General features: G+C 44.6%; 1 protein-coding gene across 3 annotated transcripts; it reads left to right on the forward strand.

The window, feature by feature from the left end:
- The first annotated feature begins 3,077 nt into the window (after positions 1–3,077).
- FGF12 (fibroblast growth factor 12) lies at positions 3,078–225,804 on the forward strand. 3 transcript variants are annotated; one of them, XM_058843906.1, is made up of 6 exons: positions 3,078–3,169; positions 3,269–3,409; positions 144,085–144,195; positions 150,979–151,082; positions 216,382–216,580; positions 225,283–225,804. In XM_058843906.1, exons 2-6 carry the CDS (start codon positions 3,397–3,399, stop codon positions 225,399–225,401), a joined length of 546 nt encoding a protein of 181 aa, XP_058699889.1. In that variant the 5' UTR covers positions 3,078–3,169; positions 3,269–3,396; the 3' UTR covers positions 225,402–225,804. The 3 variants fall into 3 exon arrangements, with proteins under 3 accessions (XP_058699889.1, XP_058699886.1, XP_058699888.1); XM_058843903.1 differs by lacking the exons at positions 3,078–3,169; positions 3,269–3,409 and adding an exon at positions 122,313–123,252; XM_058843905.1 differs by lacking the exons at positions 3,078–3,169; positions 3,269–3,409 and adding an exon at positions 122,314–123,236.
- Positions 225,805–288,358: the final 62,554 nt, after the last annotated feature.

Genomic DNA, 288,358 nt, shown 5'->3' on the forward strand with positions numbered 1-288,358 from the left:
GCAGCACAGGCTGAGCAAAAGCCCTGCTGATCAAACAACAGTGCAGGTGGCCATGAAGAAGCCCTGTGTTTGCAGCTCTGTAAAAAAACACTCGGGACTAACATCAAGAGGGAATAACTCTGTCTTTCCCAAATAGCCATCTCCTTGCCACGACAGGGGCCAAGGATATGCTGAGGGATTTCGGGAGAGCACGGTCTGTGCAGGGCGGTTTGTGCTTGGATTGAGACACTTTCTTAACTGTATTGTGATTCCAGCTTACTCCCAAAGCTTGGAGGAGCAAAACATGGAGGAAGCAACCTTGGCAACCCTGTGGACTTCAATACAGCAGAAAGGTGCTTCAAAGGCTCTTCTTTCATCTTGGCTAAAGGGTGTGAGTCAAAGGATTCCAGGCTCAGCACATCTGCACCTCCTGAGTGCTGTAATGCTTCCTCTTGCTGTGCTTTGGGAAGAACCTGATGCACTACTGAGATGCCATTAGTGTGTGTGGTGTTATTTGATGCTGGATATTTGCAAATCCAGAGTAGGCTCAGACTTTCCTGAGGGACTAAAGGCGAAACAGTGGTCTAGCTTGAGCTGGTCCAGCTTGCGTGGTACTTTAATGCAGAATGTACTTTAATGTAAAACAGAGCGCAGGCAATATTATATTTCTTTCTACTGATAAGTAATTTGAAAGATGACCTGTAAATGGCAAGGGAGGGGAAATATTCACTGGATTTATTCCCTTCTATTTGCTTCTTTGCATTGAGGAGAGAAGCCTTGAAGGAGCAAAGGGAGGGACTTCTCTCCTCAAGCTGGCTTTTTAAGAACATGAATCTTAAGGCCTTGTGATGGTTTTGCGATTTTGAAGAGAAATTGTGATGCTCCAGTTGTGACCCAGAAAGCTCTGATAAACTGTGATTGAAAACTGAATGTGTGCATTAGTGGGTTTGGGTGTTTGATCTATATATCTACCCTCTGTTACCTCAAAGAAAGAAATGCTTCGCATCTCTAAAGCAAAACAACAAAAAGTTAATTTTGCCTTGCTTTCCAAGAGTGAGACCTTTGAACTTTGACTCCCCCTTCCTTTGGACCTCCATAAAAACCTCAAACTTCAACCTACCTTTGCCAGTGGAGAGCATATTATGGCTGATTCTATCATGACACTGGAAAAATACATTTCCTATATTTGGAAAAATACATTTCCTATATTTGCTCTTCATGAAGTCTCAAGGCTATGGGGCTCAGCTTGATGCCTTCAGCTAGGAACCGTTTCCCAGCTTTTTCTGTGAAGCTGAGTTATTGATGGCTGTTAGCTTTCCAGGGAGTGCACAGCTTTGAAATGAGGCTCTTAGTTCATTGGTCCAGTGCCTGCTATTACAAATGATGCCTCAGATTGTGTTCCTGGTAAACAGCCTGGCTGTAAAAAGTTTGGGTGTTTCTTTGCCTTCTTTCTGTTAAAAGCTGTTCTTGAACTTGGATGCCAGGAACTTTAATGTCCTTTGAGATTTTGCCTGATTTTAATCTGTGGGAGTTCATAACTTGAGTCCAAGAGTTATAAAAAACTGGCTGAGGAGTTGTGGAGCACTCTTGTGTATAATGTGATTGTGTTTTGTAACGTTAGTGAGGACTAATAGACCTTGAATGAGTCATTGTTTCATTGCTTTTCAGAAAAAGCACACAGATTGACCCTGGAAGTGTAGTCGAGTCAGTTTGGCACTGATGGTGGGCAAAGATATAGCAACAGGGAAATAGGATGCTGCATCAGTCAAAGAAAGAATTGATGATTTGACTAGAAGGTCAAAGTAAATGTCTGTTGCTTCTTCAGTTTCAAAGTCTGCTTCATCAGTTCTCTATAGCACAGTTTGACTCACAGCTTGCCTATGGTACCTGACTATTCAGTTCTGAAATTAAAAAAAATCCTAATGTCATTCTTCACAATAGTGTGGGACCTAATAAATGGATAGGAGCCAGCTAAAATGTGGATTTCATGTGCTGGGTCTTCATCCTGAGCTGTTTCCAGTTGATTTTTTTGTACTAATAGACCATCTGTAACTTAAGTTCCCTGGCACCTTGTGGGGTGGCAGCAGGTGTTGTTCTGAGCTGCCTGGACCATGTGCTAAGGTGGAATGATGTGTGCAGTGTTCACCTCCATAACCAAATGCAGGGTTTGGCTTTGGGATGTGAATGCCTATAGGTGGTGTTTGCAGGATGGTTTGCAGTAGCTTAGAATGAAAAGATTGAGAGATCATGTAATTACTGAATGTTTTGCCAGTCCTAGGTAAGAAGGGAAGATATGAACACACCAGGATGTATAAAGCAACAGTAAAAGAGAGGAGTTACTGTTTCTGTATTTAGAAACTTATATCGTTCTGGAGCCATCTATCCTCTATTTGTGCAGCTCCCAGCACACTGGATGCCGTGAGCTGCTTTTTCAGTAGCACAAATCGTAAAAATAAACTCAGAACTGGGTTTTACCATCCCCACTGCACCAAAATTAAAAATATGAAAAAAGCTCAAGAGGTAATTCCAGTGTGGAGAAACTTTCTAACAGGGATGAAGTCTTTGTTCTCCAAAAAAAGTGACTTGATCCTGGTATGAATGTTTTATCAACTTCTTATTAGTAGGAGACTGCTTATTTTATTAACGAGTTAGAGGATGAGTGAAATCCAGGAGTGAAATCTAGTGGCTGGATGCAAAGGTGGAAAAGCATAAACTAGCCATGAGGTGGATGTTTTATGAATCAGCATAATTAATCTTGAAACAACATTTCCAGGGAAGGCCTGAACCTGAGACTGGGCATCTCCTGAGAGCTCCTCTCCGAGTCTGCAGGTGCGCGGGCTCAGCCTGGCGCGCAGGATCCGGGGAGGCTGGGGGCGAGCGGAGCGATCTCCCCGACCCGCCCGGCGTGGGAACTGTGCTCGGGGGCTCTGCGGGGCACCTGCGGGACCGGCCGTGCGGCGCACGGCTGCGGAGTCCCGGCCCGGCTCGGGGGGCTCCCGCCGGCGCCGTCCGTGCCCGCGGTCCGTGCGCGGCGCTCGCTGCGCGGATCCCGCAGCCGGGCCCGGCGCTGCCGCGGTGCGGGGGCGGGGCGCGGGCGGGGCGCGCATGCGGGCGGTGCCGGAGCGCGGGGCCGCGGAGCCACTCGCCCCCGCAGCACCGCTCGGCCAGGGACAGCTCCCGCCGGCGCCAGGTAACGCGCTCCCCCCGCCCCGCTCCGCGCCCCGCGCCGCGGGGGCTGCGGGGGGCCCGGCCGCTCACGCCGTCCCCCCCGCCGCTTGCTTGCTTGCAGCTCCGGGGCTGTGACAGCGCCGTCCCCACCGCGGAGCGAGGCAGCGGCGGCCGGCTCTGCCCGCCGGGCTCTCGGCTGAGGAGGGTGCGCGTCTTCCCGCAACTTGCCGGCGCTCGCAAGGCTCCGCGATGGAAGGGAAAGGTGGGTCGGGCGCGGGGGGGCGGCGGCGAAAGGACCGCAGTGGCCGGGCTGGTGCGGGGCCGGGCGGCCGAGGCTGCCGCTGTGCTGGGGACATTGCAGCACCGGCGGGGAGCGGGCGGGAGGCGCGTCCCTGCCGATCCCGCGGGGTGCTCGGCCCGCTGCGCAGGGAGCGAGGGGAAGGGTGGCTGGTTTTTTTAATTTATTTTCCTTTAGGGCGAGACAGATGTTAGTTGGTGATTTGTTTTCTTAATGCTAAGGATTTGCATAATAAATACGAGGTCTGTCCCGTGTTTTTTTAGCCGGTCAGCAACGGGGAGTTTTTTAACAGATGTAAAGCATTTTATGATTAGAATGGGTTTTAAAAAAAATAAATCTAATTTTTCTTTTTTTCTGTAACGAAATCAGGGCTATAGAGCTCTGCCCTCGTTACATCGCATATTTAATACATCAGAACATCCCGATAGATTGGAAGAAATGCAATGAGTATTGTGCTATTGAACTGTCCACCCTAGAAAGAGGAGATAATTAAATCTTGCCTGGATAGCTTGTGTGTTTGCATACAGACATATCTCATCCACGTATATCCCTTCAGGTTAAGCGTATGCATCTTGTTTCCATACATAGCTGTGTGATCCTGCACGCTTATTTACCTATGCACCTCTACAATTGCATTGGAAATCACACATTCAACTGGTACGTGAACTCAAAACCCGTACGCGTTAATTGCCAATGAAATACTGATGGTGAGTCCATGCAGAGGGAAGGCGAGTTGCCATTCCCACCCAACGTAGCTGCCAGCTCTCCTGTACAGCACAAATCTGTGAGCAGTTTAATTGATAGCGACCAAGGCAGTGGGGCAATATGGATTATATTAATTCAAGGAAAATTATGGTAGACTTGTATAACACAATACTACATACCTTCCAGGGAGACGAGCAAGCTATATTTAAACCCCAGGTTTATTTTTGTAACTATCTTGTCAATCAGGGCTATAGTTCTCCTGTGTGGGAATACCTGATTATATGCTGATTAAGGAAGGAAGCTATTTCAATCATAAGGAGGCAGTATGTCCTATAAAGTGCAGTTTCTTGTGGGCAGTGATCAATAGATATACCAGGTCTTGGGGACAGGTAAGTACCTCTTAGGAAAGCGTATCTGCGAAGACTCGATTTAAATTAAAAAGCTCACAGCAGTCATGTTAGCCTTAAAGATAATTTTTTACTATCCATGCTGTTTTCACAGTTAAGCTGAGATGGGCCACCTTTGCCTTTTGAATGTCCTGCTGGTACTTGTCTTGATGCAAAACAAATGGACTGTGACTTTAGTATAACACACTGCGTGCCTTGTGCACTACACGGGCAGGCAAAAGGTCTCTCCATGGAACTTCAGATGGAGCTCGTGTAGCTGGAGGAGTTTTGCAGGGAGCAGGAAGGGAACATCTGCAATAAAACAAGGGTCCAGGTAGCTGGTGGTAAAAGCACCTCCAGAAGGCGGGTTGCCCAGCTCATATCCTTTGCAAACAGTGACTGTTAAGCTGTAGCTGCTGCCTGAATTGGCAGTGAGTGTCTGATGAGGCAGATTTTGGGGCTGCTGCTACTTGTGTTTATTAGTTGCAAGATGGGCTCCACAGCAGTCCATGTTTCCAGGTGCTTGACTTTGGTGGAAGGGATGGTAGGAATGAGGCAAGCCCAAGAGTTGCTACTTGTTTTTATACAAGAAAATTCTGAGCAGTTTGCTGTTACTAGAGATTTTCCTTCATGGGGTAGAGGAAGGGGACAAATACTCTCTGTGTTTCCTCTATCTATGTAAAAAAAAAGGGCTGTGGAGAGCAAACCCAGCAAAAATCAAGGTACCAAAATGGGACAGGTCCAAAGCAGGGATGACCTTAAAGGAAATACACAAGGAACTTTGGCATCTCAATGAAGAAATGAGAAGGCAAAGGAAGTCTTCTCACAGCAGAGATCCAGTTTTGTCGGCACTGAAGTAATTTTTGTAACTTGGATAGTGTTGGAGTGGCGTGAGAAGGCCTGTGGTGCACGGGTCTCATGGAGCAGTTTCGTGTGGGTGTACGGTCAGGCACAATGCAGGACATCTCCCCAGAGGAAAGCTGTGAGCCAGACTAAACTCTTCACATCTTCAGCTTTTGAGACTAATCCTGGATGGATTTGCAACTGCATTTCCAGACTAGGCACTGGTTTATATTTTGTTTTCATTACTAACCAGGCCTCTGCTTTGGGAGTCCTCTGTTAGGAGATTGTTGCTTGCAGATGATGTTTCTCCAAAGTCATCTCTTGCTTTTTAAATGCTTCCTCCTGCAGCCTTTCTCCCACCCCTTAGTCTTCCTCAGTGCAAATCTCAGAACATCTCCAACTCAGTGTTGTGCAGATACTGGGGAAGAGTGTGTGCTATATTAAGCAACATGAAGTCTGTTTAAGAAAACCTGCCGTCTGGTCCCTGAATTCAGCTATCCCTGATGAATGCTGTGGACATTTCTGCATAAGATTTGCCATCAGTAGAACTTGGTTGTCTGAATATGGCTGGAGCTGGTGCTTTGCAAAGCCTGCAGTCTGCTGTAAAAAATGAGCTAAAGAACCATCTCTGGCACTGCTCAGAGCAGCCATAACTGATTTCACCGGTTGGACTTATTCATGAGAATGAGGGGAGAAAGACATATCCTAGTTTTTGTGCAGTGGGATGTGGGACTAAGGACTTTACTGTTAGGGCTGTAGCTGTAGCCAAGATGGTTCTGTTGAGGGTTGAGGAGGTGGTGCAGCCTGTGCCATCTTCCAGCAGACAAAGCTGGCTCGAGCCAAACATCTCTATCTCCTCAGCATGCCTAAAAGATAAATAACACACTGTGGAGCTGCAATGTTACCAACCCATCTTGGTGATCTAAAAGTAGCATTTGGCCTCATCTAACTTACAGCTTCTCTGACTTAACTCTGTTCTGCACATTCACTGTCTCCAAACCTTTTGCAGAAGTAAGGAGCTTAAAAGTTGTAGCTGTTCCCAAAGCTCATTAGGCAGTGAGGGGATGGAGGGCACTGTGGGTGAGAGCTCTGTTTTGCATATGCTACCTGATCCCTGTTCTCTGAATCTCACCACTACAGCAGTTCCTGTAGGCTGCAGCAGTAAGCGATACCACACCAGGCATCCCGGGAGCTGGGCTTTGCCAAAGCTAACAATAGTTAATGTGGAGGTTAAAGAATACTTGGTCATTTGCCAGATTCTTCAGTCACAGTTAGAAAGATGCTTAGCAGAGGAAGGAACATCATGCAGTGATGTTCAGACTCAGAGGCTGGAAAAGAAATCAGCTGAACAAGAGTTAAGCTGCACAGTGTGGAATGGATCCCCGGGCTTCTGGATGGAGTAGAGAGGGACTGCAGGCTAGCCCTGCTGCAGGGAGAACTCCCTTCCTCTGAAGGTGTGATATCCTTTTCTGTACTCCTGAAAACCACGGAAATCACTTTCTCCCTCATTGCTAGAAAAGACAGATTACTACTTTTATCTTGCTGGAGGTGGGGACTGGGGTCTTGGTGTGTCAATGTTGTATGGGGGCAGGCTGCCTGACTGAACCTTCCTCAGGGCCCAGCCAGTTTTTGGTGCTCTCCGCTATCCCTGGAGGTCAGTGCTGGGTGCTGGTAGCTCTGGGGTGGTGTCACTGCCTGGGTGTAGGACAGGCTGCTTTCAGCAGAGGATGCATGCTGTTAGCTGGGAAATACAGCAGGACTTTTCTTGTCAGCTGGTCTGTGGGGACGGCAAAGCTAAGGCATGTTAGCTGAGATATGGAGATGCTCTTGGCAGTCCCCTGAGCCATGGTCTGCCCTGTTGAAGAGACAGTCTCCATGCAGTAGGTCTTCCTGCAGGATCCTCATGCTCAGAAGGCTGTGTAGGAGAAACCAGGCAACCTGGCCTTACAGCTCTCTTCTGCTCAGGGTCCCAAAGCAGCAGGGCTCTGAGGAGGTGTCTGCAGAGGATATCTCTGCAGTGTGACTGTCCTAGGCAGATGCTGCCACAGTAGTGCTACCTGAGTCATGTTCTCTTCCCAGTCACAAAGCTGGGAGCAGGATTTTTACTTTGTAGAAAAGCCACAGTGCTGCTGTTCATAGACATGGGATGTTCAAGCCCTTAAGTGGAAAGCCTTAATCAGTAAGATCCCTTTTACTCAGGGCACGGAGTTCCACTTCCTGGGACTGGCAAACAGGAATGGGCAGAGTGTCTTGTCCCACCAGAGGTGCTCCAAAGCCTCCTTGGCCAGCCCCAGCATTGTGGACCTGCTTCCTTTGTGCAGCTGCCTGCATGCTATGCTTGTAAAGGACAGAATCTTCACCTTGAAGAACTTGTGATCATAACCCAACAAGAGCCGGTGAATGTTAGGATTGAAGACAGACTTTGTGGACAAGGTGAGAGGGTGGCAAGTGAGAACATGCAGTTCTCGAGGTTACTGTGCACTGTTCCCACCTCTTTGGCTTCTTCAACAATCAAAGGAAAGATCTTAAAGATCCAAGAAGTAGTTCATGTCCTGAAGCTGTCTGAGATGCTCACGTCAAACTGTACACCATAATACACCTTCCTGACACGTCCTGTGTTTGTTAGAGTGAGTCTGCAGCACGTACTGTCACACGTGTGTTGGAGTAGTGCAGATTGCTTTGGGAAAGTTTGGGTCACACAAGCCATCTTAGGTGCTTGTTTGTACTGAAAACAAAACAGTGGCATGGTTACTTTTGTTCCAAAATGGTTTTCTTCATCGGGGAATACTCAAAGGCTTCTTTGAGCAGTGCATTTTCACAGAGGAGGCAGCTCCATGTTCTCAGCCTTTCACAGAGATGTGCTGTGTGAGATCCAAGGCATGTTACTGAGGCCAGCAGTTCTCAAACTGGCTGCTTGAAGTTTGCAGGGGAGAAGCATGTTTGGGGAGGTAAATAAATGGTCTGATGTGTTTATTTTGTTGTGGGTTTTTTTTTTGCTATCTTTCCCATACAGTTGTGCATTTCAATGTAGTTACCAGCTTTCTGTATAGCAGGGGAACACTTTGACTGCCTGACCTTAGCACCTTATCCCTGAGGCTGGAGTGGGGTGCTGTGAAAGATTACTTTGGTGCTGTGCTTCAGACTCAGTCTCCACTAAAAGAGGAGGGGAATGTCAGGCACTGAGCTAGCTCTGCAGTCTTGCTTTTCTTTAATGCATTTCAGAAAGGGAGAGAAATGTCTGTTCCTGTTGCTTTAGAAATCACATTAAACTCAACGCAAATATGACTGTTCTGGGATGGCTCAAAGGTAAGAGCTTGGGTTGCTGTGTGGTTCTTGCCAAATGAGCCAACCTTGGCTATTTGCTGCCACCTAGAAGAGCAGGTAGCAGTCCAGTACCTTTATTAACCATCATTTGGTAGCTGCTGAGATAGTGTGGGTGGGCATCTGCAACTTCTGAATGAGAAGGGTATCTGATGCTGAGGGAAGTAGATATGGTCCCCCAGAAAGTACCTGTGCTCTAATAGGCTTCTAACGTGCTCAAACCGGTAATTAAGGGGGAAAAGTAAGTGGCTGTGCTCACAGTCCTCCATACCAACAAACCAACTGTGTTACTAAACAAAGGTGGGAAGAGGACCCCAGTAATGGTCTTAAATCTTATAAAAATTGATGCAGGACTTGGTCATCAGGCTCTTATGAAAATTCCCAAATCCTTTGACCCTATTCCAAAAGTTGCCATGGATGTTGCATTTAGACTGAATGAAATGTGAGAGTAATTGAAAGTGGTTTTTTTAATGCATTCAGTTGTTCTGATGTACCACTTATACACAGAGTGGCTGGAGGCATAATCTGTGGATACTTTGAGTAATCACCTGCATATAGCTGTTTCATCCCTAGGTCACACATGGTCCAGAAATTTTTAGAAGTAATTTTTTTGGTAAGCTTTTTTTTTTTTAAGGCTCAGCTTTACCACAAGATTTTTCTTATTTGCTCTTATCTTTCCCTCTCTATCTTCTCAGCTATTCAAATCTTGTCTGAATTGCACTCATTTCTAATGTGCCATAAAACTTGATGTGCAAGAGCTAGTTATTTAGGGAGAATTGCAGAAACTATTTTAGTCTCTGTGTTTTGACCTATAAATGAGGTAACATTATTAATTTTTACATGCAGATCATGGTGTTTATTAGCATGGTAAAAGGCAATTTGACAATGAAAAATATTCCTGATGGGTATAGTAATTAATGCTTTCACTCAAAGTATAAAGACTTTAGTAATGCTGTTATGCTTAAAATGATTGAAGAAAAAGTTGACTGTTTTCCTGTCAGCGATACAAGGATGTTTCCTTTTAATATAACTCCTCTATCCCTGCTTTTTCAAGGTGTTCTTTATAGTCAATAAGACTACATATTATCAGGCTAATTCATTGAGTTTCTTCTCCCAGGTCTCGGGTTTGGATGAACCTTATGACTTGATACTTACGTGGGGATGCACATTGAAAGCTACGGCTTTTTTCTTCAGATTGAATTAAACCATTTATGGTGTCGTCATGTTTCAGTAGAGATCTTGTGGCTGGAGATGATGGCTGCTCCGTCGAGCGCCGGAGCAATCCTGCGGCGTGCCGCGTGGCCGAGGGAGGCTGTGTGTGCATCAGGATGTGCACTTGGAGAAGTAAGGCGTTTCTGCTTGCTATTTTTAATAGCATGTGCAAAGCAAGAAATCAGGGAAGCATGGAACAGCATTTCTAATTTGGAAAACTGTCTTTTTTTTTTCCCTTGAGCTGTGCTTCTTCCTTCTGTGTTTCATCCCCCCCCACTGGAGGCTGGCTTAAGGCTGGCTTTATCTGCCATCAGCCTTCAGTAGGTAAGGTTAATTTGCTGAATTGAGCTACTTGGATTTTCTTCATAAATCCTCCAGAAGTGCTGAATGTCTTATTGGTATAATGAGGGAAAGTTTTCTTCCTCCTCAGTCACTGAGCATGTGTTATTAATGCAAAAACTTTCCTAGCATTTAATGCTATTTCCTAAAGAGGCCAACAAGCAAGAAGGCCTCTTGAGGAAGACTGAGGCCCATCTGGTCACTGGGAGTTGTATGCAGTGCTTACTCCAATACAAAGCGCTATCATTGTTTATTTTTCTCTCCAGGTCCAGGCAGACAAGTTTATTGGTAGGATGGGTGTGCTTAAGTGTTGTGATAGTCACTACGCAAGCAAATGTGGAACTAGAGACCCTGAGGGATCCTCCAGTTGATGTTGGTCTCTGACATGAGCCTACTGAGGAGCTTGAACTCTCTGGTTCCAGATTCTGGACTTTGCCTCTTCCTCCTCTCATTGGCACACAGGTTTCTGCTTCCTTCTCATTTCTAACAGTTTATCATTACTTGGGGCATTGAAGAGCAGGATCCAGAGATGATTGTGGTGGTTTGGCTGTGATTTGTTTGGGGTGGAGTGGAATTACAGGTGTCTGTGCAGTTTGAAAGATCAAACCTGTATGAAATTGAGCAGGATGGAATAAAGTTCTTCTTTGAAGGACAGTCCTCAGAGCTTCATCCTTTATTGATGCGTAGCCCTGAATATATATTTTGGGGGGCATTTTGGTGAGTATGAAAATTTTAAGAATATTTTGCAGCAGTGGCTTTATTTAGATAAGAAACAAACACCAAAATATTACATGCATCCAGAATTATTGTTCCACCATAGATATTATTTTGAGATTCAGTTTAGTTTTCTGAATTTTTTCAAGGAGAAGACATACAGTATGAATTCATTCTCTGCTTGAGAATCTTTGCACACACTATGCTTGCTGTGATGGAGAAATGTCCATTTCCCTGCCTCTTTAGAATAGCCCTCAGTTCAGTCTTACACATGCTAGTGGCTCTACCATACTGTAACTGACAGGGGAGCAGCAGTAATGCCAACAAAATGAGGAAAAATGTAGAATCCAGCACCTTCTAGTAAATGGAGGGGAAAAAAGTTAATTATACATGAAGGGAGACTTGGATTTCCTAATTTGATACTAACAAGCCATTGCAGCATAACTGGGTTGACAGTAGAATAAGCTTCTTCAGCAAGACCTGCTTTTTATAATATTTCCAGTTTATTTGATCTCTTTGAAGGCTGAATCTGAGCTTTTGAGATATTTTCTGGCCTTGAATTCATATTGTCTTTTAGTATTGACCAGTGCTCCTGGTATTCTGAGACTGCCCTTTAACCGGTGCCATAATTATCAAATAATTGCATTGACAAAGTCATCTGTTAATTTTTAAACTTTTTATTCCTATCAGTGTGCCCCAGTGGAGAAATATCATACTGCAAATTATAACCATTTTGTTGCAATATGAGAAGTGCTGGGGGAATCGGCAGAGAAGTTTAAAAATTACTGTCTTGAGTCTCCTCTTCCAGTCAAGATTTTAAATGAAGTACGTGGAGCTGTTCTTGATTTGCACTGGTGTAGGTAAATGCCTCATTTGGTCAGTAGGCAAAGGCCAGGTCTTGAATGCCTTACTGAACTGAAAACAAAGGAAATAATACTGATTATATGGTGTAAGACCTATTTAACTGCCTTTAGACCTTGAATATTAACTATTGAAGAAGTAGTAAAGGTTTAAAGAAGTAATTTGGTATTGGTTCAAGGGGATGCTAAAATAACAAACATTTATGGCTTATTTACCTTTTACTTTCTTCCTGCCACTTAGAAGGCAATTTACTTTATTGGTACAAATTCTATAGCCTTGAGGCACTTGTGTTAGTAGCTGCTATTAAAATTGCTATATTGTATCTTCAAAAGTCAGATTATTCACCCCATCTTAAAAGTGACTATGAGTTATACTTAAAACAAGTGGCTCTGTGCTGAGACATGTCTCTTCCATTGCTACTAAACATAGTGCCAGATACCTAGATTTACCTGTCAGTTTTATTTGTGTGATTCATCTCTCAGTAACATGCTTTCCAAGCTCTCAGACCTAAATGGTGCTTTTAGTGCATTCCCCTCTCAAAAAATATCAACATCCAGGAACAGCAAGACTTCGTGGGGTTTTTTGTTTATTTAAAAAAGGGAAAATAAAGGCACTTGGGATGAATTTCCCACCTCCTTTGATTAGAAGGTTCCCAGAAATAGTGAGGACAAGCCTGACATACTAAAGCATACAGCCATGGGCAGTATACAGAGACAAAGAACAGAGTGTGTTTAAAATCTTAATTATTTATAGTAAGAAAATACTGGTTTTGGTTAAATTGTCCCTTCTGTGGCTCCACCCTAAGGTTGATGACAGCAGATTTGAGTGCAGAATTTAGCCTCGTGCTCTGCTGTCTGTGAAACTGAGACCAGGGCATTGAGGCTGATGCTGAGCTTTGCATTCAAGGGGATCTTCTAGTGCAAGCAGTGCTCTGCGCTGTGCGAGTCAGCCAAAGAGTGGGAATTTTTGGATGGATGGCCTGTTACAGACATACTGCTGTATATATGAAAACACAGGCAGGTTCTTTTTTATTTAAAGGTTTTCAGGAGCAGTGAATCCAGAAGAGTCTTGCTGAATCTCAGCGCTGTTAAAGCTGGCATCACCACCACTGAAATGCATTTATGCTCATGTCAAGCATGAATATATGCTCAGTAATCTCAAAGGTAGGGCTGGTGTGCAGCTGCCTTGCTGCTCTTGTATTCCTGAAGTCAGCTTTATTACCCAGAAGCTGCATGGTGATTTGGTAATCCAAACCAAACAGAGCATGTCCTGGCTGCGGCCCCAGCTGATCTTGGAAGCAGCTGTGGTGGGGAATTGGCTTAGAGAGAATTAGGACCATGTATGTGGATATCTCCCACTTCAGTCCCTCCCTGGTACCTTCACATCAGTTCTGTAAGTTGGGCTTTGGCTTGGAGCCTGCCCATGGCACTCAGCAGATGTGCTTGTTCTTTGGGTCTCCATCCTGTCTCCTCACATGTGTGAGGACTTTATCTTCTGAGACTTCCCTGCCTATATGGACAGTCCCTCTCCTTAGTGTCTGGGATGTCAGCCTTAGGGGGAGTCAGTGTTCTAGCAAAGCTTAAGGCTGGGCATTTTGGGCTGCTGTCTGTCAGTCAGGAACATTGAAGGTGAGCATCCACCTCTTCTCCCTTCTGTTTGCAATGGAGATGCCTAAAAATCAGATCTATTTTGCAGAAAATCCAATTTTCTGAACTTGCTGTGCTGAACTGGATTGGACCAAATATTTCCCTTACCATCCAGGCATGTCGAGGGCTTCCTGGACTCTGCACTTCCTGATGGATCTTGCCGTAGAGTCAGAGGAGTTTGTCAATACCTGTGGCAGAATAAACAGCAGAACTGACAGTAAACTCATGTTTGTAAGCTAAACAATTTTGTGTGCTGTTTTTGGAAGGAGGTATCACAACAGCCAACTCTTAGAGATTTCTGAAGGATTAGGGATTTCATGGGATGCTTTTAAGGCCTTTCCAGGTGGAGGTACATATGGACCATAAAGCTTTATCATTGTTTTTAGTTTTTGTACTATTTCCCTAATCAGTTTTACATATCTTCTATCTGTTGAAGTATAGAGCTTAAGTTGTTGGGAAAAATGGTTGCTTCCAGGTTTCCATTTCAAATTCCTTTGTAAAAGAGACACAGAAAGGAGAGATACAGCATCAGAAAAACCTGTCTATTCTCTTAAAAAATACCGAATTTCAGTTCTAAATAACATCTTAGTTTGAAGTTGTTTTGAAATTATTTCCTTCAGGAGAAAATATTAATTACTGTTATGTCATTGCTATTAATAATATTAACAAACAGTAATGAATTATTGAAAGCTTTAAAACTTTTTCCCTAGGATTTCCCAGGACAATTCAAAAGAACTGATCACTAAACTGAAAGTGTTAAAATTGACTATATCACATATTTCTGTGCAGAAGATAGCAGCTGCAGTTGTTCTGCCCATTCTTTGCCATTGGTTATTGGCTCAAATGTCATGCAAGGCCATGTGAAACTGTTTAATTCCATGAAGATGTGACCTCAGCTGGATATATTATCTTGCAGCTTTACCAAAAAAGCACCATTGAAACCACACTGTGCTCTCTTGGTTTATGAACTCCGTGGCTTTCACCCCATGTCCCGGAATAGCCCCAGTGGCTCTTATGGCTATGAACTCCATATAATTATAGTGGTGCTTCTTGGTCCCAGAAATAGTGACCAAGGTGGCTATCAGCCAGTGGCTGCTGAATGCCCTGAGTATAATGAATTGAAAAGCTCATGTACCTCCTTGGGGTGAAAATACAATCAGCTTGTCTCTAATTATGACCCCAGAGCAATCCAGAAATATCACAGCATGGACAGTGAACTTTCTTGATATAAGACAAACCTGGATGGGTCTGATATTGGATCCTTTTTTGCTGAAAGACATATTGGGCTGTCAGTTCTGTTCCTGGAGGGGCTAATTACAGCTACATGAGGCAATAAATCAGCTCCTGCTCCTCTGGAAGAGAGGAGCCCTTGGCTCTCAGCTCAACCCATGCTGGCAAAAAAGTGTGGGGATGGAGAGCCAGAGTTTTACACAGCTGTGCCAAGTTCAAGACACCAGTTTCTTAATCTCCTGGGTTTAGCCCCTTATGTCTGTACTCCTTACAGAAAGAATGGCTACAGAATTCTCAGGTTAATGGAATTACTGTGCATGGGGACTCTGACTTTGGCTCTGGACTTCAGTGTGAGGCTGTCTGGACAGTACATGTTGATGTGTGCTCTGGGGCTGAAGTTCTCATTACCTTAGGTAGGAGTAGTGTTAGGAATCCAGTGTGGCTTTAGTGTCAGATCAGTGCTCATCTGAGACCTTGCCTGGGTAGAATTTTCAATTTGGAAGTGGTTGGATCCAGCTCTTGATGTTATGTTGTTGGCCAGAGAGCTCAGGGAGCTTTGGCAGAATCACCTTGGTGATAAGGAAGATGACAGTACAGAGCAGCAGGAGTCCTGGGTTAAATCCTACCTCTGAATTTCAAGTGTTGAAATTGCTTTTACATCTTCTGTACTGCTCAGTGGAACGAAGATTGGTAGGTAATGCAGCCCTGAAACCAGGGCACTGATGTTTTGTTTTCTCCTGTTCATCCAAAAGGTGTTGAGCCCTTATACTACCAAAGTACATGTTCACCCCCAGCCTAGTGGGGTGATGTTAGCTTCCCTCTGTAACTTTTTCTGAAGTTCATAGCTCACAACTGTCCTCTGAACATCTAAACTCATCTCAGATGAGTTTAAACTGGAGAGATGCATCCCATGCATCTGCCAGCACGACTAGCAAAGTTGAAGTTTACTAGCTATTTTTTGGATGAATCCCAATAGATTTTCACCACTTCAGCAACAAACAGAGCAGCTGTGTCTAGTAACAGTGGGTAAGATCATAGTGCTGGGCCCGGAGGCATTGCCTTAGTGCTGCAGCCACCTAAATCACGGTTGAAGATTGTGGAAGGATCAGAGTGCATCTGATGTGTTTGGCAGGATAGACAAGGACACAAGGAAACCTCTGTTCTGTTTTTTTCCCTTCCAGGTGATCACTATTGTGACATCTTGTATTCTGTGGGGTTTTTTTCTTAGCTGTTGTCAGGCCTGTATGTTTAGGCAGTTGTTTGATGTGGGTCTCATAAGGGTGGTAATGTCCCTGCTGTGCCTCTCGTCCCTAGTAATGATGCAGAGGCACTAGGCAAATATGGGGTTAAGAAGTGTTCCTGTAAGTTTGCTGTGTTCTCTAAGCTGATCTGGGCTCTCACAGAAGGACACCCTTACAGAAACCCAGATGGAGGGACAGAAGTAGCAGTCTACATAGTTGTCCCATTTCTGTTACAATTGCTAATCACCTGGCATTTCATAACATCTTTTTCTCCTCCTGTGCTGTCGGCTCCAATACCTCCTGTACACTCTTGCAATCATTGGGATGGCAGAAGATTGCAATCCCATAATTGCTTTATGGCTGGTTTGCTGCGAGCCCGGCGACGACAATTCCCTGGAATGGTAAATGAAGTTATGAGTGCATGTGACCAAACGCCTGTGTGCGTCACTGCCCTCTTCACGTTTTGTCCTGCACGTGTAATGTTTCCATTAAGCAGGACTGAAGGACTTGTTCATTTGCTTGCACCACTTTGCAGGGTACTCTAGACCTCTGTGTAAAAGATATTGCTAATATTTTTCTTATGGGAAAGAGCCAATTGATAGGCCCTTCCTGGTGGGACTGAAATCCTTCAGTCAGGATAAAAGAGTTTTCTCACAGAGTTTTTTAATACTTTTAAACATCAGAGAGTTTTTATAGAGCTATGAAAATGTTATGGATGTGTATATAATCACTCTTAATTTTAAAGTCTACACATGTTTTATGAAGTTATTATAGTGACCATATTTTAAGTTTAAAATGGTGTAGTCCATTAGGCTTAATAATCTGTAAAGGTTCCATTCACAGTAAATCTAATTTTTCATGCAGAAAAAGACCTTCAAAGACAAATATTTGCAGTAATAGAAAAGGTAACATAGAAAAATGATCTAGAAGAACATTATTATTTGAGTAATTGTTTCCTTTTTCTTATGGCTCTTTGCTGGAGGTAAATACTTGGGGCTCTGTGTGGATGGGTGTGCTTCTAGCAGATGGCTATTTTTAATCACTTTCCTATGAAAGAAAGGGAAGGAGAGTTGTGCTGCTTTACTTTTGAGGTGTCTCAGGTACTAGTTGGCTGTTTCTGTGGGTGGTGGGTGTATTTGGAACTGTTCAGAGAGGTCAGTGAGTCCATCTCACCGAACCCTGACAGGGGCACACCACTAATAGTTGCACAGGAGTGTCCATTTGCCATTGAGAGGCCCAAATCAATAAACACCTGTATCAGTGGGTGCTTTTCCTGTATTTGTCTTGTCATGTTCCCTTTGACTTTTGCAGTCACACCTGTCCTGGCCCTCCTGCCTGTGCCAGCAATAGAACTGGCACATCACAAATCAACATCTCAGGCTCTTACGCATCTTATGCTGCTGGTGCTTAATCAAAGGTACTGTAATGCCCCCTACCTGATACTGTCTGTTTGAATAATGTTACTATTTCACCAGTACAGGGTAGAACCCAAAGAACCCAAAATATTTTTCTGAAAATGGTCCATTTTGTTACAAAGATGGGTCAGGAAGAAGCAGTGACAGCTCCTCATGATGGTAGTGCAGCTCCCCTTGTATACCTACCAACTGTCCTGGGAGTTAAGTAGAAATATTGGCAAAGGCAAAGCCTTTCAGCTCTGGTATAGACTTGATTAACTTTTGAAATACCTATTTCCTAAAAAGTTAAAATGTTACAATGCAACTGGAGTTGTTCAGACTAAGAAAAGATGGAATGGGGAATTTGTGGGACTTGAAGTAATTTCATCAGCGTTGAATTGCTTTGTTTTGATTCTTGTATTTAAACCTAGATCAGCATCTCAAGGATGTTCAGGTGACGTGTTCATGGGATGTTTCATATTTTGTCAAATGAACCCAAAAGCTTCATTCTCATCAGTTTCAATATTTTTCCTAATGCCACATGGCTTCTGGAGCTGAGTCTGGCAGCTGGGCTCCATTCTTTCCTCCCCTCAAATCAGTCTGCTTGGTGAAATGCCAGCCTTTGTGACATACAACATAAATTGTTGCATAGCTCTTTGCATTTGTATTAGTGCTACAAGAAGGAAGCCAAGAGCTTTATCAGTATTACAAAGGAAAATGAGGCACAGAGTAGAGCCACTTACTCAAGGTCACCCTTGAAAGTGCTAGGAAAACTCTCATTCTAGCACAGTTAGGAGTAAAACACCTTCTCCATGATACTCTGAGCTAGAGCATCAGAAAATTCTGATCTCTAATGAACGACAGGGAGGCTTCTTATTGCAATGTGAAAGATGTAGTTCTCCAGGGACTTTCCCTTAATAAGAGAATGGGGATGTGAACCAAAGTTTGAAGCAGTGTGTTAGTAGGGAAAGGCTGCTGAACTTATTAAAAATATTCTTCAACTATTTTTGGGTTAGTTGAACGTGGCAGAACATTTTTATTTGGCCCTGTATGATGCTTCACTGCAGTCACCCTGATGAGAATGTCTCATTGTTGGAAAATGCAGAGTTGCATAATTGAAGGGGTGAGGTGGGAGTAGAAATCCAAAAGATGACTCTCAATGGTGGTAATAAAGAAAGTTAGAGGGGCTTGTTGAGGAAGCATCTGTGGCCCTGGTTGATATGCAGATGACCTGTCTGAGTGAGGAGGATATTATTGTCCTCCTTTGGCATAAAGAAATGGAGCAGCAGTAAGTCAGCACAGTAACTGCGCTTGCTTTTAGCACGTGTGATTCCTGGGTTTAGGGGTTTTAAGGAAATATGACGTTTTCTGCTATTGACCCATATGTAAATATCTCAGTGGACATATAGAGATTAAAGGATGAAGTTTTTAGGCTTAAAAGAAGGTATTTGTGGAGTTCAGAGAAAGCTCGATCTCTAAGGTGTTCACTTTCTTCCTCCACCTGCCAGCATTCCCACAGGAGTACTGTGGTCCTTATAAACTGGAGTTCAGTACCTGCAAAGGTTTGACAGCCTCCAAGCATCAGGCTCCCTGAAGGAGTGACAGCAGCTCAGAACAGGCTGCTGTGAGGACAGAGCAATGCCTTTGCTCAGGGTGGCAAGCAGGGAGGTTGTGCTTTTGAAGGCCTAGTCCATCCTTCAGATACCCTTTGAATTACAACTTCAAAAACAAGTTACCTGCTGGAAAATCAGGGAGTACAGGGAAATGGTTACATAATGCAGATTTAAAGGTGTGTTTTTACCAGAGATGGGTGTGAACAGAGATTGAGAAGTGAATACATATTCATCAAGATGTGCCTTTCAGTAAGTAGGACCTTGGATGCTAAGAAATTAGTAGAAATTGATGTATGCAGAAGTATCTGTGTAGGTGATACTCCTGCCTGTTATGGAAGAAGAGATATCAAATCATAGTATTTATTTCTGTAGCCTACACATAAGGATACTTTGTGAAGAGATAATACAGCTTTGCTGGTCCCCCAGCTTTTATGAAGTGTAATTTATTAGAAAGCCTACACTTAATTTAGAAAATAACAGATACATCTGGGCAGATTTAGATTTTGCTTTTACTCTAAATTGAAACTGTTCACTCTCAGTGGTTCAGTGTCTCATGGTTGATTGCTCTGTATGGAAGATGGATTTCTCAAAGATCTATGCACAGTGTTCACAACATCAGCTGCTGTCTAATCTCTGCTCAGATAGTATTGTAAAGCAGCAAACAAATACCAAGACACTTCTGAAAACTTGAAAAGGCTCAAGATAAGAACTGTTTTATAGTATGTGCTTTCTTCAAAAAGCAGTGTATGCCTTAAGAAATGATTTCTTAGATTTGTGTAGATCTGTGCTGCTGTCTTCAGGGGTTTTACCTGGGTGACAGGTTGCTTCTTGTATAAGCCAAAAAAACCCTGGTTTTGTTAAATTCCACCTAGAAACCAATCAGAAGCTCAGGGTAGACATGAGAATGTTACTGTAGTACATTTCTGCATCGACTGCATGAGGTTGCCAGAACCATGGAGTATTAATTTAAACTCTAGAAGTTTTCTTCATGATAGTGCCTTAAAGGCAAAGGGTTGTGCTCCAGTCTGAGTGTGGGTAGTGGTCCTTGCTCTGTGGGGACAGCTGAAAGGCAAGTTTATTCTGGGCTACAAACTGAACTACCAGAGCTCCTGGCAGCTCCTGCTGCTGCAAAACCAAACTGTCTGCTGGTGCAATCTCACTTTTTTTCTGGGCCTTTCCTAGCCTCATGGAGCAGTGGTGTGTACTGAGCTGTCCCGGAGGTGTATTGCTCTGTGGCAGCTCCCATTGCTTGTGGGAGTACCTGGTCCAGAGCCCCTGCAGCAGAGATTGGGGTGTGCAGGTGGGGATGGGATGCTGGCCTGGCTCTGGAGCTGTTCTCCCTTTTGGCTGTGTGAGAGCTGCATGTAGGGCCACAAAGGGAGACTTTGTCTCCTCCCAGATCTGCAGTCCTGGTGGGACAAACCCTGGCTGCTGCACGGAGCTGTGAGAGAAAAGCTGTCACAAGTGTCAGCTCTGTGATATGTGCAGTGGGACAGCAGAGTCCTGCTTCCACTGCTGCCTTGCCCCGTGCCAGCACTACCTCTGGAAAGCTGTTTAACCATGTAGACACTGACTTAATATCTGGCCCTGTGTGAATGACAGAAAAGTGTGCCAGCACTCCAAGTCACTGGGCACCAGCTTTACAGATTAGTTTGCCTTTGCACTTTGTTCTTGTTTCTGGATAGGAAACACCATGTGTAGCTGCTTATAGATTTGCCAAGCCTTTTCTGAAACTCAACCAAAGGGCCATTAATGGATGTTTTTGTCATCAAGAAATTCCTTTCTCTGTCAGTTACCTAGGTTTGATTTATTTTGAGTGATACTTACTAGCATATTACACAGAAGGATTATATTGGAAAGTATCTGATCTAGAGTTTCTTTCCTTTCAGTCTCTGCATAGTTATTTGAGAAAACAGGTGTGACATCCCAAACCTTCACTCATTTGTAGGCCATCCTGCTTGCCAGACAGTAACAGGGATGCCCACTGGGATATGGACACAGACATTTGGTATCCTTATCTGTCCAGTGCAGGACGTTTCCTTCCCAGTCCTATCTTTATCAAAGTATGGGGACAGCCAGAGTCTTTGGGATGGATGTTTGACTTTGCAAGTCACAGACCAAAGGCAAGCTGAGTTGAAGGCTATAAGGAGTAGGAGAAGGCACATTTCCCTTTGCTGAGACTCTGCAGCAGTCTCAGAGCAGCAGTGCTTTTGTGTGGGGCTTTTCCTATCTCTGCCTAAGAGAGGAGAAGGAACCACAGCAGATGCACCCATGTGTCCCAAGGCATTCTCAGCGAGCTGCTGTTAAAATGCACTTGGTTTGAATGCAGAGAAGAGGGGTCAAGTATGTTTGCAAGGTGCACAAATTGCTGCAATTTTATTGCAGGGATTTAGGGTGAGAAGGTCAAGCAGATGAGACTGAATGGCATACAAGTCATTGCAGCTAATGGCAGACTGGACAAATTAAAAACCTCCATGCATTTGATGCTGTGAAGCTTGAGCCGCTCAAGAGCCAGTCTCAGGTGCCTTTGGCCAGCAGAGTTTTATTGGAGAGCAAACAGCATCAGATCCCTGCCTGAGTTTGAATTGCCCATAAGATTTGTACATCTTGGATCTTCCTTGGGTGCCTCAGAGGAGCTAAATGAGTAATGTACAGCCTTGAGGAGAGTGGCACTAATTGTTCAGGAATAACCCTTGCTAAGGCAAATATATTTTAAGTGGAGTCTCAAATGTCTGCCTCAGCAAGCAATTTGCCAAAGACACCCTGATGGGCAGGTGCTGAGCTCCAGCAATTCTTTTGTGTGGTTATGATGAGACTGCTTAGGTCTGCTACAATATGCAGTATGATGTGGTCAAAGAAATCACAAAATCATTGTTTGTCCTACAGAATATGGATCTGTGAAAGCCTATTTTCCAGCTAGGCACTTTGGAGAAGTTTTAATGGGGATCTAAACATTGCCTTGGCATTGTATGTGTGTTTGTGTTTTTGCACCCCACAGAGTCTCATTTGTTGAACAAATTAGTGTCCCACAGGTGACTCTTTAGAAGGTGAAGTCACACTTGAGTGGTCAATACCAGCCAAATCTGCCCAGAAATAGGAAAAAAATGCCCTCATTCTTGGATGCTTCTGAGTTTCTTCTCCCCAAGCCTTTTGTGCTCTTCCAGAAAGTCTTAGAGACTAGGATACAGCATTATTGATGGTGACAGCTTGTTTCTTGTCAGAAGAAGGGAAAATAATTTTTTAATTGATTTGTTAATTGCAGATCAAGGTCAAAAACAGTGGAAAAAATAACTGGCTTATGTTAATCTGATTCCATACTGGATAAGTGTCTCTGTTCTAGCATTCATTAGCTCTGGTACCCCTGTGCTATGCAATGGAGCAGTGGGCTGGGGGAATGGAACAAGCTGGGAGTGTGTGGGCAGTGCCCATTGCTGGTGGAGCACATGGTTCCTGCACTGGCAGAAGGTCATGAGCTTCAGTCTTGGGTGGCTGCTGCTCAGACAGGCTTTGGCAGCTCAGGGTTCACAGGTTTCCAAGGTGTTGGTGGAGTTTGATTATCAGGTATAGGTGTTGCTAAGCCTGGGCTGCTCTGATGTCAGGACAGGCAGTAGCTGTAGAGAGAAATATCAGGGGGATGGGGAAAGGTGATCAACTGATTCCCTGGTCTGAACTCCCAAAATAACCCTGAAATCTATTTTATTCCGCTCTGAAAGAATAATTTCCTTGCCTGGGAATTAACATAGCTGTGATGCTATTCTAGCACCATAAATGGGATTGAGAATGTGATGTTCCCTGCCCTGGAGAGTCACTGCCTCAGAAATTTGCTGTGGCTCTGCAGTTGTCACTTCCACATTGTATCAGCATCCTCAGTCTCATCAGCGTTTCAGTTTGAAGCAGCATGGGCTTTTGATCGTAAACCATTTTACTTTTGGGACAGCATGAAGGAAAGTGTGTTATGCTTTGCTCAGAGAAGGGGAGGGAGAGGTCTGCGGCTTTCTGTGTGTATTTTTGCAGCACACTGAGCCAAAACCTTCTAATTTAATGGGACAGATTTGCAAATTCACACCTGCAGAGTTTGCCTTCACAGGGTTTTTGTGCGCAAGCTTTTTATTCGTGCCCCGGAGAGCAGCCTGCACCTGCTTCATCTCGCCTGCGAGACCAGCAGCTCAGATCTATTGACAGTTTACTCTCTCTGGTAATAAATAAATGCCTCATCCTGCAGCATGGATCCCCTTTAGGGGGTAGTAAGGCTCTCTCAGGTGAGCAAGGGCCAGAAACAGCCCTGCCCATCTGTACTGCAGATACTGTGACAGCACAAGTGCAGTGGAACACGTATGACACTGTTGCTGTCTGAGCCTGCAGATCTCCGGGCTGTCAAGAAAGTTGTTTGGTTGGCTTTTTGTGCTAGTGCCTGCATGTAAAACATCAAGGAGCTGTTCTACACAGCTGCCCAGAAGTCTGGCCTTGTTTCTGCTGCTTCCTAACAGTGGTTCGTGCATTGCATTTTTGCCTGAGATGAGTAGCTCAGGCTCCCATAACCATGGAAACCTGGTTTGTCTTCCCTAATAGCTTCAGCTGAACTCAACATCTGTCTGCCTGGGAGAAGGAAGGCTGCAAGCTACAGGTTAGTTGTGCACACCTCCAGGGATGCTAAAACTCTTGAGCATCTCCAGCAGCATCCTGGTGCACCAGGATGAAGCAACAATGCTGAGATAATGCTTGAGGGGCTTATAACAGATATGCCAGGCAGGAGAGGAAAGCAGGGAGTGAAAGAAGGCTCTTCTGAGGCAGGAAGGTGTTATGAAGCTGCCTAAGAAGATACTGCATTATGGTTGTCTTGCTCTGTGTGTGTCTGCTTGACGTGCTGGGCATGTGGAGCATTCTGTTGTGACTTTTAAGCTTTAAAAAAGCCATTTTCCATTTTAAGTTAGAAACCCTTTAAACAGCTTGCTTGTAGCAGAGAAGAAAATCTGGGTATAAGCTCATGAGCATAAAATGAGCTTTGAGATGGGGTAAGTGCCTCTCTGTGTTAACAGCAGGGTTCCATACAGATTTTCACTTAGTTATTGGAAGAATGGTTGCTGATAAATGTCTAACAGCTCTAACTTGGTGCTGGCAGTGTTTCTGGGCTAGTTAACATGGGGAAAAGTGGGGAGGAGTGTTTTAAGAAAAGATTAAAAACTAATTCAAGAGAGTTCATTCTGCTGCATTTCTATATAGATACCTATGCATTTCCTACAGGCTGCAATTTAAACTTTCCTCTTTAAAGAGTTGCAGCCCTGAACTTCAGGCTTCCAGGAGAAACCCTGAAGGTTGCCAGCCTCTCAGAAAAGTCATTGTGGGAACTGCCAAAGCTGTGCTCCTTTCCCAGTGTGCCGATCCTGTGTCTTTGTTAAATTAGGAACAGGCCTGGTGCAAGCTTTTGGAAGCGTGTGGAGAAGTTTTGCCCACACCAGGGAGGTGCTTGGTGCAGGGACCTGGGCCAGGATGCTCTGTAAGCTGGAGCCAGAAGCAGAAATAGAAATAACATTGTCTACTGGCAAGTTGCAACCTCAGTGTGTCCATCTGTGAAAGGGAGGTCACAATATCTCACTGTGGATGCCTTAAGGCTTAGTTAGTGCTTATGAAATGTTCTGAACTTTGGGATGGGGCTTGCTGTAGAGGGTGCTTATAATGGTCCCCAGATGTCTTTGTTGACACAGCAGGCACATAAAAACACTGGCATCGTCCTAGTGCATAGAACAAAGAAGTGCTGGAATTACTCTCAAGTAAAAATCAGACACTTCTAAAGCAAACATTTAATATTAAGCTGACAGTTATCGCCTGCAGTTGTGAGAATGAAAAAGAAAATAGCAGGTAATACCTGCTATAAAATTCTGGGTTGAGATTAGTGCCTGAACAATAAAAGCTGTTTGGGAAATTCTTCATAATTCTTAAAATAGCTTAATATATATTATTGATATTAATATTCTTGATATTCTACATCTAAGCACAGAGCCATCACACTTTCTTTGTGGACATGACAAGCATAAATCTGTTTTCTCCATAGCAGCCTGGGAGGAGGGTTTTCATGCCAGTTGCTGCAGTGTTGGAAGACTGGGCCAGATCAGGGAGCCAGTTCTCCAAAGTCGCCCTCTCGGTGGGGACTCTGGCCAGCACAGCCATGCAAGATGCAGCCTCACAGTGACAATATGCTTCACAGAAACAGCTCTCAGTTTGCTGGCTTCTTGAGTGTTTGGTGAGCAGGGAATCAAATGCTGGTCTCTTGTCTGCTAAATCCAAGTTAAGATCTTGGGAATTATCTTGCCTTTGTGCAACCACATATACAGCAACTGCTGCAGGTTATGTTACTGGCAGTGTAAATTGAGTGGGTTTTTTTCCCTGCTGCTTTTTCTTGATAGTAGATGCTTTCCCACTCCTTATTTACATAGAGTGAAATGGTCTGGATACCTGGATAGCCCATCTATTCAGAGTACTATTCTTTATTTCTAACCTGGGCCTGACAAACCTTTTCCTCAAGTAAACTCAATCAAGATTGCTTCTTTTAATTAAGCTTCGATTAAAATGCATTTATGACCAAAAAACTTGTTTAAGAGCCAGCTGGGAGCACTTTTTTGCCCTAGGAGCTCCTGGGAGGCAGCAGTTCCAGATGTTGTCTGTGTCAAATATCTGAAGTGCTCAAGAAGTACACTGAGCTGCTTCAGTACTATTGGATGGTACCCTGAATTAGTCCAGGTCTGCAGTTTTGTCCTCTTGTATTAGGGTTTTCTGTCATAGTACCAGACAGCAACTCTGTTTGACCAGTGTCTATGGGCTAGAACATACACACTCTGCATTTTTGTTTGTGTCTACACACAAGTACAAAAAATACCCGTGCTTATTAACTACAACAGCAGCTGTTTATCACACTGTCTATGCCACTGATAGGAAGTAGTGATGGCAAATGTTACCTGAACTCTGATAGCAAATTAGCTTATTTAGAGCAATGTTGCAAAAATAGGCTTTTGGCTTTTTTTCCAAGTCACCTCTAGCATTTAAAGTTACCTAAGTAAATTCAAAGTTAATCTATCAGCACTTGAGAACTGAGAAGCTCTGAAGCTCCAATAGCATTCAGTTAATTTAGCATAGACAGTGTGGGGGTGTGAGAAATAAGCTGACCTGGAAGCAGAAACAAAGTTGGACCTTCTGAGTAGTTCCAGAAAATGCCTGTTCCATCTGTACTTGAGATCTGGACAATGACTTTGAGTTGGGTCTCACCAGTGGAGATGGGAAAATGAATGGGAGTGTATTCAAGATGAACAAGTTGGCATTGGGAACTGGGCTGGTTATTCTTGTGCAGTCATTGATTTGAAGTTGCCAGGGGTGACTTTGGTTTGCTGGGGGTAGTGATAGCCGCTGATTCTGTCTGCTGAATTCCATTTTCATGGTGACCTGTTTCTTGCCAACCCAAGTCTATTTTTGGATCAAATGGTGAATGAATGACTACTGTTTGGACTGTTTGTGGAGCTAAGCACCCAAAATGAATGTTGATGCAGAAGTGACAAATCATCCCGTGGCCGCTGAGAAGAATATCTGATGATGACTGCAGCTGTGGTGCAGCTCTACTTACTGTTAACATTTCTGCATCAATAAGATAGATTTACAAAGCAGTTACAGCCATGGGTCAAGTTCAGCAGGTTGGCAGCTGGGCAGGGAAGGAGAAAAAGCTGCTGGAAGGGTTTCAGGACATGCTGGTAATAGTCTTTGCCGGTCCAGTTATTTGCTCTGACACCTTGATTGAATTTTGTCTCTTTACCATGCTTTTGATATGCAGTCAGGTTTTTTTTATTTACCCATTAAACTGCAAATGCTTGGCCTGTCTATTTTGTGTGTCTGTGTCTGATACCTGGTGCTTTCAGTCCAGGTTCCAGTCATTCCTGCTGAAAAGGATCGAGTAGCAGTTATAGTCCATAAAGGAGCTGAATGTGACCATTTTGGGAAATTTTCCCCCTTCAGGGAATGTCTTTAGAGAGTTCAAAAATGGTTTATATGTTTCTGCAATGTATAATAACAAGCTATCTAAAGCTGAGGGAAATCTGGAGGTGGTGGTTTGATCTTATTAATGCATGAAATAGGGGAGCATGGAAAACAATGGGAAAAATGTTGACACCTTTAACTTCCTGAACTGCTGCAAGCTCAGGCCTCTTCATCTCTGCAGCCTGAGGCCAGGTAGAGGTAGCTGTGGCTCATTCAAGGCATCTCGAAGCAGAAGTGGTTTGTAAAGCTCTGTAGGTGGCTCAGCAACTCCTTGCAGATGTGCTGCCTCCCTTCAGTGTCCTTAGAGCTGCAGCACACGAATCCACTGTGGCAGCCTCACAGCCTGGACTCACTGGTCAAGTGTTTCTGGCTGTCTGGAATTACTGCCCCTGTCATCTCCCTGAGAACTTACGGTGTAGTTACAAGTGCTAAAGCAGATGTGTCACATCTGAGCCACGTGTAGAGGGAGGTAAACTTGGTGCTGTCCACATTAGAGGGGGAGGACTGCAGAGAGCTAAGCAAGCATTAACTTTGCTTGGGGAGAAGGTAGTGCTGATCTCAGGCTAATGAGATCAAAACACAGCTTTGCTTCAGTATGTCCAACCCAGACATGCAGTGCTATGCTTTATAGTGCAGGTAAAACCAAATTACTGCAGCAGCTTCTCCTGTGCTCTCAGGCTAAGAAGGCACTATGGCTTGGCTTCCAGTGTGTCACAGTATGCCCTGTTAAAGCAGCATGTGTGCAGGAACTTACTGTGTCAGCATGCTGTGTCAAAGGAGCATCTTTGGTTTACCAGGAGAGCTTCAGCTGGATTCAGGATCTAGGTTTTCATATGATGATGTAGTCTAGATTCCAAAAGATCCAGGGACAGACAGCTTAGCTGGTACACACGGAGAGAAGGCAAGGAGACTCTCTATTCTTGCTGCTGGCTGTCTGTTCCCCCATGGTTTGGAGCTCAGCTGGGCCTGAAGCTGTGCCTTTCCCAGGAGTGAGATGGCACTGATGGGCTGCTTGCCATGGGCAGGGGCGTGTGGCTCCTGGCCCTGGCAGCATGGCGAGGCTGCATGTGCTGAGCAGATGCAAAAAACTGCTTTTCTGAGCAGAGGGAGTCAGGGAGGGAACCAAATGGATCTGAGCTGTAATGCCAAACTTTTGGCTGTTCTCAGGTTTGCATTTTGCATAGGTTCCAAATGTAGAGAGCCTTTTTTTTGAGGAGCAAGTCTGATGTGCCCTGTTTTAAAAAGTATTAAGGATGTCCCCATGGGGTTACTTTTGGGTATTGCTGCCCTGTGTGTGAAAATGTACATTGAAAAGGTGGCAAGCTATGGGCACAGAATTTTTGGTGGTTGGGAGCTGTAGTGCTTCTTTGAAGAATGAAAGTTGATGATGCTTTGAAAAGTAACAAATTTGATAAATGATTGCACATTCTTTTAAATGCAATTAAAAGTCATATGAAGAGTCTCAAAATCTCAATTTAAGGAATTCTCAATCGCCAATCATTTCTGGAAAGTAAGTAATGTTTAATTTCTTTAGAAGTGCATACAGACATAGAGCTGTGTAACTGAATCTGGAAAAGAGTCTGATAAAAATCTCTATCACTCCCTCCCCAAATTAAAAAATGACAGATAAACATTTCTAATTAAAAAAAATTAAAAGGGTCCTTGGATGGCTGGCTGCTTGTGTTTTCTTTAAAATAATACATTATTTCCATCTTCTTTCCTGACAGATGTCTCACTACATGCTCTGAGTACCTCCCTTGCTTTACTCTCCAAGATTCTTAATGTAGGAGAACCAAACCCTCATTTTCTTGTTTGAGAAGGCTTCTATAGCAGCTGAAGTTAATATAAGTGAAGATGATGTAAACCTAAGCCCATAGAGCTTCCACAGCTGGATATAAAGCTTTGAGTCTGTGAATTTTGAAGTCTGCTTTGACCATGTGTTTTCAGCTTCTAGCAGTTAGAGTGCACAAGGCAAAACAGCTGCTGCAAGCCCTTGGTGTCCATGGTTAGTGTGGAGGGTTCTGCTCAGAGCAGCACCCACAGGTGCCAAGCATCCCTTGCAGGAGGGAGATCCCTTTCACGTTCTCTCCAGCTCTGTGGGATGAGATGAGGTGTTGCTGACCTGCATGGAGGTCAGTACCAGGTGGGGTGGGCTCCACACTACAGCTCTGCTCATCAGAAACTCATTTAATTGGAGTAATTTCTTCAGGTCAGGCTGGGACTAGAAGTTGGTTTTTACTCCAATGTAGATGTGGGAAAGAATTGACTCCAGCTGATCCAGCACAGCTTTCCTTGTCCATGAAGAGCTGAGGGTTGTGCTGTTTCAGATGACTAAAGGCTCACATGGACTGACTGCAGAAGCCAGGGCTCATGTGAGCATCCAGTGATGATGCTCCAGTTTTGTTTCTAGTTATTTATGTCTGCTTGTGCTTCGGAAACTTCTTTGTGGGTCTCAGCTACTATGGAGCCTTATCAAGGAGACAGATTTAAGTCTAAAAATTCAAGGGCTCTAGAGACTGAAGTCAACCTCTAAGGGGAAATGCAGTTTTCCTCAGCTTAAAATAACTTTATAATGTCCTTTACTCTCCAAGGTCTCTTTCAAGGCTCTGCCTGGGTTTGGTTTTGACTTGTGCGGAGTCAGGCTTCTGTGAGAAAGGAGGGCCAGGAAATTCAGAAAAGGCAGTTGGGGAGGAGAAGGGAAGGGGGAAATGCTGATAAGGGTGACGAACAGTTTCACCTTCAGGAGTGATGAACTGTGGGAGAGTTGGCTGCATTGAGGGTCTGGCACAGCTTCAGCACACGCACGTGGGGAGGGATCAGCTGAGAGAAATGACTGCATTTATTCAATGAATTTACATGAGGTGCCTGCGTTGCCAGAAAGGGATGGGCTCCCGCCCCCTCCAAAACATCAGTGGCTGCATGCAGGAGCGAGGAGTGGAGCAGCAGGCTCAGCAGAGGGACAGGGCTGAGAATTTTTCAGCAGAGCCTTTGCTGTGAAGGCTGCTGTGTGGTGCATCTATGTGTAGACAGGAGTTCAGCTCGGCCCTAGGCTGTGGCTCTTTTAATCTGAATTAATAAGTGGTTACAACCAGCCTGCTGCTGGTTGTTCTATAGGTTGCTTTTGCCTCTCACAAAACTCTCTCCCCTCCTCCCCCAGGCCCTCATTCCTAGAAATCCACCAGCAGCTTTTTGTGCTTCTGATTTGAGGTATTAGGTTCTGTTCTGCAGTCGTTTCCCTTAAAAACAGTGCCTGAATGCTACGTGTAGGGCAGGAAACATTGATTTGTACTTTAATATAATGGACACAAGAGGAGGAATAGGTTTGTACCAAAAGGTTGGAGCTGCAAATACTTTCATAGCATGTGGTGAGAGAGCTGAGGCTTGAGGTGGGGAGTCCAAAGCACCTCATGCATCCTTAGGGCTCCCTCAGAGTGTACAACACTGCAGCGCAAGCCCTGAGGAAACACACCTCTGGCACCCAGGAGTCAAACAGCTTGTTAAGAAAACGTGCTGAAGAGCTTCAATTACCAGAGAAGTGGTGGACTGCCCACCCATGGATGTGTTCAAGATCAGGCTCCGTAGGGTTCTGAGTAACCTGGCCTAGAAGAAGGCCGCTTGGAACATGAACTAGATGATCTTTAAGGTTCCTTACAACCCAAGCCATTCTGTAATTCTACTTATTCCTTAGCCCTGATGGGTTATTAACAAGGTGACTGTTAAACAGGCTGCCCAGGCCTGTGGCGTTTTTATACTCAAGGCTCTTCTCAGTAAAACCTCTTGAAGCAGCAGCAGCTGGGGTCCTGCAGCTGATGCTCTGCTCCCTCAGCTTCCAGAGCCAAAGAACATATGAAAGAACAGCACATCCCCCAATCCTTCTAAAAACAACCCACAGTAAGCAATGAATATTTAATTTTAAAATGGGATTAAATAAGGATTGGATTCTTCACTTTATGCCTGTTATAGCTGTTGCCTTTCTGCATGGCTCAGGGTGCTGCAGGATATGACCTGAGCTGAAGGTCCATGGAGTTCAGGCTCCCTCTGAATTTGCATGTTCTATCCCAAACAGTCACATTTTGTAGGAGATGCTGAGGGATTACCGTGATAAATACCAGCTTGGCACGAGGATGTTGGCCAGCTTATGGTATAGCAGAGAAGCTTCAGTCTTAAAACTTGAATCCTTGCTAGATGACAGAATGACAGAGCCTGTCCCTGGTGCCCATCACAGTCCCTATTTTGGAGTGATGCTTCTGCTCTAGGGTCTCATGGGACACACAGGGCTGCTTGTGTAAAGTCTGTGCTGTAAAATTCCATGGCTGCTCTGAATTCATTCTTTTTTAGCAAGAAAGTTGCCTCTGAGTAGGGGGGGAAAAAAAAATCATGTGCCATCATGTTTTTAATGTGTGACTGAAAATCCATGTCAGCTTTTACTGTCCTGCATTCAGCCTTACTGACAGGTATCCATGCTGGTAATGCTGTTAAACCAGCTTTAACTGGTTAACCATCATAAACATATCTTTGTTTGGGCCTGAGTTTGTCTGAATTTTGTGTTACGTCTTGTTAGACCAGATTTGCTACAGGACAGAGCTCTTTGATCGAATTTCTATTTCTTACGTAGGTACTTGCAAACTGTGATCAGATTGTCCTATTAACCTTCTCCCTTCATTAAGGAGAACAGATGGTGCTTCTGGAGCCTTTCTCTAAGCTGAGATCTTGGTCCTTTAATCATCCTCTTGGAGGTTCTTTGCACTGGATTCAGCTTTTCAATATTCTTCTTGAATTGCAAGCATTAAAACTTATTATAATTTTGACAGTGCTAATCCCACATGCCTATTTATTTTTTATTTTGAGCATCCCACATCCAAAGTTGTCTGAGCTTCCCTTAAGCACAGGACCATTCCAGCACAGTGTGCTCAGCTTCTCTAATTGAATGTTGACCATGAAGTTCCTGCCAAAATCGATGGCTTCATGGGATGCTGCCCTGTTGTTTGTGTTGCTCTGTGTGTGTGGCAGTACTGAAGTTCATGCTGTGTTCTTTGGTGGAGGTTATTTAGCCATGTGGAGCTGTTGTTCCCTTCTCAGTTATTTAGCAGTCCTACAATGTTTGCCATCCTCAGGCTTGATAAGTAATGATTTTAGATTCACTCATTTACACCACAGAGCCAAGGAACAGACTCTGCCAAGTCCTCAATAGGAACATACATGTATACACGTGACTGTTCAGTCACCACTGCATGAAATGATTTTCATCCATTAATACATGTCATATTATTTCCTTGTCTCAATCAAATCATTGTGTAGCATGAAGCTAAATTCTGTACGGGAAGTCTACAGTGTCATTTAATTGACTAAAAACATGTTAAAGTGTATTATTTTATACTTTAAAAAAATCTATAATGCTAGGTACTGTGCATTCTGGAGAATTGCCAATTTATACAGATTAATTTTATCACACTCATTTATTGGAAATCATTCTTAGGATTTTCTATTTAATTCTTAAAATACTTGGCACATCAGCAGGTTTTTTTCCAGCTACTGTGACTTCAATGTACCCAACATATTTAAAATTGATATCAATAATAGAGTGTTTCAGGATGTTCTTTTAAAACTGTGGTGCAAGTCATTCAAACCTGCTGAATTTAGGTTCTGTTTAATTAGCTGCACTTTCAGATTCTGCTTAGTTGGTAGTAGAATAAGGAGTATGAAACTGATGATGTAACACATGCAGACACCACTTAACTGCTGCCACTCTGCAATGAAAAGTGTTAAAATATCTTACCATTTTTTTGACCCCTACTATGTAAAACTGATAGAAACAGCAGTGGAATAATCTTCAATTGCCTTGAACCCCACCCATATGGTTCTTAATTTTACTAGCTAAATTTGTCTCTGAGCCTTCCTTTATTAAACTTACATCTGCTAGTTTTTGGTCCCTTGTCATCACCTTTCCCTTTCTCCAGGGTGATGTGTGTTTAATCCTGTGCTTCCCAGTGGCTGATTGTTGGGCACAGCATTTTTGAATTAGTGCCTTGTCATCTGGGTGGTGGTGATAATGTTTGGAGGGCATTTCGGTGACAGCCACGTGGGACCTCCAGTTTTTCTGTGCTGAAATCCCCTGCAGTATCTTGGGTTTTACTCTCTACCCTTTCTTGATGATTGTTAAAGAACAAGAGTAAAATCTCAGCTTTATCTTTTATCTAAGCTATCACTGACTCAAGGAAATACTGAGAGTTGTTCCATTTCTTCTCGATTTGCCATTCACAAATACACGAAAACCAATTATTTCTCCATGTTCCGTGTTTGCCAGCATGCAGTACCTTTGAGGAGTGGAGTTTCAGAAATGAGCAATTCTGGCTTCTCTGATGTGTTGTAGTCATCTTCTGCCTAGACCAATAAAACAAATTAACCATATGAGAGACAGGAAACAAATCTGGGGTTTATTGGTTTAAAGTTTTTTCCTTGGGTATCCATGCTTTGCTGTTGGTTTCCAGTGAAAACCCTGAAGAAAACCTTCCATGTTCTGAAGGGTACATCTGGCTCTAACAGTTGGTGGAGCATCATTGCACAAAGTGGATGCTCTTTGTGCCCCAGAGGGTTCCCTGGTTGAGCACTTGTTAGCTGGGAAAGATTGATATGTTTGAAGAGAGCTGTTGCCTTCCAGTCAATTGCTCAGGTGTGGCTGTATGCAGTGAAGCACTATTAGGCCCTTGGGATATTTTCTAGCAAGCTTCAGAAGCTCTGAAATTTTCCTCTTGTCCTGGATCTGGTAGGACAGCAGGATGTTCTGTTGCTGTCTTGCCACCCTGAAGAACACTCCATGCAAGGTTTGAAAGCTGTTGGTGCAGAGGGCTTGTGGGGATGAAAATTCCTCCCAAGTACATGCATTATGAAAGCACCATGCATAGTTAATAGTGAAGACAGATTTCACAAGGACAGAATAGTGCATTATTCCCAGAATATGTAGCTTGAGCTCACCTGTATGCACAAGTCAGTGCAGTGTGTAGTGAGGAAATTAGCTAATCCAGAGCATCTACTGGGTGCAGAACCTTGGGGCAGAGGAGCAATTGCAAAACATCTCAGACATGCTCAGCTTGCTTCCACTGAAAGCTGAAACTATTCAAGTTGTTTGGCATTGGGCTTGAGCTTAGGGTTTCCTCAGCTTGGTGTAAAGAATGTTCCTTATTTGTCTTGTGCCTCATTTGTCTTATTCTTTGAACAGTGAGGAAATTCTTTGATGATTTGTGTGGCACTCAATTAATGGGATTTTTATAACTAGAATCAGCTGATTTGTAGAAACAAATAAAGAAAATATTTTTAAAAGGCTTCCTTTGTGAAAACCATGTCTAAGCATTATTAATGACCTTCATATCGAAACAACAGACACATCACACAGCTTCTAAGTTAGCCTTTCTGAAATCTCATCCATATAGTACCTTTGAAGCAGTTCTTATAGGGATTATCTCCTCTACCCTCAGCCTCTATCCTCCATAATTGAAAGTTTATACAGCAGCCATGTGATTTCAATATGGGCTGCTGGAAAATGTGACTTCTTTAATTCTCTCCCTGTGCCACGTTGTGATGGGAATGATGATGGGAGTTGTTACACTTGATAACTGCAAATACTGTTAATGTTGTTGCCAGACAAAACAAGTGTTCAGAATTGCATGAATTTTTTTCCCCCCTTTAATTTTGACCCTCCCATCTCAATTGGGCAGAATTGAGATGTGATGAACTCAGACCTACCTGCTTGATGCTGCAGGAGATTCTTTGTAAGTCAGAATGTCCCACAATGGGCAGGTATGTTAGTTCTATATTATTGTTATATTCTGTATTATTGGATATTCTGTATTATAAGTATGTATGCTGTCTGCACTCTGCTGTAATGTAGCTTTTAATCAGTAAAAACACACAGAATGAAATATGGCCCTTGTCAATGCTACTACTGAGGTGCACTTGCAAGTCAGAGCCCTTGAGAGTAACTGCAGGTGTTGCCAAGCACACACTGTACCTGCAAAAGGGAAGATGTCTTTTGGGAAACAGACTCGGGTTGTGGGTGGTTAGGAACTGATGCTTTAAATTGTAGTTTTGTGGAGATGGCAATCACAAACAGCATTTTTTTACCCTTTTGCTTTATAGTGTTCTTTTTCTGTGCTGTAAGCCTGCTTTGCCTGAATGTGCCTTAAACTACCAAAGCAGTAGCTGGAGAGGGCAGCCTCAATTGTCCAGTTGGCCATGGGCTGGAGATACTGAGTCACTATTAATTAGAGCAGCGTGGCAGGATCTCTTCATTCCCTGAATAGTGGCATGCACAGTAGTATGCTGCTGGAAATTTTTCTTCTGCCAAAGACACATTTACATGCTTTAAACTGAATGCAGCGAACCCAAGACTTTAAAGATGCCTCAGAGGTCTCATTTGATATTGCAGATGGTGCCTCTGGTGTATGATGATTTATGAGAGATGGCTCCTGTCTGCTTTGGAGAAAGTATTCTGTGCCCATAAGCAAGTCTCTCTGACACCCTGTTGGCAGTGGGGTGTGAATTCATTGCAGGAGAGATGTTATTTGAGTCACCTCAGAGTGACTTACAGTAAATAATCCAGGTTGCCTTCAAGAGCTGTATTTTTGCTATGCTTAATGTTCAAGGCTTGAGATCAGATTTTTGGGATGTTTCCTGCTGGAGCAGGATGGAGGCTGAGTGTTGTGTGCAAGACACACTCGGGGGCTGGTCAGACCCAGCTGACACTGGGATTCTGCCTGTCTCCAGCAGGAAGCCGGGGCGTTTGTTCCTGTGGTTTGGTCTCAAAGCTACTGTGTGTTTGATGTCACAAAGCCACCCAGCACTGAGGTTCAAGGAACTCTTGTTGCTGGAGCTGCTCTTGGCTCCAAGGATGTGTGTCCTGCCAGCAGAGCAGGTGGCTTGGGGTGCTGCAGGTTTGTAGTCCCCCAGTCAGAGTGGGTCTCTGAGCATCACCAGGCTCTCGTTGCAGACCTGTGCTGGCTGTGGCCAGAACCTTCACTCCTGTATCCCACATCTCTGCTGTGCTTCTAAATTCTTGAGACTACAAGTGATTTTGGAGATGAGATCCTGGCCTGAGATTGTTCTGGGAAATGGCTCAGGAAGGAAATTCCCTTGAGCTACCCTGCAAAGGGGTGTGGGCTCCCCTGTGGGAGGTTGATATGGTGGTGGCTGCATCCATCCCAGGGCAGCTGCACTCGTCAAAGGAGGGGTGAATGGGATTAGTGAACACTGAGTTCTCTGAGTGTTAACAAATCACGGAATCATTGGTTCAGGAAACTCTAAAACGTGTAAAATCATCAGTGAATATAAGAATATGGGGCAGTAGCTAATACATGGTGTGTACCTACATACCTCTCCCTCTCTCTGCTAATACCCTGTAGAAACAGGATACTGATCTATACAGCCCATCTTTATGCTGAGAATGGAGAAATCTAAACAAAGTGGAGTTGTGACAGTTCACATTTCATGTTAAACTTCATGTTCCTGATATGCTAAACATTAAATCAAATACTATGATGCCAACTATGTATTTTTCTTTTAAGCATATTAATATCTCAGCTGTTTCTTCACCCTTCTCTCTTGTTTGAAAAGACAGTTCTTGGTGTAGGAGATAAAATGTATTTGTTTTCACCATTAATAAACATTAATAAACATCCAATTGCATTCATTGACAGGACAATGAATCAGTGCAGCAATATACCAAGTCTGCTGAGGCCACTTCAGGAATGTGGTGCTGCAGTTCCCTGCAGACCAAGCACGAGGTTCTCGTGGGTCTGTTGTTTTCTGCTGTCCACCTCAGAGAAAATTAATTGCAGAACATGGGAACTTTTTTCACATGCTGCATATACTGTAAGCAGATATGAATGGAAAAGGATTTTGAAAATACCCAAGTCCTTGGTTTGGAAAAGGTGGAAAAATGATCTATTTTAATTCATTCCTGGTGGGATTCTGCCAGTGTGGAGTAAATCAGAAGACAGATTTGTTATGTCCTTATGGTGTTATCTTTCTGTAACAGCACAAACTTGCTTATTTGGTGGCTAGAAAAAGTTTTACAGCTTAGTTATTAAAGAAGTGAGAACCAATCTGGCTGCACTATGAAAGAGATGTGCTAATGTGATTTCAGTGCAAAATGGTCCCAGACACCATCCTCCTTGAAAAGCTTTTAATGTCTGGAAATAGTTTCTAGTTTTAGGATTTGGGAGGAAAAGGTAATTTGATTTTTTTTTTTTACTCTTCCTTTTTTTTTTTTCACTTTACATTTGAACTAGAATATAGGAGAAATTAAACAGTTTTGCTTTAGTTGACAAAGACACAGAATTTCCTTCCATTTTGTAATAGATTTTTTGTTGTTGTGTGGAGTAATTATATTAATTTATTTTTTTTTTTCTCTGGGCTAAGGATATTTTCCTGTCCTCATGATAGTAGTTGAACATAGGTCTTGAAGTCTGTCTCTTGTGTTTTTCAGCTTTTTCCCTGTGGGCAGCCATTAGCATCAATAGGGCTTTTTTCTGCCAAGGTACTTTGATCTACAACACAGGTAATGATAACCAGGGCTCATCTCCCTTCTGAACTGGAGCATCTCTCTTCACAGGAAAGAATCTAAAGAATTACTTGTTGCAAGGAAATAAATTCAGCAGGGAGTTTCATATCTGATTTCAGCTATGCAAACTGTTATCCTGGCTAAAGGGAATATACTTTGTCCTTAAAAACAATTACTTCAATTATTTTTTGCTACGCTGCTCTCTGCTGATAGCATGTGTGGCCAGTGGGATTTAGTTTAAGTATGTATGTTCTTAATATCAGCTCAGAAAGAAAGCCATCTCAGCTGGAAAAAAAAAATAATGTAATGTAAAAATTAGATTATTTTTTCCATCTGACCTTGCCTCTATTTAGTTATCTCAGCTTTTGATGTTGAATTTACAGATTAATAATTGTAGCTGCTTGAGCAAAGTAAGGGCAGAGAACAATTACAGCTGTAAACGAATCCCTCTTCAACTCTGCCTTTCCCTCATTCGGAGCACAGTGTCTACAGCAGGGCTGTAACTGTGCATACAATTACTCACTTTCCTAACAACTCTGGGAAAACTAATTACTTTTTCAGAGCCATTTGTAGCCAAAGGAGGGAGGGTTTGCTGCTGCTGCTGAAGCTGAGGGTCTGGGTTTACCTTGCATAATCGTGATGCCGCAGCTGAGTTTATTCCATCACAGCTTGTGGCCACAGCAGCCCAGCAGCAGAGGCCTGGTTAGGGCCACAAAGGATTTTTCAGGCTGATTTTGTTAAGTCTGTGCCGAGTTTTACTCAGTCCTTGCTTAACCCACTGCGTGTCCCTAGTTCAGTGCTTTGAGGCTCGCTTGCCTGGCTCTGATCCATCCCCAGGCAGGCTTTGGGTGCTGTGTGAGGGCACGTCCTGCTGTGGCTGGGATGGTCTGGCTGTGTGAGTCAGTCACTGTTGCAGGTGCTGAGCTTTGCTTTGGCTACTTCACAGGTAATGTTTAGAGGTTGGAGCCAGAGCTGCTGCAGTGGCAGTGTGAGAGCTGTAAAGGTCAGGTCCCTCAGCCCCACAGCAGCTGATGGCATGTGACTGCAGGTGTGGCTTCCTCAAGGTGCTGTGGCAGGCACACCTGCAGCGTGGCTTCAGAGAACACGCTGTTCTTGGAAGCTAGACCTGAAACTAGCTTTGCCTTCAGGGGTTTGTAGTGGAACAGCCTGTTATAGCCTAACTACCTGAATTTTGGACTTGGAAAGCCTCTTAATCATCTCATAAATCTAATCAGTGCTGTAATTTTTGGAAAACTCGGGATTCAGCTTGGAGCTGAAGCCAAGTGTTCTTGGAGAAGATCTAAATCTGTTGGAGAAGGTGGATTTTTGAGCTAGGAGCGTGATATAGAACAGACACCTGTCCTCACTGTTGCTGACAGAATTGATGAGCTGGTGTCTATCCTAAGCAAGTTTTATTTTGCATCTCTAGGTTTGAGGGTGCTTTTAATGCAGAGCACTGCTCACCAGATCAGAAACACGATTAGGAAATTAGATGTTTAATTATAAGAACCTGCAGAGCTTCCCTGTCCTGCCTCCAAAGTTGTTTCTGAAGCTTAAACCTTTACATATAGGGGTTTTCTGTCCACTCTAAGGCATTTTTTAGAATTAAAGACCAACTGATTTGCCTGCAATTTGTAGGCCATCTCTCTGTTTGATGGTAATGGATTTGAGAGCTGAATTAGTGCTCTGTCCAAGCAGGAATGAACCCCTCTCTGGGAAAGGGGAGCTCTCCTGAGGATTTCATGCCTGCCTTACTTCATCTCTGCCTGGATTTCCATGACTGTGAAATGACTGATAAATTGTGGAGCTGTGGAGGTGCAAATAACTGCAGTGCTCTGGGAACCTTTCCTGTGAAGTGGTAGTGAAAAGCAGTTTTATGGCTACTGCTCCTTTTGTGCTTTGTGCACACCAGCCACAATTACCACGACACCACAGGTAGCTGCAGTGCTTCTATATTTAGCTGATGACATGGGGAGCACTGGTGAAGTAAACTTTCCTTGGGAATACACCAGCTACTTACCCAATCAAATATTGGAAGGGGCCTTTTGAGTCACAACCAGCACAATTTCACATGTTCTGTATGTGAAAGGAATTAAGTTTTCTAATCTAGTGCTATAGCCAACTAACTGCCTCACTAGGAGAGCAGAAGGGCATTAAAGTGCTAAATTTAAAGCAACCTTTAAAACTATTTTTGTCTAATAAATTATTCCAGGAGCTGGATTTTGCCATATGCTCATGTTCCTGTTCCCACTAGCAGCCTGTTTGATCTCACATGTGGTTTTGCACCATGTCACATCCTGTCACAAAGTTCCCCCTTCTCCCTAACCAGTCCTATCACTGACTTCCATTTTGCTTCATTTAAGTGTGAATGACTCAATGTGGAGGAAGTCTTGGAGGTGGGGACAAAGCCTGAGCAGAAGGATCCTCTCTTCTCCCTACTGCCAGCCAAGCCATTAGAGGAGATAAATCCATTTTTCTTTCTCTCTGTTTGCTCTGAGTTTGCCTGCAGTGTTTCATATGCTGAGCAATGCCTGTATCTCACCGTGTGCTGTTGGCTGTGTAGGGTTTTGGGGCAGGAGAAATAGCCAGGCTTGGAGGCTGGGGGGAGGCTGGTGGTTCAGGAGGCTACAAAGCTAATGTCAGCCCTGAGCATCCCAACACTGTGCTCCTTGAGGCCTGGGATGTTTCCCCACAGCCCTGCCCTGTTGGCCAAAATGGGCTCTAGGCAGGGCAGCAGGAGCTGTGCCAGCCCCTTGACGGGGTCTGAGGGCAGAAGTTAAGTGTGAGATTTTGGTGGGAAATCCCAGAAGTGCTCACAGGGCAGTTAGTGTGACAACTTGCACCCCAAAAAAACCTTAATGTTTGTTTTGGTCTGCTTCAAAAGCTGTATCAGGATATCTTCTGACATGAAATGTGGGGATTGAGTTCCATCTCTGTCAGGAGCTGCTCACTTTTGAGGTACCTGTTCCTGTAGCTTCCACAAGGCCCAGCAAAGGCAGGAGTGTGGGATGTAGGACAGGTCATTGTGTTGACAAGCTGGTGAAACACTTGAGTAAACACTTGTTCCTTTGTATGGTCCAGGGGAATCTCTAATTTAAATGCTGGTGGCTGCAGAAAAGATGCTAATGAACCAAACCTAGCAGCCCCATTTACCCACATGAAATCACTCTGTGGATAACTCATTCTCCTGGAAAACACAATAATAGTAATGTAGTATACAGAACACAATGCTGCCCTCTAATAAGTCTGACAGACAGATTGCAGTGTATATTTAGACTGTATTAGCCAGCCAGAGATTTCAAATGCTTTTATGTGCAGACCCTTGTTGCTCAACTCCTGCTCTTTTGCTGGTTGAGCTAAACTAATTAAAGAAAAATATACTATAGCTGAGAAGTCTGGAAAGATAAAAGCAGGCTTTCTAAACAAAATAGGCTTCCTAAATGAACAGCTTTCAGTACTTTTTGCAGAAATGAAAGTCTTGGTTTTTCTTTGGGAATGGACATGGCTATTATGCTATGTTTTGTTCAGTATCTTGGGTTCATCAATATGGACCTTTATTGCAGACTATAAGCACTCAAAAAGACCTGCATTACCTGGCTCCTTTGCTCTTACAACATGCAGGAACAGTTCTGTTGAGACAAAAAGGCAACTAAGTCATTTAGTGTGTGATATACGGCCTGCAGCCTCCGAGCAGCAGCACTTCTGGTGTGTGTTTAAGGGTTTAAAGCTCATTGTGGCTGAAGTGTGCTGTGCCTGAGGGCTGCCTGCATAGACTTCTTAGAGCTTGTAACCTGTGGAGGACTCTCCTGCTTCTCCTTCGGTGTGCCTGCAGAACGCTGCCCCTCTGCTTCAGCTGCTGCAGGCTGCCAGGCACAGGACATCTGTGTCCTTGATGGCTGCAGTGGGAATATCTCCTGGCTCAGGTGCTGGAGTGCTGCTGGGGATCTGCTTTGCTCCAGGCCAGTAAATGTGTCAGGGCTTTTGGGAGGAGGGTGTTACCAGTAAAACAGTTGCCAGGTGTTGCAGAGCTGTTATTTGAGGGGTGCAGGTCGGTTTGAAGGCCTTACAGCTGTGGGAGATGTTCCATGGGACATCCTCTCCTCACTTGCACAGCGCCATAGGGACCAGATATGGGTGGGTTTGGGGTCTGTGCATTGAATTGCTCAGCAAAAGCACCATCTGGATCAGTCTATTGGTGAAAGATGATCACGGCCTCACTGGTGTTCCCACATACCTGGAGGAGTCCTTTCCATGTCCTGTGCTATCCCATGGGTTGGAACAGGATCCAAAAACACCAATTTAATCTATTTTTATGAAGAGTGCTTGTTTCTTTTTGGGATTTTTTTTTTTTTTTTTTTCTGAAGAGCAGATTGGCTTTCTGAAGCAGTTAGCTTGTGCTTTTGTCTCTCCAGACTGCAAACACTGCATGTAGCTGGGGCTGGCCTGATGTGTGTTCATCTGGCTTAAACCATCACAGAGAGACTTGGGCAGGCTCAGGCTCCCTCTTGGTCTGTCTGAATTTGACTTGAGTAGCCTGTTCTTATCTTCTTGATGGTGAAAATTGGCCCAGAGTAGGAAAACTTTATCTGTACATGTAATGTAGAGGCAATATCTGCCTTGAAGTTGAAATGCAGAAGCTGTGGTGTTCAGCCTGTTCCCTCTGCAGCCGGAGTTTGGAGGATGGATTTGGCGTTCGAAGAAATACTGGCACGCTGTGCTGTTGAACGCTGGCCCACTTCAGCTGCTGATGGAAAGATAAAATACATTTTGCTCTTGGCTGGCTTCCTTGCTTGCTGATGCTAATAACATCACGAGCTAAGCATTTCAGGGGTCATCTTGAGAGAAGCAGAGACCTGAATCCCCCTGATCGCACCTTCCTGATGGCGTTGCCATTTCGGGGAAACATTGTCGGGTCAGAGATCAGTGTCTGCACGTCAGCAGAGTGGGTGCCAGGTGACTCCAAGGGCTGCTGTGCAATGGGAGTCATGAGCCAAAGCAGGATGGTGGTGGTTCTCCTGACTGGCAGGTTTCTCCATGCCCATCTCTTAATTTTTGTGCTTGTACAAAGGTCAGACTGAAAACCTGCAGGACTGCAGCTTTCACAACCACCTTTATAGCATACAAGGCTAAGAAATACCTGATCATGTATGTACATATTTATTGTCCTCTAGGAAGTTTTGTAGTCTCTTCATCATTTTGTAGCACCCCAGGGAGCTTTTCTGTCTCTGCCAATTAATTTGCTGTGGTTATTTCAATTTTATTCACAACCTGCTCGACAAAAACTCCTTAAAGCTAGACTCTTCACATCGAGAGAGGAAAAACACGAAGCTGGTCTGGATCACAAGTAACACTAGGAGACATAATGCTTAGCCATAAAAATTGCATACATGCTTATAAGCTGATGCATTGAAAACACAAGTGCTTCCTCAGCTGCCTGCCACTATGAATGTTAAAGATGATAGAAATAAACTTTAATTTGTTCATTAGTGTGAAAATCAAACAACTGAAAAGCCAGCTTTTATTATACCTCTCTCTGAGGGGTTTTGTGACAACTACTTAAAGCCAGTTATTTCTTGATCTGTCATTGTCCCACATAGCCATCACTTTTCTTTCTTCTAGACCCATAGTGGGAATTTATGCTTTTAGCACCTGATTGTGGAGACTTTGGTTTTGCCTGGACATCCAAGAAAGATGGAAGAGGAGGGGGAACACATGGTGTCACTAGTTCTAAAACCATTTAATTATGAAACGAACGCGCAAGGTACTGTTTAAATGTTCCACTAGATATGTGCGCTCTTTCCCTTTTCTCCACAAAAGGAGAAAAGGGTTTCTGGGATTTTCCAGGATTGCTTAGGATTTCCATGTGTATGCTGCTTCAGTGCAGGACTTGGCAGGTAGTGGAGGGCTGCTGTGAAGTGCTCTGGCTTAACTCGGGAGGCTGGGCCATCTCCCCTGCTCATGCTGTCAGGCAAGCTTTGACTCATGGATGTTAATTAACCCCAAATCGTTTTCCAGCCTCTACAGTGGAATTTTTCTTTCTCAGCACTTAGGCTTCTGCATGAAATTGGCTTATTTATCCCATATTCCCCCAGAGTGGAGAATATTAATTCTGTAAGCACTAAATGTCTCTTTTTCTTCCTTTACACAAGGCTTTTTATTGGCCTGCTGCTGTAGATCAGTAATTAGCTACAGAAGGGATGTTTGCAATTGTATTTTGTACCTGGGGAGGTTGCAGGAGGTGCAGGGTGGCAGCAGCTTAGCCAGTCCATGTGCAGACACCCTATTGCCAGCTCTCCTTCTGCTTGTGCTCGGTCTCCTGGCAGCTTTATCTAAGGGTGCTGCATAATTGCTCTGCTGGAGGTATTTTCATTAATAATGGAATTTAACTTTTTAATGTGCTATTAACTAGATTTCCTTCCCTTAGGCTGATATTAGCTGTGGTGGTTTATGGGGCTTTTCATGTGCACACAAATGGAATTGTGTGCACAATTTGGACCTGCCACTCAGGGTGATGAGTCCCAGGGCTGTCAGTGAAATTTGCCAACTGACCTGAGGTGAGGCACTTGGATCCTGTGAATGTGAGTTTTTCAGGAACACTTCATGTTACTGAACTTAAAAGTGCTGAAGGCTGCTCTGGGAAAGGGAGGATGTCCTGTGCCTCAGTTTTCTCTCATGATTTTAACTTAGCTGATAAGATAACTTTGATTGCCTGGAGCTTTGACGCTTCAAGCAATTTAAAATGGTATTCCCTTTCTCTTGAGGATTTACTGCCATACAAACATCAGCAAGCTCATCTGCCCTCAAGAAAAGATGGCTTGATAAAGCTTCCCCCTGCAAACATGAGGAATGGTGAGGATGCCCAGAGAATCCAGGGGGACTTCATGTCCCTTCCTGGGGGAGTGGCAGTAGGGGCTGTCCATGTCCCATCTCAGCTGCTTGGCACAGTCCCGTGAGGGACTTGGTGTTTTCTTGCAGAGCTAAAAGCCAAGTCAGATCTGCTTATCAGGAAAGGAATTTTGACTGGTTTCAGGTTCCTTACATTTATTAGAATCTGTTTTTCTTCTCGTGGTTATAAATTAAGGCAGTGCTTTCAAAACTCTTTAATTTGGGCTGTAACAAGGCTCATCATATCTGGCAAAGATGAATAAAGGGTTTGACTGGAGCATATGTTAATGCACAGAGAACAATGACACTTAAAATAAATGTCCCCAAAGTGCCATATTTGGCAGTGGCTGCAGGAAATCTGTAGTAAACGATGCAGTGCTGCTGTTGTGCTTCTGAGGGACAACAGCCGTTTCTGGCTGGTTGAAGGATTTCATTCTGCTGAGCTCTTGTGTGGGCAGCAGCCTGCATTGAGTGTCTTGCAAGGTTTTCAAAAGTAGCCACTGGTCTGAGCAGTGTAAGAGGTTTGCTGTCATTCCCTCTGCAAAAGGCTGTGAGAATGCAAGGCAACTCCAGCACCAGACTGCAGGGTGTTCTGCATCACTTGGGGATTTAGGGGCTCAGTGGGTTTGAAATATGGGTTGGAATTTGATTATTTACTTAAGGTTTCCAGGCTGCATGTGATCAAGTTGCTGAGTCTATTTCTGGAATACAGATCTCTCTGCCTCTGTTACAGGATGCCATCTACCAAAAGGTGGCCCTGCATGTTTATCTGCATTTGTGCTGTGTAGCCTAAATTGCCTGGATGTAAGAGCAAATTTGCACTAAGATGCAGCTTTTGCACTGGCCTGGTGTTTGTGTCACAAGCAGAGCTATTCAAGCATAATATAAGCCACTTTCTTTTGCAAAATTGATCTTTTAACTCTTTTGCTGCTAAGATTACTGCCTTAGCATGTAACTGAAACAAAAAAAAAGCCTCTTATTTATCACTCGCAAGGGTTTTAGTGGTGGCAGTATGATGGCCCTGGAAAAGCATGTATTAAAAAGCTTGAGGGGGTTGTAAGCTTTTTGATTAGTAAGAGATTTATTTCTCATCTGTGGGCACAAAATTTCTGTTACACATCAATTCATTAAGCAGATTAAATGAAGCCAACCAAGTTGGATGTGAGCTGTGAGCATCGTGGTTTTTCCACATGAAGCAAGAGGGGGATGCACAGACAATTCATTTATCATACATTAGGCAGTAAAGTTCAACTCAAGGCTTATGCCTCCCAGTGCTGCTTTCAGGGGACAAAAAGCCAAATCTGAAAGCACAGGTAAAGTCTGTAACCCTGTGTTTCCAGACAGGGGGTTAATGCAGGGGACAGGGCAGCACAAGGCAGAGAATGGGGCTGACTGAAGAGGCTGCAGCCACCTTGCAGGTTTGCCAGTAATGCATTGGAAGCTGAGCAGGGGGAGCCCATGGGTGGGGTCCGTGTTTAGGGTCAGGTTTGCTCTGGTGCGCAGTGGTGGGTTTGCAGTGTCTCTGGTGGGTTTGCAGTGTCTCTGGTGGGTTTGCAGTGTCTCTGGTGGGTTTGCAGTGTCTCTGGTGGGTTTGCAGTGTCTCTGGTGGGTTTGTGTTTGCAGTGTCTCTGGTGGGTTTGCAGCGTGTCACTGGGCGTTCCCATTCAGAGCTGTGGCTGGGCTGGGGTCCCATCCTCCCAGGGAAAGAAACATTGCAAACTACCTGCCATGGCTTAAACCGAGCCTGCCCAGAGCCTGGGATTATAGGCAGGCTTTTAACCAGACCCTGCAGGGCCAGCCCTGTTTTTCAAGCAAGCATGTCCAAGCCCTGTGGCAGGAGCAAAAAGCGTGGCAATGTTTTTTTTTCTCTGACAAAGTAGAGCTGCTGCAAGATGCCAGAGAGAAATTCAGTGTTAGCTTGTAGGAACACCCTTGCCACAGCTTGAAGTGGACTAGGGAAAGCTGGGTGGGAAAATTACCTGACTTCCTGTCCCTGTGAAGATTTTTTGCTTAAAGGAGTTGGGAGAATTTTTACCTGGAATGGCTACAGACATAAACTTGGAGAGTTATGGAAACAATTTGTATAATTGCCCTAAAGAGCTGTGGTTGAGAGTAATGGGAATATAGCATACTGTGAATGATAGAAAAGAAAACCCATTAAATAAAATAACCCAAAAATCCACCAGATCCCCTCTCCAAGCAAAAGACAAGATCCTTGGTGCTAGAGGGCTTCCAAACTTCAGCTGGTTGTCTTTGCACTGTATTTCTTCTTGTTCCATGTTCTGTGCGGGTTTATTAAATCAGCACAGTGCCCTAGAAGGTTTGGCCAACAGGTCAGATTTTCCTGGACCTGCTAAGTCAGGCCAAAAGTCATGACACTTGTGACAAACCCTGCCAGATGTGAACTAGCCTCCCAAAAGGAGTTGGGGGTTTTGGTGCCACTGATGTGCACCTGGGGAGCCTGCCCAGGGTAGAGTTGGGGTTTCTCTGGCAGAGCTGTCTGAACTCCAAGGAGACGAAGGTGTTCTTACTGAAGATGATCTAGAAAAAGAGAATTGTTTTCCTCTTTTCTGAAAATAGATCTTGCCTAAATAAACTCCTAGTTCTTTAAAGAACACCTGACAGCCAGCCTGGCATTTACAGCACATTGGGACGCAATGCTGAGTGAAGGCTTGGTTCACTTTCAGTGGTTGCTTTCTCATTAGAATTGTGCTAGGGAAATGCACTGTCAGTGCACCAGGGAGGGAAATTAGACTAATCCTTTGGGGATTTTCTTGTTCTTACTCCAAGATATTGCTTCATTAATGAAACAGGAAGATAGGGGATTTCAGACTTCTTTTCTTTACCAAGAAAAGAGAGAAAATGAGCTTGTAACAACTTTTAACTTTGAATGAACAACTGATATGAATTAACCAAAATATTTGTTAAATGTCTTGATTTTTGATTACTGTGGGAAACATAACAAGCATGGATCTACATCAAGACCAGAAACCTGAGCTGGAAAATCACCTTATGACAAACCCAATTTGCTCCCCAAGTTACAGCTTCCAACCCACCATGGCTATTTACACAGCAGAAACATGAATTTGTGTTTGTCCTCACCCACCCAATAGCCACTCATCTGTAGGTATGACATCTGCTCCCAGTCACTGGAAGCCAAAATCTCCACTTTTCCTCATGCTGTTTCTGTCACGTAGCTCTAAGCAGGCTTCACTGGAGATTAACATGTTTAAAAGCTTTTCCTGTAAATTATCTTCAGCTGTATTAATTGACAAGTTCTTTAGTTCTTGCTAGTGTTTCACTGAGCCTGAGCTGCCTAAGAGGGAAATAAATGTCACTGCCTTCTCTAGGACAGCGAGACTTTGTGAGCTTGCAGTTGAACTGAGACATCCCTTGGGATTGCCTTACAGGCAGAAAAAGTCCTGCAGACTGCATATTAAACTTCCTATTTTTAACTTTATGTCAGGTTTAGAGTGCATAGCAAGACAACCCGATTTTCCCCTGAGGATTCAAGCAGAAATATCACTGTCATTTCAGTTCACTACTTGTGGATAATTAATTACCGCTGAGGACAACTAATCATTGTAAGGAATCTTTTTTTTTTTTTTTTTCATGAGAAGGGCAGGAACAAACATAGGGTAAAAGTCTCTGGCTGACCCCATATGAGGCCAAGGCAAATATAATTATTTGCAACCGTGAGCCTTGGTGATTCAGAGTGGGTTTGGTGTGGTGTTAGGGTTCCTTGGTCCTGTCCTTGATGGGTGAAACCATAACTCAGTTGGCATGAACAGTTTGTTCAGTAGTGGTTCCTGATTTCAGGTTACTGTGGAGAAGGCTCTGCCTATGGCAAGGGCCAAAAGGACTCAAAACTATGTAAATGAGCTTTTCATTCCATGATGCTTGGGCAGTTGAGGCTGAAAGGGCCTTGAGCTTCCCATCTTTCTTCTTCATCAGGGCTGCACCACAAACCCACCCAGGAGGAGGTGTGACAGCAGCTGAAAATCCTTTGCTGTGGGTGTGATTGCTCAGGACTGAAAGATCTGAGTGCTTGAACCTCTCTGAGACCAGCTGCTGCTCTCCTACCTATCGTCCCATCTCATACTGATTGCTGGATGCTCTCTGCGTTGCAGAGCCAGCCTCCTAATGACATGGTAAAAAAGGAGCTTGATAGGAGCTGCCTTTTGCCAAGTTCAGCTGTGTTCCCTCTGTGGTCTTGGCAGGCCTCATTGCTGTGGTAAACATATCCACAACTATAGGAAAAAACAAGGGTGATTTTTCTTCCAGGACTCTGAGGCTTGTCACAGGTTTACTGGATGAAGACACCAGTGTTCAGAGACCCTGTCCCCTTCCCCACACCATCCCTAAATGTATCTTGAAAAAGCATCTTTCTGCTGGTGCTATTGGTACAAGTTTGCAGGTTTGTGGTGGCCCACTCATCATAATCTGATGGTAGTTTCAAGCCCTGAGAGTCCTCCTAAATGTCGCATTTCTAGATCATGTTGCCAGAGCAGGGGCACACTGAACCAGAGGGCACACATGTTCTTAGCTTCAGGGTTTTCCCTGCGAGCTCAGGACCACCTGTTCAGATCCTGATGCTGTTGGGCATCTGCAAAGTTTTCCCCCTGTTGTTCTTTTGAATACCTAGCAGGGATTTTGAATATATTTGTCCTTGCTTCTGACTGCTAGGGAAATTTGGAGAAATTGTCTGGAGGGGGAGAGGCAAAAGTCCATTAGTAATGCAGCTAAAGAGACTTTGGTGTTGGAAGAGGGTAAAAGGAGAAACAGATGGAAAACTTTCCTGAAACTCTGATAACTCTAGCTCTCCAGGCGGATGTTGGAAGGCATCTGTTCTCATGTTTAATTGTTGCATTTTATGAGCCCAAGAAAACCACAGAAGTATTTAGGGTTTCTCAAGCTCTGTTTTGCAAGATGCTGTAACCACCAGAGGTTGTGCAGTCACAGATGTTGTGGGGCTGTTCATGAGACAATCCTTTCCTGCCAGTGCAGGCAGCCAGTGCCAGCATTGCTGGTGAGGATGAGGAAGGGGGGGACGAGAGACGGGCATGTTTAGTGTGCCCAAAGATGCCTGTCAGGGTCAGGTACTGCCCTTGAGTCATCATGGTGCATGTCCTAGGCAATCTCACTGGTTTAATGGAGGGTTTGCTCATGGGTGATGCCTTTTTCCTCATTGCATATCCTTCTCTGACCTTGTTCTTACAGCATCAAGAGCTACAGTGTGTACACAGGACAAGGGGAAAAACAAAGGGTCAGTGAAGCCAATTGTATAAAGACTTGTTTTGTAAAGTAGTACTATAATTATGTAATGTTTAGATAACTGGCCCAGTTGAGAATGGGTCTGATCCAGCACTGCATGTGCAGCCTTTCAGTTCATGGCTGAACCATACATACTGTGAACTCATCCCAGGGCTCCTACTGAGGAAAAACATCATTTCCCTCAGGTGGGAGAAACCAGGTACTGCTGGTATTTACCCAACAGCCTTGTCATGCCCATGGTTGCTTCTCTTTTTCTCCTTAGGCCATGGTGCAGGTATTAATGTAAAGCCACAAATTTCCCAATGGGTGTGATGTTGTGACATCCATAGATATGTACAGGGCAATTATATGGATTGATTTCCAATAAATAGACACTTCAGAGCTAAGTTGAACATATTCTGGTAATGTGTCAGATCAAGAATGCATTATAAATAAATCATAGCTGTGACACGTGGTGTGAGAGTATCTTATGAAAAAGTTAGTCTGCCTAGGGTCAAACATGCTCTCTTTAGGTCACTGTAAATGTGACAGAAAACTTGGTTTTCTGCCTATGTTGTAACAGACTGGGTGGTGGGAAGGAACACAGGCTAGTGGCAGAAAAACCAAATAATGCTTGGACACTTTTCCAGAGAAATCCCTTTCTAGACTGAAGAGGTGATAGTTCAGTTTCTCAGCACAAATCCCAAATACACTTCTTTCTTGGTTTACACTGTCCCCAGTTAACCTGGTTTTGTCCCAGTCTGGCTTCTCTGAAGGAGAGTAACGATGGAGTACCCAGTGGTTTAAAACATTCTCTGCAAGTCCAGCAAGCTCATCTGCAACGGATGTTTGGGATTTTGAGATCCAGGTGTTTGGAATTGTTTCCTGAGGAAGTGAAGAGAACAATCCTAGCATGCAAGTGTGTCCCCAAGTGGAAGATCCCTTATTTTGCAGGCACTTAAGTAGAAAATGTGACCGCCTGTGTGCCCAGACATCTGTCATGTATCCAGCTGGTGTCCTGTCCTGCCTGGGGAGTTCTTGCTAGACTGAAGCGGTGCTTTAGCATTTGACCTGAGTTAGAGGTGAAGTGCTCCATGGGCAGGGACAGAGTCATGGCTGGGTCTTTGCTTCATTCATGCAGCAAAAGGCTGTTGCAGGTGCTTTTGCTGCAGATGACTTCAGCCGTGGCTGCTTTGCTGCTGGCTGCCTGAATTTGTGTCCAGACTCTGCAAATACTGCCAAGAGATGCAGCAGCTATTTTTTTTATTTTTTTTTTTTTTTTACTGCACAGGACTGAAGGCAGCAGAGCTTTTACAAAAGTAAAGCTTATTCCTATATGTATGCAAGTCTCCAGTGCTGTACTTGTAGCTGGTTCTAGTCCTCTGTTAAACAAATTCTTGAGTTCGTAGATTGTTCTTTTTCCTGTCAAACCTGTGCAGAGCTGACTGAGCATTTAGCAAGTGTAAATCTGTAAGAAACACTAATAGAGAGCAGCTGTTACTGTCTTGAGAGAAACGTGAATCTTCCCTCAAGGTATTTGTATTTCAAAAGCAAGAGAAAATGTTTAGACAGTGGCTGGGCCATAGGGGGGAAAATGAAGCATATTTATAAAGAGGGGTCTGATTAAAATCCCCCTCCCTCTTCACAACCTGTAATTATGCCTGCCAAGGAGGGGCAAAGAACTCCCTTGCCAGCTGCCATGTCTTCCTCCCCTTGCTGAAAACCTCATTGTACACCATGTTCATGAACTTCAAGTGCCCTCTTAAAATCCATATTCCTGCTGGAAACCTGCTTTGAAGCCATCTTGTGCCGATCAAACCTTGCTCATTTCTAGGTTATGTGTATTCTTGGCCGTATGTATCTGCACTGGGCTCCAATGCTGTCCTATAAATACCTTGGGGAGCATCATATTCCCTCTTGCATTCTTCTTTGCTGGGTTTAAGTGGGCCAAGCTGCTTTAGTCTCTGTTGTGCAGAGCTCTGCTTGCAGCTGACCCTGCTCTGCTCCAGATGGGCTCCACCTCACCCGAACGCTACAACGCAAGAAAGCCGCTTCTTTAAATATAAAAGTCTTTCAGGCTGATAGGCTTAAAGATCAACATCTTGTCTGGCATAAGGCTGGAGTCTGCAAGTTCAGCATTTGGACTTAAATAGTTTTTCATTTTTCACACATTTTAAAATATTGCAGTATACACAGTAAACAGATGATGCTCAGCAGGGCACTGCATAAGCGGCTTTCTGTTGTGTATTGCTCTCAGTGATGGATGAAATTAGGCTTCAAGAGTTACTGGCAACCCTTTCCCAGATCTGTGGCAGGGGATGTTTTTCGGTGATTTCATTTTCAACTCTTGCGCCATCACTTCTTAAAGTGCTTGTTTAGCTCTGCCAACCTTCACAGAGGCTGAGGAATGTAGAAACACTTGGATCCAAATACCTTACAGGGTTTATGAAGTTCAGATCCAGCTATGAGTCTGGCAAATGCCAGCTAATGGAAACTGTCACAGTAGGTGAGATTTATGGTTGGTTTTGCCCATTATCTCTCTGACCGTGTCCAAGGGCCAACGCCTCACCAGCCCTCTCACAAAGCAGCCACAGATCAATGCTTCTGTAAGAAAAGTGTCTTCCCAACCTCCAATATTTGGCTTATTCCCTAAAGTAGGAGTGTTATTCTTCATAAAATGTGTCAGCCAGTACCTTTGGATGTTTTTTCTTATAAATAGATGATCCTTTGTGGATTTGTGCCAGTCTCTTCCAATATAAGGCACTATTTCATTGAGTTTCAAAGGTCGTTATAGCTGAATTGTGCAAGGCAAAAATAGGGTGAGTTTTGGAAATGCTGTGATCCAGTTATAAGTCAGACTTCTTTAAATTTATGAATTTTTATTGAAAAAACATAGTTGCATGTAGTATTGTGCAACACATTCAATGAAGGCTGAGATTTCCGTAATACAAGTTTTTCTTTGGTCATTTAATAGACAACCATAAGTCCATGAATTTATTAAGGCTTATGTTAATATCCTTAGTTCCACTTTGTTACTGAACCTTAAATTAAACTTAAATAATTTGTAGAATAAAAGATTACCAGGAACATGTTAGTTAAATGATTTCTGATACTTCTGTAGAATGAGTGAATGTGATTGAAACAGCAGAGCAGCAGTGTTGAGGTTCCCAAGCTGGTGTAAGCATGCTGTTAATTAACATTTTTGCAGTGCTTTGAAAATGTAAATTGCTTCAGGAATGTTAAGTATCATTATTATGGCAGTCTTGAAAAGTAATAGCTTAATCTATGAAATTGAGTCCATTCTTTAGAATTACAAGTGGGACCATGATGTGGTTGCTGGAGTAGCAAACTCCAATTCCGGACATTTGGTTCAGCTCTTAGAGCTTTTTAGTGGGGTCTGTCTGAGGTCAGCTCGTGGCTGTTTACTGCTCAGAATGAGTGACCTGAAGGGAGGGTAAGGAAGATGAGGACAAGTCTGTCATGGAGAGCCATCGAGTTGCTCAGTGAATTAGCACAAGGAGGGGTATGCAGAATGTTACTTGCAAAAGCAGGCGTTTGGACACAGAGGACGGAGAGGGTGGCCTATTTATGGGAAGCACAAAGTGTGCAAAGGCACAGGGCCACTCACTCACTAGGCAGGTGAAGCAGAGCTCTCAGGACTTGACCTGAGGACTGTGTTCCCATCCCTTGTGCCTGTGGAGCGGGAGTCATGGGGCAACTGCTGCCGCAGCAGCCGAGTCCAGCCCAGGAGCTCTGTGCTTGGAACTGAGCACAGCAAATGCTGTCTGTGGGAGGGCAGGCACAGAAATCTGGAGAAGTAGGAAGGTGAATATGTTTTCTCCAAAATTAGCGCTGGTGAGGTCTCTTGTAATATACCTGAGGCAGTTTCTGATACCAGTAATTAGAAAAGAGATATTGGGGGGAAAACATATCAGAGGTAAGTCAGAGAATAGCATGTGAATGATTATAAGGCGTGACTTATAATGAGAAGCTGCAGGAATTTGATTAATTGAAGACTGATTTGATCTGTCTGGTATCTAGACGGAGAACAATTTTTAACATACTGCAAGATCCAGTGGTTGAAATGAAAGGTGGGCACATTCTGATCAGAAATAAAATGAGGTTTAACTGTGAAGCTAATTAGCTATGGGAACAGTATCTGATGCTGAGGATTATGGTGACCTCTTCATCTCTAGAAATATTAAAATGAAGAATGAATGGTTTTCTACTTCAGCTTTCATTGAAATAGACTCAGGACTATGTTTGGGTCTGTGCAAGGTACAAGACCCAAACAGATAAGAACAGTGGCCTTATTCACTCACTGTGCTGCTTTGGGCAGGTTTAATGGCGGGGTGTTGTAATTTTAAGTACTATCAATGAAGTCGAAGTTCCAAGGGTTGTTCAAAGGCAAAATTATGACTGAAATTGCCAGGGTCAAAGTTTCTCCGATGCTGACTTCTAAGAGTGTAGAATCCTCCAAAGTCTCTTCATTTCAACTGGAGTTTTCTCAGCAGCTGTGAAAATACAGCAGTAAGCTGGAAAAATGAGTGTCTCCAGAACTGGAGGTCAGGAAGAACTGTGTCTTCAAACCTACATCTACAAATTTTGCCTTATCCTTGCTGTGAGGACAAGTTTAGGTTCCTGTGAAACAAAAGTTCATGTTGACCATTGTCTCCCAAGGACACCCATGTGCTTTGGGAACAGGTCTCTCAGAAGGGTGGCTGCACTTGCGCCCGTCCCCCCGGCGCTGCCGGTGTCTGACGCGCGTGGTGCTGCGTGACTCAGAGCTGCTGAGCTGACCTGCTGTCTGCCCGGGAAACACAAGGGCTCTCTTGCAAAAAAAAAACCCAAAATAAACAGGATTTGGGGCGTGTTGTCTGTAAACTCTTCTGTGTAAAAACCTGAGGAGAGGATGTGTGAGTGTCGCATCTGAGCCCTGCTCCAAGCTGGGCAGAGCAGGACTCTGAACGTGCAGTGCTGCAGGAGGGGACTCAAGCATCACTTCTTCCTATTTTCTTGGAATTTTTTTGTTTGATTTGGTTTTGTTTTTTTTTTTCTTGGCCTGTTGTGGCTTTTTGTTTTTGTGCTCATGGTTTTGTTGTTCTGTGGTGTTTTGTTTAAACTGTAAGCTCTGTTTTTAACAGCAATTCAACCAGAACAGTTTAGTCTGAAGGAGCTGGTGTTTTGCAACAGTGACATTTTTGCCTAAATGAGTTTTGGTAACACCAGAATGGGCCCTGGTCATGGGGGCACCCTTTGAAGTCTGTAGCCTCTCACAGGGAGGAGGGAGGTGGCTTGAAGCAGGTCGGCTGTGTAGGGATGGGAGGTGTTCCTTTCATTAGTGTGCACATTCCCCAGTGCACAGTGAGAGGATAAAGGAGATTTGTGCTCTTGAGGTTTCCCTGGCTTGCCTGAACTCACCTCTGTCATCAGGGTATCTGCCAAGTGAGGGACAGGGCTGTTAGTGCTCTCTGCTGTGGTGCAGCAGACAAAGAACTAGTTGTCACCAGAAGGTGACAGCCTCAAAATGAGACCCCGCGTGCATAAAGTGCTTTTATTTGCATATGAACTGCCTAACCCAGTATTAATGGATACATCTTGCATATATGGGAACCTAAGCATGACCAGTCACTCCGAAAGCACAGGCATCAAAATTTGACCTATTCAAAGTCACACGTTGAAGACGGAAGCAAAAGCCAAGAATAGATTCCAGGTCCTGAACTTCCCCAACCTCTAGAATGGGAGCCAGATTTCATCTCTCACTTGTAATTATGGTCAGAGCCTAGGCTGGAAATGAGAAGCACCAATTTCTGTTTCTGCTCTGCAGTAGATTTACTGTATGACCTTGGAGAAAAATGTGTCCTTCTGTGTCTCAGTTTACCTCCCACTAATGGCAACAATTGTACACAGTAAGCTTTAATGGACTCTGTTGCTGCACCGACTGAACTTAATGGCTCTCCTTGCAGTGGGAGGAGGACCGGATACACAGTTTGAAGTGTCTGGATGAAAGGACATTGCAGAAGGGAGACAGATATTATTTAAGACATGGGCCCAGTACAAGCCACATGCGCTCGATGGCTCACATGTACAGTAAGGGATCACAATTCAGCTGGAGAACAGCAGCTTCCTGACGCTCCTTGAGCTGCTGCTGTGTGTGTAGTCTCACCTGGTCCAGATGCTGCTGGAGCACCTGGGGGTAAGGGAGTGGAATTTGTAAGAAATCCAAGACCCAAATTTGTCAAAAATTCACTGAGACAGGTGAGTGCTACACCTTGATGCTATACAGTATGTGGAGAGTTCCTGCCTGAGCAGGGTTCTGTCCTGTACCTTAATTTTCCTCATGCATTCCTCCAAGCTAGTTGTCTTTTAAGTATGCAGAAACTACTTGCAAAGATAAAGCTGAGCACTGACTCACCACAGCTCATAATGCTGAGCTAGAGGAGTTATCAGTCCCAGCACCATGGAAATGAGTGCAGCACCTCTGGCTGCTCTGCGCTGCCTCCTGTGCATTGCAGTGGTCTGGCTGACTCTTCTGAAAAGGTAAGCTGATGTTGCAAAGTTTATCTGATGTGTTTTGTGGTAACTGGTGTCACCAAGTGGAATATTTCTGGCAAATGGAATAATGTTTCTCTGTTCTGATAGCAGATTAGGTCTAACCACTACTATCAGTTTACACCTTTTGTGCTGATTCTTTGTTTCATGGGCCGAGGGGTAATAAATCACCATCTGATCTGCTGACCAACTAAAAGTCTGTTCAAGTAAATTATCCCACAAGGACTGTTGCTGTGCATTTTACTTTTCAGTTTTTCTAAACCTGATTAAGAAGTCACGATTTTGGAGTATCGAGGTTAGTCGGGTCTCAGTGCATCAATACCTCCTCACTTCTAGCATCGGGGTCTCTGGAGTCTTCACTTACTGATGAGTTGTTGGTTTCCATGCTCAGCAGGTGACTGTGGTGCCTGACAGAGACATGCAGCTAAATCCAAACCTATGTTACTGCTCTGGTTTGTCAGAGACTGAAGTAGATTCCTTTGATTTTACCAACTGCATAATTGTATGCCAAAGACATCCTCCATCCCAAAAATTACTTGGAGAGGGCAAAGGGAGGTTTAAGCCTCCAAAGTTCCTGTGTCAGGTAGCAGTTAATGTGTTCTGTTCCTCTTATCCAGGAGGAAGGATGGGATTGTTCCTTTGCCATTAGGAGTCTTTACACATTCATGTACACCCTCACCACTTTTTTTTTTATTCTAAAATGATTTTCTCATAAAATTGCCCTTGATCTCCAGCCTTGAGACACTGATGCATATTTATAACCCTTCCTCTGTACTTTCTTCTCCCTTGACTTAACCAAATCCCAGTCCTTGTCTGAGTTGGGGATACAAAGCACAAGCTGCAGCTGGAGTGGAGAAGAGGATTGGAAGGACTCTCTTGCTCTGCTTTTGCTCTGTTCTGCTTTGAGCTTCAGATGTATAAAGGGGCAGAGTTTTGCTGCCTGCTAATGAAGACATTCAGTGGGATGTAACCTGTTCTTATTCAAATCCCTCCAACTCCAGGACACCTGGCTGACTGTCGCTGCACAGTTATCTGAGGTCCTCTGTGGGCAAGCAATAAATGGCAAAGTCCCCCAACAGAGGTGGGCTGCTTCCACATTCTTTCCAGAGGTATTCTCCTAAAGATTGCAGAGCAGAGACCATCTCTTAGGCAGTGTTGACTGTCACAGCTCCATCACCTGATTCAGTTTGCCCTCACAAAGGACTTGTGCTCATGGTTTGGTGATGAACGAGAAGCTGGGGTTTGTCAGACAGCTCCCAGGCTCTGGATCACACTGGGGAAATTGGGATCATGCACCCCTGAGCAGTGAGCGAAGCCTGCACAGTGTCTGAGGCTCAGGCTGTGGCAGTGAGGGTGCTGACAGCCTCACAGCTTCTTCTGAAAGGGTCCCTCTTCTCCCTGAGAAGCAGAGCACAAAGCAGGACAGCATCCCAAGGCCAAGCCCTGGGGTTATCATTCAGCAGTTCCTGCACTGTAATCCCTACTGTGAGACTACTGTGCATTGGGTTGGTGGGAGGCTATCAGGAAGAGCTGTAAAAGCATGTTTTACACTCTGTCCTTGGGTGCAAAACCCATATTCTGAGGATAGTGAGGATTTGTATTCAGATGATTTCTCAAGCTCTGGTGTTGAATGCTGTGGAAGAAAGTGGTTGCTGTTGTTTTTTCAGGCAGAGACAAAGTGGATGGTGGTCTAGGGAGCTGCTTTCTGAAAGCTGCTCTTAGAGATATGCTTATTGGGTTCTTTTGCTTGTCCTCTGCTTGCACAGAGACAGAGCATTCTGCTTTCTTTCACATGCTGTTGGTGCAAGACAAAACCCAATTCTCTGCACAAGTCTCAGCAAAAGTCCTGGTTGTGGTGTGGCAGGTGGATTTCTACCTGCTGGTCTTTATAAGTTAAATTCTTCTGGTGTCTGCTAGATAGGAAGCATATTCACACAGAGAAACACTGCCTGCCTGCAAGAGTGTCTGGGATTTGGGTTTTTTTTGGTGGTGTTTTTTGCTGCTGTTCATTTTGGCTTTTTTAACTTCAAACAGGGGTTTGCTGGGACTTGGATGAGGCATACCTTTTCCTTTTCTATCTGAATTGTCCGTGTCAGGGCCTTGGCTTCCTGTCTTGTGGGGATGAAAGAAAAATGTCCCTCATGAGCTGTGCTGCAGAGCTGTCAGCCAGGAGTTGCTGCATGGGTATGCTCTCCTCTCATCTTTGCATTGCACTGTGATGGTGCTCCAGTGGTGCTTCTCTTCTGGGCAAGGCTTCTCAGGAGATGCTGAAAGGGCAGGGCGGCCTCTCAAGGCATCAAGGGCTTTGCATCGTGGGCTTCATCCATTGACACAACACATCTTTTGATGGTGCAGTGATGATTCAGGTCTGGTGCTGAATGGGACACTCCAGCTGGTGCCACGGATCAGCTGTTGATTGCTGGCTGAGCACACTTAGGGCCATCCCACTGAGTTCACCAGCTGTGCCAGTTAAATGATGGCTGCATGCTTCGTCAGGAGCCACTGCCTTCTGGAAGCCATAGAAGTGATCATCTCCACTGGGAAGACAATTTCTGAGCTTTTCCTGTGGAGCAGGTGTGAATTGTGTAGAAGTGGGGTCATCTTTAGTTAAGTGCCCTCAGCATCAATCAGTTACCAATATTTCATCTCCCTCCCCTGGTGCCTTTGGAGGCATCCGACATCCATCAAATAAAGCGGTCTCCAGATGGCCCCAACATATGGTCCCTGTCTCGGAATAGCTGAAATCTAAATGCTTGCCTCCTTGGGAAGCTGCAGCCCCTTGCTGAGTCTCAGCATCCAAGGGAGATGCCTGCTGCTTTAATCAATGTGTGTTCCATTTTTTTTCTGCTTTGTCATAGTCATAATAATAAGCAAGTCTCGCTTCAGCATCCCTGGCTGCAAGAACCTTTCTGTGCTTGAAATACTAAATGCATGTCAGTCCCTTTCTTTCCTCTTGTCTTTTACCTCATCACTAGGACCCTACTGATCTTCTGAATCCCCACAGCACTAATTATCCTCCTCTTCCCTCCTGCCTACTGCTGCTCTCCCTGCCTTCCTTCTTCTAATCTCTTATTTGTATAAATCACCAAGGGTGAAGGCAGAGTAAATATCAATAAAGCAATTCAAGCCACTCATGATGTTTCTAAGGGCTGCCCAAGGGGAATGGCAATTAGTGACAGCTGTTACTGGTCTGTCCCAGTTCACACCAAAGTTTGTTTCAGTCTGTCATCTCTTCATTCCTTTGTCCTCACTCTGTTTAGCATTGTGAAATGGCAAACCAATTCCTGAGCCTCCTGGGATAGGCCTCCAAATTTGTACTCCTTTGTATATTCTATCTGATTTGATGCTGTAGTCCTACTGTGTCTAGGAGTACTACCAGCATAAGTACTGGGAGTTGAGCAGCACCCAAGGAAAAGTAGTCTTGAGCCTATAATGACCATTTTCCTTGTCCCTGTTGAAATATGTTTGGAGGAAGAGTCTCCAGAGGAAGACACACTACTGTAACTCCTGCTCCCTATCAAAGCAACAGGTCTTTTAAGAATAATTCTAAAAAATAAGCTAAATTATTGGAGTTGGATGGAAAAAAGTCCCTGCACAAGAACTTCAGATGGAAATCTTCCACTAATTCAAAGGAAGGAATAGGGTGTTCCTTTAAAAGTGGCACATGTGACTAAATATGTAATGATATTGCTGCATTTTGGGTAGTAAGTAGTTGTGATTTGTATGTATTTGCTTTGTGTGCAGAAGTATTTGGTTAAGAGTTACCTAAATCAAAACTGCAGTTAAAATTCCCATTGAAAAGGGGTCCATCTCTGCCAATACAAGCGCTGAAGAGTTGTTCGTGCTGTAGTAGATCTCTGTCATCCTGCAAGGTTCATAAACTTTATGGAGTTTACCTTGTGAGTGATGTAACTCTGTGTTGCAGATGTCAGAGGTTAAACAACTTGCCTGGGACTCATGCCCTGGTCCCGAATGGCCTCGACCTGCTGAGCTCTGCACAGGATTGTTATTGCAGAGCTGAATTAATTCACACACCCTCCAGAGGCTGATATTGCCACTCTATGGTGCAACTACTGATATGAAATCTGGCCTTGTGTACTCATCTGTGTAATCTGTGGCTCAATTAATTTAGCCTGTGGCATCCATTCAGAAGCCCATTGCTTTTTATCTGGCTTGGTGGTAGTTCTCTGCCCTGTGTTTGAAGCCAAGGCAGATGCTTCCTAGACTGTACCTGAGATTTTTAAGGTTTTGAAAGTGTAGAGTAGAATGAGATTGTGCAATGTGGGAAGGAGTTACTGATACCTTAGTTTCTCTTTAATTTTCCATGAAACTTCATGCTTTTTGGAGCCCCAAAGTCAAGGAAAACCATCTCGCTTATTCCAGTCTGGGCTAGTCATGGCTGCACAGAGACATGTGTTGAAAGTCCTGAGGCTTCATGTCCCACCACGGTGACACCAGACTGTCAGAGGTGATGTGCAGCCTTTGTCTGGGCTACCTTTTGGGGTGAGACCTTGCTTTGTTATACCTGTTTACTGATGCTTGTCCTCTCTGCTGCACCTGTCAGCAGGGACTCCTGTTAGCACACAGTGCTTTGGTTGATTAAATTGGATATATCCAGTTTATGTTACCTCAGTCCCCAAAGAGCCACCACGTAGCAGCAGATTCCCAGCATGACCCTGCAGCTGTCCCCATCTCACCTTCTCCCTTCCCCAGAGGTACCAACACATGCACAAGTGCTGTAGGGTGAGCAGTTCCTTTGTGTGCAGACGGCAGCGTATTCACGTCTCTTGTAAATTATTTACAAGTCTCAATGGTTATGTGCAGGAGGTACTGTGTCAGTGTCAGGATTGCATTAATTAATTTAGTCTTGAAGTTAGAAAAGGGTTCATGATGAGAAAAAGGGCAGGGCAGCCTCTTCCTTGGCTGTGTGGAACAAACAGAATGGGTGGGGCAGCAGCTGAAACAGGCCAGGAAAGTGTCTGGGGTGTCTCTGCATCCCCAATCCTGGTTTTCCTCTGCCTAAATCCCTGCTCACTTCCCTCTGCTGCTCCCAAAAACCCCATCCCTTCCATTTCCCCCCCTTCCTTTGAAGCTCAGTCACCTGTCTCCACCCCACATCTCACTGCCTGCAGCAGGTGCTTAAATAGATCCTTTGCCATGTGCTGGTGTCCTCAGTGAGAGATGGGACTTGCAGGAAGCACTGTCAGCCTGGAGCCTTCCCTGCACCTCCTCACAGCAATTCCAGCTCTTTGTCACCAAAGGCAGATGCCTTTTATAATTGCTGCTGATAATGGTTGTAAGACACGTCCTCTACAAGATGTGAGGGGGAACTTTAGCAGAAGGAGAGAGAACTCTTTCAAACCATATGGTTGTATCAGCACTTGTTTGATGCCAAGGTTGGCTCTTGGTTAAATTGGGATCCCACTTTGCATGCCTACGTCTGCTGAAGGAAAAAAAGTTTGAGTTGGGGCCATGAAATGATTAACTTTTTTCATGTTTATTTCCGTGCTCTCTTTCTACATGTAAAGCATACAGCTTAAAAAACAACTACAGGTGTAATATTTTGGACTGTGGTACTGTACTAAAATGAGTCAATTCTGTCTCTACTGAGAAGCAGGAAGAAAATCTCTGTGGCTGTCATGCTCTATCACCTTTCCTAATTGTTTTGAACATACATTTCTGAAGATGCTCTCCCATTGTCTCACACACAAAATGATTTATACTGTGCTTTGAAGACCACCAGTGGTGTAAGGGAGTACACCATATCTCTGGGAGGCACTCACAAAGGTTTAGAAGGTGGCAAGTTCCTTATTTCTGTGGTTATTCTCTGTGCATTTATTGGTATGTTGATTGGTATGAATAAAGCTTGTGGTTTTTCACTGAGACCTTGTTTAGTCTGTTCAAGAAGATGATGCATTATGAAAGGCAATCTTTGTTCTTATAAGTTCATCCTTAAATAAGAAAACACAAGAAAATTATTGCTTGTACCAACAGATACTGGAAAAAAAAAAAAACAACAAAAAAAACCTCCGACCATTCTGGAAAACCTCCTAAAGTAAAACTGGGACCTAAGGAAAAGGAGTGGTGGGAGGTGTGAAGGGAATTTTGACACAGTTTATTCATGTAGATGTGGGGTCTGGGACTGTGAATACAGGAGGTGTTTTCCATGGGCGCTCTGGGTCAATTTTATGCCTACTGTATGGTGGGCCAGACTGGCTTAGTGGCTTGGGTGGTCAGAGGTTTAACTCACATTTCAAGTGATGCAGAGCCTTGTGCCTGTGTTTGAGACTGTGTTAAACTGCATGGATGTAGCCAGTGTATTTTGTCCCCAAATTTTTGTTTTAAGTCTTTTTCTATCCCACTTTCTCTTTAAAATGCTCATTTACAAAGCTTCACATCACAGTTTTTACCAGTTCAAAAGTTATAATTAAATCAGCCAGAAAAAGAACAGACTCAACACTCAGCATATCTGAGATGGGATCAATTTAAGACAAAAAGGTTTTAATGCATTAGAAGAGCTTTGGGTGTCATCTGTCTCAGCCTGTGCCTTCCCCACTGTCTGATGTGAATGCACTGGGGGCTGCTGTTGAAAGCACACTCAGAGTGTGATGTTATTGTGGAGCTTGGAGTCAGTGCACACTAAACTTGACAGATAGAATTGTGAATTGGATTTATTTTTTCCCTTCTGATGTTTTATATCTTCATTAAAAAATAGAATCATACCTAATATCCCCAAATGGCAAATGTGTGAATCAGAAGCTTATAGATACGACATTTTGAGGATACTGCATTTCTTATGCAGCATTTAATCTTAAATACCGTAAGAAAATCCTGTATTATCTCCTTTCAGAATTTGCAAGCAGGGCTTTGAACAGAAATAGAGTTTTAGTAGAGGCAAGTATCAGTTCTCCAGGTAATCTGATCAATCCTTTCCTGTTACACCGCATGCTCTGCAAATGCTTTTTTTCTCACACAGTTTTTCTTAGTGGGAAATGTCAACATTTTTCCCCAGTGAGCCAAGCTACTCTAGTTCTTCCAGGCTGTTGGGGGGGAAACCCAGGCCCAAGGGCATATTTTTGTAGAGAATGTCATAATGGAATGGGGATTATGAGGTCCTTAGCAGTTCACTGTTCAGCCTGACACAAGGGTTTTGGCAGGAGCACAGGCGTTTGCTGGCAATGCTGGCAAAACGGCTTCAGTTGCATATTGACTGACTGAAGGCAAAAACAGGCTGTCCAGAAAGACTTCATGGTGAAGTTCAGTTGCCAAGCACTGATTTTTAGTGCCGTTTCAGTCTCCCCAAGAAACATAGAATGTTAGTGTGGGTGGATGGAGCACCAGTGCAAGCAGGACTACGACAGCCTGCAGACCAACATGAAGGAAAATGGAGTCTAGGACTGAATATCAAACTGGTGGTAAGAGTTTTACTTGGAGAATCTTTATTAGTACAGTGATGCAAATGTGCAAGGACTTAAATAGCTGTAAAGGCTCTCTTCTTGCTGTGTGTTTTGGGGCTTTTCTTGCATTGTAACTTCCATTATGATGAGATCTTAGAAATTCTACAGGAGATGACTCCCAAAGAGCTCCCAGTGCCAGTCTCTGGCCCTCATGACTTGTCCACGTGGGCAGAGTTGTGCTCCATTACAGGCCTGAGCTGCAGGTGCCACTGCAGGACAAGACAAGGGGTGAATGGGACAGGTACAATGTTGTACAAGAGTGCTGTGTGTTATATTGCTGCCAGTTTTTGTCTTTACTAAGGCTTGTTTTAAACCTTCTTTGCCTAAAATCTTGCTGTCTGAGTCACCCAGACAGGCTCCATGAGAACACATACAATCTAACCACTGTTAGCAGACTTTTGCTTTTATTATCCTTTGGTCCAGATTTCATAGAGTTCTCAGTGATTCAGGTCTGAATATGAATGCCTTTGTCTTCCCACAGCACTTCTGTGCAACTTCTGTCATGCGAACTTGAGATTAACTCTTTCCTTTCTGTTGATTTGAGCATCTTTCCCTGCTTACTATTGATTATCCATTTTGGCCCTGCAAGAACTAAGAAGACTTTAGGAAAAACCAGGCTTCTAAGGGTGGATGTTTCTTGAGTGAGAAACCACAGATAGTTGTTTTTTTTTTCTTTATAATTATTTTGTTTGTTTATTAGGATGTTGTCAATATCTCTCTTGTCTCATGTCTCTGTGGTCCCAGAAAACCAGTCCAAGCTTGTTCTGTAAAATTGCCAGTCAGTTGCACAACAACACGTGCTCGATCTTCTATAGAAAGAGAGTGTTTTGCCAAGAAAGGTTATCTGCTGGCCAAGGAGCACTTACTAATGTAAGCACCTTCTGGCCTCTGTCCCTGCCTTCAGGGCTTGACACAATGTCCTAAAGAAATCAGGAGCAGCAAGGCTGGAAAAGGGCTCAGGACCTCCTAGCTGGATTTCTTGTTCCCTGAACAAAATGTTTGTCAGGCCCTGTTCCATCTCTTTGGTATGTTTGTGCAGACATGTCCGTATGGGGAAGGTTGTTACCTTAATTGCATTCAGTCATTACATAAGAGTGTCAATGAGGAGCTGTAACTACTCAGGAGTTTAAATTATGCCCTGACGTGACGTTATTGTCCTGGCCTTGCACACTTCTGTGGGTGTATTTCTGAAGGAGGTGGCTTTTGTTGCTCCAAGCTGATGACTCCTCTCAAGAAGTTGTTCTCTCCATCAAGGTGACATTCTGGAATGACAGTGTGACACGTCACTGAGGAGGAGGAGAAGTGCTTAACAAGGAACTGCGACTTCAGTGTGATGTTTCCATACTGCCAGTCTTTTGCAAAGGAGAATGTTTGTGATTCTCCAGGGTTTCCTGTGGCATCACTCCTAATAACCATCCTTTTAATCATAAAGAGAAGTTGTATCCTCTTAACAGCTGTACCTTCAAACAGACTGAGAAAGGGCCTGTTTTAGCTCCCTGTCTTGTCCCAGGATGTCTCAGACTGAAGGTCAAGGAGAACTTGGTTGAATGATTTGTAATAACAGATTAATTTATATTAAATATGCAGACATACTGGACAGACGGTGAATCTCAAACTGAGATACCAGTGCTCTGATTGCCTTATCAAAAATGCTCAATGCTTCCAAAATGTGTTGTCCCTTTGAGGTCTCCTGACCAGTATTGGGTGCTTTCTTTAAAAAGGTCTGTAAACAGGTCTTGCCCAGAGTGTGCTCTGACTCTCGTTGAGTGTCTGCTGCTTCACATTTGTAATTCATGCAGAGGCTGTAATGGAGGAGTGAGCTGCTGGGCTGGATTTAAATGATGCACAGATTTTTCACAGCACTACAAGAGGGTGATGCTTCTGGCATGCTTAGCTTTTGTGTCTGTTTTGGGGAGCCTGTGAGAAAAGGTGTCTGCTGTTGGTGAGGCAGGACTGATAATCAAGTTCTCTACAGAGGCAGAAGCTTTTCCCCAGAACTGGAAGTCTGCAAGAACCTTTCCTCTACCTCCCATTGCTTCCTGACAATGTGGTAAAGGGCTGATCCTCAGGTCTGGAGCAGCACCTGGATAGATCAAGTGGGATAGTCCAATTAGGACTACAATTTGTGGAAAATGTGTTCAGTGACTTTCACCTATAAGTTATAGGGACTGAAAGCAGCTGCACTGAATAGATACAACTTAATCAGTGCTAGATGTTCAGCTGCACTACAGTGTTAACCTACTGGTAAGACACACCTGTAATAAATAAATAGGATACATCAGGGAAGGTTAGTTTGTTGTATTTTTTAGCAAGAAGCAGATTTGAAAGAGTTTCGTTTAGGGGCTGTAGGATTTCTTTGCACTTAGGTCTAAGTGAACGGAAATTTTCAACTCTGCAAGTGCAGCTGGATGAATAATTTGTAGTGAATAATATATCTCAAGGCTTTCACTGCATTTGGGATTGACAGAAAACACATCACAATTTTAATTATTGGGAATGATTTGCTGAAATATTCAGGAGCTATTTTTGATTCCTGCAGACTGTGCATGAAAAAGTTAGCTATTTAAAAGCCAGACTCTTGTCCCCACCACCCCCTCCTCTGTGCCTTTCTCCATATAAGCTTCCCAGAGCAGGGCAACAGGACTCCCTGCATCCTGGCTTGAGACCTAGCACACAGGAACCTCAGAATACAATAATAATAGTAATAATAATAATAACTTATTGGAAGTCTTCCTACTCTTACACTCAGCAGAGGGCATGAGGGGGATCAGGAGGTTGGTTAATGGGCCTCTTGAGGTGCATGTAGAGCTGAGGGCTTTCCATATGACTGGGGTGGGAATCTGCAGTGTGGAGAACGGAGACTTTTGAAGAGGCAAGGAAGTATTACAAAAATATTATGTTTCTTCCTCTCCCGTACTTTTAACAGCTTTGAAACAAGCAAAAGCTCAGCACTGGCCATTAACAATTCAGGGTGTTATCTGAACATTCTACTACAAGGATGTTGGGGTAATCCAGACTCCTAATGTGGGGAGCTACTGGTGTAACCAGTTTCCTGAAACTGCTGGAAACAGCTATTTTCCCTCCTGACCCTCTTCCCCTCCTCTTAGCTCCCCACAGGGAGGCACCCCACTGCTGCACCATAGCCCATCCCCATGGGACACGGCTTGCTGCCCACTGCTGCAGGGGAGAGTTGGCTGGGGAGGGATGCAGACACTATGAAGAAAATAAGGGAGAAACAAGCTTCTTTCAGGAAGAAGGATAGGAATAATTGAAATATAAATTTTACTTCGCATCTACAAAGAAAGCAAGGCATGGATAGGGATGAATAAAAATGTAATTTTCCAGAATAGCTGAAATAACCAGAAAGTGAGGAAGGAGATGCAGGTACAGATCACGAAGCTTTGCCTGGGCTTCCGTCAGCTGCTCTCTAAAATGCTTTGCTACCCTCTGGTGGCTTTCTGAGGATCTGTGCAGTCTGGTTTCCATCCCTTGTACAGTCCCCTGCCAACTTTCTGAGCTGCACTGAGGAACCCGCATCTGCTGATGGAGGTTTATGTTTTCTCTGATTCCAAAGCAGCTGTACGATAATAATGAAACTGCAGCTTTGTGGTTTTATTTTTTTATATTGGATTTCTGGGTTAGATTTTTTTTTTCCTGTTGTTTGTATGCACTCTCTTTTGGTCTACAGTTATAATCACAAAGGTAGCTTGATTGGGATGTTCAAATGAAGGAATAATAGCTTTATATGTCGGTTGTCTGCGTAGTGGGGCTGTTTTTATTTTGCAGAATGCAAACCCTTGTCCTCTACTTACCTGCAGAGGACACGAGTACCAGTGAAATCAGTAACAGCCAACCTCCCATGATCTCCAGGAGTTCAGAACAGGTCCTGCTCAGCCTGCTGCAGGGGCGATGTTCAAACCTCCATCATCCTTCTTCAGTCAGTAGCTTCTTGTTTTTTCCTTTTTCCATCTTCTGTGTTCTTTAATTGATTTTTCCATTGTGACTTCATAGCAGAGAAGCTGTAGGAAGGGATTTAAAGGGCAGATTTTGACAGATTTTACAGGAAACTCCTCCCAGGTATTAATTCCTGGGTTATGGGGTCAGAGAGGCTCTTGTGATCTTTCAGTCTGATGTCCTGTGGAGTGCAAGTCACAGGACTGCCCTCAATTGACTCCTGCTTGAAGTGCAGCACTGAATAAGGAAAACATCCCCTCTTGCTTTAAAACTTTCCAGTGATGGAAGATTCAGCTTGTTAAATTCTTCCAATGCTTTATCACCTTCAACAATAAATACTTCAGAACTTTGTTTTCTTTCAGCTTCCAGCTTTGGGTTTTTTTGTTGCTTTGTGCATTTGGGAAGCCATGTGTTGCCAGAACTCTGTCCTGTGTAGGACTCATAGTCTTCACAGAGCTGCCTCTCAGAGCTCTGAGAGGTACCTTGGTTTTAAGAAGTGAAAAGTTGTTAATGTTATTGACTGAGTAGGTGGGGGGTGGTATGTGAAATCACAAACTCATCACCTAGAAGGCACATGAAAAAAGCAAAACCAAAGCCAAAAATGGGCGTGATGGGGAGTGTGTGCGCTCACCCCCAGTGTTTGTCTGCACTGGATATTTCTAGTGTTTACATACTTAAACACTTAGGGACTACTTATGCAGGTTTTCAAATGAGATCTTATTGCAAAAGTTTTGCAGAGGTTAAGTTTTATGAGCAATTTCTTGAATTACAGAAACATTTTTTGTTTTGAGTGCATTGTTTTTGTAAATCAGCTGTGCTGAGGTCCTTTGGGACATAGGCTGCTACATTCAGCAGAATTGCTGTTAGCTTCTTACGCTGTTCCAATTTATGATACATTTTATAAGCAGCTCCATCTATCTCACAGCTTGGCACAGGTTTGGAGTGGAGAGCAGCCAGTGCCTTTTGTGCTGGATTAGTCTATAAAAGCCCTGAGAGAGAGTATGACCACAAGCCTGACGGGCAGTAAGCCCAGCTATAAGGCCATCTTAAAGGAAAACAGCTTTTTGTGGTTCAGGCAGAGGAAAGGGATGCAGTAGATTTGGGTTACTTCAACCACAGGATATGCTGTGACAGCAGATGACCAAACTTCTTCTGTGGCTTGACCTCCATCAAGTAAAACTTGCTGTTTTTAAAGCAACTTGAAGCCCCACAGGAGATGGTGGGAAGTCAGTCAGTGTGGAGGTGTGGGACAGGCTTTTAGGTTTCGGAGTCTTGCCTCTGCTTGGCAGGGCACTGAGCCCAGCACACAGCACCAGCAGTCCTCAGTGCAGAGCCACTTGTAATGCAGCTCCTTCCATGGCCTTGGGCTGCTCGTGTGAGGCTCTGGGAGCTGCTTATCCCAGTCCTGCTGCAGTATCCCTGCCTGTGAAGTGGGGACAGAAATGCCAACCTCAGCGTCTCTGCCAAGGCGGACTGGAAGGATTTGTGAACGTACACAGCTGTTGTGGGAACTGCTCTGCTGTTGATGTTCAGCACACCCAATCTATCTTCTGGCATTGATGCTTTCTAAACCAAAGAAGTGTTTTGAGCTGATGCCAGTAGTCATGGGTATGTCTTACAAGATCTTTTGCAGACAGACAGATTGAAACTTGTTTGGGCTGTGTTTTGGGCTGGCTGGACTCCATCTGCTTCAAGACTGCAGGCTGTGTAATTACACAGCCGGGGTGTCTGAGCTGATAAATCCAGTCTCCCAGCAGACATTAATAGCCAAATGTGGTGCTTTGCTGACACCGTCACAAGGCTTTGGGACTGGAGACAGTTTACACCCCTCCTTCTTAAGGAAACTTCTCACTTGACAATAAAAAGAGTGTGGACACTTCTCAGAAGAAAGCATGTGCCCCAGCCTTTGAAAGCCCTGTACTCTCTTCCCAGGAAAACTAAGGGGTTGGTATAGACTATCAAACTGAGAAGGCTTCAACTAAAGTGTTTTACACTTTAAAATCATTTTTACTTTCAATGTCCATCATTGAAACAGCCACAAGCTAGTTCTGGAGGAAGACAAGATGCAGACTGAGAGTCTCAGAGTCAGGCGGTAAGGGAGGTGACAAGGTTTGTATGTGAGCACCTCTGCAGAGGGGACCCTGCACTGCTGCATTCCTCCCTATACAGCCTGTCTGTGTAGTGACAGGAGATGATTTGCCTGCAGGAAATCATGAGTGTTTCAGGAAATCAGTATTTCTGGCAGCAAGGAAGCGCTTGGCAAGCTGAGGATGAGGGCATATCGGTGATCACTGGGAGTTCCTGAAAGCTGTTTCTTCCCCAGCTGCCTGTATAAGAGGGCATCAATAATGGAGGTGTGAAAAGGTAGAGAAAGAAGCAATGAATCGCCTACCACTCCAAAAGGATAGGGAAAAGACAAAGGGAGAAGAGTCCTCCAAGTCCTTAGAAATAGTCTTTCTCATCAGTTTTAGAAACAAAACTGGCAATGTTCTTTCTTAGGAAAGAACAATCCCATCTACAAAATTCACCAGTGTGGTTTGGCTTCTTAGTACTGAGGGGAAAATGCACTTTGGAAGCTATATTCCTCCCTGTTTTCCAGGGCACTGAACCCTCTGGCTGCAAGTGCATCAGAAAACTTTCCCAAAAGGGCACTTTGGGGATGTAGCCTACATCTCTGGAAGGAATTGAATGGGGAGTATGTCTCTGCTAATGAAAGCTGCAGCCAGAAATAAGAGTTCTGAGTTGGAAACTAGGTTAAAAGCAGCCAGCAACGGAAAGCAGCTAAAGATGGAGTGGGTTAAAGAGCTCTTCAGCGTTAGACGGTGGATGGTTTAGCTTCACTCCCAGCTCCTGGGTAATGCAGTCCTGGCAGATTGACAGGGCTTCTGGGGTGAGTTGTCACAAGATGCTTCAGCTTGTTGGGTTTTTTCCCCTTAGATTTTTATTTTTAGTTGAATTCTCTTAGCACACACTACAGTGACCCCTACCGCTGCCAGCAGTCAAGAACCCATCTTAGTACAACCATTAAACTATGGGAAGGCATTGCCTGTAGTCTTAAAAACAGATAGTATCATTTATAACCCTGAAGTATGCAGAAGGTCTGCTGCTAAACTCTATACCACAAAAGCAGAAAGCATCTGTAAACCCTTGTGATGCTTAGACTGTAGATACAGTATTTGTGTAAAGAATAAGAATCAGCCAAAGCCTTAAGAATAAACCTATTCTCCCTTTTGCAAGACTGGGGAGGCACGCTGACCAGTTGGACCTCCCACATGGAAAAACTGCTGTACTGCACCACATGCAGAAACAGCATCCTTGTGCTCCTGCTTGGTCCAAGCCACCAGGACTCCTATTTTTCAAGAGCAGTTGTGGGGTAGGAAAATCCTGACAGCAATAAGAATATGAAAGGGTGTTCAAGGCTACTGCCTGTAGGAAAGTGGATGGCAGCTGCTCTGTCTTCTGTAACGCCTTATGATGTGTTAAGAGAAAAGCCTCACACAGCGTTTTGTGTCTGTGTTAACTACCCTGACCCTGGGCTGAACCATCACCTGCCTATTTGAGCTCCCTTTTCAGCAGGATTTTTCTGATGTACAAAATCTTAACAGGGACATTAGGATCTTAACAGGACTTAAAAAGGAATAGTGAGGAAATATGAAATGTGTAACATGGTATAAAAGGAAGTTTGAAAAGTTGGAATATTAGATGTAAATAGCAGGGTCTCAGTGGAGTGCAGTGCAAACACAGCTGCTGTGTAGCAGGATGGCCAAGTGTCCATTTCCATCAATCCTAGCTGGTGTAAGCACCCCCAAGAAAAATGATAAGATGCTCAGTAGGCATCTTCCGTGAAACCTTCCTTGGTGAGAGTGGCACTTTGGAAAAAATATTATGGGGTACCAGAGACCTGGCCCAACAGTTTCTACAGGGTGAGTACCTAACTGGTGAAGCAAGTTGTGGAAGAGCAGAAAAATACTTTAAAATGAGATTATCCAAGCACTGCTGCCTGTATCCCTGACAGACCAGTGCAGGCTTTCTCCTATGAGTTGTTCCCTGGGAATTGCTCTGTTCCAGTTTTAGCTGCTCAGACTATCCCATAGGCTGGAGCAGATGTCAACTCCGAGGTTGTACCTGACTGTTAATTCACTTTGTGTTAATGTAGGCCCATTACCAGATGCTTTCCCCAATGGTGTACAAGTAAAGCTGTTGTCTGTTCTATCTCATCAAAAGCACTGCATGTTTTACCTGGAGACTGGGGCTGCTGCTTGTTGATAACTGTCCCCACTTCTTTTCTGGATAAATGGGAAAAGAGACAGCTCAGATGCCTTGCCTGAGCCCAGGGGAGCTGTGCCAAGGGGCAGGTGGTGGGTGTGGAGGGGGCCAAGCAGCAGGAGGGATCCCTGGGTCTCCCTGTGAGTGATGCCTGCTCCTCTGCATGGACAGTCTGACCCGTGGCCATGCTGTGTCCAGTGCACATCCATGGGCTCTGGCAGCAAAGCTCTTCTCCCTGGCTGCCACATTTAGGGATGCCTCAGGTCTGGGGAAAGGCAGCTGAGTTACTGCGGCTCTGTGGAGACCCAGGAGTCCCACTTATGCGCTCTTTCAGAAGTTATCTTTGACCATCTGTCCTCTGAGAGCATCATCCTGAGACAGATCCTTCTGCTTCCGCCTGCTTGCCTTCGTGTAGTTGGCTGCAGACGTTAATCACCTTGGACATTTGTGGCCTTGCCTGACAGCTCTTGCTGTACCCAGGCTGGTGACTGAGGGAGCAGGGTGAGCAGCGAGGCTTTTCTCTGCCCTGCCTCGCTCTCACCTGCTCTTGCTGCATAAAAATGGGGAGCGTTCTTGGTGTCACTCTTCTCCTTCCTGCAACACCGCACACTACGTTGTACAGCTCTGCAGAGCTGAGCCAGAGTGCTTCTGTGCACTGCTGAGTGCTGCTGGATTCCTTATGGCTTCATTATGGCTTGATACTGAGCACTGGGGAATGAAAAATAGATGATGTGGCCGTGACACTTGCTGTAACTCAGCAGGGAAAAAGAAAAGACACCCCCTTGGGAATCTGCCTTCCCATTCCTCACAGCTTCCAGTGTCGTGTGCTGTCTCACGGAGTGCTTGGTGCTGACCTCAGGAGCTCTGAGGCTTTGCTATCATGAAAAGCAAATGGCTAAACTTGTATTTTACAACAAGCTGCTCCTGTGAGACTTAAGCAAGGACAAGTTGAGGCTGTGACAGAGGGAAGCAGCAGGAGGTCCCACAGAGTGGGTCTGTTTTCCCTCAGAAAGCAACCATTGCTTCCCTTTACCTCGTGCAGAAGCCCCAGTCCTGACCCAAGGACCTTCTGGAGATATGCAGTGATTGCTCTATAGCAGGAAAATGTTGAGCTGTCATTCCCTGGTTCTGAGTCATCCTGCTAAATCTGTGCACAGCAGCTGGCTGAGGAGGGGAGTGGGAGATGGAAAAATCCCCCTTGGGATCAGGATAACAGTCAAGGAACCAAAGAGGTGGAGAAAAAGTAAGTCAAGCCTCTGAGTGTAGGGATTTGAATGTGGGGCTGGCCGTCAAGATATCTAGATGGAGCTAAGGGAATCCTCACTGCTGGGATGTAACATCTTAGGAGGGTTTATGTGAACCTCAATGCTGCATAGTTGAGATTGCCTCTGTGTTGGGGGTTTAAGCAAATGCCAGCTGCAAGGAAATAATTTTGTCAGTGGTCTGAGGATGTGGATGCATGACACATGAGAACTGGCTCAGAACAGCTGTGCTTTAATTGGACATTTTTCCCCATTGTAACCACTGCTTCACTGCTGAGTTGCAGGACGCGGCTTTTTGGGAATGGAAAGTGATGGCTGTGGTTCCACTCACTTGTGAGCCCCCTGTACCTGGTAGGATCATTTGTGCAGGGACAGAAATGGGGTGTGGGGCTAAGGCAGCACTGGGGACTTGGCACGACGCAAGCCTGCAGTTGTGTTTTTTTGATTCTGCAGAGGCTTCCCCATTTGAAGGAAATTCCTAAAATTTATTTGCTGCCATTGGGTGACACTTGTTTAGATAATGTCTGTGACTGTCCCAATGTAAGCAGGTAGAGGGCTAATGCAGGTCTAGCTGGAGGTGAAACATGTCCTGTAGCAGAGCCAGTGCAGTGGCTCTGCCAATAGCCTGGCACACAGCACACTGTGGTGACTTTTCTCAAGTAGCTGGAAAAGGCATCCTGGCCACGTGCCATTTACCAGCTAAGGTGAGAATTAGAAAAGGTGTGTTTTAGTGACTCATAAATAGCTTAGCACATGCTGATGGAGCAGTAGCTCAGCTTTATCATTTCAGCTTTGCATCCCTAAAGTGCCTGTTAGAAAAAAAATAAAATATCAGTGCCTGAAATATATGGGCTAAATTCAGACCTGGAGCAGCATCAGTTATATCAGATCAGAGAATCCAGTCCCAGCTCTCTAACATTATTGGAAAATCCTCTGCACACACCCTTCTCTTCTCTAACCCTTCCTCAGTCCATTCTGTGGCTGCAGTTACAGCTTTAGCTTGTGCTGAGCTGCGTTTTGTGCTGTGCCAGGTCCATCACATGTGCTGTGTGTGGTCCAGGTTTTGAACTTTGCCTGTGGGAAGTAGACAATCATTGTGGTCCTTGACCTTCAAGGCCTCTGGTAATGCCTGATAAAGAAATGGCCAATTCATGTGCTCACACACAGAAGCGTTTTCCTCCTGTATTTTAATCCTCTTGAAATTCCACCCATTGGTCATCTGTCTTTTGTGATTTCCTCTTTCTTGCTGTGCTTCACAGGAATTTTCTCATAACAGCATTTCATCTTTGACTTGAACACTTCTTACTCCTTCCTAATTTGCCAGATTACGCATGTTTTGGAATGGGATTTGCTAGAATATTTATTCCATTTTAAGTGAAATATCTTTAGCTGCTGAGGAAAGTAGGATTTTTACTTTCAGCAGAGTTCTCCAGGGTCTGATAATCACTCTGAGCTGCCTGTGTGCTGGCACTGCTGTGTTTTCAGCAAAAGCAGGGTAAGGCCATTACTGAGTATGTCACACATCAGCAGTGATTCCTGTCCCTGGGAGCCAGCCCTGTTACCTGTCACTGGTGTAGTTATTGCAAACTGCTGTTGCTAACTTTTAGAAGATCAGGGGCCTTTCTTAAATCCCTGAGCCATTACGTAAGAATGTTCACTTGGCATATTTAGATTTCTTGGTTTTAATGGCTGCAGAGAAAAGCTAACAATAGAAACATTTAAAGATGCTGGACCATGAGTCAAATGCAAAAAGGAACCCAAAATGTATTACTCAGGTTTGGGTTTTCTCTTACAGGAGAGGGTGAAGAAAGTGGTTCTGCCTTGTAGCTGGCAGGGTCTGAGCCTGGTTATATCAACTGCCTTCATCATTTGTCCTTCACACCACTGTCAGCCAAACACTCGTGGTATTCCTCAGTTGTCTGACTTTGTTTGAGAATCTTACAGAAGTGTTTTATTTTGATAAGGTCAAAGCCTTTCCTTATAATTTTATTTTCATAATATTGCCAAAATACTTCAGTAAAGTTGAGATACTTTAGAAAAATGTAATTTTAAGAAAAATAACATGTTATATTTTATTTTTTACTACTGCCTGAAAGTAATAGTGTGCTCTAAGAAAGAGACAGATAATTTTTTCTTAATTCTCTTGCATTCTGGTGAGGACTATGCTACATGAGTAACAGAAAAGTAAATTTTCCAGACAAAAAGTCTCAACTTCAGTTCACCTGGAAAAAAATGTACCTAGTAGGAAGCCCTGCCTAACAACCTAGGATTTCAAGGGTGGCTCTTATAAAGGTCTTGTAAATCCCATCTTCAAATTTCTTGAAACATTTATTTTCCTTTACCTACATAGACCCTTTATAACTGTGCTGTAATATTATTATTTAATACCTAGCTTTTGTTTTTCTTCCTTTGAGAACCAGCAGGGACAAGTCTGTGTGTCGGTCTGATAAAGAACCTTAGCTGTGCTACACTGCAGGCACTGGGAATAGCATGTTCCCGAATAGTGGCCTTTCCAGAGAAATCTGTTTCAGATGTGTCTCTGTGCACCCTTTAGCCATGGTGGCCACTTAATGAGTGAGGGTCTGAACTGTGGTGTCCTGATAGTGGCTTTTCTGTCATTGGAGCAGATGTGAATTGGAGCAGAAATTGTTTCTTGTACAATCATTCCCAAGGCAGGCAGGCAAGTACTTGCTTGTCTTGATGAGGCTGTGCCACATGTGTTGTATTAGCATGCCAGAATAAATACACTTCAGGTACAGACAACAGTAAAAGGCTCTGTAAGTGTCACTGGAAGTAGGCAGATGGGGAGGCTCGTGCTTCCACAGATGCTGCTCCCCACCTCAGATGCCCTCTGGAACATTAAGAGTGAGTTTTTTGGAGGGGAAGGGGAGATGGCTTCTTGAATGGTTGGTCTTTTGTACTTTTACCCTCAGAAAATCCCCTTTATTAAGCCTGACAACTTTTCCCAGTGAAGTGGATAGATTGGTCACACTCCTAGATGAGGAAAGCATGTCCCTGTCTGTTCATGCAGGGAACTCGGGGGAAAGCCAAGAGCACATCCTGAATTTGGAAGCTGCACCTATTCCAGCTCTGGCTTTGCCTTGGTGGCCGCCTGCTGAGAGCAGAAGAGCCAAGGGGCTGTTGGTGGGCAGAGCCCAAGAGCTCTCCTGGCCAGCAGGCTGGCTTGCTGCCCACCTCCAAACCCTGGCTCAGCTTGATCTGCTGCCCTCAAAACTTGGGTCATGCCTCAGGCAAAGCCATCATTACCTACTGTGGATTAATAACCTCAATTACTGGAGCCCTGTGGGTCAGATCTTCCCTGTGCTGGCTGCATTACAGCCCTTTAATCTGCTTTCCTCTCTCATAACCTCTGAGCCTGGAGGGATCGGCAGGCGGGGGAGATCTGCCTTCCAGCGTGGTTCCCCTTGGAAGGGCTGCAGATGTGAAACAGCAAACACAGCTGGCAGGAGACTTGAACCCCCAAAGAGGTGCACCTAGAAGGTGCTTTTGCAGCTCTTGGGTTCAGAGGACAAATGTGGCAACAGCTGGAGGTTTGCCTTAAACTCCATCTGCAAAGAATCACAGCAGCCATCCTGTGGGGGGCTGGCAGTCAGGTTTGGTCATCTGGGTAAGGCGCTGCATGGCTCTTAGGGGGGAACATCCCCCCAAATTCCTTCATGTTCCCTGAGCAACTGGGTAAAGGTGAGGCAGAAGTCTGCATTTCTAAGATGTTTTCTTACTGGAAGGAATGCTGCCCTTAAAGAAAAAAGGGAAGGTTTCATCAGTGGGGAAATTGCCAGTGTTGAAGTTCTTGTGTTGATGAGGGACTGAGCTGTGCAGTCCTGGACATGCTCCTAAATGATCTTGAAGAGTGAGGGGTTGAAGAAGAGACAGAAACTTTGGAGTAAGAGAAACAGAAGTGGACACAAAACAGCTGCAGAAGGAGCATCTGAAAAAGAGCATCTGCTGAACTAGCAACAGTATAAACTGGGGTGGAATGCAGGGTAATGCACCCATTGATGAAACCCAAATATATGGGGGAGTGTGTATATATAAATCTTACATAAATATAAAAATACAAAAACAAATTTAAAAAAAATAAATTATGGTCACTCAGAGTAGGGAGTGTTACGGGGTCCATTTCCTCAATGGAAAAAGACCACAGAGAAAGCATGAATCTCTCTGGAAATGCTAACTCAGCAGATGCAAGCAGAAATTATTGGAAAAGGTAGAGAAAGCAAATAGGAGCTATCATCCTGCTGTGCTAGAAATCCCTGGAGCACTTGCACCTTGAGTATGTGTGCAGCTCCAGTTATCCTGTCTCAGAAAAGATGTGATAGAACTAGAAAGGCACAGGAAACAGCGACAAGGTCAGTGGAGTGTGAAGAGTTGCTGCTGCCCAGGGAATGATGGAACAGGTTAGGCATTTTCAGGTGCCTTCAGAAATAAAACAATAGAGGAAGGAAATATGACAGAGGTGTAAAAAACCATGACTGTTGTGGAGAACATAAAATTAGCATTTCACAATATAATCTTAAAATGCTCACCTTCTAAGTTAAGGTGAGCATTAAATGGAGCTATGGACGAAGAGTTTTAAACTAATAAAAGCCTTTTTCTGCCACATGATTAACCTGTAGAACTCCTTGCCAAAAGATAGTGAGGAGGCCAACGGTATTACTGGTTTCCAAAAATGAGTATAAAAATTAGCTGGGAAGAAATCTGTTAAGGATTCTTAAACACATTGTGAAACATCCTGTAGATGAGGGCATCTGCTGGGCAGTGGAAGTGGGTGGAAGGAACAGTGTCTGGTTGCCTCTTTCTCCAGCGGAGTATCTGTTCTGAGCTGCTCTACTACTGCCAAAATAATGGAGATGCCCTAGAAGTTCATGTTCTGAGGAAGTGTCACTCTACTGAAAAATATTCAGAACAACCACTTCTCCCTAATTCAGACTAAAGATATGTGATACACAAAGCCTTCTTAACATGTAATATTAGATTTCTTCTTAATGTCAGGAAATTCAGCTCCTGAGTACTCATTACTATAAGCTTTTTATGTGTCTGGGGATAAACCTATTAAATGATCAAGGCTATGGGCCATCTTTTCTTTTGCTCCGGAACCTGCTTTGGTGAGCTCAGAGGGGCTGAGATTTTTCCAAGTCAGTCTGTCCAGTGGGACCTGGAGTCTGTGGTTTCTGTTCACTCTTGTTCAGAAAAGCAACTAAGAAATTAACCTTTCTTGTCTGATGTATAAAATCAAGATCTGTCTTTGTTCTTCTGTCTCACCTTGTATTTGCTCTCAGAAGGTGTGTGGTTTACTTTATCCATGATAGAGTTTCCAGTAGAATCTTTGCCTTATAATGAGTGCAGTTTTATATCAGGAAGATCAGGAAGAGGCTAATCCTCTCATTAAATCACCAGAATGAGGACTGACAGATGATTCCCTACTTGTCCACAAATTTATTGTGTGACCTTCAGCAAACCCCTCAACTTAGTGCTGCAGTTCCCACTGTCTCTGGTGCTGTGCTTTGGTGGAGCTGGGTGCAGCAGGAGCTGTATGTGGCTGGTATGTCCCTGAAGCAGACTCCACCATCCCTCCTTGCTAGGAGTGCTCTGCTTCACAAAGAAAGGGAAAAGGGTAAGCAGAAATACCCAGAGAGTACAATGGTGACAGTGGCTTGCACTAAAAGGGCTGTAGTTTTTGGTCTGTAGATAGATTTTGCTCAAACAGCTCCTGGAAGGAGAGCTGTTGTGGTTCTCTGCCACCAGTGAAAAATACACAACCACTCATCACATATGGACCCACGGAGTGAGCTTTGAGAAATGAGCATCAAGTGCAAGGAGTTTTGTAAATTTACAGAGAGAGAGGGACAAGGTCCAAGCACTGCATCAGCACCGGCTTGGACAAAGTCCTTAAGGTTAATGGGCCCTTTCTCATCATATCCGCATGTGTTTGGCCAGAAAATACAAGGGCAGAGTCTTGCAAAAAAACTCAAACCAGCCAACCAGAAATAACACACCTGCACAAGCTGTTTGTCTATGTACCCATTACAGTGTTCAAAGAACTACAAGTCAGTAAGGTTAAACCAGAACAGCACAGACCCAGCACCTTGAAAGATTATTACTGCCTTTGTATGAACACAAGGAAATTACCTTTCCTGGCTAGTCTGTTCTTGGAGCTTTTGTAGATTTTCTTTATTTTCTGGCTTTTGTAACTGCTGAACTCATACACATGCTATTTTAATACCTAGCAAAGAGCCTTGTCGGCTAAATCACCTTATTTTTCTCTGATCAGAGCGCAGTACATTCCTCTTTTTAGTAGAAGGTATTAATTTAAATTCCATAATCCAAAACATATTCTTGTTTCTGTTCAGTGCTTCAGAAGGCCAATGGCATTTTAATTTAATAAGGGAGAAACACACATGACGCTGTGTTCCCTGTAAATGTCTTCTGACCTCAATGAGGCTTTCACAGCTTTCTCTGTGTTCCAGAAAATGTAGTCCCTGCTTTTATGCAAGCACACTATAGTTTCTAATACCTGTGTTCTACCAGTGGCTAAAAACTGAAATATCTGTAGCGTTTTCACGGTAACTTTTGAGATGTTATTTGCATTATTATTTAGTAGTGCGAGCTCATCAATGGAGCCATAGTGAGATTTATGCACCACTGTGTCCCACTGAATTATTGTTTGGGTACATGCTGTCCCTCTGCACTGAAATAAATTTTTATTTTGGTTTACCTTGTTTTCAGATTAAAATGAGTTAACACATCTAGCAATGTCTCAATTTATGCCAGCTCTGTTTATCTTTTCAAATTATTTAAGCTTTGTTTACTGGGCTAAGATTTATCTAATTGGGTACATGATATTACTAAGTATTTTGTGGCATGTAAACACTTGAGTCATATGCATCACAGTTCTTCCTTTACCATTTTTATGCTACCATTTTGCTGTCTAAACTTACTTAAACCTACTCAGTTTCAAAGAGCACGTGCTTGCAGTCCTTACGGCACTTCTTTGGAAATGTCAGGTAATATTCATTTTTTTCACTGGTTTGAGTTTGCCCTTCTTTTCTCTAATGTGAGTCAGGAACTGACCCCTTAGAGTGTGCCCCACAAAGGCTGGATTGTCAGACTTGCTGCAAGGTGATGAAAACTCACCAAAGAAATGGGGATTATTTTATTAGTGGTTTTATGTGTTATTTTGAGTAGATTTTCCAGGAACAATTGTGTTAGTTTATTAAACAGAGGTCTCAGAAATCAGATACCTGTTGCATTTTCATTTTTGTTCTTACAAACATCTGTATCGTGTCCAAGACACTTGCTCTTGCATGTTCATGGGATAAATCTGCCCATTCCCATGCTAGGTTGATGTGTAACATCAAAGAGCAGCTCTTCCCTCATACCTAGTGCTGCACTTCCGTCCTGGCATCTCTGAATGAGAGCCCCTCATTTACAGCTCCATGCTGGCTGCTAAGCAAGGAGGACACCTTGACTTTGGATCTCACTGTGCTGTCCTTGATTGGCCAGATCCAGAATTGTTCTGATCTCAAACATGCTGCTGAAGCATTTGCAGAAAGAGGACTGTTGTATTTTTGTGCTATTACCAAAGTACTGGAGAACCACCAGTTCTGTTTTAGGGCTTCACTGTTCAAACTACTTCTGGCCTTGTTCCAGCAGGGCTACAGGCTTGCTCTCTGATGATTAGGTGTAGCAGAGGACTGAAGGACAACTCTGGGTGAAGGGGAGAGGTGACAGGTGTAGTCCCAGTTTGGTATCTGCCCTGACATGGCACTGTAGTCTTTCATGATGGCTGTGGAGCAGGGATTGCTGAGGAATGTGATGGAGCAGTGATCCTGGGTAACGGGGAACGTGGAGAAGGGCAGTTTCACCTAGCTTGTTGCTATGACTTCGTGCATGTGCAAGGTCCTGTCTAAAACAGCTTATAAATTAAGACATAGTGATGATTTTTCAGCCTAAGTCAGAGCAGACAACAAAAACTGAGTTCAGCATGAATCCCAGAGGTGTTAGCAATATCTTCCATCCTTCTAACCGTCCTGAACTGTATGCCACTGGCTTTGCTTCTAGCCAAGTGCTGTTTTTCAGCATATAAAGTAGAGTTGACTGGAAAATAAGAGCTATCATTTCATGAAACATTTAGCATTTTAACTGGATTTTTTTTTCCTTTTCTATTCAAGAGTAAAACTGAAACTATGGAGTATTTATTGAGGGCATGAAAGACTCCAGATGCTCTCAAAATTATTAGTTTTGCCGCATGTGCTTGATAGATTCTCACACCTAAAAAGCATTTCTTTTGCTCTGCCTGGTTTATGTGCCTTACTAAGTCTGTATCCCCACTCTCGCATCCCACTGAACTGCTGGCCAGAAGCCTGTTACATCCTCGAGTGCAGTCTCTGGAAAAATGTCCATCTCATGACCTGGTCAGAGACACCTGGTCACTTCTTCCAGGTATTGGGAGAAACAAAAGCAGAGAAGGCTTTGAAATGTGGTGTGGGAGTAGGTATCCATGCTTGAGCACAAAGTAATTCAGTTAGAAATTTACCCTTCTGCTGGGTTCCTATTTGTCCCAGAGGGAACTGCTTTTTAGTGCACTATTAGAGTTTATTCAGGTGAAAGAGTTCTTTTGAACGGCTTTTGTGTATGATAGTACTGTTTTGTTGAGGGAGTTTTTCTATGCTCCTGTGCTTTCCAGCCTCGTGTTGTGGGTTTTGTGTAATTTCATGAATTGGAGACAGTTCTGAGAAGAGCATTTTTCCCTAACTATCCTTGCATGTGAAATAAGTGCCCTACCTTTCTCTGTGCAGTGCCTACACTGAGGTTTGAGTCTGCAGCGTTGTAACAGGAATAGTTTAAAAATGGGTAAAAAAAAAAAGGGTACCTTGAGTTTCAGTGGAGCGCCCTTTGCAGGAGGCTGGTGCCTTGGGGTAGGTGGAAAGACGGAGGCTCCTTCGTTTACAGCGTATTCATAAAGGAGCACCCCTGTCTGGGCAGCCGCCCCCACCGGTGGTTTGAGACCAGAGGTGTCTCTTCTTCCCGGCCCCACTGCCGGTCCCGCGGTTCCAGCCCCCGGGAGGGCCGCGCTCGGTGCCCCCGCAGGCGGTGCCTTTTATCGCCGGGCCCCCTCGGTCACCGGCCCTGCCCCGGGTTGGTGTGCCGGCCGGCGGGGCCATCTCCTTCCTCCCCGCCGGGACTCGCAGAACTTGAGCGCGGCGGGCCCGGGCCCGGTGGCGGGGGCAGGCGGCAGAGCCCGGCCGGAGGAGCGGAGCGGAGCGGAGCGGAGCGGGGGGGTCCCGGCGGCGCTGCCCGCCCCGGCGGGGGCTGTGCCGGCAGGGGGCAGGGCTGGGAGCCGGCCGCGCGTGTTTCTAGGGCTTGACGTCCTTCCAGGCAGCCCGCCCCGCTTCCCGACACGGCCGGCCCTCCGCCGGCGGACAAGTCCCGAGAAGTGGCGGCGGGGCCCCCCTCCCTCCCCCGGGCGCGGCGGGGCCGCGGCGATGGGCCGGGAAGTTTGGCGGCGAGGGGGCCCGGCGCCCCGCCGCTGAGAGCCGGTTCTCCGGGGCCGGTCCCTTTTCCGAGGAGCGGGAGGGCGCCACAAAGTGAAATCCATGAGGATTCTCGGGCTTCTCCTGGAGAAAGGCTCGCATATGCTGCAGTGTCTCTGTGGAAGGCGCCTGAGATCCAGCCACAGCCCAGGTGGGGAGCGCGCGTCCTTGTCCCCGCCGCCCTCGCTCCCGGCCGGGCGCCGCTCGGGCCGCGCTGGCCCCGTTTCCCCGCCGGGTCCCCCGCGCCTCCGCCTCGCCGGCGCCGCGCACAGGTGGCCGGGCCGGGCCGGGCCGGGCGCTGTCCCCGGTGCTGACCCCGCCGCGCATCCCCGGACCGAGTCCGCGTTAGTTCGGTATCGCCCACACCCCGGTCCCCACCGCCCCCAGCATCCCCACCCGCTGCATTCACAACCCGGCCCCCTCTACCCGAGGCCTGGCCCCCACCCCACCCTGTGCTTAATCCCGCCTGGAGCCCCCACCCACACAGAGCCCCCACGTGCGTCCTTTGTTCTCACAGAGATTCCTGTCTCACACATGACCCTGATTATTGTTCCCTATCCCACCTGCAGCCCACTCAGGTCCTTTTTCTTCTTATGGGAACCCTGTATTTGTCGTCCCACCCGGAACCCCCAACTTTGCCTCCCATTACTACCTGGCCAGTATGGGGATAACCTTCCCCAGGGTGCCAGTGGTCCCACACAACTCTAGGGTTGGCTCCACTGTAAGGACTCTCTGTATTTTGTCCTTCTGGTAGTAGCAATGTTGCAGTGGTTTCCTGATGGAGGGTGTTGAATGTGTTTTTGAATGGGGATGTACTTAGAAGCAAAGAGAAATCCCTGCCTGCTCCTGATGGGGGGCCTGAGGAGACTCAACTCCTCTCTCAGCTCCTAGCCTGTTGGAGAGAGAGCATTTCACTAGGATGGAAAGGAAGCACAGTGGGGTGAATTTCTGAATGATATTAATGATCCTAAACACTTCCCCTGAGAACTTGTAGAGGGAAATAAGTGCATGAGTGCCTTGGTTTGGTGTGGTGCTACCCCTGGATCTTGTTGAAGCTTTTAAAGTGTTTCTACAATTTCTTCTGTGCTGCATGTGTTTCTTTCATGAATCTGACTTTCCCTCTAGAGCACTGGGTAAATGCCTATGGAATTAAGTCCTGTGTTATTGATGTTATTATTAAGATGTGTAGAAGCTACTAAGTGGATGCTTATGAGGATGTCTTTTAGAGTATTCTTTCCTAATACTTGTGTTGGAGTTCTTTTTTGAGATCTTGGTGCTAGAAGAGAAAAATGTCCTTGCCTCCAGTGCAAATGCTCAGTGTTCTCGTGAAGAGAAAGGCTGTTCTTGGGGGAACACTGCTGCTGAGGTAGCCTGGATTCCCTTATGGTCTTGCTAAGGGAAAGCTGTTAATGGTATAGCCACCTGTTTATGCCTCTGTAGCCTCTTCCCTCCCATGACACTCTGATGTACAAGTTTCTGCCTGTGACAAGCTCATGGCAATAGGGGAATCTTTGGGAGAAAATGGACTCTCTTCAAAGCACGTTCTGCCTTGCTGTGAAGAGCAATATGATAAGTAAATGGAATAGATTGTGGCTGCACGTGGAAGCAGTTTACACACACTAGTCTCTTTAGAGTGAAAATCTATAATGGAGTTTTCACCATAGTGCTGTGTGTATTTGTGTCTTTTGGAAACCAGGAGCAGTAAAGAGATCAATAAGCTACTTAAAAAAATGGGGTGGTGTTCAGGCCATGGGGGATGCTAGGCTGTAACTTTACTGAAAGAGAAGTCAACGATACTGTCCTAATAGTGTCCTGGCTGAGCTGGTTTGGCTTTACAGGTGGATCCTGTGTTGGAATGTACTTGATGCATATGTGGTGCCTGAGTCTTTTCTTTACCTCCCCTGTTCTGATGAATGATGCTGAACATTGTGTAATCTTTTTATTTCCTGATGTTGTGCTGTAAGGAGACAGTCTATGGGAATTATCTCCTATTGTTATCTCCAGCTGAGCTTATTTTCCAGGTACTAGCCCCATGCCACCATGAGCCTGACTACTCCAGATGGGTCTGTTGCTTTGAGTCAGGATGCTAAAATAGATTCCCTCTCCTTGAATGTGTTTTTTTTAATTTTCCATTAAGGCTGGGGTTTATGTTCTTGAAAATCACACATTAAAAATGTAAACTTCCACCTACAAAAGGGTTACTTTGGGGTGGGCCTGCTGGAGGATAAATCTCCTTGCTACTTCTTCAAAAGGTGAGCGTGCCCCAGGAGACAGGTGTAAACTCTGGGAACAACCCTAAAGGTGCCATGCTGTGCCCAGCGTGGCACTGGGGGCTAAGCCAGTCCGAGATGTAAACCAGCAAAAGGATTATAAAATTATGGGAGTGGAAGGACTGTGGAAACGTGGACTACAACAGCGGTGGGACAGTGTTGGGAGATACTTCCATGTCGTTGGTCCTCTGAAGTTATTCTGACAGATTGACCGAGCCTTTTGCCTTCCTCATATCTGTGTTTTCTTTAATGCAAACAACTCATAAGGATGTAAGCACGCCTTTAAAGTCAGATTCATATTTATGTGTTGTGCTGACTCAGAACCTTAGACCACTCCTGATTCTGACAGAAGCTAATGCATGATGCTTCAAAGAGAAACCGTGAAATATTGAAGGTAGTTGTATAGTACTGTACAGCTCTATTGTGATGTTAGCAAAACTATTAGCAAGATTTCTTTATGTTAGTGAAGACCTCTCACCTCTTTAGTTTAGCTAACTCTAGCCTGTTGTTTTCTTATGCTCCACTTCTGAGGTGTGCAGACCTTGTCTTAGGGGCAGGCTATGGTTGATTGAACAGCACCTTGCAAAATGGGGCTTAATGGGTCTCCAAACCACCACAAAAGTGCAAGTAATTCATAGCAATGCAGAGTAAGAGATTTATCCTCTTCCTTTGTGAACTTCTTCACAAGTATTTTGGCACAGCAACATCCTGTATCATATTTCAGGTGCTTCACTTGTAATCTTTGTTCCAGAGTTTGCAAGCTGAGATTGCATGCAGAGATATTTCCCATTGTGATGGTGCAACCACAGTTAATTTTTTTAAGTGCTTTTTTCTTTAATTATTTTCTCTGCTAACACTCTTTTCCCCTTTGCTTAGGTGATATGGTTTGCCAGTCCAGATTTTTTTTTTTCTTTTGGCTTCCTAGACAAAATTATGAAACAGATAGCTACTACACTGTTAAGTTCAAGGTAAACATTAAATAATGACTGCATTGTTGTAGCTGTGAACAGAGTTCACAAAAAAATTTTGGGTGACCTGTACGTGGATTGTAGCCACTCTGCTATAAAAGGCCCTGTACTCATAGACTGCATAACAGCAGCATGGAGATTTCTGCTAGCAAGTGTGTTTCAGTCTTCCTCCGTAAGAATTTCTTACTTGGCTCTGTGAGTGGTTCTGTCTCATGCCTGTCCTCCCCTTGGCTCCTGTACAGACTCTCCTGTGGGATGCATCATTGCTAAAACCACAGATACTTCTCACATCAACCAGCAACAGCATTGAGCAGCAATGCATTTTCAGCTTTATTTTCAGTAGTAGAAGTTTGGTTGTATCCATAGACTGATCTATTCTCAAACATAAGAGTACTTCTCAGTTTAAGTCCCTATTTTGCAAATTGATGCCTTCAGTACAAATTAAGCTCATATTGAAAGTTCATCCTGAACTTGGCTTCCATGGGAGTCTTACACTGGTGAAATTTGGAGATGCTCCTGGAAATATACTGATTGATGCTGGCTTTATGGCAAATAAATTATGTCTGGCACAGTAGGTCTTCATATTTCTCCAGGCATCACAACACTGAGTTTGATATTTGGGGCAACAGGACAAGCATTTTGTTTAGGTAGGCAGGGTCAGGCTGTGCCTCTGCCATTAGCCAGTCTGTTGCTGCCCATATACATCTTTGCATTTTCTCTGAGACTGTTCGGGGCACTGTCATAACGTGTCTGCACGTGCAAGACATCTACAGATGCAAATGGAATCACACACATAGAAGGTACAATTGCATATTCAAGAATAGCATTTGGCTTATGAGCAGAACAGGCGCTCCTTTGTTTGCTTGTGCAGTCATCTGTGCATCCATCTACATTTTATTTACATACACTAGTTCTTGAAAATTTTCCTGCTGCTGTTTATTCAAGTAAACAGCAAGTTACAGCGTACAGCAAATTCTGCACAGTTCAGCTTCAAATTACTGGAAGCAACAGCTCTGTGTATGTGAGCGACAGATAGTGAAAGCTGCAGTTCCTTGCTGAGTTCAGGGAGCACGGAGAGGCTTTGATCTGTGGCAGCTCAGAGTGTGGATGTGCATTGCTGGTGGGAGATGGGAACAGTGGCTCAGTGGTGCTGAGCTGGAGCTGGGAGTGGGTCCCAAGGCTGAGAAGCACTGGGGTCTGACTGGGGGTCATCGGTACATTCACCCACAGCAGGTGGCTTGTCCACCTTTCTCTGCCACTGTTATAGCACATACTTTGTTCAGGCTCCCTCTTCCTGTTTTGTGTTTTTGGAAAAGTAACACTTGCTGACCAGTAGAAGTACCTGTACTGTTCTGGGATAATGTCTATTGTTGACACTCATGCTAGTGGAAAGAATACCTTTGTCTGATTTAGTTTAATTCACCTGGGAAATGAATTAAACAAAATTCTGAAAAATCTTTTTTATTATAACAGGAGCACCCCTCTGGGGTATTATTCAAGAATAGCTATAGCATTTTAAATCCACACTTTCCTTTATTCTGAAGTAACCCTCTCATGCAGACATTGGCTGAGCATCTCTCCTGGAAGCCCACAGTGCTTGTGCATCTTTGTAAAAAAATCTGTCCTTACTAAGCTAGAAATTATGAATTTTTTAGCATTTTTATTTGGTGAAATTATTTGGTTTCTATCATACAAAAATTCCAGAGATATAAATGATAATGAACTTAGTTATATGCATATAACTTTTTTAAGTGCTTGCAGCCAGTTCTGTGTAGTTATGCAAAGGAAAGTCTTTGATATTATGCAGGATTTTATTTTTCAGTTTGCAATAAATTTTTTCATAAATCTTCAAAAGAAGTGCAGGTCCAAGAACTCCCTGGGTGTAAAGTGGCTTAGCAATGCAGAGCTGTCAGCCAGATGTCTGAGGTTACAGAGCTGGGCATCTGGAATTGCTGGATCTTCACTCAGTCTTTTGAATATTGAAACTTGTCCTACCAGAGTATCACTGATATTGAATCATATTTGGAAAATGTTTTAATTTCTGTGAATGAGCAAATACAAGCAAAATAAGAGTAATTTGAATTTTCTTAAGTACCTGTAACCAGGATGATAAACAGTACTCTGAAGCAGAGGTTGGCTGATTTATGGCACTTCTCACCTAACAGTGTGAATGGTTTTTTAAAGGAATAAAGCTTAACTTCCTTTACTTCCCATTCTCAGCCAAGAAAAGAGTAAGAGTTTGAGGTTTAACACTGTGTACAATTGTGATGCATTATAAACCGAAAGATTTATGGGAAATGTTAACTAACAATATAATGAAATAATGTTTCAGCTTTTCCATTGGTTTTCCTGAATGACTGTGTGTATAAAACTCTGTGTTCCTGTTTTTCCACTTGAAGAGTACCAGAAGAATCTGGGGTCAAAGGCAGATATTTAAAGTTGATAACTTTCAGAGCAGATGCTTTCATCTTAACAGCTGTTTGACTGTCATTAGGTCACGTCTGTCAAAGACCAAAGAGTACTCAGAGTCTCAGCTCACTGAACCATCTGAGTGAATATTTAACTCTATGCATGTACCTAGTCCCAACCAGAACCATTGTTTCAGATGAGTGGAATGTATCATCCCTTGTTTTCCCGGTCCACAGAGTATTGACAGTAGGCTCGTTTTCTGCTTCCAGCAGATTCCTCTGGAGGTATTTCACAGCCATCAGTTCCCAGATGGAAAGCTCTGTTCATTAAAGAAATTGAAATCTTCCTGCTTTGTTTGTGAGAGTGATCTACTTCTGGCTCACTGAACTTTGTCTCAAAACCAAGCCACTTATCTTTCCATAGCCCTTTCTGCTGCTTTCCAGAAGTAACCTGTTTAATTTTTTATCAAACTGATGCTAGTTTTAAATTTTTTAGTCCAGGTTGTACATATATCATCGAAAGTTCAGCATGGTCTGAAAACTAAATGAGATTTCTTGTAGAATATATAATTTTTTCAGTTGTAAAAGACCTCTAAGATTACTGAGTACAACTGTTAACCCAGCACTGCCAAATCCACCACCGAGTATCACATCTGCATGTCTTAAATACCTCAAGGGATGGTGACTCCACCACTTCTCTGGGCAGCCTTTTCTAATGCTTAGAAACTTTTTCAGTGAAGAATTTTTTCCTAATATACAATCTAAAGCTCCCCGATGCAATTTCAGGCCATTTCCTCTTGTCCTTACCTTGCTACAGCTTTCTGTCAGGGAGTTGTAGAGAGCAGTAAGGTCCCCTCTGATTCTCCCTTTCTCCAGGTTAAACAGCCCCAGCTCCCTCAGCCACACAGGACTTGTTCTCTAGACTCTTCCCCAGCTCTGTTCTGGAGCTGGATGGAGTACACTGTTCTGGAGCTGGATGGAGCACCTCAGTGTCTTTCTTAAAGTAAGGAGCCCAAAACTGGACACAGGAATTGAGCTGTGGCCTCATAAGCATCCAGTCAAGGGGATGATCACCTTCCCAGATGCAATGGTAGTGCACAAAGCTTCCAGTTGTGTGAATAAATGTTTGCTTAATAGGCCTTTAAATAATTCTTCTTCCCCTTGGAGGAAAAGAGATGTGTAATGTTTAATAATAAAAATAGTGTTTCTTCCCATAGCCTGAAATGGCATGGAAGGAGGTAATCATGTTTTGTATGGCAAAGCATTTTTCTAAATGGCATGTTTATGCCTTTCTAGCATGGTGGCTGCAATTGGCTGCTGGGCCGATTTGCATGTGCTAAATTGCAGTCCTGGGGATCTGTGAAAACAGCCCAGCAAAGCCAATCTCAGCTGGGAGCATGGAAGCTGCTGCTAAATTTGTGATGAGCCACCCCCAGGCCCAGCGTGAGTCATTATCATTGTTTTGTTTTCCAGAAGTCGGTACCAAATGCTTCCAGGATCCAAAACGTGGATTATCTCTGGAATTGTATTTGTTCCCTCAAAGCTTTGTTTGTTCCAGATAAGAGGAAAGAATAGGAAAAAAATCTGTTAAAAAAAAAAGGAAATAATTGTTTCCTTATTAGTGTTCTCTTCCTGCTTTTAATGTGCACTCACAGCCATTTGTTCACTTGAAGACTCACTTGTGCATGGCCCAGCAGTTGCTGCTCAGTCTTAATCAGTTTGCTTTTGCTGCCAAGGGCATGGAGGGTAACAGTAAGTACAGTAGGATGAGGCAACTTGACTTGAAGTCATTGTTCAGCTCTGGCAGAGCTGAGGTGGGTAGTTTCAGCTGCCCCTTCTCTTTGCCTTGCTGGTTTCTCAGCGAGTGTTTTTATGAAGCCCCAGCTGTGTGTGGGACCAGCTGGGGCATCCATTTGCTGTAGATCAGGAGTGTTTGATCTGAGGAGTGCACTGGCCTGGTCCCTGGGCTCCTACACCTGATGCCCACTTGCTGGGGTTGCTGGTCCTTGGGGAGATAGGACAAGATGTTGAGAGAACAAAAGCCCTGGCCCTGTGCTGGGATTGCGACAAAAAGTCAATTGTTCCCAACTTTTTAGCCCTTGTTTAAGGTTGTCTTCTCAAATAGACTTCTTTGATGTGCCGTGGACTGCAAGTTTACCTGCAGGGACTGTGAGTGGGATGAAGAGGAAATGCTAGGTCCTGCAGAGAAAAGGTCCAGGAGTAGGAAAATGCATGTGTGTGGGCATACAGAAGCATACAGAAGTGATTAAAATTCAGAACTTCAACATACAGTGGGTGGAAAAGACATGGACAGAGTGGGAGGCCTACATGAGCATGGGAGTGGAATAAGGAGCTAAGAGCACCGAAAAAGAGGAATGGAGAAAGGGGAACTTCTAGTGAAACTGCCTTAAAAATGTAGCTAAATATGCTGTGCTTGCTTTGTGGCAGGAGTCTGGTGTTCCCTCCTCTGCCTTACTGATTTTCAGGATGGGGAGGTCTGCTGGAAGGATCCAATGTCCAGAGGAAAGGACAGGCAATAGAAATCTTCCGTATGGGGCATGGGGGTACAGCCAGACATGCTTGCACAGAGCATTCAAACTGGAAAAGCACAAGGATCACAAGTGTCCATGACACTCCACAATGCTCAAGCCTCTCTATGATGTTGGTGTGTCTGCAGAAAACCACTGGAATGGTTGGTCCTCCATGCTGCAAGTTCCTTCTCAAGTTCTGGATTTCCTCTTTTGTTGCAATGTGACATGAAAACCAAACCAAAGAAAATAATAATTGTACTGCTGGTGGGACTGGACAGCCAACGTGCTGCCACTAATTTTCTGAGTTTCTGTGACTTAGTGTTGCCATTTTTTATCCTCTTCTGTGGCTTTCTGGTGGCAGAGAGAGAGGCACGTGAGCCTATGTTGAAGCACAGCAGTGAAATTCAGTCACAGACCCTGACGGACTGGGACACCTTCCTACACCCCAGTGCATGGTGCTCCCCTTGCTCTCAGTTCTGTGTGCTCAGGCCCTTCACTTCCCTGCTGCTTCAGTTTAGGAAGAGCATATCCAGGAAGGGTATCCTGGGTGGTGTTATTTGTGAGGCTGGAGAGACTCTTAGGTGTTGTTTTTGAAAGGCTGATTTCCCCAGGTGTTTATGCTCAGTGCAAACAGGGTATAATCTTTGTAAATATTCAGTTGGCTGATCAGACAAATAAGTATTTAAATATTCACATATGGCTTAATGTCCTGTGGCTGTGCTTGGGTGTTCCACTCTAATAACTGTAATTTACCTTTAATGGATAAGACAAAGAAACCTGGTTTGCTTTTTTCTCTGTTTCTGCATTTGCTGGAGTTTCTGTGATGAATCCTTTACTGTGCTCACCCTTAACCTGAAGAGGCAGTTGTGGGAATATAAATCATGCTCCCAGATGTGTGCAGGCTGCTCAGCAATGAAATGCACTCTCCCTGCCCCTCCTCTTCCCTGCTAAATGGCTGACACACATCTTAAAACATCCTGCTGGAGATCTGTTTCTGCCCTGCAGCTCATTCATAGCAGCACCTTGGCTGAGAAGACAATGTATCTGTGTTTTAGGGTTGGTTTGGGGCTTCGTTTTTGAGGTTAGAATAGGTTAGAGTTAGAATAATCAAATTTCTTCAGATGGTGTATGAGGTATGAATAAGGAGGACAATTAAATGGGAACATGTCCTTTCCTGAGGAAACACTTTAGTGAATGAATTTCACACTTGTTTGATGTTTCTGGCAGGTGGTGGGGCTTGCTAAGAATGCTTCCATGAGAGCTTCTCTCTTATTCACTCACAGCTTGTGCCCTTTGGGTCAATACTTCTCTGTCTAACATGCTGTATGGAAGGGTGATGCTCCCACCTCCCAGCAAAGGTCAGAAAATACACTTTCTAAATGATAGTGTGCTAAATATAAAAATGCCCAAACCAGAGGCTTTTCTTTGTTAGTAGTGAGAAAAAAACAACAACTCCAAACTGGCAGAAAGATCCAGACAGGCACATTGCTTTGTGAAACAGCCACGGGTGCCTCCTGGGGACTGTGCTAAGGACTGTCCTGGCATAAGGCTGTGTCTACTCACTGCTTATATTCATGGCCACTGAAGAAAAGGGTTTCAATAAGAAAGTTGAGTGTTGACAAGGGACTGGCAGGGTGCAAAGAGAGAAATGCAGAGCCCTGAAGTATGTTGGGAAGACAGTTATGGGTCTAATTCCCACCCAGAACGGGGACAAAGGCCTAGTAAATCCTGCTCACCCAGCCCAAAGGCATCACTTCTCTTTTTTCTCCTATCCCTCACTCACTCATGTGAGCTCCGGACTCACTGCAACTCTCAGGCTCCCTGCTGCTTCTTTGCTCCCAGTCAGTAGAAGAGGAGAGAAAGGCATTGAATGTCTATTATTTATGGGAATGTTGTTCATTTGGCTGCTAAAATGCTGCTGGGATTAAACGTTAGAGGAATGATGTGCTTGTTACTCAGCGAGAACATGTTGCCCCACTAACTGCCAAAGGACAGTCTTCTGTTTTAGCACTTCTATAGTTGCTCATTAAGCTTTGAGACTAAGAGCCAATATGTCTTAGTCCCTACTTCATCTCTGCTTTATCCACAATGGTGTTGTGTTGTAGAGACAGATCTTCATTGGGTTTAGTGTAGCCTGAAAACAATTATTTGGAAAAAAATGAAGGAAACCTCTGAAAAGTCACCAATTTAAAGATACAGGGAAATAGCCTCAATTAAAAGAAAAATGTAAGAGCAATTAATCTGCGCCAGAATAAAGTGTCCATCTAGCCCAATAGCCTTCTCCATCTACATCAAAGTTAGGAAAGAGTAAGAAAATATGATCTGTCCCCCAAATGCTCTCACAGCTGCTAGCTATTTTCAGCTTAGAAAATTATCTGAGTCAGACATGGTTCAATGTACGTAAGAGTTCTCAGTGGATTTTTCTTCTGTGTACTTGACCAGTCTCCCCTTGAGTTCATGTACATTTTTAGCATCATAGTGTCCTGTGGAAAGGATTCCCCCAGACCTGTTACATGAAGAAGCTTCTCTTTTCCTTTGTTTTGAATTTGATTCCTTCTAGCTTGGGTTGAGGCTTTCCAGAGACCAGTACTGAACAAGATAGTGAAAAACAGACCCCATCCTCCTCTCATGCTACTTGTGATTGCAGAGACCAGAAGCATAGTCCTGCTAAGACATCTCTCACAGTTTGAAGAGTCTTGGATCTTCTTATTGCCTTTCTCTAAACCATTCCCAGTTATAGTAAATGCTTGTTGTAATGGGAGCACAACAGCACTCTTGCCTCAAGTAAGGCATTGCTTTTCTTTATGCCCAGGGGCTCAAAACCATTGGGGTCAATTCATCTGGAGAGACAGCAGTTGTCATGTGGGGTACAGAAAGGAAAGCAGGATGGTGAGTAGGCTGTTATAGCCAAATGATGAGTTCTGTAGCTGTCAGTCCCTACAAGCTTGTGATTAAAGTAGCATGTCAAGCTGTGGGTGGACACAGCCTCAGTGAGCCATTGAGCCGCGTCAGGAGATGAGGATGGCCGTGCCGGAAGCGCTGTGTGTGACGAAGCGTGGGGGATCACCTTGAGACACGATTTCAGCTTTTGGATGCTTTGAGCTCTGTTTGGCATGATGAGCTGTGCTGGCAGCTGGCTGCCCATGGACCAGGGCAAGAGTGAAGGAGCTGGTTCCACTCTGATGTGAGATGCTTCCCCTGACATCCAGAGGAGAGAAATCTCCCAGGATACCTGAGGGGTAACTGAGGTCCTTTCATAGAATATCCCAAGCTGGAAGGGACCCACAAGGACCATGGAAATCCTGTTTTTGTAGACATCTGCATTGTCAGATGAGCTGCAGCTTAAACCCCACTGATTGCACTGACAAGATCTCCACCGAGTGTAGGGAAATCCAGGGAGAGCTGCTAAGCCTTACATTTAGGCTGTGGGTACCTGCACGTAACTCCACCTTGGATGCCACCAAACCTTTCTCTGCCTGATTGCCTGCCTGAAGTGTGGAGACGATTCTGCCTGCTTTGCAAAGTACCTCTAGGACTAACCCAGGACCTGTGTGGACAACTGAAGGACTGTAAGTCTCAAAGCTGTTTAATAGTACTCTGTCTGTACACTGGAAGTGGGGAAAGGGGCTAGGATTTTAGGTATTTAAGAGAAGACGCACCTTGAGAATTTTAGAATACAGTTGATATTCCTCATTTATGCTTTAAGAGGCATTTGAGACTCCCAGCCATTCAGTAAGCACCCATTAAAAGCACACACATTACAGATTTCTCATGTAAAAGTATTTAATGTTCAGTAGGAGTGCAGCTTGCCAAGGAGAATATGCTGGCTACCTATTAAGAGAAACAGATGAAGGCAATTGCTTTCTAAGGGTTAAGTATGACATGGTAAGCCAAGGCCTGCAGCGTTAGCAAGTGCCAGGCAGCAGCTGGAATAGCTCAGTGATGGATAACAAGTGCCCTGTCCTTCCATTCCTCCCAAGAGAGCCTTGCTCAGTGAAGGTTTCTAATGCCGAATCAGCAACAGCACAAAGGGCTCTCTAAAGGGCTCAGAGTTAATGGCTTCTGCACACTAAAAGTTAACAGTGGTATCTCAGGAGGCAGATTTCAGAGGAAAAAGGTTTTTTTAACTTTTGTTTGGGGTTTGCTTATCCTCTCTATATTACCTGCAACAGTGTGCTAACAGATAGGCAAAGTGGGCTGTGACCTCAATCAGCTAGTTAATTTTAAGCCCGTGCTTAAGTGATTTGCTAAAACTGTGCTTATTCAGAGAAAGAAAGCTGATTGTATTTTCATTGCTCAAGCTAGGTGAATTATAACAGCTAAGTGATTTTAATGATGAAGGGGCATATTATGCTTTTGAAACAATTATTTACATTCCCATGAAGAACATTAGCATCAGTCAGTATGTGTGATGATTGATCGCCGTGTTCATACTTTGCTAATAACTCCCTCAAAGCTACTTGAAATACTGTATTGTGCATTTACATTTTTCTCTCTGTAATTTTAAGATGAGCAGAACTCATTAAACCAAAGTATTTTTATGTCTTGTGTCAATAGAAAATGTTCTTTTAAATGTTCAGAAGGAATTGGCTACAGAAATATGGGAAAGAGAGGGAAGAAATTGTTTTCCTTTCGTATTCAGTACATTCTTTATCCTTTTGCTTTTTGATGACTGAACTGTTCTGTATTTGCAATTGAAAACTGTTGATTGGAAACTCTTGTGAGACTAACATAAATGGGGCTTGATTTTGAAAAATACATTCATGATCATTTGCCTAATTTGTGTGTGCAATTAGCATGATTGCCACTGGAAATGGCCATCTGAGAACCAACTGATGGAGACTTCTGTCTTTTTCTGATCTGTTTTCTCTCCCTCCTGATTAAGGTGCCAACTTTTATGATGTCTAAATATTACCCATGGAAGTTTAATTTGGTAATATGTTTACTGATATCCTTTCATCTCTTACCTCTCCACTTTCAGGTGTTTATTAAAAGGCTGAGAATGATTATTCCCTTCTGCTTCCTTCTCAAGTCCACTTGATGCAACGTAAAAGAGGTTCTTTCATCTAAATTGTTGATCTTGCAATTTAGAGAGTCAGATCTCACTGGAAACTCTATAGACTCTTACATGGCCATAGTAATATTTAAGTAGTTTCCAGGTGTGCACAAAGGATTACAGCTCTCATGTGTCAGGTCTCTTACTCCCTCCTGAGAAAACCTCTGCTCACAGGGGACATTTATTGGTGACAGGGTGGAATTGTTTCATTTTGCTTTGTTTTAAACATGTGATGAATTAAGAAGGTAAGATAGATGAGTCTCTAGAGTATTCCCTTCAGGGAAGCTGAGAAACCTGGTTCAGGTTAGGGATTTGAAGGGCATATCAGCTCAAGACATCTTTGAGCTGATTTGGAGTCCTTTTTGTAGGAGCATGGTATCAAGGCTGCAGTTCCTCAGTGGCTTCACTGCTGGGTAAGAGATGGGGATGAGCTTGTGAACCCAACCTCTGGGGGCAATACTCTTATTCCCTCCCAGTGCCGGTGCTAGGAATTAAGCCAGTGGGAAACTAACCTATTCTTATTATTCATATTTTTATAATGAATTGCTTTTAATCAAACTGGCTTTGCCTGAGTAATCACATACCGCTGCTGTTGGGAGGGAATCAGCAGGAAAGGTGTAGCCTGAGGTAGGGAGAGGAATGGGTGGAATTGCCCCTGTTCACAGCTACTCCCCCATACCTGGGTTTGAAGCAATGGTGCACTGCCCTACTCCCAGTGACATTTACGTTGTGTTTATTGCTCCTGAAATGTTCTCCATTCTGAGGTACAACTCAAATCTAAAGATTAGGTGTACCTTCCAGTCTGGGGTGTGATTCAGACCTGCAGCTGCAGAGGTGGGAGAGCCATGGCAGTGTACAGAAGACAAATATCCCCTGGCTCATTAGTCATGGGATGGAGAGCACACACTGCCTGATTGCTTATTGGCTGTGGCCTTTCATTAAGAGTAAACTCAATTTTCCCAGTATTGACAGCTGCCTGGTGGAGGGGTCGTGCAATGTGGCAGGCACTGAACTGCCAAGAATAAACACCCAGATACAACAATATGTCAGGAGTGATACTGACAGCGTATTTTGTTATTTTCTTCTGTGCTCTGTCTCCTTGTTGAGAAGGAACAATTTCTATGGATGAGACATTAAATATGTCAATCCTGACCTGTCTTCTAGTTAGGAAATGCTGGAAAGTTAATGAATTTAAGTGGGGTAGATGGTTCATGTTTGTACTTGCTTGTTCCTGGCCTAGGTAGAGACTCGTTTAATTAAAGGAATGTATTATCCTTTCCAAAAAGTCCCCCACACCAATCAAAACCTTTGTTTTTTTTCCTGCCCAGTCTTTTTGATCCTTCTCAGAGTGCAAACATTTATTTTGCTGTGAGGAAGAACTTTGGAAAGGAGCAAGCAGAAAGTTTTTGCCAGGGAGCATCAGTTTCTTCTGTCCCTAGCACTGCTCTTCTCCCTGGTCTGTCCAGCCAAAGGCCCTCTCCATTAGCACAGCTTGCTCAAGCATCTTCCCTCCTCATTCTGAGAGCTGCTCCAGCCCCTTCCAAACATGTAATTATAGGCATGAAAAAAATAAATTTGTTCTTATTCAGTGCCTGATAAAATGGTGACTCAGGCATTTTCATTTTCCATTGGAAATGCAAGTTCTTGCGCATTCACAGCGCTCACCAGCATGCAGCCTGAATCTTAAAAGGAACTCTGTCTGCCCCCTGGAAGGGCAAAAAGGTTACAAATGCAAAAAATGCCAGGTGGAGGCTCTCACAAGCAGCTTCATTTGGCTGCATGGTGAAGCAAACCAAGGTCACTTACCCCAGCAATGTAGTTATCCCAGCAAAACACCAACCTACACCCAGCAGTGGGCTGTGGAGACCTGGCCAGCCTGGCAGCCTGGAGCTTCCTGGCCACTGGGGCTCCATGATTGGCCTGGAATTTGAGACAAATGGTGGAGCAAAGGCACCTGATCAGGTTTAGGATGGTCCTTGTGAAAAGGGTGACGACACTCTGTTCCTAAAATAAACATGTTTCTGTGCTGTGTCAGGAGATCGCTCATACACAGGCTGGAAGGAAGCAAGATACTTGCTGAAAGGCATAAATCTTTCTAACCACCTTCAGTGGTTATTTTTAAGCTCAGGGTATGCAGTGCTATGAATCCCATCCCAGTAGGGCTGGAAAAATGTTGGCCAGGAAGATGGGTGCTCTGGAGCATGAGAGCCCTCTTCCTCCTGCCCACATGACCTGTGCCTTGCAAAGAAAACCCCTGGGCTGTGACAAGACTGAAAGGATGATAGGGGCAGCAGCTGTACCCCATCTCTGACAGGTTTTGTGAGGGAGGGCTTGAGAGTCCTCCTGGTAAGCTGGGTAGATGCAGCATGTTGTTTAGTTGATTGATTTTAGTTTAAGGTGAATTCATTAAATGGTGTTTTATTGTATTCTTCCAGAGCAGTCAGAGTAGTAGGATAAATACTTAGGTAGAACAGCTGTTAAGAAAAGATGTATCAGAAGTACAAATATATGTTTTTGCCTTTGCTTCTATCTGAAGGTTCCTGAGACCTTGATTCAGTGATTCGTTTGGGTCCTTTCCAACTCAAAATACTCTACAATTATATGACTTTGTTGTAATTAATTATTTCTTATACCCGTTCTGGACATGAGGCTTTATTTTTTTCTTTTCATATAATTCAGAAAAAAACCCCACATTGATGAGATAAAAAAAAAAAAGTCCATGAGTGCTTCTCCTTTATTTTGTGGCCAACTTACGCCCAAACCCACCATGGCCTGTCAGCTTTTCACAGAAGTATACGGGACCAAACCCAAATTAGTGTCTAGTCCCTCTTTCTCCAAGCATTTACACTTGCATCAATTGCTGAGGTAGCTTAGTAAATAGGAGCCATCATGGGAAGGACTGTAACATCTCTGAACATGAGCCAAAATCCTTTAATCAGAAAGAGATAATCCACTAAATAATTTGAGCCCAGCAGTCTGCAGGGCAAGGGGAATACTTTCTGGCTTTGCTCCCAAAGATTCAAAAAATTCTTTAGAAACTGCTGCCCTAGTGTGCGATGCAGAGGGGAGAGCTGGGAGAAGAACATTTTGATTTGGGTTTGTTTTTTTCCCCATGACAACATAACTTCCTAAATAATTTTAAAAAAGGATCAACATCTTGGTCTGTTGGGGAAAAGGTGACATTTTTTTCTGAAAAAAGGAAGGAACTTTCCATGGGATATTTTTTACATCTAATTCTCCTCTGGCAAAACACGGGTGCATTTTTACTCATGGAAAAAGTCTTTCACTAAATGTTTGAGGATGTAGGAGCAGTGTTGCTTTACAAATTGCACTCTGTCAGGAAATTAATGGCAGGTGAGTGTGTGTGTATTTGTTCATGTGTTCCTACTGCCTGTAGTGCCTGGGGTGAGCTCTCTCTGGCTGTGTCATAAGCCTGCTAGCATTAGCAGAAAGGCTTGGGCAGGGGTGAGGTATGTTTTGGAAAGACATGGGTGCAGGGTATCTTGTGTGGTTCAGTCCTTTGAACAGCACACAGAACAGAGGAGAGGTTTGTCAGTGCCCCAGAAGCAGGATGTTTGTCAGACCTACATCTCTTGTCTGGAGTCCTTTGAACCACTGACAAGGGGCTGAAGTGGGAGAAGAGATAGAGACCTGGGGTGGTGCTGTGGTGGGTTAGGAACTACCCTGACCCTGAGTGGTCCTGTTTGGAGGGCAGGGCATGTTTGGTGCCTGCGGGCTACCTGGGAGTATTGGCCCCTCGTGGTTACAAGAGAGGCTTGCAGCTGTGGTGGTTGCATTCCCCTCTGTTTAAGTCTTGTGTTATGCTGCTTTGGGTGACCATAGGTCAGCAGTGACAGCCTCCTTGGAGTCTCAGACACTGAGGCTTGACAAGTCCCTCACACTGCAGAGCTTGGAGCTCCAGCTTAGGGCTCTGTATCACCTCTGTCCCCTCCTTGAGTGAGTCACCTTTGTGAGTAACATCTCACCATGATGCTGCTTCTTGGAGTGTGCATTAGCAATCACTGGACTGATACCTCTCTGGGCCTTTGTGGTAGTAGCATTTTTCTTTTTTTCTCTTTAGGATGTTTGTAGTGAATCTGGGGATTTGCAGAACAGAGATTTGCATATTTTCTTTAGTCTAGCTAGGTCCAGCAGCAGTAACAGTGTTGGTATGTTTGTCACAAGTGCATACCCAGAGCAGCCAGCGTGCTGCTATAAATGATTCTGCAGTTCAAGCATTTTGACTTTTTTTTCTGCTATTTTTGTCATTCAAAATAAATAGATTATAGTTAGATGTGCCTGCCAATAGCTCAAGTATACCTTCCATTGGGTTCAGTAACATTCCATCTCAACCCACACTCCATGGTACTTTCCAGGTAAGCTTACATCCCATAAGAAACACCAGGATTACACCTGTCTTAGGCTATAGTTAGTGTTCTTCCAATTAATGTGATCATCCCTAGAACAGAAAAATTTTGAGCATCCAGGTTTTTTCAGCCAAGCCCTGACATGCCCAGCTTCTACCACTTGAAAGGAATATCAGATATTTTCACATGGCAGAAAAGCATGGCCAAACTCTGTTCTATAAAATATTCTTAACTTTGGGGTTACTGTTTCTTTACTGGATTTCAATTTCTATTTATTCTTGAAACTTGCAAGAGATAAATATCCAAATCTGCTAGATAGTTTTACAAACTACAGCCTAGTTTTAGATGCCTGTGAGAGCCTTTTCCTTGAAAGACAACCCTCTGAAAACTTGAAAATTACTGATACAGACTGACACATACACCTGGCAGTATCCACAGCCTTAAAATATCAGCCCATTAAAATATCAGCCGACGTTTTCCACCTTTTACTTACTTGTTGGTTTTTGTTTGTACTGTAATATTCATGGAGTGAAACAAAATAAGGAACTGAAAAGAGCATTTTAATGTAATTTTGTGATACCTGTTAAAATGCTTTGTGTGTTTATCAGAATGAATCACTTATGCAAAATTCTGTGTTCTTTTTGCTTTTCTTGATACTGTGAAATATCTACATACCAGTGTAGGGAATGAAAGTACATACAATATGGGGAGCAGAGATACAGGTGAGGAGTATTCATGGTGAATTCCTGTGATGATCAGGAAAGAGAAGCCCATGAAGCCAGTTTTGAAGAATGTCCTATGACAGTGGGACTGAACTTGAATGTGTCCTGGTATATTTCCATAACGAACCAGAAAATCCTGCAGTGAGGCGGTCGATCGAAGGCTGCCGACGGCTCACTCAGCCCATGCAGGAGCAGCCTCCTCACCCTCCGGCTGCAAACAGGGTCTGAGCAGGGTGGGAGCAGCCACAGCTTTAAAACATTCCTTGCCATATGTACAGTGCTACCTGAGCTCACTAGCCTGACCTGCAGCCACATGCAACACAAACAAAATCCATGTCCAAAAGATACGTGCCAGGCAGAACATGTGCTTGTTTTCTCTCTGCTCTCCAGAATAGTCGCTGCGCTTTTTTCCTCTGGAGTTTGCAGATTTTCATCACCTGCAAGTCACAGGTATTTTCTTAAGGCTGGAAATGAAAAAAACCCCCATACCATTCACCTTCTGACTGCTGTCTGTGCTGTGTCTGCCAGCACCATGCAGGTCCCCTGTGGCATTAAGGCCAATGTCACCCACATCATTACCCAGCTGGGAGGCAGCTGCTGGCAGGGACAGCCACTTTCTGCAGAAGCAGGGAAAGACTGAGGCTTCTCACAGAGTGCACAGATGCTTTCCATGAACATATGCTTAATTAAGAGGCAAACCCACCACCTGCTCTGCAGCGTGGGCATCCAGGCTCCTTTCAGGCAGGTATTTGCTTTGCTGTGTGCTTACGCTTTTACAGGGGTCTGGAAGTGCTTTTGGTAGTGTTTGTGCAGCTGCTCCTGAAACGCCAGGCGTCAGGTGCTGTTAGCATGCAGAGCCGCCAGCTTCATTAAGGTAATTGTGCCCAAGGCATTTCCTTCTTTATCCTGGTTTAATGAGGAGCCACAGCATCCCCTCGACACTTCCCGTGTCTGCAGGGAGCTGCATGTGGGTGGGAACAGGAGTGGGTTTGCCCTCTGCCCCTACAACGTCTGGAACTGCTGCCATCCACCTGCAAAGCCCAGCACTGGGCAGGGAAGGTGAGCTCCTAAAGGCAGATTTTGCTGCTTATATTAGTATCTTCTAAAGGTGCAAAGAAATTCATTGCTTCTTTGAAACACTTGCCTCTGGTAGAATGCTGCACAGGTTTGGAACCCCTCATCAGCCCCTCCTTAAGCCTCGGACTCTCAGACTGCAGCCAAATCCCTGGCAGAGCTGGCAGCGCTGCAGCAGCCCAGGCAGGGATAAATGGGCCATGCACTCTGCAGTGTTGGTGGCAGGGACAGATTAACCCTCTTTTGCAGAACCAGTGCAGTGATGGCAGCTGTGATGCAGTGGCTGAGAGTCCCCTCTCCCTGGGGTGTCCTGAAAATGGGCATGTGGCTCAGGGAGCTCCAAATACCAGTGCTGAAAGAGAAGCCACTTAATATATCTGCCAAGCTCAGCCTGTTTTCATTCTTTGGACTGTTCTCTCTGCACCCATCTAAGAAATGCCTTTTCTACTGGTAAATGCATTTTCTGTGCCCAGTTTGTGACGCATATGACATCTTCAATGAAAATGAACACTTCTCCTGCAGCATTTTCAGGTTTCTGGGTCCCAAGAGGAGATAACACAAAGGGATTTCAACCTGCAGCCACAGAATCTCTACCAAGGAGCATGTGCAGAAATGCAAAATGCACATCTGTGCTCCAATCATAGAGCCATGTTCTTGTGCCCAGCAGGTTTCCAGCCTTTTCATTCATTAAAGATGATTCAGGATGAGGACAATTAATTATTCACAAAGAGTCATTTTGAATTTTTATTGGCTGCAAGAAGGTGCCTGTGGGACCGCAGGAAAACAACAAGGCAATGAGACAGGGGCTTGCTCCATGCTGGAACACGGGGTCAGAGCCCCAGAAGAGCCTGTCAGACTGGCAGCTCCTGCCAGGCCAGCAGCCCACTCCCCAAGAGGGAGGCAGCACTGGGGGGAGCTGGAGCACTGTGCCAGCCTGCCGTGAGCTCGCAGACGCAACGAGCACAGAGTGTGAACCTCCAGGGACCCCCAGAGCCTGCCAGCGTTGCTGCACTGTGTTGCAAAAAGAGAAGCTGTCCTGAACCCATGTTTTTCCAGCTGTGCAGACACACAGATGAACCAGGGGTTTATTGCTCTGCGGGACACGTTTTTCCCTGCTGTGAGACAGAAACCATCAGCTCAGGTATTGTAAGGTGAGAGGAGGAACGGGAAGCCCACAGCCAGCCTCTATTCAAGATGGTGATAAAGATACTGCTGTGGTTCCTACCTGAATGAGTCCTAGGAAGGCTGTTTTGAGTTGTGCCTACAGTTCTGCTGCTGAGGTGACACTGGCTCGTGGGGCTGTGCCCAGCTGCGGGCTGTGTGTCGGGGCTGTCACTTGTCCCTGCCGAGTGCACAGGAGCTCATGGCACTGGGGCTGCCAGCAGCAGACACAGCAGCAGCAGGAGAAATGTGAATGGGGGCTGGCTTGCTGCTGGCAGCCCCTCTCTAACTAAGCCCGAGGTGATTCCCCAGATTTCAGCATGAGTAGGAACAGCATTTGCACCTCCTGCTTTTGGTGGGGTATCATGTGCCTGAGCCAGGGTCCAGCTCCAGCAAAAAGTGGCTGCACTTCTGCTGGTCACATTGGCGTAACAGGCATTGGCTGGGAATGCTTTGTAATTAGTACCAAGAAAATGGGAAGAATCTTCTAAAATGAAACTATCCCATAGAAAGCTTTATCTTCTCCTAGCATGAAGTAACAGGGTAGAACACTAGCAGTGCTCTATTTGAGTCTTGTTTTTCCCAAATGGAGTTACTCTTATACCTGTGCCGTGCCCAGGGCTGTGCTGCAGATACAGATGAGGCTGTTCTGGCTGTTCTGACACTTTGTTCAAAACAAAATATATTGGAACAATTGCTAAGATGAGAGCTTGGTGTTGGCCCACCGAGACTTTGCAGCATCCTGTGTGTACTTATTCTTTCCTGTGATCAATGACACTGCAAAGGCCATTTCCCAGGGTAGGAAACGCCTTATTGTGTAAACAGGCTATACTGGGAAGGAAAATAGTACCCAGGAGAGAAAGCAGCGATGCATTAGAAATAATGAGCTCTATCAGTGTGATTTTGTTGGGCAAGGTAACCTCAAAGATTTATTTAAATAGGGCAGAGATATGAGTGGCTGCTACATTCTTTCTCACTTTGTAATGCATTTGCCAGTCAGAGAGCAGATAGCAATACATTGCTTTTTACAACTCAAGTTCGTTTAAACTGAGGCTCTGCAGTACTTGTTCTATGGTGAGCGAAAGCAATACCCAGCACCTTTCTCTGAGTAGAAGTGGGTATGCAGACAGGAATAGCTGCATTTGTGAGGTTTTTTCTGTTCATTTTTTGCAAATTTTAAAGATCATCTGAAGAGCAAATACTTAATAGATCTGTTTCCTGAGGGGGGGAAAAGAAAAAGAACAACTTAAAAGATTTTCACCTGTGATCTATTCTCAATTTTTGCTGTGGGGCCAGGATGTGGGACCAAGGGAATCATGGAAATTTCCTTTTCCCAGGTGAGCAACCAGCCAGTACAGCAAAACCCACTTTATTCCGTTAAAATGGAATATAGTGCTTTATTAATGCTGTGGTGGAAAGCTGTATGCAGCCTCTTTCCTATGTTAATTTCCTATTTTATAGGAGAAATTACAAATGTTGGGCTTGCATGACTGGCAGAGCGAGAACTGCTCACGGCAACATAAACAAATAGCTATGAATTACAGATCTAGCAGTAGACAAATGAACACAACTTGCTTGCAGAGAAATGAACAAGCAGTACAGCTAAGGCCAAGCTAGTTAGCTAATGTTTTTGTTTGTAATCTCTGCACCTACATTACCCTGCAGGCGGTAATATCCAGAGCTGGTGCGTTGGTACATCTGTGTGATCAGTGTCCCTTGCAGCTTGGCAGTATATCCAGAGGTGCTCCCCAGATTTTGCTGGATGTATATTCGGGAAGCTTAAGTGCAGAACCTAAGCTTCCTCTCTCTCATCTTTATATAGGATGACTGTGCTAAAACAGATGGGAAGGGGGGAAAAGCTGCCTCCCTTGTAAATTTTGTATGTGCAAAAACTGCAGGTCCAGGTTTAGGCAGCTGCTTCCTGCTTCTGAGTGAGTTCTGGATTCCAGTGACCACGACAAGACAGGAGGAGAAGGAAGTGTGTAAGGGATGGAACCGTACACTGAACCCATTTGTTCTCTCTCATTACCTGTAGACTAAAGCCAAGGTATTTAATGATGCCCACTCCAAGGCTCTGGTCAGTTTCTGACTTGGCTGCCTCTGGCTGCTCCAAAGTCCCCGTCTCCTTCGTGGTGCTGTCCCCTGGCCGGTGTGGCGGGCACGCTGCGGGTGCTGCTCTGCATTGTTACACAGGTGATTTGTTCTGCCCTGTTGCTGGTTGCATTTTCAGCAGGGAGTGAAGGTGACCTTAACGTGCACTCGGATTTTTGAGACCTGTAAGGCATAGCAAGATCTGTGGAAGCAGGTGGGCATTTCCAGTGTCAGTTAATAAATCTTTACGTTTATCAGCAAGCAATTTTAGCACTTGGATTTGCTAGGTACAGAGCACAAAGACTGCATGGTGCAAAGGCAGTTTAACTTAGTGCTGGGAGAACAACATATCTGGGGATTTGTACAGTGCCAAAAAGTTTGGAGGGAAGGAATGAAATTTGTCATGCTTAGTCCAAAACTTCAACAGGAAAAAAAAAAAAAAAACCACTCTGTTTTTAACTTGTTAAAAAGACTTAGAAAAAAGCTTTGTGAATGAAAGAACAGGCAGGCATTTGACTCGCAGAGAAATAAATTTTCTTTCTTTTCAGTTCTTCCAAGTTTTTTTTTTAAACTAGCACTGTAAAATGTCACACATTCAATGGACTGGTCAAACCACATGCAGATGTCCTTTTTTATTTTTTTTATTTTTTATTTTTTATTTTTTTTTTTTTTTTTACGTGGAGATGATGAAGCAGATCTTTTCATTGACCTGTCACCTGCAGCAACAGGGCAACTGCGCTTCTGCTGCAGAGCTGCCACGGGTGCAAAGGCTGGTGACACGGAGGGGAAAGCCGTGGTCGGAACACGGCAGAGCTGTTGCGGCTCGCTGGGAGCCCGCGGCGGGTGCGGCTGCGGGCACAGGCGGGGCAGGGCGCGCTGCTGTCGCTGTGTCCCTGAGCACCAGGTGGCGGTGCTGGCGCTGTCCTGTGCCGCCAGACCCCTCCGCCCCTTCCTCTGCAGCGCTCACCATCCCTCTCCTTTCGCCCATTTCTAGGCCGCCTGTATTTTCCAGGTGTGAGCCGAAATTATGTATTTCAAGTTTCTGTCGGGAGCCCCACCCTTGAGCCCGACGCGTTGTTCCTCTTTTGTCGCACAGAGGCGCCAGAGGCTGCGGGTGGATCCCGGCGGGTCCGACCCCCTGCCTCAAAACGCGGGTGTTCAGAGGAGCATCTCGGCCTGCCAGCAGCTCCATTTCCCTCCAGCTGAGCCTCCAGCAAGTGCCGGTCCTTGGGACAATCTCCCGGGGCAGCTTTGGTGCGTGCGGAGCCCCAGCTCCGTGCCCCGCCGGCAGGAGGGGTGCCCGGCTCAGCACCTGTGCAAGGGGAGCGCTCCTGCTGTGCCTTGTGAGGGGCCTGGTGTGTGCATAAGTCCTGGTTTATTAATACCGACCTTTCAGATCCTTGTAGAAAAAAATTCCTCTATATTTATACTCTAGGGTTTGCGTTTTTCATCTTTTCTTTTTCCTATTCCTTTTCCTTTTCTTTTTTCTTTTTTTCCCCTCTCTTTCCCCTCTTTTCCTTCCCCCTCTTTATTCACTCTTCACCCTTTCCTCCTTGTTCTTTCCCCCTTATATCTTCTCCCTTCCCCCCATATTTCTTTTTCCGTCCTATTTTTCTTCTTTTTTCTTTCCTTTTTCATTCTTCCCTTTTTCTTCCTTCTTTCTTCCTCCTTTCCTTTTCTCTTCTCTTTTTTTCTCCCCTTTTTTCTCCCCTTTTTTCCTTCCCTTTTTCTCTGCTTCTCTTTCTTTTTTCTTTTTTTTTTTCTCCCCCTTTCCTCCCTTTTTCTCTTCTCTATTCCTCGCTTTTTTTTCTTCCTTTTTTCCTTCCTTCCTTTTATGTATTTTCCTTTCCGCCCTTACCTTTAATATTTTTTTCCGCGTTTTTCCCGCCGGAGCCGGGGCGGTGGCGGTGCCGTGGCCGCCGCGGGCTCCTGCTCCGCTGGGCGGCGCTGCCGCTCCGCAGCCGCCGGCCCGTGAGGGGAGCGGGCCGCGGGCTCGGCCTGTGCTGCTCGCCGGCCTCGGCAGTGAGGGAACACCGAAAGGCAGGCAGAGCGGCGCTTCGGGGGGCGTAGTGTAAGATAACACTGGGTAGCGGTGTCCTTCCCGTGTAAATTCAGGGGCGCACACCCAGTCTGGATTGATTTAAGTAGGCAGTGAATTTTGTTCTAATTGAGAACCTCTTACAGCACAGAGTGCACGTTCCTGCGTAGGGTATCACTAATTGTGGCTCAATGTAGATGGTCATCCCCAAGGGGACAGCATCTTAACTTGATGAAAAGAAATTCAAACTTGTTTTTTTTCTTCATTTCACTGGTGATTCTTGTATTGTTGCTGAGTTTCAGCAGCAGTTCTGGTGTGGTCTGGTCCCCTCGTGTGGCAGTGCTTTCTGTTTCCAGCTCCCATCCTTGGCTGCCAGTCCCCTCTGTTGTGTGTCAGTCTGCGGATCCCTGTGCCCTGGGATTGTTCACCTTCATTATAACAGGGATTCATTGACTCCCTTCCAGTCTCAGTTGTAGATACCTTGTCCAAACTATTCTACATGCAAAAGAAAGAAAAATCTGCAAGCCCTTGGAAACAAAACTGGGAAAGCTTTGGCCTGGGTGCAGCAGTGACCAGGATGCCCTCAACCAAAAACCAGTGTTGGATTTAAAGGCAAAATTTGGTATTTTTTCCAGTTTTAGATCCCTCCCCCCCATTATTATTTTAATTAAATAAATAATATTTATTTATTAAATAAATTAATAGCCTGGGGATCTTTACTTTTTTCCAAGTCTTTATCTAATTGCGTTTCCAGTTTTTCCATGAGAGTCATATTACAAGATATTTTGTAATTTCCCCTCTCCCCTAAAGACAGGGGCGGTTTACTCAAGACTAACCATTCAAGGGTTAAATAATGTAAGCAAGAAACAAAATTAATTTAAAGTAAAATAAAATAGTTCTGTGACCCCAATATTGTTTTCCATTTTTAAAAAAATTCATTGTAAGAGAAGAAGATAACTTAGTGCAATACTGTATTTCACTATTTTTCACTCTCCTCACGTGCATTAAAAAAAGCCTGGAAATTTTCTCAAATTCTGTGTGCTGAGATGTGTAATCCTATAACTTTGTGAGGTGCAGTCACTCTAGTCATGGTGCTGTAGTTGGATTCCTCACTTATTTATGCAGGATGGAAAAGAATCTGAGTGGGAAACATCTTTGTGAAGCCCTGGTGTCTCCCCAGAACGGGAGGGCTGCAGGACTAATCCCTGTTTTGCACACTGGAAAGACAAGGCTTCCCTGATACCTGTGAGTCTCTTAGTGAAAATGGTTTTGTTGATGCAGCCCTGGGGAAGTGTGGGCTTGGGTGGGGTTAGTGGATACCTTGTGGCACCTCCATCTCCCTTGCCTCTGGGCTGCTGAGCTCACGGCTCTGGGGGCAGAAGGACTGGGGGTCTGAAGAATAAAGTCCCGGTGAAGCAAGGTGGCGACCTTGTCATTTATTGCAGTGCGAATACCGGAATCCTGTAAACACGCTGGAAGAGCTGGTGAGGGGGCAGGGGGGACTGGGGGGCCAAGGCTGCTCTGCAGTAACTGTGCCAGGCTCTCTCCCTATGGCCTCCCAGGGGGCAGCGAGATCTGATGGGTCTCTGCTCGAGGTGCCAAGAAGTTGAGCTGCAAGCAGAGGAGATGCTGTCAGAGGTGTCAGCTGAAGAGTGTCAGTCCCTTCTGAAAGGGGAGCCCTTCCTGACAGCTCCATCTGTGTGAGCATGAGGAAAGCCGGGGCCCCTCCATCAGCACCTCTTGCTTGCATTGTGTGAAAAATTCCACCCTGAAATCCATCTGCCCCCCAGGGAAGTGTCTTCACAAGCTTTCCCATGGGGAAGGCTCACAAAAGCAGCATCATTGCCCTGATTTCATGGGTGGAGGAACCAGCAGTGTGGGGAGGAGGGTACGCACCTGTGGTCACTCTCTGGTCTGGTGGCAGTCAAAGTGAAGTTGGTCAGGCTGATGGAATTCTCTTGGCATTGAGGGTGATCTGCAGTGTTTGTGTCTCAAATGCTTCAGTGCTGTGCTTGTGAATCAAGGAGAAAGACTGCTTTAAAAGCAGGCAGTCTAGTTTTAGAGCTGGCATAATCATAATTCCTACACCACTAGGAGCAGGGGGGGGGAGGAGCAGATAAAAATCAGAAAATTAGATTTATTATAATAAAAGCCAAAGTGCTAGAAGCCAAAACTGTCATTGTAATGTGAGCTCTTTTTTGATAGTGTCCTATTACATCGTATAAGAGGTTGAACATGCGTATGAATATCTTGGTTTGTAATTATCTGATTTGTGATATGTAGCTAATGTGAATTTGTTGTTCTGTACATTATGCAGCAGCAATTCATTTCTGAACAACATTAACTGGCACTATAGCAGTTCAGTGCAGAAATTAGAGGCATAAACATATGTTTCACTTAGGCTGAGTAGTAGCTAAGTCGAGACAGCAGCAATCCTGGTCAGGGGAAATACGGGGTGAAGAGCTGAAGATACATCTGCTCCTAACTCACCCTGGCAACAGAATCCTCCTCTCCCAGATGATGCTGGGTATCCTCAAATTACCCAGCTGGCAGAAAAGACCTATGCAGACAGATGTGGGTACCAGTTGGCATGGGGACCCCACGTGTTGGAGCTGACATCTTCCCTATTCTGGGATGAGATTGTGGAGAGTGATGTCTCTGCAGGCTGCACCAATCAATAGCAAAGATCTGCAGGAGTGGCTTTCAAATTAGATAAGCTTTGGAGCTGATGTCTGAATGATGGTAACAATATAAACACTTAACTGAATGCATTCCTGTCGCTGCATCCCTAACAACTCTTAGATAAGACCATTTGTATTTTATGGGATCTTATTTGCTTTCACTTTATTTAATGACACCACTAAATAAAAACACTCAATAATTGTTCTTGCTTACTTCAATTCATCAATCAAATGTGCAAGGCTATTAGTATAGATATATTTTAAGAGGGATCAATTAGCAAAGGTTAAATAAAGCACCCTGCTGAACGCACATCAAATGTCTCCCCATTCTTAGAGTATTAAAAAGAGATCTTTTGAAAGACCAAAAGTATTGGTGCTACAGATGAGAGAAAGGGTCTCTTGGCTCATTGGTTGGTTTTTGCAGGCTGTGTCACATAATTTTTTCACAAATGTGCACAAAAAGCCTCCTTGGAACAGAAGGAGCAGAATGGGAGCAGCAATGTGCCCACTGGTCCTGTTGGAAGTGTCTTGCTCTTCTGATCCCTAGAAACCATGTCTAATTTCTTGTCTAAATTTATTCTTGGCCAGTTTATACCAGTTTCCTCTTGTGCCAGCATTGTCCTTCAGCTTATCTGTCCTCTGACTGGTTTTATTTATGCCCTGTTTACATTTCTTTCTGCCTGGGCAATGAAGATCTATGAAACATGTCCATTCTGCTTTAGTTTGTAGCCATTTTCACTTTCTTAATTGCTTTAGTGCCACGGTTTCAAACAACACAAGGGAACAGTCTTTGTTTTAAGAAGAGCTTTCATTGAAGCTGCACAATATTGTGGGCATATTTCCTGTTTGACTGAGGGTTTATGAATTCTCTATATTTTTTTTCAATTTTTATTTTCCCTATAAAATTGGAAAGCTGGGTCAAATTTAAGCTGACAGAGCCCATGTCAAATGATTAAATAAATAAAAAAAGAAAGAAGACTTTTCAGACCCTACATTGTGCCAGGAGTCAAGGAAGAAAAGTAAGAAAATTGCAATAAATCCTGGATCTATCCACGTGCAAATAATAAGGCTGGGAGTAGCATGTAGCCTTTTCTAGAACAAATGCCTGGTGTCTGCCTCCTTATGTCATCTGTTTTTTTTCAAGAGGAGCTTGGCAGGAGTCAGTCTGGCCTGTTTAACTGGGGTGAGAGCTGGTGTCTGCTGCACAGGGATCTCTTGCACACCCTGCACAGAGCATTGGTAGTGTAAGGGGTGGATGCTGGAGCTTATAGGGAGATTCCCTAGAGTGTCAGTGAGATCTGGAAGTTTGTTTCATTTATGTGGATTTTGATAACCCCAGCCCAGGTTTTTTTGGCTCATGGCAGCTGAGACTTGCTGATGAATAAGCAAGGACCTCAAAATTGTTGAAGGTAATGAAGTGTCTATGAATTATGCTCTTTCACAAGGACATGTTCGTGTTGCATATGCTTCTGTTACTGCTACTGTCTTCAAGCTTCTTTACCTGCACCTTTAATGAGGAGAATGACACTGCCCTGGTAGCTACAGGTCTATACACCTGATTTCCTAAGTGCTTCCTTTGTCAGTGCAAACTTAAAAGTAGCTCTGAGTCACTTTCCTGTCAAATCAGTTTTTTCATCTGTGGGCACCTTCTAGCACCCCACATTTACAGCATCTGAGGTGGGCTGACGTGCCTATTAGAGGCACTAGAAGTATCTAGTTTAGTATCTGAGTTTCTAGAAGTATCTGCTCTAATGGACTGAAGAAATAATAGATTTGCCTTTTAGCACTGAGAAGGGAACATGTCTTATTGGCATTCTTTAGCAAACAGAAGGGTTCCCAAAGCCAAGCAAATGAGTGACAAAGGCTTTTGAAAATTAGGGGAGAGCATCCTTGCAAGCAGATCACAACTACCCTGCCCAAGCCACTGACAGGCAGCATAAGCCAACCCTTTTCCATGCTGAAACTGCCCAGCATGTTTTGCTTCTTTGTATGGGGAGGTTTCCCAGGAATACAGAGCCTCTGGAGCTGAAACACGGCTTCTGGAAGACAGAAACACCAGTGGAACCTAACTCTGCTGAAGTAGAGCTACCTCAGGAACTAGGCAGTTCCATAATAATAATTTTGTGCCTCCTTTTCCTGGTGCAGAAAATCTGAGACAGTGAGAGTATTAGGATTTCAGCCCTTTTGCTGCTCTGACACTTTTTCAAGACTGAAGGATGCTTTTTGGGCAGAAAATCCCAACAAGCCTCTGCAGCCAATGGATAGCTGGTCATCTCTCCATGAGGTGCTGAAGATCTCTGTTGCCATACTGCCACCTGTACCCAGCACAAAGATATGTTCTCCCTAATTACTGACAAAAATGTCTCTTCAGAAGCCTTCCAATAATTACTCAAGTACCCACTTAAGTGGCTTTTAATTCAGGCTCCTCACCCCCACACCTGTGCATTTTCCAACTTCAAGCACAGCTACCAGAAGAAAATGCTAATGCCCTGCCCTTGGTTTATACTACCTTGCATGAGCTTCAGTGAGCCCATAGCATCTCAGGAGATGGTATTTCCAACAGGCTTGAGCAGGAGCATTCAATCATAATGAAATATGAAAGTTCTTACTGAGAGTTTCCCTACATCTGACAACACCTGGCAGCCTCTTGTTGGGCTGCTGTGGGCTGTCTTGCCAGCTCTTCTCATGATTGGAGGCTGTCCCTTACCCCTGCACTGGGGCAGGAGTGCCCATGGGCTTCTGTAAAAGCCCTGGGAGCAGGTGGCAAGGATAAGCCATGGACATCATGCTGGGTGCCACAGAGGGCAGCTGACGCTGCCCATGGGGTGGTGGGAGGGCAGCATTTAGAACTTTGCAGCCTTCTTTGTAGGAGTCAAAAAGGAAGCTCAGGGGGTCCTCATCCTCTCATCCTGTAGGACCCGGCTGCATTCAGCAGGGAATGTTTTAGATCATGACTTTATGGGTAAGCAGGGTCTGTTGCCCATTTCCATGACTCATAGAAGGCATTTCTCTGCTTAATTCCGCTTTCTTACTGAGGGAGTCTCCAGACACCAGGTTCAGTAAGTTACCTGTTTGTAGCAGGCTCCAGCAGCCCTTTAGTGGAATGTTTTTTTTTCTGTTTGTGATGGAGACCAAAGGGACACTAACTCTGTCTCTGAAGTGAGAAAAGGAATGTGCATATGAAGCAGGAGGGCAGGCAAGCATGGTCAGAGAGGAAGAAAGATATCACACTGTACAGGAATTTCTTGTCCACAATATAAGCTGCAGAGGGGTGATGAATAAAGGATGCAAGGAAAGAGGGTTGCCCGTATCCAAAAGCTGTTCTTGCAAAGTCCTAGAAGAGCCATAGAAAGTGGTTAGAACAGCTATTGCATCTTCTGCTTTATGCACTTGGGGAGTTCAGCAGTCTGAGAGCAGAAAAGGCAGGAATGGTAATTCATGTCAGAGAGATGTGTGAGTGGTGCAGGCTGGGAGGCTGTGATGGATCCATCCAGAAGGAATAGCCAAGCAATCAGTAGATTCATAATAATCACTTTTCTCTTGAAAAATGCCACTTTATCAAAACAAGGGAGAAAGGAAATAGTAATTTCGGAGGTGCGTGTTGCACAGGAATTTTAGTGTCAAGTTTCATGCCACTGCTCTGCCTACTGCAAAAGTAGAGACTTGGTCTGGACAGTGGTGAGACCAACAGTTCTACCACATCAGTGTGCTTTCTTCTCTTCTGGCATTTCATAGTGAGCTGCAAAAGGTCTCATTTTCATTTTACGTGGGGAAGAAACAACTCTGAACGCAAGATTTTCTTCAGAGTGGATTTCTGTCATCATAGCTCTAATACCAGCTGATGCTGGGTGAGTGTCAGAAGCCAGGCAGAAGGGACCGGTTGTGATTATGAGTCTGGTTTCACCGTAATTCAAGTCAGGACTGCACCGAGCAAGCCCACTAAGTCCTGTGTGGCAGGCATAATCAATAGGGCAAGAAACTTGTATCTGAGTGGGGTTTGGGCTAGATGTTAGAAGTAGCCTTTCTCAGCTGGGGGTGGTAGAGAGCCACATTCCTAAGGGAGCTGTGGGATTTACAGTGCTGCAGGTACCTGATCAGAGATCAGACCATCAGACCAGCCTTGTCAGTGATGATGAAGGTACTGCTGGCTCAGTACACGGGTGGCTTCTCCAGGGTCCCTTGTACCCTGTGCACTTTGATATCAGCTCATCTATTTTTGAAAGAGGTTGGCTCTTAGGGTAAAATGATAGCAAATCCGTCACAACTCTTGCCGTGTTGTTCTCTTGATGAATTACCTTTGATACTATAATAAACATGAGCCTTGACTACAGCCTCCAGATCTCACTCTGACTTTGCTGGATTGAGACAGTCCCTCCTTTCAAAAATGTTCTTACTGAGAAATGAGAGATTTATCAGTCAGGGCTGTTTTCTCTGCTTTTTTTTTTGGATACAGAGTCTCTCAACCATTTGTCTTTTGTGGCCAGATTTTCAGCAACACCAAACTATCAGTGGCATTGTATTAACAGACTAAATACAGGTGAGTACCAAGAGCATTTTCAAGAGAGGCCCCATGTGAATCCCTATAGATGTGCTCTTACTGCAACCAAGAGACCAAACTGCTCATATCTTTCGCTATGTCCATATTCTTTGTTGTCCTCAGATGATCTTTGTTCTGCCACTTCTGAAGTGTGGTAACCAGACTTTGTGACTCGTGATACTGGTGTTTGCTGCGTTGGATACAAATGTATTTGTACAATTTTGGTACAAATGAGCATTTCTCATTTTTCTCCCTATTGCTCCATCCATGCATGCATGGGCTTGGGCTCCCCTAGCTGCAGTTCCGTGCAGAAAGCTCCTCTTAGCTTTATCTCTTTCATGGTTCCTAATTCCCGGAGTCACTGCTTTCTGAGGAAAAAAAATTGCCCAGTCTTGAAGTAATACAGACTGCACAATTTATCCCCAGAGATTTGATCTGGCTGTGTTAAAAGGAAACTTGTTTCTATGAACTCAGTTTCCGTGTCAGTTCAGTTTATTTTCACCAGACTTACTGCGATCATTAATTACTACTGCATTAGTCTTTGTATCCTTGGCAAACTTAGATTTCCTTCCAGACCACTGATATCTTTATTGGTGTCTGGATTGCAGCAGCTCTGAGAGTCCAGGGAAAGAGGACATGGGATTTCATTTTGCTGAAGAGATAGAGGAGTTGATTTATTGCTGGAGAGGGAAATAAATTACAATGCAAATAGCAAGAGGTGTGCTTGGAAGCCAGGGGTTTGCAGGGGAAGCAGTGCATTCACCCAGATCCTTTTACCCAGCACTTTAGGTCAGCGGGGGATGAGGGAGTCTTCAAACCTTGTCCTGGCTCCATGACAGCTGTAATCTCACATTTACATTTAGTGTTGAATATGCCCTTGCAGTACGCAGGAGAAATAAGAAGGTTTTGTTAAGTAAGATGCAATTTGAATGTAACTTCAGAGGCATCCGTAGGGCAGGATTAATGTTCCAACACTCCTGGACTGCAGAGCTTGATAGCAGTGGAAGTACCCGGTCTTGTCAGAGTTGCTGCTTTTCTTCTGAGCTCTCCAAACTGGAAGGACCCTTTGCTGAGTGTCAGAGCAATGGGCTGCCCCAGTGAAGCATTGCTGACCCAGCAGGATTTGAGATATGACCTAGCTCAGGCTGCAGATCCTGGGCATGTGGATTTGGAGGCTGGATAAAGGAACAAGTTAAGTTTGGGATCAGGGAACTTTCCATGACCTCTTTAAGTCTGTCAGAATCCATTATGTGCAGATAGACAGATTTACAGATCTGGAGGAAGTTTGGTATTTCTCTTGACAGCTTCTGGCCCTTCCTCCCCCTCTTGACCTATGCCAGTGCCACAAAGGTGCATTAAGGAGGTGAATGTCTTCAATCTCCAAGCCTTGACCTGCTGTGGAGCAGGTGGTCCCACAGCCCTGCTGGAGGAGTACGATAGGGGTTTCACTCTCCCTCCCTCCTTGTTATCATTCTCAATCACATAATCGTCTTGGTTTGCCTCAGCCAAGATCTAATCAGGAAGGATCTCTTTGACTTTCAGCAAAGTCAGCTTGATGGAAACTTTAAATTGAAAGGCTTTTCCTGACACACTTGAAAATGGTTTTGTTTGAAATTGATGTCTGGCTGCATGGCTATAACATGAGGAGTTTTCCTTCCTCCCACGGAGAGGGAAAAGTATGGACAGCCTCTCAGACCTCCTAAGCCCAGAGGCCTGGGGGCCCTGGGCCTGAAGGTGCACTGTGGGGTTACATTCCCCTCTTTACCCAGACCACACCACCTTCATGCAGGTGACATGTAAATCCAGTCCCAACCATGTTCAGTGTCCACGGGACCTGGGTAGCTCAGGAATTACTGAAACTGTAGGCCAAAATGGGCTACAGGTTGTCATAAAATAGGATTTAAAGAGAACTGTGGGGATGGCTGACCACTCCTAGGGAGATGAGTAGGAATTGTCTTGTTCCTAAAAGCGCTGCTATTCTGAGGTCTGGGGACTGAATCTCTGCTTTAGATAGAGGAGAGCATGGTGTGTGTGTATTCGCACACAGCCTCAGGCTCACAAGTGGGGTTGTTCGGTGGTGGCTATTCCACCTCTTTCACTTCTGTTTCTTTTTAAGCTTCTGCTCTGCATTAAAAGCACAAGGGATGTGGTCTTTTTCTAACACTGTGAATACAGTGTAAGACCTGGAGTGAAATGTCATGTCCACACTTTCTTTCCTCTTCCAGGTTCTCATAGTTCCTGTGGCTTAAGGCTATTTGACAGGTAGCCATGGGTGAAAAATCCCTAAGGAAATGGATGGAGAGAGTTGCTGGGTGTTGGGAGAAGCCCAGTGAGGAAGAGGAGGTGGAGGGAGGAAGAAAGGAAGAGAGACAGCTGTAACTCCCATCTTTTAAATTCAGCAGCTCTAGTGCAGGCAAGAAGATATTTGAGTTTTCTTTCCAGATTTGTAGGTGGGTGTTTCCAAGCCTGAAACACCTGTTTGTTGTGTGCCAGTGGCTCAGCAAGGTGGGCTCTTGGCTCTGCCTTGCACAAGGTGACCTGCAAGAAGAGTGTCCTTTTCATTACTCCTTAATGGGAGATCCTTCAGCAAGGCCTTCTCCCTGCACTGCCCTTACGATTGAAGTGCTGTGTGAAAGCTGTCACTGGGCAGGTGTTTGCAGGCCCTTTATCCTGGACTCCTGCCACTTAGGAAGCCACAACTGAAGTGTATCACTGCAGGGACAGCAGCTTTTCAAGTCCTGATCCCATAGGGAAAGGCAATGACAGAATGGTTGATGAACAGGACTGTTGGGCTGAGGTGATAAAAACAGATTTGCGATGAGCCCACCTTAAATGAGCACCAGGTCTGGCTCTGGAATGTGGGACAGGCACTGGCCTGTCTGCAGGGAGGTCTCTATATGTGGGAACAGTTTGAGATGCTCCCTGCTACTGCTCCTTTTCAGGCTTCGTTTCAGGGAAATGATCCCAGCAGGTGCTTCCAGAACCCTGGAGACAAAAGTCTTATTCATCCATACAGGAGGCTTCTTGAAGAAAAATTCTTCACAAATTCTTTCATTTCTAGGCAGCCACAGTTCCCTTCAGTGAGGTGAAGCTTTCTTGTGTTGCCCTGCCTCCACCTCATATAGGTGACAAGTCAATAAGGAGAAATAAAAGCTCCTGCTAAGTAGAAAATCTTCTCTTAAAAAGGGGGAAAAAAATGTGAATGTATAAAATAGTAGAGTTATTTCTCTTTCTAGGCTGCAGTTGGTTTTGTTGTGTTGATGCTGCTTGCAGCCTGCTTCTTGAAATAATGGTTCCATTCTGCAGTCTGCCAACTGTGTACCTGCCCCTCGCTCTAACACCTAGACATGCCCAACTTCTCCCCAGGCTGGAGCTGGTTTGAAAGACACCAGCTAAACTAATAAATACTTCTTGTGATGAGTTGCAAATTTTGTTTAATTGAATCTTTGAAGGCAAAAAGGGGAGTGAAGGGCCCATTAAATGAATTATTTCAATATAGCAATCAGGTGATGCAGGCTCTTCTGTGTTTATTAAAAGGCCAAGTCAGCTCTAAGCTCAGCTGTGCGAGAACAGCCCAGAAAGCTGGCCAGTTCTTGTACTCTGCTGCTGTTTTAGGGCCAGATCTCTCTCCCTGAATAGCATATTTTTAAGTGGCCATGTGAATTCTTATTAGGTATCCAAACATAGATACAAACTCATGCATTGTAAACAGAATTACCCTCCACAGAAACTAGCAAAATGCAGTAAGGTCTTGTCTTTTCTTTATCAGGTTACCCAGGCATGTTTTTTTTTCAAAAAGTACGCCCACACAGAGAGACTGTGGAATGCCAAAGCTGCATGAATTTTAATTATGCTAGACATGCAACAAGGGGCTACCTTGTAAAGAATAAAGGTAATAAAACCCAGATATGGGCTTAATTATGTTTAATAAGCAGCCCTGGCAATGCACATTTTAGATGTAATTTACACAGCGTGGAAATTTGGTACAATTCTTAAGAGGTGTCTGCATGCAGACTTTCAAACTCAACAGTGCCTTCCTATTGGAAGAGATTTGTTGCTATGCTGCTGTAAAATGGTGAATTAGGCCATTCATAATTATTGGCCAGAGATGGGTGTCTTTCTTTTTCCCATTCAACTACAGCGACGTGCATACACATTTTAAAGTGGTATTAAATGTAAATCTCTTCCTTAATTTTCATGTATGCATTTTCAGTAGCTCTGCAGATAAAACAGCAAAAAACCTGCATATGTTTGTAACTGTAGTTAGCTCTGTGTGTACAGAATTAGTAAAGCAGAGATATGCCTAATGACTGAATCTACAGAAAACAGCCCATGGCTTTTGAAGGCTCTATGAAAAATAAACAGGATATTCTGTTAGCAACCCTGCGGGAATTATTGCACTTCACTGAGGAAAGATGCCAATAACCTCCGTTTTGACCTACATAGATCATTCTGTTTAGGAAGGTAAGGGAATGCAATTCTAGATCTCTTCTCTGCTCAAGTCACCAAAGCCCTGAAATTCAGCCAGGCCTTCATTTTAAACCTCAGCACTAAGGACAGAAGAGTTTATTTATCAAAAGAATGAAACATCAAAAATGGCAGTGTCTTGAAATATTGATACTGGTCATGCAGAGTCTCCTGTATGTTTGGGGTGGAGATCTTCAGTGAGCACAGTGAGTCTGATCCTCCAGCAGCCACACGGAGTCTGAACCTCTGCCTGTTCATCTGTGCCAGATGGGGTCTTTCTCCACAAACTGCAAGAGGAGCACTGGCATATCTCTCCAATGTCATCAAAGCAGTCTGTCTTGGTTAGTTTTTGAATTGGTGCTACTCTTGCATTCTGTTTTTCATAGGGTGCACTGTGCAGCTTTGCAGACTGGGACTGAAGTGATGAAGCCTGGAGAGAAGAGGCATTCAAGAAAAATTGCCGTAATAACTATATAGTACAGATACTATTTTGTATATAAATAGGCTTTAAAATTATGTTCCTTAAGGAAAAATGCCATATTGGCCCAGTTTACTCAACAATTCAGCTTTCATTGGTAGCAATGAGGAAGGCAGCCTGTGACTCTCACAGGGGCTAGTTGGTTTGGAACAGTGTAGGCCTTTTCTGTTTCACTTGGCAGCCCTCCAAAGGTAACACTTCACCCGTGAGAATGACAGTGCAGGAGCATCATGAGGTTGGCCTTCCACTCTCCAGCTTAAGACCACTCTGGGTTTGCTTGGTGTTTATAGAAGCTTGGGCTTTTAAGAAAGTTTTGTGAAATTGGGGCCTGATTGGACCTGCACAGAGCAGATGTGTGTGTCAGTAATGTCACCAGGAGCTCATGGCACTGTGCCTGTGTTCAGAACCAAACCCCGTGGGCTCCTTGGCCATCTATAGATAAAGGCAGACCTGCATGTTGGCAGATGCAACACCACATTCAGTTTCACAGGCGTTGGCTTAATTTAATTCAGTCACTGCAGAAGCAGGAAGGACCTGGGAGAAGCCTTTCTTCTTAAGAGTTGCAGCAACTCTCTTTTCAGATCCACAAATCATCAGGGAAAAAAACCACTGTGACCGACTTTATCACTGATTAGGATCATTTTTAAGTACAGAGCTGCTGCTCCAAGTTTACAGCTACACAACAAAACAAATTAGTCGCACGTCAAAATAACTGGAACTTATCTAATATGGGGTGGATAAACCAGCATTTTTTCACCAGTGACTTGAAGACTACAGGCAAAAAAAAGTATCTTAATATATAGATAGAAAACCTCTTTCTTGAGAAGATATGAAGATATGCTCACATCCTTTGAAGATGAAGCTTTGGATAATTCACTGGCAGTTCAGACAGTGATTCTCTGATTGCAAACAGCTTTCTTTAGGCCATGCCTGTACCTTGTACTGCAATAATTCTTTGATGTCAAGTGAAATAATCCGATAGAGAAAATTAAAATATGAAGCATTTTAGCTACAGGAAAGGTAAGAAAAAAATCTTTATTGATTGGGATGGTGAAATCTGCTCAAAAAAGGTTGGCAGTAGTTAAAAAGAGATCAACAGCCTGGAGAACCTGATTCCACGTTGTTTTGGTATGCATGACTAAGAATAAAAATCAGGAAGTAATGCCAGAGTTTAGTTAATCTTTATGGACATAGTGGGTGGTTGTTTCAGTTGTCTTTTCCCCCAATACATTAAAATAATTTAGAGCTGAAGTCCAGAGGTGAAGAATTCAGAAAATTTTTAGAACTTAGAAGTGAAGTAATTAAGAAGATTACTTTGTTAAAGCTGGTAATTCCTAGGGTGTGTCACCAACTGGTTTCAAATGCTCTCATCAGCTGGAAGCATGCATCGCCCGTACACCTTCAGGACTGGCTTAATCCCGTCCTGCCATTGCTACTCGCCAAAGTGTAGCAGTGTCCTTCCTCTTTTCCCAGCCGAGATTCCCTCTCCCTCCACCCCGACACCTGTGTGCTCCCCCAAGTATCTTGCTCGTCACCTAACTAACCCGGCAGCTACCATCGCTACGTGTTACTTGAACCTGAAATTGGGAGAGCACCATCCTTGTGGCAGCAGCAGCAGCAGTTACTTCTCTGAGTAACCAGAGATGTATCTCCACCTTCAGTTTTGTTCGGTGCGGTTTTGTGGCTGGAGATAGGCGGGAGGCGGCCCAGCACCTGCTGATGACGGTGTGTTGTGAGAGCGCTGTGGCCGGGTCAGCCCAGCAGTGCCCACGGCCGCTGGAGCCGCCCGCACGCTCTCCGGCCGAGGAACCGGCCCCCGGCAGAGCAGCCCTGGGGCTGCCGGGGTTGTCCCTTCTCTCTGCTTCCACGGAGAAGCAGGGAAAGCCACGGACACGCTCGGCTGCCGAGGCTGGGTGCTCGGGCGCCGAGAGCAGTGGCCAGAGAGGCGGCCCGGGTGGCTGCACGAGTGGCGGGCGGCTCCGCCGGGAGGGCTGCGGTCCCGGGGAAGCCCGGCTGCCGGCGGGGGCGGCGGGTCTGCCCGGGCGGAGGGGCAGAGCCGCCGCGGAGCTGCAATTGCCTCGCTTTGCCTGCGCGATATTTCTCATCCAAACCTCGATCACGTAGGATTGCGTAGAGGAGGGCGAGCAGGAGCAGCTGCAATTCTCCCCGAGCCCTAAGCCCGGAGCCCGGCTCCTGCCAGCCGCCGCGGGGCTGCGGGGCTCCCCGCCGCCTTGGCAACAGCCCTGCGCTGCGTGGGCGTCCGGGGGGGCTTCCCCGGCCCCTCCCTCCCCCTCCTCCCCCCACCTCTCCTCTCCTCGCCACCCCCCCTCCCGGGTCGGGCAGGAAGATGCAGGCGGGAAGCGGGCGCGGCTCGGCTCCTCCTCGCCCCGCCGCCGTCGGGCGGCATCGCGGAGCATCCTGAGCCCCGCACGGAGCAGCAGCGGCAGTAGCAGCCGCACCCCCCCGCCCTTCTCCTCCTCCACCTCCTCCCCGCCTTGCATCGCTCCTCCCGCCGCCGTCCCCGCCGCGGCAGCCGGGCCCGGGGCCGCCCCGGTGCCGAGCGCTCGGCGGCCGCCCGGTCGGCCGGACGATGTGGGTTGCTGCCGTCGGGGAGAGCCGGTGCCGGGGCAGAGGCGGCGAGCAGGGCAGGAGAAGCTGCGCCAGCCATGGCGCTGTGAGCCCGGGGCGCCGAGCTGCGGCGATGTGAGCCGGCACTCGCGGCCGGGCGCTTCTTTTTTTTTTTTTTTTTTTTTTTTTTTTTTTTTTTTTTTTTAAATTTGATTTTTTCCCCTTCTTTTTAATTTGTTTGCTGGCCTTCTGCTTTTCCCCGTGGCTGCTTTTTCCTTCCCCTCCCGCCCTCTCTGAGAGCAGAGTGGGTAGGGGGGGAGAGGAGAAAGAGGAGGAGTGCGAACAGAAATGCAGCGCGGCTCTCCCTGAGCCCGGCCGCGGAGCCGCGTCCATGTGCGCGCCCTGCCGCGCAGCGCCTCGGAGCCACCGCGCTGGGGCCGGAGCTGCCCGCGGGCCGAAGGGTCTCTGACTCATCCCACAGCCCCTCGCCGGAGGGCGGCCGGAGGGAGGAAGCGCCGCCGCCTGCGCCCGGGCGGAGCGGAGCGGCACCGCGCCGCAGGGACCCGCGGATCCTCCGCGTCCCCCTATCCTTTGGACATAGCGGACCTTCGCCAGCGGGGCGGCCGCTCCCGGATCTACGCGGCGCTGCCAGCCCGGCCGGGGGTCTCGCTTACTGCCGCCCGCGCCGGGATTTGCGCTCCCCGGGGACAGACCCATGGGCGGCGGAGTCCGGCGTCCAGCCATGGTTGTTAGCCCGGGCGCCCTGCTCCGCCTGGCCGGCTGAGCCCTCCCCGGCGCCGGGACTCGGGGCTGCAGCGCGTTAAGCGGGTCGTCCCCGGTCCCCGCGGGGCGCGGCGGCGGCTCGGCCCCAGCGCGCCCGGGCGGCGCACCCCGGAGCGGAGCGGCGCGGCGCGGGGGGCCCATGAGCGGCGATGGCAGCGGCTATCGCCAGCTCGCTGATCCGGCAGAAGCGGCAAGCGAGGGAGTCCAACAGCGACCGGGTGTCCGCCTCCAAGCGCCGCTCCAGCCCCAGCAAGGACGGACGCTCCCTATGCGAGAGGCATGTCCTGGGGGTCTTCAGCAAAGTGCGCTTCTGCAGCGGCAGGAAAAGGCCGGTGAGGAGGAGACCGGGTGAGTACGGCGGGCTGGGGCCGTCGGAACCCGCTGCGAGGAGAGGGGCAGCCCCGGACCCGCCGGGACGGCTGCCCCGGGGCACCGCCCGGTACCGGCTGGGGGCGAGGCTTGCTCGGCGCTCAACTTTGGCCTGGGTCCTGGCAGATCTCTTCCGCAGGTCTGATGGGATGGGTGGGCAGTGACCTGCTGCCAGCATCCCTTCACCACTGTCCAGAGCTTGAGCACCGAGGGTCCTCCGGCAAGAGCGGCCCAGCGGTTTCATCTATCCAAGCTTCACCCAGAATTGTATTTTTCCACTTCCTTGTAGTTAAGTTTTAAAATGGTCTCACATTTTCTGCATGGAGACAAGGAAATCGATAAACTGAGGATCAGTTAAAATTGTGGCCATTTGATAACTAAATCCATCAAGTGCTACTTCAAGAGTAGAGTTGTACAGGGAATTTCATTAGCTTAGAAAGCTCTCTTGATGGCAGCTACATGATGGTTACACCTGGTATTGAGTTTGTGAGATCCTAGAAATGCTCTTTAGGGTAGTTCTTTTTTGTCTTCTTTCTTTTCTTTATTCTTTTGTGCTTGTGTGTGCCAGTCTTGGTTCCTTGTGAAGAACTTTGCCCCAGTGTACACCCTAGTGCTCACATTCCCGCAATGAAGTCCCACCACCCACAGTTTCAGTTCTGAGCATTGCTTTGTGCTCTCGGCTGTCCTTGGTGGGCGTGAGATCTCAGCACCTGGCAAGAATATAGCCCTCCATAATTTCTGAGTGGAATTATGATTTATTGTCTTGCTTTATTTTTTTTAATGCTATAAGTCCCCATAAAGGTAAGAAAACAGAGGTTGGTTTGGGAAGCTGCTGTGAAGAGGTAGTTTGCTCAGATGTTCTTAAGTATAATGGTTAAAAAAGAGGGATACTCATTCACTTAGCCATTAGGATGTACCATCAACCTGTGTAACCCTCCCATGTTTTCCATATACATTAGTATAGTGTTTGTCGATGAGTCTCTCCATGAAGCCCCTTCTCCACAGCTGAGGTCTGTTGGTAATGACTCTTCACCAAGGTGTCAGAGGTAGCTAAGGCTGCTCCTCTTGTCTGTAGACTGATGTACATGACCAGGACTCATCTGAGCAAGGGAAGGAAATGGGAAGTGGCCTCTCACCATAGAAGGCCACTTTTTTCAACACTGTTGTCAGTAAAGGGGAAAGAATAATCATTCTGGATTGCTGTTAGCACTCTAAATTCACAGGCTGTGGGGCAAGGACCGTATTTAGTTATAAGAATGTTTGAGGACTCAATGCATGGGTTAGGCTGTGCAAACCGTTTTCTTTAATGGTCTGCTTTGAAGCAGGTATCGCAGGAGGCTGTAAAATACTTGAAATATGGCGTGACTTGAAATATTCGAAGGGGAAAAGTTGCCGATCTGTTTTTTCCTGCTCAAGTTGTGATGAGTGGTGGCTTGCTGGACTATCCTATATATTAGTTAATCTGTGAGCCAAGACCAGAACACGACTCTTGCCCAAAAAGTGTTGGCAGTTTGTCTCAGGAATCACTCTTTGCAGGATCAAGAATAGGAACTGGGAGTCTTACTATTCCTCTTTCCTCTCCATCTTAATCTGCTATTAAATGCAGTCTCCTAAGGATTAAAAGGGCTGGGAAGTGTAGCTCTGTTACCTAGATTCCAAGATGCTCTGTCTCATGAAAGTTTGAGTGACTTCCAGCAGGATGTGATTGGGAAACCTTTCTGTTGGTCCTACCCCAGTGCTCCCAGCTACACAGGTCCAATTCTGCTTCCTTGGACTCAGTAAATGCCTGTGAAGAATGGGTGAATGTAAAGAATTCCCTCAACTTGCATGGACTTTCATGCTTAGAAATTTTCGATAACTTACAGGCGAGAGTGATTTTAGGAAATCTTTTTATTGACTTAGAAGGAGGATCAGTGCTACTCAGTGTTGTAAAAATAGAGCTGCTCAATCTTCAGAGATGTCAATCAATCGCTTGTTACCAGTACTGTATTCATTTTATAAAATCTAAGAACTAGAAGAATGAACTTGCTATGAAAAAAAATCTAAATGTCCTTTCCAAGGCCATGGACTGTGTCTGCTTTAGTTCCCTACATCCATCTTTTAATTGGAGATTTATTTCACTGATACATCGTATTCCTGGTCTTGGGCATGCTGCTCAGGAGGCAGCATGCTACAGGGATTCTGCTGCTCGGATTGTTGATGCAAGGGAGTGGATTGTGCCCAGATAACTTGCTCCTTTCAGAATCCAGTTTCTGCACAGAAAATGACATGCAAATGAATTGGAAGTGGATTAAAGAAATGTGCATACATTGTGCAGTGACCCACAACCCCAGTGATTATGTGTACTTAATGATATGCTGGTTCAGTAGTTTGCAAGTCAGTGAAGGGAATGAGAGAAACACACTGTTGAAAAGAGGTACAGTTGTATTTGGAGATGATACAGTGCTAGGGGATCTCGTCATACCTTTTTAAACATGACCTTGTCTTATGACTGTGGGGAGTAACTGTCAAAATACTTTGAATTTACAGAGTGGTTTTCATCTACAGCACTCAATGAGCTCTACCGAATGGAAAGGATTCTTCCCATTTTGCAGAAGGCAATACCAACCCCAGCTGTGGAGCAGCTACCTGACACAGAGACCTAATTCCCAATGCAGGGACCGGCATGGCACACTTTGGGCCCTGCTGCCACTGAGCTCAGGATGCAGCAGTGGTGGAGCTGTAGCTTGCACATTACACAAATACAAGTCTGATGGAGGTTCATGTTCCCTTTGCTCTTTGCTTCTGTAAAGTAACTGTGTGAGCATCGATTAAGTAAGCTGATTATTACATGTTTTAATATGTGACTCAAACAGTACTGTAACTAAAATATTCAGTAAAGACGTGGGTGAGCAGAGGTACTTGGCACTGGTTGACACCTTGTGCTCCACTTTGCAGCCTGTGTGGAGTGACACACTCCTGCTCTCATATGGGAAGGGAGAGTTTGCACCCCAGAGCAGTTGAGTCTCGTGTACTGGGCATGAGTACTCAAAGGTTTTGGTAAGTTATGGGGAGCCACATCCATGCAGGGATATCTTGTGTAATCAAAGCGATCTGCTCCTGGGGAAAACAGACTGCAGAAACATCTCATTTGTTGTTTCCAATGGGGACTGTGTTATAAAATGAGAACAAATTTTGTCTGTCTTTTCAGTGGGCAAAGGCAGCTGTCTCACATGCACAGTGTGTTCTTTTAGAACTCTTGGATGTGTTTTGCTCCAAGATGACTTACTGGTGTAAGATAGGCCAAATAAGGACATTGAGTGCTGTGGACTAAACTGAACATTTGGACATGTGGGCTTAACCCAATTATTGTGAGTTAATACAGGTCACTTGCCACAATTGTGCATCTATAAATTATATATTTTGCTCTGAACCTCGGTGACTTGATAAAGGATTCAAAAGAAATTACTGTATGGCATGGCTTGTTGGTGTGGGTTCAAGAGGTCCTCAAGGGACTGGTGGATCCAAGGGTTGAATGCAGGAGACGAGACAAGCAGCTCTCTCCATATGACTTCCCTGCCAGCAGAGTTGAACCAAGTACTTTCATCCTCTTTGTGTCTGTATTAAAGCATCCAAGCATGTTCCTTCTTCAGCTGTTTTATAGCAGTCCAGAAAGCCTGGGCTGGTGGGTCCAGCTTGTTTATGCAAGCTGTCATTGTTGCTTCACCAGCCATCTTCCCTGGCAGAGCGAACCCCAGAGCGCTGGGGTAGAGGTGGCCCTCCATCATGCCATGGCTACTGAACAGCAAAGCTGAGCAGTTTGGCAGCCTTACACGAAGGGAAACAGGCTGGAGCATCAGGCACAATGTCTGTGGGGATTGAAATGAGATGAGATGTAATGAAAGCCCCAACTGAAAAGGTGTTATTACTTGGGGAAATCATGTTTGAGTTGAGGCAGCTTTGGGTCAGGCAATGCCAAGGACTGTGTAGCATTGTCTCCGTCCCCCCAGATGCTGCTTTTATAGATAAGTTACCAGCTAAGAATGCAGAGCTCATTCTCAAACAGACTTTTCACCCCAGGGGAAAAAAAAAAAAGTGTTTTTTAATTCTTTCTTTTTCCCTGTCTGATACATATTTTGTGCTCTTTCAGGAAAAAGATGCTTTTCCTTTAGGATATATAAAGGCTTCTTCCAAAGTGAAGGAAATGGCAAGCACACAGAAAAAATGCAGTAACTTAAAACTTGTTTTCCCTTTGTGGTATTTCTTATTTTGAATAATAAATAGAGATTTGGAACTTAAAATTGATGGATGTAAATATTTTTGCAACAGTATAAGTAATATATAAGAGCAGCTTTAATTGAAGGACATAGAAGGACTTTGTTCATTCAGAGATACATTTAAAACATTTGAGAAGTCTGTCATCTGCAAGCTGTTAAATTCCTCAACTTAAATACTGAAGTCCTTTCTGATTTCATGCAGGGTGAAAATGATGATTGAAGCTCAGGGTGAAAACCACCATTTGAGCTCACAGTGCTTGCCTGCTTTTGTGGAGTGGTGCATCTCAGAACAGCTGTAATACCTGCCCAACTTGTGGAATTTGTCCACTTTGTTGCTACTGTCAGAATGCCAGCTGCATTACCCAGGGCATAGCTGCTCCCTGCAGGAGAATTCCCTCTGGATCCCAGCTCTTCTCTTGAAGTGTATCCATTCATGTCTGGGTGTGTGCCCAGCCAAGGGGGGTCCATCTCATTCTTCTACCTGCTCCTCTGCAGAATTTGGTGCTGTGTCCTGTATCTAAGATGTGGCTGACAGGAATGGAAATGGCTGGAAATGTGGCATCACCTGGACAGCAAGAGCTCGTAGAAGTGCTAGCTGAGATAAGGGCAATGGATGCCAAGTCTCCAGCTAGACATGAGCCTGGATAACAGCAAGGGCAAGGGCACAGTCCTGAGGGCATGTGTCCTCCTTGGCTGGGGCAGTGCTGCAAGCTCCTTCTGCACCACCCTTGCTAATGAATGCCAGCATAATCAGGAGGGAGGAAGAGGCTCTCCCCTGCTCGTGACAGCTCGGCAGATGGGTTTCATTTTATCCAGTTGATCCCTGGGGGTGGTATCACTCACGTTCGTGACTTGCAGATGTGGTGGATGTCACGGTGCTTGGCTGTGCTCGGTTACTGTGGGGTCAAATAGCAACCCAGAGCTCTCAGTCTCTCAAATCTGGGGAAAAGCTGCAGGTTCCTGGCTTTCTCCAGAGCATGGAAAACTCAGCTGCCAGCCTGCTTCCCAACACAGCTTATGGGTGTGCATGTCAGTCAGTAAGCTGCTTCGTACTAGTTCTGGACTGAGTAAGGTTGATGCCAAGAAAATCCATGGAAATCATCCAAGCTCTGAGAGGGATGGATATCCTCTGTCCCCATGGCCTCAGGGGTAGCTGTGCTTGTGAGAGCAGTGGAAATCGTTAGCCACCAGAGGCTCACCATTAGATCAGTACGAATGATTGATTCCTCCATCACCAGCCAAACGGGAAAGTCAGGGCAAAAAGTGGTTCATAAGTGATTATATTCCTTCACCATAAAAGATCCATATAAATCAGTTTATCATTGACTAATACAGCTGTTGGGTTGTGGGTTTTTTTGGGGGGGTGGGGTAAAAGGTACAATTTCATTTAGAACATTCTAATATGTGTATTTTTTTTTTTAACTTTCAGGTATTCTTCTAAATGAAATGTTCCTTTGAAATATAAACCCAAAAGCTGGAGTTCCAAAAAAATACCAAAATGGAGACAAGGTTTTCTTTATTCCTTTCGTCCTTGCTTTTCTGAATTCAACACAAATTCAGAATAATTCCAGTAGACCAGATACTTCATATTTTAACAGATAGGTTACCTATTAACCAAAACAATAATCAGGTTGACTTGGGCAGTGAGGAGAGCAGAGCTGCCATGGGAGATGGCAAGGCTGTTTGAGAGACAAACATCATAATGAGTCTTACTGTGGTGGGGAACAAGTGAAAATGCAGTTGGGCTTACTACTTTCCTTCCTTCCCCTCCCAAGCAGGAATACCATGAATGAAAGTGACCAGGTGGACATTTGTTTCACCCCTCTGACATTTATCTCATTTGATCTACCCTTCTGAACAGTCATATGCACATTATTTCTGGGATTTTTCTAGTCCTGCGAAGTTGAAACCAAGCTGTAATTTGTTATTATTAAAATCAAAGGAAGAATTTTATCAAGCAAAACATCTAAGAGATTGACATCCCTGTCATATTTGCAAGCTCCATGGCTTGGCAGAAGGTAACCAAGAACATAGGCAAGAACAAGTCAGAGAAATCAGCTCCAAAGAACTAACTTTTAAATAAAGAACTAATCATTGATTACAGATACGTTTCTGTATGCTCTGTGTGCTGTCACAGTGTCATTGCCATGACTGCATTATTGTCGTGTCTTGATCTTGGAAATGTCTTGAGAAGTGACCTGAAGTCATACTGAAGTCATCTGCTCTGTGCTTGGGCTGTACTTGCTGCAGTCTGTCAGGGAGCAGTGCATTCGTACTCTGTTCTCCTGTTTAATACGCAGTTCCTCTCTATTCCCCAGCTAACACAAGATTCTTCAAGTTAATGCATTATCCTTTCTGAGCATGGAGTAAGCTACTACATCTATTGTTTTAACTTTGCCCTCTTCTGACATGTAGCAGAATCATGAAATAACTCAGCCCTTCCAGAGGCTGGTTTTACTTTGCATCTCTATTAAAAGCTGTAGGAGAGCCATGGATGCCCTCATGGGTGCCTCTCATCCAGCTTGCAGGAACAGGGGGTTTGTGCTTTGAGGGAGTCAATGCAGAGACTGAGTTTGTGCAGCACGGTCACAGGGCTGTCGGGCTACAGCTTCTTAACACTACCTCTGAAAATAGCAGCTACAACACATTTCTAAAATGGTAAAGCAGAAGGCATCTTTCTTGGGAGCTGTGGGATTCACTGTTCAGGCAGACCACTCACTTCGGCTTTTCCAGCCCCCACGCTGCAGTTCAGACAAATAACTCTGCTTGTTCCAAGCACTGAAATGGGGCTTTCTGACACTCTGATGGAGCTTATGTGGCTGCTGAGAAAATGCATCTGGATGCAAGCTGGCAGTTGTCAAACACCTCTTCTGTCCTGTGTTCATTCCAGAATGCCCTGGCTAAAGGTGACAGAGGGACAAAGCCACGAACCAGGGTGATGACCTGAGTCCTGAGCCTTTGCAGTCTTCTGGGAGGAGCTGCTGGCTGGTTGCTGGTGTGATGAGGCTCTGTGCAGCACCTCTGGGCAGTTCTGCTCTCTGGCCTTTCCCTGTGGAGTGGGCTGCAGCGGGAGATGAAGGTTAATGCTGGAAGCAGCAGCATCATGGAAGGGGTCTGTGCAGCTGTGTTGCTGCATCTGCTCTGTGGCTTTGGGTTTGTCATGAGGAGGTGACTGTTTTGCTGTGCCAGGGAATCCACTGAGGAGATGCTGCATGGGATTCTGTGGCTCTAGGCAGAACTCTCAGTTTGGAAGGGACGTAGCAGTAGCAGCTCCTTTCTCTTCTTGGCAGCACGTGCACCTGTTGTACCTGAAGTATTGTGTAAGAGGTGGAATTTTGTGCAATCCGGTCTGGCTTGCATCAGTGCCCCCTCCTTCAGAGCGCAAAAACAAACTCAATTTCCAATGGTGCTTGGCTGGCACTGCTGTGTTCCAGAAAAGGAACCCTCAGCTGTGGATCTCTGGCACTTCACTGGCCAGAAGGTGGGCAGCTGTGGTAAAAGGAGAGAAGCAGTTATGCTGTCACCTGCCTGTGTTCCCCATCTTTCTTCCTGGGACCTTTTCAGCACGATAGTTCTTGTTCAGAGTGTGCAACTTCATTGATGTCAGAAAATGGCTGCTTTCCTCTCACGGTGGGGGCTGTATGTGAGGATGAAGATCCAGGGCTGGATAATAGCCAGTACAATGGTGGAGGGCACAGAGCTTCTCTCACATCCCACAGCAGCATCTGTGGAGTGGTCTGTGCACTCCTGGCTCACCTTCCCTCCAGCAGCCTGCTCTGTTAAGGGCATGTGTTACATCCAGTGGACACTAAGTGCTGTGAACTGGCAAAATAGCCACAGAGAGGCAATGTAATTCTGTTACTAGTGCCTTTTCTCCTGAAACCCTATTGCAGCTATGATAAAGATAAAATCCCCCTGAAATGTTCCTTTCTTGAGATACTTAAGCATTTTGGATTGAAATGAAGGAAGAAAATAAAGGTCTTGGGGTTAATAGAACATGTTCACTTAATTGATATTTATCTAGAATAGCATAGTTGGCTGTCTCCTCCCCTTGCTGGCTGCACAGATAGTTTCTTTGCTTAGAAGTTGTCACCCATGTTGCCTGAGCTGCCAAATAAATACATCTCATTCATTCCCCAGAGCAAAACTGTTTGCAAAAGGTCAAGGGGATGGGTCTGCTGCCAATGAAGCCAGGCTGCAAAAAGCCAGTCCACATTTTCCAGAACATTGAGAACCAGTAGATACTTTCAAAAAGACAGCTAGTTTTGGCTTCCAGCACCCAGCTTAGGATTGGGGTGCTGAAGGGTTCTCCTGCAGGAGATGCAGGGATCAGATGCTGACAGGTGATGGGCTTGGACCATTCACCTGTTCTGCAGCTGGTGCTTTTCCTGGCACAGCTCCTGTAACTGGAGCTGGGGTGAGTCACTGGCTGCCTCTGGTATCGATCTGCAGCCGTCCCTGCGGTCGTTCTGTGGTGATCAGCATCACACTCTCGCGGGGATTGTCTCTTACGGTGGCTAAAAGGTGGTGTAACCAGTAATTCTCTGCTGGCTTTTACAGTGAGGCGTGGTACTCATCAGTATGGGCTCTGCCTGCTGGCAGGCACACCGCATCAGTATTGAAACATTTTGAAATGTTTCTTTTGGCTTTCATTTAATTTCATTCCATGCCACTCCTATCTTTTTTGCTTCCATAAACATTTCTTCTATTTTTCTTCCCGTTTCTTCATCTACTCTACTTTCCATTAAATAAATTCTAAGATTTCAGAGCTACAGCCCCAGAACAGCTCTTGAATGATTAGCGAGCATCAAGTGGAGTTTTAGAGCTTTCTGAGCCCTCCTGGGCAGCTGGGGGAGTAGGAGCTTTGTTCAGAAACCTGTTGGAGAGGCAGATTTTCTGTTTTCACTCCATCTGCACTGTGTCATCCTTAGCACATGCATCCCTGGAGAAGGAGCTCACTGATTTCAGCTCTCTTCCGAGATGGCAGTTGGGTGGCAAGTGAACCTGCCTGTCTCACTGGAGTCCTGAGTGCTGCCTGGTACCAGAAATGAGGTGTTTGTGCGGAGAGATGAGCAGTAAAATATCATCATTATTTAAAGCAGAGCTTTAGATGGAACAAAGTGGATGATGGCTTTCTCACACCTGGAGAGTTTTCATCAGTCTGAAGAAAATCTTTGGCTCTAATGAAAAATTAAAATCATTATGCAGATTAAAAAAGGTATTTTTTCACAAAGCAAAAGGAAAGAACTTGGAGTCATATGGTGGATTTTTGGTCATTTTTAGCATGATCTTGCTCTTGGAAGTATAACGTTTCAGACCAGAATGGCACAAGCTGCACATTTTCATTATGCATTTGGGTGTTCTATAAGATTTGTTGAAATTTAGTAACACCGTAGTTTTGAGTAAAAAATGCTTCCAAACTGCTACAGAAATGCTTAAGCTGCACTAGTGCAGTGAGCAAAAAAAAATCCTTGTAATGCAACCCGACTGATTGAAGCTTTAATTTTTTCCAGATCACAGGCTCATTACCTGTTAAATAAAAGTATTTCACATGTTTATCCCATTGGAAAACGCTGTGAGATTGCCTGAGGAATACTGTAGTAAAAGAGGATGTTATCACTTGGGACTGTTTAAAGCTTGCAGAATGACACTGGGACTCAAATTTTTCCCTGAGCTACCATCCAGTGATTATTCAGGGCACTACTGTGAGCTGGTCTTGGTAGGACTAAGTCCCTTCCCCAAGACTGATAGCATATGAAGTGATGAATTTCTCGTCAGTGCTTGTTGGTAGTATGTTCTGTCCGTTTTCTATTTTAATGAATTTACTTTTCTAGGCATTCAGAGCAGGGTGCAAGATTGATGTGGTTGTTTCCATAGCATGTTTTGTTTATGTGAGGGACTTCTCAGTCTCAGTGTTTCTGCAGTATTTCAGTCCTGCTGGATTGATAGGGGAAGTGACGAGATTTAGCATCTGAGAATAGCATAAATCCCAGCACTATGGCAGGCCTGAACAGCAGAGATGGTGTCTTCTCTGCTCATGTGAGCACTATTAGTGATGGGGTGCCTTGCATGGAGCACTTGAAGGTGAGAGGAAGTGGGGACTCTATTGTGGAGCCCTTCAAAAACTTGGAGTATAGAATGTGCTAATGCCACCGAGTCATGGTCACCCAGCAGCAGGGCTGAAAAGGACCCCCACTGTTGAATACTCCAACCTCAGTCCTACACTGATTCCAGATGTGCATTTCTTAGAAGGATGTTCTTAAACTTGTTTTTTGCATCCTCCCACAGAGCAAATTCTGAGTAGAATGTCCTAATATCTAAACCACATCTTCATAGGAAACCAGGAAGAAATCTAATTAACAGTGAAGAAGTTTTATGTTGCATGTTGGAGTCAAGAGAACAAAACAAAATCTTTCTAACTGTACACACAGAGCACTGCCACAACATTCCCCAGGACTTCTGAGCCATCAAACAAGTCCTTAGGATGGGTCTGACATGTAGCTCTGTAGGAAACCTCCTCTCTGGGAAGCCGCAGGCCAAGAGGTGCTGCAAGCATGCCAAGAGGCCATAGCTACTTTTTGGTTTCTCCTCCTGTAAGCTTGAGGAGGAAAAGCAAGCAGCTTCTCCAGACATCCTCCGCGCTCACCTTTCCACCTCTCTTGGGGTAACATATATGGGAATATACCCCTTCTTCTCTGGTATGAGCTTTGGGCTCAGTCATCCTTAAAGCTCTGCAAATGTGAGTGTTCCCATTTGTTAAAGCCTCATGCAGCTCTTGAGCTGGCATGGGGAAAGTCAGGACTTTATTCCCCATGTTCCCCCTTTGTTGCAGTTGGCTCTGGAGCTGGCACAGCCCAGGGGGCCAGGGAGAACCACGCTTGGCTGGTTCATGAGACATGTCTGTGCCCAGATGAAATGTGCTCAGTGACTGTGGGCTCACACATAATATTTATGATATCCTCTGTTTCACTCTCAGTGAATATGCTGTAATTTTAGCTAATTACACAATATGTCAGGAATAATTGCAGGGTGTTCCTCAAAATAAATAATACATTTTGTATGCTCTGCTATCCATACTTATGAGCAAGCTTTAACCTTCGGTAGCCAAGGCATTGATTGTGCTGGAAAACGACAGCCTAGGAGCTGTAGCTACGACTTCTTTTGCATTAAATTTCTCAGTTTTTAAATTCCTTTACCTGAAAAAGCATATCCTGCATAATTTCTGGAATGGCCCTACATTTTTTCTGTATGCCTTTTTTCCTGCCTGGCTTTGGTTTTATCATCAGAGCTCAAGTCAGTACAGGTATAGAAAATTGCTCTTGAAAAGGAAATATTTTGAAATTTTGTCTGCTGCTAAAACATACTGGATCAACAAAGCAACATAAACCACATCCTGGGGGAGGCAAAGACAAACGTGGCAGTGAACTGTATGAAGAATTGATTTTTTTTAGTTCTCTGGCCAAATAAAAGAAGTTTCTGGGGAGAAGAGGATTCAGATTCAATGCAGTATTTCATTGTACTTAAAATGACACTTTGGATTTAATCTCTGGCTCTTTTAACATTTTTTTCATTAAATTTCCAAAGAAAATGTCGTGTCAAAAGAAAAAAATGAAAACTTGCAATCTTTTCAGATATCTCTCATTTTTTTCTGTTAGTGAGATGGAGTTTGTGTAGCTTTACCTACTCTTACTCTGAAGTTTTCAGCAAAATATTCATCTAGTCAGTTTTAGTCAGAGCCGGTCAGCAATTCTGTGCCAAAATACCTGCTGGCAGGTGGGCCATCAGTTCCCATTCACTTTCTGTCCCACTGTTTCACCTGCAGTGGTCTTTGGGTTCCTCTTTGGCCCTGCAGTGCTGTGATGGCTGTTTTGTCCTTGGTGTTTGTGCAGAGTGGGTAGCTCATGTGTCATGTACGTTAGTTTGCTGTTTGCCTTCTGGGAAAACTCATCCACAGCTTCGTACCTCGTTATCTTTGAGCAGTTGGCCTTAGGTGGCTGTCACATGGGATCCAGATCTTGGAGAGTGGGTGAGCTGCAGGGTGACTTCTCTACTTTCTAACATCCGTAGGCTGTGCTAAGACCATCCACAGACATGTAGCAGTGATTCCATGCAGCACCCTCAATTTTCAATGCTTTATATGACTAATTTCTCTGCCCCTTACCTCAGATCTGTATTAACATCCCTGTAAAGCTGATTCCCTGGATATGGGAGGGCTGCATAAATGCCCCAGACATGCAATCACATCATTTCCACCTACTCTGCAAGTGAGAAATAAGACTTCCCTGGAAGGACTCATCTTGGTTAGAGCAAAACAGGCAATGTGGAGGGGTGCAGGCAGGCAGCTGTGCTCCGTGCTGGAGAGCTAATTACTATTCTTCCTGGCAGGTGCTAGCACAGGAAAGGAAATAACTTCTCTGGATGCTCTTTTTGCCTACAAGGTGCCATTCTGCTCTAGTGACTCAGTGATGGTGACAGGAGGCGATTGCTTTGATGGGTGCTGTCATCAGCTTGAGCCCATCATCCTTCTGAGTTAGGGTAATGTCATTTTTGGAAGCATGTCCTTCAAACAGAGAGGCCATCCCTGCCAGTACATCCTGTTATTACATGTAATGCATCCTGGAAACACCAGTTGTTTCTCTGTAGTTATTAGCCCTAGGTGGAGATTTACACTTGAGATGAGTAAATACACGAGTGTGCCATGCAGCCCTCTCGTTCCAGAGCCATTTTCTTCTCCAGATGAATGCTTTGCAATTGGAGGGTGACACTAGCCCTGTAATCATGTTAAACTGAAGCTGGGTATGGCCTTCATTCTGCATCATTGGGAAAGGAGCTGGGATTGACTGTTTGGTGCCCCCCAAAACCATTGACCTTGTGAGCAAATCTTGGTGTCATTAAGTCTGTTTCCATCTCTCCATCCTACTCACAGGCTGGGTGATGTGCCAGTGTGTTAAGCCAAATGGCTGCATCTAAACTAAAAGGGGTTCATGGCAGCTTTGTAAGGTGGAGTTGGATGCCTGGCTTTGCTGCAGAGCTCCCTAATGCTTGGGCAGCTGTTGTTACCCACCGTGACTGGATCTATGTGCAGGCAGCTTGAGGAGGCATCCAGATAAACACAGATGCTCCCCTGTGTCACTCACTTCCCTTGGCTCTGCAGTTCTTCTGCTCTCTCCCTGCCTGGATGGAGATCAGGATGCTACAGGCACCGTTGCCTAGGCCATCCTGGCCACCTGCTTGTAGGTTTCCTCAAGGAATACATGTCCTTCAGCTCCAAACAGTTTTGCTGAGTTAAGTGACAGAAACTGGAAAATACTGTGACACTGGGAAATGAATGTCTTGCCCCTGCCTGTGCACTTCTGTGCACTGAGTGACTCCTGTGGGAGCTGAAAACACTCAGCACTTTGTAGCAGGATTTCCCTCCTCTGCACCTGCATGACACAGTTGGAGTGTCCTCCAGGATCCCCGCGTGTGGCTCACGATGCTCTGACCTGCTCCGTGCGGGACTCACTGCAGGTGCAGCCACAGCCTTGTGCAGCCATGTGCAGCATCTGCTGAAGACTTACAGACACGCTGTGTGGCAGAGTTGGTCAGGGTGTTTGACCAGAGGAAACACGCTCTGGGTCTTCAACGGTAGCAGCTCCTTTCACAGCTGGAAGTGGTGTTATTCCTGAGCTTCCCAGTTTGGGTGGATTCAGTGAATCATTGTAGTGAGTTGAGATATTAAGCTTATGTCAATAGTGATGCATTTAATTTGAGACAGCCAAATTACTTCATCTTAACTCCAAACACCCAGGAGAATTTGGCAGCTCCTGGTTGGGAAAATAACCCCAACATTTATCTCCCTCAGCTTTTCATCCCTGAGTTATGTTCTGATGCCTGTCACCATAGTAATCTGCATGGAGCTTGCTGATTTTCGTGCCGATTTATTACAAGCCTTCAATTAATACCGTGCTTCTGAAGGAGGGATTTTGGTGCCCTTCTCTGTCTACAAAATTTGTGTCTGCAAAATTTGGCTTATCGAGTATTCTGGAACCCATCCTTCTTAAGGGAGGGGAACTGCAGTTTCTGCAGTGGCACTTAAAATGCAGAGTTAATCTAAGTAAATTAGGAGCAGTTTATGCTCTGACTTGCATGCTGGGCTTGGTGTGCTAAGGATTTGAGTGCTGGTTAGGTGAGTCATAAATCAACCTCCCATTATGACAGCTGCAGCCTGAATGGTTGAAAATAAGAATAATGGAATGTGTAAATTCTAGGCTAAAATGTTTAATTGCAATAAACAAATGTTTGAAGAACATTTAGGTGAAATATGCTCCTGAGATGTATTACAGTTCCTATGTTTGCAGTCACAGCCTCAGCAAAACTGTTGCACAGGCACAGAAGGGAGTCAGCAGCGTGCCGAGGTGGTTCAGAGGAGAGCTGGAGATGCTTTCTCCCTGGCCAGACCAATGTCCTTAGGAGGTGCCAGAGGGACTGTTCTGGGAGCCTGCTGCTGGCATCTCTCACAGCCTTGCTGTGCTAAGACCAGACAGACACTGAGCTGCAGTGAGAGAGAGCAAACAAATGGGCAAGTCTCCTGTGGAAATTCTGCAGTAGGTGCCTTCCTTGTACCTTATTGCAGGTTGCTGGATAGAAAATTGCTGCTTCCCATCTTAGCTTGCAGAGTCCTCTGTTTGACAGCACATTGTGCAGAGAGCAGTAGCCCCACGAGCTTCAGAGTTTATGCCATAACCCACACTGAGTACCACTGGCACCCAGCACAGTAACTTCTGAAGTAGATTTAGCAGTTCTGCACCAGTAACCTCAAGTGGAGGCTTGCCTGCCAACCAAGAGCATTGCTGTGCATTGCAAGAATCCTTGGAGCTGGTGGCTCAAATCCCTCAAAGGTCACTAAGCCCTTCATCTTTTTTAAAAGTTCATTGAAAAGTGGCCCCTCCGAGTTCTGTGCCATTGACTTGGAAATTCAGAATAAGATGACTTCTGTGACTATGGTTGTGTTGAGTCCTTTTATAATTCCCATCCCAAGGCAAAGTGGGGACTGGCTTGCTGCAGCCTCAGGTCACTGTGTTGCCAGAGTAAGGGCATTCTGAAAGTTGCAAGAAATGAGACTGTATCAGACTGCCTTCCATAGTGGAGTTGCAGCTGGAAGTTGGTGTTGTGCCCTGTTCTTTGCTGCTCCAGAGCTTGGGGTTTGGGGCAAATTGAACTACCCTACAATAAGAGAGTAGGGTTCGTCCCCCAGGGGTTTAGTGCTGCTGCTTTGCTGATGGAAAGAAGCAGGAGTTGGTGCCCTCAGTGGGGCTTTGCTAAATGCTGCATTGATGCATAACCTCACAGCTCCTCTCTGCATTAGGGGGAGTTATTATACTTCTGTGTTCTCCATTTTCCATTTAAGGGGTGAGTTCCTTATTCACCTTAAACAGAAGAGCTAAATGAAGAGGTCATTAAGGAGTGATATTTCTGTCAGTGCTCTTGCTCTTTTCCCCATAGCACACAGTAGATATCTCCAGCAGTGTCTGCAGCTCGAGGGTGAGGGTTATGACTCTGCAGAGTAGCTGATTTTGCCATGGTCCTCTGGCCTTCAGTGAGCGTGGCCCTGCAGATCAAAGTGCATGTGAGCACCCTGCAACTATCATGTCCTTGGCACGCCCCAGGAGGATGAAGAGCACTCTGTAGCTGCATAATAAGGCAGGAAGCACAGCAGCTCATGGTGAACTGAGATGACTTTAAGGCTCAGCATCAGGACAGCAGAAATGAATAATGGCAGCATCACATTACCATTTAAGTAGAGACAGGAAGATTAGCAGTCAGATCATGATTTAGTTAGCCTCAGCTGTGCCAGAGGGCTCAGAAAGTTAAACGCAGGGCGGGCAGGTGAGTTTGGCCCGTGGAAAGGGTAACCAAGCAAGATGCCCTTCAGGGGGTGTTTAGTGGGTTGTCAGTGGATGACTGCTCTCAGAAAGGTCATTAGGTGACAACTGTGTCTTCACCAAAGGGAAAGTGCCCATTCTGACAGATGCTGCACACTAGGAGAGTTACACCTTAGCTCTTGCTCTGTGTTATTGTTCTGTTCTGCACTCTGATGTCCCCATTGTGCTTCCTGAGCATGATCTTCCCCTGCATCTTCTGGAATTGCCACATTTGAAGGAGTTGAGCTTACTGTATCTGCATAAAGAATGTCCACTGAGTTTTCTCCAGTACTCCCCAGCCCTCAACAGCTGTATATGAGCAGCTAGAACAGGATCTTTTAAGTAAGCATCCTTTATAGCAGTATTGCTTATAAAGTTAGGGCTAAAAATATCCCTTTGCATATTGCATGGGAAACCTCATAGCATGGGGTCTGCACTGGGAGTAGAAGCTGCATGGAAATCTCTTCTGCTCAGTCAATAGCTTGGGATTAAGGCAGCAAGAACATCTTTCTTAAATCCATTCCAAAGTGCTTGACTTTGTGTTTTGGAAGACACTAAGTTGCTGCTGAAGTCTTGTCCATGTTAGTTCAGTTCCATTTCTGCAGGGAAAGCTGCTTCTACAGCAGAATAGAAGCACACACGGAGGAGCCTGAGTGGGAGGAATAGGTTTATCCCAAGTGTGTTATGCAGCATTGTGCCTTTAAAAGCAAGAGGATTTGAGTCCCATTTGTTTTACAAGGCTGAGGTTAGAGAGTAGGTTTAAGTTTGATTTGTGATAAATTCTAAGAATTATAGAAAGAAAATGTTCATAGCAGTTTTTGCTTATCTGTGTTGCAATTTTTTTTCCTTTATTTTATGGTTTGCTTCTTTCTCTTATTGAATATAGCCTGGAGCAGTATCATTGAGGGTAGTATAGACAAAAGTATCGTGGTTGTGGGGTTTTATTGTATTTTTTCCCCCTGGTACTCCAACAAGCACTGTCAATAATGTCTGCTAGGAAGGGTGGTTCTCTTTTTATTGCAAACCTGGAAAGTTCTCAGTCTATTTCATTGCCTTTCTGTTCTGACTTACCAGGGTGTCTCAGCATCCTAAACTGACAAAGAGACTTACTGGTTTTGAGGGTTTTTTTCTATAAACTGAGGTTTTCAGCACAAATGCTGCAGCATAAGGGTTATGTTCCAGTGCTGAAAGACTGATAAAATCGCTCTGTAGATGGAAATAAGTGATGTTAAAATATATGATATGACAAAAGTAGGTCTCTTAAAAGTCATGTGCAGCATTTTACCTCTGGGCTAGCAGGAAAATTCCTGTCCTGTGATTATACAATTTTCTCTTCAGGTAACAGTTCCATACTGAGAGGAGAAGATGGGTAAATCCTTGATCCTCGTTAAAAGTTGCTTTCACCTAAAATTTTGTCTGTAGTCCTCTAGCCACTCTGTTTACTGTATGAATGGCAAATCCCAGTAGCTCACTTTATGCCCAGACATAAGACAAGAGGTTCCCTGGTGGGAAGCAGCTACTCCAGCAGCTGTTGTCACCTGTGCACCTGTTTGTGTTCAAGTTGCTTCCTTTGTAGGCACTGGAGAGATACTGGTGGTTTTGGGACCTTATGAACCTGGCCTGGCCAGCCTGTGGGGTTTTGGGGATGCAAAGAGAGATCAGTTCAAGTGGAGAGATGGCTGTGCTGTATCACCCATTGCTCAGGCAACTCCCCAGCCCCTCCTTGTGTTAGAGGACTCGGTGCTGGCTGTGCACCTCCCTGCACTTCTGTGTTTAGTTCAAGTAGCTAAAGGTACACAGAGGCGCAGCTTCTTACCAGCACTTCTCTGCTGTAGAAAGAGAAGATGAAGGAACCAGAGAAGGAGAGACCTGCGTGTCTCCTGAACGCTCTCAGATCCTTCGGTGGCTGGAAGAGGTATTTTTTTTTGCTACAGGGCATCCTATATGAGTGTGGGCAGGGCTGTTCCTGCCGAAGAGGATCTATGCAGTGAGGAGAGAAAGGAGCTCTGCTGCTTTCAGACTGTTAGGGCCAGGAGGAACATGGTTTTGTGTATGGCTGAGAACTCTCTGCTTCAGTCCCTTTGAGTTTTACTTTTGAGTTTGGGTGTGAGCCTCAAAGTTCAGCAAAACCAGGTCATATAACACATTATTTCCCCTCCAACTTGTCCCTAGGTAGGCCGTGACTCAGAAAAGGCTGGCATTATGAGGAAAGCGGTTGTTAAAGCTGACTAGGTGTCTGTCAGGTCAGTAACAGAAAGGAACCCTGGGGATTACCCTGTATTTGCTATGGTGATGCAGCCTTCTGGTGCAAGTGTTTGCATCTATAGAAAGGATGCAAGAAGGCATCAGGGGATCTTGGGTGCTATTCTGATAAACTCTGAAAATGTCATAAGTTATAAATAATAGGCAGATTTGGTCAGTGTTTTACTTGGTAGGCTTTTTAGTAAAAGTGGGAGAGATTTTCCTGTTCCAAAATTATTTGCATGGTTGAAATATAGTTTGTATCCCTAAGAAGGAGGAAAAGGTGCTATTCTAATTCTATCCTGTAGCTAAGTCATCTTCAAAAAAAAGAGATAAGGTCAGGGTTGTTTTCTCTCCCCACTCCTCTTCAGAGAGCTTTAAGAAAAGACCTCCCCACTTCTCCAGCACACAGAAAGCCTCAGACTGCAGGAGCATCTTCTAAATCTCTCCTTCAGGGAGCTCTTCCATTTCATGCAAAGTACTTAAACATTAAAATTTAACCAGCGAGTAAAATTGAGGCTAAGATTCATTCAGGGACTCAAATGTAGGTGTCTCATATCAAAGAGTGCCTATTAGTGCCTTTACTATTGTGGTATTAGATAAAAGGGAGGAAGGGGACAGACTTGAGGAGGGTGGTGCAGGCACGTGAGAATGCAGGTTCCTGAGAATGCAGATTTTCATTTCCTCTAGCTTTGATGTGCTTTTCTAATGAAAAGCAAGTTAAATCAAGCTTCTGCATTCAACAAAATAGGTAATTCATTGAAGTAAGAAGAATGAGCTAAGTGTTTTGCTAGGTGTCATTTTGACATATATTGGCTTGACCAACACTAGCTCTTGGTAGATGCCCAGTACTTATTTACTGTCCTAGCATTGAGTCTTGCTGGGAGAAAGCCTGACTGCAGCCTACAGCACTCACTGCACTGAAATCACATCTTTTTTAAGGCAGCACAGAAACCATCTGATGTGATTTATTCAATGGCTTTTGTAGCTGTGAGAAAGTACCTGACTCTCCCCTGGCTAGTGTAGGGATTGCTAAAACTGAAATGCTTTGTTCCTGCAGCCTGTCTGCATCTGAGATCCCTGCTGCTGCTGCTGTCAGTGCAGGAGAGCAGGGTGAGGGTTCCCCAAAGGGGACTCGTGCAGTGATGCAGCGAGAGCGGGGCTCCGGATGGGAACATTAACACACAACGTGACCACGGTTATGTAACGACCATGGCTTATTAAACAGCCTCACTAGAGGCATGAAAGGCAGGAGCCTGACGAGATTTTGGTATGCTGCGCTGGATTCTTCCTGGCCATTGAGCCAGCAATAATTGGGTCTTATTTATTTACTTTTGGTGGGTGGTCACATAAAACCACAGCCTCCTGTCACACGAGGAGGATCTCCTCCATCCAGTGAGTGTATCTGCTCACATGCAGTCAGCTCGCTTGCGTTCCAGCAGCAGTGCCTGTGACAGATTTTAACTTGCGTGATTACAATTGAATTTGTTTTTGATGACTTAGTTTGTGTTGGATTGGTAGGGTGACAAGCAGACAGGTGGTAAAGCTGCACACCTGCCATGTGAAGTTCAAATTGGTTGTGCTTTTTTTCATGTTTTCCTTTTACCCTTCAGCAGGAAGGTACAAAATGTTGTAGAGACAATAGGGAAGACCAAGCCAGGACATGGCTGGCTCATGACACACAGGGGCTGGGAAAGGTCCCTGTTGGTGATAAAGATTGTAATCTGCCAGATTGTGTGATACATGTTTTAGGAGGGGGATGGGGGGAAACGTGCAGGATTTTAAAACAGAGGTAGTCTGAGGTGCCCATAAATGCTTCAGAGGTCAGGTTTGGAAATGCCTTCTTCCTTTCTGAATTTTTCTCCCCAAGTCCTACAGAGTGGGCTCACATGCAGCCCTGATTTTGGCACTCAGTTGCTCTGGGTTTACACCACTGTAATACCAGTGATTTAAGTCGCTTTTCATTGGCATAAAACTGGCACTGCGTGATAGTGACTCAACCATACAAAAAGCAAGGTGGTTGGCTTCACAAGCAGAGTAAGAAACAATGGGAATGTTCTTTGCAAGAGTGCTAGCAAATACTCTTCTGAACAAGTGGCATATTCTAAATACATTAACTGTCTAAATACTTCTATTTGGTAGGTAACTTTTAGAGACTTGATGTTCCATAATCTGTTTCTACTGCACCAAGTATGCATTTAATTTTATCTGCTCATCTGATCTCAATTATATTTTCCTGTATGTCTGTGTATTTTACATGAATATTTTACAACCATGCTTGAAAGGAATCACTGAAAGCGGTCTTACCTGCCAAGCACTTTTACATTTACTCAGGGCTTAATGGGGGACAAGCAAATTGGGTCTTGTGCTACTCAGTATATCTGGTAATAATTATTATTTTTATTTTGCAGAACCCCAGCTGAAAGGAATTGTGACAAGGTTATTCAGCCAGCAGGAATACTTCCTGCAGATGCACCCAGATGGTACAATTGATGGGACCAAGGACGAAAACAGTGACTACAGTAAGAAAAATTAGCCTGTTTTGCAACCCAATTACAATCAAATGCATCACCTAGTGGGTCTCACTTGTGCAGCTTCATTTTTGAAAAGATCAAATTAGGAGGAAGACAGCTGTTTTCTGCACATTTTTTTTTTCTATCTATCCGTCCCCTTTAAATCTTGCCAGTATAATTTCATATGTTTCCTCTCCGATCTTCTTCCCTCCTGCCCCGATTCTGTAACTGCCATCTGGGTGGGGTGGAGAATAAAACCCATGATTTGAATTGCTGCCAGAAGAGAAAGGAGATTATATTTATACACATGCCACGTGGGTAAAGGATACGGGGAATTCTCTCTCCAAGGAGAAGAGGAGAAAATCGTTTTCACTATTTTAGCCTCAAAAATTCAGCAAGCATCAGGAATTTCTAGGCTGGAGAAAAGCAGCTGTTCACTGAAGTCTCGTGCTTTGAGGCTGGTGTAAAGGCTGAGGGTATCAAATGACCTTGTCAAAGGAGGTCATCTTCTAAAACCATGTTCAGAGGGTTTGGGTTTAGGCTGGACAACAAAGGGCAGCAGAGCCACACAGTTTAAAAACCATGGCCATGTGCAGGAGCCATACTGGTTTAAATGCATACAAAGCAGTTGTCAATCTTCCTTTTGAAGAGGAAGTCATTTTGTCAATGCCAAAGCTCTTCAAAAGGTTATAAAAGGTGTAGAATATTTTCTGCAGCATCTCTGCATTCCATAGGCATCAGAGTGCTATCCCTGAGTGGGCAGTTAAGCTCAGATCCTTGCTGCCACAAATTGCAGAGTAGGACTCAAGTCTTGATTTTTCTTATCTATGTTGGTTTGCAGTTCCCTGTACTACTGTTAGAGGGGTATTTAACCTGGCCAGCTTGGAATTTGGCTTCCCAGACATTATTAGAGGTGAACAGAAGTTCATCTGTGTGGTAGGGTTGATGGAAGCGAACTTCATGTACTTTGTGAAAAGAGGAGCCTGCTTGATTTGCAGACAAATTTTGGTGTAATTCAAAGAAGTTCCTAGCTGGATTGAATGTGGCATTTCTCCAGGAAAGCAGGGCCTGGGCTGCAGGTGAGGGGTATCTGTAGGGGTGCAGCACATGTAGCACATTGACACTGTCCTGTGAAGGTGCACTTGGACAGGGGTGCAGGGTGGCTGTAGCCCCACATCCCTGGTGTTTGCCACATCCCCAGGAAGCTGCAGGGTGCTGTAGCAGGAGCATGGTGTGTTCTGGGGCTGCCCTGCTTCAGGCAGCTCAGGGCTGGGGGTCCACACAGCAGAGAGGAGCTGTGGGAAGATGGTGACTGAAATTGCAGGTAGCTGGCAAAGCCCTCGTGGAATGACCCAAGAGGCTGCATCCAGAAATGTGGCCTGTATCAAATGTAAATGTCAGGTTTTAGTCCTTTTACATACACTTATACTGAACAAATTAAATACTGCAAATTGCAATAAGACAATTTCTGATTTATGTGTGGAGCAGGAGAATCTGTGGACTTGCACACACACACTTCTACGCTCAGAGACTCGGGAGGTCTCATTCAAGAAGAGTCTGGCCTTGAGATACTCTCTGACAGACACCAACACATGGGGTGAGTTCAGTGGGCTGTATTAGCTGCTTTTTCATAAAGGAAGAAGACCTGGGGTGTTCTTAAGGTGCAGAAAATCCCACTGGAGCCCTATTTGTCAAAAACATGGGAAGATATGCTAGAGATGACAGGGATTCATTGCCCTCATCTATCACAGAGGACTGAACAACAAAGTAATGGGCTTAAATGGGAGCAGGGATAAATTTAGGTAAACAGCAGAGAAATGTAGGAGCAGTTCTGCAATATTTCAGACTGACAGGAGATGAGGGAAGCTGCTGCACTCTCAGTGGTTGCAGGGGAACTTCCTGAGTTCCCATGGCTGAGGTTGGGCCCCAGTTGCCCAAAGAGCTGTGATTTATACATCACTCCAGAAATGTCAGAGATGAGTTTGGTCAGGTGCTGAGCACCTGAGAGCTGCTTCCATCCAGTCTTCTTAACTGGAAATAGATGGGCTGAAGTAGACTTCTAGAGTATAAATTTATCTGGTGAGATGGCAGCCCTGCCTCAGCAGCTTGGTGGGAGAGGAGGCATCTCATTGAAGTGTGCCAAGCCACTGGCTCAAAGTCAGGGACTATGCTGGAAAGTTTAGGCAAGTTTTTGAGAGAAGATTGAAGCCAAAGAATTCCCCATCTTCTGATCTCAGGGGATTTCAAAAGAGGGAAAGAATCCAACCTGATAATACTTGGCTCCTGAAAATGAAATTAGGACAGTGCTTTATTCAACTTTATATAACTTTTTACTACATGGTCTCGTCCATAAATCTTGAGTTTGAATGAACATTTCAGAATATGTGAAGCTTCCAGTTACAGCTTCAAAACGAAATCACATTTTTCACTCTGGAAGTACCAAAAGAAAGTCAAAAGTTACTTGTCCAAGTAAACAGCTTAGAGATTTGCTTTTCTGTTTTGAAGTGCTTCTCCAGAAGGTTCCTGACCAGCCAGTCAGAAGTGTGTGCAAGAGCAAAACTCATCGACTAGATGAACCCCTGAAGAGGGGTTGGTTAACTTGCATCCAGAGCAGGAAGGGGCACTCTTGAGAGCCAGAGGAGGATCCTTCCCACCCTAGATGACCACCTAATCTCCATGCAGAAGTCATCTTGGCGCAGTTAAACAGCTGGTGAACACCGTGTTCCATACATTGTTTTGTGTTCTGTACCCCCACACTGATTATTCAAATTAACATTGTGAAAGGATGCATAATTTTCATGGAATACATTAGGTTGGTTTACTCTGGCAAAATAAACGTTTAAAATGAGACACGCCATGTCCCTCAGATACATCTGATGCAATTAGAAGTTCTAATAAAAACCCAGTTATTTATACAAGAGGAACTGCTAATATTTAAGCAATTTTTAAATTAATTATCTGTTGCCCATTTTTTGTGTGTTCTTGAAGCTGGTGGCATTTATTTTCCACCTCCTCTCACTTAAAGAAAAAAAAAACCCAGAAAAAGCCAAGTTCTAATGGCATTTGAATGGGCATCCAGCCAGCTTCCCAGGAGCCAGCACTTGGGACATCTGTTCCTTCTGCCATGCCGTTAGAGACATGCCATTTCAATGTAAGCAAGGGGGCACATTCTCTGGCTACTGGAACTGGGATATGTGAAGTTTTCGTCCTACTGGAGTGCATTTTCATGGTGTATGAGGCCCCTGTTTGTGTTCCTCCTGTGATGTGTGACCCCCAACTTGGGGCAGTATCTTTCCTTCCAGCTCCAGTGATCTCAAATGGCCTTTCATGGCTCAGTGCTGCTGTCAGTGCTTGCATTGTTACTGCTCTCCCCTGGGCTGAGCAGGGTAATGCCTTGTCTGCCCACATAATCCTGCCGAACATCTGAAAAGCTTTGGCAAATGGACAGTACAGAAAGGATAGGTGACCTGGACTGACCAGGTGGAAACAGCCCAGCATATCTAGGATACTGTTTGGTGCTTTCTAGCTAGGTATTGTTTGGGGCTTTCCAGCCAGAAACACCAAAATATTAAAGAGGCTTGCATTCCAGCATCCCCCTTGGGTTATCTTCAGCTGTATGGAGCCTCATCGACTTTTTTCAAACTTTTCTAGGAATGAGCTATTCCATAACCTCTCATAAACTCTCGGGTTCCAGTGCTGCACTATTCTCTTTGTAGAGAATTTTCTTCATATCCAGTCCTCATTTCTATTTGAGGCTTTTGTCTAGTGCCTCGTGTCTTTTCATTGTGTTCCTCTGAGAAGAATCTGTCTGTGGCATTCCCTTCTTTGAGTTAAGCAAATGCAGTTCCCTCTGTTTCTTCTTTCGTTACGTGTTGCACCAGAGTCTCTTGATCATCTCAGCAGCCTTCCTCACTCCCCTCAGGATCTTAATCCTCACCACCTCATGCACTGAGGCTGCTCTGACCCTATTGCATCTTCCATTATTCCTTTGTTATTCATATGCAACACAAATGTCTTGCTCAAGAACAAATCACTTATTATAAATGACTAGCTCATCTTGCTGCTGTGCATATGGACCACACCTTATATATGGCAGGTCTTTCCTCACTCTTCATTTCTGTAGATAATTTAGACCCATAGGGAAACATGCATTCAGAATTTAGCTGATAAATTACCATAACATGAGAGTGACAATATATTCATGCATTTAGGAGTGGAGTGTGGAGTAGTAGGGTCAGGTGTAAATGCCACTGGTTGAAGATGGTAAGATGTAAAGGAAGAAAAGAGGCACAAATACTAAACATCTTCAAGTTTTTTTCTCTTTTTCCCATGAAGTAGAAGAGCATGTCTCTTCTATGAAGCTGCAGATGGCATAGAATATGTGTCATTTGCAGTAGAGAAGTAGTTTTAAAAGATTTTTTAGAATTTTCTCTTTTTCACATCAGCACACCCAGTGTCCAGTTGTATTCTACCACAGCTAGATGTCTTTCCTGTTTTCAAATCTGCTGTTCCAAATGAATCAGATTTTTTTTTTCTGATAAAAAATGAGACAACTAGCTTTTGAGGTTGATTGAGGGGTTCCCCCCATTTTTTACATTCTTACAATAAAGTCTGTAAGTTTTTAAATCTGTTCTAAATATGAAATACTTATTTGAAAGCATGATATTAAAGGGCATTAACTTCTACAGAGGTATTTCTAGGTCTGAGTGCAGACATAGCTCTGGGAATTTACAAACTCTTGATTGGCCCAAACTGCTGGTTTTTTTAAATTGAGGAAGATACTTCCTTCCTAAAACTTCTTTTGGCTGCCAGTAACCTCTGTCAGCTTTGTGTCCTTATGCTTGCCTGCCCACTTGCTCCCCTGCATTTGAGGAGGAGATGCTCTGCCATGATGGTGGGTGCAGCAGGGTCCCAGGAAGTTTGGGAACTGGCAGTGGTCCTCCTAGTGTGGCACAGCACAGTAGGATTGTTCCCTTGATCCCTTTTCATGTAGAGGTGGAAAGAGGTTTGGAAACACATGGGTGCTTCCAAGTGGAACTTCTCAACCACTAATTCTTGCTCTATGCAAGGTGTTATCACCTTGCTGCCTAATGAATGCTTTGAATGGTCTGTCACAAGTTTTCTATGCAAGACAAATTGGCTGTAGGAAATGAATGATGATGCCCATTTTGTTTCATTATTAGCAGTAATATGCTCCATTTTTCAGTAGGAGGAAGAAATAGGGAAGGGGAATTGCTTATAGACTTCTTAATTGGAGAAGGTTTTAGACCTTCATTATATGGAGAAAGGGATAGGCAAGATTTGTAATGCTTAGTAGTTACTCTGGGATGTGTTTGTCTTTTCTAGGGACCGTACCAGAGTAGCAGTCCTTGACTCCAGTTATACTGACCAATACCCAGCCTGGATTGCATTTTCCATAGCTATCTATTGACATTCTCCTCCAAAAATACACATACAGGCACTGGATTTTGTACAACTTCAGCACATTCTTTGAATAGGGTTCTTAAAAACACAAGAAGGGGCTGAGATGAGAGTAAGGTTTTTTTCACTAGACTTGAGGTGTCTCCATTTTAGGCAGTTCATTGAAGGGAGTCATCCAGTCTTCCTTGGGAATTAAGTGAAGAAAAAACTATATGTTTATGTTCACTGGAATTTATGGATCCTCTTTTGAAGGCAGCCCTGCTCAGCCAAGACACCTGGTAGATGTCCTGAGCGAAGTGGCATTGTTTATTCATGTTTCAGGGCTGTTGTGTGGGAAGAGACCTTGCTGAAGTATTTCCACTGTGTGCTTATATTTCTGCCTGACCCTGTGTCCGTCTTTCCATACCTGCAGGTTCCTGGGATGAGTTCTAGTTAGCTCTTTGCAAGCTGAAGCACAAGGGATCCTGCAATATCTAAATACTCTTGTCCTGTAAAGCTCAGTAGAAACAAAGCCATGCTAATGCTTCAGTGCTTGGTCTATCAGTACTGATGACAGTCTCCTCTTTGAGCCCATGTTGTTAGAAATGTAGCAAAAGCGTGACAGTACATTAATGTATATACTCATGGGAAGAGTCTTTCAATAAGATACAGGGTCTGCTGTGTGGGAATCAAGCAATAAAGTAATTAACTGAGAGGAAGTTGCAATGCTTTAATCAATAAGACTGCAGTAAAACTGAATAATGGAAGATCTTGTCCTCTTCTGTCCCCTCCAGTGCTGATCCTGAATGGGGAGCAGTACTGACATCCCAGAGTGGAGCACTATCCTTGAGTTTCTTCATTCCCTTGACAGCCCAGGATCACATGGGCAAACACAAAGTCAAGTTAATTAGCATTCTTCTGGCCATGGTTGCTGTCTGTGTACTCTTTTAGCATATGGCAAATGCAGGAAAGTGTGACTAGGCTTAAACGTGTTTCAGGGTGAGCTAAACTGAGTTGTGTTGTTGCGTTTGCCACAGGCAAAATCTGTGTATGTGCAGTTTCCGTGGCTCAGCTGGCCCTCAGAAAGCCATCATGAAGCTCTTGCTTGGGAACACGGATGAGCCCTTGGCATTGCAAAGGCAGTGATCAGACAGACTGATGGGTGTGTTAAGGCATTTGGGAGGCAGCCAGACTCAGTACTTTTAAAAATTTCTTTCCACTATCAGCTTCATGGCTGCAGTCCTTCCCTGTAGCCAGAAGCAGGATGCTTAAACCTAGTGCAGTCTCTCTTGTGAAGAGGCAGGAGTGGGGTGGGCTTGCCCTGGGGCAGGAGCAGCTGTGGCCATGTAGGGTGATGTGTCCATAACATTTGCTTTTCTTTTCCTTCCACAGCCCTTTTCAATCTAATTCCTGTGGGTCTTCGTGTGGTGGCAATCCAAGGGGTGAAGGCAGGTCTGTACGTTGCCATGAACGCTGAGGGGTATCTCTACAGCTCAGTAAGTACTTTGCACTGTTGGGCTCCTGGAGTGCCTTGGTTTTGTAGGTGGGAGGAAGCAGACTGTGCTGGGACTTCAGCTTTTTCTGAATACAGTCACGTATCAGCAAACCTTTAAAAGCAGGAGCAGGGGGAGTTGCTGCAAGACCATGCAATATTCACTTTAAAGTGTCTTCACGGAGATTCATGGCAATATTTCCTGACCTGTGAAGATACACTTTCTGTTCCTTTAAGTATGTACTTAATACAGGTCACATTGTTGAGGCGTTTGTATAGGGTTGGCTGGTCATATTCTGATTTCTCATTTGTGAAATGGCATGGACTCAATGGGATTGCTTCTGAATTGCCCCCAGATACCTGATCATAGGTGGTGCCCCAATGAGTGTGACCCAATGGGTCATACTTCGCTTTTTACTGCAGTGGAAATCCACAGCAATGCCCTGACTCTCTTAAAAGGGTTCTGGACTATTCTGTTGGCAGAAATTCCCTGTATTTGTGTGGTCTTTTTAATGCACATAAAAGATAAGTGCAGCATTTTTTTGCCAACTAATTCCCATATAACTTTCTTAGATGGCATGAAAGGGCATGAGGTTATTCATAAGATTCTCATTTAAAGTATGTAATTGATTTTCACAGTGAATAATTGATTCAGTGATTTATTAAATATGGCAGCCCGTTTGCCAGAATTTTTATGCTTCAAATAACTTTGTTCTAGTTCTACATAGTAAAAAGTGATAGTTAATAATACACTTCTCATTTCTGTAGTTATGATAGCTTTACAGTGCATAGCCAGATTCTAATCTCATCTGCCTTTGTGTAAATTTATAGTGCAGTGATTCTGCTCTTGTCTGGGCACTTACTTTGCTTCAAAAGTGTATGTGAGCATGGAGATGGGACCACTGAAAGGGCAGCAGTTTGGGTTGCTCTTTGCAATTTTTCGTAACTTTTTTCTTCCATCTTTGTTCCTGGTCAGTTTTATACCACTCACATGATTGGGATTTCCCCTTTTCCCTTGGGATGTAACGAGGCTCTGTCTCCCCAGCAGCTCGGGGTAGAGAGCAAGTGGATGTGTTAGTATGCCTGGCGAGATAGGTCTCAAAACTGGCTGCTTGTCAAAGAGAGACAGAGAGATCAATCTGGATCTCTGTGGATGCCAGACGCTTCCTGTTCTTTCATAGCCCAGTAAACATAATTGACTGCTTCTAAATAAATTAAATTGCTTTACTAACAATGAAAACTTCCTCTTTTTGTAAAGCTATCAGAATCCTAAAGGTAATACCAAGCCTGGTGTGATACTGCATTATTGTGCGTGTGTCCCTCTGGGCACATTGTCAGGGGCTCAGGACTGATGCTTTGCCCCGTTTGTGCAGTGCAGAGCACGGTTCTGGCCTAGTGCTGAGGCTCCTTGTACCATCAGGGTCCCGTAAATGAGGGTTGTAGGAAATCAGAATGTGTCACAGAGCCACAGCCAGCCAATGGAGTCCTCTTGGCCCAATGATTAGTCATCATTTTCTGAACAAATAGTGCAGGGGAGGGAAAGGTGTGGGTCTTGGGGAAAAAAGAAGAAATAGAGAGTTGGAAAAATGATGTTTGACCGCTGAGAGATGAGAGGAGATACAGAGAAAAATTATCTCTCTCTAGTAGTAGTGAGACACGATGTAAGGGGTGGGAGGGACACACCAAGAGGTAGCAGGAAGACTGTGCTGTCCAGGAAACGCATCTGTTAGTCATTTCAAGTATCCTAAAAGGCACCAGATCACACTTGTATTCAAGTGAGGGTGGTTTAATGGGCCTGCTTGTTTCCAACACGTGTGCCTGTCTTGAGTAGGAAGGTTAATCAGGGAAGGCTGATGGGGAAGGATGCACTGTGATGGCCAGTGGTTAATGAAGTGAACCTCATTACATGCCACAGCTTGATGGCATTGAGCTGTCTGAGCTAATAAGAGTGAAACCGTTGTTATTACTGTATTTTATCAATGTGATCCAAGCTTTCTGCTGGCAGTAAATGGGTGATACTCTACTCCAGGGAGATGGACCTTTTTGGATACTTTCCTTGTGATGACTGGTGGCTCTGTCTTTGTCTTACAGCAGTAAATCGATTAATTCACTGTGCTAGGGAGCAAACCCCACAGCAAGAAAATAGAAAATTTGTGGATAAAGTGTGTTAGGAGCAGGGAGTGTGGGTGAAGCTCATGATAAAGGACAAGGGATGAGATCAGGATGCCATGAAAGAACTGGATATGTCTGAGAAGAGCTCACCTGTTCAGACAATCTCTTTTGGATGCAGCAGGTTTCCTTGTGGGGTGAAGGTCCCCAGGCCACGCTGCCTGGACCTCATTGCTGACCACACCAAGGGACACATCATCCCTGCTCTTTGCTTAGCAGACCCTAAACTACAGCTTTGTTCTCACTGTGTAGGTATCTAGGTTTTTTTCACTAGCCTTTTTTGGGGGATTTCTGAAAAAACTGGGTCAACATTCCCCACAGATTCTGTTCACTCACATGAGCCAATTGATAAATGAATTGCTTGGCTGCCTTCCATGCTGCATGGAAGCCCTGTAAGGACTTCTTAGAACATACTCAAGTCCAGGACAGTTTCAGATAAAATTGTCCAGAGTGATGTTTTTTTCTGTTTGTTTCTGGTTTGGGTTGGGGGTTTTTTCCCTTCTCTTGTACCCAGATTGATGCTGTAACTGAACATGTCATCACTGTGGGTTTTGTTTTGTGGGGTTTTTTGGTGATGTTTAATCTCTGTGTGACAGCTGAGGTTTTGGCTGACATCCCTGCCCTGGATCAAACCGGAGGCTGTTATCAGCCTGGTCTTAAGGATGGCTTGTGCCAGCTCCTTCTGAGTTTATGCCAATGGGCTCTTGAATGAATGGGCTTAGAATAACCAGCCCCTGGAAGAGTCTTCCTTGTGTTGATTAGCACAAAAGTAGGGCTGAGTAGAGTCCTCTAAAGCCAAATGTGGTGAGACAGCACTTCGTAGAAACTTGGGAGACCTTCCGATGGCTTGGCCACATCGCTACCTTCAGCAATGAGTTTACTCATCCCTACCTCATCTGTTCAGGCAGGGATAGTCAGGCTGGATTGCTGGGTTGGAGCCAATCATACATTCCTAGCCAGCTTTAGAGGCCTAAATTTACATGCTAGTAAATTACATGCTAAACTTTCTTTGTTCGGGAAGCAGATGTTTGAAATTGTGCATTGTTTACTTACAGGAGATACCTGATTTTGTTTCCCTCAGACAAGGCTATTGCTATCTCTGAGGTTGATGTGGGAACTAGGTATTAAGTAGACAAGAAAATCATGTTCTGGCTGGAAGCACCTTTGCAGAAAGTAGGATGCAGCCCATTGTCTGTATGGCAAGCTTGCAGAGTCATTGGTGTGTTCCCTTTTGATTTCCTGTAATGTACAGCAGCTGTAAATTCCCTGATGATGCACAAAGGTTTCCATCAGCATTTGTTCTGGGGAGGGGCATGACTCTCCTGAAGATCCACTGTTAGCATTTGATACCAAAGTGAAAATGCACAGAATGCAGGGCAGTGGGTATAATTTGCATTGCCTCAGGACTTGTGAAGAAGCTGAGACCACGGGCTGGTTGTTGCACAGGATTCAGAAACATGGATAAGGAGGTCTGTCCTGCTCCAGTGAGTTTACAGCCTAATTGTAACGGGAGAAGACTCAGAACATGCTCTTCTTAATAGTTCCACCACCAAATTAATTTCCATTAACTTTTCTGTGTGAACTTTTCTTTGTGTAGTTTCTCACCTCGGTTCCCAGCTTTCCCTCTATTATTCCTGCAACAGCTCACAGGACCGTGGGAAAGGGAGTACCTCTGAAGTACTTGGCTTGGGAGGCAAAGCTAGTTCTCCTGGAGCAGATCATCACGGGACTGTAGAGTCTCCACAGGTCCACCCAATCACTCCAAATACACTGAAAAATCTCTCAATATGATGCTATGTATAATTCAGTGGCATGGCAGCTGGGATGGGTTTTGCCCCAAGTGCAAAACACTTCTTTTCTAATATGTATTGCTCTCACATATTCCTTGTTGTTTAACTCAGAGTTCTGATTATTTTTGAAATGGCAAATTGTGATACATAATTTATTGGGAAAACGTAGAAAACCCTAGCAGAGATAGAAAATGGGAAAAAAATGGGTCGCTTACAAGAGCTCACTATGGTTTTTCAGTATAAACCTGTGAGTTTGAAATGCTGAAATTAGAGCCTGAATCACTTCAAAGATTCCTGCTAATAAGGGAATGATTATGCACAATAAAAAAAATATAAAATCCAAGCAGCATTGAGAAAACCCCAGTCATGCTGAAATCTCAGTGTGTCTCTGCATTTTCTTTTCCTCTCCTTTTTTTTCTGCTTTATCATTTTGCATAATAAACATGTCTTGAATAATAATGAACAAGCATCTGGGGAAGTATGTATATTAACTGTATTTTTAATCTGCTTGCGATGCTATAACTATTTTGCTACAACTCCTCTAGGGTTGCTGCACTCCTGTTTACATCACTCCAAGGTCAGGGGCTGGAATCGGTAATGCTGCATTTTCTCCCCTAATAGGCTTGGGGTGTTAAACCTGTTCCTGCCAGTGCCATTCCTTTTCCTGTTTGATCTCCAGTGGTACTAGTTGATTTGGTCAGAAGTACAGCTAGCCAGGCCAGATAGGTATCCTGGACATATTGCAAACCTTGTAAGAAGGCACTTGTTGAGGGGATTCCCTAATTTACATGCCTCATTAGGGAGCCAGGTCAGTGGAGGGAGAGAGAAATGTCTCCAAAGGCAAAGCACAGCAGGAGACCAATGTAATGTGCCTTTAATTTCTCTCCAGAATATCTGCTCTTCTTCACTGGCTGTTTAAAGGGGCTTGCTGAATGAAGACATTAACTGGGAGCTAAAAAACTCCTCCTGTCCCCTGGCTTTTTCATAACTATGGGAACAAAATGGGTATGCAAGGAAGCAGCAGTCCTGAGAAGTGCTCCTGGCAGGCACCCTGGCCATGCCATCCTTGTAGCGTGGAAACTTGTAAATACAACTCTCATTAAAAAAGTGATCCTTTTTCTTCTGATAAGATGCTGCCATCCATGCTGTTCTGCTTGTCAGGTGAGAGTGGCACGATTCATTTCTGTGCTCTTTGGTGGCAGGTTTCTCATCTGGCATCCTGTTGAGGTACCTGTATTCCCTGAACTTCCCAGCACAGCACCGTGGTAGAGCTCCCACAGGGAGGGATGGGGCTGTGCACCTTGAATTCACATCTGGAATGAGTTAGATCAGACTTTGCTGTTCAAGCAAGAGACCTTCAGAGGAAAAAGTCAGTAACAGCAGGGCCTAATCCTGATTTCCTAGCTGCTGTTACCTTGTCATATATGATAGCAATACAAATTATAAAGGATAAGTAAGCTTCACTAATAATGTTCTTCTCTTAGCCTTAGTTGCACAGGATATTTAGGAACATGCAATGGTCTGCCTAACACCAGCTGGAGGAGCAGGGATGGGCCGGTCCCCTTGTGAGCAGTGGCCTGTCAGTGTTGGGATGAATTATGATATTTTGCTGAAATTTCATTTTGGAAGATGACTGGGGAAAAATGCTCCAGAGGTGCTGACTCATCTCATTTTGATACTTCCCCAAAGAAACATTACAGATTCCCATTTTGTAGAAGAACTAAGAACTTTAGAGTGGTTTGTATTGACTTATCATTCCTAATAAAATCAGAACAAAATGTTTAGATTTTGGGGGAGCATTTTGATCTCATATGATTCCCTTGAAATGTGGAGGGAGGGTAAAACACCGTCAAGGAGGAGTTGCTGTAAATTGAAGTGAAGGCAAGAGTAGAAACTAGAGAGATGAATCAGTGGAGGCTGCCATCTCCTGCAGTGTTTGTTTTGCTGATTTCCTTGAGGCCAGACAAGCCTAAGCATGGATAAGCAGGTAGGCAAAGCCTTTGGAGCAGCTGCTGAGCAGCAGTAGTGTTGCACAGAGCTTGCCCATTTTTCTTCTGTGTGTTGTGTGTGATCAAGTAATCACTGTAGAGGGAAATGATGAGATTAAAGCAGAACAGTCAATGGCAATACAATGTCTGAGTTGGATTTTGGAAGGGAACTCTAATACATGTCTAGATTGAGGACAGGAAGTGCAGTGAAACCCCTGTTTAGCAGAAATTATGTACAGGTGGAGCATTTATCTCAGCAGGCAAAAACCAAAAGATGACTGTCAAAATGTCCTTCTGGAGAGGTATTTCCAGCAGAAGTCCCTTTCGTTGCATTCCTTTGCATCTTGCTAGCTGGGGGTTGCAGGACTGACTGGTAACTGAGCTCCTCTGTCCACTACATAGCTAATATTTGGCATTTCCTAAAACTCTCCAGCCTGCTTTGCTTGTTTTTAACACCATTTATTCAGTGTCTATTTTGACAGTAAATTATTATCAAATAATTTGTCTGTTATCTGTTTTCCAGAAGTGAAACCTAGACAAAACACCAGGATTACAGTTGGACTATCACTAACATGTTGTAGTGGAGGGAGGACAGATATTGTCATTCCTGGGTCCAGGATACTGACATGAAAAGAAGCAAGGAAAGTTTTTAGTGAGGATATATTTGGCTGAGGTCAGGTGTGTATTAATGAAATGATTTGAATCTCTTTTCTAATACCAAACTCAAATACCGAATGGATAAAACTAGGAAATGGTGTGCCTTTGCCAAACAGTGACTAACAGCTCTGGAGGTGAAAACAGGGGAGAGGCTAAAAAATCCAAGGAAAAAACTTCACTAATTGTGTGCATGTAATTATAGCTGGGAGCCAAGTGACAGAAGACTTTAAAAATGGGGGAACATTGAATTGTAATGCTGTTTTCCTAGGAGAAGGAAGAGAGGCTAAGTCCCTGGGCTATTTCAAGACTGGCTGAAACAGTGGGGAATGTGGGCTACTGTAGCAGAAAGGTGTGGATGGGAACCTGAACTATGCCTGCATTGCTGTCAAAGGGTAATGTCCTGACTATGCATCTGCAAAAAACAAAAATAATTTTATTGAGATCTCTGGATCATGGGAACTCAGTTCAGGTACTATAGACTCTTGTTACCATGGATCCTAAGATATGGGGCTGGCTTCTGGCACAGGAACCTCCTCCTGAAATTGTTGAATTAGACGTGCACAGCAGGAGTTATGAATCTGGCTTGAAACATGTATGTACAATTCAGTGAAGTGCTGGAATTGCACCTTTTTGCTTTTGTGAATCTGTGTTCACAAGGACACAAGCTATGGGGAAACACCAGCCTCTTCCAAATGCTTCTTCTGGCATCTTTCTGAATGAGACGCTCCACACTTCAAGGAAAACTCCAAATCTACCCATCTTCTCTTGCAGTGCATCTGTCCTTGAAAGGGAGCGTGGGGTGGAAGGGGTCTGTGTGTGCTGCTGTCCCTGCTGTGCTGTGTTGTGAGGTGTTGTGTGTTGATGGTGTGCCCGGCTCTGCAGAGGCGTAGGATGGGCAGCGGGGCTGTGCCAGGAGCCTGCGAGCTGTGTGCGAGCAGGGAGGAGCTCAGGGGCACCTTGCCAGCAGCATTGCCCAAAGGCAGCCTGGCAGCAGAGCAGGCAGGCAGGACACGGCTCTGGATCTGCTCCAGGGCCTCCTGAGCCTTGCCTGGTCCTTGCATCTGGCCTCATGGCATCTGAGGTGTGCCTGAGCAGCACTGCAAAGGCTGTGTGCTGTGCCTGCTGGCCCTGTGACAGGGCTTGGAGGGCACTGGGAAAGCAGCCTGCAGCAGAGGCAGAGCCTGTCCTGCTCACCCACCACAGCCACGGCCACTGGGACTGACCTTTCAAAAAAATCTGCCCTGGGTGACTAAAACTGTCAGCTTCCAGGGGAAATGTCTGCGTGTCAGATCTGCTGGTTGTTTATTTCTAGGGCATTTAATTATATTAGTCAATTTGTAGATTTTGACTGAATTTATATCTGCTGTAACACCTAGGGATTTTTTCATGGTTTTTTTTCTGGAATGGTTTTAGGGTGGGGCCCACTGGGTTTTGAGATGATGCTATCCCACACCATGGGGACAGGCACATTCAGAGGTCCTTGGTTCTTCAGGACAGAAAGATGACACAAGACAGTCATTATTACAATAGAGGCTTTGCTTCACCCTGGACCTTCTGCAGAGCAGGTGGTTTAGCCACCATACCAAACCCTCTGCAGCCAGTTAGTTTAACCAACATCCTGCAGAGCAGATTGTTTCACATTAACCTTAATGTGAGCTCAAACACATACAAAGCTCATTCCTCCCACCAGCTGGTCCTTGTCCTGCCCTGGAAGTTGTGACAGTGCAGAGTAGCAAGCAGGGCACTGCATGTGTTTGTACATTCCTGTATGTGCTGTCAGTAGCTCTCACCAGCCTGTGGGCTCGAGATCCCTTCAGAGAAGTGTGTAGTGACCCAATTGCCACCTACAATGATGCAGTGCAGGAGGGAGTAGAGGGTGTAATCATAGATGCAGGGTTATGAGAAATCTGGGATTTTGAGAATTGCGGTTAAAAAGTCCTGGCCTCTTCTGTGTCATGAGTTGGAGGAGAAAATCTTCACTTCTCTGAGTGAGGTGGAGCCTAGACAGGATGATTCAGAGCAAAGTTTGGACTTGCAGCTTGGTCCTTCTTTACCAAACTTAAATTAAACACTCTCTGCTGCACCAGCAGTTGTTTTTAGACTGCTTGCAGGACTGGAGAACCAAGTAATCATAGTTGGACTGGTACCCATTAGGCCTTTTATGGTGTATCATCACCTTTCTGCCTGCAATTAGGTTACATGCTTAATCTTTTGTGACTAATTTCATTTGCTTGCAGCAGTTTTGCTGTTCCTTAGTTACACTTTCCAACAGCTTCTGCTGCTCACCTTAGTTCTGTCATCCTTTCTCCTGTTCCTTAACCATTTCTTACTCTCACATCAGTGTGTTTTGGACAACATACCCAAACCAGCAGATTTATCTTAGCAGATGCAAACTATGTATTCTTATGCCTGTGGCCTTCTCAACAGCTTTTGCTTGATTAACAAAGGGACCTTCTTCACTGTTGATGAACTAGGAATTGCATACTTTGTTGAGTGGAGGTGGCTACTCTTCTGTGGAAAAGCCTGACAAGCCCTGAAATGTTTAAGTGACATAAAATTAGTAGTTCCTCTGTGAAATCAATAAATCCCTCACACACACACACACACACACACACATAAGTCACAGGTTAATAGGGTGTTTTGATGTCTCAGCCATTGAGAAGGCAGTAAAGAGACTATGAGGGTGACCTGCCACCTCCCACATACTGGTGGTGTCTGAGGTGCAGAGGAGATGTGCTCTGGGAGCAGTGGTAACCTTTCATGCTGCTCTTCCCTATAAGTTAGAGAATTGCAGAAAGCTGAAAGTAGTTTAGTATTCACAATGTGCTCCCTAATCCTCCAAATACATACCTTTGCACCAGCCCCATGCTAAAAGCTTTCTGAGATGTGAACGACCTCTTGACATAAATTAGACATGGCATAATGATGGTCTTTCTGTCTCCTCACCACTTTACTCCTGAGAAGACCAAAGGATTTCCTTCTCTTTATAAGAAACTTCTTGGTCAGCTGCTGAAGGCTGTGCATCAAATGCATTATTGATAAAAGCCCTTGGAAGTTGTATTCACACCTTAGAGACTCCCAACTGCTGTTTGGAACACTGCAGAGGAATGACTACAGCTGGGCAAAGATTATCTGCTTCTTTCTAAAGCTCCTGAGATAGAAATCAGTATGAATCTCCTGCACAGCATTTTCTCTCCCACCACTAAATCATTGTAAGCATGAAATAGAAGAGAAGAAAATAGAACCTCAGGGATTTTGAACAAGGCCATTGAGTGAGGAGGCACCAAGAAAGATAATGTCCAACTTTCTAAGCACGTGCAGAGTGAGATGAAGAGAGATATTTAGTCTAATTCTGGCATTCCCTCAAGCACAGTGGCCATGCTGGGCTGTTGATTCCCATAGCAGGAATTTGAAGCAAGCAGGGATTGAGAAGGGCAGTTGTTGGTATTCCTGTTCAGATCAAAGCCCATGCACTCATGCCAGACATGCCTGTGAAGTGACTTTCCCGCTTCTGATGGCTTGAGTCCCCACATTGAGCCATATTGCTCTAAATTGATTCATGTGCATGCACGGTAGAGAGGTTCCCCCTTTCCTCCCAAGGCTGGCTAACTGCTGGTGGTGGAGCTGGGGCAGCTGCTGGGTTTTGAGCACTGGACTGTACTTGGTGCCAAGGAGAAGCATCACCCTCTGCAGCTGGTGCCTGCTGTCTGTTCCCTGCAGCCCACTCCTCTGTACTGTGTCTATTCCCATGCCAGTTAGGTGTCTGCACAGAGCCCCTTCCTTCCCAGCAGGGCACAGCACACTGCTGGAAGAAGGACCTTTGCCAGGGATCCAGCCAGTTCAGGAGAAGAGTGCTGTGCACATGTGGAATGGTTGGGTTCCATAATGTTGGTTGTTGCCCTCATAGTTCTTAGGAGAAAAAGTCTCACAGCTGTTACACTGGCTTGTCCAAAGCAACTTCTTTCTTCTTGCACATCTTACTACTGCTCTGGGCATTTTGGCTGGACAAAGCACTTTTCTTTGATTCTCCTGACATGCTGCAGAAGCTGTCACTAAACAGCACTGGCTATGCTGTCCTTAGAGGTACCTTGTGTCTTTTTTACCCCCTGCTTGTCTATCTTCATAGGGGCTCACCACAATCTTGTCCACAGGAGATGTCTGTGGATGTCCCTGTGGACAGGATGTGAGTTCCCTGTAGGCTTTCCTATGCTGTCTGATAGTTTTCCACTCAAACTGGGAAAATTCATCACATAGCTAAGGCAACAGTGTAGAGGACTGATGTGATGTGCCCAAGGTCATGCATGGAGACTGGATTAGGCCTTCTCTTCTCCCTTATCCTAATACTTTGCCTTAATCACAAGCTTTCTTTTGTATCACTGTGATTATTTAGGGAACTGGTGCATCAGCAGCACAACTTGTTTGTGTAGTATCTTGTGTCTGAGCAAATCAGTTTGCTTTCAAAGCTGTGCACTGTGTAGGCTGGGACTGCTTTTCCCTCTGTCTTCCCATTGCATTTCTTTTCTGGCTTCTCAGCATTTATGTCCCTAGCAATCATCATTGTGGATAATGGGAGCAGGCAAAAGAACCACAGGAGAGTCGTCCTTTGCCAGCCATCTTCCCTTGCACATCTTAATACCATATGTCAAGTGCAGTTGCTCAGGGCTCCACAGTTATCTCTTTTTCAGCCACCCGAGGAGCTGGGGCTGTTTATGGTGTCAGCTTCACAAGATGGCAGGTGGAGAATTAGAAACTGCTCCTGAGAAGCTCAGGATTGCAGCAGTGCTCTGAAAAGAAACACTTGGTAAGTGCTGATGCCCCCAGGAGCTGAACAGCTGGGTCTTGCAAGGAAGCTGTTTGCAGTAACAAAAGCAGGCATGGATTTTCAGATAGCTTAAAGCCCTGCTTTCAGAGCTATTGAGCACCCAACATCCCTTTGCTCATAAGGGTGGCCCTTGTGGGTGCATTTAATTGAGTGTCCACCTCCAGTAAGTGCCACACAGTGACAGCTGGAAGAAACCAGCGGCAGAGACAGTAGCAGAGTGAGCTCTCTGACCACTAAGAAAACACCTTGGACTGTGTAGAAATACTTGGTTTTTCAGGTTGAATTCTAGAAACCATCCAGGTGGATTGCTGTCTGGAATTCACAGAGCTTCAGTAGTGCTTTACAGTGCTGATATAGTGCCATGCACTGTGTCATCCTCTCTCCAGGACATCTTGTGTCATCTAGGCATGACCAGGGACTTAATGAGAACTGTGGGGCAGCTCTGCACTGGTGGTTTTGCTTGGAGGTGGACTGGGTGGGACTTAACAGAAAACACTATTCCATAGGGCTTTTTCCATGGTGGAAGCATGGCTGTAAATCATGACATATCAAGGCAATCAGTGGTGGAAGGACCAGTACAATTTCTGTGGTATTGAGGGATATACTTTAGTGTCTACTGTCACTACCACTGGCTTATACCAAGAGCAAGCTAACTGGTATTCATGGTATTCATTAGAAAACTGAGATGAGTGTATTTATTCCAGCATCCCTGAGACTCCTATTCAGTCTTTGAGTAATGTCCAGTGAATGGGTGCATGCTTACATCACTGCATGTGTGGAAGACCAATTCCTTTTTGAGGCACTGGAGCTTGAATTTTCAGTGAATGTTCTTTGTTATTAGTGGTTGATGATTTGGGTGAAAAAATAGTAATTCATTAGAAATAGTGGCTGCTTTGGAAACTGGAAATCATTGTGTCTTTCTGGGATGTAATAGCAAGACTGGCTTGTCTACCAGAAACCTCAAAGTGGTTTCCAGAAAAAGGAGAGAATTATCCTATCCACACAAGACAGGAGAGGTGTAGAAAAGGGAAAGGTGCCTGTTGGCCACACTTATCTTTGGTTTATAACTCCTTAGTGGCAAAGCAGCCAGGCTCCCATTACCTCAGCTTCTTGCATGACAGAGGCTAATTTCAAGTAGTTTGTAAAAAATTTCTGCATCCCCACAGAAGCATTTCCCTCTCAATTCCAAATGTGAATGTCTCACACTTCCACTGTGCAACAATCTCTGTTTTTGTAAGGAGCTCTGAAAGAAAATTTATTAAAGGTTTAGCAAAGTATTTTATAGTTTCTTGCATCTCCAGGAGTTTCATGCAAAGAAGGTATTTGTGAAAGTTTATTATTCAAATTTGGAGGGATGGAAGGAAATCAATTTCCTTCTTCAAAACTGCATTTTTTCACCTACTCTATTTGCTTATCACTCTCTGCTTTGCCAGGATTATTCTAATCAGATTTCACACATAAAAAAATAATAACATAAAAATAATTCTCCTCTTTCAAGTCTTTGTGAGGCTTAAGTAAATTAAGACATTGATCAGATTCTGCTCACTGTTGAAGCTGTGATTATGATGGAGGGTACCTGTTGTGGCTGGGGATTGTGTCTGATACGTGTTTTTTTATCTCCAGAGGGAGGCCAGAAGGAAGGACTGAAATCAGACTCGCCCCTGGGGGTTATTTGGTTAAATCTGTGTTTCAGGTAGCAGCTGGGATGTGGACCTGCACATGGCCACAGTCCAACCCAAAGGGGACAAATGGCAGAGAAGGGAAGCCTGCGTGGCTGCAGGAGGCTGCTCTGGCATCCAGGCCTGCCAGGCTGTGCTTCGCCACCAGCTCTTGCACAGAGCTGCTGCAAAGGGGAGCCAAGTGTCCACATTGCTCGAGTGGTTCTGCAAGTCTGTCCTCAGCCTAATGCGCCAAAATGCCAGCCTGTAGCAAGGCCAGCAGAGTTCCTCTGCATACAGCTTATTTCTGATTTGGCAGCTGTTTGGGGACCTTATTTGCTGTTCATGTCAAGACTGATAGCACTCCTATGGGTGCTGTGACCTTGAGCATCCTTTCATTCTTCCTCAATAAGCTCATTATGAGCTCCTAAATTGTCATCAGGGATTTGCCATGAGCTAAAAATGAAAGTAAATACTGCCACAATGAAGTACATTCACCTCTCAGCATGTCTGGGCTTGTGGGCTTGGTGGAGAAAGGCCACTCTGATACTGATTATGATACTGATTCTGGCCCCTTGTTTTTATTGAGTTTGACAAAGAATAACTCTGTATTCCATAGATCATTGTGATCTTCTTGATAGTGGCTAAAAGGGATGGATGGGTGTTCATACTCACCCTGGAAGACAATACACAGGCTCCTGACAGCAGTAGGGGTTTTTTTAAGTCCCAGGCACACAAAACTTGGTACTACTGTTTAGTAATAAAACAGGCCTGCAGTCAACGTTTTTTAAAAATGTTGTGTCACTCTTTGCAGATGGGAGTTTTGTATTTAGGGTGCTGTTAGGATAATTTGTAGGGTTCGGCTCCCTGCTTTCACAGAAATGCCTTGCCTTGACTCCATTCAGTTCAGTTGTCTAAACCTGGGCATTCCCTTCCCTATGCAATGTGCCAGCATCCCCTGCCTGGCTTCCAAAAGACCATGGATCTCCCATAGGACCTGTGTTCTACCTGCCAGCCCTGTACATGTCTTGCATGCTCCAGGACATCCTAGATGGCACTGGAAACCTGTGTTGAGGTAACCAGATCGAACCCTTAATCTCTCTGCCTCAGCTGCTCATCTATATGGTGGAGATAAGATTCCTTTCTTACTCCCACGGAGACAGTGTGGAGATAAGCGTGTTGGTGATTGACAGGCACTGGATGCTGTGCTAAGGGCACTGTGTAAGAGCTTGAGTAGATAAGAGAGTGACTACATCATGACAGCATGAGGTTTTTTTTGCATTGTTCTTTACCTCAGAAGATTTTCTCCTTCACATGTCCTTTTCCTATCAGGTTGTTAGTGCTGTGAAAGAGATGAGCTCACATGAGCCTCTCACACCTGAAGCCTTCCAGGGTTGACAGTGCTCCAGACCTAGCTTGGTTTCTCTCTGAGTTCAGCCATCTTGCCCCTGTCTGACCTATCTGCCCCACATTGCTCAACCAAAGAAATGTTCCAATACCTCAGCAGTGTTTGGAGGCAGCTTCTATTCAGGATAGCTCTATTCATTAAAAAAAAAGGCAAAAAGAAGCACTTGGTTTTCAGGTTTGTCAAGTTGGAATGATGCAGGGACATAGGGAAATCACCATCTGACTTCAAAATGGAATAAATTGGCCTGACAACACCTGAAAAAATAAACCCAGAAGCTAGATACCATATTTTTCAGCTAAATCACTGTTCTGACACCTAGTTACTTCATTACCAGCGGTGCTGTAAATACTTCCAGCTCCCTGTGGTTTCAGTGGGATTTCAAAGTAATCACCAGCCCTGCAGTTCTTTCCCCTTTTATTTACAGACTTCAAAAGCTCAGTTTTGTGCTCATCATTTAGGTTTCTTGTCATCTGTTTGGAGACTGACCGACAGAAATTTTCTATAGCCAGGAGATCTTTTCAGAGTTTTCTCTAAAGGTACTGAATACTGGAACTCTCTAGAGCGTAAGAGACCAAGACAGTCAAGCTGTAAGACCCCTGTTGAAATCTGTGGCAGGGTATGAGCTCATCTCCATGCCAAGGTCTTCCTGGGGAAGTTCAAACCATTGTCTTCTACAGCAGAGGACTGCCATGCTCAGCAGGGGTGGTGGGTGCTTTGGGGGCAGCAAGAGGAAGCTGTGAAGAGCTGTGTGCTCTGCAGCTGAAGCTTCAGCCACACAGTTCTCAGAGCAGCCTGTACATCTTTCCAAAGACCCCACAAAAGAGTCTTCAGCATGCACTTCTTAGGTCATGCTGTCCTTTTATTTATCTTCACAGTGTCCCCTTTCTTTGTGCCTGTAGTCATCAATCTTCAATATCTTCAAATACTTGGGTATAATCTGCTTACAGCAGTATCACTTCAAATTGTAAAATATGTTATGGGTAATAGTTTCACTGTTTCTGTGAACATTGGTGTAATTATCAATGGTGGACTTCCCTCCTGCAACTCTTGAATCTTGAGTCATTGATACGTGCATGAAGTGAGCAAAAGCTGACAGGCATTCTGAGTGTATTTTAAGGTTGGTGGCCTTGCGTAGATTCTCTGTTCACTTTTATTCTTTGGGGTTTTTTTTCACTGAAAACACACCTAAGAGAAGGCTGCAGTGGCCATTGCTGTATTTCCATGCATTGCTAGCACTGGGAGCCAGGAGCTGTTCATATCCATCTTGTTCAAGCTGGCTGTCTCTGGGGCTGGTCCAGTGGCCTTATACAGTAACTAAGTCATAAGGGACATGAGCATATCCTCAATTCAACAGGAAATCTTGTATCTGTGGTTACTCCTCTGGTCAGGTTCTTGCCTGAATTGAGGAACTGTATTTCTTTAGAAGATCCTGGGGGAATAGCTTTTGATCTAGACCTCAGGGCACCTCTTGTGCTCTGCAGAACTTGGCAGCATCCATGTGGTGAAAATATCCCTCCCTGCATCTTTCTAACTCATCTCTCTGTAGGAGCCATCTGTCTGTCTAATCTTCCCAGGGCTAACGGATGGCTGTGCTTAAGAGTTTGACCATCCAAATAGAGTCCTCGAGTGATGGAGCCAATGATGCAATGATTGCTGGTGCATGGTGAGCTCTGTGCAGCCTGCCTACAGCAGCTTCCTTGCTTTTTTTTCCACCACTCAAACCTGCAGTGTAGTTTCTAAAACTGCCATCACAGATGACCCTAATCTTGTGGTTCTAATGCAAATATTGACCACATTTCCTTTGAAAAATATTTGGAGGAAGGAAGGAGGAATAGCTCAGAGGAACTACATTGTCATCTGTACAAAGCTAAATCCACACTGAGTAGGACAAAGACTAATTTCCATACTCAGAATGTGTAATTGCATAGCAAGTACAGTGTGCATGCTTGGTAGGTAAATTATAACACTGTGAGACTGTCATAGCAAAAATGTTGAGGGCACAAACCAGATTTACATATTTGAAAAAGTGGGCTTACATATGACTCTTGCCCATTCAGATAAATCAGCTAAAGTATTAATGAATTACCTTCATACATGATGGACACAATAGCCTTGACTCCTCAAATATACATATTCAGAGAAAAATAAAGAATGTAGAAGCAATTCTTTCAGTAAATAGGGGGATTAATCACACATCCAATAAAAATTTGCAGTTTTTACTTCCCCTTCTAGTCTTTTATAGTTTGAAAGCATCTGAAATTATGCTATTTCCTGATTAGATACCTTTTTTTAAATTTCCTACAAGTCATTTTCCTTTTCTTCTTCCCCTTTTTATTTTCTGTTTTTTTAGTAATAAAAGACACTGAACAGTTCTTTAGTGTGTGACTGCAGTTAGCAGAAAGTGACTGTCCAGACTGCAAAAGAAGACTTATTGGTCTTTAGATTACAGTGAATAAATGAGAGGGAGAAATGTGTTTCTGGATGTTTTCAGCCTTCAGCAATTCAATGACCATGCCCTTTTCAACATCAGCTAAATGAAATATACACTCAACATGAAGTTCTGCCATTCAATTATTTTCATGTTTTCATGTTTTTGTTTGTTTTTTTTTAGATCACCTTCATTGCCCAGACAAATGGCACCTCCATAGCTTTGTTAGTCCTTTGTTATCCTTTTGTAAGGATATCCCATCACCTTTAGTGTTGGAATGCCTGCAGATGTATTGAGAAAGCAGTCGCAAGATGGAAAGTGTGACTGAACCGTCCCATTCTGTGGAAAGCAAGCTGTGAGGCCCCTGTCAAAATTGTTTGAGTCATTTTTACCTGGAGCAATATTTTAATGAAGCAGTTGGGCCAGGACTGGAGGGTTTTCATCCATGCTGTACGGAGGATGGTGTATTCTGAGTGACTGCTTGTCCTCTCACAGCAGTTTGGAAGGGAGCTGCAAAGTTTCATGTGATCTGACAGAGCAGAGCAAATAGGGAATTGATTATGTGTAGGCACATAGTGGGGCAAAGCAGGTCCTAGAGACAGTGAAAGTGTCACAAAGGTTGGTGTGCAGAGAAGAGAGAGAGGAGATGAGTTGAAGCATAGAGGTGAGCGACTGGAAGCACAGCCCCACTAAGGAGTCTTAGAGGGGGGTGAACCTCACTGTCTGAGTATCTCTGACATTTTCCAGGAGAGTATTAGCAAGTTTAAAACAGAGAAAAAAGTATTCTTCACATAATATGTGGTGGCTGTAAAGGGTACCACAGATCACTGGAGATCCAGGGCTGTCAGCAGTGTTCTTAAACTTGTCACCAGTACAGCCAGTACTGATCCCTGCCAGCAACAAAATACTCATCTAGATGGACCCCTGGCAGAAGGAGGTCTAGGAGTAGTGGGGTAGAAAAGGTCTTTGGAAGACCTGAGAATTTACTTTGAATCATGGTGAAAACTCATTGCTCTCCTGCTTTAGCTATTGAACTCTTTCCTATCTCATTATGTTTCATACAGTTTTGTCTCTCGATGTCACATGTGCTAGGGGCATTAGCCCAGCAGCCTAGCAAACAACAGGGCAGACCTTATTGGGCAGAGCTGGATTTCTCAGCTGACTCCAGGTCTGGAGGCAGCAGGCAGAAAATTAAACCTAGGAGATTCTGTCTGAACACCAGGAAATGTTATTTTACTGTGAGGGTGGCTGAACACAGGCACAGGTTACCCAGGGAGGTTGTGGAGTTTTCTTCCTCGGAGGGATTTTCTCCCTCTTTGATTCCTGGCATCCCTGGTATGTTTTAGTGGTCTCTGCAGATGTCTCTGGAGATGGTTTGGAAGACTCAGCTGAAGGGGCTTCCTGGCTCTGGAAGCTAGGGGACCACAGAGTAGAGAAAAGCCATCCAGTGTCTTCAGATGTCTTTAAAGTGGAAATGCAAATATGTTGCCGAGATTAGACCTGAGGAAAGAAGTGCAGCAGCAGAGCAACCTGCTACGATAAGTTAGTGCATAAATATTCCAGCAGAAAGGTTCAGAGCCATCTGCAGAGACCACTAAAACTTACCAGGGAAACCAGAAATCAAAAAGAGAGGTGATTCTCAGTCTTCAGTGTCTCAGAAGCATACGGGCCTCTTCCTGCATTATGCTACATGAATGTCTTTTGTATTGCAGTATCAGCCTTTAGGTGATTAAAAAAAGAGGGAGGCACAGCAGTTTTAATAAAGCACTCAGATATAGACTGGAGCTATTAACTTGCTGGAAGTCTTGGTTGTTTTGAAGGAACAATCTGGTTGCCATTAAAAATACAACAATAAAAAAATCTCCTGCCCCAAAAAATTTTGCCTGCTTGCATTTGTGTTAATAGTTTCCTTAGTAAGAAGTAGGAGGAAAGTGACAGGAAGGACAGAGAAGACTTGGGCATGAGAAAGTGGGTTGTGGAGGAGATTCGTTATGTCATGCAAAACCTATCACCTCCATGTCCAGATTCCTTTCTGTCCAACTCAATACCACCCTAATAAATCTCCACCTCTTGGCTGATGTCTGCATTCAGGACATGTTATCAGTCACTGCTGACAAGGACTATTAGTCATTATTGCCAGTATAGAAATTCAGTCTGAACAGACTGGATGGGAGAGGAAGCAGTTTCTTTGTGCTAAGAAATGTTTGCTGCCAGGGATGAGTTAGTAGAGCTGCCTGTTGCCCAATGCTGTCCATGCAGCATTCCCATTTATTGGACAATACTTGCTGTTTTAATGAGTAACATCTTCCTTTGTGCATTGCTACCCTTGGTGTGCACCAGCCCTCCTTCCAGACACTCCAGAAGCTCTGAGATGATCCTGCAATCATTGGTAATAAAAATGTTGCCACTTAATTTGCACTCTCATTTCAGAATGAGGCAATAACAACATTCCCAATGATCTGCCTTTCATGAGAGCGCATTTGTTGCTCTTACTCAGTGAGAGGGGAAAGAGATTGTCTTGTTCCATTTGGAAACTGCAGTGTTAATTAAAAGGTTTCCAGAAACTATCTGTGAGTTTTTATTACACTTTGAAGTTTGTTCCCACTTGTTCAGGTAGCTGGGGGGGGAGCAGGGGTCACAGGCTGAGGGATTGCAATTGTTTAACTTTTGTGTATAGACCTGTGACCACATACACAGCAGAAATTATTAAAGGCAGTAGTGTTGTCTCCCTGCTTTTCCTCTGACAGGTTCCCCCAGTCACCCAAGTTCTCTGTATGGGTGTTGCTTCTGGTTTTGTATCTGACATTTTTGCTACTGTGAGTTTTTTCAGCAGAATTCCTCCAGACATGCTGTCATGGATTGTTCCAAGCCACAGTCCAACAGGACAGAAGGTGCCTGAGTTAGCTTCAGCAGTGAAATTATACAGCAGAAGGCATTATTAAAAGTGGATCTTTTGTCCAATAAATCCTCCTTTATGACTCAGAGATTGGAAGGAATTCAGAGGAGGGCAACAGAAACAATTCTGGGGCTGAGGGTTGAGTTAAAGGGGATATGTTAAGAGAGGAAAAGGTATTGGCATTTGTTAAGGGAGAAAATTGAGCATGTAATGTGCTGTACTGGCTAAGAAGGGGAATGTTTTCAGGAAACCAGCAATGACCATAAACCACTGCAAATTACATAAGAAGTTCCAGCCTGGTAATGGAATTGCACTGGTTCAATGACTTAAGCTGGAAAATGGAGCTTTCCAGGTGTGTAGTGAATATAAATACAGGTATGTGATGGAAATAGCTGTCCTTGCACTGCTAGGGATGTATCCCTTTGACCTGGCCCATAACCAAGGGTGGGAAGACAGGGGTTAGTAGTACCCTCTTTTTTGATACCCCTGTAAAAGGGACATTTTTGCTGTGACAAAAGAAAATGCCCTCTGATTTGCAAAGAACCAGTAATTTGGAAGCTGGAGAAAGCTTTTATTTTCCACTGAGTGTGTGTTAATTAACTGTTTGTCTCACAAATTAACTATTAGTAGGAGGTGCTTAAGTGAAATGCCCTGAAGCTTCTTAAGCATTTTCTCCGGAAAAAGAAGCTGGGATTTACAAAGTCCAGTCAGAGATCTGAGGAGAGCCTGTAGCAATCCTGCAAGAAGGATGCTGGCAGCATTTCCATCCTAGCTCCATTCTCTGATCTCTTGGCAGCTTTTCATTTCAGCAATGACAGTATTCTTTTAACCCAGCTTTTGTACCTGTTGGGTTTTCCTGGAAGCACTGTCTCTGGTTTGAGACAGTGCATATATCTGGCTGCATGTATTCTAGTCTGCTGGATTTTGGATTAATTGTGGATGTCTAAGATAGGTGCATCTGATCTTAAAATCTACTAGTTAAAGGAGCTTCTAGACTTCTGGCTTTAAGGCGATGTTTATGTTTTCCCAGCTCATTAGAGGAACAGCATGTGTTGTATTCCTGATTTTTGACTCTTGGGCTCCATTGTGGGAGGGAGGGAGGGGAATGTGGTTGTTTTCCTTTTGCTCTGTTTGTGGCTGAAGGTCATGAGCATCTCCTTGGGCCCGCTCTGGGTGGAGGCCTCCATTTACCCGGGTCTTTAACTCTTCCCCTCATTTGCTGCCTGTTCCTTGCCTCGTGTTCCACTTCTTTTCTTGGGAAAGCATCATGGTGCTTGAGGCACCCCCTGCTTCTCCTGCTCCATTTTGGGGGACAGGGCTTCCCTGTTTAGAGCACATGGGAACCTGAAAAAAGAAGCAAGGGATGTGCACAAGGATTTGTCCCTGCCTGTCAGCAGCCCATCAGCACAGATGCAGCAGCGGGTTTCGGGCTGATGCCTCAGCACCTCCTTTCTTCATCTCCCTGGGAAGGCAGAACGGACAAGCCCAGCTTTATTTTCACCAGAGGAAAGTGAGAATTACTCACCAGCTCCGGGCGAGGCAGTCTGAATCTGTCGGCGTGATGGGAGTGGGCTGTGCAGAGCACGGGGAGAAGAGGATGTTGCATTGCTTTGCTCCAGCATCAGTGGCCGTGCCGTGGGGCAGCAATCCCTGCCCCGAGCCCCAGAGCACATTTCCAGCAGCAGGAGCACACGGGGGTTTCTCTCACGGGCTGGGTACCTCTCCCTCTGCTCCTGCAGCACGGTTTCATTCCCAGTTTCACCAGCCAAAGGTACCGGTAACACTTCTGCATACAGAACTTTGCTAGGGCATAACAGCTTGCATGATTTAATTATTTTAATTGGAATTAACTGCAAAAATAATTCCCTCTTTGAGCAGGAATAAGCAGGATACAGCCTGTCAGAATTTTTTCAAATGAGCTCTGCTGAAGGCAGAGGTGCAGAGATATGTAGTCAGCCTGCTTTAATGAGATTTGGCTGTAATTTTGTGATGAAATTATTCTAGGTTAAACTCAATCACAAAAAAAAAAGTGTTTCATTGTATTAAGGCATATTTGAGACCCACAAATCTCAGTCACATTATTGGTGAGATAAAAGCTATCAGAAATTATGTCATTTTGAAAGATTTTCATTTTCCAAATAGATGTTGGAGAACAAATACTGCTCGTAATGCGGAGCGCAGATTTACCAGGATGTGATAATTCATGGATTTCTTTCCCAAATAGTTATTAAACTAAGAAAAGGTGGTGCAGATTTGCAAAATATTGAGATTATTACAGAAGTCTTAGACATAGAAAGCGACCTTCAGCTGAGAGACTATGAGTTGTTTCAGTTTAAATTAGATGGAAGGCTAAACATTCAACTGTAACTAAGATTTACTATTTCTTAAAAGGGAGGAAAACTAGTTACAGAGGCAAACTAGACTGTAAAACTCTGGACTTGAATACAGAAGTGACCTGGATGGGGTTTTTTTTCTTTGTGAGATAGGTAAAAAGCTGTAGAATTAATATACCAGACCTAGGAAAAGTCTCCTTCGGAAGGACATTTAGTCTAAGAGATTTTTTTTAAAAAAGCAACAAAAAAAACAAAAACCAAAAACAACCCAGAAAAGAAAACCACAAAGATAAAATTTGGAATATTTGCAGGCAGGAAATCCATAAAAGTGCAAAATGCGATTCAGTGGGGAAAGGTACTGGTCTTTGGTCAGAAAGTGTAAGGGAGAAATGAGAATCACTAATATGGAGAGGAGTGAGATGGCCATCAAAAAAAGAGAGGGAGAAAAAGGATCAAAGAAAGGAAAACAAGTATTGGAGTACTGTTTAGCCACTACTATGTAAACAGAAGGAATGGTGCTCTTCATCACTTAATCTGTTGCCAGAGAGGATGGAGAAAGCAAGTGTTCAGGAAGCAGAATGAAGCAATTGCATCTAAGTAGGAAACAGTGCCTCAGACTGCTGAAGAATCTGACATCCCAAATCATGAGTCTGTTGACACACAGACATCTGCTCATTTTATGAAGGCTACGTGGAAAAGTCCTTCATACTGGGGAATATGGGAAATTTCGTTTAAAAATGCGCAAAATAAACATTATGGACATGTAGGGGCTCATCCTTTTGGCTTCAGTGTAATCAAGAAAGGAAAGAATCGTTTCAAATGATGAAGATAATGAGATAAAATGTAAACAAAGTTTAATAGAGGTAGATTGTGCAGATTATTCTGTTACTGGTCTTCCAGACAGGGGGAACGCAGTAAATCTGATTTGTCTGGATTTCAGTGAGCATTTGCTGTCATGCCCCATGTGTTACTAGTGCAGTTGGGAAGGGCAGGATTAGCAGGAGAGAGGACTGCAAAGGGAGGGAGGATCCCTGCAATGGAGCTGACAACAGGTCGTGCTGCATGGTGAGCCTGTCCTGGCTGCAAAGCTGCTCAAGTCTAACTGAGGGAAGCACATGGAAAGCCAGGTCTGGGAGATGCTGTCACTGCAGTGGGCAGCTGGAGCATTGTGTAGGAAACACAAGAGTTAATTCTGGGGTGCTGGAGTTGGTGAAGCACCAGTGACACAAGAATTTGTCATGTTATGTAAATAGTAAAGAATTTGGCCTAGTAATAAGACTTTGTTGTCTTAACTTTGCCGTAAAACTGTGAACCAGTAGGGAAATGCAACTCAGAAAATACCAAATAACCACACAAGATGTAATAGGCACAGATCAGCCATAGAGAGTTGAATACATACTGAAATGCTAAAAAAAAAATCACCACACTCAGTCTTATTTGTGTGTGAATTAGTTGTGTTAAAAAAGGTTGAGCTGGGCAAGTTCAGAGAGTCTTTTAATATGATCTGCTTTCAGCTGGTTTGTTTAGTCCCCAGCAAAATGGAAGATAAAAATGCATTATAATTACTGTATAAATTACCACGAGGGGGTAAATACCAGCAATGTTTATGCTGAAGGCCAAAGCTGGCACAAGAACAAATGGTCACTGCCTAGCAGTGAATCCAATCCAGTAACTCATTTAAAAGTGAAACTTGATGAACTTGTGAAAGAGATGATGAGATATTGCCAGGAGCAGGGCAGTGGACTGGGAGGGTACTTTCCCTCTAGTAATTTACCTCTCTCCTAGAACAGTCATTTTTTATTGCCAAAAGTCCAGTTATGGTGAGATTGGTTTTTTAAATGGAAGTAATTTATTAATGACATTGAGAGAAGCAAATTATAAATGGCCAAAACCCTGTAAGTATTCCCTTGGAAAACTGCAGAAGTGTTTATAAATGTGCCTTTGTAGGATGCTGCCTGTGAATTAGAACAGGCAAAGGCAAGGAAATTATTAACCATGGATCAAAGGCCACTGCAGTGGAAACCTTTGTAAATGTCTGAAGTTGTTTTCCTGTGGTTAAATGCATGTATCACTAAGGGGCTCTTTCTAGCCATGCCCTGGCTGTTTCCAGGACACACCTGGGTGCCCAGCGAGTGCCTTTCGTGCCCGTGGCACATCCTTTGCCAAGAGCAGTGCTTAATTTTTCCCAAAGCTAAATGTAGTTAATCATCTGCTCAACTCTTTGCATCTTCTGTGGCTCCCTCTCTCATTGCTGAGAAATGCAGGTGTTTATGATGGTTTTGTCTCACTTGTGGCTTGGTGATTAATATTCTGCAAGTTGCTGAGCTTATGGGTACCGATTTCCTGCTCTACTTACTGTACTTAAGTCAGCTTGGTTTGTTTTTCTTCCTCTTGCTAATATATCCACCCGGTGAGTTAATTGTGTAGGAAAACAGCCAGTGAAGACAGAAAATACAGAAAACATGACATCAAGCTCAGCTGGGAATATTCTGCAGTTCATTTCTGTGTTGGGAGTGTGTAAGGGGCTGGATGGCAAAGTTTGATGTGCCAGAGGAAGCTGTTTGTGGGAATGTTCCCTTGGTAAGATCCTGAATATTGAGCAGGATTGATGGGTTCTGTCCTGGCTTGATTTTATGGGTGGGCATATAATGTGTGGATTCTGGACTTCCTCCCCGGAAGCTTATGTAATGGTTCACTGTCGTTCTTGAAGGAGAATAGATATTAATTTTAAAGATTTGTCCCTCTTGTCTTCGATATCTGTTGCTGTTCTGTGAATTGATGAGAATTCACACTGCATTTCTTCTTTTACCTGACATGGAAAAAGATTTTACAAGACTAGATTAAAACCAAAATCTTGAGGAGACATATGGGAGTGTTCCCTTACTTGCTGGGTGGCTCATTACTAGGATTAGATAGGTCCTTGTTTACTGAGAGCATCCAGACTTGCATCTCCAAGCAGATCCTGTGAAATAGCAGAATTTGGGACCTGGTACTTTGGCTGCACACTTCTACTTTGTGTAAATAAATATCCAGTGGATCACGAGTTTGAACGAGTGCCCAGGACCACCAGGCAGAAAGAAGGCTGTATTTGGATGGGGTTGTTCAGGTGTCTCCTGGGGAAAGTGCTCCAGTTCATGGAAAGCATCAGTGGTCAGAGTAAGGGAGACAGTGGTCGTCCCTTCCAGCACAACTCTGCCTGCCCACTGGTCTGCTTTCTTGTCCTTAGCAGTCTGTACTAATCCTTCATCTTACCCTCTGAAATTGAATAATCTTAGTATCTTCTTTTATTGATCCCTGCCCATTCAGTCCCAGCTGGCCTCCTGCCTTCTTCCTTTTCCCACATTTCCTTTTGTCTCTCTGGTTGGTGGTCCAACTTTCTCTCATTTGTATTCAAATTGGCCAACTCATCCATTTTGTCAGGATCCAGCAGAGAAGATAGATGAAAAGAAATCTCTCTGCTGTCAATTCAAAGCAGTCCTGGCACAGCCTGTAACCATCCAGAGTTGAAATTGCCAGGAATTTGTTCACTGGAATGCATTCAGTTTGGACAGAATCAGTAGGAAATAACAGCTCTTGAACTATAGCACATCTCCCCTGTACTCATGTGTGAACTGCTCATTTTCACAGATCATCAGCTTAGCTAAAGCTTGGGTGAATATTCTTTACTCTGAAGAATGAGGATGAGGGATGTTTCTTCGGGAAAACTTCACCAGAATTAACATATTTTTCTTATATTTTTTCCTGTAAATGTCGAGCTGTCATCACTGAAAGTTTCCAGGTGAATTCATCTTGAAATAGTTGAAATTATCAGTTTAATGGCTAAAACTTGGCAAAGTTATAAGCGTGTGAAAATGGGGTTATCATGGGATTTGTCAGACAACCTTAATAATAGTTTCACCTAGAACAGCAAAATTCAGTAATGCAATGTGGTTCTGAGGCATCAGCACTGCACGGATGAACACCATTAGATAAATGGGACCTAAAAGAGTGCAAAACACCAGGAGTACCCTGGTACTCAAGGCCCTGGATCTATTCTGTGTTCACAAGGGTCTGGAAAGTGGAAAGCAGCTCCCAAGATGTGTGTGCAGCAAAACCCGTGCTGTGTGCGGGTAGTCCCAGCACTGTCACACCTCAGCCTCGTCGCCTGGCCCACTCTTCCACCTCCCAGCTCAGATTTGAGCAAAATTTGTGGCAGTGCCAAACTGATGGATCACCATCCCATTTTCTAAAATGTCCTCCCTGACAGCATAAGCTGTGCCAGCAAATTTAACTGAGAATGTCCAGGATACCAACTCCAGGCCATTTATCAAGTCCATCTAAGGCTAGCAAGATAGAATTTCTCACTTCTCCCAGTGGTGCTGCCAGGAGTAGAAAAAAAAATCCATCCCCAACAGGTGTCCTCCTGCATACCTATGTCCTCTTCTCAAGTTGAACCAATCACTCACTCCTGGAGCCCATATGTCAGTTTAGCCTATCCTTGCTCAATAGATGGAAGAGAAAGTGTGGGACAAAGTAAGTTTGTCCCTCCTAGGCATGTGCAACCTTCCTTTCTCAGTTTCTTGTGAGTTTTTAGAGTTGTCTTTGCTCTGCCTTGTTACAGATAACATTGACTTAATATGAGTTTTGGCGTTCCAATAGGATGTGTGTGACAATGTGATAGTAGAGAGGGGCAATGGCTGTGGCAAAGAGAAGGGACTGTGAGTTTTCAGCAGCTGGGGAGCTGCCTGAGGCTGCAGGGAGAGTGTTGCAGGCTCTTCTGCAAGTCCATCTTCAGCTTACGAGTGAGAGTACGGAAGATCTGTGGGCTCCTCAGTGACGTATCACAAGATACTATGAAAATGCTTTGAGCTTTAAGGCATTCTCTAACTGCTAGAGATCAGGATGAGACCTAATACAGGGTACTTCCCCATTTCCAATTACTGTCAAGAGACCTTGGTCCTGGCCTGCTCCCATATTTTCCAAAACATCCTGCAAGGAGGAGATTCCATGAGTCATCCTGGCCATGGTGATAAGCCGAGCTAAGGCTGCACGAAAGTGTTGGAAGTGCTTTGCTGTGACAGTAGCTCATGACTTGCTTCTTGCCGCAGGACCCAGCGTTGCAGCGGGATAACATCAGATAACATCAGTGGGAAAAGCAGAGCTGTTTCCACTCACTTTCCTCATTAAATGGGCTGAGCTGTGCAGGGCGCTTCGGGGAGTTCAGCCCGGGCTCTCCTTCCGTTGGTCTCCACTTTGGGAACATCGCTGCCAAGACAACCAGACAGCTTCTGCATATGTCTGATAGTTTGGGCAGGCAGTTGTCATGGTTATGGGTGCTGCATAAGAACCAAAATAGATGTATAGAAAGATGGTGATGGAAGCTGGCACATATCCTGTCTTTTCTGTACTTGAGCTGACAGGATGTGGCATGGAGGAACCACCTGTGCCCTGGCTCCCTCCTGCTCCCTCAAAGTCAGAACTAGCCATGCATTTGGCCTTCAGTGCTGCAGGTGGCAAAAGGAGCCGAGCTGTCTGAAAAAGGCAAAGTGAAGTTTTTCTGGGGGGAAAAAATAGACAAGTGAAGATGTTAATTTGTGAGAAGAAGCTCATTTCTTGAGTTTTAGATTGCAGGGTATGAAAAATCTCAGTATCTGAGAGTGTCAAACTTTCTCTCTCCTTCACTTCTTTTTTCCCTCTTGAAGGGAAATATCAACCCATGACGCTGCCTTTGTCCTCTAAAACTGATTGTCAAAAGCTTATTTTTATAGCAATATCTTTTTTACTGCTTCTCATCATCAGAAAACATCACAAAACTCTTCCTTGGGTTTTGCTGTACAAATGCATCAAAATGCATGAGGAGTTCCACTGAAGAGCAGTGAGCTGCTCTTCCATGGATGTCTGCTTCTGGTGGCCAGCTGAGCACAGAGGGAAAGCAGCGTTCTTCCTTGGCTCCTGCTGCAAATGTCCATCAGGGCCCTGGAGAAACCAGCCCAGCCTGTGCAGCTTCACCACTCTGTGAATCTCAGTCACAAGCCCCTGAAACTAAAAGGCAGAGTGGTTTGTTTGCACAGCAGGCAGGTAGGCAGATGAGCAGCAGAGAGGTTACCTAAGTCCGTTCATTGCTTTAGGTTTGCAATTGGCCTGGAGGGCAAGGGAAGTCAAAAGACACAAAATGAAAGCATTGGGAGGAGGTGGTGGAGAGCTTTAGACAAAGATGTTGCAGGGTTTTGGACAGAACCTTGGTCAAACTCGGCAGCCAGGTCCTCACAGGATCCTGAGCAACAGAATTTTGATTGAATTCAGGCTGCCTGCATCAGGTCCTGCATTAATACACCTTGTTTTGCTGCCTTTCCTCTGCCCTCTTTCTCCTATAGAACCTAAAGCTACCTGGACATCTGTAACACCATGGGATAAAGGGTAAAAGCAGAGGGGTTGTTCTGAATGCTTTTTAGCCCAGATCTCCGTTTTGAAAGCCTCTTATGGCAGGGTTTTAAATTGGTTTAGGGACAGAGCCTGAGTGTGATAAGATGTTAGTTAACACGATGGGATAATCAAGTCACTTTGATTTCTCCCCAGGCAAACCTCTCTGCAGTCTATTAAAATGAAATATGATGCCACTGCTGTTTCCCTCAGCTGTAGTCAAGGAGATATTTGTTTTAATTCAGTACAAGATTGCCCCACAGGCTCCGATTTCTACTATCCATATTGATGTTTGTAATTTATTGCCCTTTTACAATGCACAGTAAAAGGATGTTGTATTTGCCAGACTGGCTTTTGAGAACTTTATCTCCAAATCAGTCTGTATAGGATACACTGAAATTGTTCTCCCTATTGTTAATGTTCTGTGTCATACAATATTAACACAGGCTCCATTCGTTTTACAGTCAGCCTTGGGTTTAGTAAGGGACACAAATAGAATACAACATATTCACAGAATATAATTATATTATCCTGGGTATGAAGAAAACAGAGACGCCCTCTTGTCCCATATTATATAAATGTTCAACATGTTTCTGACCAGCTGGCACTTCAACTGTAAATGGCCTGAGAAGGTACAAGTGACCACACCATGGATGAAAGTATGTGTTACTGTCATGTTCCATCCAGCAGGGATGCATTTCGTTAGAAGGTGTGTACTTTATGAGATGTGTTGGGACAAAAGATGCTGCAAAACTGCTATTTTAAGCCCGCAGTTTAAGCAGTCCCATGAGAACTGAAACTATCTGAAGGTTACAGGCACTGGTGCTATGTGAAGCTGTGCTCAGAGCAAGCCACGGGTCAGAGTAGTGGTGCAAGGCAGCTACTTCAACACGTTTATCTAATACATTTTCCAGCTGGCAAATCTGAGTTTCACAGAACTAGACTTTTTCAAAGGGAGAATGACAAATTGATGAGATATTACAATATTTCAATTAGATGAAGTGAAACAAAGTTTTCATTTTGACATTGATATGTCATAACATTATGATTTGATTGAAAATGTCCTTTCTGCTATGGCAGATTCCACTTTCATTTCTCCCCTTCCTGATTTTTTTTTTTGACTGCTTAATACATCAATATCTCACTCTGCTTTGAATTGAGAACATTCCAGGCATTTCCAGAGGAAGAAACTTTTCCTAGCAAGGCTGTTGGTTCTGTCTTGTGTCTTGATTGTTCAGCATCCACCACCTCTTTGGATCCAAAGAATTATTGCAACTAAATCTTGTGCAACATTTTACATTTCTTAAGGCTGAAGAGGAAGGTGAAAGAAAGGTAAAAGCAAAATTTTTGGATGGAAAAAGAGCTGCTAAACTAAATTAGATCATACTCCTTTGAGACCTGGCTGAGGATTTATAGTTGGATCTCATTGTACCTCAGTTTGTTTGAAATACTTTAGTGAAGCATTTGAAGCATAAAATTCCTTCATCTTTCCTATCTTTTACCTCTTACTCTTGCTGGACTCAAAGGCTTGGCTTATTAGAAAAATACAATAAAAGACTAATTGCAAAGAATGGGAGATTTTAATTACTTCATTTACATATAGAGAATTAGTCTAAAATCAATATTAGGCTGTCAGTAAAGAAAACTAGCTCAATGGATTTTTTTCTGGGTTTTCATGTCCAGGAAATGTAAGTTTAAACAATGCAGTTTGAAATACTCTTTGGGATTACTTTCCTCTTCTTCCCTTAGCAACTCATCCTTGGCTATTTCAAGACATTTTTTTTCTCCATGAAAATTTAAGAATAAAGGGAACTTCCTATATTTTCTCTGTACTCATGGCAAAAAAATAGCCACTTTTATCTGCAGGTCCAGTTGTCAGATGATATTGGGAAGAGACAGTGTTGTGCACTAGGAGTCTAAAGTTAAGGCTGAGATAGAAACACTGAAAAACAAAACCATGTTGAGTGTTGGAGGAACAATGTCATCTACCCTAGATATGGCTGCTGCTGGTGCCTGGAGAGGCAAACAGACACATCCTGAAGACTGGCCTCAGTAAACTGGAGCCATTAATCTGTCATCACCCTGTGAGCAGTACCTGGTATAAATTACCAAGCAGAGCATCCCTGAAGTGGTACACGATTTGCAGAAGTTATTTATTATTTGGAATTACCTTTCTTTACTGCAGAAGCTGTTGCAATAGGCTTTTCTCTCTTCAACAGGCTCCCTCTCCCTTCAAGGTTAAAGCAAGTGGCAGAGTGAAGTGCTATCCCAGTAGCAGGACACTTGCCATGTCCTGGCGTGGTGGGCTGGCCATGCCTTTGTCACACAGCAGCTGTTGCCAAGGGTCTACACCACCCCATCAGTCCCTTCTGCTGAGCTGGTAGGGCAGCCCACTCCCCTCCCTGCCTTGGGCAGGATAAACTGTAGTTTGGGTCCTGTGTCTCTTTGTACATGTGTGTAATGCCACACATATTAATGCCACTGCCCAAATAACAGGAGAATCCTGTAATTTTTATAGAGGTCTCAGGAGACATTTTGCTGCTTTTGGAAGTCCCCAGAACCACAGCCAGTGGTTGATCCTTTGGGATGGGATGTGTGTTTGCTCCCTACATTGCCATCTTACCAGCCCCTCTGGGTGCTCTATTCCTTCTCATCCACTGATAGCCAAGAATCCCAGGTCTCCATTAAAATTGCTTTCCTATTTAAAATACAAGATTAAGAAGAAGTCATAAAGAGCCTAGAACTCCTCCTTGGTGGAAGTGAGAGTTATATAAAACATTCAAGTGAATGGACAAAATGGAAGAGAAAAAAAGCTTTGCTGACCTCAAATGGTTAAAGAAATTACTTTGGATGATCAATGATTCAATTCTCTTCCCGAGGCTTTATCCAGCCATTGGATTTGGAGTCTCTTTGTTTAAGGAGACATTCAGAGCACGAGGAGTGTATCAAACTGCTACAGACTTTTGGATGAAGAGGTGTAAAGAGTTTTACTTAATATGTGGGAAAAATCTTAGCCCAAATGGTCTTAGTAAGGACCCGCTACCTGTCCTGGTTAAGTCTCTGCTCTGTGCAAGAGCTGACTCCACTTGCCCTTGACGCCATCTGTGTTCCCCAGACCAGTGGGATGGGGCCTTTGTGGAAGTGGAACTTCTGTGGCTTTGGCACTGTGGTCACATGGGAAGGGCCCTCCTGCTTCTCCCTTTGATGTGAGCTTCACTTGCACCTGAGAGATGGAAATTCATATTTCACTGGGTCACCCTTCAACACCCCCAAAACTGGAGCAGCTGGCTTGCACACATCCTTCTGTACTCAGTTCATGCTCCTGGGTTTGAAATATAACGGGGAAGTGAGCGGACAGGAGTGAAATCTGAGTTCTTGAAGAATCTAAAGGCTGTTTAAAGAATTACTATTCCATTACAGTGATAGTGGTCAAGTGCAAACTGAGAGATGTGGTTCTGCAGAGCTGCTGCTATATAGAATTTGTACGGTTCTCATTTGTAGTATGTGAATGTGGACTCCTCATACACTGAACCCCAAGATTTCTGCAGCACTTTGGCCCAGCTGTGTAGCACCTGTTTTTGCAGGTGTCTCTTGCCTAAAATTCTGGCAATTTGAAATGCACAATGTTGTTTTAGATTCATCATGCATTGCAAGAACATTTTCCAATTGTGATACACTCTGGCTAGTTTCAAATTGTCCAACCTTAAAGGCATAAAGAAAACAAAACCATTTTAAACACAATGACACTTATTTAGTTGTATGTCAAGAAGAATAGTTTTTCATCCTGCATTTCCCCTGATACATGCATAATAAAGGTCAGCAAAACAGAACAGTATCTCTTTTCATGGCTGATTCATCACTGACATGAACATTGTTCCTCTTCCTGCCCAGGGAGGAAATAGCTCAGCCTTTGATCTTCAGAGTGGATGGGGATGCAAAAGTCCTCAGAAGTCCATAATCTCTCTTATTTTAGCCCTATCTGCATTATGAGAAGAGTCCTTTGGGTTTTTCTGTATCTGTCTGCCTGTTAAGATTGAAGATCACAATTTCTGTCCCACTTCTCCTAGGGGCCTTTCTGCTCTGTGGTGGAGCTACACCTGTCTGCACACAGGTGTTGGTGTTCCCTGCCAGGGTGAAACTTGGGATGTGTGAAGTCTTCAAGAATGATAGCCACAAATCTAAGAAAAGCCAGCTGGTTCCCCTGGTGATCTGACCTGGCCTACAGCTCCAATGGTTGATGGAGGTGTGGATTACCCACCGACCACCACAGTGGTTTAACTGGGCAGCAACGAGTAAGGGACCTAAAGGAATCTCAGAGTGGGGAAGACAGACATAAGGTGCTTTGATCTCACCTTTAATGAGGTGTCACAGTGTCCTAGGAACAAATGATGGGTTAGGGCACACACCATGTTCTTCATGTCTGCTTTTTGTGATTACAGATAACTATATCACTGACTTTTATTAGATACAGATTCACAGAATATCCACTCAGAGTCCCACAAAATGTTTCTGTAAAAGATCAAACGTAAAGGACGTAATAGAAGATGCCAAAGGCCACAATAACTGTTAATTTTATGACTACAGAGGACAGAAATGAGACATCACGTTCAAACTTTGCATAAAGAAACAATATTTTTATAGAAATGCAAACCAAAGCTCAGAACATTTTGACTGAATATTATTTAGTGGCTCTTGTTCTCTCCCAAACAGGATGTTCCAAACACAGACAGATCCTTTATCTAGAAAAATACATCTGCCTCTTCTGTTCATAAAATATAAATTCCTCAGTCATCATTCACATGCATTCTATATTACATTGATTTCCTTGTCTTTAGCTGATGACAATGCTTCTATTCAGGCTGTATTTGAGAGGAGAAACAAGGGTAGGCATATGCAAGCAAACAGAACTGAGCTCATATAAGAAGTCATAATCCACACTAATGCCAGAATTTTGTAGAAGTACAGCTCAACTATGTGTAGACCATCTATGTATACCAACAAAATACCAATAGTTAATTAAACCAATGACAGGCTCCTGTTGTTACAATATTTATTAATCCCTAATTAAAAAAATAAATGTATCCAGACAGGCTGAATGTATCCAGACACTCCAAACAATTTTATGAATTGTGAATTAATTAACTCTCAACCTACCCTATATTGCTGGAGGGAAATGATTATTTCTTCCATTTTTTATCACATATGTTTTGAGTCCTGGTCTTCCTGAGTGTCAGTGGGCAGATAACCATTCCTTATTTGCTGGCGACAGGTTTCTGAATGGAATGTGAAAGTGTAAGTAAAGCTGGGGAAAGCCTCTTAAAACGTACTGCCAGCAGCTGTTTGGTAAGTGGAAAAAAAATAAGGAAAAATAACCAAAAATATCATCTCAATTAACAGTCTGTGTTGAGGAGGAGCTGTGTGATACACTCTGACAGTCCTTTGGGACTGATGTCCAGTTACTCTCATGGTCAGGACTGTTTTCATCTCCCATTTTTCTCTCCCCATCTTCCAGGCAGTAGGTCAGCTTAGGTCTTTGCTCAAAACATCTCCACAATCTCTTCTCCCTATGTGGGGTTGTCCTGCTTGTCATGGATTTCCAGACTTCAAATAGAAAAGTGATGAGGGGTGGCTGGAAAATCATTCTGTTCCATGGAGCTCTTGGTGTCACATGAGCATGAGAGTTTGGGGACAGCTGATGAGATTGGGGTGCCCAGTCTCTGCTAGAGAACCCAAACCTGAGGAGAGCGTGGAGGCCCAGACCCACACCACAGACATCCCACTGGGATCCTGTACAACATACAGATATTTTAATTTTCATGAAGCACTTGTCAATGGTAGAAGTTTCTTTCAAGCTTTGGAAATTTTTTTTAGGCAATGCTACGTTTTGCTTATTTGTCATTCTTTAGATTCATCAAAGAACTATTTGAGAACATGAGGTGTGAATGTATTGTGGAGGTCCTCAAATCAGATAGAAACCTTCCTTTCTCAGGCCAGCAGGGCTGGCTGTAGCCATGGTGAGGATGGGCACAGGAGGGCAGGTGCACAGTGATGGAGAATGCACTTCAGGCCTTGCCACATGTGACCTCCCTGCTTGCCAAGTTAATCCATCCTGGCTGCATCCAACCTGGAGAGCACACCTGGGGACCTTCCCTCAGCCTGCCCTCCCCTGCTGATGGAAAGGCTGAAAAGCAATGCAGGATCTTCCTTGCAAAGCCCCTGTGTGACTCATGGGAGGTCAGAAAGAGAGAGCTGAAGGCACTGTGAATAAACACAGTGCCCTGCTGATACGTGTAGGTGTTTTCCAGGGAGGATTTGGGGAGATTTCCCAAGGGAGACCTCCAGCCACCTGTGCAGGCTGTGATTGAAACCCTTCCTATCATCCCTCAGATACGAGAGATCACAGCCATTTCATTTGATGTTTGAATCAAATGAGGCTACATTTAATAAAGCAGATTCAGGAAGTGTTGCAGGCCCCCTTCTGCTGCTGCTGCCTCTGGGTTTGTTGTCAAGGTTGTTTAACAACCTTGACAAATGTTCTTAATAAGTGACAGGCTGCCTTGGCAGGGTTTCCATGCACATCAAACATGCTGCTCGAGGTTAATCCAGCAGTCCCACTCCTGCTCAGGAGAACCTCTCAGACACAGCCTCATGTTTTGCAGGATCAGGACTGCCTTGCAGTGGGGATATCCGCATGGAGCTATGTCACGGTCCTGTGGACACAAATGGCAGGGTCTGATGGAGTGGTAACATTTCTTCATTCTTTTTTTTTTGTGTTTCTCGTCCTTGCAGCTGCGACATGTCAGGGCAGACGTGCCAGTGTCTTTTTCCACCCTTGGTCAGTGTGTGACATTTTTTATGATGGCCCTTTATAGGCCACATTATCTTCCCTTCTATTACTTAAAAATCTATTACCTTTTTATGCATCAGTTCAATCTCCTTTTTTGCAATGAAGTGCTTTGTGATAGGACATAGAGGTTCAAAAATGCTATGGCTGTGGATTTGGTTCCCCAGGAGGGGAATTGATTCAGTGACTTTTTATTTAATCCAGCCTTTAAATTTTGAGGTTACAGAGGAAATTTTCATCGAGGCAAGTTACGCCTTTAATGCCTTGGTGGGAGCACTTACATGCTCTCTGAAGCAGCTTGTGCTGCTCTGAGAGGAGAGGTTTTATTGGAATCCCCCCGGTCATATCTGATGTGGCAGCTCCTATGTATAGTAAAAAAACCTGCATGCAGAAAAATAATCTGTGTCCAGACTTGTCTGTATCCAATACAGATATTAACTGGGACTCCCTGATGGCAAATAAAAATGGGGAAATGCAGTCCGGAGAAGTCCTTGATGTTTGTGCCCTTTAAGACATGAAAAGGATTTTCTGATCTGTCAGGATCAATACTGAGCTGAGCTCTGCACAACTGGTTGCACCATCTTTCATTTAGCACAGCGCCCAGTGGAAGTGATTGAAACTGTCATGTCATTAGATTTTTGAAATTATTTTTCCCTTCCTCCCCTGCCCTTGATTCAGTAATCAATATCCTCTTGGTCTCAACAGAACCTAAATATTAGTTGCAGATAATGACAAAAATAATCAAAAGCTCAAAGAGCGTGCTTTTCCTTCTGTCCTGCCCAGACAATCAGTGCCTGGCATCAGGCACTTTTGGCCCAGCTGAAGACTCAGATTGGTGTAGCACGAGAAGCAGGATCTCTGCTCTCCTCTCTGACTGCAGGGCCCTCAGTCTGCAGCTCTGCCAACTCAGGTTTATTGGTATCATTCATCTTCTGCTTAAGTATGCAAGGCTTTCCTGGAACAGAGACATCATAACATGTGTTTGCCTGTGCAAACACATACATGTTTGAGTTAAAAAGGGAAAATTTTAGTGGTTGATTTAGAAGTTGGTTTGATGAATTAATTGGATTTACAGTGCTTGTGACTAATAGGTAGCTCACTGTGTGAGTGCCCATGTAGCACATGTGAGTACCTGTGTGTGTTTCCCTGACTTCCACAGAGCCTGTCCACTTGTATGCCAGTAACAGTTCCTGTTTCAGTCTCAAAATGAGGATTTAGCAGCCGTGGCAGAGAAGCAGTGAGGATTCCTGTTACTGTGAATTAAATTACTTTCCAGGGTAAGCTGTGGTGAAATGGTCCCCAGCACCGTGTGAGGCAGTACCATGCATAATTAAAAACCAAACTACTCGTGTCAAGTAAATGAACAGAGCATGTCTTGTCAGCTTCCTCTTTTGTCTTTTTATTTTTTGTTTCTTTATATCAATCTTCGCTTTGGAGTTCACAAAACTCAGTCATTTGTGGTGCCTTTCTCATCATTAGTATGGCAAACAGCAAGAATCAGCTTTCTTGTGTTAGTAAAAAACCAAAACACAGCAACTACGAGACTGGGTCAACTCCCAGTATTCCCATCTCATCTCATAGCTTGTCCATTCAGAGTAGACAAAAAAAATACTCTCCAGCAGATGGGATTGAGGTAATCTGCCAACCCTTCCCTTTTGTGTGTTGGATAATTTTGCTCTCTGTGGTGTTCCCTGGCCCAGTTTCCCCAGTTGTTTGCACTGGGTGCATGGTAACTTACTCCCAGGCTATTTTCTGTAGTCAACAATCTGATTCCCCTGAGGCTGTTGGGATAGTGACAGCTCTCCAGGAGGCAGAAGAGAGGAAAGAACAAGACAGGTGTGGTTTCTTTCAATCCTTGTGCACTCCTCCAAAATTATCCTGGCAGGTCTTGTATCCTCTTCCATCCTGCTGATATATAGCCCAGAGCAGGCAGTGCTTGATCCCATGCTCTAAAACCATCACCACTGGGCTTCACCGTGACACTTGGGTTACTGCAAGGACCTTGACCTAAAGAAACACCCAGCTAATTGTGATGGTGTTTCAGAGCCACAGGAGCACCTTTCACAGCCCAGGCGAGGGGGCCAGGGGCTCTGCAGGCTCCGCAGCCTGACTTTGCTACGGCAATTTGGACATGAACCCATCTGCAGACCTGGATGGACTGGGGATCCAGCTGCCTGTTGCATGGGCTTGAAACTCACCCAGATTCCTCTCACACAGCTCTCAAGAGCATGGTCTCTGCTGTCTCCAGTCTTTCTGCTTGCCACCTGTGCCTTCAGCCCTGGAAAAAGGTGAAACTTGAACCAAGGAGACAAAAAAAATGCAAATAGAGGAATCTTAAGTGATGGGTGAGGAAGAATCCAAATTTCTCATTATTCCAGCATGTCCCCTAAAATTGCTCAGAATCTCATAGAAATTTTTCTTATCCTGAAAATCAATAGAAACTAATTAAGTAGAGGTTAGAAAGGGTCCTTGCTGATAAGCCAAATAGGCTCTGGGCTCCTTCCATTTACCTGGCAGGCTCATTAACAAAATCTGAACTGGTTCCAAGGACCTGCGTGCTGCTTCCCCTCGGGGCTTGCCCTTCCTCCCAGCTCTCATAGCCCACCTCTGTCAAACAGAGCACTTTGAGCAAATCACTTAGCTAGGCAGCTTTCAAACCCTCTCTCAAAGGAGAGCTGAATTGGGAAGATTTAACTGAAGATGGGTTAGGAAAAAACAAGAGAAAGCAAGGACACAGAGGGGCTGTTCCAAGGGGAAATAGTTATTAAGCAGCTGAAGAGCAGAGGAAAAAAAGCACTGTATAAAGATTTAGCTGCATGAAAGTTCATCCAATTTTTATAGACTTACCCTGATTTTTCCACACTCCAGTTACCATTATTAACTGCCTAAACCTGTATTGCTGAACAGAAAGGAGTTAATATATCTGAAAAGCATGTCTGTTTGAAAAACCCAGGCCTTAGGCTCTCTCGGACGCTCTGCATCTATGCAGTGACTGCTGTCAGGATGCAGGATGATGAGCTCTGCTTGCTTCTTCCAGAACCATGGTCTTGCATTAGTGTAAAGCATGGGAGATGCTATGGCATTTCATTCCAAACCTGCCCTCTGAGCCAGAGCAGCTGTCTGACCTGACAGACCAGAGTGAAGGAATGGGAGTGTGATGAACTGTGATATCAGTGAACTTGGGAGAATTCTCCACAAGGAACTCCTACCCCTCCTACCCCTGGATGAAGTGGGGCTGGATTAACTTAATATAAGGTGGGAGGACACATTATTAAAGAAGTCACTCTGCATAGAAGTATGTTGCAGTTAAATGAGGGACAGACTCTGAGTGTTGAGCAGTTTGTGTTGAGTTTAAGACAGCATTTTCATTAATGGTGTATGTGACAGGAGACCATACTCGTAGAAAAAATACATGGTTTGTGCCAAATTGGGATTCACTTTGAAGGATATAGCCTGAATTAAAGTATCATCTTGATACATTGGAGAAGTACTCAAAATCAATAGAGCAGAATTCAGTAAAGACAAGTTTCTTATGAGTTACACTCTAGAAAGAAGACTTAAGTGCACAGATAAAGTATGAAAAATATGGAAGGCAGCAACACTTCAGGAAAGAAACAAGAACTTACAGCGGACCACAAATTGAACATGAGTCAAGATTGCTTGGGAATCTTTTTATAAAGAAAGCACTTTTCAGTCCAGCTCTGAATAGATGTCATTGGGAAGAAGGGTTGTTATTCTGCTCTTCAGGTGAACGACTGGAGCCAGTTCTGGCTACTGTACTTCAGAAAGCTTGAAAAAATAAAGAAGGCTAGGAAGAAAAAAGAGATAGGAGGAAAACAATTTTGTTTAAAGGCAAAAAAATCTAAATACTGGGAGGATAGAGTGCATTTACTTTGTTTTTTTGATAGAAGAGAGAAGGTTAAGTATGGCACAGAGGCATCAAGACCATGTCAGGCAAGTATCTATAAGGATTGGGTTTGGTATATTTGCTGCTACCTCAGAGCGGATCAAGAGATTTGAGATACTCCTGGCCCTGAAGTCAGTGATTTATATGACAGCAGTATTTCCACATTAAAATGATGCTTGACTGCTTGAGTGTCTTCTAAGCAAAGACATTTGGAATCGTATTCCATCCTCATCTTGTGCATCTGCAGTCAGTGAATTAATTTCTATATACATAGCAGGCTGTAGGCGCAGGCACGTCACTGACCTGGGATGGCAGGCTGTAAGCACTCTGTGTATTTTAATTCTGTTCAATTCCTCTTATTCCACTTTTTGAGACCTGTTTGATTACCAATGGCATTACAAGTCATTGAGCACTGTTAATAACCCCAGTTAATCACAGCAGCACATTTCCCCTTGAAAGAGTTCAAATGGTGAGAGCGAGCACAGCCAAGTTTAATGCCTTCACTGCAGAGATGATGTGCTCCCAGCTCTCACTGCAGGGCCATCAGGACCAGGCAAAAAAAAAACAAACCTGCAAATGTTTAGTGCTTCTTGAGCTGGCTCTCCTGGAGTCTCAGTTTCTCAGATGAGGCTGAAGATTTTCCTATGGTTTGGGCCATGATAATAATTACAGTCCAGTTTTGCACACAGAAATTTGTTTGCTGTATGTTTTTTGTTGCATTAGAACTCAAGCCTTATCCCACATCCTGTTATTATTATGAGCCCTGCATATAGAACAGAATAGCCACTTGTAAGTCTTTAACAGCAGTAATAGAGTACTTACAGATCTTTATGCATCTTCTACTTTGCATCTACATTACAACACAGATTTCCAATAGTATTTGGATGGGGAAAGGTGCTTACAGAAGCTCTGTAGGATTTGCAGACATGCTTAAATGACTTAGGTGCCTAATTCCCTTTTGATGCTCAGCTGGAGCTAAGGTGCCAGAGCTGTTTCATATCCTGAGCAAGTGAACAAACTGCATGTTGAAACTGCTAAATATCTACCTTGGGAGATGGGCATCCAAGCATGTCGTGTGCTCTGGTACAGTCTGGCTGTGACAGTAATTAAAGTACTAAAGACTGATGATTTTAGGTTTAAAAATGCAGGGCGAAGTTTTCACTTCTGACCATCCACTGTGATAAGATACATACAGATCTGGAGCCATTAAACCTCAGAGTTATTACTGAAGCGATGACAAAATTAAAAGAACCACTCAAAGTCAATTAACTTTAATGCAAAAGTCCTCTGACCCTCAAACCTGAAAACACTTCTGGCACAGAAAAGGGCATGAATTGGTTTGAGCCTAACTTAGAGAGGTTTAAGCTGCTCTACAAAGTAGCTGTGAAGCAAAAGAGACAAAAATGTTATGTAAAAAATGAAATTATTAATATTCATGCAGGTGCTAAGGAGTGACATTTTGATTCCCTAACACCAGTATTAGCATTTTGCTTTTTGTCAGCAAACCTGAATTGATTTTTGGCTCAGTTTTGCCCTTTGAGGTAAATCCACGGTAATAAAGTTGTACTTTCATAGCTTACTGAGTGTGCATGCATGCATTGGAAAGGTGGCTGTTTGGATGTAAAATGAGAGTCTGTAGAAAAAGTAATGTAGCAAGAAACCTTTTAGTAATAACTATTTCTGTTAGCCACTGGTTTGTATTTTCATGGTAGCTGGACAGCCTGGGGCCGGGAACATGCAGGATAAAGAAAAGTTCATCTTCCCAAATCTGGATGAAACTCAGACAGGTAGAGATTCCCTGGAAGGACCAGGAGGATACTCAGACAGGCAGTGCCAGGCTCCATCCCCCAGGAGAAACCAGCTGCAAGGGCTGTGCGTGAGTGGGGCTGGCACAGCACGAAGGTCCCTGGAGTAATTCCTTGAGAGCCACAGTTGCGAGAGGCTTTTTGCCCTGCTGTTGAGGTTATTTGTCTCGGTTTAAAGAGCCACACAGTGAAAATATCGTTACTGGCAGAAGATCCTGGAAGAAAGAAGATCTTGCAGTGCAGCTGGGCGTTCACTGCCTGCAGAGCAGTTGTGAGACCTTTGCTCTCTGATTCGAGGCCAAGTGTGACACGTTTTGTTTTCAGAACTTGCAATTTAAATTAATCAAGCACCAGAGTGCATTTGGGCTGGCAGGACACTCTGGAAATCAGCTGGGAGCCAGGCTGGTTTCTCCAGCTCTCATCTTGTTTCATTCTTACTGCCATTGCTTGGTGACTTCTCAATTTGAAAAATATTGGCTTAGCAGAAGTGGACTTGTCACCTGTCCAAACAACTGATCTCCGATCCTCTGAATGTCTAAAGGATTTTCACTAGGCAGAACTGAAGGGTTCATCAATAATATAAAAGCAGCATTTAAAACACAGAGGAAAGTTTCATCAGGTGATCTTAAAGGTCAGAGGAGATCAGAAAAGTTTCATCCATCTGTGGGTGGTGCATTTGTCTTCTTTGAAGACACAGAAAATTGCAATTAATATTATATCTGTATTGACAGAACAGCAGGGAAATCCTGCTGCCAGGCACAGCCAGTCACTACCTGTCCTGTCCCTGGTAGAAGTGAAAGCATTCCAAGAACAACCTCTGGTGTCTTCATCCAACACCAAAGAGTCTGCAGCTTTGCATAGGTACCATCTGACTGAGGTGAACATTCCAAATCCCATGAGGTCCCTGATTGCCCTTCCAAGATGGAGACAATGCACGTCAATGTGTTTTCCAGTCTTTATAACATAAAAAAAATATTCAGACTCTGGGAATCATTGCCTTAAATACTCCCTTTCGTACAGGAGGGATGACTGACATTGTAAATTCCCCAGAGAGTCTGGTCCCTGGTCTCTGTGCCTCCAAGTGACGAGGAGCCAAGCACACTGCAATGAAATCCTCACAGGCAGAGCAAGCTGCACCACTTTAGTCCTCTCAATGAGTATATGGATTTGGACAAAATCAAACCTAGAAAGCATAAACCATGTAACCCACTGACACCAAATTGCTGTCTGTGCAGACAGCCTCTTTTAAAAACATGCCTTTCTCCCTGAGCTGTCAGGGCTCCTGTTCTGTCACAGAGCCACCCTGCTGTGGCAGGACACGAGGCTGTCTCTCTACCACCCAAACTCCTTCCTCTGTTGCATCTTCCAGGCCCTGCCCAGATTTTTTTTTTTTTTTTCTAAATGGCTATATCTGTTTTAATAAAGAGAGGACAGATGGCAAAGAAGAATCTGAATGCATTTGCTGGACCCCAAACTGTGTTAGGGGTTTTCTTTCTCTTCCTTTCTCTCAACAGTAGCAATGTTGTTGCTGAGGCCAAGGTCTAGTCTCAGTGTGGTAATCTTCAGAAGACTGTTTGGATAAGGTAAGGACTGAAGAGCAAAAGTTACTGAAATTCTCTGGTGACCTGCTTTTAAATAGGAGAGATAAACAGAAGGGAGGAGATACCTCTGCTGCCTGGAGTGTTTCAAGCACATTTTGTGTATCTGTTGTAGCATTTTTAGGCTAAAGACACCATAAACCCAGTAGCTGAAGGAGTGATTATATGACAGCAGTTTCCTACTAAGAAAAAAATGCTTTTGCTACTCCCTGTGTACAGGTGCTGTGGGGTAGTGTATGCAATTCCACATGGCCAAAGCAGAGAGATTATCTTCTAGGGGAAGGGAGGCTTGAGGTTGGTTTGTGTTTCAGTTTCTGATTGTCTTCTTGTGAGCATGAGACTGCCCACAATGCTCTTCCAGCTCCAGGATTGCCATCAGTGCACTCTGCAAAGGAGAGCAGCCAGGCCACAGCTTGTGAGCTCTGCTCTCCTCCTCCTCCCTTTTCTCCTCATAGCAGCCATAGCTCCCTGCACTGGGGCTGCTCTGTGCAAACCCCTTTCCTTTCAGTCCTGGTGACACACTCAGGGGATGGATTTCTGCCTGCAGCTGCTCCCAACCATCAATCACTGTGTGCTCCCTCTACTCCTTCCTTGGAAACAGCTTTTTCATGGAAATTAACCTGTTTGGCCAAGGTTGTTCACTGTTGCTATTTGGATTATTTTCAAGAGTGAGTTGACAGCAATAGCAATAAACTGTCATGTGTTTGGGCAAGAGCCACATCTCTGCAGCACTTCCCAGCTGCTGCAAGGGTTGCATACAGGAGGTTTGGAAAAGTTCAGGAACATCTACCCAGAGGTTCTTGGCTGCAGAAGTGAAGCAGCAGGACAGGACACTCCTTTCTGCACTAAAATTTCTCCCAGGCAGAAGGAGAGAGGTTTGGCCAGTGTTGAGGTTTCAGCCGGGGTAGCAGAAATCCCACGCAAGCAGCAGCTGCACATGTGTAGGCAACAAAATACATACAAATCAGCTTAGAATATTCAAAATACAGAGTGAGTTCAACTCATCGAGCCTTTTTCTGCAGCACCTGTACAGTACTGAAGCACTGGGACATGCTGAGTATCTGTGCCTGCTGTGTGTGCTCCTGTTTCCCGTGGGGGAGTGACAGGAATGGATAAGGCTTAGCACAGTGTGACAAGCACTCCCACATCCCGCAGGGCAGCCAGGATGCAGCCCCTTGCCTGCAGGGGGATCAGGGCTCTGGAAGATCCCCAGGGGGATCCTTGCTGGCTCTCAGGGTGGCTTGAGAAGAACAGAGCCTGAATATCTGTTTCTGCAGAGGCTCTTACCCAAATTTCTGCTTTTATCAATAAGGAGAGGTGATAAGGTCTGTTTATGTACCATGAACTACATATGTGAGAGCAAGGGAGGGATGGGAGACCTCTGTGCCATTCTGTGCCATGCCATGGAGGGCACAAGATGCCCTGTTAGCCCAGACTGGATCAGTTCACAGGTCCTAGTTCTAGTGTTGTCATGAGGGATTAGGCTGCCAGCCAAGGGGCCTTTATCTGTCATTGCTCTGTGCCATGATTCAGGATTGCAGCAGAGAGAGGGCAATCAATGTGCTGAAATCAGTTGCACAGAACTTGAATTTCAAGTGTGCAGTACTTCAAGATGGCTTGCTGACTGCTGGGCCCAGGCTCTCTGTGTCAGGTTGAGATGCTGACAGAGGCCTTGGTGCTGTTACGGTCTTGCTCTGTCATGCCAGCAACATTTCCCATGGGAGAACAGTCTGTCTTTTTCTCATTATGTTTAAAAAACCCTTTTCCTGTCTCACGTTTCTATATGTTGGAAGTTGCCAAAGAGAAGTCGCTTCTTGCAGTGAATCAAAGTGGAAATGAAGGAGGAGAGTGTCTAAATGTTTATAGGGCATAGTGCCTGTGATTTGTGCCTGAAGGACCCATCAGAGTAGCTAAATTTCTAGATTATCTCAGTCATCTAAAACTGTGCCTCAGAAACAGAAACTTACTGTAATGAAATAAAACATCAGAGAATAAAGGAGGAATGGGAAGAGGAAGAAAAATATTTTAAGTTATGAATTAAAGGAAAGGGAAGAATTAGATATAATGTGGCATTGCTCATATTGTGAAACTAAAGGAAACAAGTTGGAGATTTCAGAGTAAACTGGCATCCTGAAAAGCATGGGAGGGAGCACATCCCTTTCCCAGTCCAGACTGCCCTAAGAAACATTCTGCAGGGTCATTACTGAAAGGGCTTTTGTCAGACATGATGAAGATGAAATCACTGTGCTTCCCTGCTGTTCCCAGCATATTTCTCCCAAAACTGCAGTCAGTGCAGTTGTTCTGCATGGCCTGTGAATGCCAGCACATCTCCCCAGTGCTCTGTCCCTGAGTGCACACCTTCAGCTTTTAAATGGCTTCTCGAGCTGAGGGGTTGCCTGATACACTTCAGGAATCCCCAGCTTCTCTCTGGTCATCAGATTTGCATCAACTGTTTGGTTTCAGCAATTTCTGAGTATCTGGCCACAAATTTTCCTAATCCCACAGTATTCTAGTCACTATCTGCACAGATTTGACCTTTGTCCCAGCAGTGCAAAGGGATGGGAAGCAGCTTAATACTGGGGGAATTTTCTTCATGAATGATTCATGCTGAGATGGCCCTAATCCTATTCAGTTCAAAATGAACAGTGAGAAATTGCACAATTAGAACTCTGAACAGGAGGAGACCCTTGAAGCACTGTAGCCACCCCACCTGTCCTCACTTTTTCTGCTTTCTTCACATGAAGTCAGCGCATGTCACTGCACCACATCTGAGGGCCTTTTGAGGATCCACAGGTTAGAGGGGTTGTGCTGGTGAAGCTGTGAGCTGCATCTGGCTCTGTTTTGGCTTTTGATCACCAGGAGATGCATGTGTCAGAGTGCAGCAGCAAGAATGACATTGCGCTTCATTGTGTTGCCTACAGGGACAGCAGCCCACTGCTTGGAGCGCACGGTGTTCAGGAGTTTGCCACATTGATAAAGGGAAAGCATATCAGGCTTTGACAAGTTACACTGGAGGCTGAACACTGTCAGCTGGAGAGTACATGCTAGCACATATACTGCATGCATAAAAAGCTGTTTATCTTTGCAAAGGGAGAAGCTGCTGCTGACGATAGGGAATTCATTTCCATAGACCTTTCGGGGGTTTTTGATGTGCGTGTGCTCGGCATCACTGCTGAGTGACTTTCACTTTCCCAAACCTTGTGCTACTCCTGCTAGAGACAGAAAAAAGATGGGCCACAGCAACATTGTGCCTCATTGCCAGGGATCTTGGGCTCAGAAGGTGATGTGGAATGGAGCTTTTGGGTAGTGGGTCTTGCTCTGTCTGGCACACCAGTACCTTCCTGTTCTATCCTAAATGCAGTAGAGGAAAGCTTTTACAGTGAAAGCTAGGATCCAGAAAATCCAGATCCTGACTCTGACACAGCCTTTTCAAGGATCTTATGCAACTGACCTCATTTCTCTTAGTCCATTACCTCCTCACCACGGTGGGACTTTCTTGTTGGATCCTCGTGTGAGTGCGATAAATGGAAATACTCAGTTGCTCTGCTGGAAGGCACTGTTTGTTTACCTACAGGGACAGACCTCCACCCTGTTTGTAGCATTATGGATTTGATGCTACTTCTGTGAGCTTCCTGTGTAAATGTTAGTATGGCACAGACAAGTATGATGGTCAGAATTAGTTTTGGCAGTTTCTTATCTCCATAAAATACCAGGTTTTCTTTTGCCATTTCCTCGCAAGCACCTTGAAATCTCAACAACAGCGAATTCTCTGTGGGCTGAGACCTGACAGGCACCGAGCTGGGCAGCAAAGTGCAGTCCTGGAGCTGCTCTTCCAAGCTGAGCCCCACCAGGAATCCTCCATCCTGTAATGTTTCACCACAGCCTCTCCTGGCTCAGGCCCTTCTTCTCTCTCCTTGGGGATCTACATCAGCTCCCACACCAGCTCTGAGCACAAAGCACCTGCCACACTTCTGCAGTCCCACAGGAGCCTGGGTGCTTTGCCTAAGTACCAGGACACCCTTGCTAGACCCAGCAGGTACAAGCTCCCCACAGAAGCAAGGAGAAGTGTTCACTGCATTTTCCCAGTTCCTACACCTTTCCCTTGGTGCTATTGCTGGCCACTGCCAGACTGCCAGTCTGCACTGCCAGCAGTGCAGCAGTTCTTTAGTCAGTTTTAATAAGTGTGTTTGAAAGAGGCTGCTGGCTGGAGAGCTGTGGAGCCCCGTCACACAGCGTGCCTGTTGTGAGCATATGTCTGGTGTCGGGATGAACCCATGGCTCCGGCTGGGAGGCTGCAGCACAGAGGAGGTTTTCAGCTGCCCATTAAAAGCAGCTGATGGATCAATGTTGCCAGCAGACATTGTCCCCTGCATCATGACCAGTAATTAGTACATGGGGCTGCGCTGTCCTTTTACAATAATCACTTCTTTCATCACCCTCTTCAAAGGTGGCTTTGCATACAAGACCAAGAGTGAAACCATAGCTCATTACTTGATTGCATAATTACATTCTGCTACAGTGTAAGTTGGTTATGGATGTAATTAAATGGATCAAGGTCAGCAGTAGGGCTGAGGACGTAAGTGGGGGTGGAAAAAGGCCGAGAACTTCTTTAGTGCAGAGTACCACCTTGTTGGCAACTTTAGCAGCTCGGGTCAGTGTTTTCTGTGGCCCTGCTGCTTGTCCCTCTGGCATCACAAGATGTATGTGATGCGTTTCAGATGGCTTTTCCCATGGTTGTGAGGTAGCCAGCAGTGAAGTTGTGGCTGGCTGGAGGGGTGCAGGTACTTGGATCATCTGAAGAGCCCCCTTGCCTTCCTGGCAGAGCTTTTCAACAGGAGTCCCTCATGACCCCTGAACCTGATTCCTGTGCCCAGAGGGACTTTGGGCTAGATTTTGACTAGAAAACAGAAAGTGACAACTGTTGAAGCAGGTATATTTCAAAACAGCTTTGTAGTATTTTTTTGATCATATAATTCATGGGGGAGAGAAATTGGAAGGTCATAGATGAAGCTTTGTTGAGAACTGTTATACTAAGGATGGAAACAATTCAGGGAGCCTCTTGCACACTGCACCCTGTCTGTGCTGCTAGAGTGTGGATTGTGCTGCACTATGGCATCTGCTTCCTGGATATGGGCATTACTTGGTGCACAGACTTTTCTCCCCATTCAGAAAATCAGGGAAAGAGGGAACCAAAGGCATTTATGTGTGCCAAGACTTGTAATAATGAATGTATGTTCCTCAAAAAGGTAACTGAAAGTAAGTCATGCAAAAAAGTTTGTGGGAGCTGAGCCCTTCAGAACAACCCAGTCTATCTACAGCCTTCCAGAGCCTGATATGAATAAATAATTTAGTGGCTATTAATGTGAATGCTGCTGATTTTGAGTCTCAGTTCCTAACAATATTAAACCCTACAGCCAGTTCTGCCCTTAAGGAACATTCTTTCTGCAATGGCTTTGTATCCATGCAAATGTTATCTGCACCCTCTGAAGAGGCTGCAGCTAAAGAATGGCTTTTGAAAATGTGTAGCGCCAGGATTATCACGCCTCAGTTTTTTATCAACTGTACATTAACGAAAAAACAAAAGAACAAAACCCAAGACTTTTCAATATCAAAGTTAAATTTAGAAAGCAGACTTTTTAAAGCATTCTTGTCAGTTGAAAGTTTATTTTTAATGACCAGCTTAAAAAGCAAAATCTCACAACTCTCATTATTTTTCCTTTGTACCTCACTTGCCTCATATTTTTTACTGCCCTGTTCTAAGTAAAATGATCCCCATGGTGCTTTTGCTTTCTGTGTGTTCCTCTAAGTGCAGTTGCATGCATTTGTGAATTAACAGTTTACTAATATGCTTTGCCTAGGTCAGTTGAAAAGCAGTAGTGTGGAAGTAGTAAAGAAAACCCAGTAATTTGATAAACATTCTACCACTTGACTGATTGAATTTTTGCTTCACAGGTTTTCACCTTCCAGATACTTTTGTGTTGTGCTATATGGTGATGTGCTATATGGCTACACTGTTGGTGACAGGATAGGCTGGGACACCTTGCCTGTTGCTGATCCCAGTGCCATAGATTGTGGGGGCAGAAATGACTGTTCAGGTCCATTACTATGAACAGATCATCACCGTTTTGCTACATCATTCTAATTTCATGAAGTCCTCACCTTTGGCTGAATTAAATCAGACACTTTGACACAGCTTATCTTTGTGGATTTCTCCCAGCACCAGAAGTTATGTCTCCACAGGACTTCTCATCTTCTCCTTCAGCTCCGTTGTTATGGAAGGGATCATACCAATTTTAATACAAACATTCATTAATTAGTGCTTATTACTAGAACAGAATGTTTAGTCCAGCTTTAGTGATTCTTATATCCAATTGTGCTTATGTTGCTGCACTAATGATTCAGGACTTAGTATTGATGAAAACAGATGGAAACTAAGAAATATTGCGAATCGTAAGGAAGGACTGTTATGCCCATGAGCAAATGGTTTTTGTCTTTTGTGGGGCTTTTTTGGGTCAGTGGGGCCTTTTTCCCTCCCCCAGTTCTGTACTAGCTCACAAGAAAGCAGGAATGACATGTTTCTTCTCCAGTGATATAGTCAGGACAGCTTTGAGATTTCCTTCCCCCTCAGCATGTTTGCTGGAACATATAAATAAAATTTCTTTAAAATTTATCATGCTAAAGAGAATATTTTCAAACCTCAGAAGAATCCAGCTGTGACATGTAGCAAATTCCAGGCTTTCTGCAAGCCAGGTACAATTTCAAATAGGCATGTTTAGCAACTATTTTGTTGTTGCTATTGCCAGTGTAGCTGTTAGTGGATGTTGGTGGTAAGTGCTTTTTGGAAGGCTTTGTGTTACTATATCCAGTGTGGCTGAGGCATTTGAGATCATAAAGGAACAATCTGAAATGTAAACTCCACATGGCAGAAGAGGATGTTGTGTACAGCCCCCACCTAGATTACAGTGGGCTGCTCATGTCCCTGCTTTCCAGAGGGCAATACAGGGCCTTCGGCCCCTTTCAAGAGCACTGACATTTCACATCATCACATGCCTACTTTATTATACCCCACTGCAGTAAGCCAACTATCCCAGCTATCTCTGGGATTAGTGCTTTAGTTAGACCAGGATTGTACTTTCGGAAAAATCCCTCCAGTCACCTTCACATGCAGCTCTTCTGTTTGCACCACGGAGTGGTTCAGGCTGTGCAAACTAGCTTCACTTCTGGGTGAAATTAAACCAAAGGTTTCTCTTTGGGAGTGCCCCTAAAATACTGGATAGTCAGACCATGGGACCAGGGGGCAGCTAGACCAGACTGAATCCATCCTGAAATGTCTACAGTGCCAGCATCCAGCCCTCGCCACCAGGAGTTTCACTCTATGCATTTGGTCCTGCAGTGTAAACACAATCTAGGTGAAAAATAACCAAATGCCTTCAGATCTAATTGTAAACCCTGGATCTCACTGAGCCTGCATGCTGTCATAAGTAGCTACAAAGAGAAAACACTAATTTTTAACTCTGGATTGCTCTGTTGATTTTGAGTAATATAATTTAAAGACATTTGCACAGTCTTCTGTATACTAGTCCCACAATAAAATGGTCTCCTGCTTTACTGTCATTATGTCAAATAGATTTAGGGTGTTCTATTACTCTCTCTAGAGTGACCATATTATCTTAGTTTGGAAGTTGAAGTCATTAATTGGCTTCTGAACAGGATCAGATGCCAAAGCTAATCTGTGTTCTCTAGCAAAGTGTTCAACAGAGTGAAAAATTTCAGTATAGCCACTGCTGCAAAATCCCTTATGATATACTTCCATCTCTCTGATTCCTGGGAAGCAGAGCTTCAGCTATGATGGCTGAGTTGGCTCCATACACTGGAGCAGTCAGATCTGAGCTGTGGCATAGTTTGGGTCCATTCAAAATGTTTGTGGATTGTCCACGGGTTATTTCACATCAAAAGGAAACTAACAGAAAAATAACAAGTCAGGTTGTCAGTACATACATACCATGGAAATCTGCTCAAGGTATTAATAAGCCCAGGATTGTCTGTGAAGTTGTTTTGGGCTGTGAGATTTGTCAGCTCATTCAAGCTGACATAGATAGTGTGGTCAACATGTGGATAGAAATTCTGTTACAGCAGAGTTGGTTGATTTTCTTAATTCTCAGAAAACCAGAAAATAAATGTCTAAAAGCCACAGAAATGTGCCTGCACGCCATCCACAGCCTTCTTTATAGTTCCTTCCTTCCTTCCTTCCTTCCTTCCTTCCTTCCTTCCTTCCTTCCTTCCTTCCTTCCTTCCTTCCTTCCTTCCTTCCTTCCTTCCTTCCTTCCTTCCTTCCTTCCTTCCTTCCTTCCTTCCTTCCTTCCTTCCTTCCTTCCTTCCTTCCTTCCTTCCTTCCTTCCTTCCTTCCTTCCTTCCTTCCTTCCTTCCTTCCTTCCTTCCTTCCTTCCTTCCTTCCTTCCTTCCTTCCTTCCTTCCTTCCTTCCTTCCTTCCTTCCTTCCTTCCTTCCTTCCTTCCTTCCTTCCTTCCTTCCTTCCTTCCTTCCTTCCTTCCTCTCCCTCCCTCCCTCCCTCCCTCCCTCCCTCCCTCCCTCCCTCCCTCCCTCCCTCCCTCCCTCCCTCCCTCCCTCCCTCCCTCCCTCCCTCCCTCCCTCCCTCCCTCCCTCCCTCGTTTTTGGGGTTCTAGACTCTTTTCAGGTTCCAAGCCCAAATTTTGGGGGTACCAGGCCCAAATTTTTGGTGTTCTCATCCCAAATTTTTGGCGTTCCAGGCCCACATTTTTGGGGTTTTTATTTTCAGTGTTTGGGGTTCCAGGCCCGATTTTTTGGGGTTCTCATCACAAATATTTGGGGTTTTTATCTTCAATTTTTGTGGTTCCAGGCCCAAATTGTTGGGGTTCTCTACCCTAACCCTTCTCATCCCAAATTTTTGGGGTTCTCATCCCAAATTTTTGGGCATCCTACCCTAACCCTTCTCATCCCAAATATTTTGGGGTTCCAGGCCCAAATTTTGGGGGTTCCTACCCTAACCCTTCTCATCCCAAATTTTTTGGGGTCCCAGGCCCAATTTTTTGGTCTTCTCATCCCAAATTTTTTGGGGTTCTGGGCCCAAATTTTTGGGGTTCCTACCCTAACCCTTCTCATCCCAAATTTTTGGTGTTCCTGGCCAGAAATTTGGGGATTTTATCCCAAATTTTTGGGGTTTTTATCTTAAATTTTTGAGGATCCAGGTCCAAATTTTTGGGGTTCTCATCCCAAATTTTTGGGGTTCCAGGCCCAAATTTTTGGGGTTCCTACCGTAACCCTTCTCATACCGAATTTTCAAGGTTCCAGGCCCAAATTTTGGGGGTTCCAGGCCCAAAGTTTTGGCTTCCTACCCTAACCCTTCTCATCCCAAATTTTTGGGCTTTTAGACGCAGAATTTTCGAGGTTACATACTCCGTTTTTTTGGTTCTAGACTCGGAATTCTGGGGTTCCAGACACAGAATTTTGAGGTTCCAGACTCAGAATTTGCAAGGTTCCATACTCAGGTTTTGGGGTTCTAGGCTCGGGGGTTTCGGGGTTCCAGACTCGGAATTTGGGGTTCTAGACTCAAGTTTTGAGGTTCTAGACTCGAACTTCGGGGTTCTAGATTCGGGTTCTAGACTCGCATTCTAGGGCTCTAGATCTGGTTCTAAGGTTCTAGATCCTGTTCTAGATCGGGTTCTAGGTCAGCTTTCTAGGGTTCTAGATCGGGTTCTAGATCGAGTTCTAGATCGGGTTCTAGATCGGGTTCTAGACTCGGGTTTGAGGGTTCTAGACTCGGGTTTGAGGGTTCTAGACTCTATAATTTTTGGGGGGGTTCAGGGCCAAATTTTTGGGGTCCCTACCCTAACCCTTCTCATCCCAAATTTTTTTGGGGTTCTAGGCTCGGGGGTTTCGGGGTTCCAGACTCGGAATTTGGGGCCCCAGACTCGGATTTTGGGGTTCTAGACTCAAGTTTTGAGGTTCTAGACTCGAACTTTTTGGGTTCTAGACTCGTGTTCTGGGGTTCTAGATCAGGTTCTAAGGTTCTAGATCGGGTTCTAGGTCGGGTTCTAGGTCAGGTTCTAGGGTTCTAGATCAGGTTCTAGATAGTGTTCTAGATCGGGTTCTAGGGTTCTAGACCGGGTTCTAGATCATGTTCTGGGGTTCTAGATTGGGTTCTAGATTCGGTTCTAGGGTTCTAGATCGGGTTCTAGATCGGGTTCTAGATCATGTTCTGGGGTTCTAGATTGGGTTCTAGATCCGGTTCTAGGGTTCTAGATCCAGTTCTAGATCGGGTTCTAGACTCGGGTTTGGGGGTTCTAGACTCTGTGTAATTTTGGGGGGGGTTCAGGGCCAAATTTTTGGGGTCCCTACCCTAACCCTTCTCATCCCAAATTTTTTCTGGGGTTCCAGGCCCAAATTTTTGGGGTTCTCTACCCTAACCCTTCTCTTCCCATATTTTTGGGGTTCCAGGCCCTATTTTTGGGCGTTCTCATCCCAAATATTTGGGGTTCCAGGCCCAAATTTTTGGGGTTCTCTACTCTAACCCTATTCATCCCAAATTTTGGGGGTTCTCATCCCAAATTTTTGGGGTTTCAGGCCCAAATTTTGGGGTTCCTACCCTAACTCTTCTCATCCCAAATTTTTTGGGTTCCAGGCACAAGTTTTAAGGTTCCAGGCTCAAGTTTTTAGACTTCCTACCCTAAACCTTCTCATCCCATATTTTCTGGGGTTCCAGGCCCAAATATTTGGGGCTCTCATCCCAAATTTTTGGGGTTCCTACCCTAACCCATCTCATCCCAAATTTTTGGGGTTCCAGGCCCAAATATTTAAGGTTCTCATCCCAAATTTTTGGGGTCCCAGGCCCAAATTTTTGGGGTTCCTATCCTAACCCTTCTCATCCCAAATTTTTGGGGTTCCAGGCATAAGTTTTTAGGGTTCCAGGCTCAAGTTTTTGGGGTTCCTACCCTAACCCTTCTCATCCCAAATTTTTGGGGCTCCCATCCCAGATTTTGGAGTTCTCATCCCAAATTGGATGCCCCCAAAGCCCTTGGAGCCGCCATTCCCAGCAGCGCGAGCTCGGGAAGCTCGGCCTGAGCACAAAGGCATGGATACAGCCCCGGGAATGCCATCAGGATCCCGGGAAAATGGGGAGAGGAGACAGGAAAAGGGAATCGGGGACCCTGGGACAGAGGGAAAGGGATGAGGGAACGGGAGAGGGGATGGGAAGAGATTCCTGCTGCAACCGGGGGGAAATCCATTGAAATTCCCTCTGAAATGGGGGAAATCAGTGAAATTCCCAGTGAAACAGGGGAAATCCAGAGAAATTCCCAGTGAAATGGGGAAAATCCATTGAAATTCCTCCCAGCATTTGGACATCGCTTCTTTGGACTTCCAAAAATCCCCCAAAAAGCCCAGCGGGGTTTGGGATCTGGGGCTGTGCCGGGCGCAGGGAGGAGGAATTGCCGGGATTGCTCCAGGTAGGATCCAGCTGATTTCCAGCTGCCACCGCTGGAATCCCAAATCCTGGGAATTCCAGGGATCCTGGCCCTTTCCCACCCCACAAATCCCGGGATTTGCAGCTGGGCTGTGCCCGCAGCTGGGGCCGGATCCCAGGAATCGGGAGATTCCCTCTGGAATTCGGCTCCAATTCCCTCAGCTCCAGCCCGGGAGTGGGAAAAGGGAGGAAAAACTTCCCCAAATCCATGAAATCCGCGGGAGAGGATGGAAACCTCCAAAGCCATGACGCCACTGGCCTGGAAGAGCTCAGCCTCCCCCGTGTCCCACCCCCGGGATTAACTAATTCATTAATTGGATTAATTACCCGGATTAATCACAGCTGAGGCAGCGCTGGGACCGATCCCGTTTTTCACCTGGAAAATCCATCCCTGCCTTTATCCCAGCACCGCTCGGGGGGGAGGAAAATTTCTTTTCCAGCCCAGAAAATTCCATATTTTTCCCACGGAATTGGGGTTTTTCCCTGCCCTGCTGGGGGCTCCTGTCCCCCCCAGAGGGTGCCCAGGATTTGGATGTTTTTCCCCAAGAAAATTCCCAAGATTTTCCCTGAATTCCCAGTTCAGGGAGCCACCAGGCCTCGGACAGATGTTTTCCAGAAATAACCAAACAAGGAGCGCACGGGAACAGGGAAAACAGGTCCAATTAGGCCGGAGGAATTCTCTGGAAAAGGGCTGCGCTTTCATTATCAAAATACCAGATTTTACCTCCGGATTCCAGGGGTTTTTTTCCCAGAAAAAACCTGGCAGGGAGCGCGTCCCTCTCTCCCTAAATCCTGGCCCAATCTCCTCATCCCCACCCCTCAGAAAAGAGATCGGGAACAATTGAGCCAAAAAAAATAAACAAAATAAAAACAGGGAGAAAAGGGGAGGGGAAAAGCTCTGGAAAAGCTCTGGAATTCACTGGATTTGCTCCAAGAAAAACTGATTTTTCTGCCGCTGGGATTTTGGCTCGGGATCCCCCGGGACTGGGATTTGCAGGGTGGGTTTCATTCAAATGGACAATTTGTTGCTTTAATTCACTGAAACCTCAAAAGCCACAGCGGGAGCCGATCCAGGCCTTTCCCACCCCACAAATCCCTCCCTTCCTCCCTTCCTCCCTTCCTCCCTCCCTCCCTCCCTCCCTCCCTCCCTCCCTCCCTCCCTCCCTCCCTCCCTCCCTCCCTCCCTCCCTCCCTCCCTCCCTCCCTCCCTCCCTCCCTCCCTCCCTCCCTCCCTCCCTCCCTCCCTCCCTCCCTCCCTCCCTCCTCCCTTCCTTCCTTCCTTCCTTCCTTCCTTCCTTCCTTCCTTCCTTCCTTCCTTCCTTCCTTCCTTCCTTCCTTCCTTCCTTCCTTCCTTCCTTCCTTCCTTCCTTCCTTCCTTCCTTCCTTCCTTCCTTCCTTCCTTCCTTCCTTCCTTCCTTCCTTCCTTCCTTCCTTCCTTCCTTCCTTCCTTCCTTCCTTCCTTCCTTCCTTCCTTCCTTCCTGCCTGCCTTCCTGCCTGCCTTCCTGCCTTCCTGCCTTCCTGCCTTCCTGCCTTCCTGCCTTCCTTCCTGCCTCCCTCCCTCCCTCCCTCCCTCCCTCGGGGTTGGGATGATGGAGCAGAGGGTTGTGAAGTGTCACCTGAGTATCACTCTGGCAGATATTAAGGGAGCCCCATGGACCTTTTTTGCTGGCTTTGTCAGCAGAAGTATTGCTGGGGCCCAGGCTTTGAGGCACAGATCTCAGAGGGTTCCCTTTGGCTCTCCCAGTGGGCAGCAGAGCTGGCCTTCTCCCAAGAATATTCTGTGAACCTTTCCTTCTCACTGTGTAGGCGCTACAGCAGAGGGTACAGGGGGGTGGGAAAAGCCACCATAAATTGTCACACTTCATAGCATTTCATCTTGGTTGTAAGAACCTGCTGGTCCAACACCAGCTCAGTTGATGTTTTAGACCACAGGACTTTCTGTTAATTGCCCAGTTGTAGCCAATCTGTCAGTAAGCTGTCAAAATATTAATAATCTAGCACCACTCATTTTCAGAATTGACATTTCAACACCAAAGAAATTGAATTTCCAGCCCTGGTCATGACAGCTCTGAAATTGGTTTAATGCAGGAGAGATCTTTCCAGGATTAAGAAAGATAGGGTGTGTTTCCAGCGAGTCTCACAGTTTGAATTTAAGAGTCAAAGCAGAGAGGCTATCTCAGCACATCAGCATCTCAGGGCTGTAATAGGCCTGGTGAGCTCCTTGGCAAGAGCTCTTATCTTCTGCCCACATGATGATGAATTACACAGAAAAAATGAACTACACAGAAAATTGGGTTGAGGCCGTTGTCTTCCCTCAGACCTGCACTCTGTGCAGGCTCTACCATTGGGTGAGAACAGGACAGTTTTGTCTGTGTTAAAAACCATAAAACACTTGTAAGACTATTCTTTACAAGGGCTGGGGCTCATTCTCAGTCCTTTTCTTGCTGACATTGTTATAATTGCATTATTTCATTTATGTCAGAATGAGGGGGTGTTTGCTTAAGAAACTGAACTGGAACTTGGTTGTAATTTGTTCCTCCACTCACTGACACCTTCTGTTTGCAGAGCACCTAGCAGCCGTCTGGTCTTTCAGTGCTCAGGACCTCAGCACAAAAATGTAGAAATGATGAGGTCTACCTTGTCCTCCTGTCATTGTGAGGGCATTTTACTAAATGCCCGAGGCATTTAGACTTTGCTTTGAGCCTTTGAGGATGATTTTCATATAAATAATAACATCATAAACCCAATATTAACTGCTTATTTTCCACTAAAAGGTTTCTTTTGACTATCAGAAGAAAATAATCTCATGTTTATAAATGCAGAACCATTACTTTAGTTTATACATTGTAATTATTATCAACAATAATAAAAATAGCAGGATCGCAAACATAACCAAAGGCAACAAATCAATTTATTCTGCCCTGTTCTCAGACTCAGATTGATGCCAAGAAACAGAGATCAGAGGTTCAGAGCATCCCATCTGGCTGTGTTTCTAGAGTTCTTACATTATTATTTTTCTTTATAGTTATTTCAGGCTTTAGCAGATGAGGCAGTACGATGCTAATTTAGGAAATCTGTTTTTCTTGTATGCAACTAACATATCTTCATCTAGTGCCATCTTGTCTCATGATCATTATGTCTGAAAGCAAAAATGTATTTCTGGATGGTGTTCTGGAGTAAGCAGAGTTGATAACATTGTTAGCAATTTCAGACACTTTGTCAGGAGAACAGAATGTAGAGAAGACAATAGATGAATTGGGATTCACAGGTTAGAAATTATCCTGGGATTTCACCAGATCCCCAGGCTGCCAGGAATGCAATACCAGAGACATTGTGTGAGGAAAAACCCCTTTGTAGGAAGCAGTTGCTTTCCTGGGAGAGCAGTGCTGCACTGGATGGGCCAAGTGCCACATGAGTGAGCTGTGATCACTACCCCAGGTCATAGCAGTCCAAACTTTCAGAGGCTTTAAAATTCCAGCCTGAAATAAGAACCAAAATTAAAAAAAAAAATCAATCAAGTAATTTCCAAATATACCTTACATTTTAAAAGGAAAGGATGAAAATTTCCCCTGTCCAACCATGAATTTGAATTTGGGGTTCAAGAAAAAGTAAAGCAAAGGATAAAATATGTGCCTTGCTCATTGTGCCACATGAATGAGCAGCTCGATGTGCTGACTTCTGCAGGTGTCACTGCACATGGAGGCATGCAGTCATTGGTACCCAGGCCTTACTGACAGAGCTGTTCTCTCATGCAGTCCCCCCAGGCTCTCCAGGGAGGTGTGGAAGTGAGCAGCCTGGCTGGAAGAGACATCCCCAGTTATGTTCTTCTCAGCAATCATTAAGCTGAAAGCTGTGTTGCTGTGAGGCTTGCATGAGCAGCTCACCAAATGCCAATGCAGTGAATTTTGGCATTTTATGAAGTACTTGGTGAAAAAGGCCAAGAGCTGAAAGGAAAAGAACACAATATTGAGCTGTGGTGGGATGGTCAGGTCTGGATTAGGATCCCCAAAACTCATTTGCTTTGTAGCCAAAGGGAGGAGGCCGTGGCTTGTGTGGATCTGTGTGTGCTCACTGTGATCAAGCACACATGGTTTATCTGGGGTGAAATAGCTCAGTGTCTTGCAGAACCTACCACAGGTTTTGGTCAATACTCTGCTGCGTGCTGGGCAGATGTCCTTGCTGCTGCAGGACACCTTGGGCATGTCCATGCTGCAGTCACACCTTTGTCTCCAGCAGTCCTCAGTGATGGTGATGTGAATAATTTAATCAGACCTTGAACATTAAAAGGTGCTTTAGGACAACCTTTGTCCACATATAAAGATCTGCAGCCTAATTACAGGGGCTTGTCCAGCACTTGGGGTTTTTTTGCCTGTCTAGGAATATTGCATTAGCTCACAAGACAAAGCAGATCTGCACTCCACTTCTTGGGTGGGCACTTTACAGGGAAGCCAGCTGAACAATTATTTACCTTGAGTACAGAGAGTTCCCACAAGAGTGCAGGCAGATAGCCTTCTAGTTAAATTTTCAGAGGCAGTAAGTTAGGTGACTTGGTAATGCTGTTTCCCAGCTCCCAGAGCTGGAGAACAGACCTGCATGGATGATGATTTATTTGAAAATGTGTTCCCTCCAGCCCACAGATGGTCCAGGCGGAGTCAGAATGCTTTCAGATACCATATTGCCTCATCAAGTGAATCTCTACCCTGCAGCGGGGCTGTACACTCCCATATAGCAGCTTGTTATTTTAAAATGTATCTGCTCTCTCCTACTTCTAAAAGGCCACCAAGAAGACTTGTCACCAATCTTTTACGGAGCTAGAAGGGGGAGGAAGAGTGGAGTGTGAAGAGTAGAATATCACCTGCCATCTGGACAAAGATGTGATGAGATGTAAAGTTTGGATGCACATTTGTGGTTCTTGATCACATGCCAGGAGAGAGCTCAGCTACAATTATTTTAAAGCATTTCCAGACAGATGCAACCCTAGGTTGGGGAGAAGCTACACTGAGGCAGGTGGGCACTGAACTGCGTGGGACTCTGTGCAAGGCATCTCTGCCTGTGGCAGTGCTCCAGGGTCTGCACAGGGCTTATCCTGCAAATGGAATCTCTCTGGTTGAAGACCTGTCCTGGCAATAAGAGTATGCCAGGATCAAGTGCTGTTGTATGAGGTTTGTGGTCACAAATTCTCAAAGACATAGTCTCTGAGCTTCCAGGGGTTTATATGGGAGTTGAGCATTTGCACTCAATGTGGTAACCCAAATGTCTTCAAGAATCTGGTGTCTTGCACATCCGTATTTATTTCTGAATACTGAATTCCATAGTGCTGTTAGCATCAGAGGAGTGTTGATGAAACCCTGCCCTAACTGAGGTCAGTGGGGAATGTAGAATGGGCTTTGCTGGGTAAAGAGCACCATAAAACAGATGCTCTTCTATAGTGTCATCCTCTTCCCTGGGATGGAACAGTGCTTATACAGACAAGTGAACACAATCCAATCATTCCATGCTCTGCCTCCGCAAAAACAGTGAAATGCCACTGCTGATAGCTGTGCTGATATTTATGATTCCTACTTAATATGTTTTAAATGAGTTGATGAGCTCTTAAGTATTAACACCAACATCAGTAAGTATCCTGAGCCAGATTCTCTGGGAGGGAAGCCTTGCCATGCAATAGACTATGGTGCAGTTTAGTGCTTTTATCCCATCTGAAGATCTGGCTCAGTAATTGTGCAGAACGTAAAAGAGAAACCCATAAGTGCTGTAAACAAAGGAAAACTGTTACTCTGGGAGTGTGTTAGTTAGATATTTCAACACTCATAATTAACATCCCTTTCCTAAACTGTGACACAAACTACTTACAGAATGGGTTTTTTCTTTTATTGCTGCTAGTTTCAGTGACTAAATTTATTAAGTCATTAGGTTTGCTTGTGGATATGTGTATTTGCTGTTCTCCTTTGGGTTATAATAAAAGGAGATCTTGGAAAAAAAAAAGAGATCTTTATTTATCTGGCAATTTTGGGAATGTTTGTAGGGAAATGGTGAGCAATATGAACAAAGCTGCCCAGTCTGGGGAGATGCTCAGTGAGCAGCTGGGTTTGAATACAACAGCAGCTTGTGACGGTTTCCTGCTGGCTTTCCCTGAGCATTGCACATGGAAACCTGTCACCATTTCTGCCATGATCTGGGGACAACAGGGGCTTCTGGGGAGCAGATTGCTGGCTCTCATCATCAGAAACCAGAAGCACCATGCTGTTGTTTACTTGGGACCCCTTTTTTTGCAGCTCCTGGCTGAGGATGCTCAGTGGCAGGGCTGCTGCCAGGCTGGTATGGCAGGGGCTGGCACTGTTCTCTTGAGCAGCACCAGGGCTGTCTACTGCCCTGGCAGCACTGTGGTTGAATCAGGGCTACAGCACTGCTGGGTTGACATTTTTTGAAGGAGCTGAGGTCTCTGAGGGTGTCAGTGCAGCGCTGAATGCCCTGCAGCTTTGTGCCCACAGGTTTGACAGCATTGCCTTTGCACCAATGTCTGTGGAACTTGCCCAGCTTTACAGAAATACAAAGGAGAGCCCAGTCAAACTTACTGTGTTCAAAGAGGTTGGGTTTGGTCTACCTGACCAGATCAGGTGAAAGCTGAGGTGAATTAGAAAAAAGTCTGCCCTCTCACAAACCACTGCCAGTCTGTGCTGTAGTGAGGGATGGATGGGCCCAGACATTCCCAACCCAGAACAAACCAGCTCTAGTGATGCAGAGGTTGGCTTGTTACTGGGAGTCACATCCACATTTCCAACTGCAGATGGCAGGAGACACTACTAGGATGAAGGATAAATGAAGCATCTTGGTTTTCTAATCCAGAAATAACTTCTGGGGCAATCTGTGGTACCTTATACCCTCCATGAGCAGGTCTGACACACTGAATCCCCCCTGATGGCAGATATATCCATTTAGCTCCTGTTGGTTCCAAGTGTCATTGAATGTGATCCCCTTTTTTTTCTGTGTGATAGCTAGCTACTGTGTTAATTTGATTTTTTTTTAGACTGTGAAATTTCCAGTAAAACTACAGTTAGCACAAACCAGACCTATGTTTGTTTTTTCAAAGCAAATCTAATTACTTTTCTTAATACAATTGCCTTTTGTTCAAGGGACTGGATTGAGATGTAAAAAGCAAGTTGCAAGCAGACACTAATCATTTTGCATGTAAATCACTAATGTTTCTTTTGCAAATCTTTCATGCAGGTTTTTAGTTTAACAATTAAAAAAAGAACTGCTTTTCCAAGCCACTTTCAGTAATATCTGTTGACACTAAACAAAATACCTCAGGCTCTAAATCTTCAAATGGTAAACAAATAAATGTATTTATTTACTTTCTATGCAAAAATTATTCAGTCAAAGACATGTTTCACATTGAGTTAAATTGAGAGAATCTTTCTTTTCTACAAATCACAAGCATATTCTTTAATGAGAAGAGCTGGTGGGCTTTCTGAATGAGCTGAGTTCATGACAGTCCTGCCAAGGGACGTCTGTGGACTTTATGCAGAAAATAGAGTCACTGTTTATTTCTTTGTTTAAAGACTGAAAAAAAAGACTGGTGATTAAAAGATAGAAGCCATCTGTCCTCTCACTGTCTTGTACCTGGTCATGCTATTTCAGTTGAGGAGAGAGTTGGAAAAATAATTGAGTGGGACTCGTTATAACCCTGTTTCCAAAGGTCCCTGCAGCAAGTGGGGAAGTGAAGTGGTGCTCATGACCCCAGGGCTTTACCATAACATTACCTCTGGGGCAGGATATCCTTATGTCCTGTCAGAAGCACAGGGGGGCACAGCCTGAGGATCCCTTTGCTGTGTTTACCCACTCTTTATCTGAGATGAAGAGAAAGTATTGGACTCCAGATCTGCCCACATAGCACATTTCATCAACAGTGAATTTATCTTATAAACAAAACCAAACAAATAAAAAAAACCCAAATTGTGCATGCCCTAGAGGTCTGGTCAATAGATCAATGATTTTTTTAAAAAATACCTTCTGTTATCTCAAATAACTGTCTCAGATAACTCAGATTTCTGTCTGTGCAGCAGTGGCTGCTACAAACTGCTTTGTTATTGTGAATCCTGTATTGCTCATCTGCACTTCTGTCTTTCTTCCCAGCTCATCTCAGCCTAAGACAACTGAAACAGCAGTTCCCACCTGATTCAGCATAATTGCACAATTAATTTTGACAGTGGAGCTTGTAGAGAGGTTCTGCCATTAATATCCCGATAGCCTTTTGTTATTGGTAGCCCCAAAACTGACAGCAAAAGGTGTGTGATGAAACTAAATGATGCAGTGTAGCTGAAGACTGGCCATGGGGCACCCAGGAGACACCAGTGAAGAAAAACATAAGGGTTTGCATGTTAATGAGATTTACAGGACATTCTAAAAATCCTCAGGCAGTGCTTGGAAGAGTGGGCTGTGTCCTGCTCCTCTGCCCTGTCTGCTCTCTGGTCATCTGGTTCTTTCTTCATCCTCCTGCTCTTTGTGTCAAGTCCAGGGTAGTGCCCACAGAGATTACTGCTGCTCAGACCTGTCAGGACCCTGGGACATGTCAGTTTGGTGGCAGGATGAGCAGTGTCCCGTCGGTGTCTGTCTCCACGTGGCACAGTTGTTGCTGGTGAGATGAGGTACATAAGAAGAAGGGTAATAGTGGATAAACCCAGTATTATTTAACTAGAACTTAGCTGTTAGATCTGTGGGTTTTCTAAGCTGCTGAATGGACAGAGCTGGGGTGTTTCATAGCAGTGTTGCCATGGTTCATAACCTGAAGTGCTGTTTCAACTGAATCATGGGAGATGAGGAATCAACCAGCCAACTCACACAACAAATGGGATGCTTTTATTTGCTTGTGGGGGACTGTAAACATTTAAAGGAAATCAATAGATTTTTTCTTTATGTTTTAAAATCTTCATTACATTGATGTCTTTACATGCATTTGCTTTAAAATAATATAAAAAATTTGTTGGTTTATTGGTACAAGTGGGTATACAATACAGCATCTGTTTTATGAACTACTGCTGCATGTCATAAAATATTATACTGCAGTAATTTTAAAACAGATATTGAGCTGAAAACTTAATTTGTAATAACTTTTAATTAAAATATATTTTTTTTCTTTATGAAACTACGTTCTCAAAATTCATTAGATTTTATATTTCTTCTTCATTGAAAATAGCCTTAGTTCCATGTTTAGGTCAAGTTGGGAGTTATCTTTCACAGCTTGCCAACTTTTTAGTCCCTCTAAAGGGAATTTCCGTGATAAGTTTTTACTGATGGGGTAATGAAGGCATAGGAAAGGGGATTGAGTTGTCCAGTTTGGTTTGAGAGCTGCTGCCTGGCTGGGCCTGGTGCCAGGGAGTGCCCCTGAGCCAGCAGTTCAGAGGCAGCTCCTGCAAACCCAGCTCCCAGGTGAGCTGTGCCTTCCCAGGCAAGACAAAGCCTGGAGATAAAGGGCAGATTTAAGGAATGCTTAAACACTGTTCTTTTGGGAAGCTACTTCAAACACCATTTTATAGTGCTCTAAGTCATCTAGATCTCTCTTAACTTGTTTCACTCTCTTTTAAAAATATTTATTTCTCTGGCAAGAAGGACTCCCTCAGATAAGGCAAAAAGGCTCGTTTTGCTGATGGTATTTTTACCTGTGTGGTGCTAATGATTGATGCAAAATTCACGTGTGCAGCACAGCTCTGTGCTTTCTGCTGTGCTTTATCTTCTGTAGCTTCAAGCCTGCCAGTCTCTGCGGGTCTGTTGCACACTGGATTTATTGTCACAGCAGCAACACTTTATATAACCCCCAGATCGCTTGGAAACAGGTTCCTGAGTGTTGCTGAATGTTCAGAATGTTTGCTCTTAAACAAGAGGTCCGCAGTAAATACATGGCATTACTCCAGATGCTGTGCTCAGATGTTGGTCATGGGTTTTCCATTGGCAATGCTGAAGAAGTTCCCCAAGACTTGGGAGTGGCAAAGGTTTGGGAGGGAGCATTACTTGCCTGTAGAAAGATCTGCCTTCGCTCACAGGCCTCAGAAATGCCTTGTCTGGGACCTGTAAAAAAGGATTTTTTTGCTGAAACAATTTTGCTCTAGAAAATTAATTTTCATTGTGGATTGAAGCTTCATTGCAAGAATATTTTTTAGAAAATTAGTGGGAGAATTTGTTTGGTCAGGATAAGTTTTCTGCTCAATATCGAAGTCTGGGAACCAAACCCAACCCACTAGCAACCACATATGACTCACTGAAGGTTTGGGAACCTGCTGTCACAGAATCCCCTGGCTAGCCAGATCTTTTAAAAGAGGTTTAATGTTTCTCTGTTGTGAAAATCTTGAATACTGGGACATAACAAAGGGACTTCATGCAAAGCCAGCACAAGTGGCAAAGGCACAGCCACTCCCACAGCCATCACAGGCTCAGGGGATGTCCTGGACACATCCATATGTGCTCTGCTCCGGGGCAGGTGTGGAGATGCTTCTTGGTACCTGCAGAAATACTTATGCCAGAAATATTTAAAATTACTTCTTTCTCTTTATTGAAAGATTTCCAGGCTTTGTGCCAGCATTTCCTCACACTGCTTTTGAAATTAAATGGTTTACTTGCTTTTATACTCTCATTTATTTGAATCCTCTTAAATGGTTCAATAAACTGCCCTTTGCCTCTAAGAATTTGAATATTTTAGACAACAAGCATTGTACATTTGCCCATCATAGGGAAAGTATGAGCAAAACCAGGGGAAGGCATCAGGAACAGCAAGGCTATCTCTGCTTCTCAGCTCTTTTTTAGTTTCTTTTGCTTAGTATTTCAGTCTAAATCCTGGCGAATTTCTGCATTCTCCTGCATGTTTTTCATGCCTGTTCACTGCAGGCTGTTTTGCAGACCATAGCTCTGCCAGGGAAGGAGAGCCTTGCCTTTCAGCCAGGAGTTGTCTAGATGGGTGTTATTGCTGGGAACTGGCATTGCTGATGCCTGTTGTTTTCTGTTGTTAACTGCAATGCGTGACCATTGTGTATCACTCAGTGATGCCTAATTCAGAAGATCAGTGATTAATTCTTCCATTGCTTTTTCTTCTTCTCTCTTTCTCTTACTGCAGGATGTTTTTACACCAGAGTGCAAATTTAAAGAATCTGTCTTTGAAAACTACTACGTTATTTATTCTTCCACGCTGTACCGGCAGCAAGAATCCGGACGAGCGTGGTTCCTGGGACTCAATAAAGAAGGTCAAATTATGAAGGGAAACCGAGTGAAAAAAACCAAACCCTCATCACATTTTGTACCCAAACCCATTGAAGGTATGGAATCTGTCCTCTTTCTCACTCAGTGGGGTTTGGGTAGGGGGAGTTAGCAACTTCACAGTTGGCGTTTCCTGGGTGGGGATATTGGACTTTGAGACCTGAAAGCAAGAAGAAATATTTGTAGCATTTTAGATAAATGCTGGGCTGCACTGTTAGTATTTCCTCTGCTTTCCTTCTAGTCTGAAACGGGTTTCTTAGCTTTGGGGTGCTAAAGAATGAATTTAAAAGCCCAGAAACACAAGAAATTACTGCTAAAGGAAAGCAGACAGCAGCTCCAAAGGAATGTGATGCAGTAGTGATCATAATGTTGCCTTCTCAGAGGATTTTGCCAGTGTATTTCAGTAGGTTTCCAGTCCCATATAGAGTCAGTAGAGACAGGATTTATCTCACCTGATTTTAGACTTTGACACTCTACTCATAGTAACAGAAAAAAAATGGGTCCTACCAGCACAGCTGTGGATGTTCTTTTTATGTCTACCCTGAGATAACTTAAATCTGTTTTTCCTCATACATAAAGACATCCTAGTTAATCACTGGGGGGTAGAGTTGTTGTCCAAAGTTAGATGGGATGTTGTCATGCCATGTCTTTGTCACAGTGTGGGGCTTCAGTGAAAGTCATGAAGTTCTGCCCTCCTGCTGATGCCTGTACACTCTCTGAAGTGTGCCTTAGGCTCCTGCCAGGATATTTTGCTTTTTGTGGGCTGGCCCCTGATAAATTGAGAGATAGTGTCATAAGCGTGTACTTAACAGGTACAAATTTGATTCTGGAACAATACTTCTTATCTGTTGCTTGGGAAAAGCTCTACTTTTTATCCCCAAACTAAGTATGCATTTCTGACCCCATCTTAGTCCTGCCATTTGTCCCCTTCAGGGACACAGTGGCCTGGAGCTGGCCTTGGCTGCACTGCTCTGTGCTCCCTCTCACTCCCCCATGTTGGCTGTGGGAGAAGGGTTGAACTGATGCTCTCCTAAGAGGTACCACTCACAAGTAGTGGAGGTCACAGCTCACTCCATGCAGCAGTGGCCTTTGAAAAAGCTTCCCAGCTCAGGGGCAGGCAGTTGTGAGGAAAAGGCCATCTGAAACAAAGCACAAGAGAAATTCAGTGCAGCATTCCAAGAGTATCTGTGGCCTTTGCACAGGAAATGGAAATGCTGAAAGAGCAGAGAATGGCCTGGAGCTGCTTGTCCTGTGCTTGTTTTCAGCAGCTTTTCTGCAGCCAGGAACCTTTTTTGTTTATCTGAACCATTAGCGGGTTTGGTACCCTAAGCCCTCGTGTTCTGCTAAGGAACAGGGCCTGCTTCAGGCATGGGGTTGGTCAGCAGCTTCTCTCTTGCCTTGACCATGAGGAGAGTCTTTTACAAGCACCAACTTTCACAGCTGGGTTTCCACGTCCTTCTGGTATTTCTTTGCTGCCTGGATGGGCATTGACACTGATCAGTGGGATCCTTTGAATCCAGACTTCTTTTTTAATCCAGCATGTATGGTGTCTGCTGAACAGCTCAATAGTTTCCTTCTGCATGCATTAAACTAGGCCATTCCTGTGGCTCTCCTCATGGAAAGCCTTGCCTTAACAGAGCTGCCTGACCCACAGCAGAGATCTCATTTCAGCAAATGCCGCTCTGGCTTTCATTTTGAATAACCCAGCCCAGCCCGAGAGCTTCCCTTTCCCGCAGTTGCCTCCTCCCACACTTGCTTCAATCACAGCTGTCACATAACCTCCCGAGCGAGTGAGCGCTTTGGAAGTTGGCAGCCAAATTAAGGGCTCCTCCACTCCTTCCCTCCTCCACATGCTTTGCAGTCAGGCTTTGTGAGCGCTGCTGCATCAAAGAGCTGGCAGTCTCCCAAGCCAAGGCACGTGTCAGCTTCCCAAAGCATTCAGCTGTCTGGGACTGTGACTCCAGACGGACGACTCTGTTCCCAAGCCTGAGATTCATTGTAGGTAGCAGAGGCTTGCGGGGAGGGTTGGAGTAAAACGCGCTCATCTCCACGTGACTTCTCTGCACCGCATCCATCAAAGTCCCTGCGAGCAGAGCTTGCAAGCAGAGATGTTACTGAAAAGGGGCAATTCCTGCCCTGTTTTAACAGCTCCTTCTCTTTGTTATGACTCCAAGGAAATACTCAAAGCGCTCTCCTGCTGTATTTGCATGTCGGTTCTGCAGAATGCTGTGGCTTGCCCCAGTGTGTGGGCTTTGCTGCTTATTCAGGACACAGCTTCCATCCACAGGAACTTTGCAGCTTCCATCCACAGTCACACCCCCAGGTTTCCTGTTGCTGGTTACCACCACCAGCATTAGCCCTGCCACGTGATGGCTGACACAGGAATGTGTGCAGGGAGGAATCTGTTCCCCCTGGGAAGGAGAGGAGCCACATCCATTGCTAGGAATCACTACACCTACCACTCAATGGCAGTTATCTCTGAGATGAAACTTCCCAGTTGTTTCCAATGTACAGAAAAATTGTGCAGCAGTTTAGTGAAGAGAGCGTTCACAGGGAAGGGAAACAGAAAAAAGCCCAGATTTCTCCCCAAGCTCATTTGGCTCCCATTGCTTCATCCTGGTCTCTGAATTCAGAAGTCTCCTTGAAATTGCAAGTGGACGGCAAACTAATATATAAATAAGAAATGTCCTCACAGATAATTTCTAAGTGCTCATGGGAGCACATATGCATATATACACAGTGGTATCTGTGTATGAGTATGTGTTATCTGTGGCTTTTAGCAGCTACGTCTTTCTGCTGTGCTAAACACAGAGTGTTTTGACTCATGTATATTGGCAGGATGCTGGAGGTATTTTGTACAAAATTCAGTAGATACCAACTGGAAAAGTTTTGGGTTTTGGTTGGTAGGAGTTTTTTTAGTTTAGTGTAGGTAGGATTTGTTTGTTTTTGGAAATAAGATTAAGCTTAATCAATATGAAAGCACAAAAAACTTCCTAAGTAACACCAGGGGAGACGTTAAGTTCCTCTCCCATCTGTGCACAGGCAAAGCCAAGGCAAACAGCCTGGTAGGCAGCAGTTGATGTACTGTGTGGTGCCAGTTTTGCTTCAAAACACACATACGCAACACATTTCTTTCGATATTTTTATTTCTGATCACTGATTATTTGAGCTAAATGAGCCCTAAAGGGAAGACATCAAGATTGAACTAGACTGCACAAGAAATCTGCTTGAGTATAATTGTCACTTGGACAACAAGTAATCTTTGAGAGAAGTTTCAGTCTCTTCCAGTGTCTGTAATGATTAGTGCTGGAACAACCCTACCATCCACAGTGTCTCTTGTTCTTCCAAATATCCAAACCCATCTCAAACAATGTGAGAAGTTTCCAGTCATTTAAGTAGGAATATTATCAGATGCTTACTGTGGATGTGCTCTATTATTTATATTTCCTTGTCCTTGAGGACATCATTTCCAAATGTAACTCTCCCAGACTTACATTTTTTCTCTCTCCTGGCCCAAACTAGAAAACATTTAGGGTGGCGAATCTGGCCACAGAAGCAGAAAACTTCCTCCATCTAAGTCAGCAGAGCAGCCCCTAACTCTGAATTTATGGCACTTCAGCCCTCATGATATGAACATGTCTCAGATACAAAGCTGACCTGTTAATGGCAAGTCTGGGTCCATTTATTACCACTGATGAGTATCCAAGCAGCCAGGTCTTTCCCAGTGTCATTCCTCAGGGAAATAACATCCAAGTTTTGTTAAGGCAGAGTGCTCAGACTTTGTAAAGAAGTACAAGACACTGTTGACTAGGAAAATGCAGTAGGCCTCATGAAAATGCTTCAAAGGTAACACCTTAATGCATAGAGTAATAGAAGTCTAGAGTTGGAAGGGACCTTAAAGAACATCTAGTCCCAACCCCCTGCCATGGGGAGGGGTGCCACTCTCTCTGGATCAGGCTGTTCAGGACCTCATCCAGCCTTGCCTTGGACACTTCCAGGGAGAGGGCATCTACAGCTTCTCTGGGTAACCTGTGCCAGTGCCTCACTGCCCTTGCAGAGAAGAATTTCTTCCTGATGTCTAACCTAAATCTCTCCTTTCTTAGTTTAAAAATATTCTCCCTTGTCCTATTACTACCTGCCCATGAAAAATGTCACTTTCCCAACATCCTAAAAAGTATTCTTAAAAAATCAAACCTCAAAATCTCTACACTTTGTAAGTCTTTGCTAACACAGCTCTTCTCTTGGGTCTGTCTTCCAGGTGGGCAGGCTTTGGTAGGTTTTTTATCCCACACTAACTCACTTGCTCATCTATCAGACTCTTGATCATCTTATTAGATGGCAAATGTGATGTGTTTTAACTGTGATTTTGCTAGGCTTTTTGCCATCCTGTGCTCCCTTTCTTATCTGAACAAAGTGTGATTCCACCTGGCAGCATCCTTCACATTTTACCACCAGACAGACACGAGCTCACATGCCTCTGAAATGCATCAGCTGGGATTTAGAACACGGTAATTAGAGGCATAAAATGAGGGTGCCTAATCACTCACTCCCTGGTGCCCCTGAGTGCTGCTGCTCAGGCAGTTAATTCCCTGTACAGAAGCATTGGCAAATACAGCTGCCCGGGCAGATACTGACACCCAGAACTGTGGTACCTGTCAAGGCAAGGAGCCTTCTCTGGGCTGCTGCCAGAGGATGTGCTTCCAGCCCTTCCCAGATCCAGCCAGGCACCGTTGGGCACATGGTGACCTGCAGGGCTGCCCACCTGCTGAATGGCAGCTTAGAAAAATTTTGGTTCCTCCAGACTTGCAAGGATCTGGAGCAAGGAAAGACACAGAGTGAAGACAGATGGAAAATATCTAATGTGCTTAATAAGCTTTTTGCCTTATTCTAGAGAAAGGAAATGGAGTTCGTTGCATCCCTTGAACCTCCTCAACTTGCAGTGATGCCAAGTGAGAAATGCTAGGGTCAGGACACAAAGTGATGCTTCCCAAACTCAGGCAGTCTCTGATGCCCAGGGTGATTACAGTGTCATCGTGTGGGTGGTGTGCCAGTGCCATGTCTGGGAAGCAGAAATGAGAGTGGGATCCTGTGCCAGCATGTAGGGAAGAGTTTGAGCTGTTTCTGGGTGACAGGCAGCCCCTTCCACACCTTTGCCTTCTGGAAGTATGGTCCCTGCCACCTCCTTCCTCCTCACTTGTACCCTCGGTCTCCTTCCTGATTGGCGAGTTTGTTCCTTGTGCAAATTGTTCCCTTGTGCCTGTGAGTGGCAGGCGCTGCTGGTTCACAGGGCAGCAGGGAATCGAGAGCCACGAGAACCAGACATAGGCACAGCTCCACTGCACTCACCCCCTTCCATTAATGCCTGCAGCTCTTCAGCAGATCAAGCTAACAGCACTTTCCAATTAAAGCATGAATATGGATGTGTTGATTGGAATCTGGGGCATAGGAGCTGATTATCTGATTGAAACTCCACAGCATTAGCTTGGTTTTCAGACATTAAGGGCTGTATTTGGCTTGGTGTGTGGGTGTGGGTGGGTGGGAGAAGCAAGGCAAAGCAGGGAGGGAACTCTTGTTCTAGCTGAATTGCTCATCCTTGCAAAGCTCCTTGTGCTGCATGCTCCAGCAGACCTCCCAGGCATCCGGGCATGAGTGTCACACCGCTGCTGCTTTACATCGGTGCAGGTGACAGGGAAGTGTGTCTACACACACACAAACACACACACACACAGAGGGATCCCAAAGAGACCTGCCAGTGAGTCTGCAAGTCCTGGACCCCAAAGATGTACTTTCAAAACTGGGAAGATCTGGGCACTCACAACAGTCCATTTGCAAACACCCCCTCCCCAGTCCATGACTAACATCTCCCTGCGTGAGTCACGCTCAGACTTCCTCTGTACAAAGAGGAACAAGCTGCAGTCCAAGAGCCGGTGTTGCACAACATGTTGGGCTGTCCTTGAAGCCCTGTGCCTGTGCAGATGTAGGTGTACACACCTGTGTGCCACAGTGCAGGGGGTTTATAGCCCTGCTGAGCCATGGCCACAGCTCAGCACATGTGCACAAGCCTCTTGAGTAGGAGAATATCCAGGCATCTCTTGTGCATGATGCCTTGTAAGTACTGCATACACTGATCCTGTAGGTGTATCTAAATACTGAAAATATGCTTGTCCTATACTGCTACAGATTTTCTGGCATGGGCTGTTGGCACAGCCTGTCTGCTACAAAGGCTTTGACAGCTTTGTCTCAAAAACTCAATGTGAGCAGTCTCCAGCCATGCCCCACATCAGTCTTAGTATCATGCACTAGACTGGAAGATAAACTTATAATTCCTGCCCTATTTGCTTGCCAGGTACAGGGTTTCCTTCATTTGTAGGGGAAAATATTGTTTATTTCTGTAGCCTGGTTTATATTCTTTACTCTGTGGGCCTTGTTAGCAGCTCAAGGTTTTTACCCAAAAGCTGTGGTGAGAGGCAGGGGGTTGAGGAAAGGCAGTATGCCATGGTGCTGCTGCAGCATTCATCTGTGCTCAGTCCTTGTAGTTAAGCATCTGACCCAGCCTGATGGGTTACTGGGAATAGGTGTGGGTGAGATGAGATTGGTACCTGCAGCTGTCTGGGGGAAGAACTCATGGAGGTCCCTCCAGCTCCAGCTTGGGACCAGAGAGGTCAGGATGAAGGCAACAGTGCACCTGAGACAAAATTTTGTGTACGGAATGTCAGGGGCACTGAGACAACACTGGCACAGATACATCATTCTGCTGGGCAAACATCATATCCGAGAATAAGGTGAGTCACAGAAGTGATGCACATCCTCAGTGCTATCCAAAGACTGCAACTCAGGATGAGAAATCACAAGGGCACAGGTTTTCCTCAGCTTAACCATTTCATACTTTCTTTAGGAGTTTATTGGGTACTTTGCCACAACAAGGAAATTCACCATCACCATGTTGTTGAGTGACACTCCCCAAAGTGTGAGAGGGGTAGCTCAGGGGTGAGAGGGGATGTGAGAGCCCTTTTCCATCTGTTGCTGCCATGCTACACATTTTCCTTGCAGCATACAGACAGCATCCATTGTCTGGGCCTGATGGGCAGTCCTGGCAGGGCTCATCCTGGCTCAGACCCATGGGACAACTCCTTCATTTTCTTTGTTTTTCTAATTTTCATGAAAGAAAATGGCTCCAGTAGCAATTTCAGCTTTGCTGGGAGGCCCAGTGTGTGTGTGTGTATGTGTATGCGTGTTTAAACTGCTTTGAAAGCCTTGCATGAAAAATACTCTCTGGGAAAAGTAATATTTTTTCACTACTCATATATTCAATTCAATATCCCTCCTATTAATACACAGTTGACTGCACTTTATCTCTGCCTTGTATGGTTGCACAGTGCTGTAACTGTTTATCTAGTCAGGAGTAAAAACACAGAGCAATAATGTCATTTTCAGCCTACCTCTAATTGCTGGGATTTATTTGAAAATCAGGGGAGATTATTGATACAAGCACTTACATTGCCTTTTATACATGGGGTGGTTTTTTCCGTTTCTCCGAATAATTTTTAAAGTTTTGCTCTTGTTGGTTATCGAGAACCAAACCCTGATAGGCTCTATCCTGTGTTCGAGCTCTCTGCCATTGTTTGTGATGTGACAACTTCACAAAATGAAGCAGTACACAATCATTTCTTCGTTTCCTAATTTTTGCAAAGATCTGGACATGACATTTGCAGTCTGGACCTGTCTTATGTTCTCAGCTCCACTGTGCCTGTCCTTGAGATGCCTCACTCTTACAATCTCATTTGCACCCTTCCACATTTGCAGTGAGCTCATCAGGGCTGCTGTCCTTGGTGTGAGCAGCGCATGCCCCTGCTCTGGCACATCTCACATGGCACAAGGACAGTCGTGAGGACTTGATCCATGTGCTGAGTTGGATAAATGCTTTGACCTGCCCAGGACGTGGGGATGAGCCATGCCTTGGGCAGACATTGCCTTCCCCGGCTGTCTGGACTCCAGCAAGTACATTTTTGTAGGACACACACTGCCTAGCCAGGGTCTGGAGAGAAGGTGCCCTCGAGCCACCCTGTTCTCAGGTGCTGCCAGACGACCACAGAAAGCTGGGACAGCTCCTGACTTGCTGTCACTGAACTCATCCCATGTGTCTGCTCACAGCCCTGACCTTGGCTGGCTGGCTTTGATTTACAGAGGAATAAATAGGAAGTGCTGAGAGCAGACCTCGGCTCTTGGCCGATGGAGCCACATGGGCTTGAGTCACCACTTCAGATCCACAGCTCAGCACCCAGAGCGCTTGCATGGCTCAGATGCAGGTGTAGATTTGATTCAGGTCTCTAAAGGGCTTTTGTTGCAGGTCAAGGGCTGGGAACCGGGTCATTCTTGGACCTGTTGTTAGATGATAATCAGCATCTCAAGGCAGTACTTGGTATTGTGAGCTACAATGTTCATTTTATATATATGAATATAACATGGAAAAGCTGTAAAGCACATGAAATCTAGAAAGCTTTATCTGTGAGCAGTTAATCTGCTGTTTCTCTCTACCTTTGAAAGAATACAGAGACAGAAGCAAATGGCAGCAGGGGCAGGTAAACAGATCCTGCTTGGTAACACAATCTGCTGCTGGGTCAGTAGAGGTTTTGTAAGTGTGGGTATGTGTGTGTGTTTGTAATGGGGCTGGAATTCAGCATCATATACAACGAAATAATTTGTTATGGTTATGACTGTCTGTGACTTCAAGGCTGCTAACAGGTGTCTCTTCTGTTTGCAGTGTGCATGTACAGAGAGCCATCGCTGCATGAAATTGGAGAAAAACAAGGACGCTCAAGGAAAAGTTCAGGGACACCAACCATGAACGGAGGCAAAGTTGTTAACCAAGACTCGACATAGCTGACAAATACCCTCCCTTCTTCCAACTCCTCCCCTCCCACCCACCTACCCACCCCACCTGGCGAAACCACACTGAGACGATGACAACTGAGCAAGGCAGGACCTACCGGTAGTGGCTTGGAGTGTGAACTCCAGAATCTTTCTTTGTGTAGGACGAGAAAATCGAAACCCAGATCCTGCCTGTTGAAACGTTTTAAAAAACAACAACAACACAAAAAAAGTGAAGAAAAAATGTTTTAAATCAGGACTCCATTAACATTTTCAAAAGCAAACTGTTTGCTCTGTGATCAAAGGGGGAAAAAAATCTCATCTCTGCATAATAATAATAATAATAATAACAACTAATAAATATAATACTAATACTAATAATAATAATAATAAAGATGTTACCTTTAAAAATAAAACAAAGCTTTTGGAAAATTGAACTTAGCATATGATGTGCAACAAACACATGGGAATTACATCCTGTGATTTTCTGTCTTATCCTTTCACCTCACGTTCACACCACTGTTTTTAACATCCTTGCTTCCCTGGGGATGGATGGGATTTTTCACAAAGCAGGAAAGGTAGGGGTGCATTATGACTGTGTTTGCTCTGCTATCAGTAAAATATGGCCTGCCCGAATTAGGAGCCTGACAGTTATGGGCAATGAAGTAGCTACTCTTTATTCAGTCTTTTCCATCTACATTCAAACCCTGCATAGTTATTTGTTGCTAATGTCACTCCATGAGTACGTTTGACCCAAGTCTGGCATTTTATGCCTTTTTATCATAATTATTTATATTTATAGGCTTGTTTTACTGTATTAGTTGCCAGGGGAATTTCAGAAATGGGTTTTCAGGTCTCACAGGATGAAGTGATCATATTTATTAGGGTAGAGTTAGGAGATAAAGGGCAGGAGGGATAGCTGCTTGCTTTAAAATATGAAAGAGATGAAGAAATGCTGCTGAAATCTTTGCTGTCAGATGGAAATGTTAAGGCATGTGCTATATGAGAGGGTAACAGGATTTCAGCAATGGAAATAGGGATGTGGGGATGGGATGTGCCTAGGAGTGAGAAGGTGTAGGGGGAACATGGGGGGTTGTGCCTGTCCAGTTGTGCCAGGGTAAGGACATCTCCTCCCAGCAGCTGGGATCTCCCTAAATGTTCTGCCTCCACACATACCACACATGTTCATAGCAGAGGCTGCAAGCCCTCCAGTCCCCAGCCTTACCACTGTGATGGTGTGAGGCCCCTGTGATGCTGGATATGGGTGTGGGCATGAGTCTTGGCAGTGCCAGGCTGCAGATACTGGAGCAGTACTTCAGAAGTAATGAATTCCCACATGGGGAAGGGCCAGGAGAAGGGCAGTGGGGTGAGGGATGCCCAGTGCTAAGCCCACCTGCAGCAACCAGGGCTTTAGTGGGGGCGGGCAAGGCTCTCCCTGTCAGGCGCTTTCTCTCCTTGTGGGCAGGGGCTCAGCAGTGAACCCTCGCTGTGGGGTGGGACTGAAGCAGGGCAGTGTGGGCTGGTGCCCCGTTAGAGATCACACACACCAACTCCAGTCTCTGACCACCTTTGCTGCCAGGGCCTGCAGGCACCACCAGCAGCAGTGATGGAGCCGCTGTGACAAAAACAGGCACTGCCCTGGCTGAGGGGCCTGGGAAACCTTTGCTGCTCAGCCATGGGCACAGGTCCTGCAAAGGGTGAAAACAAAAGGAAAAAACAATCACCCAAGGACCTGGAGAGGGGGCAGAATGGTTCTTTGTTCACAGGCAATCAGCCTAAAGCCTTGCGGCTACGGGCAGGGTGGGCGTTTGCATCACTCATAACAGGCACCTGTGAAATTCCAAATACCACCTTAATGCTGGAGGCTCCTGTGGCATCCCAGCCAAGGCCTCAGCTGGCTGGCAGCCACACAGGCAGAGCTGCTGCCGGGAGTGCCAGGGCTGTGCCAGGGCTGGCCGTGATGCTCCTGCAAAGGCACTTGGGCCTCCCTCCCCACACACGAGGAGGTGCTGGGGCGCGTCAGGGCTCGGTGAGCGGCTGCGTACGGGAAGCAAAGAGACAGCCAAAATCTCAAGGTTATGGAAGACTCCCAGGATCAGCATGAAGGAATGAATTTCAAGCATGTCCTTTTGTGTTTTGGGAAAGCTGAAACCTTGAAATAAAGAGCCTCTTGCCATGGCTCTGCTGCCCAATGCTGCAGCTACAGCAGGCATCATGTCAGTGACTTACTGCTGCCCTCCAGCCCCACAACACTGGAGCAAGGTCACTAACACATGTTCAGATTGGGAGCACACACACAGCCCCAGCTGATGTAATTCACTGCCTACATTTTAGTTCCCTCACAAACTAGAGAGCACCCCAAATTAAAGGATCCCTGGAGATGTGTACACTCAAAGAAATGGAGTCTCAAGGCCAGTATGTTGAGCTATCAGGTTCCTGAACTATCAGAGTCACCAAACACCAGGCCATGGTTAAGCACTGAGCCACAGCTTTTCCAGCTGCCCTAGTGGAGGGAAAGCCCAGCACCTAGCACAGGACAGAGCACCCCCAGCACACCTTGATTCCACACACCTCTTCTGGGCCCAGCCATGGGCAGCTTGCCAAGGCCATTGATGTAATCTAGAGCAGCTCCAGCATGAGAGACTAAAAATTGATGTGGCCTTATGTGCAGGATACCCTTTGTCTAAGCCCCAAAAACCTGTGGGCAACAGCAGATCCAGCTCCACCATGTGCTAATTTTCCCATTGTGGGACTCACCACTTCCCCCATTGGGCTTTTGCCTTGTTAATAGTCTTTGGCCAAATCATCACAAGAATCCCTGGAAATGCCAGATTCAGGCCTAAACATCAAAATTATCTGCTCCTTTGTTCCATGGTGTTTGAGCTAATAACTTTCATGTGACACTCACTGAGTTTGCCCACAGCGAAAGCCAATTGCTCCTGCTCTCACCCAGTGTCTGCACAACCTTGGAGCAGGTCTTCTGCCATGTGTTGAAATTGTGCTACCTCTTCTTCCTCCCTTCTTAACCATGAGCCACATATGATGGCACAAACCATGATAAAAACCCTGAGGAGATACTGGGTTTTTCCCTGACCTCGAGGAAGCTGCAAAAGTCATCTCACGATGTAATGCAGGGACTCCTGACATCACAATAGCCCAAAAACCAGTGAGGCTGCACAGCCCAGTGCACAGCATCCACCTGCACCAGCTGCTGACTGGGAGCTGCTTGGCTCCAGGTGCCCCAACACTCCCCAGATCCCTGGGAAAATCCAGGGGATCCACAGCTTGTAGATAACGTGTAGAGCTTCATACATCGGGGTTTTTTTACACAAGTGCCTTGCAAGCTCTGTCCCCAGGCCTTATCTCAGGGAGGAGATGTGGGTTTTCTTGATTATCCATCTGCTGCTTCCCAATTTTCAGGGTAAAAGGGAATCCACTGACAATTTTTTTTGCTTACTTTGAAGTTCCTACAGTCTCTTCATTGCTTCTCACTCTTCTTGCTCGGTGTTAAAGTCTTGATGAGTGATGTTTCTTTTTTCCCTTTCTTTAGCCACACATGCAGCAGCCATTTAGGAAGCTTTGTGACTCAGTTTAATGTTATAGTGACCACAACCCTTGTCTGGCTGCATGTGATACTAGCAGGACAAATTTCCTTGCTATGATGGCATGGCTTTGGGCAAACACCTAGCACAGAATAGTAAATGATAAAAAAGCATATTTTCATCTAACCTGGCCCATAGCTACTGTTAACTCTGGTAAGGCTACAGCAAACCTTTGCTCTCTGAGTAACAGATGCTGCTATAAAACACTCTGAGTATTAGAAATCCAGCAGCAGAAAATATGTCACAGAAATATGAGAACATTTAAAGCATTCATTTTGCTTCCCCCCATTTTTAATTGTGATGTTGGCATGGTTCTGTAAGTGCTGTGCAAAACATCCCCTCTCACCTATGCATCAAGGACAAAACCTGATAAAATGGCTCCAGTTTGGACCATAAGGATTTTTCTATGAAGAAAATGCAGAAAAAGCTACATCCAAGCATGCCATACTGTGCCAGCAAGTTCTGCCACAAGTGTCAGCACTGGCATGTGACAATGTGCTATAAAGCGAAGCTGACACTCAACAAAGCAATTTATGAAAGTTGTCTGTCAACAACATTTTTGTGTTTGCGCTCAGAGAGGTTCTGGCTGATAAAGGCCCACGCAATCCCTCAAGCTGTCACGGGCTTCACTTTACACCTTTATATCTTAAACTGCACTGATTGTGCACCAGGAGAGTTATTGCCCCAGAAAGGCATCATTGCCAGGCCCTGAGCAACGCTGAAGAGGAGATGGTGTAAGCACCCAAGGCTGAGCAGAACTAGCAGGAAACAAAGTGTGCTATCTCTCCTGGTTCCACGCCAGCAAGACTGCAGCCTGGAGGCATGATAGGCATGAAAAAACATCTTCATGAGGACCACACTTCCTAAAACAAAGAAGACATAGAATTCTCATTAGTTAAAGCACACAAACCCAACCTTTACTAATGGGCATGCTCTAAAATACTACTTTTAAAATGCAGGAGATGTTGGCCCCAAAACATGTCCAGCACTAAAACTCTGTTAATTGGGGTATAGTGTAGCCCTGATCCTAGATGGCAAGGATCAGTTTGTATGTCACTGCATCAAGGAAATTAAAAACAGACAAGAAAAGACACAAGTGAGTGTCTTCAGGGACAGATTTCTCTCCCAAAACTGAAACAAAATGTTTAGTTGCTGCTGTGGGATGACCCACTGCACATACCTAGGAGTAAAAGCAAAAGAAACAGCACTGCACTTCCTTAGCGAAGCAGAACTGTTTCCATGACATTCACGTTTTCCCTCTCCCACCACCAATGCTTCAGCCTTCAAGGCGATGGAAGGCTGTTTCCATGGAGCAGAAGGCATTAAGGCTCACATCCTCCTCACCTGCACGGAGTTAAGCTTGACTGCTCTGCTTCAGCTACTGAGTTGTAGTCATGGGCATCCTTCAATTTCCCCATGTTCTTCTTACACCTTTATTAATGGCAAAAAATCCACCCAAAAATTCCATAGCCAGGCTGATACATTTTTAGCATCATGTTTAAGAGCATGAACATCTCAAAACTGCTGATACATTTGTGACCACTAAGTTAAAGTTTAATAACTCCCATTTCAGGACAGAGGATTTCTATTCGTGATAGTTGCATAATGAAGTGCTGCATGCACAGAAAGTTGGACGTCTTCCCAGCCTGCCTTCCTCTTGTACTTCAGGCACCTTCTCTATAGTAAAGGAGGTCTAGGCCAGCGTGGCTCCATCTCACTGCAACATTCACCAGGAATTGTGGTGATGACACAGGGAGCTCACACAGACTCTGGAGCATTCCCAGCTGAGACAACTGGAGTTTCAGTGCAGAAAAATTTGACCTTCCATGGTCAAATGTCCTTTCTGGAAAGAACACGATCTCTCATCAAACAATTTCTTGAAAAGAAAGAAGGGGGGTTGTTTTATTCAAAACACTCTGGTGCAGGCACAGGGATAATCCATCTTTGGAAAATGCCATTGATGTTTATTGAGCAATACATATGGAAAAAAACAAGTCATTATCAATTATTTAAAAAAAAAAAAAAATAAATGTCTGGATATGGGATCTGAGGAATAGCAGAGGATAACCCTCCCAAGAGTCTATTAGGAATAGGTTATATATTGTTCCATTTTCCACGCTCAATACAATCACTGCCCCAATAATAGCTGCGTGCTGTGCTTTTCTCTATTCTAGTACAATTTTCCCCATGGGAACTAAATAACTCTGTTTAAATACTGAGCAGAGCTGGTAGAAGAAAGAGGATGGTTCTGCTGTGGTACCCTTGTGTGCAATCTGCATCTTAGAGAGCTGGTTACAACCCTTCTTTCTTACAGCTTGACAGAAGAATGAAGGGGCAGCACTGGGGAGGAGGAACATGTTGGTCAGTCCCACTAAATGACATTGTGAAGGAAAAATTGTGTCAGACTTAATTATTTCCAGAAATTAAGGCTTTGGTGAATTTCAATTCCTTGATCTCTAACAAAATTGCAGTAGAGAAGCAAACAGTGGATCCATCTTAGTTCCAGTCCCTAAGCAAGGACTTTGGTGACATTTAAGTCTCTATATCCAGCTCCTGGCTTGTCCTACATACAGTGATGGTTTCCTTTCTCAGAGCTCTGAGCTCCCTGGGGGATCCCTCAGTGAGTCCTTGGGGCACCCTGGCCCAAAGAGGGCAGAGCAGTTCCTGCTCAGGCAGCAGTGGGAACCAAACTGAGTGCCCTGCTCAGGATTTCAGCTGATGGCCCAAGCCAGAGGGCCTCCTCACAGACCCCTCCCCAGGGCACCTCATGGCTCCTCCAAACATGCCAGGAAAGGCAGGAAAACAAAGCTCATTGTCCTGAGCAATTCTGCTTCCCAGGACCCTGACTTGTGCAGAGCCCAAAGCAAGAACCCCAAAATCTGAGAGGCACAGCTGTCAGCTGCCCTGCCGTGCTGTTCCAGTCTGGGCTGTGGTGCCAGGAGCGTCCCTGAGCAGGGCTTAGGGGGATCACAAAGCTTATGAAGTGATCTGATCATGTGAGAACGGGACACTGCGAAGGTGAAGAGCTTCCAATTCCACTGTGCCTCACAGGGGTCACTTACATGCTGTGACTCTGACACTGCCACTTACTAATTTTATTTTCCAACTTACTGCACAAGCTGGCAAATCAAATAGTTTCACTCAATTCACCATTAAACAAAGAAGCAAGCCAGTGCACAGGGAACAAGCTTTACTTGACATCAACTCAATTTGAAGATCAAAAAGAGGTGTGTTTAACTTTGCATTATCTTCATTTTTTAATTTTCACTGGGTTTTGTTCTTCCTGCTATCAGACAGCACAGAAAGCAGAACTAATAGGGAAAACACTGACTTCTGCTGTGGGAGCAGAGAACGTTATCTCACAAACAGATGTGATACTCTGGTGACTCCCAGCTTCCTCTGGGCTTCAGATGAGGAGTTTTCACATGAGAATGTAAAGAATTTTCACAAGGTCCCAGTTAGGGCACTGTGAAACTTGTCCTTCACTGGCAAGTTCATATGATTCTCCCAGCAAGGTCAATGGGCTGACAGATAGGACCTAAATCTGAATTCAAACTGTGCATTCAGGGTGTGGAACCAGAACTTCCCTGGAAAAGCTCCCTATGGGTGCATAGAGACCTAAATTTGCCATGAAAAATGCTCCAGTTCAAATTACCATCTTTGGATTCCACTTTCATATTTGTCCCTGTAAAACCAAACTCAACTTCTAAATTCCATGCTCACCTCTGTATTCTTGAATCTCCAAATTCAAACACTAGACTATTTCAGAATTTTATTCCATCTGTAGGACTGAATAGGCCTTGTATAAATTGGTAGCATTTAAAATAAGAAAAACACTCAGTATTGACAATATTTAATGGCCAAGGAACACAATAATCTAGCTCTAGACATGCCCAAACTGTGAAGTCCATATCCATGTAGTAATTTAACTTCAACTGCTGCAGTTTGATCCCACTTAATATTAATTCAGTAAAACCAGTTTTCTGTTCAGAAATATGTTCTTCTGGACAAACTACTGCAAGCACATCAGCAGGTGGTGGCTTCAGAGAGAGAGAGAACAGATGCAGTCCTGAGAGTCAAAGCTGGAGGTACTTTAAACAGAAAGACATGCTCATTGATAAAAGGAAATTGTTCCAAAGGCAACATGAGCTGGTTCCAGGTGAAGGCTTTATCTTTTCTTTGTAAAATAGTTGCCTGCTCCTACAGATTTGCAAGAATAAATTTTATATCATGTGTAACTTGTACTAAAAGAACTGACCAAAAAAACCCCCATAAGCCAAACAAAAAACCCCCATCAGTTCCATACTGCTGCCCACCTGGATTCTGCTTTGTTTTGGAAACTTCAAGGAATTGAGAATCAAACTCACCCCCAGGGCAACTCCAATGAAATCAGTGTGCAACCCTGGGAATTAATCTGGCCCAAGCCTCATTTTCTCTTTAACTGCAGGAATCAAGGTCATTTTCCCATCTGGATTCTGCAGAGGCTTCTGCACATACTGATGAGTTATACCTTTTATCAAACCTTGACCATCATTTTCAGGGCTAGAAAATGATTGCACAGTGTCAGAGGATCACAGGAAATAAGATGAAGGCTCTTGGTGTTAAAATCCAGACCTTATATTTCCTATGTGCCATCTCTCCTGTGTCCCCCAAAGTCATGTCCAATATCCTTCCAGAGTACAGTGCAGGAATCTGTCCTCCTTTGTCTCCAAAATCTCACTCACACTTAATGCCAGATGACACCACTCATTCTCTATCTTTAACTTCAGGGAAGTTACTCTTTTCTACATCTGTAAGCTTTATCTAACAGTGTGACCAGCATTTTTATGCTGGTTGAAGGACTAAGAAAAACAAACTAAGTTTTTGGTTTTCGAGGGGAAGTGCATCTGTCTGTATATGTGTCTATCTATGCCTGTTGGCCTGTACCCCTCTTCCCTCCTCACTAATCCCCTCTGTGTCAGCACAGGTGATGTCTGGATGGATCTGGCTCTGCAGGAACCTCTGATGACAGCAGAGCATCGTGCAGTCAGCCTGCCTTAAATCTCGGCATGGTCAGCACCTTAAAAACTGCTTTTGGGAATTTGAGGGCAAAGACCTCATGCGAGCGAGCAATTAGAGAAATTATTCCAAGTTCTAAAAATGGTAGGTGGGTCAAAAAATGGGTAAAGGATTGGCTGCAGACACCCCCTCCTTCACAAGGTGGTCTGTGTCAGGCATGCTGGCCAAAGCTGCTCCTGATACATCCAGCTTCATCATGGGAACAAAACACACCATTCAAATGTGGCAGTGACTGTAAGACAATATATCAGAGATAAAAGGGTCTGCAAAAGCTATTCCTGACTAGAAGCAGACTGCACAAGGCTATCTGGACATCCCCTTTTAACCCAGACTTGATATGAGCACATCACCTCCTCACTCTACAGACTGGAATGCCAGATGTCTGCTACAAAATAATAACACTGAGAAATTTGTGGTTTGTGATATTTTAATATCCTGAGCAGAGGATTATTTGTTGTTTAGTGTGCTTTAAAATGTTGTCCTTCTGTGCAATTGATAGCTTTGCTGCTCCTGGACAGAATAACAAACAGCTGTGCTGCTAAATAAAAGAGATCTTTTGGATCATCTCAGAGCACCATCTTGGCAGCCTTGGAGCCACAGTGACTTGTGGAAAGGGTGAGTGGTCGTGGGGCAGGTTTGCCAGCTGGTGCAGGCACTTGCAGCTGCTTAGAGTTCATGTACAAAAGATTTCATCACAGATTATTAAAGGCAGAAAGGACAGTTGTAAATCAGAGAGTCTGACCTCTTGTGTAACACAGACTGGTGATTTCAGAGCAGAAGTCAGGGATTAGCCTGGCCAGAGGTACCCAGTGGGCAATGGAAATTCTGCTCTTAGTTCACTGGAATCTCGCATGCCAGTGTTGTAATTCCACAATGCAGCAGAGAGTTCATTCAGAGGCTGCAGACCAGGTAATCAGATTCTATGCAGGTTTACTTCTTGATTATTTATTCAATAAGGATCACATTAAAAGCCCACTGGAGGCAGTGAGAGACTCCTGTTGACTTTGCAGCAGCCTAAATCAGACCTGAAGCGTTCAGAGTTTTAATATGCACAACTGGAATTTGGTAGCTTCCAGAGGTCTGTATCAAATTATGAGCTCCCTTTGGAGTAATGTGCTCATCACACATCTTTACTTGCCCGAGGGTAACCTCTTATAACTTGTTCCAAACAGCTTTCCTGCCTGGATTGACACTTCCTCAGAAGGCCTCCGAACTAGGATCACCTACTGACCTCCTTCCATGCAAAAATGATTTCTTGGCCAAGATGAGGGAAAGCGTGGCTGGTGAGGGTGGCAGAGAGACAGAGCCAAACCTCAGGAGTTAGGAGCAGCTGAGGCAGAGCTGTAGAAAGGACTCCAAATAGCTTTGTGTGAAGTCTCAGCTAATGTTGCCTGATCCCTCTATTTTATTTCCCCTTCAAAACAGTACACCACAGACACTCCTTCCTCCCTTTCTCCTGCACCACCATTCTCCTCCAGCAAAACCTGAATGCTGTCTTTTTTCAGAGCTTCTGGGGTTCCTGCAGAGCACAACAGACCACAAAAACTGCTCATACTGGTGGATTCTGGGGGAAAATATTTCTGTGTGCAGGGCCAAAAAAGCCAAATAACAATGTGGTCTTTGATAACACCTGTTATGTGTAAAAGCACCAAAAAAAAAAGATCTTCCAATATCTGGATATGTCAGATGTGGAGCCAGATGTGTAATATTGTCTGTTGACCACTTTATGATCTTCTATCCCATCTGCAGAAGATTAAAAATCTATGCAATATTTTTTGGTAGAACAGTATTTTTCCAATGAGAAAAAACACTGCCTCTGATTTGTATTCCTCTGACTTGAAATCATTCATTTTAAATGACTGTTTGTTCTGCTAATTTAGAATCCGGGCAGGCATGGAAACAATTTATTTTGGTTTGCAAAAGGAGCTGAGCTTGGGTTTGTTAAGTGCATATGTACTTTGTTGCTTTGGGATGCAGTACAGCTCCCTGCTGGAATAAGAGATCTCCAGAGGCAGGAGCTCCATAGTGAGCTCCATGAGGAGCTCCTTCCGAGAGGAACCTGTTCTTGATTGAACATCAGATCTGTTGCATTTCCCTCCTCCACAAGAGTTTTTTTCTGAAAGTCATTTAATGAACTAAACCCTCCATGGCCAGCCCCATGTGATGTAGCCCAGACAACAGATAAATGCTCACTCAGGAGCCCAGTCTGACATGGATCCTCTGGCCAAACTCAAATGGGGACTGCTCCACTCCAAAATCCAATGTGACTGGAGTTCCCTGCTCCCATGAAAAAGTCCTTGTACTTCTTACAGGCTCATTAGAAACTTGGAGTCTCCTACTGCTGGAAGCCTGGAAACCCATTCAAAAAACCTACTTGTGCAGGCACAGAAAAAAAGGGATTTTGACATCTCTAACAATGGCACTATCCAGTAAATAAATTATCAGCACTCACTTATAATTACTTTTGTTATGCTTGTATCTGCTTTGCAGCAAATTTCCCAAGACAGAGTTCTGATGTCTGCTAATTTTATTTTCCCTAACGTCTAAGCATAAACCAATTTTTTTTGAAAAATGCTTCTTGATATTTGAAGCAGAAAAGTAATAGGTATTGAACCAATTCAAAAGCTGGATAATATTGTCTTTTATGATATGCTGGGCAATGAAGTGAACTACAGCAACATTACATGAAGCAAGGATTTTTTAAAATAGCTTTCATTCTGGTTTGCCACTAAACCTCAGAAACAGCACATTAAAGACATGTATTTCAGTACCCCAGCACAGACCTTTTGTTCTGTAACTCAAAATGTTTCATCTTATTGCTCTGAGGATTCTTGCCAGCTCGCATGTTTGCACATGTGCTAAGTTGCTAAATTATTTTATTTCCCCACTTTCCTGGTTTGACACTGCATACCTGTGTGAGGCAGAGGGAATTGGCCCTGGGAGTGTGGGCACTGCACTTTCAGGGTTGTCAACACTTGCACTGGCACTCTGCAGTCAGACAGAACAGCAATGGGCCCCTTGCATGAACTGATCAACAACAAAGTATGATAGAAGCTGTATGAATTGAAACCATAGCCCTCTAGCAGCAAAGTAATTTGCAACAGATATGGCACTATCAGGATGAGAAGAGGCCAAACCCAGCTGGGTTTCCTGCAGACAGTTCATCCCTTTTGAAACCAAAGACCAAATTCATGCTGTATCCTTGCACCGACCACCCAAGGGTTTGGAGGTGGGTTTGGTGCACCAGCAGAGAAGAGCTTGTCTCTATGTCTCTGTGGCTTAGACTGGTGAAGCAATTTGGCTTCTGCCAAGCCAGGGCTGGGGCTGTCCCAGCTCATGCTCATGCTGTCTCTGATCTGACCTAGGCCAAAACACTGAACCAGAAGAAAATTATTTGCTGGTTTAGCCCCTGAGGGAGACTCACCCCAGGAGCAGCCAAGAGCCAGCAGTGGCACACTGGACAGGGTGGGAGCATGTGAGGAGAACAGCTGGTGGCAGGGCTGCTGCTATGGGAGCAGAGAGCCGTTCCATCACCTTATCCACAGTGCCAGGCCATGTCCTCACAGCTGCTGCCCTCACTGCAGCCAGAACAGTAGCATTCCTTCTCACAGTCTCCTGACTGTGGAAGAATTCTTGCTACTGTCAGATTAATGAGTCTCACAGTCCTAGGGTAGCTTTTGCTCTGAACCAGAGACTTTCTCCACTGAATGGTATGAAATTAATGAAAATTAACAACAGCCCATGAACAGAAGCACATTAGAGCTATGCAGCTGATATAAACACACAGAGACAGGGTCATCTTTCCACAGATGGCTGCTCTGAGTATTTCTAGCACTGTTGCTAACTAATCCTATTAGAGAGAGCCAGGACTGTCCGAGATTCCCCAGCCATGTGTCCATAGGCAATGTGCAGACAGAAATGCATGGCAGATCGCAATATCCACTGGCCACGTGTCCACAGGCGGTGTGCAGAGAGAAATGCATGGCAGCAGCTGCTGACAGCCTGCCTGGCCCTCAGCTGCCTGAATTTCATAGCAGTGTTGTGCTAAGCTGCCACCTGTGCCCAGCTCTGCTCTGGGTTCACCAGGGATCTTGTTCCAACCACATCTGTCCTGCCAGGTTGGTGCCAGAGCAGGGAGTAAATTCTGTCCAGAGAGTGGCCCTGAGTATCCAAGGCAGGCAGCACAGACTCAGCTGTCTTTACAGAGAGCAAAAATTGGCTTCTAGAGCCCCTCGCCAAGATAAATAAATAAATAAATAAATAAATAAATAAATAAATAAATAAATAAATGCAGCTCTTAATTCAAAAGTGAGAGAGGCTTGTAGCCAAAATTTCACATTTTGCAGTATTTCAGAGAGCTCTAGACTTTGTTCCAAGCTGAAACTCCAGCCCAGTTGGCACCAAGCCCCATGGGTTTCAGAGCAGCTCAGATTTCATTTTCTAACACACACCGCTGAAAGCATTGGCTCACGAAAGGTGAACAACTTCTAAGAAATGGGCTGGAGCCAGACCTGGCCTTCCTTATCACTGTCTCCTGGTGTTTTAGTGTGGATAGCAGGCAGGTAGCTGGTGCTGAAAAGAATGCACAGGAACAGCAAGTCCCAAGGATTGTTAGAAGCGAAAGCTCCAGCCCATCTCTGGCTGAGCTGCACAGCCACGCTGCAGTAAGGCTGAGCCCCAGATGCTCTGTAGGGAAGGAATGGAACTACACCTCTTCTGCTGAGCTCTTTACCTTGGTGATGAGCCAGGAGAGCGAGCTTGAAAAGAACTAGTAATCCTCCCTGCGTGCAATACACCATGGCTCCTTCTTCCTTTGGTGAACAGCAGCTCACTAAGGATGTCAAATGGCAGTCCTGCTGCTGCCTCAGGCACCTGAGGGGAAATAAACCACTGCTAACAAACGTGCTTTTCTGAATGTGCCTGATCTACAGGCGTTCGAATGTTGGAAAGAAAATGCCACCTGGCTCTGGGAGTCTGCTCCCACCAGCAGCACCAGGTCTGCCTGTCCTCACCCTCTGTTCCCACCCACCCTTAGGGCAGTGATTTGGGCTGGTCTTGGCTCCAGACCAAGGTCAGCTGGGCTCTATTCCCAGCCCTCCTCCCCCTGCTTTGTGAGGCTCTGCAGCTCAGATCCCTCCTGTGAGCCTCAATCTCCCTTTCTGCAGCAAAAGAGTGAGCTGAGGGTTTGTTTTTAAAGCTCCAGACAAGCAGTTCAACAGGAGAGAGTGAGGTATTGGGACTGTCCAAGCTGCTCCTGTCTGTGCAATGCCTGAGCTCAAGAGCTGATGAGAGCTCCAGCTACCCCCAGCTCTGGTTTTGGAAGCAAATTCCTGGATTGTTGAAGAGGCACAGAACTAAATCTCCTTCTTCCTGTACTCCTGCCTGTTCTCTGTGGTGCCTCTGAAAATTACAGTTTTGCCATTTGAAAACAAAAGTGCTTAGCTGGCAAGGAAGACTCCATAAAGCAAGCAATGGAAGCTGTCACATCTGTACTGTCTGAACACCATCTGTCTCCCAAGTTTACTCTGAAACTAAGAAAATCCCATCCAGTCCTCCTGCAATTTATCAGTAAATTGCTTAGCAGTGGCACTTGGAGAAGAAATGAACACATTTCAATTAGACAATGGCATCATAAAACACCAGCTCAGTAAATAAAAACCTGGAGGTTAACATTTGTAGAGATTAAGCAACCTGTTAAGTAAAGTTTACTATGGCATGTTAGGGTTTTTGTTATACAGTTGTATACATGTAGCATCCAAAACAGCCTCCTTAGCTTACTTTTAAGATTGTTGGTTTTGTTTTTAGCATATGTGATTACCTGAGAGTTACCTGAGGTCCAGAGACTGGTTTGGAACTGTGGATACCTACAGAAATAAGTGTGTCTCTGCTGGTAGAGAAGGAAAGGACAGCAGAGTGATGGAGAGGAAAAGTAAAATCACAGAACAATTTGGGTTGGAAAAGACCTATGAAGATCAAAAAGGCAAATTGTATCTTTGCATTTAGGGGCTGATGACAAATGCTGAAAATGGGATGTAACTACTGCAAACAGGCTAGTTGCTTTAAGAAATCCCAGTTCCAGGTTAGGTTAGGTGGAACTGAAAGCTGGGTTAACACCTAGCTGGAGAATATATATCACCTCTGATTTCCAAGACTTTACAACCACTATGGTTATGACATTTTAATTTACTTATTTACAAATCTCAAAATAGCCCCACACATGTTTGGTTCTGGAAGGACTGTATGCACTGCAAACTTAAAGCTAAGAGGAGGATCCACTGTTTCTTGGCTGATTTTACAAAGTCCTTTCTTCCAAAGCAGAGTAAACCTGGGCAGGCTTCAACTTCTGAACTCAGATAAAGCAATAAAAGTCTTTAAGAAGGCTGCTCCTGCAGAGTGCTCCTGCAGGTCCCTGCATGCACAGGGACATCTCACTGTGCTTTTCAGGAGTGGTTTCTCTGCCAGCTTCAAGGAGTGGCTGCTCACAGCTGCCATCGCTGTGACCCTCTGTTAATTCTGTGAACAAGACTTGGAGCAGAATTTGTTTTCAAAGGACCTTGTGAATATTCAATGTAAAAAATGACCAGCACATTTAAACTGCAGTGAGTTGTGCCTCACAAACAGCCAAAACCATTTATACAGGGACAAATGAGTCTCAGGCAAATACAGCCTGTGATGATGCACCTTCCACTGCACTCCCCTAAGTGCTGGACCAGACCCACTGGGAACAAACACCCCAAAGAGCTGCTGAAACCTGCTGGCTGCTGAAATGCCCCTGTACTACAGCTCTCTTGCTCCTGGGCTGCCAGCTCTCCTTCACTGTCACTTCCCCCCTCTTCTTCAACATCACTGCCCCCCACACAAGCTGGGAGATTATCTCAGTAACTCCAGCTGTTGTGCTACACCACACTGAACATAATCAAAGCTAACAAAGCATGCCTCACTGGCTCTGTTGTCATCTGGCACTGAAGGCTGAGGATCCAAATGAGCAGGGCTCAGGCTGATGTCATACTCGAGAGAGTTTGGCAGGGGAGAGGGGGCAGAAAACAAAAAAAGCTGTGTATTTTGCATGGCTGTTTTTTTAATCAGATAATTTCAGAGAAGTATTGATAGGGTGGGATGATGCTGTGGTTCTAGGGATTTATCAGTCTTGATACCTTTCTGAAATGCAGACTTCTTAGACAAATATTTCTAGGTATACCTTGGATTACGAATGCAGATTTACCTGCAGCTCTGCTCATACAAGGTCCTGGATAGTCTTGCAAATCCAATCACTTGTGCTAATACAGGCAAGATGCACTTTTCTGCTTTAACACCATGGTTAACACAGTGGCATCTTCAATGTGTCCACCTGAAACAAAATGGAAAGAATGAGGAAAAAAGACTGCAGTAGAGCCCACATTATATACACTTCCAGCTCATTCCCCTAAGCAGAGAACTCCAGACTCACCAGCACCAGGGTGGATGATAAATAAGGGCCATGGCCTTTATTTAAAGCAAAAAGAAGTTCATTTGCTCACCCAGCTCCATCCAAACTTGCAGCAATCAGTGCACGAAGGTGCTCAAGCAGGAAAGAGGAAAGGAAACAATTTACCAGTGATAGTTGGGACTGACACTGGATCCTAACCCAGTGCCCAATGGTGAGAACAAGCAATGGATAGGCAGAGCAGCAGCTGAAGATGATCTCTTCCCCGGGCCTTGCTTAGGCATGGCTCCAAGAACCTCTGCCTGTGGCTTACAGGGTACAGCCCCAGTCCACTTCTGCCTTTTTGGCTGCTAAATTTTGTTGCAAACAACTGAGAATACACCAAATGCCCGTAAAATGGCACTTCCCTCCATGTCTGGTTTTTCAGGTGCTGTTGGGCTCCACATGCCAGCAGCTGAAAGGGGAGAGCGAGAAAGAGGAGTTCCCAAAAGGGGACCCTAAGGTCATCTCCAAGGACTAGGACCACAACGATTTCCAAAACACAAAGAATTGAAATTTTTCACACACAGCCCCACTCTTACAGACTTCTAAGCCACTTAGCTGCTTTTAAAGATTAATTATGACATTCACATGTCCTCTCCCAATGCCAGAAAGGCCAGAAACTTTGCAAGTTTTCATGTGACACCACTTCAGCAGGCTGAGAAGTATTTCTTGGCTTCTCAGCATGTGAACTGCAGCAAACTTCTCTCCCTTTTCATCTTTAGTATTATACCAGGGATGTGCATTCCAGAGGCATTCAGAGCTTCGTGAAAAGCATAGAATAATTTCCAAAATCTAGGTTTATGCTGAATGAAAGAAGGGACTCCCTGTCATTCTGGCACACAGTCATAGAGGCCAGCCTCCATCTCATACAGAGCAACACTGAACATCCACAGAGCAAGCTTTGTGCAAGGTTCATACACTGAATATACATACTCTAAGATACCATGCAAAAGTGACAACCATGCACATTAACACCCAGCACCTAAAGTGTTAATACAGCACAGAGGAAACCGTGTAATCCCTGAAATGAGGACAGTGCTCCAAGAATGGATCGATCCAGGGTTGCCCTTCAGTTCCCAGCTGCTGACAGACAGCAAATTGATGAGTGTGGTTTGAATTTCTCTCCTGACAATTCAGGCAGGAGAGGGCCAGGAGCTCTGTAAATGCATAATCTGCGTCTGGCACTCGCTCGCTGTGTACTAAACAACGACAAAACCTTTGGAGCAAGCTGTTTCCCCTCCAGTTGGTTAACATTTGTATCCAGCTGAACTCCTGGGGTGATAACTACAGCAAACCTCCTCCTCTGAGGCAGATAAATAAAACATACTGTAAAGAAAAGTACCGGGTATTGGCACGTCTCTCCCACAGGCTGTAAGCAGCTGAATGCCGCATCCCACTGAAGGAACCAGCGGGTTTTTTTTCCCGGGGAGGCTCTGCTCGCTCTCTGCCTTTCTCCCTAGTAACTGATCAATCTTTTTGTTCCTCCTTCCCCCTGGCTGGTGCACAGAGCCATGCCCCGGCACAGGACACAGCAGCATCTTTGCTAATTCTCAAAGTGCCACCTACAGTTTGTGCGAGTGCATGTGTGTGAGCAAACACAGTCCCAGGCAGAGATGGAGGCATCCTACAAACGATAAATATATCCCTGAGTACTGAGACATGATCAAACAAGCCCGTAGCTCTCACATGAGAGGACAGAAATAAGTCTGGAAATGCTTCTGTTGTGGGAGCAGGTCTTCTGCCTGCGGGGGAAATCAGGCACTGAGCACACAAACTCAGCAGGGGCACAGCAAAGCCTTGCAGGGAATGAAAACAGGGTGGTTCTGTCTGCACCCCGTATGCTCTGTCAGTGGTCCTCCATTCCTAGCTCAGAAGCATTGCCACAGAACCAGAACAGGGATCCAGCAGCTGTTTTCCCCCTGATGAAATACACCAGTGGATGTGGCAGTACCAGCTCCCCAGGGCTGCCACAAAAATGATGGTAAGTGGGGGCAGAGCAGGGGCTTTGATAGGCACAGTGGTTTAGCAATCCTCAGCACCACTGCCATCCCACCCCACCCCTGGCAAAAGGGCCTTGCACTGTGGAGAAGGTTTTTCTTAGACTGCAAGGAAGGCAAACAGGGAAAAGGAAATGAATGCAACAGCTGAGAGGCTTAGGATTTAATCAGAGCTGTCTTTCTACTGCTTGCTTGCTTTCTTCATTTATTTTCAAAGGAAAATGTCCATGTCTATAGAAAACACAGAAAACCCCGAAACACAAACAACTATTCCCTCTTCCCACTGTGCAATTGAAATAGGGAGAAAAAAGGATTTTGTTTTTTTTTTTATTAATTTTCTTGCAGAGGTAATTTGAAAGAAATAAGAGAGGGCTTCACTGGTCCTGTGTTGTCCTACAGCAGTCAGGCTGGCTGGGGAGCTCACAAAAGCCATGCCTAGATCCACAGGATAAGCAATGGCCAAACACACTCTCAGCTGGAGGCTTTCCTTGGAGTTTTGCCTCCCTCACCTGTTTTTCTGGAGGGGTTTACAATTCTGTGCAATAGCTTTGTCTTTTCCTTGGGTTTTCATCCAGCCATAGCAGGCTGTGATGGACTGCCACTGAGCAGATTCCCACTGGTGTTAGGTGCAGAGCTCAAACAAACTCCCCAGGGTTTGTTGAAGAGCCTGATCCTGGCTGGAAAAACCCCGTCTCAGGCTTGAGCAGATGTTTTCAGGAGGAGGCTTGGAGAGACTGGAGTGCTCTGCTCTGGAGCTCCTCATCCTTTCTTCCCCCTGCTCCAACCAGCGCCAGAGAACCCAGCAACAGCCTCTGTTTGGACATGGGCACACTTGAAAATGGTTGTTTACAGTGATTTCACTTGGACTGACAGGAAAACAGGAGCACAGAATGGTTTTTAAATACTCCCTGTGGCTAAAAGCCTGGAAGCAGCTGGCCTCTGGCCAGGCTGTGAGAATGAACAATGATATTTTGGGGCAGAGACAGAGGCGAGCCCAGATTCTTCCTGCTATAATTTGACTTTTTTGAATGTACTTAAATGGAGAGGTTGTTAACTAATCGGATGTCTTTCAGTTTGACTCTTAGCTTTGGCTCGTGATATAGCAGATACACAAAGAGCACATTCCTATACCCCCTTCAGTCATCAGTTATTCCTCTCACCCATCAGTTTCTTTTATTTTTTGTAATGTTTCTTTGCTCTAAGTTTAGATGTTTTGTGAGAAAAAGGACATGGAAAAACTTTTCTTCCCTTCTGTTCTTAATAAACACTTTTATTCTGCATGTTAACTGATTTCTTGGCTTCTAAAGAAGTAAATAAAATGTTAGGAAGTCAAAATCAAAGATGAAATATTGAGGTTATCCAGACTTGTTTCCGTTACAGCTCTGCCATCAACCATTTGAGATTTTAATTTCTGTTCCAAAACAGCAAGCAAGAAAACAGTTTACCAATTCTTCAGAACTCCCACAGAAATGGGAAATAAACAGTCTTAACCATCTGGACAGCTACTGTGTCTGCTCCAGCTCATGGCTGTCAGACCCCAATCTTCTCATCAGTGGTGGCAGCAGCCACCTCCATCCACAGGTGATGGGACCACAGTGACTCCAGCATGAGGTTGAGTTCCCCCAGGGTAGGAGGCTGTGGTGCTGTGAGCCTTGTCCTGCACCATCCTGTGCTGACACGGGACACAAAGTCACTGAGGGCTGGCCCAACACCATTGGGAATGGCATGGAGAGCTCCTTCAGGCTGGGTCTGGCAGTATTTAAGGTTGAAGGAGTGCTTAAATCACTGCTTCTGAGACAGGCTCTCAGCTCTTTCTAACAATACAAGAGTAACTAGACAGGCCTGTGATTAGCTTTCAGGGTTTTTTGATCAGCAGATAGTCACTCATCTGGCAGATCTTAGGCACACTACTCTCCTGGTCTTTTGCTGCTAGAGAGAGATATTTGGTGGAGGTGGAGAGAAGGAAATTGAAAATGCAAAAGGAAAACTTGACCAGACTACTCCCATTCTTTGAAAAATCACAATATGTGCATGCATGTGTGAGCTGGCTAGATGAGAGATAAATCCCAGCTGTATGTCACCTGGCAATATCCTTGTTTATACTCCTTCCCTCCACTGAATTCTCTTGGCTGGGAGCCTTGCAGTGGGTTGAGAAGAGCCCCAGGGAACAGGGGAGAGCCCTTGGTCAAGGAACAGCCTGGGGATGGTCCCACAGCCCCGTGCTTCTCTGAAGGACCCTGCTGCTGTCCGGAGCCAAAGCAGGAATGGGAGGTGCTACAGGTGAAGACAGACACAGGTACCTAATGTTTAATTACAAGTGGGTGGGGAGCCAGCTTGTTGCCTGAGGGATAAAAGGCAGAAAGACAGTCCTATGGCAAGCTTGGCTGCCCTTTTCATGAGGAAAACACAGTTTTGGCAATCCTGCTGCAATCCTGTACCATTTTGTTGAAGCCAGTGCTGTGCTATAACCAAGAATGTATGAGTGGTAGAGGACAGGCAGATAAGCCTGAAAATAACTCTCTGGGTACAAGAGACCACAAAAGTCCTTCAAGCAGGGGACACACTGCAGACATATCAGAAATGGGACACTGGGATGGACAACAATCAAAATTCAGAGTTTTTCCCTTAGAGACCACAGTCAGCCAGCTGTAGCAAACCAGTCCAGAGGAAACTATACCACATGAATTCCAATTGTCATGCAGGGACTCGTAATGCTTTACACTCTTCTATAGGTCTGAAAAGCCCCAGCAAAGGAGCAGGTTCAGGAGGTGAGGTCGGCTGAAGCACCACTGCAACAGCTTGACCAAAAGGAAAGCAGAGTGCAGTGAGTCCAGTGACCTGGACCCAGACCCTCGTGTGGCCAGGGAACTGCTACATGGGTTGGCAAAGACCCTCCAGGCTGCCAGTTCACATTTTAGCTCTTAACTGACAGGGATACAACTTGCTAACTGCTCTCACAGTGCCTTGAACAAGAGAATCCTCTTAGAAAACACCATCAAAACACTGCTGAAATGGGAACAGAACAACAGGGGAAACAGGGGATGAGGTAATGGTTAAAGGGGTACATTGTGCATCAAGAGGCAGCAGGCTCCATGCACTCCCTGCTTGGCACTGCTGGGCTACCAAAGCTGGCTTCCTTTGGCACACATTAGCCTGCCTTCCCCATGGAAATGGCTCTCTGTGCATGTGTCCAAGCAGCTGGCAGGGCTGTGACCCTCTCCCCTGTCTCTTAATGTGCCCTCAGGAGCTGTGCAGATAAACAGTACATGAGAATGTATGTGAGGAAGAGTGTGCAAGACAGGGGGAGAAGAAAGGAGAATATGAGAAACCAGACATCTAACAAAGAAGGAGGAAAAAATGATCAGGCAAAGCAGTGAGATGAGAGAGAGAGTTGTTATTAGAGGCAAGAAGTGAAAAGAGGCAAATTAAACACCGGTTCAAACCAGAGTAAAAATAGCACAGGAGGAAAAGGAAAAAGAAGACTGCAAAGGAATACAGCTGATGTCTTTCAGTAGGTGCTATCACACTCACATACCTGCTCTGCCAGCTTTGCAGAGAAGCACGCCCTGAAATTAACTGCAGGGCAACAGGATGGCCCTGGAAACAGCCCTGGCTGTAGCACTCATGCCCTCCAGCTGGGCCAGCTGAGATAACAAGCTTGGGAACTGCTGCTGGGTCACTGCAGTGAGTTATTTACATCAAGTATTGACCAGTCACTGCAAAGGAACTTGGCTCTGTGTCTGCTTTTTGAGACATCTGCATTTCCCTTCAACCACAAAGGCAGATGGAGTCTGGTCTGTAGAGCTAAATCCAGCTAAAAGCCAAAGTTACATCCCGATACAAAATTAATTGGTGCAGAATTCTTCATGTTGCAGTGTCAAGAAGGATGTCACTATTAAGATATGTCAGAAAGTTAAGACAGACTCAAAGTCCATACATTTATACTTGATTTACATTCTGGTCACAAAATTAAAACTAAGCATGAGGTCAAGATCAAAACTTAATCTCAAGCCATGACCTCCCTCCTGTGCCTCATGTCCAGCTGGATCCACGCAATGAGCTGCATTAATCTCTGAGGACAGCAAAGAAAACTGAAAGCAAAGCAGGAATTTATGTGTAAGAAAGAGTCATATGACAGGGCACAAAGCAGTGATAATGCATCACTGAAAAAATCACAGCTGATTAGATGAATCTTGGGTTTGCCTCCCCTGCCACTTCCCAAAGCAGACTTTGTCCTTATCCTGGATGCCCGAATTCAAGACCAAGGGTCACCAATACAAATCCCAAGAGTGCAGTTGTGCCACTGTTACCTGTGGCTGCCACTCAGACATGTGAGGAGGCGTAGGGCACTGGGAAGGTGAAAGTGAGTCACTCCATGGCTGTGTGCCTGCCCTGCTCAATCCTTATCCACCCCAGGACTAGCCTCAAGGGCAGGAATGTCTCTAAGGTTTTAAGAAAGCTGTCCTGCTCCCTTTCCTGCCTTCAGTTTTCCTGCCTGACCTTTGCCAGGTGACTCAGCTCCCTCCCTACAAAAGAAGGATCACAGAACCACCCTGCTCCAAGACAGCATTGCAAGAATAAATGCATTAACTGTTGTATTAGTCACAAAAGCAATGAGAGGTTGGATGAATATGAAAGCTCACTTCACATTTGATTTCTAATGTTGCATCCCTGATCAGACCAAGTAACCTGACTTTAAGTGTCACTCATGCTGGCAGCCTCTGGAGAGCAGACAAGGCAGCCTCCTCTGAGTAATTTCAAGACATGCGTGGAAAGACCCACCCTGGCCACTCTTTGGTTCTGCTGTCACTTTTCTTACAGTGCTTCCTCACATTTCCAGGGGTGCACACACTCAGAGAGCTGGAGATCTGAGCAGAATGAAATACCAAGAGAAAACAAAGCCTTAGGACACATATTTATATGGAGTCATAAAAACACAATTTAGCTTGGATTGTGTATTATCCTGGCAATCTCCAAGTGTAATTACGTGCTACTCCAGCTAATCTGAGGTGAATCCAAATGTTAGTGCACCATTTATTTGCTTTAATATAAATATAGGTCTTTGGAGAAAAGAGAAGCTGTGTTTGCCTGTGTGATAGACAAGTGGGTTTGAAATATCTACTAAACATTTCTGTGCCTTGGTTTTATAGGTAGGATTCACACTACAGACTCTTTAAAGAGTAAGAACTTTACTCCAAACCTCTCGTACTCCCCTCCCTCCATCTCAGGGTCGCTGCTCTGCTTTGGGAGCTCTGTAACGCCAGATTTGTTGATTCAGCCAAGGAATAGCTGAAATAATAAGGAAATGGGAGGAAGGTCGAGCTGACCTTGTGCTGCACACGCCGTGTCTGGGTAGGAGCCTACTGGGGACCAGCTACGTCTGGCTAATACGGCCTCCCCGCATGGAAAGCTGCTGCTTGCTGGAGTTAATATTCACACCCACTCTGTGCAGGGCTTGCAAGTATCCAAGGAGCAATTAACCTGCCACAAATGCTTGTTTAGTCATTTTTAATCCAAGGCATTGACAGGAAAAATTTATGTTTTTTCCTGCTTGGCTTAGAGTACGAAGCGATGATGACTACAGATTTACTGATGAAAAGCTTCCTAAAAGGAATGCTCAAACAATGAGCCCTCCAAACAGCCTCTCTTTACTCTCTGATTTTCATGCAGCGAGGAATCTAGATTTCCCATGACTTATACCTGCTTTTGTGAGGGTAATGCCCTTTTAAAACATGCCAGTGCCTCCTTACTGGTGCAGCTGCCTTGCACTTAGAAAGAAACAGTTAAAAGAAATACATTAAATCTTATGCCAGAGCCAGACCTGCTGTCTCAATTCCTTTGAGTCAATCAGCACGTTGATGCTGGTGTAAATCAAAGGCAATTCTGCAGTACAACACCATTTTGTAAGGCAGGTGCTGCCCTGCAAAGGTAAATGCATATGCATATTAACTATCAGAATTTATTCAAAGTTCATAGCCTCCCAGTGTTTTGCTTATAGTCTAAATACTCAAACACATGATTTTAACTGACATATTTAAGTGAAGTTCCAAAGACATATGTACAGGGCATATACTATAGATGTGTAGATACATCATACATACATATTTATTTCACTACACAAGAGGATGGAATCATTGCTATATCTCATGTAAGGCTGGTTGCTGTTTTCTGTAGATCATGATGACAGCCTCAGTTGGAAAACTACAGGAAATTAGCCTTGAATACTCTGCATAAATTCTCAGCTTTTGAAGAGCTGCAAGAAATCAACTTATATTCAAGTTAAAACTGTTCCTCAAGAAACATGCACATTCTGAAAAACGTAATTTTTCAAGCCAGTTTGACTAAAGACTGTGAAGCAGAGGAAATGAATGTGCAAAAGAAAAGATTTGAGAGCAGCCTGGGAATATATTGTATTATATTGTTAATTACCAGATATTAACAAAATATTAGTGTGTCTTATTATCACTGTATGTTTAAATATCGTGACAAAAATGAAACAAGGCTTAAAATTGTAGAATGTTTTTTTCTACAAACCAGTAGTTTACTGTGAATTTGTTACCACAATTCTTTCCTTTAATTGGTAAAAGGGACACTCATCAGCAGAAGCATGGCTTTTCTGGAAAGCCAGAACATGGCTGAGGTACATTTAGTGATTTAGGATTTCAAATGTTTTAAAAACTATATCCAATCCATCTCCCACTTTTCTGCAGTACAGACATGTGAATGCATTCCTTGAAGCTCTGTACACTCTGAGCAGCCTCCACAGAAATTCTTGCAAAGCCCAGCAGGGAGTATGAGATGGCTTGCCCAAAATGAAAGGAGGATCAGCTGCTGCCTTCTTGATGCAACAGCACAATGCTCACTCCACATGAACCGGCAACTTTATCACCTACCAGGTCCTTTCCGTGTTGATGAGCAGAAATAAGTGCAGCTATAGAAAAGCTGTGATCCAGAGATGGCTCTCAGAGCACCTCTCACTGGATAAAGCAGTGAAGTTCAGCTGCATAAGGCAAAGGCTTGTGGCACGAAGGATAAAGCAGAGGTACTTGCCAACTTTCCCTTCAGTCAGCGCCTCGGGTGCTGCACTGATTCCTTGTACCTGTCACAGGAGGCACCTTGACTGCCAGGGGCAGCTGGAAATAAATCTCTGTAACGGGGCTGGCTGGGGCAATTGGCACGTTTGTAAGCACAGAGACTTGCAAGTGTGTGCTCTGTGCACCTGCACTGGGTGCACATAGCCAGTGAATTCCACACTGGATGTTTATATAGACATACATCTTGTACATAAACAGACCCAAAAGATGTATTTTTCAATATAAGCCATGGCCATCCCACGTGACCTAAATTATTCAAGGGCAGGAAAGCTACATAACATAGTATCTTTGCTGATAACAAAGCAATAATCCCCTTTCTGTGAGGAAATGACAGGTTTGAAATTGCCTTGTGTTCCCAGACTTTAAACTTGGCAGCATGTCAGTTCTTGTAAATGTTTCACTCCAGAAGAGTCTGGTGATCCATTATTAGCAGCTAATTCACTGTCAGGCATGTGGGCAACAACATTTGGACAGGAGCGATGAAGCATCAGCTGTTAGTCTGCTGCAACTCCCCACGTGTTAGAGATCGGGAGATTTTCTGACACAGGAATATATTTCATGTGTTGTGGGTCACTCTTCTGGTGAGAACAGCAATTCAGACAAAGTCTGGGCTTTGCAGAATCTCTTCTCCCTGTGTCAGGCAAAGTCCCACAGTCCCCTGTCCCATGGGCAGGGGGAAAGGAAGCTGTTTGCAGTAAAACAGAAAGACACAATGAAAATAAAAATGTGAGTGCTCAAAATTCATGTCAGCCTGAAAAATCAGTGTTGGTCAAAAGTGTGTGTGTCTGCTACTTCGACAATCTTCCCTGGCAGTCAGCTTGAAGGGGGCATTTTGATTGATGATCATTTCCAATACAGTTCAATTCTTTTATAATGCTGTCTCCTTTTTAAAAAAACAAGTAATTAACAGTAATGAACAATTAAAAATAGCTTTACAAATATCGCCATGCTCTTAAACAGGAAATTACTAAACTCATTGTATGCTTATCTGCCGCAAAAAGATTCAGTCAGCTCTTCTATTTATAACAGCATCTCCCTCGACTAATTAGCAGCATTAGCATTCACAGGCTGTTCACCAGGAGGATCCAAAGACCCTAATCTCCTGGTCTGGGCCTGGATATTTTGCATCATATTCCCATTAGCTCATGGGGACTTCCTACTACCTGCATCCTCAATAAGTCAAGATTCTCTCATCTCTTTTCTGTACTTTTGTCAGTGCCAGAGCCTGTTCTGCCAGGAAGTCACAGCTCTGCGTGTGGGCACCATGGCACACAGCACAGAATTCTGCCTGGACTCACCACTGTCACCAAACCCTCAGTCCTGGTGGCTGTATCACCTCCAAGTCCTTTGCAGAGCCATCATAGCAGGCAAGAGCTGTTCAGCAGGAATAATATTAGATTTTTGCCTATGCCTGAGTGACAGAGAGAAAAGAAAAAGCTTTTCAGAGCAGAGGGGAAAAGTCAAATTATTCTGAATATTTGCCAAGAACGGGAGAGACGCTTTTAAAAGGGGAGTTCGATACCAGATTGAAGCAAAGAAAGAAAATGAGGAGGAATATGCCCTAAAATACTTCCCTTTGCTGGGCTGTTTGTCTTCTAGGAAATAACAGACTGAGATTGCACTGGGAACCCAGCTCAAACTGCAAGGGGAAAAGTTGTGAAATGAGAAAGGTTGGCTTGGGGAGAGATCAGACGCTCTGTGGAGTTGGCAGTGATGCAGTAAAGGGTGAGGGGAGGAGTGGGGGTGGAAATCCCATCCTAGATTTGACACTTAGGGAACTGCAAAGCTGTGCAAGGAATAGAAGTCAGGCAGCTCTTCAAAAATAGGCTGGGAAATCCAGCAAAGATATAAGCTGTGGTGGTGGCTGCTTATGAAGCCAGGACCTGTGAGGAAAGGGCTGTGAGCATTTGCATTGCCAGGAGGTGTGCAGAAAGCATTGCACCGTGCTCAGACTATTTACACAATGATTCTCCTGGCTTTGGGAGGTGTTCAGACTGCCCCTTTGAGAAACTCATTTTGTATTTATAAGGTTTTATGAACTTGCAAAATCTTTCAGAACTCCTGATCTGTGTGTGATTTCCCATGCTTTTCTTCAAGTGCTTTTCTTCTCCATAACAATGTGTTATTAACTTCCAAAATCTTATTGCATGACTGTAAAATTCATGTGAGGTTTCAGAGCACTGAGTTTCAATGGTTCAAACTGATCCTTTGGAACCAAAGGAAAACATGTTCTGGGAAACAAGAGAGGGCAGGAGGGCTGCAATAATTCTTCATATGGGGAAAAGAAAGTTGGAGTTGTTTAATAAAGGAAGCACACAGCCATGTTCTTTACTCACAGGGGGAAGGTACAGAGAAAGAGAAAGGTACAGCGAATGTGAAGATCAAAAAGGGGAAGAAAACAATTTTTGGCCTTCTCCAAATTGTCCTTTATACTGCAGACTAGGTGCTGTGAAACCCATCCATGCATGTCCTCAGGACATTTTGTTTCATGGCCAATACTTAATCTGCAGCCAAAAAAATGCACACAAGCATCCAGACTTTCCTTAATATGTTGGTAGGTTCCCAGTAAGAAGATTTGTCACACATCTTGAAATGCAGCCCACAAACCCACTTCTCAGACATCACATGTTTCAAAGATTTGCGGATGCCAAAGGTAGAACAAAGCATTCACATTTTCTGTGTGATACAGACCACAAGATACCAGTTAGCACATTTTAGATCAGTAAAATAAATCTCATTAGTATCAGTTTATCAGAAGGAAAGTCACATAGTTGTAAGAAAAAGAAAAAAAATTAAGCTATGGAGAATCTATTCAGTCTCATCGATCTCAGTATTAATGACCTTCTTGCTGAGCAGTTCAGCTCTGACTTTAGATTCAATTTTTCTAGATTTGGAAACTGTCAAAATGCCTGGGTGAGACTCTCCAACCTTTGTGATAGAAAGGAGCTGGCATTAGCTGATTATAACAGCATTTCTAGCTCGAGCATATCTGCATCTCTGAAAATACTATGAATTTTGACAGGTTTTCAATACATTTGTCCACCCACAGAGCTGATGTCATCTCACTTGCTGGAGGAAACTATAAAGGATAGATTTCCTTTGGCTCAAAAGAGATGTCTGAGTAGCAGCAAAGTCTGTTCTTCCACAGACATTTCAATTAGCAGGGAATAGCCTGAGAATCCACGGGCTGTTACAGTCAGTCAGTGGCCAGAAACAGTTAGAGATCCTGGCTGGGTGTTTTTTCATCCTGCATCCCTCAGACAGCCCAGCTCTCACGGTGGGAAGAGCCAGAACTGCCTCTTGCCGAGGTACATGATTTAAAGGCATCCTCTCTTCACTGGCACAAGGGTGGGAGCAGGATGACATTCCAGACCTAGTGGTACAGAGGGGGTGGGAGCACTGATGAAGTCCAGATCAGTGAAGTGAGCCAGTCTCCAGCTGCTGCACCCCTGCCCACAGTGTCCAGCCAGCCAGCTCAGCCCCACTGGTGTTCCCAACACCTTCTCCTCTCATCCCATCCTTTCCCCTGCAGCACCCCCATGGAGGGGCACCCTGACAGAGGCAGCTCAGGTGCCACGTGTGTCTGAATGTCACTTGTTGCTCTGGGCACTGGGGCCCTGCATCTCAACACAAACTCCTGCTACATCCCCACACTGGACCCCACCACGCTGCTCACCTCCAGAAAAACTGGCAATATTGGGGCATCTCACTTTTTGTGACATTACTTATGGAAAAAGGGAGAAACCCCAGCACTGCCACACACCTTGGACGTGCACCCCTGGCCCCACACTCCCAGGAGCCCTGCTGGAAGACAGGTTTCCCAATTTCCCTGCAGATAGCTCTTCCAGCCTGCTTGGGAAGGGATGGAGGAAAGTGGGGAGATCTGATATTGGCCCTTCCTACTTGCAGCTTAGAAATATAAGAGCTGTAAAACTAATCAGTTGGTGAAATTTTCCTCTGTAGGAGTCACAGCCAGTGAAATAAGCATTAGAAAAAGATGGATGTGGCAGGTCTGATTAATCCAGGTGCTTTTCCTGAATAACGATAATTGGGGTTTAGCGTGGCTATACGTATAAAATCAAATTTAATCAGCAAATGGACTTCCTCCAAACTTACTGCCAACCCACCCTCACATTTATCTAGGTCTACTGCTATAATTTCATTGAAATTGAAGTTTTCACCCTGAAAATTTATTCTTTCACCTTTGATGGCATTTTAATCTTTTCCTTTGCGAAATACAAATTCGGCCTTTCACTCTAAGAAGTGGAGCTGCATGTTCATGTGCCTGGCCCTGTCAAGAGTCATGAAAGATCAGTGAACTTTACCTCACCTATGGCCACAGGACTCTGTTAATTCACAGCTTAGAAGGAGGAAACAGCAGGGCAGTTCACTGAGTGTCAGCTGGAGCTGCCAGCAGGAAAATATACCTGAATATTCAAACTAGAGGAATAGACTACTCCAGCTCCAGGAGCAGCCCTGTGAGCTGCTAATTGTGGTTGGCCTTTATCTCCATTGGCTTTCTTATTTACAGCAAATGCAATATGGCTCGTTAGTACTGCAGCACACAGACACAAGTGTAATTACAGTAATTACTTCTCTCAACTATCCCAATCATAAGCATCTGAGCACCATCCCTTTGGATAGTCAGAGGACCTGAAGAGGACACTTGAAATGCATCCTGCTCTTGTGATGACATGGAAGATCCTCAGAGATCCTGCGTGGTTATGAGGCAGCTTCACTGCATTTAGCATTACCTTGTTATTTATGTGATGTATGAGGTTCTGTGGGTTAATAAGCAGCATTCTGCCTCACAACACCAGTGCAACCCAGACTATGCTCCAGAAATGGGATAACCCCAGAAAACCAGAGCTCAAACCTCCCTGGCCAGCAGTTGGTAGCTGTGGTTTGACTCCAGCTCCCAGATCTGCTCAACAACCCCTGGCATCCCAACGTGCCTGCCTTGGCTCTGCTCACAGACAACAGATAGAGCTTCTTGACCTCCAGCCAAGCCAAGTTGTTGCCTGGATTGCCTGGCTGGGATCATCAGTAGCCATGTACTGAACTCTTTGGATTGTTGCCTGCCAAGGGAAATGTTTATACATGTACATATACATATATGTGCACATGCTTAGCCATGTACAAACTGCTTCTCTCAGCTTCAATGAAAATCCCACGGAAGCCCATGGCTAGGTGACAGGGAGGGACCTGGATGCACCAGGAAAAATAAATAAGAAGAATGGCTGGAGCAGTTTGCCTCATCATTTCCACCAGAAAACAGTGCCTGCACAGTCCTGGAAAGTGGGAACAATGCTCCTGGCTTGTAAATCAGGGGCTGAATTAAAAGGCAATTAATGGAGTTTGGTCATTGTGCATTCCTACAGATGTGGTACTACTGAGGCAGAAGAAAACAAGCTGAATGTATGTACAGACACTGAATTTCAGTGTAGCCCAGCTGTTTGAGCTCGGCCTTCTTTATCCTACAGCCACTCTTGGACTGACACCCCAGGCTACATCCCTCCCCTGTGGGCTCTTCTGCCTCTGAGGGCTTGGCACAAATACTTAACAATCCAAGAGTTGGTTCCAAAAGGATGAAGCAAACTGGGAAAGCAGCCACAGCCCCAGGGGAACAAGATACAGATGCTTGGGGTCATCAGGCCTGAAGATGCAGGGCACACGTTCTCATTGACCAGGATCCAAGCCAGATGCCTCCTTTTTTCTCCTTCTCTTTCTTGTTGCCTTTTCAACTAAACTCTTCTTGACTGGTTCTGCGGTGAGCACAGCCATAGGGAGGGAAAAATAAATACATGCCCTGCCAGTTCCTGACCGTTTTCCAATGACCAGCTTCTTGTATTTGCTGATCTTCAGCCATTCCCCAGCAGAGGTGAGAAATACAAGACTGACAGGAAGAAAATCCCTGTCATTATCCTTGTTTGTGCATCCCCTAGGACTAGTCAGTCATGTGAGGGATCCTTGGGACCTGTGGACCGAAGTACAATGACCAGCACTCTAGAGTTACATGTCTTCTCACAGGTCTCTGCAAAACTTTTATAGTCTTTTATAGAGTTTTATAGGGCTGCTGGATCCTGTTACATGTGACACACAATGGGTTTTACTTGCAAATGTTTTTACAATGGAAAAGTTACTGGGAACAGGCAGATGTTTCCATGGATTAAATCTGGTTTTGCCATGCAATATGTGAGAGTTCTGCAGCAGGTACACTACATGGTGGCTGTGCTCTGGCACAGTGGCACACACTGATGGAGCACAGCTCTGCCACTGCTTGGGCACAAGAAAAACCTGGCCCAAGCTAGGATTTCTACCCTCAATCAGAAATAGCATCTCTTCCACCCAAACAGGATATGAAATTCCAAATTACATAAGGGAAGAAAACCCCCAAGGTGTTCCTCAAGCTCACCAGACATTAATTTTGTCAAGTACAAACTGAACACTTTTCCCTAGTGCTTACAATATTCATAGAGCCATTCCCTTGCTTTATAACAGATTGGCCTCTATAATAATGCTAAAGATCAAACCACAAAATCTGCATTTCCCTTTATGCAGATTGCATTTCAGTTGAGGGGCCTGGAAGAGAGGAGAGCTGCCAGCATGGGATGGCTGCATTATTTTCTGAAGCTTCTGCTGGGGGGCTGCAAAGCATTTAGTGCTGGTTGTGTTCCAAGAGATTGACTCGTGCTGGCATCACCCTGCCAGGGCAAAACACTGGCAGCCTGTGCTCCCTAAAGGGCTTAATGCTAGAGGAATCCTTTATCAGCTGCCCTCAGGGAAAACTTCTTTGTCAGGTGCTTCAGGGTTTGGGTCAGCTGTGAGAGCAGAGGTGGTGGTAGTGCCTGGGACTGGAGTGGCAGCAAGGATGCCCTTCATGGAAATTCTGTGACAAGTCCAATGGAAAATGTTACTTGGGGCTGGTTACCTCCTCTGTGTTGTGAAGGGTGCCCTGAGCTGGCACCAGTGGGTGATGCTCAGCTCAGCCCATTGCATCTGCAGGTCAGAGTAAACCTCTTAAGATTCAGTCTGGGAGTTTAAATAGAGAAGAAACAAAAGCATCTGATGAAGGCACAAGCAGATCCTGCCTAACAACTGATAGAAACCAGGATAAAATGTCATTGCTTTGGTTATCAGGACAAACTGGCCCTGTCTGTGACACAGCTCAGCCACAGTTGACGATACAGAAGGATCACTTGATATTACTGTAACTTTTTGAACCTGAACTAAAATTGTAGAAGTAATAGTCAAAGGAAGGAAGCACAGGCTTGAATGATGTATGTTCAGATGATAGAGTATATCACAGAAGGCAACAGGCATTCCTCTCTATCAAAATGTCCACTTAGATGGGAAAAAAATCGTAATACTGCACAAAGTAGCCTTGCTGAAAGAGTCTCCAAAAACCTTTAAATGCATCTGAAATTTGACTTGATACTTAGAGATCAGACCACAGCTTCTCAGAACCACTTTGAAGAGTCTTTTGTTTATTAATGGCTAGAGATGCTGCACCTCTTCTTGTATTTTGTTCCTTTCCTTTTTTTTGTTTTCTATTATGTGTACATAGATACATACATAGTTATATATATATTTATGTATGTATATATAAACAGAACCCCTGCCTTCCTGGGTGAATGATGGGATGCCTGTGATTACAGCACGAATCATGCACCCTGGCAAAGACATACTTGTAACCTGGAGGTCAAGAGGCACCATCATACACCAAAGGACCACATAAATCTTCTCAGTATCACAAAAAAGCTGCCAGTGGAGAGGCAGACTCTTGTGATATGGTCCCTTCCCTGTTAGGAATCGGGCTGAGATAAAATCACCCTGAAAATTAATCTCTAAAGTTCACTTAAATTAAATAATTATCTGTGTTAAATTAGAACACTTGAAACAGTATAGCATTATAATTTTCCCTCAACTTGAGAATAAATATTCATCTTTCCAAGATCTACAGAACACTTCTCCAAAGGTGCTATCCCCATATTTTATCTTCAACTGCTGCAAAACACAGTCATTTATTTCCTACTATAAAAAAATAAATGTTTTATAAAGCAAAACCCACTGGATAAATACTTTTTTTTTTGTTTTTCAAACTGAAGCAAATTTCTCCTGGCCTCAAGGATCTGCCCCAGGACTCATTTAATTGTAAACCTGGACTTGTACAACCCTTATTAATTCAACAGTGTTAAAGGACGTGTTATTTGATTATATGAGTTTGCTCTTCAGTGGCACAACACTTAGCCATTATACAAATAGACAGAGATAAATTATAATTAGAGACTTCAGGAATGTTCTGAAGATCACTTTTAATTGGCAACAGCAATAAAAAAAACCCTAATTCATTTAATTAGGCATGTGATAGATATTATGACTTGTAAAACCTATCTAAGCTTATTGATAAGGAATAATTATTTAAAGTGGCTTCTGTTTACTGAAGGAACAGCAGCAGATACATTATAAACAGTGTTAGATCTGCAAGTCTCTGATTAGTGTGGGCATTGTCATTTCTGCTCTCTTTTGTTCTGCTGTAGCACTTAAATGGTCTGCAGCATGGCAATAAGGGTAACACTGGGCTTCTGCAAAGATTATGGGCTGTTCATGACAAATTAGCAGAGGATCAGGTCCAAAAGTGCTGTTTTCAGTCCTGTGCCACAATAACACCTCCATGAAGAAAAGACAAATTAATGTATGAAAACCCCCAGAAGAGAGTTACTCCCAAATGCTGGGTATGATGTCCTGAGCGTTCCCATTTCAGGTTACTGAAGGATATTATCATTTGCACAAGGTCTGGAAATTGGTCTCACACTGTGCTTTTAATGACAAGGGAATATCATGATTTGAAAATCTAAGCAACTCATCAGGAGGCTGGGCTCTTAAATGACGTTTAAATTGAATGGTGGGTAAGATGTTCTCCAGAGCATCCTCTATCAGCTTTATGTTTTGAGTTTTGCCAGTCTCAGGGTAAAAACTATAATTAATTTCTACTTTTCAAACATTTAAATTATAATTAAAGACAACATACATAATAAGAAAGTTTTCTCTTGATATTACATGCAATGTTGGAGTTAATTATTATAATTTTAGCTCGTGGTTTTTATCATTCAGAATGTTAATCTCCCTGTCACTCTGAAAGATTGAGGAAAACTGGGAAAAAATTTGTTATTGGTTTTTCCAAACTAAATAAAGCTTCTATGCACAAGTTGAATGTAGCATGCATCTAATTATGATGAAAATATTTAATTGGCAATGACTACATAATAAACTTTGTTCTTGTTCTCAAGAGGTTTTCTCCCTTTTTAAGAAGTACTTTTGGTAATTAAACAAAGGTGAAAGAATATCATACACAAAATTGCGTTAGCTCATTGATGGGTTGTTGTACAGATTCAGCTGATACAGCTTTGCTAGATTCTTGATCACAGAATCACAGAATCTGCTGAGTTGGAAGAGACCCACAAGGATCATCAAGTCCAGCTTCTGGCCCTGCACAGCACCATCCCCAGGAACCACAGCAGTGCCTGAGAGCATTGTCCAAACACTTCTTGAGCTCTGCCAGGCTGGGGCTGTGACCACTGCCCTGGGGAGCTGTTCCAGTGCCCAACCACCCTCTGGGGGAAGAACCTTTTCCTGATACCCAACCTAAACCTCCCCTGACACAACCTGAGGCCACTCCCTCGGCTCCTGTCCCTGTCACCACAGAGCAGAGCTCAGTGCCTGCCCCTCCTCTTCACAAGCATCAATGCTCCCTCTGCAGCTTCCCACAAGGGAACAGCCTGCCCAGACAGAGAGACTCTCTGGGAGGCTCAGGTTAAACAAATTTTCAAGTTTTGCAGAATGGGGTCCATGGCTGCTCTCTGGGAGGCACTAAATTACAGTGGTTCAAGAGAAGCAGGCCGGGTTTTGCCCTCTTAGCAGCCTGGGCATGGACTGCAGGTGTCTGGGCATTCTTAGTGCCTGCACTTTGTACACCCAGAGAGGTGACAGACACAGCTGGGATGCTGTCGGGGACGCAGGAGAGACCACAGGGCCAGGCTGCTGCTCTGCAGGGGGAACACAAATCCCATCCTGGGCAGGTGTGCAAGTCTTTCCTCCCTGTTCAGTCCTTGCATCTTGCTGATTGCCCTGGGCTGGCTGTGCCTGCAGGGGAGCTGAGTGTGCACTGATGCAGACTTGGCACAGTGACACCACATCCCCACAGCTCTGGCCAGCTCCAGGGGGACAGCAAGCTCCTGGGTGCTAGCAAGGAGCAGGCAGAGGTGCTCAGTGCTGCCCACTGCACCAGGTTTTGCTCCTGGGCTTCTGTGAAGTCCAGGGGTGCTCACGGAGAAAATTATAAAAGCACAGGACAATCACAACCCCTCCTTGGAGAAACAGATTGCTTCTCCATTGTCACACATCCATTATCATTCACAACCCAGGAAGCCTATCAACAACCAGGAACAAACCCCTATGTTTCATTCTAGCATGCAATATTCATCTTTTTTCCCCTTTCAATGTGAATACATCTTTTTCGGGAAAAACACTGTTGCAGTGTCTGTGGTGCAAATGTCTACACTGATCTGGGTTGTGGAAAGAAGTTACACTGCTGCAGAGTTTAAAATCTCAGTTCAGAGATATTTTTTAAGTCCTTCACATGCAGAAAAAGTAAAGCTTCTCCAGACAGCAGCAGACATATTTGCTACACCATATTAACTACATCACAAGCAGCAAGGATTTAAATCTTCACACACACACAGGTTTTGCAAAGTCTCCCAGGATGTGAACCTGAACCAAAAGGATGGATATCAAGCTCTGATGTAAAGACATGAGAGATAACACTTAGGAACAGAAAAATGACTTGAAAAGAGAACAGTGAAATATTATCTTGAACTCAAGAGAACAACAACTTGCAGTTCAAACTCAATTACTTTTTCCAGCACTTAAAGTGAAATTGCTTTGGCAGTGCACAATGCTGAGAAGTTGATTGACATGATCTAGCATTTCATGGACATAACCTGGCCCAAAATTCTTTTTTTTTTTTTTTTTTTAAAGCAAGTACCTATAAATCTACACAAATACACTTAGCTTTATTTCATCCTATCCAAAATTTCTGTTACTAGAGAAGGAAAGAAGGAGAATAGGAGTTCACAACTACCAAAATTTATACCTTTTTTCCAGAAAAAATCCTGCCTCAACTCTACTGCAATAAACCCCCGGTTTTCTTAGATTTGGTGCTGAACATGTGCTTAGAGAAAAACCTATTTGAGGTTCTTGCCCAGTAGCTGAGCCACAATCAGCTTGCTTGTTAATCTGCCATTGCCATACAGAAACTGAGGATGTGACACAGCAAACCCCAGCACATGCTGTAAGCTATGGAAAGAGATTTGCTGCAGGCTTTTTGGGCTTTTCGGCTGATGTCAGTCAAGCTGCTTCAGGTTTGGGTCCCACAGCAACTGAATTCTTTCTGCAACAGGCTGCAAGGATTAACCAAGGCAGCAGAGATTAGCTGTGCCACAAAGCTAATTCCCCCCCAAGACTTTCTCCACTAATGGAGGAGTTCTCAGTTCAGGTTTTGCAGCATGGCCATCAACCTTGAAAAGCTCAGAAATATCAGGATGCAAAGTGTGAGCCTATCTCTATTTTAAGCCTCGTGGGAATTCTTCCTAGCTGACTTTCCTCTGTTTATGCCACAGTTAGAGTGGCCCACTGTTCAGTGCCACCCTGCTTCCCATGGGCATGAGAGGTCCACCAGAGCAGGGAATTACAGCACGGGTTTAGCAAGCAGGCTGTAACTTCTATGTGAGAGCACGGAACGGCCCTAGGTCAATAAAGCCTATGTTTCCTCAAACTCTGAAAATCCAGGTTTCCCTAAAAACAAAATTGCAGTTTTGCCTTCTAACCTGCTGAAATAAACAAGGAGCTTCAGGGTCCTTCTCACTTCCTCCAGCTCCCAGGGTCACACATCCCACTCTTCACTTAGACTTTATTTAGCACATCGTCTGGCATCCATCTCTCCAAAAACAGAAGGGGACATGTTTCAGATCACCGCTCACTCCCCTTCACAGAGAGATGGAATGGCTTAGGTTGGAATGAACTTGAAATATCATCTAGTTCCAAGCCCCCTGCCATGTGCAGGGACACCTTCCACTATTCCAGGTTTCTCCAAGCCCCATCCAACCTGGCCTTGAACACTGCCAGGAATGGAGCATCCACAGCTTCCCTGGGCAATCTCTGACAGTGCCTCACCACCCCCACAGCAACTCCTCCCACTTCTGTGCACAGCCCCTCTCCATAGCACCCTGGAGTGCCTTGTCTTTCCCTGAACTGAGCTTTCCACATCTACCTCCATGCACAACACTAATGAAGCATCCTGTTTATCTGTCAGAGAAATAACATTTGATGCAGTGCCTCTGAATGGAGTGATTTGTCAAGGTAACTGCAATGGGAGGACAGAGCAGTGCTGGGAGCTAATGTATTACTGTTCTGATAGATTGATGTTCTTAAATTAATGGCTGACATTGCTGGACTTCTCTGTGAAGGAACTGCCTGGACCATTGAAAATGCCATGTTGAAAATACTAGTATTTATCACTTACAGGGTATTTTATAGCTTTGGATCTCTTTACAAAAATTAACCAATGGATCTCCTCCAGTTTCTGTGGTGAGAACTCCGCATAACTAACATTACCCTTGTCTTACAGAAGGGGAAATATGAAGGCCTCGTGAACTGGCTGAGTACCCACAGGTCTGACTGAACACTCCAAGAGTAACAAGAAAAGTGCAGGTGAGACATAAACCCATAAACACTGAACTACAATGAAAAGATTGTTTGGAAACTACATTAAAATCGGTTCTCTCCCACAGAAATGTGGAAATATACCCTTTGTTTTTAGAGATGTGATACCATATCTCTAAATTAGGAAGAGCAGAATTCTGAATTGTTAATGTTTTACCTGGTGCCACAATCCAAACCCTATTTTTGATGTGCCATTGACCTCTTTGCTTATTAGTACCATATGTCACAGCAATTCAGTGAACAAAAAAAACAACAAAGTAGTGTCTGGACATTATTTAAAGACAATTTTTTTTGTAACTTTTGTGTCAGTCCTAGAACTTCACAGCAGACAATTCGTTCCTTCCAAGGTCTCCTCACCAGTACCACGTTTGCAAGTAGCAAGCCTATTTTGAGCCTATATTATAAACAAGCATCCTGGCAAAGCCCAGCCTCCCTTGACTGCCCAGTGACTCTCTCTATGCAGAAAAATAGGAAATGAGTCTCCCTTGTAGGCTACCAAAGCCCTGGCAGCACTGCAGGGCTGTTTGTACGTGCTCCTCTCCAACGCCTGATTTCAAAGCTGAGTTGTGCTCCTGGGAACTCCCACACACCAGTACAAGTGCTGTTTGTATTACTTAGGAAAATAATGAGGTAATTTCCCCTCTGCCTTGTCCTTCCAGCTGTCACTGCCTGCAGAGGCCATTCCCTTCAGCCTCTGTGGTGCTCCTGGCTGTTCACAGGTGCTACAGAGCAGCTCTGTGAGCTGACATCACTGCCTGGCACTTCCCTCTGCTGCTTTCCATTTTCAAATTGCTGTATGCCTAATAAAGGTGAGGAATTGAAAGCAGGCAAAGGAGACATTGTACTACAGTCTAAGGGGTCTACAAAATGAGAATTAAACACCTGAAATTCCATCTGTGCTTTTGGTAAACCTCTGGCCCCCCAAATGAAGGTAATCAACACAGTATTTTTGACATTTGGAAAGCAAATTACTGAATGGCCCAACGTTCATTACCTTTAATGCTAATACTCACTTCCCTTAATCCCCACTCTTGAAAAATGCATCAGGCATATGTCTCTGTTTGCAGAGGACAAAACCCAAACCAGTCAGCCCAGAATAGCTTTGATCTTATTTATTGAAGTTGTCTTTGTGAAATATGTTCCTTTTAAAACTCGGTTATTAGAAGTTCAGAAAAATGAGACCATTAAAATAACTTAGCACAGACTGGGATCAATTAAAATAAATGGGTAGGAATAAGGACTTTAAGAACAAGTTGCTTCATCAGGGAATTCAGCACTCAGCTGTGTCTACCTTGGCTTCAGTCTGCCACATGTATATTCATAGTGCCTTGATTCAAAGTTACACACAGCAGAATGTCTTGGTTATTAGATCAACTCAAATGTGTTTTTATTTTGGTTTTTTTTAAGTAGAAAGACTTCTTTTTAAAAAAGAGAGTGTAAGTCAGTTCACTGTCAATGAATCTTCAGTGGTCTCTTTTCTTTTTTCAGCCAGATGGAATTGCTGTACCAGATCTCTGTGTATATAAACCTATGCTTAAGTTTATTTTGATCCAGCAAATCAGGTATTTAAGGATAGATTATCCACAAGACTGTATGACTTTCTGAGGGATTTGGGGAATTTAACCTCCCTTTGTTGAAAATTGTAACCAAAGTACTGAACTGAATAGGGATGAACGAGCTTAACTGGAGTTTTTAGCTCACCAGATGTGCTGCTTTCTTCCCAAACTAGTGCTAAATCTAAAGAAGGGGAGACATTGCTGAATATACCTTACACAAAGTGAATTTTTCCTGATGAAACATAAGCTAGATTTGAAAGCACTTATCAGCATGAAAAAGGAATTCAGAAAAAAAAATATAGCAGGAAAAGAAAAAACTTGTAACAGGTGCACAACCTCTCTTGTAGCTTGAAAGTAGGTAGAAGTTTTTTCTTTTCTGTTTACATTCAAAATAGTAGAAAAACTTTGCAGGAGTGCTTCAAGATCTGAATATTTTCATATCTGAGACCCAGCACCTTTCCATTCTAGAAAAATAAAATGAGGTTTATGCACATTATGGGGATTCAGGAGAGCCCAGTAAGACTTGAGCTTAACCAGTGATTTTCAGTGCAAGGAGTCAAACAATCAGAGTGTCCCCCAGGTTTTTTTACCCATTTCTTGTAACCCTTTTCTCTGTTCTTTGGTACAATCCTACTGTCCCATGACTGCCTTTCCATGTAGAGAAGAAGTGTTCCAGCCCAGGCTGGGGCTTCAAGCAGCCCCGTTTAGTGGAAGATGTCCCTGCCCTTCCTGTGCGTTTTTAAGAAGATACATTTGTTTTAAGCATACTGAAGATTAATGAAGCTTAATTTCACAAAGCCATTGTTTTCCACCAGCCTCCAGTTGTCCATCTACAGGTTTTGTTGAAAGTGCTTCCAACCTTATTATCAGATGGTTTTCAGTAACTCTGCCTAAGCATGAATGTCATTTGAGCAGGAACTCTGCATTGTGAGAAATTGCATCTCAATAAAAAGCTTTCGGAGAGCAGCAGTTCTCCAAGGCACAGAGTTATTAATGTATTAGAGCATGCTAGTTAAGCAAGGTAATTAATATATTAATATATCTCTGAGCATTAGGTATGCATGGCCAACTCTGATAGCTGTCAGCAAAACATAATCTAGGTAATTTCTAGCACATAAATTGAATGCACTTTTGATAAACAATTTGTAATTATGAAGACTAATTAATTTTGGGGAAAAGCTTGCTTTTGTTTAATTTGAACAATAAATTTAATTATGACAACAAACACCCAGTGGACAAACCATTCTGAAGAACACTATGTCTGTCCACAAAGAATCAGTTTTCTTTTATTTAAAACTTGATCCTGGAATGTCACCAAGAAAAAAATAATCTTTGCTTATTGCAAACATCAACACGATTTCCTGTGTCATATTTAGGAATACATTTGGCATTAAACTCATTTGCAATGGTGCCAACCACATACACATTGAGGTATCACAGCCTGCCTGATGCTCAAAAGTGTGGGTGAGATATTCAATACCACAGGCAATTGATAGAAAACAAGTAGCTGGAATAGAAGGTATTTTTTTTTTATTATCAGCGTCCAGCAGCCTGGGTAGTGCATAGAAAGCAGTAGAACAAGACCAAAGGAAAAAAACTAAGCTGTGCCAGGCTTTCTCTTTTTCTCCTCAGGACAGCAGTCACCCTTAAAAATTGCCAAGGTGGGAACCAAACCCTGTTGTCCTTTGTCCCCCTTTACATTCAGGAATTCACCCTCTCACAGCTGGGACACAGCAGGTATTTTTGTGCTCCCAGCACCAGCCCCTTGGGCAGAAGTTGCTGGTGAGCCCATCTCAAATAAAGCTGAGTCTGTAATGGCACAGCTCTGTAATGGCACAGCTCTCCCAGTGCTTCCTTGTTTTCCCTGTTTTCTCCTCTGCCCTGAGCAGCACGTGTGGGCTCTTTGGAGCAGGATATTCAGTCCTTCATCCCAGCACAGAACAAACACTCTGCTGAGTGCATTGGGCTGTGCAGGCTGAGGGAGGGATGAGCACTGGTGCAGAGGGCTGATGGAAAAATCCTGCTTCCATGGCTGGGAACAAGCGCTGCACCCTCGGGCAGAGCAGGAGCATCCCTGGATCCCTGCAGGGACCCCTTGTCTGGGGAGGCAGCGCTGCCTCTGCAGGGCTCACCCCCGGCTCCTGCAGGACACAGCTGTGCCATGGGCACCCCGCCACCCCAGGGGAGGGACCGGGCCCTCCTGTGCCTCCCCTCAGCCCTCCTGAAGCGCAGGAAGGTGACAGTGGTGTCACACTGTCCCCTCCCCGCAGCTCAGCATCCTCCCAGCCTGGGGATTGCTGCTCCCTCCTCCTCCTGCCCGCCAGCCGCTCACCGCGGAGCAGGGTTACACCGTGATGACCACCAGGCAGCTTTCAAAATAAAATATCCTGCTCTTGCCCGTGGCAGAGAGTTGCTTTTATTGACTCTGAAGTGTCACACTCCACCCTCGTTCGTCCGCATGGGATTTGAGATTAGAAAGTGAAGTTCAAGCAGCCAGTTAAAATTGCTGAGATTTGGAAAGGGAACAGCGAGAGAAGCGTGGATTCCCCTGAAGAAGGACAACAAGCCTTTGAAGTTTTTTTCCTTTGCTCAGCCATCTAACTTGTGTGCAATTCATGGCCCCTAGGGTTAAGATTTGCATCCCAAAAGAAAGACTTGAAAAGTAGCTGGTTTGAGGCACTCACACTTAAAATCCAGAGACTTCCCAGGCTTCATGGAGAGTGGCATCACATTTCTCCAAAGCCTCTATAACCTTGATGCTGGGGAGTTGCTCCTGTCACAAACCTTTCATAGAGCGCTGAGTCAGGTGAAACATCAGCAGGGATGTGGCAAACTTGCTTACTCTTATTTTGTTTCATGATCATTGCCTTCCCTCGCTGAGTACCTGGCTTATCAGGGCACGTTCTTCACAAAGGAGTGCTTCAGCAGTGAGATATGCATTCAGAACACATAGGAAAGGCCACAAAACTATTAAAATAAAATAAAGGGAAAGAGAAAAGGGCACTTGGTCTGTTGAATTTCTGCTAAAGGCAGCTTGGGAGCACATAGGTCCTTTAAAAGACTTGAGATGAAATGCAGTCTTGACTTTGAAGTACTCTATATGTGAGCTAGGGATCATCCTGATGGAAAGATTAATACATCCTTCGTCCTCCCTCAAAAACTTCTCACATTTATTGTTTTACCTCCTGCTGCATTAACCTCATTACAGCTGGAGGTTTCTGAGCTGTATTCCTAGGAGTGAACTCAGGAAGGATTCTCTGGTTTGCTGTTCTTGTGTTCAGTTACAGGGGTAAAGCAGGGTTTGGGAAGTGCTTGTTACTCATTCCAGCTCTCAACTGGTCCCAGGGAAGTCACCACAGAGGGTGAAAACCTCCCAGAAATACCAGAGCCCAAGTAAAATAAGAAATCTAACAGCTGATCAAGCCAAGCAAAACTTGTTTGGTAAAGAGGAGAATGGGATCAGCATGTGCCAAATCCAGTGGGGTAAGTCTGCTGCACTGTGGGGTTTCTGAAACCCTGACAGGTAAACCTGTGAGGGCAGGATGGGCAATTTAGGAGCTAGCTGAGCAAAGACACTCACTGTCACAGAGTAGCCTCATTGTCAGACAAATCAGAGCACAGGCAACTGCAGCAGTTAAGACAAATCTAACAGAAACCATTCGCAAAGGGCTGGGAGCAAATGGAAAGAGAAAAACAAAAATTCATCAAACGCTTGGCATAAAACATCATCATCCTGATACCACAAGTGAGTGCAACAGGAATGAGCAAAATTGCTGTCACTCTGCAGAACACAGAGCCCTGCAGCTACCAGCGTTTCTCATGGGAGAAGGGAATCCCTGCAGAGGCACAAATAGCAGCATCTGGCTTTGGGTTGAATTCCCAAGGTCACTTTTAAGCAGAGTAAGAATTTAGCTGCTGCTGAGAGTTGGAATGTGGTACAAAGCACCACGCTGGGCTGGCAGAAGCCCCCACGTTGTGCCAATGCAGAGCTCTGCCAGGGAAGAGCAGTGCAAGGGGCAGGGAGTGCCACATTCAGGGACGCCCTCCTGCTCTCCCCTCCCTGTGGCAATGCCAGTTCACAGCTCCAGCAGCACTGAACGGGCTGCAGGGAGCCTGCCCATCCAGGCAAGGACCCAGGAACACACTGTCGGGGTGGAAGGAGATGAAGGATGAAGATTTTATTATTAAGACTGTAATTGCATTTAATCATTTCACATTATAACCAAGTAACTGGCTTTCAGGTCATTGCTCTACAGAGGATCTGCTGCACAGGGAGTGCTGCGACTTGACTGCTTTTGATGAAAAGTCCCTGCAATTACAAGATTCCTGGAAAATGTCTGGTTTCACGACAGCATTTTCTGACTGAAAGCACAGTGCAGGGCAATTCCAGCCAGCACAAATGGTGAAATCGCCTGTCTGTAGAGCAGGGATCCAAGACACAGGAGATAATTTTCACTGGAGAGTTTACAGCAAAGCAAACTGCAGGAGGAGAATCCTGACTGCAGTGTTTGCTTCAGGTACACAAGGGCGATTCTCATTAGCAACAAAGTCATTATTTAACATAATCTTTATCTTCTCCTTGAAGAGAAAATTGGTACATGGCCAAAGGTTTTGTTTCCCACCCATCCACCTGGATAAAAAGCCATCTTAAATTTTCTCATAAGCTTTCCTGCCTGACTCTCCCACCACAGGATTTGTATGCTTCATAAAAATTAATGAATTAACTCTGCCAGCAGCTCTATGACAACAGAAAATATTACCCCCACTTTACATATTTTAAAGATGCAGACAACACTACAGGCTTGCACTGGATGTCCAATATAAAGGATGGGAGTCGCATGGATTTCTAGGGTGCCTGATATTTTTATGCTCAGAGAGCAGCTCCAAGAAAATTCTGTTAAAGACACAAATATGAAACATTGGGAATACAGATGTGATTTATCTCCGTCCTACCATCCAGGCACCTAACAGAAACTAAATTAATCCTTTACTTGCTTAATCCTCCTCCATAGCTTCTGAAGAGAAGTAAAGCAGCTTGTGACCACATGGCTGTGCAATACCTACCCTGGGTCTCTTCTCTCCATATATTTTCCTCATAAGTGTGGAATGAGTTTTCTGAAATGAAATAATAAGCATATTCCCAACAGATTTTGTGGTTCAGTTTCCTCTAGCTGAGCACTGCTTTGTTGCTCTTACAGAGTCAACAGGCTTCCAAATGAACTGCAGTGCAGCAGCCCCTGTTATTGCTGTGGTGCACTTGTGTACCTCGAGTTTTGAAACTGCACAAGCCTACAGTAAAATGTCAGTCTGTGCTCCAACAAACTGATAATTATGAGGGAGCTGCTTATCTGTCTAATGAGAGTGATGAGGATAACAAGAAAATCTGGCCTGTGATACTGTTCATTTATCACAAAGATATTAATTAAATTTTGTTAAATCTTTGATGGTCTGGCTATTTGCAAAGGAGGGCCATCACTGTTTCTGGCCATGAAGGTAAGGTGTGGTCTCTAGCAAGGAGGCAAAAGTCCTTTTTTCCTGAATTAGCATTTCTTTAAGCCTCTGGATGTGCATATCCCAAGCCTTGGTTTGCAAAAGCACAGGAGGACAGCAAGTGTTTGTGTGACTGGAATCATTACCCAGGTTTCAAATGAAAGAAACTCAGCATGCAAAAGAAAGGCATCAAACAGTCCCCACTTCTTTCCTGGAAATACAAACCCAAGGAGCTGCTTGCAAAACACAGCCTTAGATCTTGAGCTACTGCAGCTGCCATCTGCAGACTGCTTTCAAAATGCAATAAAATGCAATTTGAACAGGAGGTAAAGAATGTGATATGTGCTTTATAGCTAAATAATTAACAAAATGAATTTAAAAGACTGAAATATTCATAGCTTTAAATATTTATAAATTAATATTTAAAGTCACTACGCAGTATTGAGTTATCTTTAAAAGTCTGCCAATCTAGGACCTCTCAGTTTCATTTCTGCTTGTTATTACAGTTATTAATGCTCAAAAAATGACAGTTTCTTGGCAAGAGAGATGAAATGCAGCTTCCAAAACAGACACAGCAGTTAATGGCTCTGCACTAGTGTAGGGTCAGCCACTCTGCTGGCAGACACTGGAGGAAACCCAGCTCCTGATCACCCTGAGTGGATGTGCCCAGAGCTAAACAAGCCATGCTGAGCTGTGACAATAAATCCCCCAAAGCAAGAATTCCTGGCCCCATCAGTGTTAGCAAAAACCTGTTGCTGACTGTCTGATACTGGGCCAAATAACAACATCCCTCTGCCTGGGGCCCTTGCTGGACCACTCAGCAGCGTGGTGTGCCTCACTGAAAGACAAGACTAATTAAACAGAGTACACTGGCTGCAGCTGTATCCCATTCCTCCTTGTCCCCACAACAGTCTGCACATGGTAGCAGGAATTTCACCTGTCCTCATTTGTCCCAAGATAAATTAAAAATATTAATAATGATGTTGGTGACATTCCACTCTGGCACCACATTACCATGCAGGAGGAGACCCCTGTCTGCTCTCCTGCATCAATATCTGAAAACATTCCCCCTGGAACACAGCCAGTTTTGCTGGACATGCACAGTCCCCTCAGGCTCACAAATGCCACAGACACCAGAGCACCTCAGGTTCCTCCTGCATATGCCCCTTGCAAACACGAAGTAACCGTGGCACAAGAGCAAAGATCCTTTTCAATACTTCTGCCTTATGTTTCTCCTTCACTTCCCTTTGATACTTATTTCTGATAAATACTCTGTATTCATGTAGCAGCAGGAGACCATTTCCCTTTGACAAGAGTCTGCTTCCCTTGACATCTCTAAATTATTCTCATTTGATGTGACTCAGGTTACACTTAAAAAAGCTTACATGGTAGTGCTTAGAAGAACCACGAAAGTTGACAGACTTTTTTTTATATCACCTAAGTAAATCATTACTTTTTCTTAAAAAAAGGTATTTCAGTATTTGTAAGTGTGTGAATATCTGGAGCTTATATCTTTCCAGAACAACAAGAATGAAAGGTCAGTTTATGACTCACAGAAGAAATAGTTTAATCTATTTTTTTCGAAGGTTCAATAGTTTAATCCAGAGCACTGCTTTAATCTTTTGCTTTAATTTAGGACTACACTTCAAATAGAGCTGAATACCATAATAGAATGGATAATCACATATATGAGCAGTTCCCAAATGGGACATAATGGGATATAACCAGTGAATAGGATAGTTTTATAAAGATACTTCTTAAACTAGAAGATCATTCCTCTGATCAGCCAGTGTTGTTGCATCTGCTCCTGAGCAGTTCAGGTCCATCACAGCCCATGCCATGGGGAGATAAGAATTTAAGAGATGCAGATTACCTGAACTTCTATACTTTTCACTCACACTTTCTGGCAATTTCCTGTCTTGACTTAATCTTTTAAAAAGAACTCATTTAAATAATGATCGTTCTCTAATAGTCAATTGCTTTCTCGAAGTGAGCTGATGTAAATCGAGTAGGTGGCTTGTCATCACATCATAGAAACATCAGAGAGATGCAGCAAACTTCATCAGGCTGCAATTAGTATTTTCAGAGCAATTTATATGGTTCATTTTGTAGTGCCAGTGCTGGTCCTACACAGTGAGGGTTTCTCTTTATGATTACAGATATTACTCAAATCAGTTATAAAACTTCTTCCTTTGGAATCACTCTATTTATGGGACTATTTATTACATGTATGGGCAACTGAATAAATCAGAAAGAAATTGAAAGACAAAACATACCCTCATCCAGTTCAGAAAGTGATTGTGTATATAATACCGTCCTCTCAGACACTGTACAAAATTATAGGTTTATTTATTTATAAGAATAATGACAGCCTTGCAGCTTGTTAGTGAGAAGTCTGTACGAAGGATTTGGTATTTGAAGCCTGACCTTTGAATGGGAAACAACAGCTGAAGTGGTTATTTCTTGTCTTTGAATAAATTAAAGTACTCCTTAGAGCCAGGACTGAAGAACCCCAGAAGGCCTTTCTGCAAGTGTCCTCTTAAAGTTTCCACCACAGCAAACACCAGTGGAGTGATTTCCTGCAGCTATTCTCATAATAACTGCTCATTGCAGCCCAGTGGAACCAGAAACAGGTGGGCACTTTGGGGCAGGCAGGCAATCTGGAGAACGAGCTGGGAAGGCAGGGCACAGGCACAGGCACCTCCTGGTGCCAGCCAGCTCCCCAGAACCGACTGCCAGCACCCACCTAGGACAGACAGCACCCACCTGGGACAGACAGCACTCACCTGGGACTGCCAGCACCCACCTGGGACAGACAGCACTCACCTGGGACAGACAGCACTCACCTGGGACTGCCAGCACCCACCTGGGACAGACAGCACCAACCTGGAACTGCCAGCACCCACCTGGGACAGACAGCACTCACCTGGGACAGACAGCACTCACCTGGAACAGCCAGCACCCACCTGGGACAGACAGCACCCACCTGGGACAGACAGCACTCACCTGGGACTGCCAGCACCCACCTGGGACAGACAGCACTCACCTGGGACTGCCAGCACCCACCTGGGACAGACAACACTCACCTGGGGCTTCCAGCACTCACCTGGGACAGACAGCACCCACCTGGGACAGACAGCACCCACCTGGGACAGCCCCCAGCAGCCACCTCTCTCACCCTCACAGGCATCTCTGCCAAGGAGGATTTCTTCCCAGATTATCAGTGTGGAGGTTTTGATGCAAGGAGCTGTCAGAGGAGATAGTTTAGATGCTGGGAGGATAATCCCCATCTATCTGCTTTAAAAGGGAAGTAAATAAAAATGCTCTCCTAAAATCACAGAGGCACGTGGGTTTATTTGGCTGAACATCACCAAGGCATTTGCTCCTTGATCTGAAGGCAGGGAGTAAGGGCAGTAGTAACCTGGGGCAGGGGGAATAACAGCTACAATGAGCACTGATGACATTAAAAACTGCAGTGCCAGCATCCTACAAAACAAGCCAACACTTTATATCCCCCAATTTACTCTGCACTGGGGCCTTACTAAGGAGTATCTCATAAAATAGCCACCTAACAGCAAATATTATCAAGGGAATTGTGTAACTATTCATTCTGCTGAGCACTCAGGTGAGCTAAATTTGTGGTGAGACACGTAGCTGCATGATCAGAGGTCAAAGGAATAACAAGATCACAGTTGCTGTCACTGAAGAAAGAAAAAATCATACTGAAATGAGATGCAGATGTTCAAGAGTTCAGGTAAATAACCATGGTAACAGAACATCTGGGGAACTGCAAGTGGGAGCTGCACAGCTTTATAAAGAGAGCCAACCGAGTTCAAACATGAGTTTAGTTTTGTTTTAAAGTTTTACATTTGAGGAGGGTATAAATAATTATAAGATGTCTTCTGCCTTTGTTTTACAGGTCAGACCACGTTGCCAAATGGTTGCTCCTTTCTTTGAAATCAATGATAGAAACAACCATTCCTACCACCTAGTCTGACCTTGGGTTTCTTTGATAACAATAGTATTCTTGGTTGGGATAAAATGATTGAGAAGGTCTAAGATGTTAACATGTCGGAGGTGCCTCAGAGAATGTGATCTCTGCCTCACCTGTGGCTCTGCTCATCTCAGAGCTGGGTCAGAGGAAGCTGGAGAGGCTGAAAACCTAGAGAAGATGTCCTCTGAAATATCTCTTGATTTTCAGATGCTCTCTCCTTGCTATCAGTCTCTTAGAGTGTCTTGCTGTAGTCAAACCTGACTCTGTCTGACACTCTTGGGCCTGTCATGCTGAGGAATTCCATAGATTAATTATCTTTATTTTACAAGGATAATCCTAGATTAGAATTTCAGCCTGAATTTCAGAACTTTAAAAGGAACTAATTTCTTACCATTTTTCAAGACATTTAGACAAAGTTTTCAAATGTCCCTAGACAATCCTAACATGAAGTTTTACTCATGCTCTACGAAGTTTTGCATCCAATGTCCATTCTGCCCTGATGAAAAGCAGATACAATATTTATTTGCTTATGTAAGATTGTCTCCTCTAGGCACTGGGCCCAAGTATAACAATCATCTTCTATTGAGAAGATGGCTTTGAACCAAGGCATCTTGATGAAGTATTTCTCACAGCCTCATTTACAGCTGTGCATCAGCCAAACAACCCAGCTACAAAAAGAAACTCCAGCAGGAATTGCTTAAGTACCCTGCTACTTTGGAGCTGAGGTTTGGCAGGAGAATAAAACCCAGAGAGAGAGATCCTTTGTGCTGCTGTCTTTTGAGCTCTTTGATGAAAACGGAGGCTTGCAGGGTAATTTCGAGCCATGTAACACACATGAATAGCTGTTGATAATGCGGACAAGTCAAATTAAACAAGTTAACTAATATTAGAAACAAAGACACCCGTGGCTCTATGTCTGCTCCAGCCATCTAGGCTGAATACCTAATTCATGCCAGAGCTGGAGGAGGAATCAGTATTTATTGTTATTTATTTAATTTTAACTCTCACATTATGGCAAAGTTTGTAGAATGATATAGAAAGGATGTTTTCTAGGGCATTTTGATAACATTAGTCATAGAATTTATTAAGAAGTTTCTCATTTTTTTAAAGAATATTTTAGACTTTTAAGTGAAGCAAAAACCTTTTTAAAAACTACATATATTTATTTTTTTTTTTCCCTTCCAGAATGGAAGTTTTCTCATATCTCTGTTCTAGTGGGCAGACACTGACAAAAGTTTGGATGTGTGTTTAGATGGTTGTGACTCTTTGGCTGCACTGCCTGGTCTATTCCTTGGGAACTTCATACTGCACCGCCTTCTTAGACACAAAAACCACACCTGAAATGTGCAACTCAGGACTACTTTCCACCTCAACATACTCTCCTGTCTAGCAAACATTTCCTGTGTCAGATGTAGGGCTCCATGGAATGAAACCAGAGGCCACAGGCAGAGCCACACAGACCTGGCCCAGGTACCCGACTTGGATTTGACAGAAAGACAGTGCTTTATCCCTGCAGAATAAAATCTCTTTGACAGCTCAGATCTAACCTGAAAGCATTTGCAACTCCCAAAATCACACACCTCCTCCGGCACTAAGCATTTCCTCAGAGGAGCCTGGAGAGCAGGGAGAAGGAGCGATTTCAGTGAGAAGAAAGATGAAAGGCTAAGAGCAAGAACACAGAGAAGAAACCCTGGGTGGGTGCTGGGATCCAAAAGACAGTCCCCTCTCTCCTTTATCAGACTCCTTTTCCTGGCGTCTGGGAACAGCCAGAGCAGCATCAGCTGGTGCCCTTTGGCCCTGCCTGGCTGCAGCAGGGTGGGGACAGATGTGTGCTGCTGCTGCTGCTGCTGCTGCTGCCCATCTCCCGGCCCCAGCAGCATCCCCAGCAGCAGCCCTGAGGAGAATGGATGCTGCTCCTCAGGTGCTGCCCTGCGAGCTGACACAAACCTCGCTGGGTTTCCATGGAGTGCAGAGAGGAGAGTTTTTAAACTGCCTCAAGGACACCAGTCCCCAGTCAAAGGTCAAGAGCGTGGAAAAGCAACCCGTTCCCGATGCAAGCAGCTTGAAAAAGATGCAGAAGGGATTAAGCCACAGCGCCTGGCACTGACAGGCAGGGGAGGGGCAGGGAAGGGTAAGCGTTTGCTGAGATGTGGCAAATGCAAAATTGATTTTCTTCTTCATTTAACACGTTTTTCACTCTCTTTCACCCCTTCTCCACCCCTTTATGATTAAATTTAAAAACAACAGTGGCTCCAAGATGCAAACACACTTAAAAGTTTAGAGGGGAGGCATGAGGAGAGGGGTTTGAGAGAAGAATCAGCTGAAAAGAGAGAAACTTCTGAGTTAGGAAAGCTGCAGGGATGCAGACATGGTATGAACATGAATTTCCTGAGGGAAGAGGAAGGAAATGGTTTTGGTTTCCGTACACTTCAGAAGATCTGAGCTCCTGATTCCTCTGAGAGAAGGATGACATGAACATGGCTGACCAGTCAGTGGGGACCACACCCTTGCTTTACTTGAACTTGCACAAGCTTTTTCATGTTCATTTTACTTCAGATGTAGCAAACAGGAATTAATTAGACATCTTCCGGAAAAGGAAAAATACACCATCAGTTTTAAATTTAACAGACTTTTCAGCTGTCTTTTCACCTGGCAAAAAAGCTGGGCATGTTCTGTAGCTCTGTAAAGTTACCCTCATTTACTTCTCAACAGGAATGCTGGGGGGAGTGGAGTGTGTGTATGTGTGAAATAGGTTGGAAATATTCTAAATTGCAGCTATGAAAGTGTTTCTTCAAATATCACAGAGCACTTTCCAGCTTTCCTGTCTAATTTAACATTCAGATCTGTTTGGACATGCAAAATAAAATGAGAACAAACCAGGTGGACTTAAAGTTTTAGCTTTTTTTTTTTTTTTTAATTACTTACACAAAATACTGATCAAAACATCTGGAAAACAGAAGTTGAAAAGCCACATTCAGCAACAAGCCTGCAAAACAAAAACACCTTTTTCCTTTGTTTTCAACAACTGTACTATTGGGAACAGTATTTTTTTTTAAGCTTTCCTTAAAGTCATATTTCCCCTTGCTTGCCTCTTTCGCAGCAGTATTTGCAAATTCAGCTCTGCCAAAGCTTTTGTTTGGAGTAGCTGGGGACATCCTCACTCTTGCAGCAAACAAGCCCTTTGGCCTGATCCATCAGTTCTTCTTTCCAAACTTGGCATCCCTATAAATGCTCTGCTTAATCCAGTGCAGGTTTTTCCCAGCCATCCAAATTAGTCCAGAGCAGACAAGTTTTATGGTGCTTATTGATCATCCAAATGCACATGCACACACTGCCAGTGCTAAGCTGAAAATCTCACCTACAGGGAAGGCAAGAAAAAACGTAAAGGCAAAGAGAGGTGACCTACACTGTCATCCTGAGGGAACAATTTGTTGCAGGTCAGTTCTGGCTGCCCAGGGGTGCAGTGGTCCCTTAGACCTGAATTAACACAGGTCTACCATCACTATGTCCTCAGAAAATAATTACTTATTTTAAATTCTGCAAGCCAGGCTAGAGTCCTCAGCTAGGTTTGGCTCTGCAAATCTTCTAAGAAATGGATATCTCAACAAGGCTTTTATGGGAACAGCAAAGCATAGGTGATTATTAGAAAAGCCCCACTTCCCAGAAACTTAGCACAGCACTGCCTGGTTTTTAACACCAGTATAAAACACAAACTGTCAAAACTCTCATTTCTTTCTTTCAGCTTCAGTTCAGAAACAATGTTTCCAAAAGCCCCTGCACCATATAAATCATGCATGAAAAATTACAGAAAGCAGAGAGTGCCTGGACACGGATGTGGCCCAGGGAGCCCCAGGACACTGCACCATGTCAGCCCTGCTGGCTCAGTCCCTTCCTACACCATAAGAATTTGAAATCATCTGCAACCTGGAAATCAGAAAATGATGCTATGAGCTACTTGTTAAACATGGAATGATTCTACATTCTATTCACTATGTCTTTCGTGAGAACCAAGGTAAAGTCAACTTCAAACTTTCTTACCCTGTCGGACCTAAAATAGATTTATGTCAGAGAAAACCTGAATATGGCAAGATATAACTCATACAGTGTATTCCACTGAGTCTGGTTGGTGGGGATTATGAAACTAATCATGTGCACCATCCAAATCCAGATAAAGATGAAGAAGTTTCCTCTTGGTAGATGTACAATCTGAACTGGAACTGTCCAGCTCACAGGACTGCAGTGGACTAAACTGCACTGGGTTTTCAAAGCTCTGTTTTAGGAAATATTTCATGTCATAAAGCTTCCTGGGGAAAAGCATTTTCCACACTGCATGAATTGTGTCAGTGCAGTCACAATGTTCAAACTCTACTCTGTCCTCCACCTTGAATTTCTGTACAAGGATCAGCTCAGAGTTTATGCTTGGCTCTGCCTCAGGATCTGCCTTTGGGGCTGCTCTGCCATATGCTCCCTCCTCTTTTCCCTTGAGAGCAGGAGATACACAGGAGGCAGCAGCCTGCTCCAGTGAGCCAGCAAAATCCAAATCCAGTATGAAGGTGGGAGGTTTCTGGCAAAGAAGAGCCACATCAAAACACTCTCCAGTATCCCCCTGCCAGAAAGGATTTCGGTACCCCTCCTCTTGCTCTGTGATGATTTACTTCTGCAGCAAGGGGAGTGCTTATTAACTGTCTCCAGGAGGCATTTGGCAAATTACATTGCCATCTTCCTTCTTGAATACATCCCACTGAAATCTGTATTCCTGTCACCTGCCCCCACCTCTCTTGGTGGCAGCTACTCTGTTCAGCTCTTCTTCCACTCTGCATTCCCGTTAGACTGGGAATATCTGCATAATATCTTTGGGGGAAAAGAGCTTTTGAAATACAGCTTTTGTTTTAATGACAGAACAGCATATGCTGTCACTCCTCCAAGCATTTTCTAAGCGGTGAAAATGCTCTCAACTTATTTAAGTATGGTATTTTTCCACCAAGGCTCTTTGTGTAATGATGCTCCCACCTCATTTTCTTTCAGTAGTGGTGGTTGCAAACAGGGCACATGGAAGCCAAAATGATGCAGACTGCAACTCAGACAAGAGCTAGTCAGGGATGGTAACAGACCCAAAGATCTAGACTCAAAAAATAAACCAGGAGGCTCTGAAATTAGGAGTCCTTGGAACAGCTACAAAGACAACAAACACAGCCTGGACTGGCCGTCCTTTTGCATTTGTTAGTGGATGCTGTGTGCAACGACTGCCTTTTGTGCTGTGTGGTGGCTGGATATGAAAGTGCCTTCAGACTCAGGGCAGGCCCCCAGTGCCAGCTCAGCAGCTGCTTCCTGCCAGCCCAGAGTCCAGCCCAGATCCACCCGTGGCACTCTGCCCCGCGGCTGCCTGCCTTTGCTGCCAGCACGTGGAATCACTCCCAGAAGTCAAGCACTGGAGGTGTCCCTGGGTCAGTTCAGAGCTGAGACATCCACCCTGCTGGCAAACCATACAAGAAAGACCCGTGCTTGGGTTTGTACCTGTGGCACAAGGAGCACTGTCCCCTTGCCAGCACCTGCACACAGGCAGGTACCTGTGACCTGGAACAAAACTCATGCAGCAGAGACAGGGCAAAGGGCAGAGGTTGGTCACAAGATGGAAAAGCTCAGAAGCCACCTCCACACTGCCCAAGGAACTTCCCAAGGCTCACCTGTGCACCTCTCCTGTTTGACAGCATCTTTCTGCCTCTTCTGGCTGTGTCAACAACTGTGATTCCAGATGGTGTCTGCTCCCATGCTAGTCCCACTCAGTGTGCTCGCACACGTGTTTTGACTTGTTTTGTTTAGATTTGCAGTATCATTCCTGGCTGGACAAATGCAAAGTGACTTATTGGCAAAGAGTTTTTTTTTAAATTATTGAATTATTTACTTGCTCATTAGCTTTGATTACAAGTGACCATGAGTTATTTAAATCAAATTTGACCCTTGAATTCAAAACACAAACAGAAACAACAGCTACAACAAACCCATGAACAATGTTTGTTGGTCCTAGGCCTGGCCAAAGGAGCACAGGGCATGAGTGACCTTTTCTGCAGAGGGAGAGGGCTTTCTTGGGCTTTCACTTTCCACGTCAACAGATGTTTGCTTATTTCCCCAGTGATTCCAGGAGTGAACAGGTAGAGCATGTGCTATAGAGAATATCATTATAATACACACAGGCATCAGAGAGAAGGATATTCCTGCATTTTCTTAAAATAAAGACAAGAAATCTCCATAGACCAACAACCACACTTATATTCCTAGATTTGTTTTTAAATGAAGGTGGTCAGTACCTGTTCCAACAGACTGCAAATCTCCCAGCTCTGCTCTGGTGTGCAGCTGATACCCCCTCTCAGACATGCAGCTGGATCTAAAGCTGTCATTTATTTCAGAAAAGAGTTGAAGTATGAAAGTGTAGACAGAGACTGGAGGAGTTCCAAAGGCCTCAAAATGTCACCCTTGTTATTAAAGCAGAAAGAGAATGTAGGAAACTGGCTGAGAAAAGGTCAAAAGTTTTTTTGTGAAACAATCAAATTGCTCTTTCCTTCTCCAGCTGTTACCTGCAGTGCTGTTGACACTTTCGCTAATAAAATGTGAGGAACATGCTGGATGTATCCCAAAGCAAACCCATGTATTGGGAAGATGGGATTTGCTCCATCTGATGTCCCAGTAAGGAAACTTTCCCACCCCACAGTCGTTTTTGGATGTGCTGCCCACATTAAAAAAGATGACTCAGGAGTGAGTAGAGGAAGGTGTGGAGTGACTGGAGGTGGTGCTAGTGTTGCCACCCCCAAGGCTCTCCTTTGCAGGCAACTGCAGACTGATGAGGAAGAAACAACCACATCCATCCCCACCAGGGTGACTGGAGAGGCAGTTCTTCAGCTTAGAGAAAATATTCAGCTTGGATTTGACAGTCAGAAGTGGAAGTCTGTGCTATTAGGAGCGGAAAAAATTAAAAAAAAAAAAATTAAAAAATAATAATAATAATAATAAAATTAAAAATCCACTTTACATGACCCAGAGATCCAGCAGTCAGGGAGTGCAGAGGAGCTGGCTAAAGTCAGGAAAACTGCTCCAAATAAGTGCTCAAATAGAGTCACCTCAAATAGAGTTTATTTCTTCCTATTTGCTCTGTCCATTCCCTTCTAGGGTTTGTCTCCCTCAAAGAGTTCCCATAGAGATGCCAGAGGATGGTATAAGCTTTGAAAAGAAAACTGATCTGTTATCTAGATCATCCAAAAAACCAAAAAGCTTGACTTTTTCTTCTTTTTTCACGATACACCTTTCTCCAGGTGGGAGGTCTCCCTGTCTGAATAACTCTCAGGTGGGACTCAGAGGTGGTGTAGCTCAGTCTCCTCTCCTCCACATCTCCCTCAGATGACAGTGACACCAACTCCCTGCATGGGAGGCACAGGCACCAGCAGCTCCTGGAGATGTCACAGGCCTGCTCTGGCTCACTTCAGGGTTTTACAGCTCAGAATTAAACTAAGTAAGTAAACTATAATATGATGGAAGCTAAGGCTTCCTAGATGGCAGCTGTAGTCTGGCTTTACCCAGGTGGTAATGCCTGCAGGCACAGCCCACCAAACCCACACTGAATTGCCTCTCTCCATCCAGCCCTGATGGGACAGAGCTTCTTGCACCTGCAGCTGAACTCTTGAACAACCCTGAGCAATCTAAATATAAAAGAGACTATTTCTCTTATTGTCCCAGTGATACTCCTGAGCAAATCCCAGATCAGAAAACCCTTCCAGACAGCCAGACATTCCCAGGAGAAACCTGTCTAGGTGGCTTCTACTTCACATAAGGCTGGTTCTTATATACATCATCAGTCCAGGGCATCATATAACACAGATTATAAATGGTTGATCTACTAAATTCATGTCTCCCTGCAGACCTATTCCAGTCTGTGATCACAAGGCATCTCCAAGCAGAAGGAGGTTTCCAAAATCAGTTTTAAGGTCCTGTATAGAAGCCTATAACACATCCACAACAGAACTGCCTTACATAAAATACTCTTGTTCCACTGAATCTGTCCCAAACTCAGTGATTAAGTCATAGAAACTCTTACATGTAACTGTAAAAATGTTGTACCTAAAGCAGAGATCTTTTACCTGGTCTGCAAGAGCCAGTCAACAGAGTTGAGCTGTTTGGGTGTTTTTATAACATTCTGTAGAACAGGATGTGAGGCACCTTACACCACTGGTAGACCTCCCAGGAGACATGCACAGCATGTTATACAAAAAGGTAACAGAAAGAATCATGCAGGAACAGATGATGGGTCATGTGCACTTCTGTAACAAAACTCTTAATGAACATGTGGTGCTCTTGGTCCAGTTCACTGTACTATACAATTTGCACCCAGAAATTTTCCTTGGGGTGTGAGTTTCAGCATTATAATCACCTAAGGTAACTCTAGGTTACATTTTCATCCTATCAGCTACCACAAAGCTATTATTTAGCCTTATACTTTACTACAGTTTCTGTTCGAGTCTTTTTGGACAATAAGTTGTCAACAAACCAAGGATTTTTATAGTATTCTGTTCCTTGGGACTCCTCAGTCCCCCATTGCTCTGGCATGCTGTTGTCATGGTTTCAAGTCCACCCCATAGTTGCTGTGAACCGTTTATCTGGATTTCTAGCTTCATTTGACATCACAGAGGCAGCAGTTTCAATTTTGGATTGCCCAGGGTGTGGATATTGAGTGCACTCCAGTCCTTCCCCTGCTGCACAAGGTCTCCCTGAGCAATTGCTCCCACATCTATTTGAAGCTGTACTTGCCAAGAGGACTTTTGTCTTCACCCATCTGTGCACATACACTGATTCCTTCCTCAACATAAGCTGAACTGTCTGTATGGGAGGTACTTTTGTGCTTGCAACTATAAATCAGAGAAAAGGTAATGCTTCTTTTTCGGGTATTGAAAAGCAATCCCTGTTCTCCTGATGCAGAGATCTACAGCTCTGGGGCTGTGTCTCTCGGGTGTCTTCTGCACACGCTGAAGCTGTGAGCCAGACTCACAGAGGGTAAGAGCTGCTGTGCTGCTGCAGACAGGAGCGAGCAGAGCTCTGGGAGCAGATCCCCACCTGTGCCAGGTGATCACAGCCTGACAGCCCCCAGCCTTGGTGCTACTGAGCAGCACAAACCTGTGCTGTGCCTGGATCCTGTGACAGAGGGAAATGTGGTTGTGCAAACCATGGAGAAAAGAAGTCACCTTTGTCCTGTGGAAACCGTCCCCCATGGGCAGACAGGGACCTCTGGCTAATGCCATCCCATTCTCTCCTCCTGGTCCTCCCTGCTTCAGAACAAAAGCTGCAGAACAAGCAGCCACACATCCCTGCCCAAAAGGCAAAAAGATAAATGCCTCTCAATTTGATTTCACCTCACTTTCTCTGTAGGCAGGAGCAGCGTTTCCATGTGCAATCGAAACGTGACATTGTGAAGGGTATTGGGGGAGCTCCTGTTGTGTTTCAAGTGTAAAATACAAATGCCAGACCTTAACAGCAGCTTGTCCTTCTGCAGAGACAGGCAAATGAGGCAGAGCCCGAGTGGCTCAGAGGGGCTCTCAGCCAGTCCCACCCCATGAGCAGATCAGCCTCCCTGTGGGTGTCCCCAGGTCACTTCTCATTGCTCTCCACCACTGCCATCCATCCCACAATGGGAAACTGATGGAAACACAAACTTTTTTGGCATCCCTACAAATCTGAAGGAAGGGCTGGGTTCCACACCACGATTCCTTTCTCACCTATCTCCTAGCCCTGCCACAGCTCTCCTGTATAACATCACCTCAAACCATCCCCACACATGGGGAGCAAGGAACTGGATTTTACAACTTTCCTGGGGACATAGCTGGGATAAAAGTTTTAAAAGGTGAATTAGCCACCTTCCTGAATCATATCAATCTCCTTTTCCTATGGTAGGCCATTTTCCAGCCCTTTCTTTTCTCCTTCTTGAAACTTCTGAAAAAAAGAGGACACTTATTCAGAGAGACAATTGGAGGAACAGCAAGTCCCCGCTAGGTTATATGACAATTTGTCAGGGTCCTGAGGCCCCCAGGAAATGGTGCAGGGATGATGGATGAAGGTGTGAAACAGAATTGTCACTCCACAGCCGAGGCATTAATCAACTGTCAGGGTGGCTGAAGAGTGTGGCAGGCGAGCCTGGAAAAGGGGGCACCACGCTGCCAGCAGGGCCCCCGCTTCTGGCACCTCCTGCAGAAGGAAAATACTCCGGGAGTGACTCCAGCTCTGCACAAGAAGCAAATGGTCCTGACAATTCCCTGGGTAGTTATTCCTCGAGGAAGCACTCATTCTTGCGTTTCAGAGAAATTTGCTCGCAAGCCCTACTCTGCTCCCCAGAGCCATCAGCAGCTGTAGCAAGTGACTTCAGCTCTGCCAGTGGGAATGCTCACAAGCAAACCCAGCACCCCCTTCTAGTTATTAAATACTTTTATTTCCAGGTTGCTGCAAATTGCATTTTGATGGTAGTATTTTAGAGATTTTTTGAAAATATTTTTTTCTTTTTTTTTCTCAATTTAGGCAATTTTAAAAATAAATTTTAAAGACATGTTTCAGCATGAACTTTCTCCTTCCTCTTTAAAAATAACAACCAAATGCTTTGTCACTCGGAAAAAAACTCTTCCTTTTATTTTGTAGTGAAGTTATTCAGGAGGAGCTAATTTCACAAAGATTTTCGTTCTTAAAACTCAACTGTTAGTCAAGATCCCTACATCTCAGAAATACAAGCAGATATTCAACAGGATCTGTAGAAGGCAAGTTGAAGACAATTTGTGGCTCTAAGCAGATGTTACCCTGATCACTATTAAGCTGCTCTTTCCTGTTTCTACCCACTTCATGTCTCCCTACTACTCATTTCCATCTCTCCCCCAAGCTCACACATCTGTAGTGGATGCAGTGTTCCCACCAGCCTCCAGACTTGGATCTGTGGTGCACTACAATAGCAGTTTGTGATGGGTATACCTGCTTTTTTGATGTTAACAGGACTTAAGGGTGGAATTTTAGTGGGATCTTATGAACAGAGATCTCCTGTTTTTTTAATATTAAGCAGACATCTTTGCACATACATTGATAACAAGAAATTGCCAGATCAAAAGCTGTGAGTCATATTACTGAAGTTCTGGGTTCCATGGCACATCTGATAATCTCTGAGCAAGGAGAACAAGCTTGATAACCCCTCATCCAGAGATGTTAGGTTTTCCTGCTGGATCTCAAAACAGATTTGAAGCATCAGATTGCCACAGCTGACAGGTTTAACAAACATCTGCTGAGCATAGCCTGGAGGGATCATGTCAAAAGAGAGAGATTAGGAGCATCTCCTGCTCCTTGGCTAAGAGTGGATCTTATTTGGTGCAGAAATTCTCTGGTCTCAGAGCAAAGGCAGCTCTCAGAGTGTGTCTCTCTCATGACAGTTTTGGAGGAGGTATTCAAACCAGTAAATGAGTTTCAAAAGCCTGGCAGGAGCGAGGAGGGGCAAACACAGTGCACAGCCTTCCATGTCTGTGCTGTGCTGGACAGGCAAGGCAAGCCTGCATTCCCCAGCAACCTGGCCAAGGCTGAAAGGCCTTTAGTGGCAGCTCTTATAGTGTTAGTGTCCATAGAAACTTGATGCCCAGCCTGAGTGAAAATCTTATGAGGAAGGCACAGAGCGTGGAAAACCCCTCCAAAGGTTCAACACAGCCACAGAAAAGTATTCCAAGGCAAAAGTGACAGCTCCTTACTGCAGTCCTGGTGAACTAAGAAACATGCAGCCAGCGGGATGCAAAGCCTGTGGGGATTCCTGAGGTTCTGCTGCCATCCTTCTCCTTCAAGGGAGTCCTTCCAGAGCATTCCAGGTTTTCATTAATTATGTGGGTTATGACAAACAGAGCAGAATAATGAAACTTGCATACCACACAGAAACAACTTCCAATTCAGCACTGAACAAATTCCCCCCAAATTAAACCTCAGCTTTATGCCTGCTTTTAACCACCTCACCATTCCCCACTAAGCAAAATACCACGGTTTGCATTTTGCCTTCTGCCTTCATCCCTTGGCAATGAGGGGGGCAGACCAGGGCACACATTTTGCATGTATAATGCAACCACTGAGCAGGAAGAGTCTCAGCATCCTGGTTCAGCTCTGCAGCCCTGTCAAGGGGAGCTTGCAATGCTGCTGCAGCATAAAGGCATCACCGCGTCAGGCTTATTCATTAACTAGATGAGAGATAGAAAACCCCTGTGCCAAATAAATAGTTGAGCCAGTCTGGAATGCCTGGAAGGTAAAGGAAGGATAGTAGGTATTACAAAGCTGCCAGCAATCTTTGAGGGAAGATATATAAAGCTGAGGAAGCATGAGGTGCAAATAGCAGCATATGGTGGGGGAACTCCAAGATTTCCACAAGGAGGACACAAAATGTGATAGGTATGATCAGCTCTTTCTACCTCCACCTTCAGCAATTACTTGCATATAATTCAGCATAGAGGTCTGCTCCTTCTCTCTTCTTTGCTCCCAAACTAGCTATTAAATAAAACTCTTAAGCTCCAGGGTGAGAATCTGCTGCAACAGAAGTTTCCCTTGCTAAGGCATCTTTCCACACCACACAGACAAAGGAAGTGTCTGTCTGAAGGAATTATCACAGCAAGCAAAAGACTAATGGGACCATTCATTATCTTTAATTATATTCATCATCTTCTGGTGATTAGAACACAGTCATAAATTAAGATACATTTAAATTTGGTACATTTGAATGAACTGGATATCCTTTGAATATCTTATAGGAAGTGAATTTGTTAGGAGTGATGATGCTGTCACCTTGACAGGGCAGAAAGGATGCTTCAGTGTGTCAGGGAACTCAGAGGGCCTTGAGCTACAGTAACAGTGGCATTAGGAGAGGAAGGGATCAGCCTTTGCTTTGGTTTCTCACAGCTGAAGATCCTGAGAGGTCAACTCCCAGTGTTCAGAAATTTCTCAAATACTGCAGCAAAGAGCATAGCTCTTCATACTTCTAGAATATCTGGGGGTTTATTGTTCTCAACACAAGAGCTTCAGGACAAGAATCTGTGTGTGGAAGTAGCTCCCCTACCATCCCCAGAGTGGTGAATTCATACACAGATTTATACTTGCACAAGGGTTGCAGACTTGGGGCTGTTAATACACTAAACTCATGTAACCCAGGAACAGAAATCCGCATTAAGACCTGGCCCTTCTAAATCCCTCATATCTTACTGGTTGCACCATAAATTAATCCAGTGGGAAGGATTAAGAGCTTGTGACTTGAGCTGCACCTTCCTAGGAGATGAGTGAATGAGTGGGTACATCCTTGCCAGATTTTACTCTACTTTTATGTGTCTCTATCTCTTTAGAGAAAATTTAAGAAAGTTATTTCCCAGAGGGAAAGACATAGGTACTGTTGTTAGGCTTCTTCCATGTTCTTGCTCCTCTCCGGTCATTAACTATCAGAGCTCAGATAACAGGTATCTATCAGGTAGAGAGCCGTGATGCCTCCTGCTCCTGGCACCATGCCTGTGCTGACCACTTTTGTACACGATTCAGAGACCAATTAATACATGTGCACCTTGGGCTGCTCCATTTTACTGCCTGGCATCCTAGTGAAAATCTCCATGGACAGTAACAGGTGACCCCACTTGTCTTTACAGACAGCAGGTCTACAACATCATCAGCTGTGCATCACTCTTGAAGATGGCCCAGTATAAACATTTTTAATGTGGATTAAGGTACACAGGGTATGCCAGGTTGGCAAAATCCTTTGAATCCCAGCTGATTGTCAGTGATATCAGTGGTCCTGGTTGTAATTTATATGCATCATGTTACCCTGCATTTTCTGTGAACAAAACGTGTGGCCAGCAGGTGCCTGTGGCTTGGTCAGGCTTCTTTTGTGGAAAAGACACCTGCTTCTGTCACCAGG

The sequence above is a fragment of the Poecile atricapillus genome, chromosome 8 (genome assembly GCF_030490865.1).
Source record: "Poecile atricapillus isolate bPoeAtr1 chromosome 8, bPoeAtr1.hap1, whole genome shotgun sequence".
NCBI lineage: Eukaryota > Metazoa > Chordata > Aves > Passeriformes > Paridae > Poecile > Poecile atricapillus.

Bases quoted from the DNA above. Each gene is read 5' to 3' on its own strand.
- FGF12 (XM_058843903.1), top strand. From the start codon at position 123,054: ATGGCAGCGGCTATCGCCAGCTCGCTGATCCGGCAGAAGCGGCAAGCG. The intron at 144,196-150,978 runs GTAAGAAAAATT...TTCCTTCCACAG, and splicing joins GGACGAAAACAGTGACTACA to CCCTTTTCAATCTAATTCCT. The intron at 216,581-225,282 runs GTATGGAATCTG...TTCTGTTTGCAG, and splicing joins TGTACCCAAACCCATTGAAG to TGTGCATGTACAGAGAGCCA.